The sequence below is a fragment of the Leptidea sinapis genome, chromosome Z (assembly GCF_905404315.1).
Source record: "Leptidea sinapis chromosome Z, ilLepSina1.1, whole genome shotgun sequence".
Lineage (NCBI taxonomy): Eukaryota > Metazoa > Arthropoda > Insecta > Lepidoptera > Pieridae > Leptidea > Leptidea sinapis.
Window position 1 is genome coordinate 16,628,356 of NC_066312.1, and position 237,116 is coordinate 16,865,471.

Consider the following 237,116-nt stretch of genomic DNA (forward strand, 5'->3'; position numbering starts at 1 on the left):
GGAATCTGTTGATGCGCTTGTCTCCGTTACCGACCATCATTACAGCCATCTTTTCGATAATATCTCTCGGTGGCCTTTCCTCATTCACCCCGCCCAAGCTCTTGAAATACGTTAAAAGACGATCAAGCTCGCTTCCAGTAGCAGTGGTGGTGAAGACGGAATATCCTAGGTTATCGTTGCGTTTGATGACGTAAGTGAATGGAGCCGTCACGATGTCATCGATCATATTCTCCGCTATTATAAGATCCGGCTTCCTACCGCAGAGGCTCACCGGGGTGTGCAGGCCGAACTGGTCGCCAATCGTCACTTTGACTCCTGTACACCTCTCGATGACTTGGACGCGCGACCTCCCTTTTCCGAGGAGAAGATTCACTTTCGATGTTGGAACAGAAAGCGCTTTATAGCAATAGTCATCGTCATCATCTGATCTTACCCTCGTTGGTAAAGCGGAAGGTCGGCGACGCCTTGACGACCCCGACGATGAAGATGCTGACGAAAACTCTATGTTTTCTTTGTTTTCTTGCTCACTGTCCGACATTTTGGTCTTCGGCAAATTTATCTTCAATAAATGTATTGATCAATTTTGCACTTCTTACTTGGACGAAGTTCCAGTCGTACGTGTTGCACCTACGACTGCCGGATACCTTATAACAAGCAAAAATTATATGAGATTCAAGTAAAATGACTGTCGCGCAAACTCCGACTTAGGTAAGTTATTGATTGGCGGCCGGGCCTGGGCAAAACGATAACTGCGCAATACGTGATTTTTTTTTATAATGTTAAGGTGTTCCTAAACGTTCATTCTATTGACATAAACTTAAATGTTTTATCTTCTTTTAGACTCTTAAATTGTTAATGTTTATAAGATTATCACCGCTAAAAATATTATTTTCGCATAAGTATTTTCTCAACCAATCAGTATTGTATCTAATATTACAGCTTTATCAACCATCCTTATATGCCATTGACAAATAAAAGAAGTTTAATAATTTTTGTTCTAATATTATTTAGTAATTAAAAGATTATTATTAGTTCTTAAGAGCATTTTTATTTAAGATCTTTTAAGTTTCGCATTTAGTTTGATGAGGACTTTATAAACACCATGTGTCTTCTAAAGACAATGTTTGTTCTAATAATGATTAGAGTAATTAATTAGGTATTAAGTACTATAGTATTCCCTGAAAGTAAGTAAAACGAATAAATATTTGATAAAATCGCAACACACGCTCCATCTTTTTGTCAAATATTGATCGTCGGTTGCCGGTTTATTCAGTATATTAATATTACTAATTCATTTACGTGCAATTAGTATTATTAATATTATAAGCAGGTTTAAAATATGTTGTTATTTATTAATAAAAAATAAAAAATCAATAAATGGCGACATTACCACAGTTTATATAACTGGAATCTGGAACAGTCGATTGTATCAACAAGAGACATGCGCAATAACTTAGGACTATTCTCCGCCCAGATTTTGTAATTCCACTCAGTCATCTTTTAGCTCTGCATCGTGAACAGCTATTTTCGCGGTTCTAATTGAAGTGATGTTTTTAAAAAGTGTCATACTAATAAAAAAGTGATAAGTTTTAATATCAAGAACTGTTAACATCCTTTTTCGAAGATCTGCAACGATGCCTGGATCGAGGAATAAGCGGCGTGGGAAAACTAACAACGCAACAGTTTCTCCAGAACAACCTGCTACTTCAGAGTCACCGACAGAAGATACAAATATACCAATTGTGAGTAATCCAGAAATTAGGCGTAACAGAAGATCAGTTTGGAGGAATAAAAAACAAACACCGAAGAAGAAGGCACCGAGTCCAACATCTGTTGATAATGCAGAACCTGAAACTACAAAAAGTTCAACTGACAGGCAAGTAGAACAATTGAGTCAAGTTGTATCTAATAATTTACACATAAACGTCAGTGAACCGCTGATAGAAGAACAATTAAATAATGATTCAACTCAAATTGAACGAACAAATAATATTCAAGAATATCATTCACCTTCTGTGGTACCAAGTACAAGTAATCTTGATTGGTGTGAAGCCATTCGTTCATATGATGAAAACGGAGAAAAATGTCGTCTATGGTATAAACATTTAAATAATCGTTATGTATCAGCATCAAGTTCAGTTTTTGAATGTGCATCATTTGAAAGTCATCAAGAATCACTAACAACCGTCTATGGTGCAACAGCACCTCCATTAGTTGCGCAGCAAACATACCGTGAAATAACAACTGGAACAATTGGAGTAAACGAAAATCAAAATACTTCCAAAATACAAACAGGCAGTGGAAATGATAATAAATCATCACATTTAGTGAAATACACTAAGCAAATAACAAACAAAAGAATTAGCGAATATGCATTGAGCGAAATATCTGTCAATGATCATGGCGTAGAGGAAACATTTCATTCTTCAGCAACAGATCCCGTAGGCAGTGCAAGTTCTCTTCCAATATGTGAACTCCCTAGACCATATGAAAGGAGTAACGAATATCATCCATTCTTTGATTCTATCTCTAGTGATGACGACTTATTTAATAACAAGTTTAAGCAAGCTTGTAATGACGTTGCGATGAAAATATATGAAAGTAACGAACATCCATCACCTCCTTCGAGCGATATTGGCTATGAGCAGAGATATTACATACAAGGAACACAATTAAGTGCTCGTCGTGCATCAGAACGAAATTACCTTGACACACAAGCACGAGCACAGGCAGTTATGAACGAATATAATCAACTATACAATGCACATTTCGGCCTAACTACTCCCGATCCAAGTTTTTACTCCCAAGGAATTGAATATAATGGCTTTGCTGCATCTGCACTTCCCACGTATGCAGAACAGAATTATCTTAGTATTTCTGCCGAGACACATACAGGTATGTATGAATACAGACCAACGTACAGTGTACATCGACGTGAACATGTTTCAGACCCAAGATTCTACATGCAAGGAACACCATCTAGTAATTTTGCTGCAAGTTTAGTCCCAACGCTAATACAACAAACTTACCATACATCACCGATCATGCATACAGGAATCGATGAATACCACTCATTATACAACGCTCAATCAAGCTATAACAGCCCAGGTACACCATATTATTTCCAAGAGTATGAATCTGGTGACTATACTCCTAATTTAATTCCACCGCACTCACAGCATACTTATCATACTATTGCACCAGGAGTTCGTCCAGAAATGAATGAATACCACCTATTCTACAATTCTCCACAGATCAATGATGGGCTACTAACAACAGTAACACCAGCTCCAAGGCGTTCTCAGCATAATTTCCATCCAACAACAACCGTTTATGAAGATATAGCTACACTTAATGCTCATTTAAGGAATAATTACTCGGATCTAAGGTGTGGCTCTCAAGTGCTGCAAGCAAGCGGTCATGCTGCAGATTCTCAACCATCATATATAGACCATACTTACCATACTCTATCACCGATAATTTATACAGATATATATCATCCATCATACGCTGGTCCATCAAGCGTTAACAACAGCTTAGATCCAAGATTCCCCCACCAAAAACCACAATGTAGCAACTATAGCGTATTTTCACCTCTGTCGTATACAAATCAAGCAGGAACATCAAGAACAGATGCTAGAATAGATAATTCTAACACATATAACAGGTCTAATATGAGATTTTCACAATCAATGCAACATAATTCAAATCTGGGATCATCCGCCCAACGAGCTAATTATACAAAATACAGGCAACCAGCCAAACAAAATTTACAACCTTTAAAAATAAACACAGGAGATCCAATTAATAATTTGGCCGCTTCGGGGATGAATGCTGGCCCTAATCGAAATACATCGACTTGGGATTATGTTCAGCGACCACAAAATACGCTACAAAACATACCTCGTCCATCCAATTTTTTTGTGGATAATAGAAGTCGAGACACTTCGCACAGGGCTAGGGACCGTCCAAACTCTCCTAAGAAGTTTTCTAAGAACTCAGTGCATACAGTAAGTTGGGCAATAGCGTTGAAAAATAACTACATTGATCTTAGGAACATGAACAGAAAAGTCATATCTTTTCCTTCAAATAAGATCGGAAAAATAATTGGCAAAAAAGGGACAATGATTAATTTTGTGGAAAGTATTACAGGAGCTAAAATTGAAATTGGCAAAAACAGCGGACTGAACACTGCTGTTACTATTAGTGGAGCACGGAGTGCAATTATGTTAGCCGAGAGAATGATGCATTTTATTGTTGCATCATCTGAAATCCACCTGCGCAGGCGTTTTAAAGCTTGCTTCATGTTGCTAGTCGCGCGTAATGAAAAAGGAGAAGTTTACGTATTGTTTTATTACATAGGTCAACACAATTATTTTTAAAAATATCATAAAAAGTTTGGACCACTCTGTGAAATAAAACCTAACCTTAAATTAATTAAACTCAATAAAACCAGTTGGGTTCAAAAATATTTACTTGATATGTTTAGTAAAATTTATTGAGTTTATTTTATATCAATTAAAGTATAAGATGTTATTGATATTATCATTCATTGGAATTTAATTATATGGAGAACATCGCAAAGATATTAACTTTTTAATATTTTTGACCAATATTAAAATGAATCATAATTTTGTTATCTATTATCAAACGCATATTTTGTTAAACAGATTTAATTGAATTTATTGGTTTCGTCTTTATAACTATATAATATTTTACTCAATCCAATGCCTAACCATACCACCTATTCCGGCATTAACTATTGTCAAATTTACTGAAAGTACATAATACAATTGAATGAAATTAATTGACAACTACATAATCCTTATTGATCATCGCAATAACACCGCAATGAGACGTAAATCTTGCTTAAGATTGATGTATGAGTTATAGATGTCGTTCGTATATATGTAAACGCTTAGTTAGTTATTGGATATTTCGTAAATTTTTCGTATTTAGGGTAAATTTGAATAACTTCAAAGGTATTAAACTTAACTTTTTATTGGTGTTTTAAATAATATGAAATTGCTTATTGTAGTTATGAGCTTTGTGCTTAAATTATTTATAATGAGAAATGATAAAGTAGGTATGTGTATTTACAATAGTTTAATACATTGTAATGATAAAATTTTTAATAATTCACTAAATGTTCACTAAATGTCACTTGATGTTCATTCGATATTTACAATTACTCGATTTATGCTAAACTAATCAAAACTAATTACTTGTTGTAAAATTGGTGTATAGGACAGTAGTTGACAATTATAATACAATTTATTCTATACTTAACGTAAATTCATAAATTATTGTAAATTAACGTTACGTATTGAATAAAATAAATATTAATTCATATATATTAAATTAAATCAACGACAGTATATACATGGATGTTTATATGTATTTTAATTATGTATTTTATTATTATTATTAATTACAAATTAAAATTGGTGTTTAGAGTAGTTTAATACTTTATAAGAAGAAGTCTGTCTATCTATAAATTTTGACTTGATGTAAAATTAGTATTTGCAAGTAGTTTAAAATTATGATACAATTTTTTCTATACATAACGTAAATTTATAATATGTTATTGCAAATTTATGTTGAGGATTGAAGAAAAGTGTATTAAGATAATCCCTAAAATAATGACTTGATGTATAATTGGTGTTTAGAGTACTTCAATGATAATTTAAGGTTAAGAAGATTTTTATAGTTAACATTATTTATTAAAGACAAATCTATCAATTTTGACTTGATTGTTGCTTACAGCTGCTTGAACGTTTCTTATTAATGCCTATTGTTACTATAATAAATATTATAATTAGGACATCATGTAAGGTAGCTCAATTTTCGGTTGTATATGTACATGTTCATATTACCGATGTCAATTCATTTTTTACAGTAGCACAAAAAATATGATTATTCTGAATATTCGTCATTTTTTATCTAATTAAAATTGCTTATGAACTATGAAGCCTTTTATAAATCTCGGAATTTTATAATTTCATGCAAAAATGAAAATAAAACAAAATTGTAAGTATTAAATTTCAGGATAATATTTAGTTACTGGTGTGTTGTATGTGTACATATACACTATTTTTTGTGGTGGGTTTTTGTGTATATGTGATCAATTTATAAATGTTGATCTAAATTATTCCTTCCATTTTTAATATTTATTATCCTACAAATTTATTTATTAATACTGTCCTTTTTATCAACACATGTTGTATTTTTGGATGTTTTTATTTGTACAAATTATTTTGATAAATAGTTAGTTGTGATAAATCACATACCTAGTAGTTATTTAGTACCTACTTTAAAAATCTGCCATACTTCGGTGTATTACACTTTGTATTACAAATTAAGACTCTTTAAATGTTTAAAATATAGTTGGTGTTAGGATATTTATTGTATGTTTGATGACTTCTCGTATCGTAGACAAAAATATATCTCTTTGTTTATTAATGGGACTTTTGATGTGATCAATGTTGACGAATTATGTATACAATCGTATTAAATGTGTTTGATGTGAAATAAACTTAAAAAAATGTATATTGCTGTTTCATTTAAATTCTTCACTTCAAATTGATGATGCTGTGCTAGTTTTGCGTATCATTTACAAAAAATAAATAAAAAATATAGTTACCTATTTCTAAGGGGCGTTTTAGAACGCGTCCTACACAATAGGTTTTTTTGAAGTCAAGTGAATTAAATAGGTACTACCCAAAACATCCGATTAATTATATAAACGCAATTAAGCCACAAGTTACGATAACACAAGTTACGATATCCCCACCATCTGGATGTGTGGCATTCCTCCACAATGCGGTTTTCAAGGAGCTTTCTTCCTCGTACTACGAAGCTGTGGAATGAGCTTCCTTGTGCGGTGTTTCCGGGATGATACGACATGGGTACCTTCAAGAAAAGCGCGTACACCTTCCTTAAAGGCTGGCAACGCTCTTGTGATTCCTCTGGTGTTGCAAAAGAGTGTGGGCGGCGGTGATCACTTAACACCAGGTGACCCGTACGCTCGTTTGTCCTCCTATTCCATAAAAAAAACCGAGAAAACAACACTTTTTTAAATACCTGTATAAAAAATAACATTTAAGCTAACTAAGTCCTGTCCGCCACTTAGTCCGAATAAAATATGCGCAAATCCATGATCGGTTGTGTAGTTAAGGCATGAAATGTAGTCGCCTCGTCAGTCAAATACAAGTAATTTGGTTATTTAACCAATACCCTCTAGAGGCTAAAATTGGTGATGAATTGGTATTTTGGCAGCATAATTATGAAATTCCAGCTCGTCTCGTCCCTTACTGTGATAAAAAAAACCAAATTCACCATAAGAATCCCAGCAATGATTGTTCAAGATGCAAGCGTAGAAACGGCAAGCTGACACTGCTCCGGCATGGCTCCTGTTGGCTGTTAGTTAGTTATTGTAATTTGCATAAGGCTACATAAGACGTGAGATATTATTGGCCTTATAATGGCTGTGAATTGCAGCTTAGCATTTTGCAACAGTATAGATTCTTTATTTAGATGCTGGGATGTGAGGATATCCAACTTCTACGTCCTAGTAAAAGTAACCAGAACCGTTTTATCAGCATTGACTGCTAGTTTATTGATGTTGATTAAGATACGTTTGCCGTTCTTTGTGAGCACAACGCGTATCAACTTCAATCGATATGTGAAAGAATTTCATAATTCGTAATTGCACAGTCGACGATAGCCTTTCTGTTATCTTCAGTCAGTCGAACCTCAGTGGTTTTGGTGATCCTTATATCCTTCACGATCTTATTGAGCTTCTGTACCGCAGAACTGGTTATAGCACATTAACTTTGGATTTTCAGCTCACAGTCCCCGGTATTGGATATAGTAGAACCGAGACAGATGTATGTTACCACCACCTCACAGTTAGCAATGTGTAGAATTTCTATTCTGTTGTTATTTACGCGATCTACTATCATCATCTTGGTCTCTGTTGATGGCCAGTCCGAATCAAAGGCTGATTATCTCCAAACGTGTTAGTAGCTCTTCAGTATCCTCCTTTGATTTGGCAGGTAGTGTAGTATCGTCCGCATATCTGAGATTTCACATCTTCCACCCTCCGACAGATATCCTAGTCTTCCAGAACAATTCGCATTATATACTCGGTGTAAATCTTAAACAGTAATGGTGTAAGGATACACACCCCTCTCGAACGCCAGCTTCGGTTTTGAAACTTGTAGACTTTATTTCGTCCACCCGAACAGATGCTGTGCCATCTATGTACAATCTTTTGACGAGTTGTATTCAATGCGTGTGACATACGTGCCAAAGCTTTGTTCATCTAACCATATCAAATGCTTACCGAAAATCAACAAAGCAGATGTATAGCGGGGTATTGCTCCCTAGCTTTCTCTATGATTTGACGAATCAGAAGTAGTAGTAGTATTATTATTCGTTAAAGGTACATGATGCTCTCATGTACCTTTAACGAAACCAGCTTTATTGGGTGCGATTTGATGAAACAAATAGGCCTGAAATCATGTCTTCAAGATGTGGAGTAGTACCTAAATGGCATTGGATATAAGAGAAATCAGTCTATAGTTATTGCAATATTTCATTGAGCCTTTCTTATGCAGCGGAATGAATAAGAAATTTGACCATTCTAATGGCCAGCACCAGCTGTTTCCCAAATTTAACAGCAGATGGTGTGTAAAATATCAACGCCCTCACATAGCCTTAAAAACTTCTATAGGCAACTCATCAGCTCCCAGGGCTTAAGACGCAGGACTTGAGCTCGTACTTCATCCTTCAATTTTGATGGTTCCTGTTTTTCAACACAAACTTCGGTGCCGATGTCGTTCTGTTACAGTGTTGTTATCTGAAAACGAATATTTGATTTACAGCAACTCCATATAACGATGTCATTTATTTCTGTAATTGTTCCACCGACGGAGTTCTCCATGGCCCAGGTTTTCGGCTTAAATGTATGAGTTTGATAAAGTATTTTATTAATTAAATTATTTCATTTTGACTAATTATTTATCAAAACAATAATTATTATAGTATACTACCCTAAAAGTAGGCATGATAATTTTGTTATACAATATGCGATGTGCCAAACGAAGTCTTCTGAAAGCAATTGTTATATTTTTGGATGTTAGACTAGAAATGCCTACCCCACAAACTGATGAGCGTAATGGATCTGGTGATCCTAAGGTGAGAGGAATGAAACTGATTGGTGCAATTTTACATAACCACCAGCACAACATAATTGTAATAAAAATATTGGAATGCTACTCGTTCCAGGGTTACAGGAACACAACGTCTGCGGAATCGCTCTATTTCATTGAGTTTGTGTTTGGTGTGCTCGAACTTGAACTATTCTAAGACTATCTACTTCATTATTATTCACTGTGGAACCCAATTCTGCCATACCAATACGAATGTTATTAGTATCTGTCTCTTGCTGGTCGTCAGTGCGGTTTTAACGTGAGATAGCTCGTCGCACATTTTGATTGACTTTGACAACCTTAGTCAGGTCGTCTTCTACTTGTCATTTTAAGACAACGACACTAAAAAAGTTCTTCACTGGCAATCTAATGATAGATTATTAATAATCGGCTTGAAATTTAGTTATTTTACATTTTTGACAACTAACTGACACTTTACTCTTTTTTATTTCTGTAGCAAAACAGGCCAACGAGATCGGACCTCATTTCATCATAGCTAGGAACATTTTTATTTGGAAAACTAAATTGTTGTTTTTTGTATTTTCTATTACTTATTATTTATGTTTTTCACCCTTTAAACCGTCCCTGAAATTCTACAAATATTTCAAGATCAAAATATACCAAATTGGGTTAGCTACATATATATATGGAAGCCTACATCCCCCTCCCTAGACAAATTACAGCACAGATTAAGGATAGACTACCATCTCCAGAACGGTATCAGACCAGGAAATAGTCAGTCCAGTTTATTGCCTAATTATCGGGGACTCAGTGCTCTGTGAACGGCTAGATCACCTGACAATGTGTAGAGACGTCGTAGATCGTCGCTGCATCTGTCACGGGGAGTAGTCCGAAGAGCTGTTTGACCTGATTCATGCCGCCGAATTCCACCTTCGCCGGACACGCCACAAATTAGAATATAATTCGCACCATCTTGAACGGGTGGCTGTACAAGGTATGGCACAACGGCCCTCCACACTGCAGCTTACAAGTATAATTTTTCCATGTAAACCCAAGCTGTGGAATGGGCTTACTTGTGCACTGTTTCCACGACGATACGACATGGGTACTTTCCGAAAAAAGGCCAGCAACGCTCCTGTGATTCCTCTGGTGTTGCAAGAGAATGTGGGTGGCGGTGATAAATTAACATCAGGTGACCCCGTACTCTTTCATAGAAAAGCTACGTGTCAAGTTTTATTAAAAAATGATGCTTAAAGCCGTCTGCTGGGAAATTTTGCCGTGCCTTAGCGTGCTTCTTTAATCAAGTCGAATCGACTTTAACCGACCATTCAATACCTAAAAAATGATAAATGCGCCTAAAGAAATTTTAACTCACAGTATTTTTATTTACATATAATTTACAAAAAAATAACTTTTCTTTCAAAGTTTGGATATAGTAATACTAAAAGCTTCTATTATGACAAATGAAATATACTCTCCTATTATGTTCTCAATAAAATAATTAATACTCTTAACTCTATTTTTAGATAAAATTCAATTTTATGCATTTATTATCATCAGTCACATCAGTTATCAGTCTTACATCTTTATTTTCATATGTTTAGTTTTACAAATTTAATATGAGAAAATACGAATTAAAAAAAACTCAAAAATTTTATTAATTATCACATAATAATTACATTGTAGCTTTTAGCCTCAAGCAAAAAAAAATGCGTCAAATTTTGGAAATTTTCTGATTGCGCTTTAGCAAATCCTCTTTCAGTCATTGTAAATAATTATTATACATATACACCGAAAATAATATCTAGCAACCATAAAAATAGAGTTTGACGTCACACTACGCTTCAACCAATAGCATTGCGATTCGAATTTTATATTCCGCGCGTATTTATTGCATTTTCGTTTGATTAATATTCATAATTCAGCAAATATTTAATAAGAAAAATCTATTTGAGATATAATCAATAATAATAAAGGTTAAAAAAATAATATTTGACCTACATATTAGCCACATGCATACACACCGTATTGGTCGAGGGTGGCGATGGGCGCTACATGCGTCATGCGATCGGGAGCAGCTAGTGGTGGCTGGATGGGGCCCCTGTCAACGGGAACACTGCTTCATGTTGTTAATATTAATATTATCTTATATATAATTATCTTTATAATCATAATTATGTAATACAATGCATATATTTTGCGAATGCAAGTATTATGCGAACACCTTTATTTATTTACAGTGTGTTGATCGATGCATTTGCTGTATTCAATAACTCTTGGTGTTTATTTATTAATTTGTTAAGCGAATAATCTGTAAATGTTGGCTTTAAAGAGTAACAATGAGTTTCTTGTCACTATTTTATATATTTATTAAATATAACTAAATTTTACACACCACTTAAAATCTATATTTTATTAGTAACCTTAACTTAACTTTACCTATTTTTACAATACTTTGACTACATAACATTAAAACTATCATTACGTGGAAGCGTACCATGAATACTGGCAGCATTTCCGTGTTGGACAACTAGGCTGATCCGTTGACCGAAAAAGCTAGTACTTTGACGCGAAGATAGTACTTTGTACACTCCGCGCCTCTGGGCCCCACGGGCCAAATGTCTCGACACCAAACGGCACAAATTTAAAAACTATAATGTACATCCAATTAGGCAAACACAGTTTTAAAGTATAACCTTAGTTTGTAAACAGAAGAAGAAAAGAATATGTAACGTCATTAATGCTCCTTCCCACTAAAGCTTAACTTTTCCAGAAGTGACCCCCACTTAAAAGGTAAAATGATATAAACCATTTGACATTCATAAGTGTTATTTCTTTGACCTAAATGACTATAGTGAATTGAATAAACAAAGAGGTAATGGCAGTTAATAATGTTGTAAATGTTGACGTGGTTTAATCAAGTAGAGACGATGGGATGGATTACCAGGGGGAGGCTCCTTTGCACGGGATGCTGGTTAGATTTTCGGTACCACAACGACGCCTTTTTCTGCCGTGAAGCAGTAATATGTAAGCATAATTGCGTTTCGGTCTGAAGGGCGCCGTACCTAGTGAAATTACTGGGCTAATAAGACTTGAAGTGCCGCTCTTACTATCTGCTGAACGTCTTGCACGTCTCGTCCCTTATTTTCATAAAAAATTACGTGTGGCACTCGGGGACTGCCGCGGTAAAGCTATTGCATACCATTTTTATCAACTTATGCAATTATAGCTGACCCGGCAAACGTTGTTTTGCCATATAAAGTATAATTCACTATTCATTCACTATATTATTGTAGAGTTTCATCAAAATCCAATCAGTAGTTTTTGCGTTAAAGAAGTTCAAACATACATCCAGACATACAAACTTTCACATTTATAATATTAATAGGATAATTATTTATTTATTTTATTTATGTAGTATTTTTTTTCCGTTTTTTTTTCTTTGATATTAATTCAAGTTACACTTTTGAGCGTCGTGACCGATAAGAAAACATTTTTTTTTCTTTTATTAAATGAATGAGAAGTATTGTTCAAAATATTTTTATTATCTTACAATACATGTAGGTTATTCAGGAATATTTATCATTGAAACTTTAGGTTTATGGTAACTGAAATAAGAAACATGAGTTTCAGACTTTATATATAGACTATATATCTTCTAAATATTTGGAAAATACCGCGTCAATGGTGGTCCCATATTTTATTGTGGATTATTGTGGAACATTATTCATTTTCAAATTCAATATTTTCGAAAGAAAAGTTGTCAACCCCTTTGATTTTTTATCAGCGAAGTTAATGTTGAAATCGCCAGCCAAACTAAGTGGAAATTTATTACCATTTGTACCAAGTATTTTCGACCATTCTTCTGTGTACTCCAGTAAAGTGCGATGAATAAAATGCTCTACCTCGTCCAAATTTGGATTCGGAGAAATATAAATAATTATAAAAATTAAAAAAAACGTGATAAAAAATATAAAGAAATTAAAAAAATCAGAACGTACCCCAGGCTCGAACCTGGGACCTCTTGAACAAAAAGCATACGTGATAACCGCTGTTCCACGGCAACTGTAATGATCATGGCGAAATATCTATATACATGTAGTAAGTGGGGTGTTAGGTTATGTTCGTTACGGAATTTCTGGATTCGGTCTCCACGCTCAAGGCCCGCGATAGAAGCTATGCAATAGCTTAAAAACAATGGATGTAGCAAGATTGACTGCAAACGTTTATAGAGCTATGGATGGAACTGTTGGAAAAGTTACACGAAGACGTACAATCAACGATCTGATCGCAAAATGTTTTAAAAAGGGTGGCCCCCGTTGAAGGGGCCACACCTGTACTCGACTGGCGGTCGAGCACTAAAAATCAGACCCTATATAAAGAATTGATCTTTGTGGAGGATGTCAGACAAGTATGTCACTACCGAGGGCAAAATGTCCAAAATCTCTGCCTACCCTCCGTGGTCATTGGCGTGATTGTATATGTATGTTAAAAGTGTTTATGATGCAAAGGTTTCTATAAAATAAATCAATTTCTTAACGATTTCAGAAAATGACGCGATTGTTCTCTAGATGTTTTGGATTAAATGAAATATAAATTTATATATTAGTCATTTTCGTATCAAAATTAAAAAAAAAGCAACATATCAGGCCTGAAATATTACATTACCGAACAGTGATTTTGCCTAAATTAATGATGATTTGATTTAATTAACGTTATGCAATTCGAGTTCTACGAACTCAATAATTGTATAAATTCAGCGAAGTTCTATAAACTCAGCGTCCGAAGCAAATTGTAGTTTGAAATACGAGTAAATAAGCACTGCAAAGCTTTTGCTGTACAATTAATTAAATTTCCCGGAATATTTCAAGCATAAATCTCGTTTCACTATAAAATGAATTTCATGGAAACGTATCTGCAGTGTTGCCTAGCAACAACCTAGATTTAAGCTCTATCGATCGGCGGAAGTTCAACGCAGAGTTCAGCCGGGCTAGATCCAGGGCTCTGCGAATTTATTGAATATAGGTACGTTCTACCTAGACCGAGCTATATTACAAGTTGCATCGGTGCACAACCATACGCATGCGTTGTTGTAACGATTTACAGCGAATGACGTCCAGGCCCCACCTTTACAGATACCTAGAGCTAGAACAAAGGCATGCCACGGAAAGCCTAGATAGCCAACTAATTTTAGGACACGGCACGCAACGCTTACTATTGTATTACTTACTACAATAAAATACTTATATTCATGCATAAGCTCTATTAACAGCAAATTAATACATTTTAGTAGTAATCACAACAAATCAGCATCTGGGTCATCTGATGTTGAGACATCTCCAGTTCCCATGCTTTTTTAAGTTAAGAACTGCCAAGATGGACAAGATTTCATCTGATGGTAATTAATATGTTTTGCCCAACAAATTGCAATCAGGATCCTTAAGGACCTTCTTACTATTCTGAAGAGCACTGCATTATGAGATTAAAAGTCTCTTAAAACGGATTTTCACTAGCTACAGCGCTCTTAAAACTAAAATTCATAAAGCTTTGTTCAGTACAGCTTTGCAGCAGAGAAAGGGCCTTTTTGGTATCAAAATGGTTTCAATTTTTACTCAATATGAGATTAAAAGTAGACAGGTAAATCCGAGTGTAATGACGTGATGATAGTTAAGTTCACGTGTTTGTCTATCGATCTAAGGATTGCGTGTTCAATTACTGTTGGGAACATAACGTGAATTCTTGCACGTCTGGTCCTTTCGGTATATTCGAGGTAATTGAAACGTTTGATTAGTAAATTCCAACTATAAAGAAACCATCGTTCAAGAATGTGTCATAAACTACGAATTCGTATAACTGTTAAAACTACACGATAATGTGTAATTTATATTTATACAATTGAAAAAAAAATCCGTCAAATACTTACAGATTGTACTTCAACGTGGACAAAGGCTTGATTTTTTATAAAGATATTGTATGAAATTCAAGTTTTTTCGTACTGTTAAATTAAACCTCTTTGGAATGTAGGTTCAGAGTGAACTTTGATTTGAGAATGAACCTCGAGGAAGCCACGAAGTGAGGCTTACCCATTGAAAAAAGGGCGAATTCGGACGTGCGATGGTAGGTGGGCTCTATACCATAATCGCACGCGTACATCGCACTGGCTGACTCCAGGAGAAATGGTTCAACAATGCCACAAAGTGAGCCTTACCCATTGAAAAAAGGGCAAATTCGGACGCGCGATAATAAGTGGGCTCTCTATACCAATGCCCTAAAGTGAGGCTTACCCATTTAAAAATGATAGTGTGACATTGATGAATACTTATGGTGTGAGTTGATCTGGTTAAGCAATGGCAGCAGTTGTCAATTGTACTTCTTTCAACAACGATGGCGAAAAACGAGGAAGACTGCCATGACTCGAAAACCGATAATTTTTACTCCATGATAATGCCTGACTTATATACAATCCACCATATTCGCCAGACCTAGCCCCAACCCAATTATTTTTAAATGACAAAATATTTCTTCTGATGAAGCAATACAAATTTAAAGATAGTCTAGGTCCCCAGAGATAAAGAGCAAAGGCATAAATGACACTCCGGTGAGATGGCACAACTGTATAGTTATGTATAACAACATGTTACAAAACTGCCATATGCGAAACATTGTAACGCTGTATAACATACCCCAAAATATAAAAAATATTATTAAATTTTCAATGATGTGCAAACCCTATTTTAGTTAAGCTAAAGAGTAAACTACGCAGAATGTACCTACATTTCTACCTGATTCGCGGAAGGACATAAATTTTTAAAAACCCTTACCTAATGAAACAACCTAAACGAACACTAGGTTTTTCATAACAAATTTACAAAAACGGCTCAAAGTGTGCTTGCTCCACCTTGCTGAATCGCTCGTCGGGATATGGCTTGTGTGGCATTTCGCACCATCGTCGGTGTTATTGATGCGAAAACCGATACTATACGCTGTTCCATCTCGGCAGCCGTGGTGCAATCGGAGAAATATACTCTGTCCTTCACATAATCCCACAAAAAGAAGTCCAAGGGTGTGAGGTTCGGAGAACGAGCAGACCATAAGTCCTCGCGGCCGATCCATCCTCGCGGAAAGCGAACTATAAGATGTTCTCGTACGTTACGAGCAAACATGGTGAAACATGGTGTTTGTTGTGTGTTCTTTGGTTCTCAAAGTTATCCCAAAAGTATGTGAGTATTAAACATTTATGAATGAAAAATATAAAAACTATTAAAGAAAAGACAATTATTAGGCAAAATAGGTACGTAGGCCTTTCTGTTTTATGATCTGGTTCTGTGACATGACAGCTTACTAGGGTTGACAAAGTTTTTGTCTTTGATAATTAATTATATTTCGTAGGGGATATTTTGCAACACGTTGTATATACATAATGTAATCGTTAAGTGTGACCTGGTGATTATTTCGTAACTATTCAGATATGTAAAATAAATAGATAACACTTTAAACTGTTATCGAAAGTACGTTACTTAATCTTATTTTATGACAATAAGAGACAAGCAAGACGTTCAGCTGATGGTAATTGATACGCCATGCCCTTTACAATGCAGTGCCGCTCAGGATTCTTGAAAAACCCAAAAATTCTGAGCGGCACTACAACTGCGGTCGTCACCTTGAAACATAAGATGTTAAGTCTTATTTGCCCAGTAATTTCACTAGCTACTGCACTCTTCAAACCGAAACACAGTAATGCTTACACATGACATCACGGCAGAAATAAGCGCCTTTGTGCTACCCATTATCTAGCCGGCCTCCTGTTCTAAGGAGCCTCCCACTGTTAAATCAAAATAAAAATCAGTAAAAAGATATCGATACCTTTTTTTAAATCCAACGAGACGTACCTATCCACTACTACAAATTTTGATATAAAACACTCCCTATACATTTAGTATTTTTTTAGTATGAGTTTATTATTAGAGTACAATCTCCAAGGGAGAACACCTAATGCAATGCATCGGGGAATGCCGAAGGAAGAAATGGCAAGACCTGGTTGAGTCACTAGACATGACCCACAATAGCAAAAAGGCCTGGTCAACTCTGATATCGATCCCGGATCGTTGCGTTACTTAAGCCTGGTAAACCTGCTGACGATCCTAAAAATTTCCGACCAATTTCCCTTCTTTGCCACCTGTACAAGCTGTTTGAAAGAATCCTTCTTGGCCGACTTACACCACACATCGATGAGAAGCTTATCCCCGAACAATCAGGTTTTTGCCCAGGCAAGTCCTGCTCGTCGCAAATTCTCAACCTGACCCAACATATTGAGGATGGTTTCGAGAGGGGGAAAATTACCGGTGTCGCTTTTGTGGACCTTTCGACTGCTTACGATACAGTTAACATCTGCGCAATGATCAAAAAGCTTTACGAAATCACGGCTGATTACACCTTTTGCCAGATTGTGAGGCAGCTACTGAGCAACTGCCAATTCCAGGTTGTCCTTTAAAATCAGAAGAGTCGGTGGAGGAAACAGCGCAATGGACTGCCACAGGGTAGCGTCCTGGCACCAAGTCTGTTCAATATCTACACAAACGACCAGCCTAGGGCACGGGACACAAAAAGCTTCATTTACGCAGATGACCTAGCACTAGCAGCTCAAGCGGACAGCTTCACGAGTGTAGAGGAAGGAATAACTACATCTCTGAACGAGCTCGGCGACTACTATACGGCAAATGGATTGAAACCAAACCCAAATAAAACTCAAGTCTGCGTATACCACCTACGTAATAAAGACGCAAACAGGGAACTTAACATAACAAGGCAAAACACAAAATTATCCCATAATAGATTCCCCAAATACTTGGGCGTAACCCTTGACCGAAACCTGACGATGAAACAGCACTGCATGAATACTCAGCAGAAAGTCTGCACACGCAACAACATACTGAGAAAGCTGACTACGACTTCCTGGGGAGCTAAACCAACCGTCTTGCGCACTACAGCCATTGCACTCTGCTACTCCGCAGCCGAATATGCCTCCCCTGCATGGGAACAGTCGGCACATATAAAGCTGATCGACGTAGCACTGAATGAGTCCTGTCGTTTAATAACCGGTTGTCTGAAGCCAACACCTATCGAAAAACTGTACCAGCTGGCAGGAATAGCCCCCCTTGAGGTGCGAAGAGCAGTCTCCAGCTCGGTAGAAAGAACAAAACAGACACAGGACAGACGGCATCCACTATTCAATCATATACCAGCTCGCCGTAGGCTACGCTCCAGGATTAGCTTCTTACACTTAGTGCAGCCTCTCAACCAGACCGCTGAAACTACTCGTCTTGCCATGTGGAGGTCACGGCTAAGCACCTCAAACCCGAACATCAGCGTGAAAGAGAAACTAGCCGAAGGATACAACCTCAGTTGGCCTATCTAGAAGTCGCTAAACCGTCTCAGAGCAGGAGTGGGAAAATCTAGGGCAAACTTAGCGAGGTGGGGTTTCATCTCTGGACATGATACGGAGTGCATCTGCGGTCATCCGAGACAGACCGTTGCGCACATGACTGGGTGCCCTGCGTGCCCGACAACATGCACGAACGAGGAGCTACACGAGGCTACCGACCGAGCTATCACGGTTACGGCTTTTTGGGCTGCCCGTATTTGAGGTGACCGTCGACTCGATAAGAAGAAGATTAGAGTAGAAAGGTCATTGTATCACACAACAATGACGTCACTTCGAACATCTGCTTTGAATACTAAATTTTGTATGTTACTAAACAGTTTACATTAATATCCGTATTAAGCTTAAATAACCTTTTAAAATAAGCAATGTACGGGAGTGCTGAAAATTTAAAATTTTTAATACTTCTCGTTGGATTTTTAAAAAGCAATTGATATCATTTAACTGATTAGGTAAAGTACTTTCGGTAAATCGGATTTTAAATTACAATGGGGCCCCCATATTGAAGTATTGGCTAATAGAATTAGTTCTGCAGCATACGTGGTTAAAAAGATTAGAGTTTAGACAATTAACCGACGTAGATACGGCGCGACTAGTTTATTTTATTTATTTTCATAGTATTATGTCCTACTATCTTTAGTCGCCATTTTGTATGCGTGCAATAGTTACTTTGCAAATAATACACATACAAATTGCTGTTTCCGCTGCTGGTGGCGCTTTCCTATTGTCAAAGTTTCAAAAAAATGCTACTACTTTTTAAGTGCCTTAATACAAAGTTTATGGTATCTCCGAAAATGACGAATACATACTTCCATCCCCTTTTTCAACGCGTAATTAATTTATCGCAATTAAAGGTAGCCTATTTCCTTTTCCTGGCTCTAGTATATCTCTGTATAGAATTTCATCAATATCAGTTCAGTGGTTTAGGCATGAAAGCGCAACAACAAACTTACATTCACATTTATAATATAAAAGTAGCCGCTGATATAAACACCACATTTGTGGCTATTCGCGCTATTTACTAGCCTAGGTCCTAAATAATCAATGAGAGTAAAATTTAAGGAAATAAACATCTTGACTATTGTCTCTCAATATAATATTCTTGATAATGTTATGGGTGTACATAGGCACATAATTGAATTTGCTAGAAACTGTTATAACCATAACGTTAACACCAGGAGCAAACATAAACTTATAATGCCTACAACTCGGCTATGTCGAGTTAGTAAGTCTTTTGTGGGGCGTTGTATATGCTTTTACAATAAGACCCCAGAAAATGTTCAAAACAAATGTACTACGATATTCAATATAATTGTTAGAAAACGTTTGTGTGGTAAAGGTTAGTATAACATAAATAACTTTCCTAATGATACCACAGATTGGGAATGGTGCGACCGCCCTCAGGCAATTAAATAATAACGATATAACATTGTAACCATATTTTTATAAAAAAAAAACTAGCCGTCCCAGCAAACGTTGTATTGCCATATAAAGTAATAAATTTTAAATTTTTGGGTACAAAAAATAGATGACGACCTATTCTCAGCTAGGGCTTTTGGTAGGCCAAAACATATCGTACTATAATAATTATTATATTCCATTGCCATCTTGCAACCCTATTGCGGATTAGTGGATGGAACAGAATAATGTAAAAATCGCGATACAAAAATAGTTGTTAATCTTAGACCGGTGAAAATTTGAAGTTATATGTATTTTTATGCTGAATCATAATAAAATAAAAATAGAAAATTAGAAAAAGTCAAAAAAATAATAAAAATTATTTAGGGGTGGGTTCCTTATCATTTAGGGGTATTAAAAATAGATGTTGGCCGATTCTCAGACCTATCCGATGTGCACACAAAATTTCATACAAGCCGTTTCAGAGGAGTTTGGTAACAAACACACGAGAATTTTATATATTAGAAGAAGCCCGCTGAGTTTGTTGCACCCGTTCTTCTCAGGTCTGAGGCACACCTTTTGGAATCGGTGTAGTTTTTGACTTTCAATAAGTGATATTATAATATCCTATTTTGAATAAATATATTTGAATTTGAATTTTATTGCGATATTTTTATATATTATAAAATCGGACATAATTAATATAAGCGTTGCACAATTATGGTACTAGTATTGTTATTATGATAGAGAACTGCCAATAGACAGTTATTTAGTTCTGATATAACTCTGTTTAGAATTTTATATGTAATTATTTAGTTCTTGCCGTGAGTTATTGATTTTTTCCACATAATCACTATAATTATGAGAGAATATTGAGATCGATAACTACCTTTATTGCCTTCTGTCACATTATATTCCAAATTTCCATAGACTTATTGAATTAACTAATCTAATAATTATTGTCAAGCTGGGAGAGGGCCTCATTTCATTTCTATCCCCCTTTCATTTATTTCCTAAATCAACGAGCAGCTTTCCAGTTACCCGACTGAAACACGCAAGTTCTGGTCGTTGTCGAAAGCTGCTCTTGGTAACTTCAACCAGCCGTTCCTGTCGCCGTTGCATATGAGGAAAGACACCCTGGCCCATACAGCAAAAGGTAAAGCCGATCTTCGGTGCGCTCTTTTTGCCTCTAACTCGCCTCTTGACGACAACGGACAGAAAACTGTTCGGCGAGCTCTGTTTTAGTTGGCCGCCAGGAATTTCAACCAACCAGTGGATAAGAGTGGGCTGGATGGTATTTCTCCAATCATTCTTAGAACGTGTGCCCCTGAGCTAACGCGTTTTTTCCGGCACTAATGTCCCAAAGGCGTAGTCCCTGATTCATGGAAGGCAAGTCCATGTCCATCCGGACCTAAAAAAACGAGACATTTCGGATCCGGCAAACTACAGGCCTATAGCTATTTTTTTTTTATGGAATAGGAGGATAAACGAGCGTACGTCACCTGTTGTTAAGTGATAACCGCCGCCCACACTCTCATGCAACACCAGAGGAATCACAGGAGCGTTGCCTGCCTTTAAGGAAGGTGTACGCGCTTTTTTTGAAGGTACCCATGTCGTATCGTCCCGGAAACACCGCACAAGGAAGTTCATTCCACAGCTTTGTAGTACGTGGAAGAAAGCTCCTTGTAAACCGCACTGTGAAGGACCGCCCGCCACACATCCAGATGGTGAGGATGATATCCTAACTTGTGGCGTGTCGTGCGAAGGTGGAATTCGGCGGCAGGAATTAGGTAAAACAGCTCTTCGGAATACTCCCCGTGATAAATCCGGTATTACCTCCCCGCTCTCCATAATCATGGAGAGCATAATTAACCGCAAGCTCTTGGTATACCTAGAAGGCCAACAGTTGACCAACGAGCGACAGTAAGACTTTCGCCATGGTCGGTCAGCAGGCGATCTTCTGGCTTACTTAACACATAGATGGGCGTTGGCTATGGAAAGCAAGGGTGGAAGGCCTACCAGTTAGCCTGGATATAGCGAAGGCCTTTGATCGTGTATCACACTAGGCGCTTCTCTTAAAGCTTCCATCATTTGGGCTTTCCGAGCGCTTAAGCAAGTGGACCTCACTGGGCGCAGCATACAGGTCGTTGTCTACGGTTATTGCTCGAAACCGACGCCCGTAAACGCTGGAGTGCCTCAAGGCTGTGTGCTATCTCCTACACCGATTCTTTTGCATATCAATGAAATATTGGACACCTCCAACATACATTGCTATGCAGGTGACAGTACTGGTGATACCTTATACACTGGACATGACTCAAGTTTGCGAGTTTAGCATTAAAAAACCCCCATTTGTCGTATCACCGCTTTTAGAGAACACTTCCCTTACAGCCTCACCTAGTATCGGAATATTGGGTCTTGAAATCTTGAGCGATTGCTAATTCCGCGGTCATCTGGAGAGCAAAGCCAAATTGGCTTCGAAAAAACTGGGCGTCATAAATATGGCACGGCAATACGTCAAGCCGGCCCACATTCTAGCGCTCTACAAAGCGCAGGTCCACATATATTTGCAAACTCGTACATACACTTTAGCGATTTGATTTGTTTCTCCGGTGGTAATTATATTAAACTACTTTTTATTTTTAAATATAATCCGTTCACGTAGGAATTCTTTTTGTTGTTTAAGAACTTCTATTGCCTAGTATCCATTGCAAATTTTAATGCGGTCGTTTTGGGAGAATGATTCTGAACATTTAAAACTACAATTGGTGTTACATGAATGTTCGTAAGACTCTTAAATATTTTAGCCAGATGAATTTTTCCTTTTCGGTCTTCATAATATCTCTTTACTTGAATTTCTTTATTTCGTTTCCACTTTTTAGAGTCTGATTTTTTCCATCTCTTTTCTATTTCTGTTCAAAATATCTTTATTTTGCTTTTTAATAAAATATCTTCTTGTATTGACTCAGCATCAGTAGTTTCTTCTATAATAATATTTTGTTTACTTGATAAGATTTATTTTTAACTCTTGAAGGTAGCTGTTGCACGAATTTTTTACATTTTGTAGTGTTAGTATTTATTTTGACTTGCTTTTAAGTCATTGATTCAAACATGTCGTTATCCGAATAAGAACGATTTTCTGTAAATTATTTTTTTTTCTTTTTCTGTTTTAAAATTGGTGTACGTTTCGTTTTGCGTCTTCTTCATCAATATTGGGGATGAAGGAACTATCAGAATTTAGAAAATGTTTGACTTCTTATAAATTCTTTGTCTGTCTGTGGCAAAATATCAACACCTAAAATAATGACTGGCGAATCAATCATAAATGTACAAGAAAAGTTCTTTAAGACTATTGGTTAGAAATCCCGCCAATTGTATAACGTGTGTTAGTCGAAAAAGATTATATAAAACGGATTACTGACTCTTTATTGTGTATATTGAAATTATTATAAACTTATATTTATTTATTTTAATCAGTATTAATTTTTTTTAAAGTCATAAATTTCACGTGACCCTAAGAGAGAATTGTGGCAGAACTAAATAAAAGAACTTATTGATTTCATTAAAAGTTTTTTACTTAATTCGTTACAGTTATTAAGTTTTGCCACGCAAATTATTTACTATTATAGTGCTATTTATTTGTCATAGATAAATATTGTAAAACGTGTTTTTTTTTGTGAATTTCGAAATGATTGCAACTTCAACTACACCAAAAAATCGAGCGTAAATTATTAAATAACGTTAAAATTAGGAAAATTAAAAAAAAACTACTTCAAAAACTGAAAAGTATCTATCAAATAACTAAAAATTTAATTAAATACACCTCTTATGCAAACCTTTACCTTTTATATTAATTTATAGCTTTGAAGTCGGTGCCAAAAGGAAGGATTCCCTATGCATCTCCATGGACGTTACCAGTGGGAGGCTCCTTTGCACAGGATGTCGGCTAGTGTAAGGATTATTGTTTCGGTCTGAAGAGCGTCGTAGCTAGTGAAATTACTGGACAAATGAGACACTTTATGTCTCCAGCTGCAATTGTACTGACGAGCGCAATTGTAGTGCTGCTCTGAATTTTTGGGGTTTTCAACAATCTTGAGCGGCGCTTTATTGTAATGGGCAGGGCGTATCAATTACCATCAGCTGAACGTCCTGCTCGTCTCGTCCCTAATTGTCATAGAAAAAACATCTGAACTTATATTAGTGTAATCAAATTCCGCTAAATAGACGCAAAAAAAAAACCAAAACCATTCTACTAAAAAGAATACTTTATTAAATATAAGTACTGTACACTTTTAGAGTTACATTCATACTTGTAAAAAAATTACAAATTACAAAAGGTACAATTAAATATTAATGATATATTTTAAAATTATTTAGGAAAATTCATCTCAATTTGATAATTAATTTAATTATAATATAACACAAGTAACAGCACCACACAAAAATGGACGGATATTTAAGCTCAATAATTATATTATCTAAACTTATAACTAACAGGCACTGAATTCAGATTAATATCAGATGATCACAATACGACTGACCCTAAGACTTTTACGACATTATCTGTCATATGTCAAAATTTCTTCTACAAATTCATACAAACCCTGAAACGGAAGAATCATCAAAATAAAACATTTACTTTAAAAAATCACTTTAAAATAAAAGCGTAATAGAATTATATTTTAACTGTTATATTTACATAGGTAGGTAATAAAACTACACACACTTAGTGGCAAAAATTTCATAATTTCTTTAGTAATTATCATTGTGTCAAATATTATATAATTGAGATAGTTTAAATTTAATAAAAATATTTTAACTAACTATAATATGGACGTAAATGAAAGTAAACACAGCTAACGTCATTTGTAAAACGGTAATAAAATAAATGCTATTTAAAAAGAAGGCTATAGTTATAGTACTCATATATTTTATATATTGTAAATATTACATAATATCTTGTAAATAAAACGAACATTTTTTGTTAATACATACATTTACAAAATTACAATAATGTACATGCTATCTGATACTTAGAAAAAGTAATTTTGAATCTACACATAAAAATCAATTTCAAATTGCATTTTTGTACAAAATAGATTTTTACTAAATGCATATTATGAATGTTTGCATGGAGCTTCAACTGAAGACTGTTTTTACTATTGAAGACTAGAGAATTAACTAACAAACTAATTTAGAATTTATACTATTCACATACATAGGTACTAACTGACTATATATAATATTTTTCAGTTTTCCTCGTTGTAAAATACCTCTTCTAACTCCTACCAGTGAGTCGTGTCTCCCGGTCCTGCTGTCTTTTTAATTGTCTTCCCCCAAACACATTGTATTAAGGTGAAAAATATATATAATGTAGTAGGGGTGGGGTTAAATCATTAAAATCAACTACTGCTTTAAAGTCAGATATGCCGCACCGTTTAAGGCGCCAGATTTAAGCTCTAGTTCCCGAGAAGGTGAGTAGGTTCGAACCCCACACCCCTGACGAAAGTTTTTTATCACATTACATTTAAATTTTTATAAAGAAGTAAAGGTTTTGATTTATTTCTTCGTTTATTATACTGATATTAATGTTATTTTGTGAAACAAAGTTTCACTTGCATTGTGGTTTCATAAGACCACACAATTGCTTTTTTGCTTTACTTTGGACTAGATTTTCTAGGATACTAGTTTGTGATCACTTTGACTCCACTTTTCATCTTTACTTCAGTAAGCTGGACTCTTCATAAAATCGAGGATACTTTTCCCCGTTGTGTTTAGTCATTGTGATAATTTCGCTCTTTTAAAGTCCGAGTTCGTGTCTCCTAACAATAAGTCATAAAATGGCAAAGACTTTGTACAGTTCAGCAGTACAACATAACTGCATTATACCATACAACTTATCTGTGTTTAAAATGCTGCATAATTGTTGATTTGCTAATGATTGATTTATTTAACTGTCAGAGTTTTGATAAAAAAATCTATGTATGCCTGATCCCTGAGAAGAATGGGCGCAGGAAAGAAAGCGGGCTTATTTTTTGAACAAAAGTTCATGATATGATACTTACATTACATTGTGAAAGATATAAACCTGTCAAGATTTAAAGAAGGAGTAACTGTTTTTGAATATTAAAAGTTGATTAAAATAATTAGTTGCCGAAGTAACAGCACTGAGATTTTATTTGTTACGATGGGCTTCCCGCGAGTTCACTTCCGAAAATAGACCACTAAATAGGATAATATCCACCATTTCATAAGTTATTATTAATGTGGTTAATAACTTCCCATAGATTTAACTAAAAATCTGCTACTAAAAGCTCTAACAAAAATGATCAAGCATTTAAAATGCGCTGGAATAAATAGACAGAAAATAATATTATAGATATTTCTAGAGTAAGCACCGTGTAAACAAACAAACGCATTTAGTAAAAACCTGTTATTTTAAAGAATTTAATTTTATTTATATATATATATGTGTATAGATATAAAGATTCTATACATCGGGATAAAGTGCTCTATTTAATAGGATTTCTCGGCAGTATCGAAGCTTATTATGTGATCCAAGTAATGTTACTGTATAAAACGAAATTGTTTTCTTAAAAAAGGATTAATTAAATTTGCTTTATTTTTGTCTTGACTTTCCAAAAACAAATTTAAGAATAGTAATAACTTAGTAAAAAAAACTAAATGTGATGATTTTTAGAATCTGTCAAAAGGGAGAATTGAAAAGAGGTCAAAGAAGTTAAAAATTGTGATCTTGTGTGTAACTATAACATGTGGAAGCAGGAATGCTCCAAATCATACGAAATATCAAAAATTCGATTCCGAAATTACTTTATAGAACCCTTTCTCGTAAATCACTTCGTCTGTTATTGATACCGCATCAAAATCTGTTCAGTAATTTTAGTATATTTTGTCCAGACAGCGGTTGAGGTTTCTGTTTTATTAATACGAGTATAGTATAATTTAAAAAAATATTCACAGCGCCTCTTCTGCTGCATAAATATTGTTAAATATTTCTCTATTTATTTACAATAATAAGCTAAAATTAAACAAACAGATTTAAACATCTGCTAGTGTATTTTTGTATATTTTTTCTTCTTGGTAGAAACAAATTTAGTTTAGAAGTCATCATGCCGACCAAACTCCATTTGCATGTGGAAGACAAATCTTATTATGTAACGTCGTTAAGATCGCAATACTATATACCAGAAATCAATATCAGAAATCTTCATAACTAACATTTTGTCCCTTTTACAATATGATAGTGTATTTTAGTTAGTTACAAGACAAATTACCGTTTAGATAGTCTTTAATAAATCCTCCTATTATAGAATCATACTTTTTTATGGAATGTTGAAATAAATTAATTAAAAATCAGTCTGAACCTAGAAAGGCTGATATATACATGCCCAATTTTTTCTTGTTATGTAAGTCTGAAGGCCAAAACAATAAGGTAATGATTCGTTTCCTCCGTTTTAGGCTTTTTTTCAAAGATGATCGACATCTCAATACTCTTGCTAGTCTAATTAATCCTTTAAATGTTTCGTCTAAAAGCTTCAAACATAGACTTCTCCCCGTCTGGATCCAATAGATTTTCTTGAAATCTCTTGCGTCCCGTTATCGCTATGCTCGCTGTCTTTATCTGACGGTATCTCTGTAATCGTTGCTCTAGTGGCATCAGGTGAGGCAACTCTGTCGGTTCTCGGCGTCGTTGGTCGAGAACCATTTACTATTGTCAACTGTGACACACTCATTGGTGTTAGTGTCATCGAAGATACTACAGGCGCTGCTGCCAACATTGGTGGTAAACCTGAAATTGAACGAGCTTTTTATATTTTCGAGATATTCCACACACAGAAAAAAATTGTTACAGAAGAGAAAAGCATAATATACACACATAAAAAAAGTCTAAGCAACATGCTGATATTACAATTTTACCATTTATATTAATTAATTTCTAAGTCTTTATTCACTCAAAGTGCATAGGTATGTAAACTTTTTTGTTATTACTGGCTGGTTGTAAAAAAAAATCGATTGTGTTTTGTTTTTTTCATAAAATTAAATGAAAGGGAATTTGTTTGTGTTTATTGCTACGCTTAGTCTTGATTTTATAATTTTAACCACCATTTAAATAAAGATAGCGACAAAATTGAATTGTTAGATATTCTTTACGTCATGGAGCAACGTCTTTTGCCGGCAAAGGAAATGCAAAGAGCTGTAGGGATGTTGCAAGCGGGAAGTAATCAATCTCAGGTACCTCAGCATTTTGGCATTCATAGAAGTGTTATTTGTTGTCTTTGGCAGCGTTACAACAATACAAGGGAACCCGCTGAACAGCATTCAGGCCGTAAAAGGAGTACAAACACTCGGCAAGACCGGTATATACACTGACTGCAAGACCAAACCACTCGAGAGATATGTTTGGGGCTACAAAATTTAAGTGGTGTTGATGTAAGTTCCCAAACTGTGCGAAATCGACTGCATGAGTAAGGCCTACGAGCTCGGCGCCCAATTAGGTGCCCACCGATACGTCACCGGAATCGAGCTAGTCGAAATGAAGGGTGTAGAGAACGCAGAACATGGACCTAGGAACAATGTTATGGATGGATAAAATTATGTTTTTCGATGAGTCGCGATTCGGGTTTAGGCCTGATACAAGAAGGGTGCGAGTGTACCGTCGGCCCGGAAATACTGAAAGGCTCAGGTGCATTCAGGAAGTTCATCCATACAGCGGGTCAACAGTTATGGTATGGGCGGGTATTATGAAGAACAGGCGAACTGAGCTCGATTTTGTAAAGGGAAACATGAACGCTGAAAATTACGTTGAAGATATTTTCAGACCTTATGTGTATTTGCACAAACCTTTGGCTCCGATTTTACGTTAGTGCATGACAATGCGCGTTCACATACAGCTCGGCGAACCAGTCAATACTTGGCTCTGGCCTGCACAATTCGCCAGACCTCAACCCCATCGAGCACGCATGGGATATGCTCCAGAGACGTGTTTTGAAGGACTTGGTCGGAGTTACAACAATCCAACAGCTGAAGGATTTGCTACAATTCCATTGGGAGCGAATACCGCAAGATGACATAAACAGTCTCATTAATTCAATGAATAATCGTTGCCGACAAGTTTTGAATAGCAGAGGAGGCCATACTTTGTATTAAATTATCCTATTCTTTCACAATAAATTCATTTACTTTAGACATTTCATATTGTTAAAAAATGTTTAGTTGCTTATGTACCTTAGTTTCTGCAGTATACTCTAATATTGTTAATTTCTGTTATTAAAAGAACTTATAAAGACAACAGCTGCTATTTTTACATCATAGGACCCTAAAAATATTATTTTAAAAAAGAGGTCCCCCCCCCTCCTCGTTGAAAGAGGAGAGTCAAATAAACGCGGAGCGGGATGAGAGAAGAGGCAATAGACAACTGACCTGTATAAATAAATACCACTGGAAATATGTTTGCAAGTTTTGCAGAAATTTTTTGTGTCTATTTGAAGCGCCACTCGCGAGCGTCCAAAAAACTAATTTTGATGTATAATACAAGGCTGCAAAGGAACGTACAATACACTAAAGTATTTTTACATTTTGAATTAATTTCGGTCGTTTTCCGTACTATTTATACTTCAAGAATCAACGTAATAAAGTACACAATCTTTTTTTGTAAATAGTTTCACACCATATATTGATGTTTGCTGAGGTTGTCATCACTAGTTTTAGTAATGCAGACTCTCGCTACATGGCTAACAGTGCCAAAATGACAAATATCAAACAGTCACAAAAGCACTTTGACAGCCGCCACCCAGTGGTAATTAGTAGAGGTCAGTGCCATAAACTCAGTCAATGTGAATCGCAATTTGCATAGCTCCGCTCGGGACGATCGACTGTATCGTGAATCGAGATTGTCAATTTGAGATTTAAAATTGCCCAAGAATAAAAGACTTTTGTAAAACACCGCGTAGATTGCTCTTTAAGTAGTAAAGCTATTTCTTGTGTTGTATTTTGTTTAAAAAATTTTACCTCGCCTCCACTAATGTGAGATACTCACTCGTTATCGACTGAACAATATAGTCTAGGATTTTCTATATCTGCCCACCTCTATATAGAATCCTAGCTACGCCCATGTATTCACGAATAAAATAGAGGATATTTAAGTCTTACTTTGAGCTAAGTTTGGCGAGAGAACAGCCTGAGCCAGAGCTGTGGTACCGGGCTGTCCAGCATGAAGTGTATTGTTCACGGAACCACTGTCTAGCTCTTGTATTGGAGACAGAACCAGGGCGCCAAGGACAGGAACCTCATTCTGATAGCCCTGGTGGGCCATGATCACACCCATATTCTGCATACCCATTGAGAACCGGTTCTCTCTGTCCATTACTTCCTTCGTAACATCTGGCGTGGGTATGCGAGGGCGATTACGTAGAGTTGTTGGGATTGCTGAACCATTGCTCTTTGGACCTAAAGTAGAAAAAATATTTTATCATAGGAATCAAACTATACATAACAACTTATAAAATTTTACTAATAAGAGTCCAAATAAAACACTTTTAAAGGATTAAGACGCGTGTAATTGTAACTATTCTGACATTAGATTTTTTCGTAAAAGTTACATTTTTATTTTAGTTAACTCGACGTTTCAAAACCTTTCCAGATCTCATTGTCAGGGGGACTGCAGATGAAATGGAGTCAAAGATAGTATTCGTCATAGTTGTCATTATGAAGTTTAGCGCCTAGGTTTTTGGCAAAATTACTGACAGTGTCTTTTTTGGTGTATATAGTTGTGGGGTTTAATTAAGAGATTATTGTATTCCAGGTGTTAGATAATTTTAGACCGTCTTCTCTATTAAAATTTGGATGTTTTTTTAATTTCGATGGCTTCACGTACCAGTCTTGGGAGAAATCTATTCTCTTGTACCAAAACTTTTGGTTAGTCGAACCGGATGTAGTGGTTAGGACGGTATGTTATGTGTTCACATACAGCTGACTTAGAGTGAGTCTGTGTTTGATATCCGCAATGTGTTCTTTAACGGCCGTTTTTATTAACGTATCTCTAGTTACGGATGCTATCACCGTTTAATGACAAAATCTTATCTATCCATAGTTATGTCCAATATAGTTATAGCCCAATGCTGTATGTCGATAGGTTATTGAAATGTAAGTAAGCGTGAAAGGATAGATTTGTCTACCTCAGTAAGTTAAACTTAGGATAGGTTATTGAAGACGGCCGTAAGTAGGCTTGAGATATTGCGATTAGTTTGCACAATGTAAGACAAAAATCTAATGTAAAAACAGTTACAATTACACGCGTTTTAATCCTTTAAAAGTGTTTTATTTGTATTATTAAATGTGTAACACTCGCGCTAGTAAAAAAAAAGCTAATACGAGTCTATCAGGTATTTTAACTATGAACTGTGCATATTATGATGGTAGTTATTAATATTTCTTAAGTTGTCTACATTCATTTGAACATTGAACCTTGAACTAATGTTGTTTATAAGAAAGTTTTTTAATTACATAAATGTTTAACATACTTACCATGTTTGGAGTTCTGTCTATGCTGTCCTCGTCCAGATTTTCGCCCAACTAGTCTATCATAAAGCGACATTTTATGATGAGCAGTAGGTATATTAGCCTGGCCAGCCTCAGGACTAGAATATACAACAGAATTGTGGCGGTTCCTTGCGAACAAACCACCAGAAGAATAAGCCGTGGATGCGGATCGTACTGATCCCATTCGGGATATTTGCCTTTGGAACCAATTCTTACGTCGTTCGACAAGGGGAGTGTCTACGCTTTCCTGAAATCAAACACATATTTTAACACTTAACTGGTGACCCACCTTCGCATCGTTTACCCTACGATCGAAAAAATTTCGTATTATATTTTTTCTGTTGTTCCTCTTAAGGTTTTGCCAGCGTTATCAATGTCATTGCCAAAAAAATAAGACTTGTCCGACTAAGTAAATCTTAGAGGCTTTAACTGAGGGAGAACAAGAGAGGATTTTGGGGAAATAATCATGCGTGGCAGATGATTACTACGGAAACCTGCGTCCATCAGATTTGTAAAAGAATTGATGATCAGGAATACTAAAGCGCGTCAGAATAAGGGCTAATTATGAGTTTTAAAGAATTAAGTGAACTCTTTTGAGGTTAACTTTTGCCCACATCCATTACAGCTTTTAAGATCCACCAATCAAGTCTTATAATGTGCCAACGTAAGAATGCACTGTGGAGGAACGTCACACATCGAGATGGTGAGGATGACGTCTAAGTTACCAACTTAAAATATACTTACATAGTCTGCATAGGTTTCATCTAGACTTTTCCTTGGTATTTGAACGTTAGCGTACACTGCGTCTTCTGCCTTCACTTTATAATGATCGGCAGAACACGGCGGTTCGTGTCTCCTGTAATGTTCTGAAGCCACTGTGTATGGCAGATCTTTGGGAACAACCTCCTCCCAATATTGATCCTTCAGGAGTTCCGGATGTTCCTCATGCATCTCGTCAACAATCATATAGGCTGCCTGGAATTATAACAAAATATACTTTACGAATGTGTTGAATTAGTTTGAAACAATGTAGCTAAAATTATAAACATTGTGGTAAACAGGGCCTTATCGCATTAGCCTACGACTAGGTTTAGATTTAGAGGACCGCGTCCGCATCTATTCGTGTGTCTACAGGTCCCATAGTGGTAACGCAGAAACCGATCATCTCATGGGCTGCGTTCAAGCGGCAATTGACGACTACTTGCACAGATCCCCTCCGCTGAAATCGTAGTCTTGGGTGATTTCAACGGGCACAATGCCGAATGGCTTGGATCACGTACCACAGACTACGCAGGGCGATCTGTGCATAATTTTACATTGGCGTATGGTCTGTCCCAATTGGTTGAGTCGCCAACGCGGCTCCCGGATGGGGATAGCCACATGCCGTCCTTATTGGATCTTCTGCTGACTACACATCCCGATGGTTACCAGGTCTTTGTCGACGCCCCTCTCGGAACGTCCGACCATTGCCTGGTCAGGAGTGTAGTGCCTATCCGACGCCAACGTCGCAGACCACCAGCGACCCGCCGCGTTTGGCACTACAAGTCAGCAGATTGGGATAGGATGCGTTCCTTTTTTGCATCCTACCCTTGGGGCAGGGGTTTCCCTTCGGATGATCCTAGTGCCTGCGCCGTTGCAGTAGCCGATGTGATACTGCAGGGCATGGATATTTTTATAACAAGCTCTGTAGTACCGATCGGTGGCAGATCACAGCCCTGGTTCGATGCGTCAGTTAAAGCAGCATCTGACTGCAAAAAACAGGCGTATCGAACTTGGGTTGCGGCGCTGGGCACAAAGGATCCGAACTGCACAGTTCTTAAGAGGAAATACAACCGTGCCTCCAGATTTTTTAAGCGGCAAATCACCCGTGCAAAGTCAAAACACGTCGTCAAAATCGGCGAGCAGCTTTCCAGTTACCCGACCGGAACACGCAAGTTCTGGTCGTTGTCGAAAGCTGCTCTTGGTAACTTCAGCCAGCCGTCCATGCCGCCGTTGCACATGAGGAATGACACCCTGGCCCATACGGCAAAAGAGAAAGCTGATCTCTTGTGCACTCTTTTCGCCTCCAACTCGACTCTTGACGACTACGGAAAAACACCGCCGACCATCCCGCGGTGTCAGAGCTCTATGCCTGAAGTACAGTTCAGACAGAAAACTGTTAGGCGAGCTCTGTTTTCGTTGGACGTCAGGAAGTCGAGCGGGCCGGATGGCATTTCTCCAATCGTGCTTAGAACGTGTGCCCCTGAGTTGACGCCGGTGCTAACGCGTTTATTCCGGCACTCTTATTCTAAAGGCGTAGTTCCTGACTCATGGAAGTCAGCCCTTTTGCATCCGATCCAAAAAAAGGAGACAGTTCGGATCCGGCAAACTACAGGCCTATTGCTATTACCTCCCTGCTCTCCAAAATCATGGAGAGCATAATTAGCCGTCAGCTCTTGGTATATCTAGATGGTCACCAGTTGATCAACGACCGACAATACGGGTTTCGCCATGGTCGGTCGGCAGGTGATCTTCTGGTATACCTAACACATAGATGGGCAGCGGCTATTGAAAGCAAGGGGGAAGGCCTGGCAGTTAGCCTGGATAAAGCGAAGGCCTTTGATCGTGTATGGCACAAGGCGCTCCTCTCCAAACTTCCATCATTTGGGCTTCCCGAGAGCTTGTGCAAGTGGATCTCCAGCTTCCTCACTGGGCGCAGCATACAGGTCGTTGTCGACGGATATTGCTCGAACCCGAAGCCCGTGAATGCTGGAGTGCCCCAAGGCTGTGTGCTGTCTCCCACGCTGTTTCTTCTGCATATCAATGACATGTTGGACAACATTCATTGCTATGCAGACGATAGCACTGGTGATGCCGTATACACTGGCCATGCAGGTCTCTCTCGGGAAATCGTCGACCAATGCCAGGAGAAACTTGTGTCTTCTATCGAGTCCTCTCTTGAGAAGGTCGCGGAATGGGGAAAATTGAACCTTGTCCAATTTAACCCCCAGAAGACTCAAGTTTGCGCATTTACCACAAAAAAAACCCCATTTGTCGTATCACCGCTCTTCGAGAACACTTCTCTTAAAGCCGCGCTTAGTATCGGAATACTGGGTCTCGAAATCTCGAGCGGTTGCCAGTTTCGTGGTCATCTGGAAGGCAAAGCCAAATTGGCTTCAAAGAAACTGGGCGTCATTAATAGAGCACGGCAATACTTCAAGCCGGCCCACATACTAGCGCTCTACAAAGCGCAGGTCCGGCCACACATGGAGTATTGCTGTCATCTCTGGTCTGGCGCACCCCAGTATCAGCTCGATCCATTTGACCGCGTGCAACGCAGAGCAGCTCGAATTGTTGGGGACTCAGTGCTCTGTGAACGGCTGGATCACTTGGCGTTGCGTAGAGACGTCGCTTCATTGTGTGTCTTCTACCGCATTTATCACGGGGAGTGTTCCGAAGAGCTGTTTAACCTGATTCCTGCCGCCGAATTCCACCTTCGCACGACACGCCACAAGTTAGGATATCATCCTCACCATCTGGATGTGTGGCGGTCCTCCACAGTGCGGTTTTCTAGGAGCTTTCTTCCACGTACTACAAAGCTGTGGAATGAGCTTCCTTGTGCAGTATTTCAGGGACGATACGACATGGGTACCTTCAAAAAAAGCGCGTACACCTTCCTTAAAGGCCGGCAACGCTCCTGTGATTCCTCTGGTGTTGCAAGAGATTGTGGGCGGCGGTGATCACTTAACAACAGGTGACCCGTACGCTCGTTTGTCCTCTTATTCCATAAAAAAAAAAGGGTTGATATGTAAAAATTACTTTGTTTCGGTCTGATGGGGGCCGTAGCTAGTGAAATTTACTGGGCAAATGAGACTTTACATCTTATGTCTCAAGGTAACGAGCGCAATTGTAGTGCCGCTCAGATTTTTTGGGCTTTTCAAGAATCCTGAACGGCACTGCATTGTAATCCGCAGTGCGTATCAATTACTATCACCTGCACGTCCTACTCGTCTCGTTTCGTATTTTCATAAAAAAAAACTCATTAGTCCAGTAATTTCACTAGCTATGGCGCCTATCAAACCGAAGCACATTACAGCTTGACCGTAGAAAAAGGCGCCGTGTGAAGCGTTAGGCCTCTTATCATACTGACACTGCTGATGATGTCGAATAATATCAGATATACCATCTGCTCGTACTTGCACTCACTGGAATACATATTTTTACATTTACAAGTTGAACTACAGTGTTATAAGCATGGCCATAATACGTCTAAACTTGTTTTTCTCACCTCTTCTTATAAACCAAAATATACTCTATAAAGTGAAAGGAGAAGATGGAGATATATACAAAAGGCGATGTCACACTGGCGGCAGCTGTCTTCCGCTTCATCGGTTGACGAGTTCGGCTGTTAATCTGTACCATTACTGTGTGAATATTAGTCAATGGGTATATTGTCGATATCAATTTAACTTTTCAATACACTTGCTCGTAAAGTAAGCCTTTTCAGGTTGAGCTTTGAAGTGGAAAAAAAGTCATTGACACTCTATTAAATCAACATTTAAAGCTACACCGTTTTATAAATTAATTTAATTACAATTTAATAAGTAAAGTGATGCAACAAAAGTACTCACACGTCAAACACTACAATTACAAATAAATATGGATTTATAAGAAGAAGCTCAAGAGTTATTAAGTAGAGTAGATGCAGTAGTATTTACCTTAATATGCCTATCTATCAACCAATTAAGTTCAATATCGTCATCATCTTCTCCAAATGGATTTATTAACACCTCAGCTACCTTCAACCATCCCACGTAAAAGCAAAACTGAAAAATAAATTGAAGTTTTTAGTATTTTCTACAGCAACATACCATCTTCCAACACGAAATCTTGAAAATATATTTAAGGATCGCATAGCTGAAGCCATCAGCAGAGTTGACGTGACGCAGCTGTTCTCCAATAGTGGGTGATATATTATTTATTAATATGTAGAGGGTGGCTATTTAGCTAGGAGTCCTAGTATAACTGAGTCCAGAATTGAACCATTGTGTTCGCCACTCATATTTATAGCTCGTCGTCAAACCCTGCCGCATTTACAAACCGCAGTATCTTCTTGACGCGAGTATTACAAGCAAAACCTGGGAGCAGGGTGTAGGCGCCAAGCGCGCTTATGCAACCGCACAGGAGATGAAGAGGCATTTCATCGGCGACAATGCAAAATCTGTTATTTCTTTCGTTTTTGATTCCGACCACACTGAGGTACTTGTTGAGGCGGCAGTGCTGACATATATGGTGCCAGGTAGTATTTTAAATCACGGCTTTACCCTTTGTCAGATCAGTTCATAGATGCAGCACTGATCACCTGATGTTTGGGGAACCTTTTGAATATGATTGACGTAGAGCTGTGCAAGTTACTACTACTTTAGAAGAAAAAAAAACCTGAGGTAAGCAAGAAATTTTTACTATATAACTCTATAGTTATCTAAATATCTATTGTATTTTTGGGATCCAGTAGGGTCATTCATAATGAAGTACATTGATAGTATGTACGTATTCTCTCCGGAGAAAAGAAATTTCAAAGAGCTATCTAGATTATATCTGCCACCGTATCTTCAATGATCAAGGTATTCATTCAATCACAGTTTTATATTTTTTTCTATTTAATAAAATATTTTTATGAATAAAGTAAAAACAGCAAACAATAGTCAAAGTAATACACCATAATAGACAATTTGTTTTAGCAACAGAAAGACCATCTCGGTTTAAAAAGATTTAACATTGAAGTGATAGATGATAGTGTCAAAAATACTAAATACATGAGAAAAATAAAGTTTAAAATTAATAACAGAAAAGAAGAAATTTACCTGCAAGGCTGTGAACAATGGAAAGTATACATCAGGTTCGTATTTAGAGGTACTTCCGGACGCTGGTGGTACCAACTGACGACCCATTAGAGCTGCTACGAAGTATGTGTACAGCGCAAGAGTCACAACCTTTAATTTATACAATCAAATAATTAGCTATAGGTACATATCTTATATCTTTAACGAGCAATTCTTGTATATATATATTTTTTTTTTATGGAATAGGAGGACAAACGAGCGTACGGGTCATCTGTTGTTAAGTGATCACCGCCGCCCATACTCTCTTGCAACACCAGAGGAATCACAGGAGCGTTGCCGGCCTTTAAGGAAGGTGTACGCGCTTTTTTTGAAGGTACCCATGTCGTATCGTCCCGGAAACACCGCACAAGGAAGTTCATTCCACAGCTTTGTAGTACGTGGAAGAAAGCTCCTTGTAAACCGCACCGCATATATTATATATATGTAATATATATATAATATATATAATATATATATATATATATATATAATATATATATATATATATAATATATTATATATAAGAGATTTCTACGTATATAGTCACTCATCACGACATCTCTCGAACCATTAGGCGTAGAGACTTGAAATTTGGTAGGAATATTCCTTACCGCCGAGTAGAGAGAAGTAAAAGTAAGAACGGATTTTACGAAATTCCACCCGCAACAGATTTTTTTAATATGAACAGAACAACGTCTGTCGAGTCAGCTAGTACAATATATGTACTTACTTAAACATATGATGACCATGACTCGGTAAATAAACATCCATATGCATCATATAAATGATTGCACCTACCGGGATTCGAACCCGGGACCTCTAGCTTAGTAGTCAGGGTCACTAACCATTCGGCTATATTTATATTAACATTCTGAATAAAACTCGACTTAATACTTTACGTGACAATCTACCTAGACTGTGACGTAAACGAAATCTGCGCGCATGTAATCTACCACGGACGGCAGTTCGTAACGACATAATACGATCGATAAGAATTCAAGTGTGAAGTAATTGGTTACCTTCGGTATCTAAATTGTATTCGCCCGTATGTTTATATGAATACAAAAGGAAATAAGTACCACGAAACAGCATCACGTATGTGTAACATTGCTTATCGTACGTTCTACTTACCAGTTTGCGTAATAAGCCGTAACTCTAAATTCTGGTTAACTAAATAATGATGTAAAATAAAACTTGGATGTTTAACTTATTTTATTGTATTAAAACTATTAATAGCTACTAGACGTATTTATAGCGGTCAGAGAAACTAATGCTCAGGTGTACCTTCCTACAGAGGGAAGGATTGATATTGCACTTTGAGACGAAAACTAATTATATGCCTTAAGTGTCTCCTTTTTTATGACAACTAGGGACAAGACGAGCAGGACGTTCAGCTGATGTTAAGTGATACGCCCTGCCCATTACAATTTGCTTCGCAATTACACTAGCTCGGCGCCTTTCTAATCGAAACACAATATTGCTTGACTCCAGAAAAAAGCGCCGTTGGTACCACACCTAGTAGTAGTAATCTAGCATGCATCCTGTGTAAAATTTGGTAGGGTAAAATATTTTTTACACGGCCACTTCATTGTTTCTTATAGGTATTATGTTAATCTATCAGGTTTTGTTTTTATTTTCTATAAATTAGCTCTCTGCAATATTTTAGATATCAATTCTGTGTAAACAATGTTCTGGTTTGAACCGGTTTGTAATATACCTGAATAGTCTCTTGAAACAAAAAAGTCTTAGTATCACTTGTTAATATAATATCATTTACCCGGTTGTTAAAGTTTTATCTATTCGTTCAAACATGTTGTAAGCTACAAAGTATTTTTTATATTGCGCGTATTAAAAATCTAAGTTATAGTTTAGTAGCTTTAGAAATAAATAAATAAAATAAAAATGGCTTTTATTGCAGCAACTACATTACATTTAAATATATTGCATAACTTAATTATTAAAAACTTTTCTTGCTGCGTGTCCCTCGACATAGGCCTCCTGTAAATTTTTTGAAGTCGTTCTATCTCTGGCTAGACGAGTCCACATGTTTCCGACCAAGTTTCGGATGTCGTCCTCCCATCTTTTGGATTGCCTGCCTCTTTTTCTTTTCCGTTTCTGGGGTACCACTCTGTCACTTTTTTCGTCCATTTTCCAGAATTGTCTCTGATCATATGGCCTGTCCATCGCCATTTTTGCTGTTTAATAATTTTGCTTACATTTTTAAATTTTATTTTTTATTTTATGTCCTGCAGCTTAATTCTGTCTCTCAATCTAACACCTAGAACGCTTCTTTCCATAGAATTTTGGCAAGTTTTTAGAGTTGTGAGATTTTTCTCGGTTAGGGCCCATGTTTGTGATCTATAAGATAAACATGGTAGTATGCAAGCATTAAAAACCTTTCTATTGTCCTTAATGAGAATATGCTTGTTCTTCATCACTTCGCTGAGCGACCAATATCTTTTCCAGGAGTTCGTGACCCTTCTATCGATTTCTTTTGTCATACAGTCTTTGATTGATAATAAATGCCCCAGGTAAATGTATTCATCTACATATTCAATTGTTTTACCATCTACTTTAATTTCTGTTCTATCAGAGTTTGTCATTATTTTAGTTTTGTTGACGTTCATTGTGAGGCCTATTTTAGCACTTTCCTCTGACAATTGTTGTAGCATATGCTCTAGATTCTTTGAAGACTCGGAAAATAGTACTATATCGTCCGCAAATCGTAGATGGTTTAGAAAATAAATTGGGAAAAACTAAACCATCTACGATTTGCTTTAGAAATTTTTAACTTAAACTTTACTTTAATACTTTACATTATGTATGAAGTGCATTGAATCATCCGTAAGTTGCAGCCCAATCCTACTTTAATGACTTTATATACTCAAATATCATAAACTCTCCATAATGCGTTCAAGAACCGAACATTACGACCACGATCAAAATAGACTGCTTTGTTAGAACAAATTTCGTATCTGTGACAATGTTGTTATTGCTAAATAATAATATCGATTTCGATACTATTAATTCATTCAAATTTCGAACATCTCTAAAAAACAAAGAAATTTGATTGGCCTCGATTCTAATATCAGTCGAGATGACATTAAGTTCGAAATGAAATGTTATTTTGCGAACTCATTGGACAAATCTTGCACGTAATTGAGATATCTATCTTTATGCAGATGACTCAAGATGTATAGTGAAATAAATAATATTGAAGACTCGATTAATATGCAACAGGATTTAGATAGACTTTCGGTTTGGTGCAATGAAAATAATCTAAAATTAAATCATTTGAAATGTTACAGTATCACCTTCAGCAGAAAAATAAGAAATATTAATTTTGATTACAGTATAAATGGCAACATATTAGAAACGGTCAATCAAATAAATGATCTCGGGATCATTCTAGATTGTAAGTTGAGTTTCATACCACATATTGATAATCTGGTGAGTAATGCTCTTAAACTTTTAGGTTTCATAACAAGAAGTACAAAAGAATTTAAAAGATCATCCACAAAATTAACGCTGTTTAATTCAATGATTAAAAGTAAACTTGAATATTGCTCTGTTGTATGGAATCCTAACTATCAAGTGCATAAAGACAGAATAGAAAGAGTACAAAAAAATTCTTACGACACTTAGCCTACAAGGACAATATATTAAAAGAAATTAATAATACCAACGATCTCTTAAAACATTATAAAACTATATCACTATGCAATCGTAGAAACTCAATAGATCTCTGTTTTTTGCATAAAATTGTAAATGGAGCTATTGATAGCCCGAACTTATTAAACAGAATAAGGTTAGCAGTTCCAAGACAAAATGCACGGTCACATATTAAAAATAAAATTACTTTTATGCCAATAATTACAAAGAGTAACCTAGGTAGGGCCGCTCCTATTAACAGAATTGTAATGTCCTATAACAATATATTTAAAATAGCAGAGTTGGACATATTTTGGAACTCTGCATCGATTTTCAAGCGCAAAATTAAAAATCATTTAATTAAATAATATCATTCGTTTTCTTTTTCGTATTTAATAATAGTTGCTGTATTTTAAATTTAGTTTATATAAAATTTAGTTTTTTTTTTGTTTAGAGTGATAAGTTTTTTCTATTTTTGTTTAGGTAACCAATTTATTGAGTAAATTAGATAAGTAGTAAGTAAACGAAGAAATTGTCATATTATGTTAATAATGTTTTTAAGTACTTGTAATTTAATTAAGTAATTAATTGCATGTCGAGTTAGCCCGTAAATGGGGTATACGATGTTAAATAATATAAGTAATTAATGTGTAAATATACTATAAGGTAATACATTGTATGCAACGTGGGCTTCCTATTAAATAAAAAAAAAAAAATAAAAAATCTAACGATATAATAGTTGGGGCCAACTCTCGTTTGTTTGAATTAAAAAGAACTGTAACAGCTACCAGAAAACTTTTCAGTAACGCCATTACCGTTTAAAATTTATGGTAGTCATAATATGCGGTTCCTAAATGCAACATGGAGGCTTATGATATGTGGGCAGATAAAGTATATATAATACTTAAACGTTATTATGAAACCAGCACTCCTGTTTAATGCCCTTCACTATGTATAGTAACATGAAAGTACTATCATAAATAATAATAATAATATTGACACAATTTTAGATAAATTGTCTTGCGCGAAAATAGGCCTAGTCCGTACTATGAGTGCAAGACAAACGATATATTCCCATGACATCAATTTATAAAGACCCATGACAAATATCCACATTCAACATAATATAAATGTGTCCTGCGATTTGAACACGGGACCTACCTCACTGCACATGGTTACTATAACCCAGTACACATATACCCCTATACCTATCGAAAATTACTATCAAAAACTGATACAATTTCTTAGGAGTGTTCCTTTTCTTTGACATAAAATTTTTCCCAATAAAAAGAGTGCCTATTTGAAGTTTAACTGTACCAACATGTTTAAATAAACACAGGAAATTAATTAACTGTATCAATTGTATAGATAACGTGTTGCTTTATTTTCAAAGCGTGAAGCGACAGTGTCGTTGTGTGAACAAAAATATTGCGCTTTTAGTTCAAAATAACTTCTCCAGTTTAATATTTTGTATAATTGTTGAAATTAGAATAACTTTAATATATTAATGAGACGTGTCTTATATGTGCAACAGATTGCCACAGATTAAAAATAAGAACGTTTCGGTTAGCATTAACTTTCCAGTAAAAATCGGTATGCATTATTTCATTGTGCTTATTAATTGCCGTAAAAAAAGCTTAAAATCCTTATGAAGGCTCAGCCTAGTTTTTAATATCAATCATCGTTATTATTCCCAATTTGTTTATAGGGCTAACCTATAAATAAATTCGGAAATGTACTGGTACTACGAACACGTTTAAACAATTCGATATTTTCAAAGTGATATACAAGTGAAACTATTGTAACAGGGCGTAGCCTTAAACATTGGAGAAGGCCGTGAAATATTCTACGTCATAGATAATTTATACTGCTAGAATCTAAATACCTTTTGCTGCTAGACAAACTCATAACAGAGGTTAGATAACCTATTTATAAATAGAAAGGTTGACAGATGTCAACTTCGATTTTTTCGACGCTTTCAGAGCTGTCACAGTACCTAGACGTATAAATGATCTAAGTTCTACGTAGATACACAAAGATACTAGTAGACTACTTATTACTGCCACAACACTAATAAACACAACCAAATCGTATTTCAAACATACCTGTGTATATACAAGAGGCACACACACTGTGTCGTAACCAATCAGAGCGCCCAAACGCCTTCTTATATCGGACAGCTCCACCAGGAGTGTTTGCACAATGTGATCACTGGTAATGAGACCTTCCTTCCTCGCTCTGTTGATAATGTTTGTTGCCCAAACAAGAGGCATCCAATATTTAGACATGGGACTCTTTCCATCCATCTTTTCGAACACTTTCCGTTCGCTTTCAAGCATCAGCCCTACAAAAAAAAATATATATATTTAACAACAACTACACACAGCAGATTTGTAGGATTCATATTTTTTTTGGAAGAGGAGAAAAAAGGAGCGTACGGGTCATCTGATGTGAAGTGGTCACCGCCGCTCATATTCTCTTGCAACAGCAGAGGAATTATAGGAGCGCTGCAGTTGGCCTTTTACGAAGGTGTACGCGCTTTTAATGTCGTATCATCCTGGAAACACCGCACAAGGAAGCTCATTCCACAGCTTTGTTGTACATGGAAGAAAGTTCCTTGAAAACCGCAATAATACCAAATTTTTTGTACTTTACAAGGTAATCAGTAATACATTTTACTCTGGCTGATCACACTTCAATGGCCGACTTGAGCTGACTTTAGTCCAACAAGCGTTACATAGTTACGCGAGACATCAAAGTTCTCAAAATTATGAATTGATCTTTTTATGAAAGATTTCACTTGTTCAAATGAAAGTTCCTTGGTATAATATAAGTATGAAACTATATAGTTTCATCATTGTGAATAATTTCGTTGTTGCCAACATTAAATTCCCAAATAGTTTGACAACGAGACGCACAATCGATTGTCCTTGAAACCTCTCTCCGGGAGGCTCTTTTGCACAGGATGCCAGCTAGATCATGGATACCAAAACGGCGCCTATTTCTGCCATGAAACAGTAATGTATAAATATTACTGTGTTTCTGCCTGAAGGAAAATTTGTGTGCTAGTGAAATTACTGGGCATTGCGCAATTGTAGTGCCGCTCTGAATTTTTGGGTTTTACAATAATCTTGAACGGCACTGCATAGTAATGGGCAGGGCATATTACCATCACCATCGTATTACGATTACCATCAGCTGAACTGCACAACATCACTGCTCGACAGATACAGTTGAACCAGAGTTGACCTCTATTGAGGCAAATGATGAATAAATGATAAACTATAATTCAAATAGTATTTTAATATTCCATATTGTATATTTGATCAGTTTGGGTGAGTTGCATGCTCGGTATTTTATATCGTTTTGTTTATGAATGGAACTACGTTTGCCATCAACATCAATAAACAAGATGTGAGAATAAATTAATATTTTAGCAACGAGTTTCTTTTGCAATACTGCTATGAGATAATATTGGACTTGTGTGAATCTTACAGTTATTATTATTAGGATCACACGAATTTCAATCCTTAAAAACAGTATTTTATTTCAATGTGGTTTAAATATGATTAATTAAAAATATGCTTTAACTAACCCACCGCTTTAGTTGTTAGAGTCTATAATAATTACTATTAACTTATATAATATACTAGCTGACCCGACAGACGTTGTACTGTAGATAATAAAAAAAAATACTGTTTTATACAAATTTGCCTAAAATATTTCAAAGCATCAAGAATTATTTCGTTGTTATAATGAAATTGTTTCACGGTTGAACTGTCACACCGTGCTTAACCACTAAATTCTCTCATAGAAAATATGTCCATACATACCAAATATTGAAAATAAAAATAATTATTGGTCCCAAATCGAAATAAAAACTATCCTATCTCCCAAGTTGGACTGAACTGCTCTTCATGATGTAATTCCCATTAAAATCCGTTTATTAGTTTAAGAGTCTGTCGCGGAAAAACAACGTGGCACGTAATTTATATATATTAAGATTGTAACAAATAATAAGAAGCTTAATAGTTACATATGCTGATTTTTAATGAGAAAATATGACTTTAGAATAGAGCCTATTACCGAAACCTGTTAACAATTCATCAAAATTCTTCCGTGTAAGCCAGTACGCAATCTCTTCAAAACTCAATTGATAACATGCATTGGTAATTGGTTTTAAATTAACTACCTATTTATTTTCTGCCATAAATCTGCTCAACACTTTTGAATGTATTCAATAGTCGACATGAAAATGCTGTATTTTTTATTGTGAATAAAAACACTTATAACACGCCCACATTACTTCTGGACCGTCAGTACGGTTTGCAGATTCATTACCGTTAGGTACATGTCGTGATATTTTCGTGCCACCACTGGTTTGTTTTTTAAGTTTTCATTCATACGTTGTTTTTTTAATTATATAGTTTCTGTGGTTATGCGTTTGTACATTTTATAATAATAATAATAATAATAATCAGCATCACAACCCACCACCTTTACATCAATCAATAATACAGAAAAAATGAATCGTAGGCTATTTATTAATAATAATACCCTAGTGTTGCTTGTTTTGCACACCGTACCAAAGCGACGATGTGACTTCATCGACGTCAGGTCCACAGATAATGTAACCCGGTAGTAGAAGAATATTTTTATTTCTACACAAATAAAATTTGAAAAACAAAATTTTATGAATGATCCGGGACTCGAAACCACGACCTCTGGCGTTCCGTGCCAGTGCTCTAACCAACTGTGCTAATCGTTCGAGTGACGTATCGTCATAAAATCAGGTTATCAACTGTAAAGTAGATCATGTAGATGAAGCCACAACCTGAGAGTTGAACAAACCATACAAAAGACTTATCGCTTTAAAAATATAACAAAATCTTTATTTCTACTCACCAGAGTCAACTACATGCTGCCACGTCGGAAAACGTCTCTTAACCCTCAGTGATACCCTCTGTAATGTGATCACATATGCTAATATTGCATATCGTACTATGTTCCTTCTCATCAATCTCCCAGTTTCATCCTGAAATAAAACAGAAGACTTCTTGACTCAAATCACTCATTAGTTGCATGATTTAATGGTACATAAGGAATGGTACAAAGTACAAACGAAGCAATTGTATTTGTCAAACAAAGATCAAACGTATTATTGGGATGTTCATAAAAAGTGTGTGTGTACTTATGTTTGCAAGCAAGAATTTATACTTCTTTGGCATAACGAAGCAAAAATCATTAAAATTATTTATTCCTCGTGCTATTCTGTTTTTAGAAATAACAATTTTGTAAAAATCTTGCAAAGACTTTGGCTTTGACAATAAATTATTAAATAATTAATACGGCTGTATGAACCCTTTGCCTGTCCTTATAATGGACGAACCTAAACAAAATGGGAATGAAGTAAAGGTCAGAAAATTTTAGTAACCAACTTCAACGTGTTTTTTACTTTGTGTTAGTGTACAGTGTTACAGTTAATCATAATTTTTACATAACGCACCTAAAGAAGTATAACTTCAAATACAAAATATATAAAAAACTAAATTAGTTCGCGTATAAGCTGCGCAATACAACTAAATATAAGTTATAATACACAGAAATTCATTGCAGTTAATTAACTCCTTCGCATTGCAGGTTGTCTACACAATCTTTAAGAATTATATAATAGTATAAATATAGCATCTCATAATTGCATGGTGAGCAATACTCTATACGAACTAGGTATACTTTGTGTTGGCTTATAAGATGATCGTGGTAATGAAACATTAATAAACTCAAATAGCACTTCGCCGCCTTAAAATTATTCTATTTTATTTAATAATCAGAGATACGTAATTATCGTAGCCAGTCGTAAATATAGAGCAAACCATTTCATATATTTTTATATTATTAAATTCAGCCTAAACGAAATCAGGAGAGACGACTAAGTACATCTTAGCATAAACTATCTCGGCGCATCTTTCTAAACATGATAATGACAAAACAGCAGCATTTTCACGCATTTTTGAGCAAGTTTATTAAGGAAAGAATACAAAGAATCATCCAAAAATTTAATATCTTTTGCAATATTTAAATTGATAAATTATCCTTATTGCATGTCTTGTGTTCTACTCTCGATAGACTGCCATGGATCAATTTCCATCAAATTTTAAAAGGAAGGTTTAGCTAGAGATCTTAGATCACTTATACATCTAGATAGCCTGTGACAGCTGTGAAAACTTCGAAAAGTATTGAGTTTGACAGTTAACCTCTATTTTGAGCAATGAACGCAACTAGCTCAAAGTAGGACGTAGCGTAAGTAGGCTTGGGTTATCTCAAGAAACGCGAATAATCAGAGCAAATTTTATTAGAATAATATGTATATATCACTAGATGCTACCCGTGACGTCCGTCGTCCATGTGCACACTTTAAAAGCAAATATATATATTATGCCTGGATCTAGCATGACAATTAGTAGCCTATATGTTTTCCCAACCTTTTGTAAAAATTTCAAATTTGAATTAATTATTATTATTCAGTAGTTCATGTGCCACCGGACCGCGCCATAGTATCGCGCACTCGGTTGGTCATGCCGTAACTTTTTAAAATTTGAATCCAAATAATGTGGCGTGAAACGCAAACTTTATCTACTTTAAATAACAGAAGCGATAAAATTGTTTATTTTAATATAACAACTTATTTCAGCAAATGTGCATTAAAATAAATAATGTATTTTTATTATATTTTATCGTTCAATATTTTGGCGATCACGGCTTAGACATAAGAGATAGATATATGCTGTCGCAGTCTTTTTTATAGGACTATTTAAGATAAACATTTTCCTTCATTACATATGTGTAACTCCAACGATTTTTGCGGTTCATGCGAGAATAGCTCGCGAATGGAAGGTTTTTTTCCTACTGACACTTATATCGTTATATTTTGATAAATTCACACTATATATTTATAAATTCTAGTCTATGTTTTATTCTGATGTGTAACCTACGCTATTGTACACTTACACATCAACTTCACAAATTTCGAATTTATATATAACGTGAAAATGAAGGGATATAAAAAGATAAACTTAATAAAATTTAATAGAATTTAAAAAATTTAATTTGAAAAGGTCATTCATGAGAATAAAAAATTAATCGATACGATATATTACGACGTAAAGTCATAAAGTGTGTCGAATCGCTTACCTTCCAACCAGTTGGTAAGCCAATTAAATTTCGTCACATGTTATAGAAAAACATAACTTCGTTACTACGACGCATAATATAATGAAAAATAAATATTCAACAATTTATGCATACCCGAAGTATAACTAAGTCAACTTAACATAATATGTAATAAAGGACAAACGATAACCTTTACTATACCAATGACGCATAGTTTTTTTTTGTAAGAGTAGGACAAACAAGCTGATACGGATCACGTGATGTTGAGTGATCACTGCCGCCGACATACTCTTGCAAAACCTGATGAATCACAGAAGCTTGCCAACCTTTGAGTTAAACGCTTTTTTACCCATGTCGCCGTAGGAGAAACAAGCATACGTGACATCTGATGTTAATTGATCACCATCACCCAGCTTTCCTACATCATTAGTATCACAGTAACATTGACAGCCTTCGCACGAAGGGTTCAGGTTGTCGAACAGTGCCGAAAAGCAAGCGCGGGGTCCCTAGCAAATAATTTCAAAAGCCCTGTACCTATATTGGAATTATTCGGTCACCGAGTGTCTAACGTGGAGTATGTTTCGTTTTTGTGACATTGAGTAGATTTAAGATACTTACATCTTAATTCATTTCACTTAAAGCTCAGGCAGTCTAGAGATGAGTGGGGAATAAATATGCGTGGCCCATAGCAATTGCTACTGTTGCTATGTGATTAATCCGCCACTAGTATGAAAAGGGTAGTGGTAGGTAGAATATATTAAAAAATATTGACCTTATAAACTGTCATTTATTACAAGTTTGTTGAAGTAAGAACAAAACGAAATGTACGCGCCTGCAATCAATTAATTGTAAAGGTCTTCTCGCATCACATGACTGTTGCTGTTTTATTCTTTTTTCTCTATAAATTACTTCATTTTGTTTTTGTTTTTCCCATGGAGGTGCCACATACTGGGAAAACATCTAGGGTCACCGAGGACTCCACCAGGAGATGGGTGACATCAGAGTATTTGATTAACTGTGTTTAGGAATAGGTATGGGAAGGATAATCGTCTGTTTTATTATTTACATCGAGTTATAGATATAGAACGCGCTTACTTATACGTAAGTCTCTTTCTTGTTATTTCTTCGGTACAGAACTCGTGCTGCGAGATTCCTGGTAATAGTATTTTTTTTTTAATATGACGATGGGCACTAGAGTGGTGCGTCACCCGTCTTAAGTGCCACAGAGTATATATAAATTCCATAGCGGACGTATATCGCACATTATGATGCTACGTTATTATGATAGTAATCTATAAAAGTAAATGTTTTTTACTATCCTTGGCGCGCAAAATAAAATTCACTAATTCTTTTGCGAATCACAAAATAAACATAGTTTCGAAAATTAATTAATTTGTAAAGGTGTTTATAACACAAACTGTTTTTCGTAACATATGCTAATTAGCTTTGTTCGATTTTTTTTAATTAAGAACTTCTTTTTGTACGATATGAGCCCTCACGATGGACTATGTAACTATCGTTCGAGTAAAATCGGCTCGAGTCGACTAAGGGAGTGCAATCATTCCGAACAAAATTTTCTAGAGTAATCTATATATATTAAATTCTCGTGTCGCAATGTTAGTTGCCATATCGAAATAAAATTGTTTTCTTTTATTATGTTAACCTTGCCTTGTGGACAGTAAGTAATATTTCATATACCTACATACATGAAAATTGTTCGAAAGGAAAATTTGAACTAATGCAGAGATATAATAGATACATATAGTTACAATACAGTAAAAATTATCTTGGACTCTGAGCGTTACCGTGATGCAATGCAATGCACGTAACGGAAAACATACTGTTAACGTTAATGTTAAATTTTTTATAATAGTCTATCACCTTAATATTATAAAGGCATAAAGGCATTTATGTTCTCAAAATTGATTCCTTTAGAATTCTTTTTGATATCATTTCTTATACTACTAGATACTACTACCGCTTCGGAAACAAATGGCGCTCTGAGAGAGAAGAAGCGGCGCAAGAAACTCTCCCAGCATTCTTTTTTTGCGCTCTTTTCAATAAAATTATACAATATTGTACAGTCATTTCTATCGCTATAAAATAATCACAATCTAGTCCCAGGCTGTCCGATCATTGAGATATTCAGCAGTGGAGTAATAGGAAATACGACAGAGCCATTTTTTTTATAAAAGATTTAAATTTATTTATAGATAATGCCTGAACAGTGGCTGGGACTTAAATATAGAAGTGTATACATTTACCCTTAAAGCTATTATGTAGGTATCTTATGAAGCCTACTAGAACTAGTTACAAGCAATCCCTTATTTCTAGTGTTATAATAATGAAAATCACTATTAAGAGCAAAAAGGTGACGATTTTTGTGAACATATATTAAATTTTCATAAATGTACTGACAATGAACAGTCATAATATTTATTTCTTTAATTTTTTTTTATACTATAGCATAAACGATTTTCTTAATGATATCACAGACTGAGAATGAAGCGAACACCCTCAGGCTTTTTAATAATAAATGTTTATTGTACGATATTACATTGTTATCCATATTTTTATTTAAAAAAACCGCTGAGTTTCTTGCGCCCGTTCTTCTCAGGCCTGAGGCAATCTTTTTTGAATGGGTGGTAGTTTTTGACGTACACTAAGTGATTTTGAATAAATTAATTTGAAATTGAATTAAACTATGCTATACTATCTATCTAAAAACATCGGCACTTCGAGAGTTCCGACAAAAGTGATAACTTGAACAATTACTTGTGTATTTGAATCGTCAGGAAATATATATTGTGCAGGAAATACTATTAAATAAAGTGTTTTTGGTAACGGTTATTCTTCCATATCAAAAATGCATGTTGCATTTGTACTGTGTACGTACATACAAAATATATGTACAAACTTTTATGCAGAGGTATCGGAAATGATCATAGTATTGTCCAATGGTTGTTTTCTATCTCAAAAAAAGGACAACGCGCCTTAAGAAGCTTTCAATTAAAAAAAAAGATAATATTTAACTATACAAATTAAATTTGTAATCAAAATTTATGAACGAAGCGGGTCTTAATCCCGCGACCTCTCGGGTTCGAGCGCTCTTATCAACTGAGCCAACCGTTCGAGTGACGTATAGTACGCAAATCATGGTATGTCTTGTTCTACTCTCAGGTTGTGGCTCAGATAATATTTTGTCTAATCAGCTCCAGTTCTTTGAAACTAAACCAAAGACATTCACTTATCAAGTTTTGTTTGTGTTATAACCTCAGATTTGTTCTGATATTTTTATAAACATGCAGATTACCGGTTGGCGTCAATCAAAGCTATAAATAATAATTTATTCACAAACCAATTACATTTACAATCCATAAACTTCCATTACTAATTTAAAGAATCTGCGCAACATGTCGGTATTGAATCGAATAAGTATACATGTATGTAATAAAGTCCCACTCAATGCTTAGATATTGTCTCTAAATAATTTTGAAGTTTTTTTTAATGAAAATACGGGACGAGACGAGCAAGACGTACAGCTAATGGTAATTGATACGTCCTACCCATTACAATGCAGTACCGCTTAGAATTCTTGAGAAACCCAAAAGTGTGACCAAAAAATCTGAGCAGCACTACAATTGCGCTCGTCACCTTGAGACATAAGATGTTCAGTCTCATTTGCCTAGTATATTCACAAGCTACGACGCCCTTCAACCCGAAACACAGTAATGTTTACAAATTACTGCTTCACGGCAGAAATAGGCGCCGTTGTGGTACCCTTAATCTAGCCGGCGTCCTGTGCAAAATAGCCTCCCACAGGTATTTGAACAAGGGCTCTGCAGAGGGTTGTTTGTTAACCCTGGCATCAGGTACTATGCAGTTTATTAATTGATGCTCCGATTAGCTAAAAAGCTACTGATACACTTGCAAAACATCTCAGGAAGCCCATAAGAGGACAACTTCGCTAGAAACGATCTACAAGCGCTATACAGGGCGTCCCACGGCTATTGCACATGCAGGTAATTCCCTTAAAAATTGTAGAATGTAGGCGTAACATTTTACTGAAGGAAGACTTTATTTCCATTTAAAAAACAAATTAAACTGTATTCATAGATTTTTAAATAATTGCCTGATTAAACCGGCAAGTGAAACCAATGCATACCTACAATGTGTCGACACACATGCCGAGGCATGTAATAATAAAATTTTAAGAGTAGTAGGTAACTGTAAGCTATTTCATCGACGACCCCATACAGGGGGTCAAATCCATTTCCAAGTTTTCCATTAAAATAGCTTCCTGTGCGTTGTTAGTGTTCCTGTTGATTGTTATTCGGCATTGTCTCCATTCTGTGATTTTAATCTATCCCCCTATTCATAATGGTCCGCTAACTTTAAACTGTCGCTTAGGAGTGTTTTTTCTCATTCTGACTTAGGTCAATAGAAGAAGACAGAGTGCGAATTAGCAATGCTTTAAGTTAGCAGATTATTATGAATAAGGGGATAGTATTTAATCTATATGGTTTACAACCTAGAAATTATCCGTTTTGATATTTACACCAAAATAAGCCCTAATATTCTCGCATCAAATAAAAGCTTAACCTTACCGTTGGCCCACCCATTGAAATCATCTAATATTATTATTTTAAGTGAATATTAAATAATTCTTTAGTCCATACTATATTTCCAAAAGAATTTGATTTAAGATTGTGAAACAACTTAATAAAACAACCTTCACCTCAATTACATTGCTTCCTAATAGCAAGGTTTCAACGAAAATTATACATTTATGAAGTAGTTAGTTGGACACGCCTTAAGTAGTAAAACTTATTTGTCAGAGTACTCATCGGCTATAGCAGCTATCACAAGCTATTATTAGCGTAAGTAATAGATTGAACATCTTTAACGTTTTATATTGGGACCTAACTCAAGTGGAAAAATTCATTGAATTCGGCGTTATTTTGTGGATATGTATACTTATCTTAATGTGACGAGTTAACTTAAGTATTCATTCCCCTAAGAGACGTTATTTTACATGCCTCTAAAGCCCGCTCGCACGACTAATAGTTAGCAGTTATACGCGTCCTCTACAGAAGAATCGGCCCACACTAAAATTCCGACGGAACGAGCGAGTTAATCGGTAAAGTAAAACTCTGCTTAAACCAATTCGACAAGTGTTACGCCTCTACACGAGGAATCGAGGATTCGCCGAACTCTGAAACAAGAGTGCCCGCTGACTCGTTCCATAACATTAAGATAGTCAAGTGGATTAAATTTAATTATTTATTTACCCGAATAATAACAATGGATTCATCCAACAACGTTCGATAGAAAAGCCCAACTCACAGCGACGCCATAGCGACATCTCCGGCTGCGTATCCAAACAATTCATATTAAAATTAAGGGCAGTTAGTTAGCTCACTTGCCGACGGTTTGGCAATGTCGCCATTTTAGAAGCGTGGCCACGATAGTCAACGCGCTGTGTGTACTCTAAAGACATGCCAAGCTATCGACGTCACCAATTAAATGTACACGAGCAAGCTGCGTCTCACTCACTCAGTGTTTAACCTGGCGCAAAAACAGACGCATGCGTGTTTGTAGAAAGAATGAGTGTCGAAACACAAAACACCACAGGGTAGCCACTGGCTACTCCATTTGGTAACCATGTAGCGAAGGTAGCCATGCCTACATAGGCGGCGACGTCGCCGTGGCGTCTCGGTGAGTTAGGTCTCTAAGGACATATCGTAGTCTGATAGGGGAACAGTAAAAGTGTGTCTAAAGACAATGTAAGCACACTTTACTCCTTAGTCATGTGTCAACTGTCACTGTCTGAATCGGGTTCAAAATTCAACATACGTAACCTAAACTGAATAAATGTTTTATATTGCTTCTTATTGACCAAGAATATTTATATATATATAAATAATACAGCAGTCGAAGGTTATTATGGTGTTATTATAATTTGTAGCATGTTCCATATTTCGGTCTTTGTTTTTATACGACGTGATTTATAAGTACATATAGAACGTCATTGGATTCATCGTTTTTAAAACAACACAAAAATCAATTACTGGCAAATTTATCAAGTGAACAGGCTCAGTTACTGTGTGTAGGTACTATACACCACTGTGATCATAATTGCATAGCACAGACTATATTGTATTCTGAGCATATAATATCTGGAATCAGGTTAAAGAAGCAACACATATATTTATGTAATATGAGTTTAGTTTTAAATATATTTATGCTAAGTCTCCTACTTGTATTCTGAATTATTATCTGAAAATTTATCCAAGCATAAAATATCAGTACGGACGGGACATAACAAAATTTATAAAAAAATCTGCAGGCAAATCAAAGCAATAAGCCAAAGTTATAAAATTATTATTACAGTTGATCATTTTATGCCTATATTTAGAAATAAGTAATTAATGTTCGATCAGGTAATAATTCAAAATAACAAATCTAAGTCCATGACCTATCTATCTTTATTAACATATTTAATCAATGGATGTTTTTCTTTTATATTATTTATGGCACGTTTACTTGCAAACCACAGATTGATAATTCATACATAGTAATAACACCATATTTGCACAAAGAAAATACTAGAACTGCGAAAGTAATTTCTGGTATGACGTAAACATAGTGATGTAATAAATAGCTTACCAAAATTACTGCTCATTTACACTAAAATAATGCCAAGGAAGTCGTCATCGCAAAGGTTAATTATAAATAATTCATTAAACCTCAACAAAAAATATAACAATGCATGAGAAGGATTGTTTACGTTTTGGTTAAATTTCAATAGATTCTGATTTATCATTGAATTAAATAATTACAAAACAAACAAAAAGCGACAGAATTTTGCAGTACTCTGACTGTCAGTAGTCTGATTTCTCCAACAAAACCTTAAACTACATTAACTCTGCAAATGTTTACTTCGTATTGACCTAAATAGGAGATGTATTAGCATTAAGAAAGGCTTTAAAATTAAGAATGTAGAATTCAAAATGTAGCCTTTTCGATAGAATTTAGTTTTATTTATTACTGAAACTTCAATAATTTTTTAATGAGAAAAATAAAGTGAACAACCTAGGTTTAGTGTAAAATTCCCGTAAAAATATTCACAATTTTTTTTTTGCAAGCAGAGGGTAATTGAGCGTATCGACATTCTCCTGTAGCACCAGAGGAATTACAGGAGCATTGCCGGCATTTATAGAAAAGAGTACACGCTTTTTTGTGGTCACTAACAGCGTTTTCTTCCAAACCTCATATCGGTAATTCATCCGGCAAAAAAGTAATTTGTATTTTTATCTAACAGTATTGATAAAAACAAAAACTAACATTCAGCTTGGCTGCCGCTTGTAAATAACACGATATTCTCTAAATAATACAACAATAGCATTCGCGTCACTTTATATCGTGCGGCAATATATAAAAAACATCACATAAATATAGTTAAACTAATAGTCTTTGTATTCAAGCCTTCGCATTACAATCTCGCACCTTGGTAACGCTTCGTTTGCGATTGCACAGACCTTTAGAAAATCACATAGATTAGGTAATAAAGAAAATTTCACAAATTAGTTAAGTGATTTAGTTAAATATATATTATCTTGAAAATATTCTAATTAGACTTATTAAGGATTGGAGTTACATTGTATGGTATTATATATACATTTTTACTAATTATTTAATAGACTATTAAAAATAGCCTAGATTTTGAGTAAATTTACTTCTATAATTCAAAGTATTGTGTCTGTTGCAGGCTGCAGCTATCTACTAACGGCCATACCCAATATATTATCTACAGATAGAGATAAATTACTATCTTCTACTGTCAGTAATTAGCTGACAATAATATGTAGCTGTCCCGATATATCCGATAAGTCATTCTTATCGCCTTATATTGGGACGCGTGAATTAAAATTTCCATACTTATTTATTTATTTTATTAAAGGAAAACCAACAGCTAATACAATTTCTGTAGATACTTAAATAGTAACAAACAGCCAATTACAGGTTTTCACTAATGGAACAAACTTCTATCGCTGGTGAGCTATACGGTATATATAATATATAGTAAGCTATAACTATACCTACGCCCATTGACAGACAGCGTGTACGGATAAGAGTTACCGTCGATACGTTTATTTGGACAGAAAAGTAAACGATAGTTACGATTTTTATCTCAAGTAAGAGATAGACTGAATATTGGGTACGGCCGTAAGAGGACCGTCATGTTATTACTTATGCTAAGAGTAGGTATCGCGGAATAAGATTATGCGACCAAAGTCACAATCAGCTGCTTGTATGTAATATGCCAGCTCGTTTGCATAAAATTTGTCGTCGGAAAGATTGGTTGGAGATTGCTACAGTGACAAAACACGGTTGAATTTCGACCGTACGAAGTGGCTGCTTATCGTGTGTAACTAAACTCCATTTTTATCGCAGTACCTGACTTGAAGCACGAAAAAAGAACATATCTTAAGGAAGCAAGACAGAATAGCAAGGCGAATCTATTGTAAACGATTTTGATTGACAAGTCGTAAACAGACAGCCACACTTGACATTAGCCCCTTTGTATTTCATATATTGGATGCAGTTTCTTGTATGTTCTTCTCACGAGCTCTACTTTTTCCGAACATATGGAAGATCCAGTAATTTAAAAGAAATAAAAAAAATAACATTTGTTATATTAGTTGTTTTCAGGTCTCGAAGAGAATCTTTCGGACATCATGCAAATAAATCCTAACTAAACGAAGAGCTAAATATTTGGATTAATATTTCTATGTAATCAGCTGTTTACCAGCTGTATTCAAAAAATAATAAGATTAAAGAGCGCTACATCAATAACTTTTAATAAGGCAGTTTTTTTAGCTTTTCAAACTAAATTTAGTTTAAGAACTCTGAAATCTTTATGGGATCTGGGATAAACAATTAAATGTTTTATTTTCATTTCAATCGCTTCTTTAAGAACATCAACGCGAGCGACGCCGCGGGTAACAGCTAGTAATCCAATAAAAAGCGCCGACAGCATTTTTTTTATCTCACGATTCTGTTCACAGAAAATAAACGAATTTATTTATAGCTCATTTATTTTTTCGTCTTACTTTTCGTTTAAATATTCCTTCCTAAGTATTTTTTATGATGACTAAGGTCATGCATAATTTTGATTTTAAACTAACAATGCTTTAAATGACGCAATGCTAAGTACCGTTTTTATCATCAAACTTGAATTATGAATGCAAACGTATATAATTAATGAGAGTAAAACCAATTTCATGCATAGTTTATTAACTCAGGCATTGTCACTCTTGCATGAGCGGTGATCTTGAAGTCTTGCACCATATTCTTGAATAACAAATGAGATTGGTTGAAATTGTTTATATTTATCTTAGATGATTTATATCGCTAGATAGACTGTGACAGCTGTGAACATGACGAAAAAGATAGCGGCGAACTGTTAACCTCTATTTTCAGAAACGCACGCATACTAAAACGAAGTGACATACGTATCGCGACTGTAAGACGTATTGTACTGTACTGTTATAAACCTAACCTAACAGAAATAAGCTCTATCTAAACGTATAAATTATCTAAGATATTGTAATAACATTTACGGCCGTTCCCAATATTCAGTCTATCTCTTACTTGAGATAAAATCGTAACTATCGTTGACTTTTCTGTCACAATAAACTTATCGACGGTAACTCACCTTATCCGAACACGCTGTCTGTCATTGGGACGACGTATAGCTTACCAGCAATAGAAGTTTGTATGGAAATTTCAACTCACACGTCCCAATATAAGGCGATAAGAATTACTTGTCGGGTATATTGGGACAGCTTCAGATTATTGACAGCTAATTACTGACTTAGTAATTTATTACTACCTTCTACTGCTTTTTTATACATTTTACTGTTTATTTATCTCTATCTAGCTCTATCAACAGATAGATATAAATCTCTATCTGTAGATAGTATATTAGAATGGCCGTTAATCTACTCATTAAGGTGGACGATTAACAGTCTCTTTCTAATATTAGTATATTTTGGCCTTTGTTTAAAGACATTATAAAAATTATTTCATTTGAATACCAAATATTTGTATAAGTATATGGTATGCAAACAATGACGTTCTATATGTATTAGAGCGTCATTGTATGCAAAAGAAGAAGCGTTTACTACTTTTTCTGTTCGGTAGAATAATTAGTAAATAAATTCTCTATTTGTCTACTTTAATATCTTTCGAGAAGCACACAGCTTCGATACAATTCGCAATATCTATCATTTACTACGCTTTGACCTATATGAATACGAATCAATCAAGTTTTTTCGCATCGCAGTTTGTAAGTAAAAACCGTACCTAATAGTTTTTGCATATGAAACGTTGCGCGGACAAAACATCGCATCAGTAATCGCAAAAACAATAAAGTTTATGTTTACATATGTTTCACTGCATATAAAAATTATTATAATATAATATAAGTTATAAAACATTCAACATGCAAAAGTTATTGCGATGTAAATATAAGAATAGGTAATCTAAATACTGCAGATGTCATATTCCCTAGTACAATATAATATCAAGCTAAGAATAATAGATTCTTTTTAATTTCTCTTCATAACATGACAGAATATAAGGATGGAGGAAATTTGTATCTTTATACAAACGCTGAGTATTAAAATGTGGTGGTTTAGCATTTCTCAACTACAATACAATAAATAATATAATGAAGGAATATAAAGATGGAAGAAATTCGTATCTTTACACAAATGCTAAGTTTTGATATGTGGAGGTTTAGCATTTCTTAAATACAATGAATGGATAGATTGGTGCAATCATAGATATCATATGTAATTTAAAAAGTTGAAGGTGTAGTACATATTTATATACTTGTCTTTATTTACTTTACTAACCGCTCCAGGAATTCCAGCTGATATGAAGAGGGCTAACGTATCCGGCCAAGGCAGTAATTTGTACTGCTCCCACCATCTCTTCACGACGAGACTCACGTAGAAACCAAGCACGAAGGACATTGGTATGGATTCACTTTGCGCACCAAAGTACTGTCGAAATTTTTCAAACATCCTGTAAGAAATTAAACTGTTACAATTTTTGTCTGTTACATTGTTTCAAAATCAGTGAACGTATATAAAACATGGAAGCAGTCTTGCCATACTATCAAAACGTTGATAATTAGCACCAAAAATTCACAATACAGCAATGAGTAAACTATCACTGCATAAAATAAAGAGTGTTATTGGTTTTGAATCTTGATCGATATTACGATGTGCTATGTCACTTTGTCATGCGGCCAACGTCTTTGACGTGATTGGCTCTCGGCTCGGCATGATTACGGTAACTAAGGGTAACTGGATCGCGCGCTTGACATATTGTCAATGTTTATCAGATAGGTGGACGATACATGCGTTATATATGATAGTCATAATAAAAGAAATGGAATTTGGAACTATACATTTTAGCTAGATTAGTATACACCTTCAAAAAAAAGTGTACAGTTTTATAAAAGGCCGACAACGATTCTGTGATTCCTCTGGTCATACACGTGAATATGGTCAGCTTAAATTTAAGTTTAAATAATAGATGAATTGTCAATAATACATTAATTGTACCAGAATATTTATTAAAGATCACAAAAAGAATGCACACAAAACATACAAACAAAATTTATGTGGTAAAAAATAAAAGTGTAGAGAAACTTATTGTTACAACACTGAATATAAAATTATGTTTGAAATATTTATATGACGCACTTTATTACAACCATATAATTTATATTCTAATTTAATTTTTGTGGAGATGAGTATATCAAGTAGTCTCTTCTTGCAATGTGGTGCATATGAGTGCTAACAAACTCTTAAAAACAAATGCTGTGTGTTTTTTCAAGGAGTAAAATCGTATTGCCATGGAGCCAAATAAATTCTCCTGGTACATTAGTACTGATTACAGTACAGCGCTTTTATAAAGTATCCTGAATTTATTATTGGATAAATAGAAATCTTCACTTATAAATTGAAGTGATCTCATTTGAGATGTCTTGTTAGGTCTCCAATTGAACAGTCTTTATGCATAATCTTGACGACTCCTGTCTTATAGGAATCTAAATTAAAAATAACGTGAAATAAGAACATTTTTTATATAGGATAGAAAGAATCGAAAAAAAAGTGAGCATTACTGTGTGTGTTATAGTACAAAGTGAACAAAAAAAGATATAGCAGAATACTATCGTATAAAAAGGCAAAATTAAAACCAAATCTGTTAGTAACTAAATAATTATTTTAATTCTATAATAAAATGTCCTACTACCTACAGTATGCATAATGCCATCCCTCAAATAAAATACATGTTATTGTATTTTTATATAATTGGTCTACTTACACGTGAAAAGTGATTCAATTCACCTTGGGATGACGATCCGAAAAATTTCAGCACCTTGTTTAATCTGTTTTGAAAATCCCGCCCGATCAGCATCCGATCGTACTCACTCGCCTAACCGAACTTATCCGCGTGCTGGGACAGTTTTTAAGCGCTATGTGTTTACGTTAATTTTTGCCTCTAGAGAAATTTGAATGACCCTTCCGTCGATCGGTTCCGATTGTCATTAGCTAAACTAATTTATGCAAGTCGGGTTTTTGATTTACTCTATTGTTTGAATAAGCGACCTTAATCGCTAAACATTACGAGTTATACGTAAATGTCAAAACTATTTACTAAATGCAAACATTGACAAAGTAACAAAGAGTCCATACTCTATGTTACTTTGTTAATTTTGACATCACATGACTATCGCCATCGATAGCCAACCTCATTTTCGATTAACTTACCTTTTTAGTATTTAGAATAAAACTGTATAAACTATAGTATAATGTCACAATTAACTACGACAACTAGGTACGACAAAAACCAACAACAAGGTTTCCGTACCACGGTACAACAAATATCAAGATAAGTACTTAGTATGAGATACAGGAGGACCCATAAAACCCTAACCACTGGGTGACCCTGCCTACTGAGCTAGAGGTCCCGGGGTCCAATCTCGGTAGATACAAGCATTTATATGATGAATGGGGACGATTGTTTCGAAGTCATGTATGTTTGAGTAAGTATATTGTATTAAATATGTCGTTGTTTTGCACCTAAAGAACAGGCTAGATTATGGGTACCACAACGGCACCTATTTCTGCCGCGAAGCAGTAATGTGTAAGCATTACTGTGTTTCGGTCTGAAGTTCGCCGTAGCTAGTGAAATTACTGGGCAAATGAGACTTTACATCTTTTGTCTCAAGGTGACGAGCGCAGTTGTAGTGCCGCTCAGAATTTTTGATTTTATATGGGCAAGGCGTATCAATTACAATCAGATGAACGTCCTGCTCGTCTCGGCCCTTATTATCATAAAAAAAGGCTATGCCTAGTTTGGAGCAAGATGGTTAGTGTAAAAGTGTGTCAATATAAAAAAAAGCCAACAGTCTCAATTTAATTTGCTTAGCGGTATTTAGAAGTCACAATCTTGTTTTTTATTTTAGGGAATAAGTACAGCTTCAACATTATAGCTGTCTTACTATTGCGTTTTATGAGATACAGGTACGGAAGATGGTAAGGTAGAGTATGGTTTTATTGACAATAAATGTTGGATGCCACATTATAACGTAAAAATCAATATTAAACATTCATACACTGCATCATTCAATATTTTTACAAGGAAACCATGAGACTATGAAGATAAACGCAAGATAGTATTACACGCAGTGTATTTTTATCTGACGGTCACATTCATACGAGATCTAGAATTTTCCTTGTAAACGTTTCTAGAAAATTGTAATTCTTGAAAATAATAGATTAGGAAAGAAAATTGCACATAGAGTCTTCATTCATTAATATACATTTTAATCTTATTTGTAACTAGCTGGCCCGGCAAACGTTGTTTTGCCGTATATATTATTTTTAGAGTTTGACCGTTGCGCATTGCAATATTAATTTATTTTTCGAAAATAAAACAATGTTTCTAATAATAACGTAGCATAGTTACTCCTTATTACATCAGCTACCTGCCAATAAAAGTCCCGTCAAAGACGGTCGGATATATATTCATATACATATAGTAAAAAACGGTTATTTCAATATTACAAACAGACACTCCAATTTTATTTATCTTAATATATATAAATTACGTGACACGTTGTTTGTTCGCGATGGACTCCTACACTAATGAACGGATTATAATGGGGATTACTTCATTGAGTGCAGTTTGGTCCAACTTGAGAGATAAGATAGTTTTTATTTCGACTGGTGACCCATAATTATTTATATTTTCAATATTTGTTTTGTATGGACATATTTTCTATGAGAGAATTTAGTGACGCACGGTTTGACAGTTCCACTGTGAAACAAATTCATTATAACCACACGGAGCATTTTTTACGAAATAATTCTTGATGTTCTGAAATATTATTGGAAAATTGCTATAAAACAGTTTTTGTTTTATCATCTACAGAACAATCTCTGTCGGGTCAGCTAGTATGTGTATATATTGAGATTTACACCTTAAGATTAACGTCTTTTTTAGTCTGCTATCAAAATTGAAACCATAGACTGGTTGAATTCAAGACAATATAACGCTAAAACTTTTTAAAGTCAGCTATCCTATGATATTTTATTTGCATTTGTAACATATTGGTATTGTTTTTGGTATAACATTATTACAATACTATAACAATTTAAAGAAATAATAACGTACTGAAAGAAATAACTGTTTACGCTTGATATAAATAGCGATGTGACTTAACGGACTTGTTTTAAGCTTATAAAAAGAAATTATAATAATGTTATTAACAGTTATTAATTTGTGGTTTTTGACAAATTAACAACATTATGATAATTCATCTTTTTATTAGGCCGGAATCGTGTTAAACACAAACAAAAGAAGTTTTAAAATTGTGAGATTTTGTTATTGTTTTTTCTTATGGAATAAGAGAAGTAAAGAGCGTGGATAATAAATAAGCTATTTCATGGATCATAGTCATCACCGATGCCCATAATCTCTTTCAACGCCAGAAGAATGACAGAAGCACCAGCGGCCTTATAAGTGGGTGTTTGCGCTTTTTTGTAAAGATGCAATAAACGTATTATTGCATCGATCTGCAAACACAATGCAAGTGGTTTTTTTTAACGTGAAGGAGCGCTCAATTTATTTTAACGTAAAATACACCGGCTTCAAGACCACAAATCTAAGACCGAAATTCGCACAAACGTTTTGATACTTGAGTATTTATTGAGAAACTAAATACCATAGTGCAGACCCGCATACTCGTACTCGTCTTCTTTGGATAAGTATCGATGCAGTCAGTCCATAGACCACCTTGTCATCCAGGGTAATTGGGAGGCATTAGACTGCGCGGCATGTCACCTATGCGATGGACCAACCGTCCTCAATAACTTCTAACAGAGAGATATGGCGAAAATTATGAGGCGCATTACATGTGTCCCTATTGAAATTTCTTAACAACCTATTATACCTCTCTGTGAAGAGCCTATGTGAATGCGAGAAGAAGAAGAGGACACTACGGAGAAATGTCATTTGGTGACAGAAATTAGGTAAATAGACTTGGAAAAAGCTCGGTAGAAATGCTTCAGAACACTTTCCGTAATAAATGATACAGACACACAATTAAGCGACATTACAGCGCCTCAACTAGATGTAACGCAGGAGTAATGGCAAAGTGTGGCAAAGAAAACTACGCCCAAGTGGGCGCACTCGAGCCAGTCTCGAACAATGTGTGACGTTGACGATCCACATGTAATGTTAAACTATGCTAATAATTGAAAACTAAAATTGCGTTGTTGTCAACTTGGCGCGTTTGCGTAGTAAAACTTTGTAAAAATAATACTATAAGAAATAAGAAAGACACTGGGGTCACATATCATGAGTAATTATTTTGTATTTTATTAATTTCAATGTAAAATAACACGAAGCGTATGTTAAAAATTTTAAAAGATGCCATTGAGTGTCAAGATGCCACGAATAGTTGCCGTAATAAAAAAGCGATTACTCTTATGTAGTGCGGTATATAGTGACCAATCCTTAATCGAACATTGGAGCGTGTATGCAATTTTCTGTCTGAACGTATTGTTTAAATAGTAGGGAAGAAGGGCCGATTCAGTTGTCGCCAGCTGCCACCGCGCCACGGTACGTTCGGCTCGCGCGATGGGGTCAACAGTCTAAATTTGTTTTTGGGACCTATCTACTAGTTAACAAAGGCCGATTCGATTAGATAACAATTAGTTGATTACACTAATGCATAACTTAAAACTAATGACTATACAATAAAAACAAGAAACAGACCAATCAGAGACGGCCCCATAAACTCACGACCACTAACATTGTCAAAATATCAGTACCTTACAACATCAATCAAAATTTTCTAGGTTTAAATGAAACAAGGTTCGTTTGACTCCATTCCACGACCTTCAGTGGAGTAGTGACAGTAGAATTGGCAAGTTTATTTCGGCACTAGTCGGCTATTTACCGATAAAGCCCTGCATGGTCATGGTCAACGGCATAACAATGCGCGTTGAACAGCCTTGGGGAACACCAGCCTTCAAGCGATCATATACATTTTGACTCACAGCTATGAAGACTGTGACAGAACACAATTGATAACGTATTGATACACTTACGGCCGTTTTCAATAACCCATCTATCCTTAGTTTAACTTACTAGAGGTAGTAAAATCTATCCTTTTACGCTTACTTACATTTTAATAACCTATTAACAGATAGCATTGGACTATAACTATGTTGGACATAACTATGGATAGATAAGATCTTGTCATTAAACAGTGGTAGCAATGTATCCGTAACTAGAGATACGTTGTTGAAAACGGCCGTTAATGAATTATGGACCTTACGCTCTGAATGACAACCGTCGACGATCTGAACGCTGTACGTAAAACTGTAGTGAACGTCAATGTCACTGTCAATAATTATTGTGAGTCAGTCGTCATTGATTGAGTTGACATTCTAGGTTAATAAATAGAAGCTATTATTAGATGGCAGCTAACATGTGAGTGTGTTATCAGGCTATATTAATTATTAATATTAAGAACATTAGTTTTGTATATTGTACTGAAATAAATACTTAATAATTAAACAAACATCTCATTATTATAAAACCATCATATAAAACAAAAACACGTGGCAGCAAAACTATATAACTGAACGTCAATGCTCGATTTGCCAAACAAAATGAATAATATTATCTTTTTGGCTGTTCCTTTGGATTCTACAAAACTATATTAACCGTATAGTAAAATCTTCCCTACGTTTATTCGTAGCTACTGACAGTTGCTTTATCTTAATCATTAGCGGCCGTTTTCAATAACGTATATATATTGATAGATAAGATCATGTCATCAAACGGTGACAGCAATGTATCCGTAACTAGAGATACGTTATTGAAAACGGCCGTAGGCCGATACCAGCGGCTGAGAATATATCCATTTATATATATCAATAATATAAAAAGAATATTTTTATTATATTTTTAATGAAAAATAGGTAGCAACCTTATGTTATCATCATTTGAGTTTAACTATTAAACAATCATTTATACTTCCGCAACAACGAGAAACACAGTAAATGAAATACTAGAGCTAGAAGTGCATAAGACATCGGTGATTACAGTGGCAATTAAATTTATTATGTAAACACTTGAGATGCATCCATACGTATATAATTGTACCAGAAAGCCAATCAAATATTGCAATGACAAGAGACTTATTCTTCACCTATATGAAATACTAACTATATAAACCAATACAAAACTCATTCAGACAAAATAAAACAAGAATTTAGAACCGTTAAAGACATGAAATCATTACTTTTAAGTAAACATATAAGTATGTGCTGATTGTCATAACTATGATTAAATCTTTATGGATTTCTGAAAAAACAATTTGTCCATAATATTTAATTATGAAAACTAATAAATCCTTCCACAGTATTTTTGATTATAGTTGGCAAATGTAGAGTATTATACGTTAGGATCTCTACCTACTCTGTGATATATACAGTCTAGCAATATTTTCTCCTAAAAATAAATTAATACAGCCTTACACCTTGCCAGCCTCATAACAGGAAGTAAACGCAGACATCATCTACCACAAATTATCAAAATGCAGACATCATTTATCACAAACTAGCTGTCCTGGCAAACATTGTTTTCCATATAAATTATACTAGCTGACCCGACAGACGTTGTTCTGTTCATAATAAAAAAAAATACTTTTGGAAAGTCCGTTCTTAGCTGACCTCTACTCGGTGGTGAAAAGAATATTCCTACCAAATTTCAAGTCTTTAGCTCTAAAGGTTCCAGAGATATCGTTATGAGTGACTATATACATGGAAATCTCTTATATATATATATACTAGCTGACCGGACAGACGTTGTTCTGTATAAAAAAATAAATCTGTTTCATAGGAATTTGCACAATAATATTTTAAAACATCAAGAATTATTTCGTAAAAAATGCTCCCTGTTGTTATAATGAAATTGTTTCACAGTGGAACTGTCAAACCGTGCGTCACTAAATTCTCTCATTGAAAATATGTCCATACATAACAAATATTGATGATAAAAATAATTATGGGTCCCAAATCGAAATAAAAACCATCCTATCTCTCAAGGTGGACCAAACTGCACTCCAAGAAGTAATCCCCATTAAAATCTGTTCATTAGTTTAGGAGTTCATTGAGGACAAACATTGTGACACGCGATTTATATATATTAAGATATATAGATAATAGTTTAGGAATTATTAGGGAACATACAAACATACATTCTCTTTTATATATATAGATAGATTATGCCCGCTTGTAATGTTTGGTTCTAGACGAAACAAAATCACGCGTAGCGAGTGAAGTATAAGTAGTACAAGCAAATAATAGTATTTTATTTTTATGAGACCAAATGGCAAATATTCCGCATTAAACTAAAGAAGAACCACGAAAATCAGTTCATAAATCTCAACGTAATCGGTGTACATACATAAAAAAATACCAATGGAGTTGAGAGTCGGTTAAAAACAGAAACCATTTTTATCACTCTTCATTATCATTGCAGCCATTTCCCATAGGTAGGTTATGTCAAAGTAATTAAATATATACGTTAGGCGGACCTGTTATATTAGTTTTACCAGTCTGTAGCCAACCGGTCACCGTCTCTTCAAAAGTGCACCTACATTCGGCGAGAGGGAGAGATTTAAGTTCATTGGTAACACCTAGACCTTAACAGAACCTTCTAGAAATATTTTAAGATTTAATATCATACTAATTGCCACGAACATTTAAATATACGTTAACTATATGTATTATAAAATATTAAAACAAAAACATGAAGATTTCATAATATTTAGTACTAATAAGTAATCGAGAAGGTATGGAGTTAAGATATAAAAACTGTTTAGAAGTTTTATATTATGATTATAGTAAATGTACACTCAACTGGGTTAAAGTATTTTTTTTTATTATATTTTACTTAGTATTTTCTTTGAGTAAAGCGAGTCTAACACATTTAAAGGATTAAAATGTGTGTAGGTGTAAATTGTAACTGTGTTTTACATTAGATTTTACGTAAAAGATACATTTTTATTATTACTTTAGTCAACCCGAGGTTTCCTTACCCTCAGATCACATTATCAGGGGGACTAAGGATAACAGGAGTCGAGATAAAACACGAGTAGATAGACAGCTACTACTACTAATAAATATACAAATAATACTATTTCGCCAGCTTGCCATATAGGGCAGACTAGATATATATTTATTATGTAAGCGTATTCAATAAGCACTAACAGTAATTGTAAATTAAACACAAGATACATATAAATCACTCGTTATCTTTTATAATTCGAGATACGTCCGCACACTTCAGCCGTCCAATCATTAATGCTTCAAAATCTGCTCTGCCAAGTCTCCCCTCCATTTATTTTACAGTGACGAGTAGCGAATCATGACGTTTCCGTACAAAAATAAAATAAACCTTTCAATAATAAAAGTTATTACTTTATGAATATCGAACGAAGAAAATTTCTATTTCGTATTGTGATTCTCGTCTTGATTAAGATTTCATTTTTGTATTGTTTTTTGAAATAATTATTTATTAGTCTTAGTCAATAACTATTTATTATTTACGAGTCTCGTGCCAGATTTTAGCGAGACAACACGTCCTGAGGATGCCTCGTGTAGAGGCGAAACACGTGTCGAATTGTTTTAAAGACAAATATTGGCGGAATTAACACTAAAGAAAACTTAAATAATTTGTATAATTATTTATGGTTAAAGAGTTGAAATGTCCCTTGTAAACATTAATTCATATTTAAAAATCCAATAGCGGGGTACAAAGTGTTAATGTACAAAGCGATATTAGATTGTTTATATTTAAATTTAAATTGGCAAAAACAATATCAAGATATTAACATCAAGTCATTCGTGCGTCAAACATCCGGGATATTATATTATAGCTTATATTGTTCATGTTCTTGGTAAAATTGTAAGTCAATAGTGCAAGTTAATAATCCTTTTCACGGTAAACAAGTGTAAATAATAGCTTATTAGTTACAATGCGAAATCTACTTACAGTATTGTTTAAATCCATATATTATAGTATTTACGGGCAATAACAAAGCCAAAAGTGGTAAAGGTTAAGGCTATTTCTTGCAGGCTTTGGAACATTTCAACTAATTGCAAATAATGATGTTTTTATAGAAATTGATGGAAAATGACTTTGGCTTGTTTTCGAAGTACGCAATCGATGATAACATTTTATCGATTCTAACGGTTAATTGATTTTTTATGTCAAATGTTGGTTTCTCTGCAGGAAATACATCTATAATGTTATTTAGTTAGATTTACAAAGAGAACCTATCACACTACATAATATAATCCAAATATGTACTATAATATAGCACATTGAGTATATAACTAAGATCACATTATTATTAATTACTTGCTGACCGGACAGACGTTGTTCTGTATATAATAAATAAAATAATGTTTTTTTATGAATTTGTCAATAATATTTCATAATATCAAGAATTGCTTCGTAAAAATGCACCCTGTTGTTGTAGGTAATGAAATTGTTTCACAGCATTATTGTCAAACCGTTGCGTCAATAAATTCTACGCGGTACGCATCAAAGGAAAAACATATTTGTTGTTTTTATTTAATTCCGAGCATTTTCCTATTTATTTACCTTTTAAACCTTCCCTGTACTTCCACAAATAATTCAAGACCAAAATTTGCCAAATTGGTCCAGCCGTTCTCGAGTTTTAGCGAGACTAACGAACAGCAATTCATTAGATATTAGATAGATAGATTAATGTGTGATATTTTCCGCATTGTATACAATTGTTATTGCCAACTCAGAAATGCTTATGCCCTTCGTATAATATTTTACACAGATCGTTAACACAAATTTAAATTATAATTATTATTAACAAAAATATAATAATGAAATAGTTTTAAGCGACATACTTAAACATTTTAATAAAAGTGTATATATATATTTACTTTACAAAGGTTTTCAACAGTAATATATTTACGTATAATGAATATAAGAGTTTTTATAAATGGAAGTCGCGGTGAGTAAGGTTTAAGGTAAATATGTCAATGAGATCTCAAACAAGAGTCTGTATGCGTTGTGTCATACTAACACCTTCTTGTATTTACATATGCATTACTGTACAAACATAAATTAGATCATTTTGTAAAACTGTTTCTGTAACGGATGTATTACACGAAAACGGTATAACCTTTACGTCAGCCTTACAAACACTACTATTTTTTAGAATTCATGTGTAAATTAACTACGAGCTATTTAAAAAAACCACAACAACAATTTAAATAAAGAACTAATGAAAATATTATAAGAAATGGAACTACTTTTTAACCGACTTCAAAAAAAGAGGAGGTTCTCAATTCGTCGGTATGTTCTTTTTTTAATGTTTGTTACCTCAAAACTTTCGACTGGGTGAACCGATTTTGATAATTATTTTTTTATTTGAATGCTGGTGCTTTCCGTGTGGTCCCATTGTATTTAAGTCCAGATCTGTCAATGGCGTCCATGAGAAAACTATAAAAGTGTTACATTTGCTATACATACGTATACCAAAATGGATGATAAATTTACGAGTAACTCAATATCGCGCCAACCGATTTCGATGATTCTTTTTTTATTGGAAAGTACTTCAATGATAGTTTGGTGAGATAGTTAGGTTCTGATTACAATAAACATGACAAAGTAACGGAGCTCTTCAACTCTTAGGAGCAAATTAACGATACTCGACCGAATCTTTTTTATGCTGTCCGGATATTTAAGTCATCTACCATAACATAGTTATGGCCAAGTGATGGTCGTAGTCGAATGTGATGATCAATAAGACTCCTTAACGACTTACAGTAAGGGTGCGATCTGTGGCAGAATTTCTTACTGTCTGTAATCAAATTGTGAAGCGCTTACATTCATTGCTGCATTAAAAAAATTAGTATATCTACACATATTCAGCCAAATTGTTAGTAAGTGTACTTCGAATTCATTAAAAATCATAAAATAAATAAAAAAACCAAAAAAAAAAACGACTACAAAAACACTATTTCAAAACAATAGATATAATCTGCACTAAAAAGTATAAAAATAATTGAGTATTTTTATACAATCTAATTATTAATCTAATTCTAGTTACGATTATTGTCACTTTTGGAGCCGTATATCGTAGTCGTCGAGTAGATTGTCACGGTTGTCTAACAGCATGAGACTATCTAGACGTATAAATTATCTTAGCTGAAAATACTGAAAGTAGGTTTACTTTAATAATAATAATGGTTAATAATGGTTATTATAAGTTCTACTTAGCTTCAGAGAATAAATCAAGGCTATATTTGCAATGTTTTAAATATGGTATTGTATATCAGTTGTCACTGTCAAGTCTAGCCGGTCAGAGTCTGACAATAGCATACTACTTAAATATTAATTAATCTATACTAATATTATAAAGCTGCAGTGTTTGTTTGTTTGAACGCGCTAATCTCTGGTACTACTGGTCCGATTTGAATGATTCTTTCAGTGTTGGTAGTCCATTTATCGAGGAAGGCTATAGGCTATTTTTTTTTCAAAATTATGGATCCGTAATAAAATTGCTATTTTGTAACACAAGGTGTAAAATCGAAACCTATTTTTGCGTGCGCTGTAAAAACTATTGACAATAGAACAAAATGATGTACAGGCTATAATATAGGCAATATTTTATTACTTATAAAACTATCGCGTGAATTATACTTTATATGGCAAAACAACGTTTGCCGGGTCAGCTAGTATAAATATAAAATTTTCGTATCACAATGTTAGTTGAAATACTCCTCCGAAACGGCTTGATCGATTTTTATGAAATTTTACAAGTGTATTTGCAGTTCTGAGAATCAGTAGTTATCCCCCTAATTTTCATTTGTATTAATTTATATGGCAATACAACGGTAGCCGGGACAGCTAGTTTATTAATATGAATATTACATGATTTAACTCGCGTAAAAATATGACAACAGTTGTATTGAAAACAACAATTCAATATTTGAATTAAAAACCACAAATAGGACAAATATCAATCACATAAACATAATTTGCGTAATCTAGTATATACAGAACATTCCAGAAAGAATGGATAATCCAGGGGCGTCTAAAAGTACAGCTTACAGTTGCTCGAAAAAAATACTCAAAAAAAATAATTCAAATTGGAGCATGACATTATGAAGTTTTAAGAATAATACGTTTGATGTACGGTTTCACAATGATTTATAGTGATAATAGATCTGAGTATCACTATAGAAAAAGAAAACGAAATATATTATAAGTTTAAATATTCTAATTCAAAAAGTATAGTAGTAAGTCTAATTTTAGTAGTATCACAAATCCCTGAGTGAACACTCAATACATTGTATCTTATGAAGAAAACTTACGTTTAATCTACCAGGAGTTGGATAACTACTACTTTTATTTTAAGAGCACCTAACATTAGTCGTGAACTTTAGTTCATAATAACACCTCTGCCTTATTATCACAAACATGAAGTAAAAAACATATTGGCACAATTTAATAATATAAAATACTGTGATTTTGAACGTAATAGTATCGCAAATCAACGGCAAAATTGAAACAAAATGAAATGAAAATGTTACATATAAATAAAACTAAACGAAATAATCTATATATATATATAAAGCGCGTACACCTTCCTTAAAGGCCTGCAACGCTCCTGTGATCCCTCTGGATGTTGCAAGAGAATTTGGGTGGCGGTGATCACTTAACACCAGGTGACCCGTGCGCTCGTTTGTCCTCCTTTTCCATAAATATATATATAAATACTAAGCTATATATATATATAAAACAGGATGACGGCCGCGGCGTTGGAAATTTTATTTCTCAGTAACCATAATAGGTACAGACCCCCATAATAAATATATCGGCCGAAAGGTCTTGATGAGAAAACCTTAAAATAGTTTGGTCGGGATCAAAAGCTTTTCAGTCAGTTTAAAAATGGGGTGTGTAACACTTTAACTGGAACAGGTAGAAGTCACGAGAGACGAGCGGATCGTTAAAAATTAATAAACACTTATACCAAAAATGAATATTTTTTCATATTTGGTTCAATTTCAATGATAAGTTCATTACAGCATGTCGGTGATGCAAACTTCTGTTGACCGGATGAACATTTGTATATGATGAATCTACCCATGTATTACAGTTTAAATTATTAAGACATGTTGTAACAGTGAAGCGTTTTCCTACCAGGTTATCAGTTATACCAAAACATTTAAAACCACACAGGTTTCTTGTAACTTGTAACTACATACATGGCAATGGAAAGCATTACCATACGCAGATCGGTGGCTGCGGTAGTCTATAAAGTGTCCTAAGCAACGCAAATAAATACACGGCCTAAAGAGTTTTAATATCCATTAACGTATCAACCTTATGCTGAATAACGTGCCTTTTTTAACCTTTGTGTTTGCAAACCCTTTTACAAATCAATTCAAAGTTTTATTACACTTCGAATATCGTAAAACTTACAGCTTATAACGACAGTTCAAACATTAAAATTCTCTTCAAATTTCGATTTTTTCTCGTATTATTTCTGCCGTTATTTTAGCTCTTTTTTGCCTTACATATATTTACTCGATTATTTATTTTAATATTTTTTTATAAATCAAAGTCCCTAGAAACGTCTATCCGGAGAATACGATAAAAATGTAAAAACGACCAATTGAAACTAATGAGGTTCTCGCTAACAGACTGATTGGATTCAAATATTAAAGAAACCCCAAAAAAACAACTGGAAAATGGATAAAGTCGAAGTTATTTATGTGGTAATTTTAAAGTAATATTGTACAAGATTTCGAGCGTTTAAGAGCCAGTTAAACAGTTTGGTTGTCATATTGTTTTCATAACAAAAAATCTGCGATTAGCGTTTATATTTTCGTTCATACCGTTTAGTAATAAATTTTTCCTATTTATCACTACTTTGTTTGTCGAACCTGTCAAGTATAAGGTAGGCGTGTAATACCTTATACAACCTTGGATTTCTTATATTAAATTAAGTATAAATAATTTAAATCGCAATTCCAAAATATACTTTTCATATGCAGATTAAGTTTATATACAGCAAGCTAGAGTATCCTCCGTTTAAATATACGCCAAGTCATACCAATCGTGGTGTAGATTACTTTAGCTATGGCTTTTGATGTATTCATAAAATCACTCCAATGTTTGATCGTATGCTTCTAAAACATCGCGTTGGAGAAAAAAATTAGGAGTCAATTATTTCGATGCGCACGCTGCGTCACGTTTTTTCAATTATTCCAAGAAGTTAATTGATAATTATCAGTCTAGCATAGCGTAAAATATATATCTATTTTTATGGTATTTATTTAGTATATGAATTTGGCAATTATATATACATCAATACATAACAACAAGTAACTATTGATAGCCAAAACATGAGATCTCTAGAATGGTTAGTATTCAGAATATATTATATTCAAAATAGTTAAACTATTCTGAATACAAACCATTCTATTCATATTAGCTTCTTATGCCATTTTATTTTATTATCCACATTGTAGCGATAAGGCGAACATTTATCAAATTATTTATATACTAGCTGACCGGCAAACGTTGTTTTGCCATATAAATTATTTTTAGAGTTAAAATGTTTCTTGGACATTGCAATATTACTTTATTTTACTAAAATAAACGTAGCCTAAGTTACTCCTTATTACATCAGCTACCTGTCAATAAAAGTCCCGTCAAAAACAGTCCGGTCATTTCAGAGATTAGCCGGAACAAACAGACAGACAGACAGCCAGCCAGCCAGACAAATATGTAAAAAAAAATTTGGTGTATGTACCGTATATATATTCATATACATGAGTTAAAAACGGTTATTACAATATTAAAAACAGACACTCCAATTTTATTTATATGTATAGATTATGTAAGAATTGGAGTTATTTTTGTTTTGTAATGCCATAGAAACCTACATTTATACGCTATTGCGTACATACATATTTTTTTTTGGATATAAATAATACTTCGTATTTTTTTAATTTTACGTGATTGACTTGGTATTAAATAAAATACAATGAATAAGGTATTTTACAGTCACGTAACTACAAACATCGGCAAAATATATAACTTACAATATTGCAATTAATAACAATGCAGCTAGATTATGCACGTACTAACACTAGAGAAAAACAACAGCCTTGGTGCGATTGTTTCCGCTGATTAAAACAAAAATGGCAGTAAAATTAAAACAGCTCAGATAATGACGGAGGGACACTCGTTTATTATTTCTTTTTATTTATTTTAATGGACGCAAACTTGCTCTCCGTTGCGACCGGTACGTATATTATAACTAGTTAATACTACAACTGTGTAATGACAAGTTATTTTATGACGTTCAATGGACATAATAATATTTAAAGTGTACTAAGAGCGTGTAGCTTCTTTAGCTACCTCTATTTTAGGTACCCTCAATAATTCCAGATACAATATTTTTGTATGATAATAATGGTCATTGATGCGCCCTGCCCATTGCAATGCAGTGCCACTTAGGATTCTTGAAAATCCTTAAAAATTCTGTGCGGCACTACAACTGCGCTCATCACCTTCAGACATAAGATGTTAAGTTTTTTTGCCCAGTAATTTCACTAGCTACGGCCCCTTCAGACCGAAACACAGTAGGTAATGCTTACACATTACTGCTTCACGGCAGAAATAGGCACCGTTATGGTACCCATAATCTAGCCGGCATCCTGTGCAATGAGCCTCCCACTGGTAAAGTTCTAGTTGTAAAAGATACGTCTTATTCAGGAAGTTATTTTTCATTTACATATTTCTTTGACTCAATCTTACTCTTATAATGCGAAGCCACGCCATGAAACATCATCATAGCCAGTGTTCGTCCAGATAACAGTAACAGGCTGTTTGCTGCAATTCACCAATGCCTTATAATGTTACTTTCATAAACTTTTATTGGGCTTTCGTATTATCAAACAATTGGAAGTGTCTGCATTTTATTTGCTGTTAAAATTTATCTATTTATGATGTTGTGTAACTGTTTATGAAAAGTCTTCACCCTTACTAAAGACTAGTCGATAGTAATAGCTCAGTTTCTTTCAATTTCAGAAATCACTTATTATAATTTGATGAATTTCGCTCCTGTAAATATTACTTCTGTGGCAACATCACCATTTAATAGGATTTAATCCACAATTTCTTTATTAATTAAAAAATTTCTTAGCACGGTACGCTTATTCAATTTATTAAATAAAAGTAGTCTAAATTACTTCCTAAATCTTGAGCCAGTGAAATTCCTGTCAAAAACAACAAATAGACAGAAGGACAAACAAAAAGAATTCATGCGTACAAAGTACACATGTCAGAAGTAAAACTTGCATTGTGCATGAACCTCTAAACTGCATATGAAGTTCTGTTACACGTTGCTAGGATCACACATGATTTCAACCGATATGAAAGACATTACTATCACTGCTACCATATCTATGTTCTTCTGTTGTCTATGTAGTAATACGTCTAGCGCATAACGTCAGAATATATTAAGGTATACTCTCGTCACACATAAGACAATCTCACCTTCAACTTTGATCGCCTGGTACCAAAACACTGTAAAATACTTCCTATCTCATTTTCTCCCACTTTAAATCTTATGAATTTATGTGTCTGTCTCTTTTTACTGTCTCGCTTTTTCGTTTCATCGACTTTTTAAATTACAACGATGCTAAAGAAGTTTTTACTTCTAAAAATCAGATGAATGTTCCTTGAATACCACACTGTGATAGAACGCCACACAACTATATGGTGAGGAAAATTTAAGTTAATGACGTGAGGTGCCATGGTGGAATTCGGCTGCATGTATCTGGTCACACAGTGCTCTTTGGAATAGCAGAACATACAATGAAGTGAATGACCTCTGTACGCAAGGCCAAGCCTAAAAAATATTTTATAGAATGAAGAAAATTCAATGATATTTTAAATAGATAATGCAAATTTTATTTTTTTGTGTGTCACTTATTACTATTTTCCCAGTTACAGATATCGCGTGAGTAGAATGCGAATAGTGAATAGAAATAGAATTCAGGAAGCGATAGTGCTGTGACCTAAGTATAATTGATGACCATAATCATGAGTGTGTCGATAAATTCAACCTACATTTTAACCTAATAATAAAATCTCAAGTTTTTCTTCTGCCTTTCTTCAACACACGTCTAGAACATTATTCGCCATTTGTCGTGGTTGGCGATGAATAAAAACTTGAGATCCGTTACAAACCTGATGGACCCGGATCAGTCATTATTAAAATCAAAAAAATAACACGGGATCGCGATCACAACGAATTTATAGGTGAACAGAGTCTCAAAATTAAATTTTGCAATTCTGCCACGTTTGAAAAGTTTTACACCATAAAGTACAAACCAAATCTTAAATTCTACATGGTTAAAGACGTAAGCAGAAGCTAGTTTTATTTATACTAACGTTATATAATGTAACATATATTATTATATTATCTTACCTTTGTTGTTGCTCTGTCATGGCAAACCGATATAATAAATTTATCGTGTAATATAATGTTAGATATGCTAGTAACTCCCGCCATACTAGTTTGTAAACGCTTCCTCGCCATCTGCAAATAAAAAAAAATATGTATATTTCGTGCGTTTGTATATATAGTATTTAACAAAATCTTAGTACATGATTTGAATCCATTTAGGTACTCCGATTTACTCGAAAGTTAACACACATATCAATACAATGTTATGATGTCAATACTTATACTATAATTACTTAAGCCTTATATCCTAACCAAGATCACCAGAATAATTAATTACAAATCGACACACACATACACGATTAAGGTTAAAAATCGCGTTGTACTTTTGATGCTGAACATACAATATAAAGAAGAGAAAGTAGGAAGCTACAGGGAATGGTTGTTCTATGCTTGTGAATGGTTTGGGCTGTTGAAACTGAGGCTGCGATCAATTGAGAAAGCTTAAACTTTGCTCTGACTTATCTAGCGAGTTGAGTCGAAGCTGCTTAGCGCGCACTTAGGTACACCATAACGGCGACTTAGGAAAAACTCAGAGCATAATCCGAACAAAGAGGAAATCAGCAATTCCTTGTGTCATCACAACAGCTGTTGCAACAGCACCCATAGCTGTCACGCATCTAAAAATTAGTTCTGTTTCTCATACCAAAAAAGATAACAAGTCCGCATTTCACATAAATTATTCACCGATTTTCTACTTATTTTAATAAAACTAATAATCAATTTATAATTTAGGATACTTTCCATTGTAAAGGTTTGTATATAATCGACTATGTTCTGTGTATAATGAAAGACGCGGTTGACCTTTCTATTGGGCTGTCTTAGCTCAAGGTCAGCATAATTCTAATTGATTGAGTGATTACCTGTTAGTTAAAACCGATTACTATTCTAAATGCAAGGAAATCAAACCATATCGTAAGCAGTAAGTAAATGATTAGATTACTTTTAGAGAAAGAAGAGAAGAAAAGAAAGAAGTGAATAAGAGAAAGAGGAGAAGAATAGAAAGAGGAAGAGCAAAAAGCATTGACGAACTATTTGACAGTGTATAATAGCACTTCACATACTCGTAGTGTGACTGCAGAAACACTGGAAGAGCTATTCTTTAAAAGGTAAATTAGGGACAAGATTCCGTTGATAGTTATTGCAGAACAAAGTTTTGGAGACATGGATGTACGAGGTAAGGCAAATAACCAAAATAAAAAGGGAGAGAGTATACAGATAAAAGACGAAGGGCACGGGATGTTGACATACAAGTGGGAGATAAGGTGTATGATGTGATGAATGCTAATAAAACGAGTAAATTTAGTCTTAATTAAATTTTGTACAAAAAATAGTGGAGATATGGAAGTGCAGAACGATGCAACACAACAGCAGTTAAGACATATTGCATTAAAAGTGAGAATGGAAATCTGTGAACGAACAAATCGATGAACAGAATTTAGAAATGGTAGTTGGAGGAAGTTTCGAAGAGGAGGTTAAAGATGATCAGTATTTTATTATACATAATATAAATAAAATTGTAGTTGATTTTCAATCATGTATTCAGAAGTTACGGTGATATTAAATTGATCAAATATCAATCTATAAATTTTTTATTAAGACAAAAAATAATAAAATAAGGAAGGGATGTAGTGTATGTGATTTCACGATAACCATAAATGAACGTCAGCTAACAGCTAGTTGTCAAAGTTAACGTACTCCTTGTAGTGTATGTGAGCGAAAGAGAAGGAAGCATTATGTCATCTCTAGCGCACGTGTCAGTCCGCCAAAGAGGATGTAAATACTACTTAATAAGAGGCCTGCCTCAGTAAAAAATTAAATTTAGTTTGGTATGACACGTGCTGTGATTTGACATAAGTTTGAAATAGTAGTAATTACAGTATAGCGATTGGCGACGAAGTATTATCCGGCGAGTTTTAGTAGTTTGAAAGCGAACAGTTACTTAAAACGTAGTGGATTTCGGCCACTGACTTCTACTATATACCACTGGGACTGGCGGCTATCAAGTGTTATTTTTGTTAGTTAGTTTGATATTCGCCAGTTTGGCGCTGTTGGCCATGTAGCGAGAGTCTGCGGTACTAAAACTAGTTATGACAACCCACAGACATGGATCCAAATAGATGTCGCGAGTGTATGTACTTTGCGTGAATGCTCTTCCTCAGACGCTTTTATTTTATTTTTTACTATGATTTATAATACAATCAATTGCCGATTTTTGTAATAAGCAAAACCGACAATTGATGTACTGAAAACGTCAACTAATGATGAGGTGAGTGGCTAAACATCAGGTTTCATGCACTGGCATTTTAAGGAGTACAGGTCAGTGATTTCAGCTATCTTAATTTTATACAAGGTTATAGCCGTCATCTGTCAATCTATCAATGACTGCACGTTTCATACAAACGAGTGAATCGATAATATTGAAGTATACTACAAACTTTATTGAAATAGGCTTAAACGAAGCTCTATTGCATCGTCACTATAAATATTTCTTTTAAATTACTGAATCTACTAGGCTTTTGAAAAGAGTGCTTTTCAATGGAGTATTTTACAATGGCTGTAATATAAATAACAAACAAGTTTATAAGGTGCTGCATCCAATATACATGAATCGTGTTTAAATAATATCAAATATGTCATAAAAAGCAATAAAGAATAAAGTAATATAAAGAAAAGCAAACGAAACATATTAGATTTAAAATTGAGTATGTAGGTAATATGTGTATTTTCCTTAGGTGTCAAACGTGATTAAATGTCTACTAGACCTTCGAATTCAGCAGCGTGGACGTGAGAAATGTAATATTAACGGCAGTATAAAAACAATATAAGTACATTATAAGCAAAATAAACCAAATATATCGAAGCAGCTCATAGCAACTAGAGTTCTATAACATAAATTTTGCAATGATTATCATTTCGCTACAGAATATCTACATCTACTTTCCAGTATTACGTAAAAACCAATTATGACGTTTCTGGTGTTTTGGCACTTAATTTTGATATTATAACGAAATTCAAAATTATCTTGGTGCATCATTGTATTTTATTTACTTAGTAAAGTATGAGTTATTGTTTCATAGTTATTTTATTGTACGTGTGATGAAATGTGAATGAAACTTATACTTAATACAGACTTGAATTATACATTTTTTTATATAAGAGGAGGCAAACGGGCAAAAGGCACACGGGAGTGGTGAGGCAACCGTCCATGGACATCCGCAACAAAAGGTGTCAAGAGATGCGCTGCAGGCCTTTAAGGTAGTATGATCTTTTTTGAAGGTCCCTAAGTCGTATCGGTTCGGGAAAACAGCAGCCGGTTATTGATTCCACAAAGTGGCTGTGCGTGGCATGAAATATTCTTGGAAATCGCGTGGTTGTGGAATACCAGACAAGGTGGTATTTTGCATTTTGACGTATAGTCCGTTGGTGGAATTCGGCCGCTGGACCCCGAAAAACTCCTCTGAGCACTCTCCGCGATAAATGTGGTAGAAGATGCAGAGAGAACCCACATCTCGGAATGACTTGATCGTCGATGTTTCGAACCGCTCTTCGTTGTATGCGGTCAAACGGAAGAAGCTGGTACTGAGGACCGCCCGCCCAGAGGTGAGAACAGTACTCCATATGAGGCCGAATTCGCGCCTTATATAGTTGCAGGCGGTTGCTTATAGTGAGTAGGTACACTAAGATTTTTATAGGCCAGTTTGGTCTTCTCTTCCAAGTGACCAAGAAACATTTACAAGAAATAAGTGATTGTAACCCGTTGACAAATCGCGAATAATTTGAGAGCCAAATTCAATATTACGAATATACCTTTGTGTACCATCGCAAAAAAATAGATAATAATATGATTTATTTTAAATTAATTAATTATTGCGTGGAACATATTTCAAATTGTACGATGCTCATCTTTTTTTAATGTGGATAACGAATGTACTGATCACTTTTTGTATAAATATTTATATAACATGGCTTCATAATAACAAAGCTATGTTATTTGTTTAGTATTTAATGGTATATTGTAAGCATTGGAAACAATAAATAAAACACAATGTGCCATTTCTGAGTAATACATTTCTATGTAAATAATGTTTATATATTATTATGTCGGAGTAAAGGCAGTAATGGCCATAATTCACGTGGCTAAGCGTAACCAGGAAAAGTTATTAGTTTCAACCCAATCTAAGTTCGGTTTACTAGAAAGTGGTTACATCATACTCTTTACAAACGAATTTAAGATGTACCTAGAAGGACGTTAAAACGTACAAAGTATTTTCCGTTTGTTTCCATGACATGTAAGACAATGTCGGAAAATATGAATGCAGCATCTTAATAATAGTATGAAGAAACTAAAATTTTAAAAGTTTAAATATATTTGTAATGGAATTTACTTTTTCGATAATTACTAGATAATGACTGCGACAGGATATCCACAGAATATAAAAAAGGGCTAATCGAACAAGTTTATAAACGGGGTAATTCTTGATAAAATTCCTAAAAATATAAGCAATGGTTAATTTAATTCAGAATGACGTGTTGAAAAATTATCGCGAGAATGTACTCGTACTAGCAAATAAAAAATTGCAATTTTTAGTAACAATCGATTCCAAAAAAAACACTATCACGTTTTTGTTCTTCTTGACTGGCCTACGTATCTGTTAAATTGACATAACCACCAATTTTCTGTTCTATAGAAATAACATATATTGCTTTTATAATAATAAAACAAAACATATAAATATATTTACAATACTATGACTACATAAAATGAAACTATCACAACGTGGAAGCGTACCAAGAATACTGGCAGCATTACCGCGTTGGATAGCAAGGCTAATCCGTTGACCGATTAGCTACCAGCGCTTGGGTTTCCAGTAGCCTTATTGAGGCTCGAAGATAGTATTTTGAACATTTTTCGCGCCTCTGAGCCCCACGGGCCAAGTCTCGGCACCAAACGGCACAAAGATGTATGCTCACTTAGACCAACATATTTGCGGCGCTTGCCATCTTCGCAAGTCGAAACAGCAGCTCCAGCACCAGCTGAAGTAGCTTGGACATGAGAAGGAGCCAGAGTGTCAACGCCCCGTGCCCAAGCCACCAGCGTCATTCCATCAGGACGCTTGCCATCGCGGCGGATAATACCAGTTGGCTCTAAAACAGCTGGTATGTTAAGAGCGGCAAATGCCCTGCGGATTACTTCATTAATGCTGGCGTGACGACTGATACGGCCTGCCGATTTTAGGCAGGATAACCCGTGACGCCCAAGAGCATCTACATTGATGTGGTTCATTCAGTTTTATACCTAGCAAGAGTGATACGCATATTGACAATGTGATATTGTCAAGTAGCGTTCCAATGGGCGCTACAATAACAATTAATACAATATATTGAGTTTAAACTACTCAAATTTCTGTAGAAAGAAAAAAAAATGCGCAAAACTGAGTCAGGGGGATGTAAGAACCCGGAAAATTAAAGAGTTCCCGTGGCACAGTTAAAAACCTATAGTTACTTACATAGCGAAGTGCATAACAACTTATGCACACAATTGAATGATATTTGGCATGTTGGTAGCTTATATTGCCGGTCTTAACATCTTAGATACTTTTAATCTTGGAAAATTAAAGACTTCTCGTGGGACAGTTAAAAACCTAGAATTTCTAATATAGCTTAGTACACACCACAGATGCGCTTAATTTAGTAAAATTTTTCAAGATGATGCCCTTGTATTCGGTAACAACGTGTATTATAAAATTTAAAAATCTCATAAATGTGACGGGTCCCCTCGAGAAATTATCTCTTAAACGTCAAAAACTACCACTCATTCGACAATGTATGCCTCCGATCTGAGAAGAATGCGCAAGAAACTCAGCGGGCTTCTTTCCATCTTTTATAATAAAATATCGTTAAAAATTTTTTTTTAAATAGCCTGAGGGCGATCGACCCCAAGCTGTGGTAATAAATGTTTTTTAACAATTATATAGAACTTCGTAACATTTGTTTCGTACTTTTTCTGGGATTATGTAAAAGCATATATATCGCCCAAAAAAGGAATTATAGACTAAACCTATATTAACTTAAATTATCTATACTAATATTATAAAGCTGCAGTGTTTGTTTGTTTGTTTGAACGCGCTAATCTCTGGTACTACTGGTCCAATTTGAATGATTCTTTCAGTATTGGGTAGTCCATTTATCGAGGAAGGCTATACGTTTTTTTTTTTCAAAATTAGGGTATCCGTAATAAAATTGCTATTTTGTAACACAAGGTGTAAAATCGAAAACCTATTTTTGCGTGCGCTGCAAAAACTATTGACAATAGAACAAAATGATGTACAGGCTATAATATAGGCAATATTTTATTACTTATAAAACTATCGCGTGAATTATACTTTATATGGCAAAACAACGTTTGCCGGGTCAGCTAGTTTAGTATAAACCGAAACATGTAAACTTAGGTAAATCCACTTCAGACATCAATCAGCACCTAACAAATACCAGCTGTTAAAACTGTAACACTTTGTGAATTTGAATTTGAATATATTTACTGTATTAGTGTACGGACTTTTATGAGGGAAATAGATATATTATTATTACTACTAATGAACGCTTGCCATAGCAGGAGATATAAAATCAGGAATGCTTTATAGCATGTACGCGGACGACGTCGCTGGCAGCAGCTACACCCTGTAAATTTTGATTCTCTTGAGAATTTCGAAATATACGTATCTGTGGCGCAAACATATATTTGAACGTATATCTTTTCTTATACAAATAAATGCAAAGTTCGCTATGACAGGGTCGATAGGTCATACAAAGCAGCAACCTTTCACGCACATGCCCTTCGAAGATTTTTGAATTGATTTGAGTTATTAAATGGATGAGAACCGTCTTCATACCTGTTCCTGTCCTATGACCCATTTCCACTCAAATAAAAAAACAACCAAGTAATGTATATCAATATAAATAAAATGATAGAGGTTTTTATTTGTGAATGCATCATGGAAATACTCTTGGACAATTTTAATAATTAAGTCTTCTAAGTTTTATTACTTTGACACTTGGCCTTTATCTAAAAAATAATATTGCGATATCTTCAAAAAGTTTTGTTATTGATAACTAAAAACAATCGTAAAATAGGAAACAGCTGATCGATGTCGGCCATATTTTTTCTATCGAGGGCTTACAATAGGCTTATAGAAGTCTCGTCAGCTTTATCGAAGGGATAATGAGCGATTTAGCTCTAATATACGATTATGAATACCATTTTTTAACAAGCGTCTATTAGTGATGTTTTAAACGGAATAAGACATTATTAATAAGACTGTTAATATAATTATAAGCTTACGAATAGCCTTGAATATGCAATAAATAGACGAACATTTCGCATTAGTCGCACCATAATTATACGACCAGTAACAATAAAGTATTACGCGAAGTGAATAAATTCGGATAATTTGCGAGGAGTAATCAATAATTAGGCTGCTGTACGTGTACAACCTTGGAGTTCCTCGACATTGTGCATTATGCTGTGATTCAAACTGTAGATAATATTTAAGATGATTTATAAAATCTCAATAACAATAGCTTCATTTAAATAACCCACTTTGTTGTTCGCTCCGAAAGGATTGTAACAATATCTTCGTTTTTTTTCCAAGAAAACAATTAACCGCTTCGAAATACAGATAAGTTAGATAGGAAAGGGTGAACCTTACCATTTTCGGTAATAGCATCGTTTGATAGAAAATCTCCTTGATCACTTGAATATTTAAAAAAAACTTACAATATACTAGATAAATATTATAGTGGTAAATATCTGTCTAATAAACAAACGCAATGAAAAGTTACCCTAAGTTTTATGTTACTTGTCCCTGTTATGTAATTCTATTGTGACAAACTCAGAACAGAAAAAACTAGTAGAAGTGGCATCATGTCATTTTACTATGGAAACCAATGTCGCCAAACTCACATATTTATCTATTAAATATGTAATACACACACTTAATTCCGGCTTTATGATAGGCCTAAATTCACAATCACGAAAAGACATAACTACAAATTTATTTACATCAATTTCAAACTTAATACAATTACACTAATATCATATTCTTAAAGTGATTATGACAAGCTCAGAACTTTTCTTAAATTGCGAAAAATAACATATAAAAACTTATATATATAATAATAATAAAGCCTTTATTAATGCTTTTCCATATGATTTTCTACATTTTAGTGTTACTATGTTAGTACGGTTAGTCGACAAACATGATTATTTTATTATTAACTTTTATGTTAGTAAGTTATAATGCATGCACTTTGTTAGTTTTCTTCAAATGGATCCCAGTTGGGTAAAGGCCTCCTCCATTCCTTTCCATTCCTTCCTATTTTTTCCTTTTTCGAGCCAGTTAGTTCCGCCAATATCTCTAATCTTATCGCTTTTATGTGGTCTGCCCACATTTCTCTTTCCTGCAGGTCCCTTCCATGTTGTGGTCTGAATGGTCCATCTAGCGTCTGTTAGTCTGGAAATGTGTCCGGCCCATTGCCACTTTAATTTTAATGCTTGACTTAAGGCATCAGTCAGTTTTGTTTTCTTCCTTATCTTATGGCTATGCATCTTATTAATTTTCCTTAATTTAAGCATGCTTCTTTCCATTCCGCGCTGACATGTCCTAATTAAGTGCTGTATTTTCTTCGTAAACACCCATGTTTGGCAGCCATATAACAAAGTTGGATGAACACGGTTTCCATTACCGTTTTCTTGAAGTCTAAGCTGTAGTTTCCTTTTAAAATTTCCTTCTGGCTCCAATATTTTTTCCAGACTAGATTTATTCGTCGGTTTATTTCCTCTTCATGACTTATTTTATTGAAGGATATTAAGCTTTCCTAGGTATATATATTCATTCACAAAGTCAAGTGTTTGTGATCCGGCGCTTATTGGTACTGATAGACCATTTGTCATAATTTTTGTTTTCTCGAAATTCATTTCCAAGCCTACTATGGCACTTGCTTCATGTAACTGATTAACCATAGTTTCCAGTTGCTTTGGGTTCTCATTAAAGATGACTATATCGTCGGCAAATCGAAGATGACTTAAGAAATTTTTGCTTATCATAATACCTCTATTCACCCAGTTTATGTTGTTAAAAACTTCTTCTAGTAATGCTATGAATAATTTAGGAGAGAGTGGGTCTCCTTGTCTGACTCCTCTTTCAATCCTGATGTCTTTTCCTTTAGTTTCTAATTTAACTTTGCAAACACTGTTCATATATATATTTTTTATTATCTTTATATATTTTGAGTTGACCTTTAGATTATTTAGAGTATTCCAGATGGCTGTGTGGCTAATGCTATCGAAAGCTTTGCTGTAGTCCACAAAGGCTATGTAGAGGGTTTTATTATATTCTTTGTACTTCTCAATTAGTTTTTCCACCGAATGTATATGATCTATTGTTGAGAAACCGGATCGGAAGCCAGCCTGTTCTTTGGGTTGTGTGGCATCTATGCGTTCTGTGATCCGGCTTAGTATTATTGATGCAAACAGTTTATAAATACTAGGCATTAGACTAATGGGTCTATAGTTTGTTATATTATGAGGGACTCCTTTTTTGTATAACAGTACTATTTCTGAAATAGTCCACTGCAAGGGTATGGTTTCTGTGGTTAATATTACGTTGAAAAGTCGAGTGAGATGAGTTATTATGGCGGGTATTCCTATTCTTATAGCTTCGGTCGTGATTCCATCCGGACCAGGACTTTTATTCAATTTCATTTGTTTTATGTGTTTCATAACTTCCGTCTCTTTGATTTCCATAACATCAGTGTCGGTAACATTTGAGTGCTCGAAAATTTCATTTTCTGTGTGTCCATCCGTACATTTATAGAGCTTCCTGTAGTAGTCAGTAGCCTGTTCTAGTATGTCTATTCTTAAATTCGTTTCTATTGATCCTCTACTCAGTTTTTGTATCCATTTTTTATGTGATATTAATTCTTTCTTTGCCCGTTTTGTACTTCTATACTTAGCCCGATTGGTTTCTATTATTATTTTTCTATATATTTCGTAGTCTTGTATAATTGATTTTTTTGTTTCCTTGAATATTTTACTAAGTTCATTTCTAGTTTTTCTATCTTTAGGTTTTGTTTTTATAAGTTGTGATCTTTTTTTCAATAGGATTTTTGTTGTGTCATTTAAGATATTTTTTGACTTTTTTGTATTTAGTTTTAAATTTAATCCCCTAGTAATAGCTTTTTCCAATGTGTCGTAATATGTTTGTACATTATTTGTGTTTTGTTTTCCTTGCTCGAATTCTGATAAACATTTCTTTAGTTGTGTGATATATAGTTTTATTTCTTCTAGTGTGGTCGGGTGTTTTAAAGTTGTTTTAAAGTTTGTTCTTTTCTTCTTTTGAGTTCCAATGTTTAATGTAGCGCGTAGGGGTCTATGGTCTGAAGCAAAGTTAATATTTGTAATAACTTCTATATTTGTAATAAGTTTTGGTTTGCTACATAATATAAAGTCGATTTATTTTTTGTTAATTGGTTTGGAGAGATCCACGTCTATTTTCTACTCTCTTTTTTTTTGAAGTATGTGTTCATTATTGACATTTTGAATTCATTTTCAAATGAGATAAGTTGCTCACCTCTTTAATTTCGTTTACCACGTTTACCTTTCTTACAATATCAATATTATATTAATTACCTGGAAAGCTATTCACGCATAAAACATAGATTTTTTTTTATAAATATTTATCGTTATTCTGTATAAACTTAGGGGCCAGTAAGACATGAGATTTTATAAACCGTTCTGCTTCCATACGTTTTTATGCGTGAATTTATACGTTAAATTTGAAAAACAAGCAATAACAAATGATTAATAAAAAGAGAAGCTATAAGTAGTGATGAAGTATTAATAACCTTGTTAGTCTTATGATATATGATAATTTATATTATGATGTACATAAGCTACAATGATGGCAAACATTTCCAGAATTCATGGATTATGATATTTCCTCTACTCAACCTTATCGGTTTCACCTCAATTTATGCCAAATATTAAGAATAACTAAAAGAAATATGTGTCTATATTTAAAAATTAACGCTTATTTAGTTTAACTGGAATGTTACACATATTTGTTAAATTATAATTAGCTGTAGCTAAGAGACACTTAAAACTATTAATTTTAATTCATCGTAGTCTTACACAATTACCACAACCATATTATAACATTTTGCTTACTTACACCCTTATCGCATGATGCATGGAAAAGAGCAATACTTAAATACAATTTATAAAGATAAAATTTATTTCGATGAAATTATATCCATATGTACATGGATGCACTTTTTGAACAACAATTTTTTTATTGTTTACATTAATTATTCTAACATATGTTACATCGATTAAACATAAAAGTAAATGGACGATACGTCGTACTATTATGGTTCATTTTTAATTGTATATTTTGCAGAACACAAAAAATATGAATGGAATTTAAATCGGAAAATTATGATTACCGATGATAAGAAATCCTTTCATTGGACATATTATTATTGCGGCTATGATTTCTACAGTCCAAAATGGCACAATAAGGCATATTTGTATTTTTTTAAAAGATAATTATGCTTCACTTGACATCAAATGACTGGTCTCACTTAAGCCTCGAGTAGGTACATTTGTACACAATAGTGGCGACAGAGTAACGCCTACATGCCACTTCCACTAGTTTTTACTTTTCCGTGGTGACAAAGGTAAGATAGAGATAATAATATGTTTTAAATTTGGAATGACTTTACTTCGCGTTTATTAATAACACAGTACGAGTTTTACGTGATTTATGACAACTAAGTTTAACTGTAACCCTTACATCAATCATTGCCAGATTTTAATTATTAAAAAAACATATTCACAAATATTTCTGTAAGATGTAGGTACTATGATAGGCAATATAATAATTAAACTGTTGATTTACGAGCGGATTTCTGCGACACTTAATAGAAAGTTTTTATGACCCTATGCCAATTTAAAAGTTGCGTAAACTAGCCGTTTCCGATTATTTCTACTAAAGTTAATTTTAAACAATTAGAGTTTTTATCTATCTACAAATAACAGTTTTCTGAGCTCGGTAATTAAACACGTTTTTCATTAAATTATTGTGTGGTGGATATTTAAATAATAATCACATCAGTGTTTGTTTTGGAGCGGTATCTGGATATTCAGCTTAAAATTTTCGATTTTAGTTCGGCGAAGCATAGAACTAAAACTTAAAAAACAGCTTTTAAGAAGAATGCTAAGCGCGCATTTCTGCTTCAGTTTGTGGAGCTTGAAATCTTTAATAAATCACCCACATGTTTATTCACTAACTTAATTGCATTATACAAAAACTAATACATTTCATGAAGAATTTGTTTGTACAAATCTGTTTTCAGCCTACTTTAGCCCAATTCTTAAAAAAGGGCTATTATATTATTTAGCAATTTTTATTGATTGTAGTTGCAAATCAATAAATTATATTCTTATGTGTAGTTCAAAATGAACATTAAACGAAAAGAAACTGATAATTAATAAAGAAAACATTACCGAAAAATGAGTAGTCTAATTTTTTTATAATTTTAACGCGAGATGTACAGCTTTATAATTACAATGTAGATATCCTATTAATATGAGATATGAACAGAAAAGCGCGTCAGCTTTTGTGGTCACTGACGCTCATACTGTCTTGCAACACCAGAGAAATCACATGAACGTTAAGTGGCTTTAAGGTACACACGTACGCATACTGCACCACACATGTAAATGAACATTTGAGTTGGGTTATTAGCGTAAAGTGCGACGCTGGAATTTGGCAAGAATTGAGATGCAGGAAGAAGACGTTTAAGGAACGCCTATGAGATCGGATTGTTTAAACCAGATTTCTTCGAATCGAATTTAACTTTGCCTTGTTTAAGTTTAGTAACCGTGTTTTAAGCAGTCCCTTAAAAAACTATGCTTTCCCGGGCGTAATAAGAATATGGCAGTCCCAGGCCCGAGTCTGTAAGAGGCGACGAGCGCACGGAAGGGACGAGATTCGCACAAAAGGCGTAGTCCCGGAATCATGGTGTCTTTATCTATTACATTCCCCCAAAAAAATGTGACGCTGGGATCCGGCTAACTACAGGCCTATTAATATTATCTCCCTGCTCATGTTCATAACGGTCATGATCTTTATCTGAGGTTGATCTCCGACCGAATACACCACTTTCGCTATGATCGATAATCTGGTGTTCCTCTGGTTACTCAACAAATAAATGGGCCGCTGTCACCGCATCTCTCGACAGCAAGGGGCAAGGCCTGGCAGTTAATTTGGATATAGCGAAGCCCTTCGATGGTGTTTAGAACAAAGCGCTTCTCCCTCGCGTCGGCTTAAAAAACCGAGGTTAATTATACGAAATACAACTTAAATTTTCCCATACTGATAAAGTAAAATTGAGTATAAATTATTCTGATTACTTTTATTCTGACAGATCGTGGTCCCTTACTCGACTGGAACCGACTATGCGCAATCAAACGTTACATGGTAAGCTTGACAGCTAAGTCTCATTCAATACCCACAAATTAAACTGTCAGGGCGTTAAAATAGTACTCAAGATTTTTGTTCTTAATTGATATGGGATGGATAGGGGATACGTACGGGGTCATACGTCTACGAATATGTTTCGAATTAATGGGAAAGGCCGTAAAACGGCAGATGAAAGGGTTGCAGGCCATAAATAAACATTTCCGTATAAACTTGAGTCTTAAGAGATTTTATTAAATGAATTGAAGAAGATTAATTTTATCTCAATCTTGATAGAAGATACAAGTTACTTGCAGTACAGTTGCTGGACTCGGACTCATTAAAGACTAGATATATATATATCAAAGCTGACCAAACAGTTTTCTGGGAATGTGATGATGAGGGAGTTTTCCAATTCAATTCAAAAGAGATCAAGGCAAAATAAAATGCCTCGACTAAAATCCTTCCGCTTTGCCGTTTGGTCCTGGTTGTCTTTCTCCATGAACAACGGAGGAACAGACTGCTGGATTAAGTTACAACTTCAGTATTCCTGCCTATTAATTTGAAATCTGGACCGACGATCTGTTCAAGATCGCTGGAATAGGTTGGATGAGGTCAGCGCAGGACTGATCTTTGGGGGAGGTCTTTGACAAAGACTCTTTGTCCAGCAGTGGACGTCTTCCGGCTGAAATGATGATGATGAACTTGAGAGCTGCATGTCGAGTTTATTTTGTATGTTTAATAACATTTTATCTAGAGCAATTAACTACATTGGAATTATGCATGGTCAAATAAACATAACTCTATTAAAACACCTTGAAGTGATTGACTAGAGTAATAACGCGTTACAGGTTTGAATAACATCTATAATTATTTATTAATTTATTAAAATCATAGAATCGGTTTTTAATTTCATATTGTTAAATAATAGTAATAACTAACATAATACTCTTTATATTAGTATTTAATGTTACTCGTTATAACATGAAATACATTTTTTTTCAGTATTCTGGCTTAAGTACTTACGGTGGATATACTCGTATGAATCTAGTTTAAACAGACTGTTTATTTTAATTTATTTGTCAATAGAAAAGATTATTTAAGTATCGGGCACGTTGATGATGACTGGTAAAGCCATCGGAAATGTGTTAAACCAAAGTTTTTTTATTTAAAAGCAAAAACGTATTTCTGTGTAATTTTATAATATTTAGTAAAAAAAATTAAAATAATAATATTAAATTAATTAAGGACTTTTCTGTAGACCTACATAAGATACACAATTCCACCATACATTATTTTGTTACATCTCAAAGGGTTTATACAGCGTTTTCGTTGAAAGCTTCCGGACGGCTTATACTTTTCCGACAGCTCCAACAAATATCAAAAAAGGTACATACAGATGTTAACAAATTATATACTAAAACCTTCAAGAGACACACTATCCATTTGGCTTGAAAATCGATGCAGTAGTTTTTGAGATTATCGCAGACGAAGCGGAGTACTTTAGTTTACAATATTTAGTGATAATGATTATTATTTTATATCATTTTCTATGACTTATTAGTGCTTGAAATGATATTATTTTGTTAAATTAAACAGTATTTACTAACGTATTGTTATAATTGTTTTATTTACGTATGTTTCTTGTAAATAAATCCACTACCACTAATTTAGTATTAGTCCGTATTATTTATATTTATTTTAAAATTAAAGTAGGTACCTACACCGATATATAACATATTTAACCTATATCTATTTGTAATATTTGGTTGCTGTTTTGATTTAGTAACTTTAGCGGTCCTATAAACAGGACGTTGGTTTAGAGTTTAGACGAATAATCTTCTTTTAAACAGAAGGAAGACAAAATGTTAACATTTTATCACACCAAAGTACACTCGTAGAGATACAAAGATAAGAAAATAATTAAAATTAAATTAGATAAATACTCCAGTAGCGCCTACACATCGCCCAATTAGCAGATGCCAGATAGACATCTAAAAAGTAAACAGCAAATCTTTGCCAACATATATTCGTACTTAATTATATGTTCTTCTAGGGTTAGCAATTATTATAATAAAGTAGTAAAATACTTCGTAATAGGTAATTACTATTTGATAGAGTTACCTCCTTTCTAAAAACAAATATTTCCTCATAGAAGTGTCAATAGTAGCTTTTGATTTTGTACAACTCATAATACGCGTCACAGTTTAACTTTCGCCACATTTCGTTGTCAGGGCCAAGTGAGTTAAATACGAATTGCGATCAGACATTGGACAGCACGTCGATTCGGCAAGACAACATTGATCACCTTTGACGACACCAAGGCCACGTTAAACATTATTCTTCACAATCACCAGCCAATAAACATGGTGAAACAATTTAGTGTTTTATTCAAAAGACACTCATACAAGCCAACATGGGTGCTGTTTTATAAACTAAACAAAAGTATACGTCACAATAGATGGTGGATTCATTGTTGTAACAATTGTGGCCAGTCGCTATCGGGTATGGGTAGCAAGCAAGCTCCATCACAGTAATATTCACAGGTTGTATTGATATCGACATTCGAAACAGCTGTTCTGGTTATACAGCCTGCGGCCATGGACCAGGGTCGATACGATAAACAGTATAATGAGTGCATCTCGCTCTTCGTATTATCACAAAACTTACTTGCACAGGATTCGCCAAAAACAACCAAAACTGCTGCCATTTGGAACTTCACCGGCGTATGATATTGTCATGTCGAGTGTACTTTAACAACTATAAAATTAATATTTAAACACACACACGTTTTGTTGGCGCGAGCATGAATCGAGACACACGCGGAAAATTAAATACGTATTAGAAAGTAATAAAAAATTTTCGGCGTTACTGAAGAATTAGAAGAAGAATTGTTTTTAGTAACACTTTTCTTCAGTTACATTATGGGAGTTTCACACACTGCCTTCTTCGAATTGTTCGAGTACGTAAGAATAACACGCACAATAACACTGTCCACGACACAGCGACGAACTGTGGCTGGTGAATGAATGTTTGCGTTTGGTAAATGCTAAGTAATGCGCATCGACTGCTCCATAGTTGACAGTTCCACTCAACGTCAACAGTAATGTCAGAAACGCTTACGAATCGCACGCGCATGGTTAAGTTAAAGTTGAAGCTTTGGTAAGTATCTTACTGACCGCTAGATGACGCTTTTACAAAGTATGTATCGAAATACGATTTTCACTAATACGTAATAAAGTAGGTGTCGGTAGCTATTTTGTTATTATGATTATGTTGGTTCGTTGTTCTATCGGATTAAATCTTAATATTTTATGCAACGCAGCTTTTGCTTGACAGAATTGATTAAAAAGCGAGATTTAAATAGTAACAGACCATGCTTATTTTATAAGATCCATAATAACTCTACTAAATGTATCTAATTATGTAATTAGACCTAGTTAGGTAGTTGACAAACATAAGAGATATTATATTTCCCTTTCTTAAGCATTGTCAGCGACACAGGTATCATATGAACGATTGAAAAATTACTTAAGTCTTTATAATGTAGATACTAATCCGAGACTGAAAGCGTTATGTTACACACTGATCGTGCAAAGCTTTTTAGGTAAAACATAGAAGCCCATACACAGACTAGTACCCTATAATGCGCAGGTCCGCCCTCATATTGATTACTGAGTATCGTTTCCGTTTTTGGTTTGACGCCCTACAGTAACAGCTTAATTCATTCGACGCAGAGTTTCGAGAGTTGCAGGGGATAAATTTGCTTCTTTCACCACCACCATATTATATAAACTTAATAATAAATAATTATAGCAATTTCACATAACTTACATACGACCACACAGACCCAGTAATACGGCTTAGGTCAATAAAGAGTTATTAGCCTTTGCTCAGACTTTACTCACATAAAGCTTGTAATAAAAAGCGAACTTGTCTTTTGCATTGGGCTGTGTTAGCTTACGTTCAGCATAAATTATGCTGTTAAATATATATACAAAAGAAATCAAAGATGATGCTAAGCTCACACTCAGCTAAGTTTTACGCAAGCTAAGTTTGAGCAAAGTCTAAGTACGCTCTATAGATATCAGCCTTAGAGTGCCTTACAATGATATAATATAATAAAATCATTGTTTGCCGGCTGCAATATAGTCAACTTCATAGTAACCCAGTTCACATCCCGGTAGGTGCACACCAAACTCTTTAAATGTTCGGTGCACACATTTTTATTATGAATATTTCTTCGAGTCTCATTAAGTTTATGTGTATTTATGTTCGTATTGTATATTATATTAAAATATCTTTGTCTAGCCCCAAAAGGCTATGCCTAGTTTTTGCTAGATAATTTGTGTAAAAGTGCTTCAATGATAAAATAAGAAAAATATATGTACTAAACATGACCCCTATAAACCAGTGGCTAGTGACTCTGCCTACGGAGCTAGAGGTCCCAGCATTATATGATGAATATTTATTTTATTTTTTTATTTATTTATTTATTAAGGACAATCAACGGGTTACAATTAATCATTCTTAAACTAAACAAAATGAAGTACTTACAAATTATTGCTAAATTGTAGACCCACCTAGAGATTGCCACAGCTTGCAAAAGAGATACTAGTTAGAAGCAGAAGAAACGAAGAAGAAGAGGGACAAGATATTATAAGATCCAACAAGCTGTAACAGTCAACTGGTTCTAGTACAATGAACAAATCCATGATGAAAGACACAATTAGAGCTAACATAAAAATAAAATCAAAAAAACCCTAATAATAAAATTTTCTAAATCTAGTACAATGAACAAATAACACACAAATTGGAGCTAAGTTAAAAATAAAATCAAAAAAAAAACCCTAATAATAAAATTTTCTAAATCTAGTACTATGAACAAATAACACACAAATTGGAGCTAAGTTAAAAATAAAATCAAAAAAAAACCCTTATAATAAAATTTTCTAAATCTAGTACTATGAACAAATAACACACAAATTGGAGCTAAGTTAAAAACAAAACGAAAAACCCTAATAATAAAATTTTCTAAATCTAGTACTATGAACAAATAACACACAAATTGGAGCTAAGTTAAAAATAAAACGAAAAACCCTAATAATAAAATTTTCTAAATCTAGTACTATGAACAAATAACACACAAATTGGAGCTAAGTTAAAAATAAAACGAAAAACCTCTAATAATAAAATTTTCTAAATCTAGAACAATGAACAGATAATACACAATTAGAGCTAAATTAAAAATAAAATCAAAGAAACCTAATAATTAAATTTTTCAGAAACCTCAATACGAATAAAATGAAATAATACGAAATACTCAAAAGATACTAAACCAATTCGTCACTATATTGTGAGTGAAAATAGTCCGTTATCTTTTTTTTAAATTTAGGAAAACTATCACTATATCAATGTCGAGAACTTTATTTATGCTATTATATAAAGTTAACATCCTATTGATAGGTGCTGACAGCCCCATGTATGTCTGTCTCCGAGTCATGGATTTTTATTTGTATTTATATGTTTGAGTAAGTATATTGCATTAAATAATTATATCGTTGTCTTGCTCCCATAGGTTATGCCTACTTTGGGTCAAGATAATTTGTATAAGAGTGTGTCATAGACATCGGACTAAGAGAAAACAAACGTTTGCTCTTACTCGGATTCCAAGCAGTTGTGAGGGTCACTAATCAATGGGCCAAAGTTCACCAATACTCTTATGTTTTTTTGTTATTTAGGTATCTACCTATAAGTTCTATTTTACCATCATCATTGTGAAAAGCGTTTAAAGAAGCGGTATATAACTATATATAGTGCGGACTCGTGCTTTTAAAGACGGTACATAAGCTTGACTCGATAAAAAGGAAAGCTCGATTGAGTCAACACTCGAACTCCCAAAAATCTAAAACATGATAAAATAAGTTTTCTCTACAAAATTTTATTGGCACGTAGCCAAGGTAAAGATAAAATTTATGACATTTAACAATCTTAGAAATGTATTGATTGGGTCACCTCGTGGTAAGTGTTTACCATCACTCAGTCTCCGGCAACACCAGAGGAAGCACAGAAACGTAGGCGGACTTTTGGGTGTGTCATCAGGAATCGGCCCCATATCCCGGGGGTCTTCAGGTCGGTTTTCTGAAAGTCTGGTACTAATCCGGTCGAGTCTGGCATGTAGGTACGTCATAGGACATGACAATGTGATTCTCCAACATCGAATATCCTTTAGTCGCCTCTTACGTCACCCTTGGGTCTGGGACTCCCCTATTCTTAATACGCTCCGGGGAAGTATAGGGCAAAACATTTTAATCTTTCCGGAGCTGATTGGCGGTTCTAAAAATGTCTACAAGATTGCCAGCTCAACGATCGTATGGCAATCGTCATGGCTTCTAGAAACAGTTAGTAAATCAACTATTCAACCTCTCTTGTGTAGTTCGCGGGGTTAAAACGACACTCGTACAGTTTAACTCCCTAATGACTCAAGTTTGTCCGTTAACCATCAAAAAAATCGTCTACCATAGTGGATTATGTGATCTTTGAGAACATTCCTCTTGTGCCTTGTTAATTCCGCGGCAATTTAGAAGCCAGAGCTAAGCGCGCAAGGCGGAGCTACTGGGCGATGCGGAATATACTGTTACAATTAAAAATAAAAAAATATTACATTTGAATTTGGAATCTGTCATTTTAATATGACTGTTCATTGAGTTTTCTCATTTTGGCGCCAATTCATTATACAATATTTTGCGATATTACAATGGAGTGGGGTGATTAAGAGAACCGAATCGCTGTGATTGCATTACACAAAGTAGGTATGGAGCTAAATTAAATTTTAAACACTCTCCACACGCTTGGTATTAGTAAAATATTTGTGTACCGGGCTTTAAATAAGTACAATGAGACCTCCTCTGTTTTTGACAGAAAGAGACCTGGCCTTCCACGTAGTGTTCGTACGAAAAAGGTGGTCAAAGCAGTAAGGGGAGTTCGAAGAAATCTTGTACGAAAGCAAAAGATTTTATCGATATGATTTTTAGAGAGGAATTGAAGTTGCTCTATACGCCATGATAATTTGGAGTCCATAAAACAATCCGTACGATTGGCAGTGAAGAATTTTCCGATGGAAAGAGAGCATGCTTCTATTGATAACTGGCCTCAACGTTTAAAGGACTGTATTGCAGTCAATGGAGATTTTTCACTTTGAATAACTTTTTATATTTTAAATTTTTTTTTTCTTTGTTTCAGTATTTATATCATCCTTACAATGTTATAAAGGATGTGAGGCATTCCTCTACACAGCGGATATCAATGGTCTTTATTATGCAATGGAAATCCTCGCGCGGTGTTTCCAAAACGATACGATATATACCTATGTGTACTTCCCGGCAAAAAAGGTCGCAATGTTCCTGTGATTCCTCTGGTGTTGCAAGAGTATGATCAAGTGACCGGTTCGCTTGTTTGATCTGCTATTCCATAAGGAACATCGTAACTAATATTATAATTGGGAATTTTAATTTGTTTTGTCATGCTTTCACACCCTTACTACTTAAATGATTAATGATAATGAATCTAACACATACGTTATCAGGGCATAACTACATGCCGTTATCTCCCTGCTTTTCAAAACTATGGAAGGCTTTGTTAACTGCCAACTCTTGGTCACCAGTTGATCTGGCGATCTTGTATACCTAACACATAGATGGGCGGCGGCTATCAATAGCAAGGGAGAAGGCCTGGCAGTTGTCTGTAGATTTCGAAACGCCTTTTAACGTGTATGGCAAAAAGCGCTACCAAGCAAATTGCCAATTCCACGGTCATCTGAAAGACAAAGCCAAATTTGCTTCAAAGAACCTGAGCGTTACAAATAGAGCACGTCAATACTTCAAGCGACCGGCCCACACGCGGTCTACATAAATGGAGTATTGCTGTCATCACCGGTGCACCCTGGTATCAGCTCGAACCATATTAGACCGCGAGCAAAACCGAGCTGCTCGAATAATTGGGAATCCAGTGCCCTGTGAACGGCTAGATGACCTGGGCTTGCGTAGAGGCGTCGCGTCAGTGTCTTCTACCGCGTTTATCAATGGGTGTTCCGAAGTGCTGTTTGACGTGTTTCCTGCCGTCGAATTCCATCTACGCACGACACGCCACAAATTAAAATATTATCCCCACCATCTGGAGGTGTGGCCTTTCTCTACAGTACGGTTGTCAAGTAACTTTCTTCCACATATAACCACACTGTGGGATAAGCTTCCTTGGGTGGTATTTCCAGGACAATACGACATGGCTAACTTCAAAATAGCGTGTACATCTTAAAGGCAGGCGGCAACGCTCCTGTGATTCCTTTGGTGTCGCAAGAGAATGTGGGCGGCGGGGATCACTTAACATCAAGTGACCCGTGCGCACGATTGTCCTGTACATCCATAAAAAACATTCAAACAAAAGGGCAAACAAAAGTACAATTTATACCGAATTTTTTAATTGTTCCCAAAGGAGAGTACCTTCTACGAATTCAATGTGTACACCAAAAAAATGACGATCATGAGAATATTTATATTATATTTATCAAAATAGGTAATTAAATTATTCAGAAACCAATCAGCTTTCACAAGAAATAGCAACAAATATAATTGAATAAAGTAATAATCAAATTTGAAAAAATAAAAAGGTGTATCTCACACCTTTTTATTTTTATCGAATATTGTTCAATAATTTTTATGCAATGTAATTTGGAATTTAAAGTATTTAGTATGTCAAATTTCTCACTATAATCAGCTATATTGTGATGGAATTAAATTCATCAGCTCTTGGCCTAAAAATACACCACAAATAAATTGACTATAAAACTTATGGGCATTGATATAATGTGGATATATATATTATTATTATATGTTCTCATTGTGTTATATTATTATATCACAACTAACAATGTTCTAAAGTAATTTAATAACAAATGTATACAATCCATAATAACTAGAACTAAGCAAAAATATGGTTTATTTTACTATAACAATAAACCGAATGCAACCAGTCACAATAGCCCTGTTTAAATTTGTGCATAAATCAATGCTTTATGCAGATTGGGCTGTGTATTAAGAAAAACATAATATGCTTTTAATCCTATCGTTACATTTGCTATTTTATGTACTTTACAATTTATGCAATTAGGTAATATAAAAATATCTACGATATTTGTTGTCAAATGTTGCCAGAAAAAGCATTTTATTATGTTTATCTTCTTAAAAATAACAATTTTTATGTACATTATATAATACATTTCAAATAATTTTACATATATTATTATCATTTGTAATAAACAAATGTATTTATTTCATTACAAGCTGGATATATAAGTTTATTTCACTATTGCAGTTATAAATAACATTTATCTTTATAAATTTAATACTATTAACATGAACTGCACGTATCACACATACATATTTAAGGCTGCTGCTTTTAGGCATCCAGTATACAGCAAAAACAGTGAAAGTAGTAATAACTTAGTATGAATCTATTATATGCCTGTTTTAAATTTAATAAATATATAACATTCTCTTGTAACTGTTACTTTAAGCGTAAAATTTAACATAGTTTTTAACTACTACAACAACAGTTCTAAACAATGGATATTTTATCATTAAATGTATGCAGAAAAGTCTTAAATTTTGTATATAGAACATTGATCTAATTAAATATTAAACTACTCACACTGTTCTGATGACTGGATAAAGCAAGTATATTTATACTATTACAATCAATCTTACCTACTCATATATTTCCCAATAGCCCTGTATTATATACTACCAAATTATAATTTAAAGATTTGGTACAGTTTTGTCCGAATAGTTGCTCAATTAATCAACTATATAATTGTTATAGCTAACAGACAACCTAACCAAGATCACTCATAGACTTAAAATACAAGCGTATTGACAAAGAAAGTGTGCGAGAGAGAAGAAGAATCTAACAGAGATACGGCAAGACATAAAGGAAAGAGAATCATTATTACTGAAACCTATTTAGATTGAAAAGTCGTAAACAGTTAGCCATGTTTGTCATAAGCTCGTTACTATTTTAATTAACAGGTAGCTAACGGCCGTTCCCAATATACTATCTACAGATAAGAGATAAATTACTACCTTCTACTGTCAGTATTTATCTGTCAATAATCTGAAGCTGAACAGAAAAGTCAACGATAGTTAAGATTTTTATCTCTTGAGATAGACTGAATATTGGGAACGGCCGTAAGGCACATATTGACAAATCAAAAATTGTCGATAAATTATCGGGCTGTCAGATCGTCTATACGCCTAGTATATTCTAAGTCTGTGAGATAACCAAACCCCAATTATCCCAGTGGACGGAATCATTGCATACTGCTACTCAATAACAGTGTGTTAATAATATGACAAACAAACAATATTTCGGTATATGAATAGTATATGTTATCAGCAATGACGTTCTTGGTATAGGAACATATCATTTGAAGTCTGATAGCGGAACGGCAAAAGTGTGCTTAAAGACAAGCAAGTAAGCACACTTTTCCTCTGAGTCGTGTGTCTACTGCCGCTGTCCGAATCGAATATGAACTGAATAAATGTTTCACATTGCTACTTATTGATGTATATAATCATAAAAGCTTATTATGGTGTGATTAGTAGTATCTTCCATATTTCGAGTATAGTTTGTAAAAGAAGACAATCACATGAGTTGTTTATTATAAATGTCTGATAAAAAACTTATCATATTATGTATGTATATCTTTTGTTGCACTATTAATTCTCGTCTGGCTGGATGTAATATCATTAAAAAGAGCAAGCAAAAGCATTGTTGAAATAAATAAAACAGATTACCTCATTTTTTTTTAAATATTTACCGGTTCCCCAAATTGAGTAGCTCTAATGACTCACGAGTCGCAATTAAAATTTGGGACATTAATGGATTTGTTGCAGTAGTTGTTGATGATTAAAAATTGTGAAATTTCGAAAATACGCTTAGTGTTTTTTTCTGACCTTATAGTAGTTCAGCAACGTTATTCCATCAGTGGGAGGCTCCTTTGTACAAGATGCTGGCTAGATTATGGGTACTATTATGGGGCCTATTTCTGCCGTGACGCATTAATGTGTAAGAATTACTGTGTTTCGGTGTTAAGGGCGCCGTAGCTAGTGAAATATTACTATTATTATTTATACTGGGCAATTGAGACTTAACATCTTATGTCTCAAGGTGACGAGCGCAATTGTAGTGCCGCTCAGAATTTTTGGGGTTTTTCAACATGCGGCACTGCATTGTAATGGGCAGGACGTATCAAGTACCATCAGCTGAACGACCTGCTCGCCTCGTCCCATATTTTCATTAAAAAAATCATACGCAACCTAACCAGTGGGTAAAACTTCTAGCTCATATAAATAGACTAATTATAAATCATGAATGAACCTTCACATTGGTCTGTAGATCCTGGGCATATCTGGGTACATAGATAGTTAGGTGAGGTGTTAGCTATTAAATAACTGCTTTAAATCAAATCATTAAAACAAAATTGTCAAAAAACAATATAAAAAATAAATTGGAAATTCTGAACATGTGAGCCAGGGAAAATTGATATTCTTTGTAACTTAAGTACATTAAATTATGTATTTTGACTATATGTTTAACTAAAGAGGTGTTCTGTAGCCTTTTCAATGTCCCAATCATTAGTGGAAAGTGCTACTCTCGCTTTGTGTTCCTCAATTCCCATATCAATTAGGACTTCCACTTTACGATTAAATTCCCAAACATGATTAGGGCCTCCTGCATAAATATTTGTCCAATGTTTTGCGGTTTTGGCAAACAACTCTGGATTTTCTTTATACTGTGTTGCTACAACTGCATCTTGTGGGTCATTTGGCTCAGCTGCAGCTAATAATGACTGTATTGAAAGCATTACTGTTCTTAAGGTAAGTGCTGCCGCCCATTGGTCTTTTAGAATGTCTAAGCATATCGCGCCGGTCACTGAAGATACATTAGGATGCCAAACGTTTGTCATGAATCGTACCTGCAAGAACATTATTTAAAATAAACACAAATATAATTGTAAATATTATACTAATCAGTTATAATATTGGGATTTAAAAATGTGTAGCTTCATAATATTTATAAGCTCATTGTAAATTTGAGTGCAAGTGTTAGATTTGTTCAACATCACTAGCATTTAGTGTCACCAAGTAAGTGTGTATTAATAATAAACAGGGCCAACCCACGGCTATTTCATTTGGTGCGGAAGTACATTAAATATTGTAATTGACAAACCTACATATGGAAAGCACTAGAATCTTGTAATATAGAGGAGACCATTATGATAACCATTTGTAGAAAGATAAGATAAGAAACAAAGGGAGAATAAAAAGAATAGATAGAGGAGTTCAGCAAGAGTGACCCTGCTAAACTTTTCATAGCTGTACTGAATGATATATCCCAAAACATCAACTGGAATAAAAAGAAAATTTGGGTTAGTGCTAAACATTTTGGTCTACTAAGAATGTCAGCAGATCTGCAGATGTCATCGTTGTCTTTGCGAGGTAAGATTCAGAACTATAACAAATGATACAGACTTTCAACAGTGAGAGCATTAAGGTAGGATAACACATAAATACAAGTAAAATCAAAGACGTGACAAATGGCCGATAGAAATAAACCTAAGTAGACAACATAACCCCATTGAATATGTCAATGAGTACATCTACCTTCGTAAAACAAGTATCCCCTAGTCAGGACAGTAATGATAAAGAGGTGGATAAAAGTGTCAACTGTTCATGGAAAAGCTCCTGGGTCGTAAAGAAATAGGAAAAGGTAACTACAGCATGCCACAAAATTAGACTGTCATAGAGACTTTTTCCACTAACATATGGTTGCCTAAAGTGGGTTTTCAGCATTAAAATAAAAAATAAAATTATTACAACCTAACACAATGGAAAGGAACATCTTAAAGCTAAAGAAAATAGATATAGTTAGAAATGAAGCAATAAGGAATATGAATTTGAAATGGCATGGGCAGGCCATATCACAAGGTACAAGGCCAAAAGGTGGACTGATATGACCATCAACAAAGTTTCCTGGAGCACTGGGAAAAAGAACAATGGGCAGACAATATAACTAAAGTTGCTGGCAAAGACTGATGGAGTTTTGGCCTAGAGAGAGAGAAAAGTGGAGAATGATGGTGGGACACTTTCACCAAAAAGGGATCCATTTCAATCGATATATTCAGTTCATACACTAGATTTATTAATGTACTAAAAATAAGATACCACTACCAAAATATGTAAATAATGGATAAAGAGGTGAAATAATATAAAGTTTTAATATTTTTTTATTATAAACCTATAGGCTATTAACCTTAATCTTAAAACCATACTATGGTGTTTGCAATTTATGCCATCATGAGCTTAGGAAACATTATTACACATGAACATAACTATCACTAAATGTGACTATCAATCTGAAAATTGTTTGCGTTTTTGTATTTGAGAAACACATACCAACACACCTCTTAATCCAAAGTAACTGTGCCTGTGTGTATAGACTAGAGAAAGAGATAAAACCACCGGAAGACTCCAGTTTGCGCGTTAACCACTAAAAAACACCATTTGTCGTATCACCGCTCTACGACAACGCTTCCCTTAAAGTCTTGCCTAGTATCGGAATACTGGGTCTCGAAATCTTGAGCGAGTGAAAAATCCGTGGCCATCTGGAGAGCAAAGCCAAATTGACTTCGAAGAAGCTGGGCGTCTACCGCTCTACAAAGCCCAGGTCCGGCCACACATGGAGTATTGCTGTCAACTCTGGTCTAGCACACCCCAGTATCAGCTTGTTCCATTTGAACGCATGCAACGCAGAGCAGCACGAATTGTCGGGGACCCAGTGCTCTGTGAACGGCTGGATCAATTGGCGTTGCGTAAAGATGTCGCTTCATTGTGTGTCTTCTACCGCATTTATAAAGGCGAGTGTTCCGAAGAGTTGTTTCACCTGATTCCTGCCGTCGAATTCCACAGATAAGAATATCATCCTCACCATCTGGATGTGTGGCGGTCCTCCACAGTGCGGTTTTCAAGGAGCTTTCTTCCATGGAAGAACAAGCACATGTACAACAAAGCTGTGGAAAGACCTTACCTGTGTGGCGTTTCCGGGACGATACGACATGGGCACCTTCAAAAAAAGGTTGTACACCTTCCTTAAAGTCCGGCAATGCTCCTTTGATTCCTCTGGTGTTGCAAAAGAATGTGGACGGTGGTGATCACTTAACACCAGGTGACCCATACACTCGTTTGTCCTCCTTTTCCATAAAAAGATCATAAAATGAAAAGCCACGCCAGCCACATACACTGATATGTGTGAAAACAAGACAGAAGGCCACATATACTGAGGTCAGGAGCATGCTGCAGATGAATATCCATATTAACACTTCACTTCAAAACTAGCCATTTGTTTGTTAATATAAATATAATGGGATACATATAAATAGATTCAAAATTGTGTTTACAAATACCTTTGGTGGGTTAAAAGGATATGTTTCTGGAACTTTTATTTCTAGTTTGAATGCTCCACCCTCATATGGTGTATCTGGTGGTCCCTTAAATTCACCTCGAAGATCCATCCAATTGTCATTCACCAACTCAAGTTTGAGAGCAGCATCTTCAACCTTGAAACAATAAAAAAAACCTGTTATTTATGACAATCACAACAATTAATAACTAATGATTTAACTTTCCTCTAACACCAGAAGCATATTTTGTCAATATAATATACAATTTTACATGTCAATATAAATCATAGCTTCAACTTAATTAACACACTTTTTATGGAATTTAGTTTTTTTTTATGAAAATAAGGGATGACCAAGCAGGACGTTCAGCTGATGGTAATTGATACTCCCCACCCATTACAATGCAGTGCAATTCTGAGCGGCACTACAATTGCGCTCGTCACCTTGAGACATACGATGTTAAGTCTCATTTGCCCAGTAATTTCACTAGCTATGGCACCCTTCAGACCGAAACCCAGTAATGTTTACACATTACTGCTTCACGGCTGAAATAGGCGCTGCTGTTAAATATGTTGTTGTTATTGTTTTGTTTTGTAAGGCAACTCATTATTTTATCCTGATGGGTATACACACTCCTAGTCTGCTCACAACAATCACCTTATAATACACATAGTTTCTACAAAGAAATAATAACTCACACAGGCCACCAGTATCTTTTAAGTACCCATCTATTACTAGTACTTCAAAAACCTGATGATCAAAAACTCTGAGTAGGAAACCTGGAACTTGTGTCTTTCCACAGAAAATTAACAAATATAACTAGTATCTACTAAGAATTGTAAATGTGGAAGTCAGATAAAATACAACTAATTAGAGGACAAATTAACTGAAACTTACTGGAAGGAAAGAGTAAAATATTAAAGGCATATATAAAATACAAATAAAGTACAGACTAGTTGAACTATATTTTTCTTCTTACTATTAAGCTGATTACTATTAGGCTGATACAAATTAATTAAAATATTTTTTTACAAATTTGCTAAAGTCTGGAACTGATCAACTTCTTTATCAACAAAGGGATATCAGGACTCTACATAAAAGTGGAATCATGTCTAGATGGCTCCTCATACCATACACCTGTGATATGCACATTAAGTTCCACAGTCATCTGGAAAGACCCACAAGAGTCTCTATATAACCATAAACCATTGAAGAAAATGTTAACTTGTGTATATCCCTCAAACGGAAGAGGAGAGAGGATGTTGCAAGGTATACCACTAATCTAACACAAAAAGCAGCTTGGCTATCAACCCCATATATAGAATCCAAACCACAAAGTCAGGCTCTGGAAATACAAGAGCTGACAGCCATGAAAAGAAGACTTCTTAACACCAGTGGCACACCAACAAAAATCAACACAAAAAAATGCACTCAACAAAGTGAAAAATGCTCTTAAAATAAAACTCAGGGTAAATGAGAATAGTACCTTGCAAGACAAATTAAGGACACTCTCCATATAAAGCAGAGGATATACTTTGGAACATGACTAATTCATTAAAAAGGCCAAAAGAACATATGCCTCCAATAAGACAAGCTAAAAGCATCTGGTCATGAAAACCCCAAGATAAAGCAGAGCTATTTGCCAACTTTCTTAAGGACATATTCAACCCAAACAAAAGTGACTTTATGCATACAGAAGAGGAAATTGATGAAATCCTGAATAGTGACCAACAAATGTCTCACATAGTTACAATAGCAGAAGTAAAAAAAGACTATTATGCATCAACAGCAAAAAAAGCACAAGGAATTGATCTTGTCACAGCAGAATTCCTTAAACAATTACCAAAAAAAGGTATAGTTCTGCTGATAATCCTCTACAATGCAATATATTCCAAAATTGTGAAAGGTTAAGGTCCACAATTAACATGGTGGCCAAACATGGAAAATCTACAGAAGTCACATCATACAGGCTTATCAGTCCGCTTCAGTCAGCTTCTTATATTGTCAAAATCTTCAAGAAACTGGTCCTAAGACACCTTATTCCATTGCTTGAGGAATAAAATGTGATTCCAGTTCACTTACTGTAGAATAAATACACTCAGTAGCACATACAGTCTGGAAAGAAAGGAATACTGCTTTTTTGACATACATACAGCAGGCTGTACCCCATATGGCTCAATATAGAAATATTAACTTAAGCTCCATCTGCCGAATACTGCATACATGATTTTGAAGTCCAACCTGCAAGACAGAATTTTCCAAGTTAAATGCGAGAATTGTCACTCCTCCATCTGACAAATACAAACAGGATTACTCCAGGCCTCAGTGATGGGTCCCATCATGTATACCATCTATACTGCTGACAAACCATCTCAGAAAAAGTTGTGACTGTAGCCTATGCAGACGACACTGCAGTCCTGTCATGTGATAAAGATCAAAACATAGCATCCACAAAATTACAAGAATATCTGGACAAAATTGGAGTATGGCTGAAGAAGTGCACAATTAGAGCAAGTCCAGCAAAGTCTTAGACTTACTTGGCAAAATCATATCCAAGCCAAAAAGGTCTCCTAGGTAGAAGATCAACACTTAATCTGGAAAACAAACTCTTTATATACAAGTGTATCATAAAACCAGTATGGATATATGGCATACAACTGTGGGGTTCAGCTAGTTACTCAAATATTGAAATTCTATAGCACTACCAAAATAAGGTACTAAAGACATGGTTCATAAGGCACACGGAAATCTCAACAATCAAAGAAGAGAAATAGAAAGGTCTTCTGGGGCCTATAAACAATGACTTGAAGGACATAAAACACATCTAAGTATAAATCTATTGAGTACAAAAGATTCCACATTTCGGCTGCAAAGATTGTGTATAGAGCCTCAATCTATACACAATTGAAAGTGTCTAATAAATAAGTTTGAGTGAATAGAGTTGATTCATCATTGGATGTGCACTCCCAAAACTAATTTTAATGATCAACTAATCTGATTAAAGCTGATGGGGCTGATAAAAGATATATATACATAAAAAAAGATTTGCTTAAGTATGGGTAGTATATAGCAAAAAATTTCAAGGTCACGGAAGCGAAAATCATGTATCTATGGCACATTTATTTTTATGGAAAAGGAGGACAAACAAGTATAAGGGTCACCTGGTGTTAAGTGATCACCATCTCCGATGTTCTCTTACAACACCAGAGGAATCACAGGGGAAAGAGGGGAAGGTACCCATATTGTGCCATCCTGGAAACACCGCGCAAGGAAGTTGTTCGCACAGCTTTGTCAATGATGATTTTCAAGAAAATATTATTATATATGATAATATATATTACGAAGACTATTAATCCGCCCTCATTACAATGACATTATAATTTTGGTTTTTATTATTGTCAAATTTAGAAATGGCTTAACCCAATTGAGTGAAGCACTTATGTAATATAGAAATTGTGGGGTCACATTTAGTGCTTCTTTTATTTCAATCAGTTAATATATAAATAAAATAATATTACTTAGTAATTTTGATGTCCACCCTTGACAAAGTTGTGGGCAACAGTTTGTATTAAAAGAAAATCTTAAAGCATGAGGCCAGAGTCTAATTTATACTCCATAGTCATAGCAAATCTTAAAAACTTGAATATTTTAATAAATACAAAGAAGCAATACTTAGATAAGCATATTGTGTGATTATCAATATGTCTTGTTATTTTTTTTTTTGACAAAAAAGAATTATAATTTTACATCCTTCGCACCAGCTGTTGCCCTACAAGACACAATATATTACAATTTAAAATGTTATAAAAAATATGAAATCAATTTTGTGTATGTAATCTAATTTTGCAACCGCCAGCTAATGTAGTAGTGTAATTGTTATCTGATGCACCCCATACACGAAATGTAAAATAATTTTAAAAAGTACCGCCAAGTCAATATGCTGAATCATTGACAATAAAATTACATTAATTATTATTTCGCTTTATAGAAATATAAACAAATATACAAAGAAATATAATTTTGCAATATCTGCCTCAATTTCACGGTAAGTAATTCTACGTTGGATATACAAATACGTGCATCAATTTATGAGTAAATAAATCAAAGGGCAAATTTTACCTGATCACCATTAATAACTTCTTTGATCTCTTTTATTATACGTTTTGCAGCTATATTGAACATGATTGTCTATATTATTCAAGTTGTATGTTCTTAAACTAAGCTTCGAATTATTTGTTGCACCCTTAGTATTATTATTCTCTCCCGTGCGCTTTAAAGTTTAATTTAATAGGGAATTTTTATCCGTAAACGTTTTTTAAACTCAATTCACACCTCATTCAGAAGTCAGTCTCAAATCTCAATCCGACAGGCGACAACCGACAGCAGATCATAAAGTATAAACTTTTTTTTTTGGATTTTATGACCTTACAGTATAAGCGTAAACCTCTTACCTCAGGTATAGACTATATAAGTAAGAATAATAACGCTTTATTTGCTATTTAATAACTTTATTAAGGTCAACTTTCAATCCCAGATTGCAGTTCTTAGAATAATGACACTCAATGTTATTATGTTTTAAATATGTTATTAATAAATATCTTTCAGCTTAGTGTTTCAGTTACAAATATACGGCCTTACAAATAAACTTGGTATAAAGTTATTACTGATGATAAACAAAGAAGATGCAAAATGTTAACAATATCGTTAACAACACTGTCAATACAATGATAATTCTGAAGTTTTCCGAATAAAAACCTGCCTTGCAAATAAACGCGGGAAACATACGTCCGAACAAACCATTCGTAAGCAAAATGTCTATTTGTTAACATTTTACATATTCTTCGTTTATGCTTAGTTATAACTTTATGTCACAATATATTATTCACATTTTTTTCCATACTGATAATTATAATTAATTGTAATGAGCACTTCTGCTTCCGGGGTCCAAACTACATTCACTTCAATATTTACGCCGGGAAAGTTAACAATATATAGGTATTACTTTAAGTATGGCATTTAAAGAAACAACAATACGTTGTTATCAACAGTCTTTTGTTTGTTACTAGTGAACAAGGGCTGATTCGGTTGTGGCAAATGTCGGACGCTACTGCCGCTCCGCACAGCTTTGCGTTATGATTGTTAGATTAAAATTATTTTTGCGACTCACTAGTGGCTCAATAAGGGCTAGTTTGGTGCACTATAAATATCTTCTATAGAATAAAATCTAGAGCCCTTATTCTGATCTACACAAATATAGTATACTACCACTGTTTATCAAGGAACAAGCTAGTTACTTAGGCCACTACAATGTATACATGATTTTATTTTTATATAAGAGGGGACAAAGAGGCAAGTGACTTACATTATGGAAAGTAATTAGCAGGTACTGTTAAATATTATAAAAAAATAGCACCGATAAACGGAACACTACTCATTTGGGAATCACAATCGTCAAGAATACTCAATTCTAAGGTTTACTTATTCGCTGACGATCAAAAGATCTTTAGACCTGTTTCTTCAAATTCAGATGCAGAGTTTTTACAGGAAGACAAACAATTTGTTATTGTGGTGTCGTAACAACGGCATGATGTTAAATGCTAACAAGTATCATGTTATGAAATTTTCTGGACTGAAAACATCTCTTGCAACAACATAATATCATATTGATGGTCGTATGACTCTTGGCTTCTTGTTAAGCAATATGTAAGCAATTTAAGGATGCTCGCTTAATATTTACTCACAAAGAATCGAAAGGATACAAAAGAGATTCTTCTTTTTCTTTTGCATCTATGTTACGATCATAATCTAGTTAAAACTCTTAGGAGTTACGAGGATAGATTATATTACTTATAGCTTCAGTCACTATCGATTCGAAGCAGCAATTGATAGTTCCTTTTTATTAGTTCAATTAAATATTCATGCCCCACTAAAGACAATAAGGCCGACGTCTTTTATGTCATTCGTAGAAAAAAGCACACGCTCACGTCAATGACGCTATTCTCCGATTAATAGATTGACGTTGAGTTATAATGCTATACATAAATTATCGCATAAGAAATGTATTGGTGTCATTACAACTACTTTTAATAAAGAACAAGATAAAAAGTTGATATTTTTATTTTTTCTGACAATATTGCGTCATTTGACCGGAATTTATTTAATTTATTCAAACATGACCATATTTAAAAATATACTAATTATTTACAAAAAGTTTATAATACAAAGTAAGCAACATATTAATAGCTCTTCTTACACTGTTGAAAATTAAAAGGCATTTATTTTCTCAAAATTGATGATTGCTTTGGAATTTTATTTTTGATGTCACTTTAAACACTACCACGGTGGTAAACAAATGAGAGAGAAAAAGCGGCGGAAGAAACTGTTCCAGCATTCTTTTTTGCGCTCTATTTATTTCATTCAGCTTCAGAGCGCATTTCTATCGAAAGTATCATTTTTTGTTTTTTTTTTTGCTTTATTACAGTTTACTTATTATATCACTGGAAATTCTCACAAAATCGGTTCAGTCATTCCGGAGATAACCCGAAATAAAAAACGGGAAACCCAAAATTACTGTTTTTATGTTAATTTCTATTAAAATAATTTTATTTATTACTAATTGTAAACTACTGGTCCAACTGTCATGAATATAAATAAGTCTATAGTATTATATAATTTTTTACACACTAAATATTATTTTGTATACAATACCTATTACCTGTTGTTTATTTGCAGGAATCTTCAATGTTAGCCAGAAATAAAATTATAGACTCACAAAAAATGCTTCGATCCATCCTTATTAAAAAAAGAAAACAAAAAATTAAACCACAAATTTCTTCACTAGAATGTATCATAAGGTTAAAGATTTAAAATCCGAAAATTTTAAAAGTTAGCTAGTGAAGAAAAATTGCCGACCGTATAAATCGTTGAATAAATTATGAACACTAAATAATTTTTTTGTCATTCAATTTCAGATTTATTATAATTTAATTTCGTATTAAATATTATTTATTGTATTATTTATAGGTATAGAAGCCAATAAATACTTTTTCCCTATAATCGATACATTCAGTCTCAATATCAGGAGAGGAGGAGAGTCTCAATGTCAAGAGCTACATTAATTTAACCCAACAGCATGATTTTACATTGTTTCTAATATTCACACTTTTTTATTTATCGATATTTTGTCGATGTTATAGTAGCATGCACTACCTTACTGTAATAAAAACCGGCTACATATGGATTTTTATTGAGGTTGATTGCCCATGTCGTCTCTTTCTATCGCAATAGCAGGTATATTTGATGAAAGAGTACAACTACTTAGAAAACTTGCGCGATCTACTTTATAATGCTCCCAGTTCGTGTCATTTTCGTGACATAGACATTTGCAAATCGAGGCTTACTTCATGACTATGTATGTAGACAGTAGAGCAAATATAAGATTCGGATTTCGGACTTCGGAGCAGTCGGCACAGTGTAAGGGTCGATTGAGTTGATGACTGATGTTAGAACTCAGTAATCAAACCAATGTTTTCCCTCTTTTCAAAAATTAAAGTTTTATAAATAAACATTTGTGTAAAATGTTGTGAAATAGACGTTAAATAGTGTTTGCAATTAATGGACCCATGTATAATAACGGTATGGCCTGTGATCTTATAAGTGCGAGGACAAAGTTATGCTAATTTACTCCCCATGTTACCGGGTTCACCTACGTACCTGGCATTAGAAGGTGAGTTTGTTTTGCAGTTTAATGCACTACAGTTGTTGTAATATCGAAATATCTGCTTTATCAGTGAACAATGAGTTTCACTCTTTTGTTTCGATTTCGGTCAGCACGTCGTTCATAAAATAATAAACTACAAATTTAATTTTTACTTCAAGTACCATTTCAAGCCTCGCAATTATTGCTTTATTATTATGGCTTCTAATATTTTTCATACATCCAGAGTTTAAATCATTTATTATTATATTATATTATTATTATATCAAATTACATATTGTGTTTAGTCTGTTAATGCTTTAGGTGTATTCCATTAAATATAATATTTTGTACAATACATAGCTACAAACATTAAAAGTAAAAACGATGAAAACAAAATTACTTACTATAAAGAAATATTAAAATTTATGAAACTTTGACATAAGTTAATATCAATCATATGGTCCAGTACATTTATATTTAAGTATACAACTGTTGTTTCTATTGTCATAGTTTACGTTACAACCAACCAAACAGCATTATAATAACAGAACAGATTTTTAATAAATAGCAGAATCTTGAATAAAGTTAAAAGTGCTGACCATAAGTTTTCCGCAAATATTAATACATTTATTTTGATAATGTAAGTACTTATTGTAATTTTATTAAAATTGAAGTATATTTATTTATAAAACTCCGGGCAATAAATAAAAAGGTATCTATTTAAAATAACAGCTTGACACTAATGCAGGCCTTTAAAAGTATGTGGCTATAAATCTATCAAGTATTAAACTTCATCCATGGGAAATTAAGTCGCTGGGTCTGGAGATTTCTTAAAAAAATTGATGTTGGTGTGTCATGCCATGTCTTCTAAAACTGACCATAATTTGTAGTCCAACAAGATAGTAAAATATTTAGATATTTTCATTAGATGACCAAGTGTTTGAAAAAGGTTACTTCAGCCACATATATAAAATTAGAACCATTTTAGTTGGTGTTCCAATGCTGCCACATACAAAGCATATAATTATATATATATCATATAGTATTTATATATATAGTTATACCGTTTTTTTTACTTTCTTAAGAAATCCAATGACTATCATGAATAAGTCTTTTAATTTTTCATTAAATAGCCTGTGCTTTTCACAAATAATGTGGCTTTCTATTGGTCACAGGATTTTCAAAATCAAACAGAAATTTCAATAAATCGTTTGAGTAGATCCAGGGGTAATCTCTGCATTCTTCAAACTAGGTTAACTTTATAATATTAGTATAGGTAATCTGACAACATTTGTTATTGTGTAAGCAAGATATGCTATATTTCAAATTACATTATAAATAAATCAAGAACATATTAAATAATAGATAAAAAACATTTGGGAGCTTTCAACCAATTCGCTGCTCTATCCCAATGAGATATTACAAAACAATACATATTTGTTCGGATTGTATCTTATTTATAGAATTCCACAGAAAAGTCCGTGATGGTATATGTCTATGTCTTAAGGATAAAAAAAGTGAGTGTGTACTTATGTATGCACACAAGAAGTTATTCTTCGTCGGCGCAATTAAAACAAAGATCTATTTAAAAAAAATCCTCTTGCTGATGTACATTTGTAAAAAAAATACGGGTTGCACTCCAGTGCCAACAAAAGTAAAAACTTGATTAACTTTATAATATAATTTATAAGATTAACTTTGTGCATTTTTTAATATTTTGGATGGTTATGGAATAACTTTGCCTGACTCGGTTTATTTATCAGTATAAAAATACTAGCAGTTAAATACAATATTAATTTATTGCGCTATTGTCCACAAAAATGACAATTTAATTTATATTATAAAAAAAATTTAGAAATTCAGAACTATTACAAATATTTTACTTTAAAACGTTTATCTCTCAGAAAGATCAACTTTCGTCCATAATAAGCTGTTAAAATATTTCATCCATAATTTCAACGACTGTCTTACGAATTTGCGATCAGGCCACGTCACCTGACGCGAGATTAACATTTTACACCTATCCCAAGAAAAGTGCTCAATGCCGCTAAAGAAGTTTTTACTTCAAAAATATTGTAATAAAGAAGGACTGAAATACAAATAATGAAAATAATATTTTACTGCATAGTTTAGTTAATTAACGTTTATAAATATCATTAAATAATTTTTATATAATTGGAGATAATTTTTTCTTTGAACTTGCATATAGGTACTTAAATTGAAAAGAATGAAAGTGAAAATTAATTATTTAAATTTATTTAATCCTCGTCCATTGGTTGTGGCTCAGTAGACGTGAGTTACAGCAGGCTTGGTAGCTGAAGTATGATACAAATGGTCTAGTTGATCAGTTAACATCAGGGTGTCGAATTTACGTGACGGTGTGCGCGCGCATCCTAAAAATGCACTCTCATAATTTTTCCCTAACGTATCAAAAAAAAAGAAAACTTCAAAAGTGGTCAAAGCTATTACATTACGATAGCCCTTTTCGTCATACAATTTAAATAAGTATTATAAACGAGTGCACAAGAAAATAATATGAAGCGGTCATACGTGGCACGAGTCATATAGCCTAAACGCATGGTCGAATTTGGTACGGCCGGACCATAGGAAGGTCCGATGGGCGCCTCGCTCCCATTGGTCCGGCGTCGTATTCAGTACGGTCTGGACGGTGATAATAATAATTTTGTGCGAGGGACGATGCGAAATACCATTGAATATGGTCCGCTACCAGTCCGCGATCGACAGCGGCCTCAAAGGCCAACAGGCCTCGCTACCACCCCTGCGCCGCGTCACCCGCAGTCTTTAACGGCCGTTTTCAATAACGTATCTCTAGTTACGGATAAATTGCTGTCATCGTTTAATGACAAGATCTTATCTATCCATAGTTATGTCCAATATAATTATAATCCAATGCTTTATGTTGATAGGTTATTGAAATGAAAGTAATCGTTAAAGGATAGATTTGTCTACCTCTAGTAAGTTAAAATAAGGATAGATAGGTTATTGAAATATAAGTAAGCGTAAAAGTATAGATTTGTCTACCTCCAGTAAGTTAAACTAAGAATGGATAGGTTATTGAAAAGGGCCGTAAAACATCCATGATGCGAGCAAGTAGAAACAATCACAGATAAAATTAAAAAAAAAATGCAAATATGTAATGTCTCCACATAATATCTATAATTGGTTGAGTCGCCAACGCGGCTCCCGGATCCTCCGCTCCTCTGCTGACTACACATCCCGATGGTTACCAGGTCTTTGTCGACGCCCCTCTCGGAACGTCCGACCATTGCCTGGTCAGGAGTGTAGTGCCTATCCGACGCCAACGTCGCAGACCACCAGCGACCCGCCGCGTTTGGCACTACAAGTCAGCAGATTGGGATAGGATGCGTTCCTTTTTTGCATCCTACCCTTGGGGCAAGGTTTGTTTCCCTTCGGATGATCCTAGTGCCTGCGCCGTTGCAGTAGCCGATGTGATACTGCAGGGCATGGATATTTTTATACCAAGCTCTGTAGTACCGATCGGTGGCAGATCACAGCCCTGGTTCGATGCGTCAGTTAAAGCAGCATCTGACTGCAAAAAACAGGCGTATCGAACTTGGGTTGCGGCGCTGGGCACAAAGGATCCGAACTGCAAAGTTCTTAGGAGGAAATATAACCGTGCCTCCAGATTTTTTAAGCGGCAAATCGCCCGTGCGAAGTCTAAGCACGTCGTCAAAATCGGCGAGCAGCTTTCCAGTTACCCGACCAGAACACGCAAGTTCTGGTCGTTGTCGAAAGCTGCTCTTGGTAACTTCAACCAGCCGTCCATGCCGCCGTTGCACATGAGGAATAACACCCTGGCCCATATGGCAAAAGAGAAAGCCGAGCTCCTGTGCGCTCTTTTCGCCTCCAACTCGACTCTTGACGACAACGGAAATACACCGCCGACCATCCCGCGGTGTCAGAGCTCTATGCCTGAAGTACAGTTCAGACAGAAAACTGTTAGGCGAGCTCTGTTTTCGTTGGACGTCAGGAAGTCGAGCGGGCCGGATGGCATTTCTCCAATCGTGCTTAGAACGTGTGCCCCTGAGTTGACGCCGGTGCTAACGCGTTTATTCCGGCACTCTTATTCCAAAGGCGTAGTCCCTGACTCATGGAAGTCAGCCCTTGTCCATCCGATCCAAAAAAAGGAGACAGCTCGGATCCGGCGAATTACAGGCCTATTGCTATCACCTCCCTGCTCTCTAAAATCATGGAGAGCATAATTAGCCGCCAGCTTTTAGTATACCTAGAGGGTCACCAGTTGATCAACGACCGACAGTACGGCTTTCGCCATGGACGGTCGGCAGGTGATCTTCTGGTATACCTAACACATAGATGGGCGGCGGCTATTGAAAGCAAGGGGGAAGGCCTGGCAGTTAACCTGGATATAGCGAAGGCCTTTGATCGTGTATGGCACAAGGCGCTCCTCTCAAAACTTCCATCATTTGGGCTTCCCGAGAGCTTGTGCAAGTGGACCTCCAGCTTCCTCACTGGGCGTAGCATACAGGTCGTTGTCGACGGATATTGCTCGAACCCGAAGCCCGTCAATGCTGGAGTGCCCCAAGGCTGTGTGCTATCTCCTACGCTGTTTCTTCTGCATATCAATGATACGTTGGACACCTCCAACATACATTGCTATGCGGACGACAGCACTGGTGATGCCGTATACACGGGCCATGCAGGTCTCTCTCGGGAAATCCTCGACTAGTGCCGGGAGAAACTTGTGTCTTCTATCGAGTCCTCTCTCGAGAAGGTCGCGGAATGGGGTAAATTGAACTTTGTCCAATTTAACCCCCAGAAGACTCAAGTTTGCGCGTTTACCACTAAAAAAACCCCATTTGTCGTATCACCGCTCTTCGAGAACACTTCTCTTAAAGCCGCGCCTAGTATCGGATTACTGGGTTTCGAAATCTCGAGCGATTGTCAATTCCGTGCCCATCTGGAGGGCAAAGCCAAATTGGCTTCGAAGAAGCTGGGCGTCATCAATAGAGCACGGCAATACTTCAAGCCGGCCCACATTCTAGCGCTCTACAAAGCGCAGGTCCGGCCACACATGGAGTATTGCTGTCATCTCTGGTCTGGCGCACCCCAGTATCTGCTCGATCCATTTCACCGCGTGCAACGTAGAGCAGCTCGAATTGTCGGGGACTCAGTGCTCTGTGAACGGCTGGATCTCTTGGCGTTGCGTAGAGACGTCGCTTCATTGTGTGTCTTCTACCGCATCTATCACGGGGAGTGTTCCAAAGAGCTGTTTAACCTGATTCCTGCCGCCGAATTCCACCTTCGCACGACACGCCACAAGTTAGGATTTCATCCCCACCATCTGGATGTGTGGCGGTCCTCTACAGTGCGGTTTTCAAGGAGCTTTCTCCCTCGTACTACAAAGCTATGGAATGAGCTTCCTTGTGCGGTGTTTCCAGGACAATACGACATGGGTACCTTCAAAAAAAGCGCGTACACTTTCCTTACAGGCCGGCAACGCTCTTGTGATTCCTCTGGTGTTCCAAGTGAATGTGGGCGGCGGTGATCACTTAACACCAGGTGACCCGTACGCTCGTTTGTCCTCCTATTCCATAAAAAAAAATGTTTTCTTACATTACTTATTATAATATTATATCCTATTCCAAAATTATAATTATATCAAGACAAAAGTATAGTATATTAGTTAATTAATATGAATGTTTTCTTTTTGAGTTTTTTTTTATTTTGTTTTATTAATTAATATTTTTATTAGTTACTTGATATTTTGGTTTAAATTAATTTCATTCTTGGTTTGTGTTGTCAATAGAAAAATTAAATTCTGAGTATTAGGAAATAATGTAGTCTAAAGCCATCGGAATAATATGTAGTAATGAAACAATCAATTTTTACATTCTTATCGCTTTTTTAATTGCCATTTTTTACAGTTTTAAAAGGGGGCTTAGTATTATCCCTAAGAGATAAAAATATGCCATCGCGGACTTGACTGTAGAACTATATTGACAGTAATATTGACAATATTGACACACGTCTTACACAAATTATCTTGCCCCAAGTAAAGCATATATAGCCTGTGTTATGGGTTACAGGCTATGATATATTTAATACAATATACTTACTTAAACATACATAAATTCATATAAACATGCATTAATAAATTTAAACATCCATGACTCTGAAACAAACATCCATATTCATCATATAAATGCTTGCACATACCGGGATTATATATTATATTATATATAATGATATATAAGATACACAATTCCACCATACATTATTTTGTTATATCTCAAAAGGTTAAGACAGTTTTTTCGTTGAAAGCTAACAATAACAATGTATTCAATAACTTAAGATATGATATACTTAAACCTTCCTCGAAAACCACGCTATGCATTGGTGAAAACAGCATGAAACTCTGTGAAGTAGATTTCGATTTTATCGCGAACAGACAGACGGACAGACGCGGCGAAGATCATTGTTTCATAATATGTAGTGATTGGTATTTACATGCATCAAATAAAACAACCCGTTCTCTATAAATTGAATACCCTATTTTAGTACAAAGGCTTATTGACCACCGATCCATTTTCAATTCGTCGCAAAGCTCTATTGAACTCTGTTTTATATTGAAACAACATGTGTGCCCACAAAGATGAGTGCAAGTTTACATAAAGTGCATCCTCATTCCCCTTCTAGATATACATTATACTCATAATGCCCTTGAGACTAACAAATTCGATCAGCTTTTATCCTTTTATATTTTTTCATTTTGAGGTGAATTTTTATTTATTGTACCTATTAGTAAATTAAGACGAGTATTTTATAACTTGTCAAATTACGTGACGTGGTCGCTAACTGTTGGCCTTATGAGGAAGCTCATCGTTGCTCAGCGGGCAATGGAGAGGGCTATGAGATCGAATCAGAAATGAAGAGATCCGTAGGAGAACCAAAGTCACAGACATAGCCTAAATGATTGCGAAACTGAAGTGGAAGTGTGCAGGGCACATAGCTCGACGGACAGTTGGCCGTTGGGGCAGTAAGCAAGAAGGCGTAGTGTTGGTAGGCCCCCCACAAGATGGACCGACGATGGTCAAGATCGCCGCAACACGTCGGATGAGGGCAGCGCAGGACTGATCGTGATGGCGATCTTTGGTGGAGGCCTTTGTCCAGCAGTTGTGTCTACGTTGCGGCGTTACGTATTCCGGCTGAAATGAAAATGATGAGTCAAATTAAAAAAATAGTCATATTATAATTATTAGTAAAAACTACTAGCTTTTTTTTTTTCAAATTAAATATTATTGATATTACACTAAATTTAACAAAATAAGCACAAAGGCGGCTCTTCTCTTCTGCTGTGTGAGAATCATGCTCGAGCGTTCTTGATCAGGTTGCCTGTCTTCAAGAGCGCGTTGTGTGTTGCAAGGGTGTTTAATTATCACATTCATCATTTATTCACCAATGGAAAACTTATGTCACAAAAAATTATAGTCGGTTGGGCGCTTGCGAGTAAGGAGGATATCGGAGGGTTTCTAAATGTAGGTTCTGGAAAGTTAAAAACGTTTTGAGCAGTGTGAGGTCTTTCGTAACTCAGAAATAATGTTGACGAATTGGGCTGTCTCACTACGAATTTTCGCCATGATTGTTGAAAGTTCAATACAATGCAATACACATTTACCCCTTGCTTGAGCGGATCTGAACTTCACCACGAAGAATCAAATCAAACAAAAAGTTGCCACTTTTAGTTGAACATCCCTGTTATTATTACGTAGGAACACGCGAACGTGGGACCCCAAAACCACCAACGAACAGTTACCAAATATTTTCTTTGAGTAATCTTTAAAATCCCTTATTCTTTGCGCCGATTCAGCTGGTAAAGCAGGTTCCGTCACGTGCTTCTCTTTGTAGTCAGTTCAAGGGGTATCCCTTTTTGAAGCCTTTTATTTTACTGATACCACGACGATCACAGAATTTGAATATTATACACTCTTACTTTTTTCTTTTTTGTATTTATATAATTTTAAACTTTACTTTTAAAGCCGAATAAAAAGACAAATAAAAATCAAACAATCCAATGTTGTAAAATTTTTATATCTAGAATGTTCTAGCTGTCATATGAAAATAGTGTCCGGAAAAACTATCCTCTACTCCCACCAAAGATATTTTAATCCAAAGTACTATTAGGCCATGTTACCTTTGGATCTTGTTGGAATGTAATGCCCCTTGCCGTTTCCCTTTCACCCCCTCGCGCTCGTCATGTTGCATCAGTACGGTTTGCAGTTTCATTACCGTCGGGTACATATGATATTTTCGCGCTATCATTGCTTTGCCTTTGAAGTTTTCTTTGTTACGTTTTGACTTTTGTAGTTAATATTTCTGTAGTTTCTATTGTTTTGTGTCGCTATAATACAACTACTAGAAAATAAATGATTTTTTCTTTAACTCAGATTCTCTCATAGATTTTTCAGCATTATAATATTAATAATCACATGATAATCAACCCACATGTTCTTGTATCGTACTGGCTACATATATACCAGTTCTGTCTCTGTGAGAACATAATGGCCGACCATGTGCTGTGAGAACATTACAAATATTGTAAACATTATAAATATTATGTACATCTATAATAGTCTGTGTTACTTTGTTAACTAAAACTCATTGATCGTTCAATATATTACGATGTTTATGAAAATTTATTGAATTAGGCGTTACTTTGCGGAAATCCATAATTAGACAAATGACTTAAGTTTTCTTTAGTGTTAATTCCGCCAATATTTGTTTTTAAAAAACAATTCGACACGTGTTTCGCCTCTACACGAGGCATCCTCAGGACGTGTTGTCTCGCCAAAATCTGGCACGAGACTAAGAAAATTTATTAAACACGTGTCGAATTGTTTTTTAAAAACAAATATTGGCGGAATTAACACTAAAGAAAACTTAAGTCATTTGTATACGATGTTTATGTTTAGTACAAATAATTGAAGTTTGTCAATCTTGTTTAAGCCATAATTTACAGGAATCGAATCAGTATCAGAAAATAAAGAGCTTAGTGCTCTCCGCTGATCTGCAAACAACACCTAAAGATTATATAGGATATGCATATATAGTCCCTACAGTTAAAATGAGTATATCGGTGAATTGTTTGCTGGTTCGATACTCGGGTAAAAGACACAAAAATAAGCCTTTCTAATGATGAAACCGGTGGATCAATGAAAATAAGATATCGCTTAAGCATATTTTTTATTATTTTTATGATATCAACAATATAGATATCGAATCGGAGGTTCTCGAGGGTGGCAGATAATGAATTGGGGATATTTTTTTTTAAATCCAGTCTATATGCCAATAAAGTGTCATGAAAATGTGGGACGTTTTTATCCAAAAAAAGGGAGTGGGAAAATAGGGAAAGGGCGAACGTAGCATGAAGCACATGGCACTGCTAGTCAGTAGAACAACTTGCTACTTGCGTTATATCATGCAGGTTTAGCGCGCGCCTGCAATTAAGTTGTACATCTTCCCTACTAGCGTTGTATCGTGCAGGTTAAGCGCACGGCCGCGAATAAGCAGAACATCTTCCCTCCTAGCGTTGTATCGCGCAGGTTTAGTGTTAAAGCACGCGGCCGCGAAAAAGACAAACATCTTCCCTCCGAGCGTTGTATCATGCAGGCTTAGCGCGTGGCCGCGAGTAAGTAAAACACCTAATAATATCTAATATTAACAAAAAAAATTGTTTTAAGAGAACAGATTAGGATAGTAACGAGATTTAAAAATTAGTTTTCCAAAGAAGCTTCACTTCTGACATGTGTACTTTGTACGCACGCCATTTTGTTTTTGTTATAAGTACCTAGTAATATTTTTAATTTTGTCTTGTTGTGGTGGGTACAGGCGTGAGTTTAAAAGATTTGATCTGTACTGAAATATAAATATAAACATATACTTTTTACTACTTAAATAAGAATATTTTCATTTTTTATTGTTACATAGACTCAAATATTTAGGTTACCTTTAAAAATTACGTAATCATCTTTATTTTGAAGAGTACTTTTACATTATACTTTGTAAAAATCTTAGATTAAATGGATGTCCGGATCGAATTTGTTGTAGAATTAAATGAACTGCAAAATATATTCAATATGCTTGTTTGTTGAACGAGGGCTTCGTATTATTCGCCTCCTCTCAATCGGATTGTCTCAGTGTACGCACGTATTGGTGACAGTTGCCGTTCTATTCCAATGAAAATTGAAAATATAATAGTTGTATACAGTATAAACATTAAATTAAAAAGAATAGCAGCTCATATTTTTGTTTCAAAAGACTTGTCCGTAAGTGGTCTTTTAATATTTTTATTTTTTATACTTTATAATTCAAAGATTTTTTGATTAAGGCCTTACAATCTAGCCTTATTTGTTGATTAAAATAAAAAAAAAGAAAAAACACCTGTGTATTCACAAAGAAAGCACTTGAATATCACTATCACTAACATCTAAAAATCTCGTTTTTTATATTTATTTATATAAAAATAACATATGCTGATATTTTTATCATTTAAATTAATGTTTTTTATTTAAACAAAAATAAACAATTTTCTTGTATGGATCGAATTTGTACATGCTAGTAATACACTCACAGATTATTATTTTTTATTTCCTAAGCTTTTTCTTTCAAGAGTCAATTCAAACGTTTTATGTCAGATTGAGGTGGTAGAGGAGCTGCAGAGGAGGGGGTAGGTGTCTCTCACTGCTCACAAGTCACAAACAAAAGTACGTACAATAACACAATAAATAGATTGTTTTCGCTGTAGCTTCCAATTAGCATTATAGAGTAAACTGGGCGAATATATATAAATCATTTTGGATGGACCGCGGAGTTGATAGTAAACATAATTTACCACTCAGTAATTGTATGCACGCGGCATTTTATCACATGTTTTAACTACTGTGCTGTAGATACGCGACAAGCAACGCAATAACAAAAGATAGGAGGCCAGAAGACATATTATACAGAAGTGATATTATAAAAATATCAACTTTATGTTGATATTTTCATCAACCTATATAATCGATATTTATAATATAATCCAAGTCGGGCAGGCTTTCCTATTCTTGGACTTTTTTCTAAACGTAAACAAACATTTTGGCGTTGACAGCTGAAGGCACATAACATAAATACTATGTTGACATAAGGCTAGTAATAAAAACTATATTTTGATTTGTAATGTTGCTATATTAAATACAATGCTAGTAGTTTTGATATTTAATTTAACAAAAACTCAGGTGCTTAAAATTATTGATGTATGTATTTTAGTACTTAATTTAATGTTTCTTAGGGCATCATAGTTTGGTTTTGTTTTGTGATCGCAAAATTAAAAAGAAATCCACACTCCATAGAAAAACGCGACAAGTTCTTTGTTATCATATTAATCCTACGTCATCTTTTAAGAATTCCTTCTCGGTGTACTTTTTGAATGTGTATTTTTGTGACGAGTATCCATTGTCATTCTCCCCCTTGTCACATAAGAAAACTTTACAGAGCATTGTAACAAGGACTGTATGTCCTTTGTATACTTGTATATTCGCTTGAACGAGGAAATGCGCCTCTTAACAAAACGTTGCACTAACGAGTCAAACTATAGTAGACATCCTTAAATCTTAAAATAAATTCTAAGTACTACTTGTGGAATAGAAACGCCATTATGAAACCGTAATAGGGTTGTTTAGATATGGAAAAAGTTTACTCTCGTCGTGAAATATTTAAGCATTTGGTCTCTATCCTTTCATCAATTTAACTAATTTTTTCTTCAAGACCTTCTGTTGTGATGGGTATTGTTGTGCTTTTAAATGCTTGTGTATTGTGTAATATCGTGTATTGGGGAAACCAAGAATTACGAGATTTTTAGAGGCTGACATAGCCAACCTTATTATAATATTATTATATGGATAATCCGCAACATTATATGCATATATATCATTCAGTAGTTCATCTTTGATAAGTTTTTAAAAGTGTTTTTAAATAGTTTTGCCGTTATGTGGAAAAACGGAAAACGCGAGTATTCATTTGCTGGTGGAAGAATGGTAGACTCAATTACGTTCTATACATATAAATAAAAAACATTTTTTTTTTCTCAAAATTGATTTCTTTAGAATTATTTTTGATGTCATTTCTTATATTACCACCGCTTCGGAAACAAATGGCGGTCTGAGAGAACAGAAGCGCCGCAAAATACTGTCCCAGTATTCTTTTATTGCGCTTTTTTAAATCTATATATATAAAAGAGAATCTTTGTTTGTATGCTCCCTAATAACGCCTAAACTATTCGACCGATCTCAATGAAATCTTTTGTAATATATTCGTTGAAACTCAAGGAAGGTTTATTTTTAAACAAACGGTTTTAAAGTTTTATTTTTAAGGAAGGTTTATTTAAAAAAAAATAAAAAAAAAACAAAAAACTTATTTCTAGTGTTATAATATTGAAAATCACTGTTTAGAGCAAAAAAGTGACGATTTTTGTGAACGTATATTAAGTTCTTATAAATCTATTGACAATGAATATTCATAATATTTATTTCTTTAAATTTCTATTAACTGTCTATAACCAAGCTGATATATAGCACGAACAGCACTCATTTGCAGAGCAAACACTATATTAGTGTCAGCAGCATCACCCCACAGCAAAAAACCGTACGTCATGATGCTGTGAAAATAACTGAAGTACACTAATCTAACGGTAGCAGCATTCGTATAAATTAATCTCTAATTTTTCTAACGGCCTATGCCGCCGAGCTGAGTCAATCTGCTAGTTGGGCAATATGTGGACTGAAGCTTTTTACCTAGCGTGATACCCAAGAAGTCCGTAGTGTCCACAAGATCCAATCCCTGGTCATTAATTGTAAGTACGTCGGTTTGAACCTCCGCTGTGTTTGGTGTTATGAACCGTAAACACTTTCTTTTTTTACTGTTTGAGTGCAGATTATTTGAGAGTGCATTTTTTACCTCGTCAGCAATATCTGCACGTCGCTTCATCATCTACCACAAACGATAAATAGTAAATATATATAAGAAACAAGAAAGGACCGAGAATAGAACCCTGCGGAACACATACTTCTACAGGTTTACCTGAAGACCGTTTGCCGTTTACGTCGACTAACTGAACTCTTTCGCTTAAATTTGATTTTAATAGATTTAGGGCTGTATTTTTTACTCCATAATGCTTTAATTTTACGAGTAATGTTATGGTTGACGCAGTCTAATGCTTTGGACATATCACAAAAAATGCTCAATGCGTGCTGTGACTTTTCCCAGGCCTGAAAGATGTGTTCAATGATTCTAATACCCGCATTAATTGTTGATAAGCCCCAGTGAAACCAAATTGATTGTTGTTCAATAATTTATAAAAATGCATTTGTAGCTGCTGAAGCAAAAGTTTTTCAAACATTTTACTAAAACAGGCGGTACTGAAATAGGCCTGAAATTAGCAGCGTCAAAAGAACTGCCCGATTTAAACAAAGGTATAACTTTGCTGTATTTCATGAGGTCAGGGAATACACCCTCATCTATGCCTTCCTTAAATATTATTGCTAATTCAGGTGCTATAATGTCAAGTATGTTTTTTACAATATAAGTCGACCGGCCCCAAAGGTCCTTTGTATTTTTAGGTTAATTAATTTGAAGATTTTTAGTATATCGCTACCTTTAACATACTTAAATTTCAAATCAATGGCAGATACTGGTACGTGTAATTTAAGCATATCATGTGCTGCTTTTGGTGAAGAGTTTAGGTCTTTGGTCGTGATAATTGGGATTTCGGAGAAGTATTTATCAAATTAATTTGAAATTTCAATTTCTGAATTTAGTCTACTTTCTAAATGTGTTTTACCAGTGGGAGGCTCCTATGCACGGGATGCCGGCTAGATTATGGGTGTGGTACCAACGGCGCCTATTTTTGCCGTGAAGCAGTAATGTGTATGCAATTACTTTGTTTTGGTCTGAAGGGCGCCGTAGCTAGTGAAATTACTGGACAAATGAGACTTAACATCTTATTTCTCAAGGTGACGAGCACAGTTGTAGTGCCGCTCAGAATATTTGGGTCTTTCAAGAATCCTGAGCAGCACTTCTTTGTGATGGGCAAGGCGTATCAATTACCATAAGCTAAAAGTCTCCTGCTCGTCTCGTCCCTTATTTTCATAAAAAAAAAGAAACCGTCAAATTCCTATAATAATATTCTATTTGTGTATAAGCTGTTTATAACCTAGTGATAAAAAAGTATTCCTACAAAGAAACTGAATTTTTGAAATTGAAATTTGAATTCAAGTATTTTTCAAATATTTTTATTTTCTCTCACAATCAGACAAAACATTGTTAATCTACAAAATAATTATTTAGATATGATTTCCATTGTGAGAGACCGCTGCTTGAAAAAGGAAAGGAAAACCGATATGTTTTGGTTTTCCTTACCTTCCTACTCAAGCACTGGTTTCATTAATGAGATACAAGAAACAGAAGCCTAATTAAAAATATTATAATGAGACTTAATCACTAGCTGGGTATGAGATTGTTTTCAAATTGGTAAATATTAATGTGAAAAACAATACAATTCAAACATTGACTCCTTAACATAAGGAATATTTATGTTTGATTTGAACTTAGCCATAATATTATTTAAACCACCAGTGGCTTAAAATACATTTTGTTATTTTTAAAGTGATATCCCTGGTTAAACTATACCAAATAAATTTGTATCCAAAATTTATGAACCATACGTCACTCGGTGTGCTCAGTTGGAAGAGCGCTCGGACGGAACCCGAGAGGTCGCAGGTTCGAGTCGCGCATCGTTCATCAATTTTGATTACAAATTTAATTTGTATGACGTTATACTTTTTAAAGACTAGTGGCGGGCAAGCGATTTATAAATTGAATCGTTTTATCATACTAGAAATTCAAACCAACCAAACCTCTTCCCGTCTAGAGGGTTTTCAGGATATGAGCTTGGTTATGCATTGAGCAATACCACAGGGCTTAAATCTTGTGTTAGCGTTACCAACATATTTATAATTTAAAATTTAAATTCATTTAAAATTCTATATTATTAAATTCGCATGATTTATTTAATAATCAATCAAATAAAAATGTAAAATACAGACAGTCAACTGACACCACCAATGTGACGTTGTCAGTTGACCACGAATACAGGCATTCAAGTTGTAGCACCGGTACGAGGTGGTCGATTAAAATGTTTCAAATTCTATTATTACAGTAATTTGTTACTAAATATAATCTTTTAAATCCGGACTTTTATAATTATAAGGTTGATTTAAAAACAGTGAGCAGTGCTAATACTCGGTATGTCATATAATTCATATTACATAACATCAAGCGAATGTTTGGCGTGTAAATTGTTTTCAAAGAACGTTTACTGGAATACCGTTTATCTCAAGCATCACGGCGTAGATGTAAGCAAACACATACTTTGAGTTCCGATGTTTTACAAAGCTGTTAACAAAGCATTACTTCGTAAGTCGGCGTTCCCGGGTAATGTTCATTGACGTCCTGTTCAATAAAAATAAGAATGAGGATATAAGCTGTTTGGAACAAAGTGTATACATTATACATGAATGCTGGCTGGATATTAGTAAATATATAATATTAGTTTGATTTTAAAAATGTAATTTTAAAAAATTCTATTTTCGTAAACGAAGTTGAACTGGAGCCTGAGGATGATTATCGTCGACGTGTAGCTAACATTCGAATATTAGTTATTTATATATTTTTTCATAATATTTATGCTACACAAAACAAGTATTTCAATATTTTATTATATATTTAATATACGTATTAAAACAATACACAATCAGGCATTACATTAAATCATAGAAAATTCAGATATTCATGATCATTTTTTTTTAGTATTTCGATTTCTTGTTTGATGTATTACTTATTATTAAAAATTTAATATTTAAAACGGTTTTAACTTTGAACACGATTCATATATTGGATGCAGCACCTTACAAACTAATTTGTTTTGTATATTATAGCAATTTAATAAAATATTCTATTGATTGAAAAGAATGTATGTTATTCTCACGTTTTCCCAACATATGGTAGATTCAGTAATTTTATAGTGACGATTCAAAAGCGCTTATTTTAAGTCTTATTCATTAAAGATGATTTGACTTTGATTATATATAATACACGCCTCTTTCCCGTAGGGGTAGGCAGAGACCACTTCTTTCCACTTGCTACGATCCGATCGATTACATACTTGTTTCGCTTCGTCCACTTTCATTATTCCTTTCATACATGCTCTTGGTTTAGAATATTCTTGACCTGGCCTTTTTTCAAGACGTCCCTGATTTGGTCTCGAAACGTTCGCCTAGGTCTACCCCTTCCAACACTTTCATTCACACTGGCCCTATACACTTTTTTCGTCAATCGTTCTTCATTCATTCTCTCGACCTGGCCAAACCATTTCAACACACCTATCTCAATTTTTGTCACAATATCTTCTTTCAGACCACAACATTTCATTATCTCACTATTTCTTATCCTGTCACTCACTTTAACTCCTATCATACTTCTCAACGTTCTCATCTCAACTGCATATATTCTGCTTTCATGTTTCTTCTGCCATTCCCAACTTTCACTTCCGTACATGAGTGTTAGATCCAACACCCCCTCATGCACAGCCAAACGAGCCTTCAACACCTTCAGCCTATTCATAAAGGAGTGCAAAGATCCACTCACCATGTTTGCTGCATTCACTCTTCTTTCAATATCACTCTCATTATATAATAACTATGGAACATAAAACAATGGCGTAAATTGTCCTACTAACTGACATACAAATAAATGTTGCCTCTTATATTATTAATATGCCGAGAATGATTTAACTCCACGCAGACGAAGTAGTGGGCGCATCAAGTCTGTATATAAATTATAACTGGTAAGTAAAGTTTTCCATCAAAGTATTCAATAGCAAAACGGGATTTTTCTTAACAAGTGAAAAATCCCGACAGAAATGTATTTTCATAGATTTTATCTGCCATCATATTTATACTGAAGAAATAACCAGCTAGATCAACAGTGTAGAGCCTTTATAATAACATTAAATAAACAGTCCCGGCAACATATCTTTTACCAATTTAACTTTTTCATCAAATACAATGACAAACAATAAGTCAATAATTCTGTACACAATAAACAACGTTTTATTGTGTTTGTAATAACGGGTAATTTCATTTATATTTACTTTTAATAGCTGTATAAATAAATAGATATCTTATGATACGCAATAACATGTAATAAATTTTTAATTCAAATAAGTTCGAGGTTCCGCTGTTAGCATTGCATGTATAATCTATAATGTTAATTATGCGTGGGCAACACTGAAATTGTAGAGAACTGGCCAGTTAGAAATATTGCTAATGAAAACGTTTTTTGAATTTCAATTTTAGAGCTCTTTGGTATCCTAATGAAGTGTATTGCATTCATTTGTCATTTGTTTTTGTGAATTGGCGGCAAATCTAAAACTCTTGTTACACGTGAAAATAAACCTAACGCCAAAAAATTTTCTGTCATTGATTTATTATAACTTTCGTTGTGGGCTTACTCAACAACATAGCTATGATAGGCTGCGATTAGCATTTTTTAATGAAGCCCTATCTCGTGCCACAATTGGTCTAACGAGTTTAAGCGTGGACGTAGCAATCTCAATGATGATCCGCGTGAGAGACGTCATTTAACAGCGACTACTGAAGATAATATCAGTGCTGTGCGACGCATGATAGAGAAAGATAAGAGAGTGACCTATCAGCAGATACGGGCAAGCCTAGGCATGAGTAGGAGTCAAGTTCAAAAAAGATTACACGAACATTTAGGCGTCAGGAAGCTTTGGATGGATTCCCCATACTTTAACTGAATCGCCAAATGTTAGATAAGTTCAACGGCGGTGACTCAAATGCTGTATTTGACATCGTCACAAGTGATGAAAGCTGAATATATTGCTACGAACCCGAAACCAAAACACAATCCGCTCAGTGGGTAATTCCTTTCGAGGACCGGCCAACTAAGGTAAAGAAAGGAAGAAGTCATGGAAAAAAGATGATTGTCTCATTCTTTGGTCGGGAAGTTCATTTCGCGACAGTTGTGCTAGAAGATGGAAGGACAGTTACTGCAGACTGGTATGTAAATCGCTGTTTGCCTGTTGTCTTGGAAAAAAATCGACAGCACCGCCCTCGAAGCAGGATCCTCCTTCACCACTACAATGCTTCAGTGCACTCCGCAATACGGACTGTTGAATATTTTAACATGGAATGTGTCGAGATAATGAATCATCCGTCATACAGTCCTGCGACTTTTATTAATTCCCAAGAACTAAACATAAAATTCGAGGTATTCGCTTTACAAGCCCTGAAGATGCGGTGAAAGCGTACGAAAATGCCATAGAAGAGACCCCTCAGAAAGAATGGGCCCAATGCTTTTCTCGGTGGTTCCATCGAATGCGACGATGTGTAGAGAGGAACAGAGATTACTTCGAAAAAGTGACCCTATAAATTATGATTTCCTTAAGAACCAACGTTTTTTGTGGCATCTTTTTTTACGTTAACTTAGAAGGTTGATTTTTTGACTGGTGACTAACTAGATTTGAATATATCGTTTTAATATCAATTCGGATACCTACACGCGTTCCCGAAATAAAGACGGACAGTTGGACAATAAAGTGATCCTATAAATTATATATAATAATCCAAAATAAGAGAGCAAATCGAAAAGTTCTTCATAAAAAATATAATAACAGCAACGGTCCATTCAATTTTTTCTGTTACGATCGCAAGCGACAGAATATAATAGCGAACAACAAATATATTTGTTAAACCGTCGTATCACGTATGTACAGTAATGATATACTTTGATTTTGTCGTACCTACGTAAAGATATCAAAATTGTTTGTGCGAGACGGAAAATTCGTTTTTCTTTTCATGTTTATTTCGTTCCTCAAAGTTCCTCAGATCTATATTATAACGAAATAAATCATTCTTGTTAGATCTTGTTTGCCCTTTATTTTGTAGTGTATATTTTTAGTAATACAGTCTTAAGGTAAAAAATCTGTTGCAAGTTTAGTAGATATTTTGTATGTTTTTCATTTGAATAAATGATTTGTTGGACCTCTTCTAAAGTAACAAAATAAATTAGCCACAAGGCAATATTCATCTTCATTAATGTTCTATATATATAGACAAAATACTTCGTATAAAGACAAAGTCGAAATATGGAACATACCACAAAAATTATACCCTAATAAGCTTCGACTGCTATATCAGCAATGCATTATCCGCATTTACTCCAGTTGCTTACAATATTCTTGGCCAATAAGCAGCAATGTAAAACATTTATTCAGTTCAGGTTAAGTTTTTTGAATTAAGAACCCGATTGGTGACAGTGACAGGGACATTTACACACAACTAAGGAGAAAAGTGTGCTTACAACTTTTATTTTTATATTTATCTTAAGCACACTTTTGCCGTTGCGCTATCAGACTGCAAATGGTGTCCGTGTGTATAAAACTTAATTAATTATTCTAGATAACTGTTGGAACTCTGTACATTTTACAGTCCAAATGTGAACATTTACAATTTGTTTCAGGAGCACAATATAAGTAGAAATGGTCAAGTGAGGGGTGGCGAGATGACTCTGTCTGTGGTGACAGTACTGTTGCTCGTCTGGGCTTTTTCCTCGAATGCTTTCGATATATGTAAGTGTTACTCATTAATTAACTATATATTATTATCTTTAATTACTATATATTTTAGTTAATATATGTTTCATGTAAGGGAAAAGCGACCACTAATATCCCAGCCTCTTCTAGTCTCACCATCATATGCTTATTTGGTTCCATAATAAATCTAATTAACAATTAAATTAGATATTACACGCATACGCAATAAATTATCTTTATATTCTATTACTTAGTAAATATACAGTTAGCAATTAGCTACTTATTCGCCAATATTATCCATTCTCCTCAAGATATGATTATTTGCTTCTATAATATATCTATTTCACAATTAAATTAGAATACAGTAAATAACTCTTTATTCGCGGGGTATATGTTCCGTACCTAAATATGTCTCGAATACAGAAACCGTGAATGTGGAATAGAAATTTATATGGGCTTATGGGGGATACGATCCTAGGTGACAAAAAAGAGCATAAAGTAAAAAATCTATTTTATTGAAGTTTTTTACCATATTTAGTAATATTATCCTCAGGCTAAGGTAGGTTTAAAGAATTTGGTAATTTTTCTTGCTTGGCATTTTTTAAAGCTGCTTCAATTGGTTGTAATAAAATCTATTTTACTTTATTATTAGTCTATTCAACGACGCGTTTACAAAGGATATTCGGTTGGATGCCTATTTGAATCCTTTTTATTAATATGTATATACCGATTAGATCCGTGAATAAATAAATCTTTAGCCGCGAATATAGAAATTGAGTCACATTTTTTTCCGCGAATGAAGAAACCGCGAATAAGGAGCTTTTACTGTATATACACTTTATTTGCAATGGCATAATACCATCCAGGCATTACAATCCAAGGTACAACAGTTAATTACTTAGCAAGGAAGCTATTGTAACAAAAAGCACACTATAAATGTTATAAGGACGTAAGTATCAATAATCCTAACTTATTATTAATTTTATAATTGCTTAACGTTTGTTAAGCTTTTGGATTTGGAATTGTGTACAATGCACAAAATGTCAGGGATACAGAAAACAAAAAAAAAAATGTATATGCTCGTCTGGCATATTTAGTCGGGAATGTTTTGGGCAATTTAAATGTTTAAAATATTTAAACAAAACAAACATTTAAAATATCAGCTGAACCGTTGGAGCATAATAGATAAAAATTTAATTGTAAGATTTGACCCAGACACACTTACTAACTAACTAACACGCCTATTAAAATCAAAGCTTGTTAAAAATGAAAGGAAACCCGGACCCCCGAGTCATTGATGATTAGTGAAGGAGTCTTATCACTGCATTCTGAATCGAGTAGCCTTTTGTATCCGACTCTCGATTTAGCTATCCAAGCCGAGCATATTCGAGTGATGCTCGAAACTCTCGGCTAATAGTACCTACTCTACTCTATGGAGGTTCAAGTAGAAATAAATCTCGCTGCCCGTCGTTCTGTATTTCCACTTCTCATAGTCATATTTTATACAGATATAATTTGACGTCTCTGTTTGTTTTTTGTAATGTTTACGCTTTGTCTGTCAGGCAATGAATTAATTTTCACATAAAATTTATCATGAAATTGCTTAGGTAATAAAAATGTTAATTAATAAGTCAGATCGACTTAATGTCACTGCTTGTGGCGGTGACATGGAACGGGTCGTCCCCTTCCCTAAAAAATGGTCGAGGGAGGCGGTGGCCGACCCATGCGTCATGCTCGTGGACGCTCGTGGGCGCCTCTTGTAGCAGGATGCTCCTGTTGCGGGAAGCTTTGCTTCAGATTCTTAAAAGTTATTTTTTTTATATAATCGCTAATCCCTTTATTTGTTTGCGGTGTGTGGGGATGATGCAGCTAATGTACACAATAACTTTTGTTTTGTATTCATTTACATTTACTTTTTTGACTTACTCGTGTAAGGCATTTAAAATTTGACGTTTGAGTATTTTTGTTGCATCATTTTACATATATTGTAATTGAAATGATTTGTAAAACGATGATAATGTTAATCTTGATTTAAAAGAGTGGCAATGAGTTTCTTGTTATTTCTTCTCTTCTTCTCTCTATACTGAACCTAATTATTGGTAGGTTCAGTATAAAAAAAAATTCTTGACATTCATAGTGTCATTTCCGTAACCTACATGAATAAAGTGATTTTGATTTGACCAATTCAAAGTTAAATTCAAATAGTTTTTAAACAGAATAGTTTTTAAAATCAGTATTGAATGTGTCACAATCTTCCGTATATTGGAAAACATACCAGGGCTGAAAGAAACGGGCGCAAAAAACTAAGCGGGCCTATTCTTTGAATAAATTTTTGTTATATTCTTTCTCGCCATTCCCCAAAAGTGCGGTCTTATTTAGAATTTAATTTATGTTAACGTAATAACTGTAGCAACCCCTACTATCTACCGCACAAAGTTTTTAAAAGTTTCTTTAAATTTTGCAATACTGTTTGTACCTTATCTGGTATCATGTTGTAAAAGAATACATATATCACCCAACAAAAGATCTCATCTGATTGCGCTCGTTACTTTGCAAGATGCTGAGGAGCTGCTTAACAATGTACAAGTATAAAAAAACTACGTTTAAAAAACCCTTACTAAAGCTTAGTTACTGTAATTATGTAGGTTGTCTGGTCAAGCGCGTCTGTCCGCTTGGGTTGTTTTGTTCTAGACGAAGCTATCCCGCTCAAAGTCACGCGTGGCTGGTGTAGGTACCGTTATTACATTTGGTTTGGCACCCAAAATTTAATAAATTAAATTTTTAGTTATTTGATACTTTTCAGTTTTTTTTAAAACGTAAGTAGTTTTTTTTACATGTTAGTGTCAGTTAATAATATTAAATAATCAACCTGAATGAGAACTCCTAAAAAGCCGTACACAGTAAACAATTATGTCATCCAGGTAGACGAAAATTTTCAAATAAATGTTCATAAAATGAAAACTACTGGGCCAAACTATGTAAAATTTTTATGGGACCTAATGGCCTCTATTTCACATCAAACGAAGAATTACGTAAATCGGATCGTAATCCTCAGAGTAATCGGTGTACATACATAAAATAAAAAATACCGATCGAATTGATAACCTCCTCCTTTTTGAAGTCGGTTAAAAATAGGAAATTATTATAGGCTAGATAAATTAATGGCTACATAAAAGTTCCGAGTAATACAGATTGCGTTTCACAATTACTTCACCGCTATGTTTATTTACTAGATGACTTCTAGGCAGGTCGGTTTGGCAACCTCGCACTTTATAGTTCCGTTTAACGAAATTAAAATATAATAAAAACAACAACAAAACAAATATCGTTACAAAGCTTACTGCAAATTAAAGCTCAAGGATTTAATGCAAATGTTTATTTCATATTTTACAGTTTTCTATTTGTATATTTCTAAAGCACTTCCATTATTTTCACAATAAAATAACCCATCACATAATTGTTTCGTGTAAATTTGAGAATGTCAACAAGTCAATTGTCATGAGCCTTTCGATCTGTCTATAACATAAACATACCATGTGCCAAAAATTATTTATATTGACATTTTTGTCAAATGTTTGTCACTCTGTCAGGCAATCCGGTACCTGGCCGGAAATGGCGCTTCTCCTGCTAGACCTAGTCTTGCCATAAGTACTGAAACAAAGAAAAAAAAATTCTATTGCAAAAAACATTAATTACTGTTACTGTGTGTAAATACATAATACATAAATATAAAACAATTTAAAATATATAAGCTTATTCGAAGTGGTCTCCATTGGCTGCATGCAATTAATTTCTTTAAACGTTGAGGTCAGTTATCAACAGAAGCACCACACTCTTTCCATTGGAAAATTCTTCACTGCCAATCGTACGGATTGTTTTAGGGACTGCAAATTATCATGGCGCTTAGAGCAAGTCTTGCAAAATGACAAAAATCAATGAACAATCGTATAAAAATGTTAGATTCCAAATTTAAATGTAATATTTGCTTTATTTTTAATTGTATCAGTATTTATCACCAGACTAAGTACGTTGCGAAACGCAAATGATGTCTTTATTCGATAGTTCGATATAATTATTTTTAAATTAGTGATTAAAAAAAATCGTAACTCTATTGTGCAACAGCGCCTAAGTCTCATAAGCTGTTAGTAAGATCACCTACCTTCAAACCGAAACACAATAAAATAATGCTCAACCCCAAAAAAGGGCGACGTGATATCCAACTAGCTTGCATCTTATGCAAAGAAGTCTTCCACTACACTGATATAAAGTTCGAAATATCTCAACAGTGTAGTACATTCTTTAAATCGAAAAAAATATAGTTATTGTAGAAAATAAATGTTAAAAAATTTAATTGTAAATTTTAGCCACTTATAACATTTGCACTGACAAATTTATAAGAGTGAAATTTCTATGGAAAATCCATCATCATGATGCATCCGTGAAAGGAACAAATTAAAAAAGTAATATGCCTACCTTTCTCTGTCTCACATAGCATCGAGTTTGGGCAGATTATTTCATTTCCAAAAGCCACCCTGCTATAAATAGTCGGTACGCTTTTTTGTTATGTTGGTTAAATACTTAATAAAGCTTTACACAATTTGCGTATATCAAAATAATATATATTATTTTAGCTCGGGACTAATGATATTAATGAGAGCGAGCCTTTTGAAAGGAAAATTACAGAGTGTACAAGGGCACATAGGGATTAATGTTGTGGGAGGAAATTTAAGTAGATATTTTAATAGGAGACACAGAATGAATCTTGGAATAACGGTCTCAAAGGAATACAAATTAGTTATTTGCTTTTGGTACATCTCCTTACGTAAACGTTAAACCATTAGTGGAAATTTGCTCCTTTAGTGTAAGGTGCTATGAGTCTGTCAAAGGAGGGGCTTGTCTCGGTGGCGTGAATATCTGCAACTCTTGATATTTTACACCACTTTGCTTTGCCTTTGCTATTCAAAGGTATTCAGTCTCTACCAAGCAATTAATTTCGACGATAATTATTGTATGAATTTAATGGTCGATGGTGAATGCATTGACAACGTTGAAAATCATATTATATTCAGCTTGCAGTCTTAATACCTACTGCGGCTACCTCTGATATAATGGAGACTCGGTGAATGGAAATCTTGACTGAAATATACGTCATTAAACTTCTTAAAATTATACTTAAACGTTATTGATAGGACTTTTACCCTCTTATTCATAATAGTCTGCTAACTTAAAGCATTGCTAATTCTCACTCTGTCTTTTTCTATTGACCTAAGTCAGAATGAGAAAAAACACTCCTTAGCGGCTGTTTTAAGTTAGCGGACCATTATGAATAAGGGGTTAGTCTCTATAACTATTTAAACCTTAGATCATATATACCTCTAGATAGACTATGACAGCTGTGGAAACGTCGAAAAAAATTGGGTTTCTAAACGCAATTTATTTCGACTAAACTCCATTTTGAGCACTCCACGCACAATAAACTACTGTTCCTGTCCTGTTCTTATTGGTTGTCTAAAAGCAAGAGACTATCTAGAATCTAGATTCGATTTAGAATCTATAAATTATCTAAGATTTAATTCATCCCATGTTTTTGTATGGGAGGGTGGTGAAAGACGGTAACAAATAGACAAGAGGCTCGCGTGATGGAATGCTGTGAGGCAACCACCCATGGATACCGTGTGTTAGGCGTGTTTCTCGCAGAAGGCGTAGTTGTAGAGTGCCAGACGTCAACAGGATGCGCGTGGAATATCTCTTATATGTATTATCGTATCGTTACGTGATGTTGTGTGGTGGTAATCGGCTGCTGGCATTAAGCTGAACAACTCCTCTGACAACTCCCCGTTATGTATGGATAGAAGATGCATAGAGAATCCAGCCGAACGGAGGTGACTCGCTTTGCTTACTTAGGTACCTTGATAATGTTTACATATGCTTTATTCATCTATCTACAGTGTAGCTTAAGTTTAACTCCCTATAAATTATAACTTGGTAACTTTTGATTACTATTCTCCATATTTTTAGGAAATTTGTTGTTGTAAAACCTGTTTGTGCCTCGCTGTTATCGTCTCGCTTTTTCGATTCTAAAGAAGTTTCACTTCAACAAAGTTCTTAAAGAGTTCTTTCAATTGTCTCAAAATTACACAATTGATGAATACACTGATATTACGTTTTACGTAGGTCACATTAAATTTTTGCGAAACTTAAAAATACAACATGTCTCCTGTGACAATGTCATAAACAGCATCAGAATGTCCGTGGTCGTACCTCATTAGTCTGTATCTGTGAGCACCATTCCACGCAAGCCCGCTTCTGCTCCGCTATCAGTTCATAAAGGATCCAACGACAACAAAGTTTCCGAACTTTCAATTCTTCGTGTAAAATTTTCTGAATTTGGTTCATACCAATCCCCAATGGTCCTCGAATTGTCTCATAGGTAATCCGCGGGTTTTCTTCAATTAGCCGCTAAACAGTAGCCGCATTATGTTCTTTGATGGCAGTTGAAGGCCGCCATTCACGAAATTCGTCATGCACGCGACCTCTCTCAAACATACCATCGCCTCACGGTGCTTAAGCAAGGTGCTTCTCTCCCAAAAGCATTTTGAAGACGAGCGGGACAGTCTTGCGGAGAGAGAGAACTTTAAAATCATAAAAAATCACCGCTCTAAGATCTTTTCGAGTTAATTCCATTTTCGTTGCGTACGTAGAACTTTGATGTGTGATAAAAAACATTGACACATGATTTCCCGCCAACTGTTTTTTTTATTACTAAGAAGGTTGCAACGTTCACAAAAAATATAACATTCGAAATTCAAATAGTTCCGTTTAGCTAGAAGTGCAAAACTTTAGTGTGCCCCATGTAGTTTCGTCAAAAAATAACTATATGACAAGTAGTTCCAATTTAGTTTGACGAAAAATATAGGAGTGTTTTAAATCGCAGCTGTAAATACATTACATAGTAATAATGCTCAGCATTCAGTAGTCAGTATTTATACAGGTCACTATTTCAAGTATGTGATAACAATGTGAGCATAGTTGTTGAAGCAACTTAGCAAAATTTTGCTCTGGTATTTAATTAATATAACTTTGGGGCTGTAAAATGTTACACAACGTAAAGACAGCGGCAGACTAGTTTGCCGTGGAGCTTACCTGACTTTAGAAATGTTAACTCTATTTAATTTTCGCAAGCCTCACAAACCTCGGACTCAAGTTTTCAAATTCGTCTTGCTCTAGCACTATCGAAAGTCTGGCTAACGAAATAATCCTGCCTCAACATTAAAGAAGTTTTACTAAAACTTAGTCCAACTCGTACACTATAAGCTCGACTTACAGCGTCGTTTTCCGATCAATTTGGCTCTTCAACATTTTAATATGCTCTCGTGTGAGATCTCGATAGGGATTTATAAAAATTGAAATTACCGGCTGGATGGAGAGTAAATGCCAATCGATTTGATAGTTGAGATATGAAAGGTCATTACGCGGATGCACATCAATGACGTAGTCGTGGCGTAGACGAGCGTTGTGTATGGGTTGTTTAAACGTACACATATTATATTACTTGATAACGAACCGGTGGTACGACCGCGGTCGGCTCTTAGGTTTATTTGTTCATGTACTGTAACGTGAGAAATGAGATATTGCATATGTGGAAATTGTTTAGTTTGATGTTAAATGTGTTTTTAATCTATGTAATTTTGGCTAAACGATGTTTAATATTGTTTATTGATATTCAGACGGATGGACGTGATACTGGACTATAAAATTAAAATCATTTTATATAAAAAAATAACAGTGCTGAATGTAATTACACTTTTTTACATTTTCTACAACTTCGTAAAAGTTGATCCTTAGTGAGAAACAAGCGAGAAACAAACTCATTGCCACTCTTATAAATTAACATTTACAGCTTCAGAATTTTACAAAACATTCAAACAGTCTATTGCAAAGTGATGCAACAAAACAACTTGAATGTTCCGACTTGTTTGAGTAAGTTGTTTCAAAGTGAAGAAATCATAAAACAACCTTAAAAGTGTAGGTAATAAGTACATTAGTTACATGAATCTTTACGAACTGAATATTAATTAAGGTGTTACGACCTGTATAGCCGAGTGGGTAGCGACCCTACCTACTAAACTAGAGGTCCCGGGTTCGAATCCCGGTAGGTGCAAGCATTTATGATGAATATGGAGGTTTGTTTCCGGGTCATTGATGTTGTAAATGTATTTATGTATGTTTATATGTATTTATGTTTGTTTAAGTAAGTATATTGTATTAAATATATCATTGTCTTGCAACCCGTAACACAGGCTATATATGCTTAATTTGGGACAAGATAATTTGTGTAAAAAGTGTGTCAATATTATTATTATTATGTGAACATTGTATAAATATGTGAAATTATATTTAGGAGTTTTATATTCGGGTAGGACCAAGCAGCGCCAATTCGTGAGAATCAAACATGAACCAGCCATCGCTTCTCACGTTATATTATCGGATTGACCCGGCCCAAAACGACGAATTTCTATATTTATTGATAATTCTTTTTTTATTGGAAAGGATTCAAAGATAGTTTTTGAGAGTTTGGTTAGGTTCTGATTACGGAATCCATGATTGAATTGTTAGTTAGTGTACTTTAAATTCACTAAAAATCATAAAATAAAAATAAATTTAACAAAAATACAACCGACTTCAAAAACACTATTTCAAAACAATAGATATACATAATATGCACTAAAAAGTATACAAATAATTGCGTATTTTTATACAATCTAAATAATTAATCTAATTCTACTTACGATTATGGTAATTTTTGGAGTCGGTGTCATCCAAGATCGATTTGTAACTACATACATAGTTATAGGTGAGATGTGCTTGAGTTGAGAGGAGGCGAGAGCGAGTCGCGGCGGAAGGACACCGATTCCAAAAATGACAATAATCGTAACTAGAATTAGATTAATTATTTAGATTGTATAAAAATACTCAATTATTTGTATACTTTTTAGTGCATATTATATCTATTGTTTTGAAATAGTATTTTTGAAGTCGGTTGTTTTTTTGTTAATTTTTTTTTATAATATCCTAATTTCAATAAAATCATGTAATATTATTCTATAATTGTTGCACTTATCTAATTTAAAAGTATATTATTTGGTAAAAAAAAATATATAAGCAATATTATATAATTAATTCCAGACGTGAGGGATATCATCACCTTAAAGGTAACAAATTGTTTTAACAAATGCACTCTCAAAGAAGCTCTCTTGGAAGAAGTAAGCTGGGAATACGTTCTTTTTTTAAGGTGCCCATGTCGTATCTATTGACTACTAGCTGACCCGGCAAAAATTGTTTTGCCATATAAATTATTTTTAGTGTTTGACTGTTTTTTCTCAGACTTACTTACTTAAAGCCGATAACCACGAAAAAGTCTTTCATTTCTCGGGTTAATATAATATAGCATAAGACATTCACAAAAAATGTGGCACTGGTAAGAAAAATTTTAAAATCGTTTCAGTAGATCCAGAGATTAAAAAGAGAGATTTTTTTTTATTTATTCATCAACATATCAATGTTTTTAAATTATTTAGCTATTCGGAATGGAACATTATAATTTTAAAAATTATAGCCTATGTGCTATTCTGGTGTGTAAGCTATATTATTGAAAAGTTTCATCAAATTCCATTCAGTAGTTTTTGAATTAAAGGAGTACAAACATACATCCAGACATACAAACTTTTACATTTATAATATTAGTAGGATGTAATTAAAACCGACTGATGGGTTTAAACTCGATTAAGTTGTTGGCATAACTAAAAAGATACAAGACACTCAGCTTATTTTTCTAAGAAGATCATTTCGTTAGATGATCCAAACAAAGCAATCTTTAAATGACACTTGAACGGCGATTTATTACCAGATGGTGTATTGAAATACAAATTCAACTTCAACTTCAGGTTGTGGCTCCATCTACACTCCACAGGATCTACTTTACTTTGATAACCTGCTTAACCCCAAAGCTTTCAAATCGAAACCATTTTTTAACTTTTAAAGCGATATTATAATAGACAAGACATACCAAGATTTACGAACCATGTGTCACTCGAACGATTAGAGCAGTTGGTAAGAGCGCTCGGACGGAACCCGAGAGTTCGCGGGTTCGAGTCCCGCACTTCTCCGATCCCGTTCATAAACTTTAGATAAAAATTTAATTCTTATTGTACGCTTGTTCTCCCTCCGATCCCATAAAATTGCCGATCTAGGAAAGGGTTTTGTTTGAAAATGCTATAGCTGAATGTCGGTGTCTAAAAACTAAACAATTGAGTGTGATATTTCGAACAGCTGTTAAAAAATCTGCTGTGAAGTCCGGATTGCACGTAGCGCCTTTGTTCGATTGATGCACGAACCTGATATAATAGAAATTAACTAATATTGCCTACTACACGGCTAAGTCGAGTAAGTAAATCTTTTGTGGGGCGATTTATATGTTTTTACAACAAGATCCCGGAAAATGTTCAATACAACAGTATTACGATATTCAAAAGAATTGTTAAAAAACGTTTGTGTGGGGAAGGTTACTATAACATAAATGACTTTCTTAATGATAACACAGATTGCGAATGGTGCGACCACCCTCAGGCTATTAAATAATAAGTTTAATTGTACGATATTACTTTGTAACTATAGAGGCAATACAACGGTCAGAACTGATCACCTACAGTACCTAAGTGAGTTTTAAACTCGTCCATGTATCCTTGATTCTATCGACTAGTAAATGTTTAATTGCCAACTTGGACTATTAATAAATTTTCGATTATCGGATGTGGTTTCATAACTTCCATCACACACGACAGTGTCCTACCGTGAAAGCCATTAAGCAGCCGTAATGAACTTTAGATACCTATAGTGTTCATGTGTACGTATGTATTATACTGAGGCGAGGGCGATAATTGGCCACTCCGCTCATCAATAATGCGGGAGACATTGCAGGACTTACTTTATAAAGTTTTCAAATAGGACACCCGCTAGTCGTCTAGTACTTATTTGAAAGACAGTCAAATATTGTTATAAAATTCCATCTTAGACCATTTAAAGACTTGACAGCTGTGAAAAAGGCAAAAAAAATTGAGGTTGACAATGCATGCACACTAACACAAAGTCACATACAAGTCGCGAATGTAAGGCGTAGCTTGTCACGCACACTAAAGTAATAAACCTGGCTTGTTTTCATCGGTTATCAAGCAGCAAGAGCCACTACCTCGACTCATAAATTATCAAAGTAAGAAATCCACATTTGCTGCTTTAAATATTTACTTACATTAAAATACATACATTTTAATATACACCCTTAATGTGAGAGAACTTACCACGTTGCGTATATACGTCGCTTCATTGTGGAAGACACGTAGCATTTAGGGAGCGTTCCGAAGGGCTTTTTGACCTGATTCCTGCCGCCGGATTCCACCTTCGCATAACACGCCACAAATTAGGATATCGTCCCCGCCACCTCGATGTGTGGCGTTCCTCCACAGTGCGGTTTTCAAGGAACTTTCTTCCGCTTACAACCAAGCTGTAGAATGAGCTTCTTTGTGCAGTATTTCCAGGTGTGTAATCCTTTCTAAAAGGCCGGCAACGCTTCTCTGATTTTCAAGAGAATGTGGGCGGCAGTTATCACTTAAACAACAGTTGACTCGTTCGGTCGTTTGTCCTCATCTCCCATAAAATATAACTATGTATTTTTTGTAACAGCAAAACCTGGCCACAATTCTATGTCGCTTATTAGTTCGAAAATGACGAGCTGCCCATATAAAAATTAACTCATTGCTCGTGTCATTAATAATTTATTCTCTAAGGATTACATTTTAAACAACCTCGATTTTTTTTTTGTGGATTTAGAATGAGTCTGTAATCCGATAAAGTCGCTTCCAGCAGACTTCAGAAACCGCAATCAGAGAGACTAACATTTACCAGAGGAATTTAGACACAAGTATATTTAAATATAAGTTTTATTAATCTATGAAAGAATTACAAAAAAGGTACCAGTATCGTATCGTCCCGGAAACAACGCACACGAAAGCTTATTTACTTCAATAAATAACTAAGAGACTGCGATTAAATATCAATTGTTTTCCCTATTCAGAAACGTACAATATAATTGATATTATAGATAACGGAGCAAGACCGGTCACATAGTCAAGATCTTCGTGTTTTTCCATTGTTGTGGGTATTTAACACGACAGCAAGTAAAGCAAAGTCTTACAAAAAGCTTTCACTTCGCAGCTTTATAGATAACTTAATAAGAATGTGGTGTTCCGGGCATGCCCGTGAGACACATCCGCCTCGCTGGATAGTTCTTCTCTGATTGATCGCTCGGCGCTCGCTAGCGGCCCGGCTCCCGCTCTCGGCCGCACTCGCATCGCACGCCTATTACACCTGAGCTAAGATGAATACGGAATCATCTTCATACTGGCCTTTTGGCTCGACGCTCTTGACTGCGACTAATAGATTATATATAAAAGAGATACATATAATTTTAATTGATTACTGACTCTCTACTAGTTGATCGCATCAGCAAGAATTATCAAAGAAAACAGAGTGATTTTCGCTCGGCACTTTAAATACACACCGTTTTTATATCACCTAATTACCAAAGTAACATTGAATTTCAAAATTCCATATTGCTGTGTTGTTCACTTACATCATTTCGGAACATTCAGCAATATTTCAAGTTTGTTGCCTAGCTTTGAAAGCTCTGCGTTGCTAAAAAAGTATGTCAGTCATCCGGCATTAGTCATTACAAATATGTATAGATCACATAATTTTATAAATAAATAAAACAAAAGCAGCCAAGTGCGAGTCGGACTCGCCCATGAAGGATTCTAAGAATAAAAAGTTTTTGATAATACGACTTGTGACGTATTAAAAAAAACTACTTACTAGACCTCGTTGAAACCTATTTTCGGTGGAAGTTTGCATGGTAATGTACATCATATATTTTTTTACTTTTATCATTCTCTTATTTTAGAAGTAACAGGAGAGGGGACACATATTTTACCACTTTGGAAGTGTCTGTGGCTCAAACTATTCAGTTTAGAAAAAAATTATATTAGAAACCTCAATATCATTTTTGAAGACCTATTCATACAATATAATATTATATATATAATATAATATTTGTGTAAAAATCTCAAGGTAGTTCATAGAATACATTTGCTTACCAAGTTTCAACAGTATAGTTCTTATAGTTTCGGAAAAAAGTGGCTTTGACATACGGTCGGACAGACAGAGAGACATTACGGATCTATAAGGGTTCCGTTTTTTGCCATTTGACTACGGAACCCAAAAACCAATAAAAATAAATAAACCAAACCGGCCAGGTGCGGGTTCAGTACCTATCTTAAAAACTTCCTTATCTATAATAACGACAATAAAATCACGTTTGTTCTATGGGAGCCCCTTAAGTAATTACTTTAGTATTTGTTGGTATAGCGGCAACAGAAATACATCATCTGTGAAAATTTCAACTGTCTAACTATCACATTTCATTAGATAAATCCTGGTGACAGACAGACGGACGGACAGCGGAGTCTCAGTAATAGGGTTCCGTTTGTTCCGTTTGAGTACTGCAACCCAAATATTAAAAATAATTATATAAAAATGACAGTGATGATATTATTTACTGACAAAAACTTCGAAGGGCGGATGGAGCGCGTTTTTTTATAACATCAGAAAATAAATACACTGAGACGTAGCCAAATTCACATCTCTGTATAACAAAACGATGAGTCCAAACACGCTAACTTTAACGGACACGGTATATATATTTTCACAAGGTATTAAAAAAACGTACGGGGCTGCATTGAATCACCCTAAAAAACTTAAAAGTACTGACAAAAGCCTGTGCTATTCGCTGGTTGAAAAGTCAAATAACGAGTTTCTACGGATTTGTTTAGATAACAAGCGGAGGACGGGAGAGAACGCGCTCTTTTATAATAATATTCCTAAATTGGTGTATAAGTTCTTTATAACGCGCTTTTTGAATATACATTCGGTTTGAAATTGAAGAGGCGTTCTAATGTCAACACTTTTCAAAGACGTACTTAAACCCCTAACATCATACGAAGTAAAATAAACCCTAATTGTGTGCCATACCAAGAATAAATCCTTTTTTAATAAGCTTTTATTATAAATAAACTAGCTGTTACAGCAAACGTTGTATCGCCATACAAAAAAAATAAAAACAAATAAAAAAAAATTTGGGCTATAAAAAATAGATATTGGCTAATTCTCAAACCTGCCCGATATACACACACCGGGACATGAGAATTTTATGTATAGATATAACACAAGATTATAATAAAAACGAATGTTAAAGTGATCAAGCACTATAAAATTATATATTTATATTTTGAGAAATTAATAAACACATTGTCAATATTTTTAGAAAAGATGTCTGTCTCGGTGTCTAACTATGGTTGCAATTATGTTTCAGATTCCTTCGCTTTTAAACAAAACTGGTTTTTAGCATTTCGGACAGAAATAAAAAAAACGTGTTTTCATTATTGTGGAAAAATGAATCTGTCTGGGAGAAATAAAATCAATAATAAAAATTAAGTGATTGTTTGGAAGATCTCCGTCTTTAAAACATTGAAGTTCAAAAGATATTTGAAGGAAGCACGTTGGATCCTAGTGTTTTGGTTTTTAGATAGAGCAATTATATACTGAAAAAGTTTCTTGCTAAAACCAACCACTAAGTGGCTTAATGAAATGAGGGTTAAGAGGATTGATTGCGCCGCCAATTTAAATGCATAATCTCTTAAAACTGGCTTTTATTTTATTGGATAGATATAAGAATAGGCTTCTGGTTTTTGGTATGAGACATTTTGTAAAGTCGCTGTGCTCGCAATTCCTGCCGCCGAATTCCACCTTCGCACGACACGCCACACGTTAGGATATCATCCCCACCATGTGGATGTGTGGCGGTCCTCCACAGTGCGGTTTTCAAGGAGCTTTCTTCCACGTACTACAAAGCTGTGGAATGAGCTTCCTTGTGCGGTGTTTCCGGGACGATACGACATGGGAACCTTCAAAAAAAGCGCGTACACCTGATACAAACGTTGTATTGCCGATATTCAAATCGCGATACAAATTAACTGTTGATCGTAGATCGGGGAAAATTTGAAGTTGTATGTATTTTTTTAATGCTGACTCATAATCAAACAAATTTAAAAAAAAAATGTCAAAAAAATTAACCTTAAAATTAACTTCGTCACCAATCGCTATACTGTAATAACTACCATTTCAAACTTATGTCAAATCACTGCACGTTTCATACTAAACTAAATTTCAATTTTTAGGCATTCCCGCCTCTTATTACGTAGTCTTTACATCCTCGTTGCTCCCTCCAATATAATCATTTCTTTAGGCCTGCGTTGGTAAAACGAGTAACGGGTACTCGTTTTACCAACGCATCGGATGGTTGCGTCGGAATAGTTTCAGTTAACAGAGCCTATTGAGTTTTATCTTTTTGCGTTGGCAGCTGACTGTCACAGGGGAACGTCTCAACCTAATATAATATAGTTACGACTGAGGCGAAAAGAGCTTGCTTACTCTTCAGCATAGATAGCTTTGCTCGCGTAGAAGAATTATGTGCTCCTCCATGAAAACCAAAGAGTTAATTTTGTACACTATCATTAAGCACCCGCAATATTGTTATCTACGACAGAAATATCCTGGATTGACTCAGTAACAGAACCTCCAGCGAGGTATTGCGTTTGGATGCCATAATTGTAGGCCAAACAAAGGTCGGTTGCACTTCCATTGCCACTCTCTGATTTATCACAATATGGCTGGTTATCACAATATTATCCACGGTTGATATCATTTGTTGTACTTTATAAGTTTCGACAACCGAAATTTTTTACATAAATATTTTGTATCTGCCGTCATTTCCTCGTAACTCACACCATTCCAAAAACAAGCCAGTTAAGATTTGTCTCATAAATTTTGGAGCAGTGTATTGATCCTATCCGAGATATCGGCTTGTATACAATTTGTATTAAAAGCAATCCGACGTGGTAATGAGAATAAAATCTCATCAGTTTAGTATTCGTTCATTCCTTAAGTATATGGAAATGACATAATGGCGCCCGCATCTGCTAATCGATAAGCGGTCTTTATTAGATCTGTTCTGCCTTCGCTTATCATCCAGCTTAATCACATGGAGTAAACCTAATACTGTGTCAATCAAATGTATCGATATATTGTTTTCGGGGCGCGTCGATCACTCAATATATGTTGACTGAAGACTTGATTAACAGAACAATTGTATTCCCAGTTTGTAATTAAGTCTAGTGTCGTGGTGTTATATAATCCCATTGATTCTATAGCATATGCATATAATATAGTATCCACGGCATTTATCTTTACAAAGAAAACTCGACGCACATACAAACAGAGATACCGTGGTGATTCTGACTGCATCTGTGTCAATAATTGAAAAATAAATTTATTCAAAAATCTGAAAACGACTATATTTTTCTTCAGTAGTACACTGACTAAATTATGACAAAAGCATAACTTACTTAAGATCGTAGCGTCTATTTTGTCGATGTGTGGAGTTCCTCCACAGTTCGATTTTCAAGGAACTTTCTTCCTCGTACAACCAAGCTGTGAAATTAGCTTACTTGTTTCCAGTATGAAACTACAGTACCTTCAAAAAAAGCATATTATACACTTTTCTAAAAGGCCGAAAACACTCCTTTTATTCCTCTGGTCTCACTTATCACCAGGTGACCCGTACGCTCGTTTGCCCTCCTCTACCACAAACAAGAAATGATTACCTTCGTTGGTTATGAAGCGGTTTGAAATTTTTTTCTTTATTTCAAAGGATTGAGTGTACTCCTCAAACTTTCACTTGTATGAAATTTTCACTTTAAAATTATCATTCAAACGCTGTTCGATCCACTATTTGTCTATATATATTGATCTATATATATTAAGCATGTGGAAAAACGTGACATAATTCGCTTTTCAAATACTGGGCTACGAATTTCCCTCCGTCGGATGGGAGGGAAACGGCACGTTAACCGGGGAATAGAAATACATGGCTACTATATTTTATAGCATAACGAAGGGAGTGTACTTTTCGCTTTCAGAGTAAGTTCGCGATTGCAATAACTTCATTTCAAATGTCCTCATAAAAAACCTTTGACTCCTACACCGCACAAAGAAATATCATTGAAAGGCTGGTTTTCATCAGTGGCCTGTTTCATTTTAATGTAATTCTTTTTTATTATCATTTTTACTTATGAGGATTCTATAGGACATTATAAACGAAAATTGTAATACTTTTAAAAACTTCAAACAAAAATTTTGTTTATGAAGTACTATTTAAAAGAAAAAAAAATCTTTTCAAATCGATATCCGTCCTCCTTTTTGAATTACAAAGCATTTTCTCCAACACATCGATTAGCATGTGCCAGTATTTCCACGGCCACGATTCAATTGATTTCGATTCAAAATCGAGCAAAATTCTTAAACTGCAATCTGTACAATTCATTTGTTCCTATTATGGTGTAATTTAAAGAACGTACATTAGTGAGAAAACTGCCATTTAATACCATATAGATACAATATAACACCTATTTAAACATTGATTATTCTTAATACACAGTTAAACACAGTAATGTGTAAACACTACTGTGTTTAGGTCGGAAGGCGCCGTAGCTAGTGAAATTACTGGGCAAATGAGACTTAATATCTTATGTCTCAAGGTGACTAGCGAAATTGTAGTGTCGCTCAAATTTTTTGGGTTTTTCAAGAATCCTGAGCGGCACTGCATTGTAAATGGGTAGGGCGTATCTATTACCATCAGTTGAACGTCCTGCTTGTCTCGTCCCTTATTTTATTAAAAAAAAAGTTACAATTACAAGCGTTTCAATACTTTAAAAAGTGTTTTATTTAAACGTGTAACACTCGCGTTAATCAAAGAAAATAGTATTGGTTATTTTATCGGATCACGTTAAAAAGTTAACCTGTAGAGAGCTCTCTGTACCCGAAATAAAACTTAATTTAAAATTCAACTGTAGGAAAATATTCGCTCAACGTTTACATCTACGTTGCAACGTCAGCGACCTGACGGTTTAATGGAAACATTTTAACGGATGCGAGAAGAAATATTGCAAACATTTCCTATTTGTAGGTAAATGCCATGTGAATGTTGGCGGGCTCGTAAAAGTATGCGACCGCCTAAGGTGAGATACTAGAGGAATGAGGAGCCTGTGAAAATGTGTTGCGAATTTCAAGAAAAATGAATGTTAATTTAGAGGAGTTACAGACTGTGATAAACTGATTCATTTATATAAATAATAACTACCATTTATAGCACTATTAATAACTATCATTGACATAGTTAAAAGCCGGAATTTGATAAAAATACCAAGCTTAGCCCGCCAATTTCGGATTGCGATTAAATATAAAAAATTTAGTAACAGCCACCGATTATATACATAAATTGAGAATGACAGTCTAAACTGATTTATATATAATATTATACGTTTTATACTATTAACGCGCAATTATCTTATTGGTATATAAATAATTCGTATGTCTGTATGAATAATTCTATGGGATAAATAATTTTTGTCGTAGTTTCACAGTTCTTGTGCTCTTTTATGTTCATAGAAAAAACTATTAAAATTACAATATTATTAAACCCCGCCGTTAAATAACGCATAATTAAGTTATATTTTGTATACAATTAGAGATTGTTTTTAAGCTATTGCATAGCTGCTCCTATCGCGGGCCTTGAGCGTGGAGACCGAATCCAGAAATTCCGTAACGAAAATAACCTAACACTTACTTACTAGATGTATATAGATATTTCGGCACGGTCATTACAGTTGCCATGGAACAGCGGTTATCACGTATGCTTTTTGTGCAAAATTTTTAATATCTTTATGTTTTTTATCGCGTTTTTTTAATTTTTATTATTATGCCAAGCATTTTTATTTAGTTTCACCTGTCCCGTTGTCTGTCTGTAATCTAATCTTGCAAGTTAAATTTTACTCACTTCCCGTTTGCGTTTTTTAAAATTAATTTTATCAAAAAAAAAAAGAAACTGCATAAATAAATAATCATAATTGCATAAGTTGATAAAAAATGCTATGCAATAGCTTTACCGCGGCAGTCCCCGTTTATTTTGTGTTTAAGTTGACATATGAACTGAGTGGACATATGAGTTTAAGAGGCTTGGTAGTTGAAGTATGATACAAATGGTCTAGTTGAGCAGCTAACGTCAGGGTGTCGAATTTGCGTGACGGTGAGCGCGCGCATCGTAATAATGCATTAATATATTTTTTCCCTAACGCGCCAAAAGAAGTATAACTTCAGAAATGTTTTAAATTTTGATATGAAATTATCTATTTATGCTATTCACATCATTTCATTGGTACGCACGGGTCACCATGTTGTATATGTTAAAATGTTACTTCTTTTGTTTAATACCTATATACTGTAATCAGTTTTGGCCTTATTTTTCTACTTTATATTATAATTATATTGTATATAAATTGTGACTGTATATAAATAGATACATTTTGCATAATTTGAACACGGCTTCAACGGTTATGATGAAGAAGGCTACCCGGACTTTTGTGGGACCGAAAATCTACATTGGTCACAACTTTGGAAAGGAGCACAATTCCTATATATAACATAGCCCAGTACTTAGGTCCTATAGATAAATTAGGACAGTATTTAATAATTGCTGTGTTTCGCGTTTAATGTAAAATAATTAGGTGAAGCCTTAAATTTTCCATCAATACTCCACTTTGGTATTCGTTTCGCGTTAGTCTTTACTATATTGCTATGCTTCAAGGCGTAATAATTGTGTGATATTTTGGAGGCAAAAATAATTTTTGAAGTCCGATTTGTAGTTGGTACATAGGTCCAGAGATTAGCTTGTTAAATTCTTTAATACTAAGTTGCGCCTACAACACAAGACGACCAAGACTTTACGTGATGGTAAGAGTTACACTTTGCCCACTATAATTGTGTACCGCACAGGATTCTGGATTGAACACCAAATTCTGTGCGAGTTTTTGATACATAACATATCATTAAATCTTAATTTTATACGTGACGTAAATTCCTTACATTCCTCTATAGTGAAATTTGCCGGGCACGTGGATAAAAAATTAAATTTTAAAAGAAGTGTAGAAAGCTATCGGGAATAACATTGAAACATGAACCATAAATAAATGAAAAAACATGAGTCACAATTTCAGATGAAAATCGTATCGAATGCGAGGTGACCGCAGTTCGAAATCTCGATATTAAATGATTTTCAATAGATCTGGAAACCCCGCCGTAGCTAGTTTTGTCCATAGTTTAGGTTTTATGCATTCCCGATGCCTGCAGAAATATTACTAACTGTATGTGTCGAATTTGCAATGTTTCTTTCGCAATATGTTACCGTACTGTTGTGTTCCGATTTATGCCGGTGAAATAACAGACACTCAGAACATCTTAAGAGCGGTTTCGCAATACGTCCGATCCGAATCTGATGCGTACCCTTAAAAATACGGTCCGAAGTACTCGTAGAACTATTTCTATGGTAGTTAACGTACGAGATCCGGCTTCCGTCATCCGATTTCTTTCCGTCAACCGTTAGAAATAGTTCTACGACTACACCGAACCGTATTTTCACGGATACGAATCGAATTCGGATCGCATGCAGTGCGAAACCGCTCTAAGTGTCAAATTGACCAGTGCGGTGCGGATTATCGCGTTTGTATCGTAATTCGTAGTATGTTACGCCTTTGGTTGTTCTAACGAATCATATCATATAAGAGTTAGACTTGCGTTTCAAATACTCGCATTATGAAATGCTCAGTGCGAGCGACCAATCGTCAAATTTTTATACAAACGCTCGTACGTGTATGGCATTTTAACGTGTCTTTCTTTAAAAAAATATAAATGATAGGTATCTTGTTCATTGTATCTAGGTTAAATTGAGGCAGAAAATATAAATTTCAAGAAATAAATTCAGTATAACCCTTAAAATATCCGATTTTTTGCATAAATTTTACCTGAAATTTAGCCGTTATAATGTACTCATAAATAAAAAAGTAATGAAACAACGCGCATGTAATGGAGATTCTGTGTGTTAAAATAATATTACACAAATTTGTAACGATTAGGTACTCAAAAACACGTATTTATTGGAAGATGTTATATGAAATTTCTGCACAATATTTTTCGTACAATGTTATCGCTTTCTCTTGCTTGTCGTCAACAGGCGGTATGCGTTGGACAAAACAACATGATTTTCGACCGTGTTCGCTTTGACGTTAGAGACTTACTAGGCCCTCATTAAGAAAAAAATATTTAGAAATTTAAACTAACATGTTATTAGCCCAATTTAATAACAAAAGATTTGCTTTGTTTTAATTTGCTTAAAACTTAATTGATATATATTATGATAAGATTCCATAACGACAATAATGCAGTTAAAACGAATTGGTTTCAAGTAACGGCTTACACGGTCAATTAGCTGCGATTGTTATGGTTTTGAAGGCTTCCAAAATGTTTCTTTTACTTCTGAGATCATTTCAGTGGATTGTTTCGTCTGTCCTTAATGGCCTGTATGAATGTGCGTATATATGTAAGGTTGTCCCGTGCAGGCGTGTAACCGCACTGTCAGGCACACTTGACCGACTTCAGCAAATGAGCCGGCTCGTAAATTGTCCACGTTTTACGTCCTCTGTCACGGCAGCTAGTCGAAATAATTAAAAAATGTTCTGCGGAATGTCAATTGTTTTTATTTTACATATGGTGTTTCTGGTGTTAATATTGTGAAATAGCTACAAACATTTATTGTCCTAGGTTAAGCTATACATTCTTTTTTCTCATTTGGTTGTATTCTTGTTACTTGTGGCGGCGCGGCGAAGTGGGTTCGGACGTTCCCTTCGATAAAATATAGTCAAGCGCGGCGATGGTTGATCGATGCGTCATACTTGTGAACGTGCGCTACTTTCCGTGGCTGTTATCGGTAACTCTGCTCTATGTTTTAAAATTAAAATTAAGTACTTAATATATGCAAGCAAAACTTTTATACGGGCGTTCGGGCGGCTCGTTCGCGGGCTCTCTAACCGAGCTAGGAGTCAGATTTTAGCGTTACATGAAAGCATCAGATTTCGGATCGTTAGACAGGGTGGCTTTTCGGTATGGAATTAAACTATATATGATATGCAGAAATATATAGTTTATAATATAATTAGAGTATTTAATATCTTATTGTTGTTCTTATTTATTCATGTAGCAGTTCTTACCACCTGTTATTAATAGCTTTATAGTGTTAGCTGTGAAAGTAATTAATTTTTAATAAGGAAAAATTGGTACTCATGAAAAATATATTTTGTTGCTGCGTGAAAAAAATATATCTAGGTATAATCGCAACTAAAATGCGTAATACCTTTATTTTTATTCACAGTGTAGGTAGATTGATCCATCTACTGAACTCAATCACTCTTGGGTTTTTATTATAAGTCATTGAGTATTTTTGTTGTAATTAAAATAACTTGTAAAACGATCAAGTTGCAAATATCGATTTAAAAAAGCGGCCAGTGCGAGTCGGACTCACCATGAAGGGTTCCGTAGCAGCAAGTAACAAACATACTATAAAAGTTCTTGTAGTTCGTTGTAACTTTGATCGATGTTTTAATAATAGTGTATTTTTTTTAAATTAAGTTATTGATAAGTAAACGAAAGGTAAATTGCGGTTTACGGCTTATCACGTATTAAAAAAACTACTTACTTGATCTCGTTCAAATCAACTTTCGGTGGAAGTTTGCAAGGTAATGTACATCATATATTTTTTTAGTTTTATTATTCTTTTAGTTTTGTAGTTACAGGAGGACACATTTTACCAACAAATTGTTTAGATTTGAAAGAGCGTCATCTCAAGTCAACTTCCTATAATGCAATTATTGGAGTTGAACAGGTCAAAGTAGATCCTGTAGATGGAGCCACAACTTGAGAGTTGAATTAACGTCACTCGAAAGGTTGGCTCAGTTGGAAGAGCGCTCGGAAGGAACTCGAGAGGTCGCGGGTTAGAGTCTCGCATCGTTCATAAATTTCTTACAAGATAAATAATTAAGCTTACAAAAAGTGAAACTATGTCTAAAAAAAATCAGACATGTCCCCATGTTACAGATTTCCCCCATACTTGTAGTATAGACCGTATTATTTACCAAATTTCGAATTTTACGTTATTTTTATATTTATCGAAATAAACGTTTTTTGCGGCTTTTTTTTCGTTTACTTCGAAGTTTGATTTTTTCACAACTTCAAGAGAACTGATTTAATTTCAACTCGATACTTCCACGGGTACTTGAGATAAAAGGTCTTGACAGTCAGACACACGAATGGACGGATGGACAACAAAGTGATCTTTCAAGGGTTCCGTTTTTTTCCTTTTTGAGGCACGGAACTCTAAAAACTTGTTTTGCAAATGTGACAATTTAAGGTTAACGCGCATAAAAACTTATCAGTAATACAATGTTTTAGTGGTATTATACCATTTAACAACCTCAGTATTATATTAAATATTATGTTTGTACAATGAAGTTATCTAATATATTTAAAATTGTAATAACGTGTTTTATATGAGAAGCAATTCGAAATAAATAGAGAGCGCTTTGCGAATAACAGTTAATTCAAGCGTCGAACTTGCCACTGGACAATAAATAACGCCTGAATGCTGTGAGAACAGTTGGAAAGAGTAAATAGTTGTGGTCCGTTGTCCCGACTCCCGGCCGGCGACTTCGAATGAAAATTGAGCGCTCCGATTACGGAACCAGTATAAAACATTCCGAGCTTCGACAGAAAGCGCAATTACCGTACTATCGTACTCTTCCAGTACCATTGCTATACAACCATATGTTACTCTCCAATCCACATCCATAACACTATAAACGCCCTTAATATTTAATTAGAAACTTCACAGCCCTCTCGCGTTGGTCGTCCTCGCTTCGTCTCGCCTCGCCTCGTCTCCCCGCCCTGGCCGCCTCGATCAAGTTACGAAGAATTATAAATTAAACAACGATTCACATTTCGTAATTTCTGCTGCAATGTTTCGATGTTAATTATTAAGGCTTCACTTGCATGATTTTAGTTAATTAATTTTGAGCAATAAATTATATGTGAATGATTAAAGACGACTCAAGTACAACTGTTGCGATAATTAGTGTTATAAAGCGAACCGGTAATCACTAACAATGTTAGCTTTGTCGTGGCTCGTATTAAAACTTTGAATCGCAGGAATTGCGAAGAAAAATGTTCTATCGTGTAAAATGTTAAAAGCTTATTGTGTGTACATTGTTCATAAGCTGTTCACGTTCGCGGCCGGCGACTGTGACAATGGCGAATCACGTCATGGACGATGGTTTTAAAGAATGAAAACGGAAGCCGCGGTTGCATCTTAAACCAGTTACTACCGATTGAAACGAATGTTTCATACAAAGCGAGGGGAGAACGAGCACCGAAATGCCAAATTAATATTAATAACTTTCTTTACAGCGAAGGCTGCGAATATCGAGTCGCTTTAGCGGATGTGTGTTCTAAAATGAACTCCGAACTCGTCACATCACCTCGTGTTGCTTTATTGTTTCGTCTGGTATCGATTTCAAAAATAAGCAAAAGGGTGCACCGGCCGATAAAAACGTGTGGCCGATTGAAAACGCCTAAAGCATGATTTACGGATACACTCTGTTACAGGTTCATATATTGCTCTTCGAATGTGATATCGATCTTGCCCGACTATTATATATTGACCTCCATGTTTGTAGTACTTGTGTGTACGGAATAGTTTTTGAAAGTCATTAGCGAAGCGCTGGCTCGCCTCGGGTGCTCCGTTAGCACAATCAGAAATAAATACACCTCGCCCGATATGTTGCGCAAGTATATGTGAAAATTAACGATTCTATAAAAGTTAAATGAACAAAACAAAATGTTAACGACCAACTGTATACCTACAAGTTACACTACGAAAGTAATTAAAATAATAGTTTGTACGACGACACGCGAGCCATTTTCAGTCGTAAAAGAAAGCTGCGACATTTTAGTTAGCGTGTGCTGTGCCTCTCGATATCTGGATTTACGTGTCCCCCGGCTACGGACATTTCGACTACCTCTCGAATTTATATCAGCCAGAGTCAATATTGTTCGTGGTTTAAGTTGACATTCAATCGTTATAGTAAAAGGAATATTGGCTTTGTGGATGGATATGAATGAGTAGCGAGTAGTCGCCGCTATGCTGTTTATTATTCATTAGACGACTACATGTCACGCAAGAGCATAAGCACGCACAAGTTCACTGCTTCTCAAACTTTACTCACTCTATAAATATGTTATGAACGTAGTTAAACAATGTTCAAGGGAAGAATAGACTTTAACTTTATTTTTCAGAAGAATCTGCGCGTATTAAAAGGAAAGTCTGTATAGTATGAATTCAGTATTTTCATTGTACTCGGGATTACTTTGCGAAACACTGTTTGAACGAACGATTTGTAACTTAAGCAAGTACAAAATGTGCCCGAGATGTTTTACTTATTCGAAGCAACACGCAACGAGAAATATATTTGCTTTCGACGTATAAGCATTGTTTTTCTGCATACTATAATCTAGGTTGGTAAATTATTAGCTGAAATCTCAAAAAAGGCAAATTCTCGACTGAAAAAGAGTTCAAAATTATCATGTTTGCTTAGAATGTTAATATGGATTCTCTATGTTATCCAACTTGAGTGACTCGTTACACAAGCACTGTTTTCCGCTGTCATCGTATAGTTATTTGCACACTGATTAAGATTAACCGGAATCTTAAACTATTGTTCACATATTCTTATCCACGTGTGCATTGCCTACGTTTACATAATAATCATTTGCGACGCGACATTGGACTCCTGATTGATATGAATCTTTCTGCGGTACCTTATACAAGTCAGTATTGTATTCTGATGAATATCAATAAGGAAAGTTATTGAATTAATTATTAAACGGTGTGTCTTATTTTACATTTGTTTGTACTAGCTCGATGAACGAGAACGCATTAAGAACATTATCGTTTATCTTCTTGATCATTACGAATGTGGATAAGTTTTTTATTTACCTGTGTATATCTATTAGTTTAGTTCCCTATCTATGGGTATATCTCTACCTTGTATTACATATAAGTGAGAGACGACTGGAGGCATTCAACGTACTGTGGAATGTGCGAAAGTCACGTTGCCGACTTATTCCGCTACCACGAATGAGTAGCTTCGACAAAATAGGGGTGAAGTGTTCACATTGTCATATTGTGATTTCTTTCATGTTTTCATCATACGACTTTATCGTATCCACATTTTCTGTTCATATTAACATCTGTGAGATAGTGATAATATTTCTTTTCATTGTTTAAGCTCTGTTGAACCATTAAACTGTGTTTCTGTTTATTTCAAGTTTATACAAAATCGGCACAAGCGCTGTGTGTTAGGCAATAAAAAATAAACACATGCCGAGGATTACAGTGTTTGGGGCTATAATTTGAGCCGCACGTTACGACTGCAGCTTTTAAAAACAGCGCCCTATATTAATAATAACACTGCACTATTATCTGAATACTCTCTCGGTGTTAGCTTTGTATGGATATAAGCCGTTGTACATTATTTTATATGACATAACTGTGAAATAGGACATGTTGATAACACAATGAGTAATGTCATTATGATACATGTAGCACGATTTGCGTTTGGTCATAAATATTTTATAAACGACCTCAATCTAATAGTGCATAGTAACAAAGTGCATACTCATGAACAATGGAAAATATTTATTACTGATATTGACAGACGAATACAAGGGCCAGCTGATATTAATGTTTACACACCTGATAGCATTAAGGATGTACGGTCGGGCAATATTTATTTTTACTTTGAATTTTAACATCATTTATATTAAATTGAGCAGAGGTTAGTTCAAGAACCTGTGAGGTTCTATTCTCGTATCTCTAATATTGAATAGTTTTTTAATAACTTCTGTTGTTGTTTTTATTTTGAGGTGGAAAATTCTTTAGCCGCGTTTGGCACGTTTTGGTAGAGGAATTCTTATGGTTTCGCGTCACCGACATGCCCATGACTGGCGCACGTGATAAATAAATAATTAAAAACGAAAATATATGTAGTTAGTAACTTTTTGAATGGGTGAAAACTGAAATCACGTCGAGATCACCGATATTCTACATGCAGTATATCTGTAGATATACAGCAATATTATGCAACATTAGTGCTGTGTATATCTTATATGTGAAATTGAATGGATTTAGTGAAAAGTTCAATGTGTATATATAGGTACTGTGCATTGTTGAAATAATGAAACAAAAGAAATAAATAAATCAACAATTTATTTGTATCTAAGCCTTATAAAATTTTAAATTTTAATACTAAAAGTTCTAAGCTTTCACTTCTATCGGCAGTCTTTAAACCTGCCATTTTTTTTGTAATACAAATGTCAAATATTACTAAAGAAGTGTATTAAGTAAATATTTAAGTTTCCGTAACTATAGAAAAGGCACATGTATAATGTTAAACTTATTAAGGAAGGCAGTCGACTTGTCTTATATACAAATAATTTAAGTAGGCCGATTATTTATCAACGATGTCGCCAGCGGCGTCATTCCTTCTGTATGTATAGTACGAATGTGTGTATGTTGTTTGTTTGTTCGCATGGCCGCAACACGCGATATCGTTTGATAGTTTGACTAATGAGCGACCCCTCCGTAATTATAAAGTGCAAACCCGACGAGAAGTTTGGCTGCCGCCTTCAAACCTATTTGCATTTTCGAATTGAAATTTGTTACAATGAGTGCAGGTAATAAATTAATTGGATAGTGGGAGGTTCCTTTCTACCAGTGGGAGGCACCTTTGCACAGGATGCCGCCTAGATTTTGGGTACCACAACGGCGCCTATTTCTGCCCTGAAGCTGTAATGTGTAAACATTATTGCTACGGTCTAACGGGCGCCGCAGCTATAGCTAGTGAAATTACTGGGCAAATAAGACTTAACATCTTATTTCCAAGGTGACGAGCGCAATTGTAGTGCAGCTCAGATTTTTGGATTTTTCAAGAATCCTGAGCGGCACTGCATTGTAATGGGCAGGGCGTATCAATTACCATCAGCTGAATGTCCTGCTCGTTTCGTCGCTCGTCCTAAAAAAATGTTTCATTCCATCAATGTTATGGTTAGCCAATTTGCTATTTTTAAATATGGAAACAAAATGGAACCGAGCAACATTTATGGTTTTTGTTTAATTATTCACGAATGATGCATCGCACAGTCTGAATTTACTAATTGGTTTTATATTTAATCGAATTAATTAACGTTTCGGTTACGGGTTGTCAATTTCCTATGCCGTCAAAGGGAAATTAAATTATTTCATTTATGTTAGGCGCTGGACTCTTAACAAGTTGAACTCGTGCTGGTTTATTCAAGGCCTATTCAAAGTAAAATATTCACTATTAATATATATTCCCCGTATCATGAATGGAATTTTTTTTATAATATTAATAGCAGCTACCCTCAATTTCGTCCGTATAGACGATTTAAAGCAACAAAAATACTTTGCCTGTCTACTCGTAGCGTGACAATAATATGTAGCTTATATTATATTATATTGTCCTCACCTCTTGTTAAAATTCATACAAAATTGAATTCAATCTATTCAGCAGTTTTTGTGTTTTGCCCGTACATTACATTACATTAAATTAAATTTTTCGTTTATTTCAATGGTTACATATACATTTTAGTTGCTGCGGTTTCCCAGTACGTACAAACAAATTCTATAAAGTAGGTACCTAAGATATTGATTGTAGAACACACAGCTCGAAAAAAAAGTACGGTTTCTACTTGGTTATTATTTTATTACTTTATAATGTTATGTGCAGATTTAAGATTTAAGAGCTTTCCTCGGCCGTATGTCTTTGTCTTTCAAGATAAATGAGAGACCATATCAGGGGAATGAGTGGTGATTTGAAAGACAGTAGAGTCGAATGAAAGGAATGAAACAATAGTTTTTGTCGTTATCGTATCATTGCGTATACTTGAGTCAATGTGAGTCAAAAAATGAGTCAAAATCACACCACTAAAGTCTAAATGCCTATTTTGCGTGAAAAGACATTCGTACGGGAGGCGTGTTAGTCGAATCGACAACTCTCGAATAAGAGGCAACGTCACTTATTTTAGCGCTACCGAAGTTTTCAACTACTTTATTTTTATGACCGAATCTTGTTTTCCCTCTGAAACAAATTATTGTTGCAATCGTGATTATCGTCGATAGTACGCCATGAAAATTAGGCGTATTAAAAGGTGTTTTCTAATTGCAACCATGACCCATAAACATAGCGTTTCATAATTGAGATCATGTCTTATTAAAAGATGGTAAGTACTGTTCAAACGAATCTCATTGTTAGCTAATTATTTTCATTTCCATTCTCTCTTTTCTAGTTTTTCCTAATAGGAGAGGTATTATAATGTTGCCTAGATATGCGAAGTGTGTTTGTTTATATATTGTCATTTATTATTTTGCGATTGTGTTTCCTCTGCGCCGTATTCCTAACATCTTATCAGAACTCTGTCATTATAATATCTATGTAGATATTACTTCACTTCCATCTCTTACCTAATAAATCATTGTTTTATTTATCTAAAATGGTGTGCTAGTGTCTATTGGGAATGCTTTTGCTTGAAGTGGCGAATTCGATTATCTGTGCAGTTTTTTTAAGGGATTCTTAGCTGAAGGGAATCAGACGCACATTTTTAACTTTGCTTCGCAACAAATATTTGTTTATGTATATACATATAATCATATATAAATTAAACCTATAATTGGGCGTTATCAATGAAGTTCTATACACATTTAAGGACATATCATTCACGGTCTGATAGCGGAACGGCATAAGTGTGCTTAACAAGCAACAATATAAGCACACTTTTATGTGTGAAACTGTGACTGTCCGAATCGGATTCTAAATTCAACATTCGTAACATAAACTGAATATTTGTTTTACATTGCTGCTTATTAACCAAGAATATTTTTAAGAACTGGATTAAATGCGTCAATGTATAGATATATCAGTCGAAGCTTATTATGGTGTAATTTGTGGCATGTTCCATATTTCAGCTTTGTTTTTAAACGACGTGATTTGTATGTATGTATAGAACGTCATTGGGCGTCATAATTAGATCTCTCAATTATGAATTACACGCGGCTTTGTTTGTTTAACCCGTTCGGTATCATCAAAATAGAAACTGAGCTGATTTAAAGGTTCAAGCTGGCTCAAAAGCGTCATGGAGTAAGTAACAAATATCCACTGTTGTTTGTAGAAAACTTCTTAAAGTTTTGTTTTCGAAGCTAAGTTTCAATGCCTGGTCTCGCAACCAGTTGCATTAACTGTTGCTAGTGTTTATGAAGCTTTAATTTATATCGAACTAAAGAGTCTGCATTTTCGAAAGTCGAGTTGTGAAAGTTTGTAGTTGCCATTAAGATGAGAAAATTAAGGGAAACCTATCAAAATATATATTTACTTTTAAAGAAAACTTGTTTAATCATATACATTTAGCCTAACTCTCACATTTTAATATCACGAGGCTGGGATGAGTTTTGATTGCTTTGTATCTTTTGTATTGTTGTTGCTGTGCTTAAGCGGCAGGTGGCGTCCGCGTCCTCTAATGAATACTAGGCCTAATTATCATAGAGCTTACTTACAATACGCCGTTGCCGGAAGTGGAAATGACTTCGCCAGTCGTGACTTCGTGTCGGATGAGTCGCCGACATCAATTATTTCACTGTTCAATAAAGGAATCGATTGTTGAGGACTTTTACGTATTGAACTTGTAGTTTGAAACTACGCGTTGATGATATTTTGAATTTCCTAAAGAGAAAGTTATTAATTTGTCTCACGATGCTTTGATGTAAATTGGTATTTTAATAATAACCTCGTTGATTACTTGGGCAATTAAATTTAAAGGTTTTGCTTGTAATTATATCACTTTTCTATTTCATATTTCATAGTGTTTATTATGTATATGCAGGTTACTTGTCGTACACGCGTATTATAAATCACTCTATAAATTTTCCTGTCGTTCTTATACCAAATAAAATATGTGTAGTTATGTAATAAGACCACACGACAGGCCTGAAAATCATAAAATAACTAGAAATAATAAAATTTATAATATACATATTAGTCGTATTCTAAAAATGAAATAGGTTTGTGATTATAACTGAACTTTGAAATAAAGACTTTTTTAGATTTTCTATTTACGATAACAAATCGACTCGCACCGACTATATCCGAATGAACGTTACAAAACCAAGCGTGCCAGCTTAATATCATTCAATAATTCAAAATAAAGTGCTAGCTATGTAAATAAGTTTTCACTTTATAAAGTATAACCATAGCTCTTTCATTTCATTAAGCTTTTATTACCATCCCAAGCTGAAACATAAAATCCAAAAGCTTACACATCTTACATCGGAATTATAATGTTGTGACGCATTATACCAACCATTGAATCCCTGGAATCAAACTTACGAGGCCAACGATATGTAGTTATTTGACTCACAACTCATCCCAGACGATTTAAAAGTAAAGTTGAAGTAATACATGTCTCACAAAATCACCATAGTACCTGCTGAAGTAGAGCGTACTTAAAAACAGAAATGGTTATTTAAATTATTTCTCTAGGAGTGCACGCTAAGCGCTAGTTTTCTAGTTCGCTGTACGTTCAACGCTAGGCGAGAGCTAGTTAATATAAATGTGCTATAGCCGCCATCTACATTGGCATTTATGTAGATATAATGACACCGCAAGCTACTGGTGGAACTTTAATGATGTGATATCGTTCCACTGTAAATATGTCCCCGTTTTCAGGTCGATAGGAATTTATAATCACAATATAATTGTAGCATTAGATCCCTCCGTGACCAATAATTAACTTAATTTCTGACATGCTGATTTCATGTCGATGAATTCACACGTGTACTGCCGTGTAATATCTCTCGCTTGAAATATTAAAATATAACGAGTTGTACTCGCGTTGAAAATTACACACCTGGCGGAGTTAATAATACGTTTGAATTCTAACGGGTTGTATACTTGCCGCACGGTATTGTCTGTAGAATGGAAATAAGATTTTGTGATCGTAATATGCAATGGCGATTTGATTATAATTGCGATATTGGTTTTGGTATAACAGCGTAAAGTTCGTGCAATGCGATGTGGCTATTTTCATATGTTCCAATTTGTGTGGTTAACAGGGGAGATATGCGGCATGACGTCAGCGAGTATGCATTAACGACTATATATGAACATTATGTACTGCTTTCAGCTCAATGCATCGCCCCGCTGGGTATGGAGAGCGGGCTAATTCCCGACAAGGACCTAACCGCTAGTTCCTCGTTCAACGATGGCAACGTGGGACCACAAAATGGACGGTAAGTATTCCATTTTCAAATATTCTATACTACATACTTTTATGTACGTAATGTCACCCTTTATTACAGTGAAGGGTACTGATTCTTGAATTCTGTGTGCTGTAAGTGTTATATCAATGCATATCCGTTAATAGTAATTATCTGAAGATATCATCTACTTTAACACCTTTATGATAGTTGTAACATTATATTGAAATATCCAAATTTGCCATATTAATGACACAAACATGCTATATACCTACTGGAGATAATATTGTACAATTTTACTAATGATCTTAACTAGTTTATTGTAAATCTGATTAAAACTTTGTACTGCCCACTAACGATGTTGCTTTATATTATAAAACGTTATAGTCAACGTCTTCCTTAATTTTAACCATTCTCGACATATCACGAACAGTTTCGATTACATGAAAGAAATCACGCGACTTTTAAAGGCCCTATTCGTTTGTTCTCTGTATGGCATTTCATTGGCTAATACGTAACAATTGAATTAACAGTAAAGGGCAACCCTCCGGTTTTTATCGAATGTCTTATAATTCATATTATGCATAATTAATAAACGTAATTCTATATACTGATTCTGTCCTAAATTATTTTTTACTGTTATCAAACAAGCGAATGGAGAAGTATTTGTTTAAATCACGTTAATGATTTTAACGTTAGCTGATTAGGTTGGATTTTATAATCAAGTTTTCTACTGAAGATAACATAAACGGTGGTCAAAATGAATTGACCAATTCATTTTGACCACCGTTTTTGAATTTCTTCACGAACCATCATTTTCCAGTCAAATTATAAATGCTTCTTTCTCATGAACTAAATATATTTATTGTTTCTTTCGTTACACCACTAAGTATGTATGATTTGTAAAGTCAAACATAAGAATAGTACGTATTAGAGTTCAAAGCTCATCTTACTCAGTTCGTTATCCTCTATATACTTGTAGTCATTGCTTGGTTTATTTAATCTGGAGTGTATAAGCAATATGTCGTCATCGAGTTGTAAACTTTGTGTAGTTTAACTATGCGTTTACGAGCACAGGCAGTAACTATTGCTTTTAACTAAATCGACAATCGATATTGCAGAGAACGGCTCTGCTCTACTACCATTACGAAATATTCAACAGTTTAATAAACTTTAGTATTCACGCTCTAACTACATCAATAATGAATATCGTATTTTCTTCGAAACAGGCTAGTCGTTTTTACACTTTTAACAATTATTCGTTTGAAGTTATTTCCCTTTTTGAGATGCTTTTCCAACTTACAGGGGTTGAAATATAGCTCAAAATAGTGTGCATTTCTCATGCAAACATTACAATACAGAGAAACTGAGCATTCCAAGTAGGTATTTTTGAAATTCAGTCATGTAGATGCAGTGTCTTATAAAACACAAAACTTCTCTCTTAATTAATATGATGAAAACAAATAAAGCTATGAACATGACTGAGCTCCAGTCTAAATACGAACACTGAATACTTCGCATTTCGAGACGTACACAAGGGCTTTTATAATAAAGCCTCTTATGCATTCTTCTTAAAGTTTAAATTTAAATGAGTGCTATGGAGATGTAGCTGGGTGATGATATCAATTACGAGTGCCGCTTCTTAACGCATCATTGATGACTGGGACGCTCCAGTACGCGTCAATAAGGCTTAATGACCGCCCATCCTATGGTGCACCATCGCAAATGACTCTAGCGATCAAATGTTGTACAAATGTTCATTTAATTATTAAGACAACAATACTATTGATCGATAAATATATGTGAAATGTGGTTATTTTAGTTTATTTATTTTATACTTACATATCTCGCCCTATAAAAACAAAGCCGAAATATGGAACTTGCCATAAATTTCAACGATTTGTTATTTTTAAAAGTGATACTACTTATTATATTTACTTCTAGGATTAATTGAGTAAGTTAACCAAATTTATGAATGCAGGACTCGAACCCGTGACCTGTCGGGTTCCGTCCGAGCGCTCTTCCACTGAGCCAACTGCTTGAGTTGGAACTTGAACAACTCGAACCTTTGGTTGGCTCAGTGGAAGAGCGCTCGGACGGAACCCGAGAGGTCGCGGATTTGATTCCCGCATCGTTCATAAATTTTAGTTACAAATTTTATACCACAAACTACACCATAATAAGCTTCGACTGCCATATCTATACATTGATGCATTAACATTCCAGTTGCTTAAAATATTCTCGGTCAATAAGCAGCAATGTAAGACATTTATTCAGTTCAGGTATAATTTAGACAGTGACAGTTGACATACGACTAAACAGAAAAGTGTGCTTACATTGTCTCAAAGCACACTTTTGCCGTTCCGCTATCAAACTGCGAATATGTCCTTATATGTCTATAGAACGTCATTGATTTTATATCATCAACTACAGGGCCTTTTAATTTTTTTTTTCAATTTATGATTATATTCGATACGAAGTTATATTTAATATACCTAGAGTAACAACGACCAATGATGTTCATAAGATAGCTATTATTATTAAGAAATTATGTGAGCACAGATTCATTCTTATTTACATTCATTCATACCCAGAATAATAATCGGATGATGAATGCGTCACAAAAGGAAAAATATATTTGATTAAAAATTCGATGCTTTGAAAGCGTTCTCGTTTGTGGTTGATCGCACAAATTTGATAAGAGACCCTCAATACTCAGTACCGTTGTCAAGAATTTTCAGTCTACTTTAACTTTTAATTTGTAAAATATTTTCAGAATATGTTTTGTTTCTAAAAGGTGTTTCTTTGAATTACTTAGCCTAATTAAAAACGTCATTAATATGTGTAAAAAACTAACGTATAAAATGACTGTTTACGGTAAATACCTCCATAATGTAGAATTATTGCCTCTGTCGTATTCTTTATTTTTTTTTATGAAAATAATGCAGTGCCGCTCAGGAGTCTTGAAAACCCAAAATTTCTGAGTGGCACTACAATTGTGCTTGTCACCTTGAGACATAAGATGTTAAGTCTCAGTAATTTCAATAGCTACGGCGCCCTTCAGACCGAAACATAGTAATGTTTACACATTACTGCTTCACGGCAGAAATAGGCGCCGTTGTGGTACCCATAAACTTGCCGGCAGCCTGTGCAAAGGAGCCTCCCACTTTCTATTCACAACATTTTATTTTATGCTATCTGATGAACTTTTAATAATTTTGTTAATGTGTTATGTTATTGATGATGATATTATATAGTTTGTAAAGTGGCCTGATGCAGTTCGGCTTAGTTCTGTCTCACGGGAATCAATGTGATTAATTGTGATAGCCACTAGCTAACTGCTAATATTAATTCCTTTGATGTATCTTCTAATATCTTCAGCTCTGATCTGACGTAGCTCAGACGTTCGGAGAATTTGTGTTCAGTATGAGATGCTACGTTTTTGCAAAACAGTACCGCATAAAATATGCAATGGAGTTTGAACTGTACTGCTATATAAGCAACAAACTGCCGAAATCCGGATTGAGAGGTGTTTTTTCAGTGCCTCCCCACTGCCTCATAAGTAGCCTTTTGGTTAACGTAAGGTTTTGGAGTGGGTTGATCCCGGAATGCTGGTTCAGAGTTCCAAACGTTAAAGCTATTAATTTATATAACGTATTAGTAATTCGTTATATATGTATTAATATTGTGTTTATTTATTCGATGAAGCTCCACGCCTGGCTCTCTATAATAAACAAATCCAAATGCTGAAGTTTTCTGTAGTGACTCGGTTTCAATTATACGTACTGAATTATACTCTACGGAGAATACGAAACAAGACAAGTGGTACTCGTGAAGGGTTTGGTAATAAGGCTTCTCCCGTAAGCTAAGGAGGAAACATAAGTTGTAATGCAAAACCCGATATTTGTAGGATTTCATTTAAGTGTCTGGTGTACTCGCGAGTGTTTAAGTTGCAAACAGTGAGTTGAAGCAATAAATATCAAGTACATTTAATGATTCCATGGGTTTATTATTTTTACTATTGACATTTATCTTCTCTTTGTAAATTTTTACAATTATATCTTATTTATTTATTAGATTTTACATCGTACATCGATATTCCATTCCATAATATACTCGTACCATCGGAATATTATATTATCTTGCATAAACATGAATGGTTTTCTTTTAATTTTTAAAAGCAGCTGCAGACAATCTCTTTAAATTTTCGCCTTACATTTAAACCGGCTTGGAATTTTAATCTTTCAAACAAGCTTGAAGGAGATTGCTAGAATTTGATAGCCGCTAGAAGAGCCTTTGTTCCTCGTTGAATTGTATTCATATCTCAAGATTTATCCCTTCGCAATCGTGTCCATTTTCTTATCCGCCTCTGGCATCTACTTTTTCTTCAAATATGAACTATTGTTTACAGACGCTCACTACATTTCCATTATTACAATTTTCTGGATTAATTTTTTTATATTTTCAATTTATCTTAATTCTTTAATAATATAAAACATATAATCTGTTATTATATTATAGGCCTAGTCGCGGACATTTTTTTAGTTCTACTCAAACGTAATATATTCGTAGTACATTGTATTTTTATTTTTTTTCTTCATAACAATTCTTAACATAAAATGGTATGGTTTATGAATTAACTTTTTAAATAAAACATTTTATGTGGTTCTATTGCGCTTATATCTAAGAAGAATAAAATCATTTATAATTTTGTATCTTAAAACTTGTCAAAAATTCATCTTGAATAATAATTAGGAGTGGTTAGTGGTTGGGAGTTGACTAACGGCCGTTTTCAATAATCTATCTACCCTTAGTTTAAGTTACGGATACATTGCTGTCGCCGTTTAATGATACGAACTTATCTATCCATAGTTATGTCCAACATATTTATAGATCAATGCTATCTGTCAATTGGTTATTGAAATTTAAGTAAGCGTAGAAGGATAAATTAGTTTACCTCTAGTAAGTTAAACTAATAATAGATAGGTTATTGAAAACGGCCGTTAGACATTGTGTGGACATGTGTCTCAACAGTCTAGATAATATAAATTATATAACGGCGGTGAAAGGAAGCTAACGAAAAATTAAAGACTGTGTATTGGTATCAAGGAAACCGAGTGGAATAGAAGAAGGTAATTTCGCTTGCTTTGGTTTGCCATTGTTCGGTGAATGGTGAAAAGGCATATGACCAATTATTAAGTCAACGTACGCGGAGGCAGCATTTCAGTAGCGCTTTTTCTTATGAAATTTTGCTCACAAATAAATAATTTCCTTATCAAACTGCTACAACCTTAGATTAAAAGTGCGTGTAAAAAACCAAACAGAATTCATTATCGTAAGGTTTGACGTGTTTAAGGGAAAAAAATCATAATTTTTTTGTTAAAAATAACACGCTTTCGACTGCGTTAAATTTCTTAAACCAAATATTATCTTAACTTTACCTCATTGTACGTGGATATAAGGCTTGGCATTGCAATATCAAGCGATGCCACGCATGTAGACATGATTTTGGTAATTATTTTACAAGCGAAAAGACACACGTGTTGTGTAGATTTATACTGTAGTACTTCACATTTTATTTTTATTTATTTCAAAAATGTGTGACAGTACTAAATAAATCCGAAGGGAAAAGATGGAGCAGGGTGATGATCCACCACGCGCTGTTAATCACCATTATTTACCCATAATAATGCACTAGGCATTATATATGATTGGAGTCATAACCAGTGGGAGGTCCGTTGCACAGGATGTCAGCTAGATTATGCTATTTCTGCCGTGAAGCAGTAATGTGTAAACATTATTGTGTTTCGGTCTGAAGAGCGCCGTAATTAGTGAATTGCTGGGCAAATGAGACTTAACATCTCAAGGTGACGAGTGCAGTTGCAGTACCCCTCAGTAATTTTGGGTCTTTCAAAAATCCTGAGCGGCACTGCATTGTAATGGGCAGGGCGTATCAATTATCATCAGCTGAACGTCCGGATCGTCTCGCCCCTTATTTTCATAAATAAAAAACGCATTACAAAACGACCTAAGGTTACACGACATTATTGTAGAATATGGCTGTACTTACACCGGCACTCACACCTTTTAAACCAAAACATATTGCGTTATATTACCAAAACATAAGTTAACTTCTATTTAGGCGCAGAAGTTGCCGTCTGAAGTTTCAGTAGGTACTGAAATGTTCAACGTTGCACCGGGACTCTCATTGTCTCATTACTCATGTGGTCAATTCCAACAGAAACTTCAATACTATGGCGTTTGATTCCAAATTAAGAATTGTCAGAGTTCTTCTAACTACGCCTTATATGACAAAAAAAAACTAGAAACATTAGTTTTGAAACAACTCTTCTAGTTTTGTAATACTCTTAGCAATTCCTCTCATTTCCCTTCGAAGAATCTAGATGTAGAAGATTGAGCTTATCTCCTTTTTTAGGTATTGTGATAAATGAGTCAGTAAGTGTAACATGGCTTTGTCATATATACAAACTGCTTCCATCTTGTTTTGCCGTTCCGCAAGTGTAAAACTATCTCGTTTTAAAATAGAAACACAATACTAGTAGTAGAAGTTGCTTTCAAAGATATGCGAAATGTCATTAAATTGAAATTCTAGTGTCAAAACTAATTCCCAGATACTCGGAACTCTGTTACTCGAACTTTGTCCGACTCATCGTTTGACGCGCACGGCTGACAAAGGCTTGAAGTTATATGGTGTAGGTTACACTGCAAATAATAAGTTTGGTTTAGCCCTAGAGGTTTATCGTACAATAACGCTAACGAATATACATTAATCTCCACTATATTGGAGCGAAAAATAATTTACTTTGCGTTATCGAATTTATTCTTGCTTTCCATTTTTTATTACTAATTTTAATAGCTATAAGCCTCGTGTAATATCATCATCAGTTTTGTGAGAAGTTTGTAATGTGTCTATTTTTTTTTAAATAGTTATTTTGCATTGGAGACAGGTTAATATGAAAAAAAAAACTATATTAATACATTGATAACTTCTATTAAAATACCATTCTTGCAAATTATATCTTAAAACTGAAAATGAATACAAACGTGTGTTGCTAACAATTGTTTCTTCTCACTTGCAGTCAGGTAGGTTTATTTTTTTTTACTTCATTTTTGCAAGTTTCTCCCCATAAATGATATAATCCCAATTCGGAGATAAGTTTAAACTATAAAACAGGAAGACAAAAATATTATAATAATGTTCTATGTTAATTTTACCAACTGAACTTCATAATTTCAGCTAATTTGTCCCTACGATGTATACTTACATAAATAAGTACGTACTCAATAAGTTATACTTCTTTGGCGTTAGAAAACAGAAATTCTTACAACAAAATTTTCTCGTGCTATTTTACGTTTGTAGAAAGAACAATAATGTAATAAAGAAGATTTTAAATTCAATGAATGAACATATTATATATTAAAAAAAAAAAAAAATATTAGTAACGTTTATACAATTAGAAAGAAATGATAATTTTTTGTTTTACAATTTATATCTACTTTTTGAAATTTATTCTTCTTCTTCTTCTTGAGGTGCCATCTCCTACCGGAGGTCGGGTATCATTAGTGCTATTTTTATTTTTGACACAGCAGCCCGGAATGTTCCGAGCTGCTGAAATTTATTAAAGAGGCTTATGGTAGCTGCAACATAATGATCAAGTTTACTAGGATGTCGAATTTGTGTGTCTAAGTGCGCGCAAATCGTTAAAAATTCCCTCTGATAATTGTTTTAGAAGTACCTTCAATAATATTTCAATAACGCCTACAGATCATAAAACTGAGCACGCCAAAATGCATTGATGTGTGAAATGAATTTAATTCCTAATCGGTGACCAACTCGAGTCGACTGGCTCACTAATAGCCAACAAAACGTCAAGTAGTGCTCATCACTCAGGCATATTGGCCCTTTGCGATCAGCGGCCACTACGCATACCCCGAAACTAATCAACACCTTTGCGGTATTGCACCGCATGCATTCTCTAATGTATCTCAGGTAGGACAAAGCTGTTGTGATCTGATTAGATGATTTGTTGTTGCGGAACTGTTTACGGTCGCATGGCCTCACGATTGCAACGGCTTTTGTCAAATCTATTCACCTGATGTGTTGGAGCGTATGATCCTTACATAGGTTGGATGCTCATAACATATTCAGATACAGAGAAGGTTTGTATCGTAGTATATAGCAGCTAATGAAATTAAACGTATCGGATGGCTAAAGTTGAAATTCAAATTTCGAATTATTTTAATAATTGCCGCCTTCATTTGCAAGGGTTCTTGGCATTCGGAAAACTTCAGAATTATCATTGTACTGACAGTGTTGTCAGCGATATAGTCAACATTTTGCATATTCTTGGTTTATTCTCAGGTATAACTTTATACCAGTGGGAGGCTCCTTTGCAGAGGATGTCGGCTAGATTATGGGCATCACGACGGTGACTTTTTCTGCCGTGAAGCAGTAATGTTTAAGAATTACTGTGTTTCGGTCTGAAGGGCGCCGTAGCTAGTGAAATTACTGGGCAAATGAGACTTAACATCCTAAGACTCAAAGTGACGAGCGTAATTGTAGTTGTTTTATGGACAGGGTGTACCAATTACCATCAGCTGAACGTCCGGATCGTCTCTTCCCTTACTACGTAAAAAAAAACGTATGGAGCGCGATGTCTAATTCAACGCGAACAAAGTTGTTCGTCAATTAAATAAGTAGGTTAGATTTAGTCATAGGGATAGATATTTAACCAAAAAAAAAAAAATTATAAACAGTATTTTTATTAAATTTACTTCCAGCGAACACAGGTGAAACTAATTAAACATAAAACATTATTCTATGGTCTTTCAAGGATTATGCGTTACATAATCTATAAGCACCTCTTACCGCGTCTGGCTGTTTGTGTACATGCAATATTTGGTATAAGGTATCGTCGAGTAAGGGATTTAATATGGTGCTAATGTAAACATCATTTCCCGGGATAGCTCGTTAAATCTGTGGATTACATTTTAGTCTGCAATGTTTATTAACATAAATAACCTATTTTTAACATTGATATTTTTTCTTATCAACCCATTTATAAGAAAATACGTCGTCTTTTTGATTTGATTGGTTTTAAATAATCTATTTTAATTATGATTGTTTTTCTAATGCACAATCTGTGTGATGAAGTTATGTTTCAATATTGACGGGTTTGATTATTCCACCTACTGCTTTATAACTTACAACTGTTTTTAATTACACTTTGTATACATTTAAATCGCTTATGTTATACCTTCCCTTTAAACGAGCAATTCTTGAATAATAATTAGAATCTCGGAAACGGCTCCAACGATTTTAATGAAATTTAGTATACAGGTAGTTTCGGAGGCGTGAAATCGAACTAGCTAGGTTTAAAATGTAGCTTTATCCGTGTTTTAATGCTACATTTAACAGCTACAATAACATTAGAATACAAAGGTAAATTTCGCCATTATATATATGACTATAATAGCTCAGATGATCATCGGGTCATCCGGAAAGCAGAAGATCCCGGTTCGAATACTGATGTCCTATAAGTTTTTTTTTTGTTCAAGTTTTGTACATTCTTAAAAATCCGATCCGGCTGTCCAGATATTTAATAATAAAATGCTCAACCAATAAGCTGATTATTGAAAGCAATGTCGATGCGATGTACTGCCCGGATATGAGACAATGCTACATCTCATGTTTTATAAATTGAATAGGTCAAACGCTTGAGTAACTTTCGATTGTCGATAACTCGATTCAAATAATTCCGACATTGGCTTCACCTGCTCTTAGCGATTTCTTTATTATGTGCGTCGATAGTATTTAAAGGATAGGTTCGCACATCGGAGCGAGTTCTTTAGAAAAAACGGCCGGAATTTTGCTGAGCCCAATACGCCTCTTAACAAATTCATAAAAAAACATAAATATTAAATATCAACTTTTTTCTACAGAAACATTCTGTTGGGTCGACTGTTTCTTTAATAAGCATCTCAGTTTTGAAAATACAACGTAAAAGAAAAATTAAAATTATAACACTAAGATACTAAATTATTTATAATCAACTATATCTCGTATGAATCATTAGTATTAAAAAAATCTATATGTCGTCTTTTACTAGTGTTAAAAATATATAACTGAAATATATATATTAACACCAGAAAATCAATTTTTAAATGCTTACCTTTTCATTGTTTGTTATGTGTAATCTATGGCCGAATTTGATTTGCATACGTGTGTTTAAAGTATAACTAAGGCGACTCTATTTGAGATAACGAATTTAATTGGGTTCCGCGGAAATAAATAAAAATCTGTAAAATATTATCAACAAAAGGTCAGGTTGCCATTTCGCGGTGGATCGTTCGTCTTAACTACAAAGATAGCACATTTCCACGTACTCCATTTTAACGAAAAATGCTCCGACTGTCAAATAAATTATCCAAACCATAGAAGTATGAGGTCATCAGGGGTCCGTTAAATAATCTCAATGAATCTAGCATATTTGTTACAACATTTATATTGTTCCTGGTCGGTCCTGTCTTCAGGGATATTTTTAATTCGCGCTAAGAAAATTTAAAATTTTCGAAAATTCGGGAACTTATTGTTTTTACCCCGTTTTTCGATAATCAAGCTTTCATCAGAGCTCGACGTTTTAAGATCCTAGGAAGCTTCCCTGACTATTCCTGCAATGGTGTCCGCACGTCTGTATGAATGTATGTATGTGTGTGTGTGTATGGGTCACCTGGTGTTAAGTGATCACCGCCGCCCACATTCTCTTGCAACACCAAAGGAATCACAGGAGCGTTGCCCTGTGTGAGAGTTAGATAACTATCCTTTCACAAAAACCGAGGTGTGAGAAAGAGACGAAATAGATAAGCCGTGAAACCGTTTTGAAACAATTTATTGTCCATTAGTCTCCTGTCAAACATTAACCGCATTGAAATTTTAGTGTTTTTATCGTAATTGTTCTGTGTTTTAACGGATATTAATTAAACAATATAATGGTGTCCTGTTCTGTTACATTGTGGTGTTATCTATCATTATACTGGCAATTACTGATTCTTCTATACTGCTTTCGTTATGCTTATTTTCGTACAACATACTCACTAAAATATATATTTTTAAATTATATATACGTAGTAAACACTCTATTTCCTAAAGATTATATTAATTTAAAAAATATGTGTTAGAAAATCAAATATTGTATACGTGAATATGACGCCGTTAATCAATATTTGTCATAGGGATTTACCAAAAGCAAAATACTAAACACTTCGCTAACTCACATTTGTAAAACTACCACACTTAAAATTTAGTCTCGCCGATTACGGATCCTCATTAGAGGAGAGTGTTTGTCTATACTATGGTTTTATCACACTCAGCTAAGTTTAACGCAAGTAAAGTCTGAGCAAAGTCTAAGTACGATCTAGAGATCTCAGCCTCACTCTATACATTGTAATCTTTTTAAAATTTGTTGTAAATTAAAGAGTTAATTGGTCCACAGGCTGTTTTCGGTTAAGCTTTATGTAACCCTCCGCGACAGCAGCTTACGATGACCGATTAGAATACCGTTCGATAAGGTAAGCCGGCTTAGCGCGTCCCTGGCTAGGCTTACTTTTACTTTGTAGATGTGTACGTTTACCATTTCTTGTGCCACCCGTTACCTTTAGCGGTTTACTAATGTGTTTGGAAATTCAATAAAGTTGCAGTTGTATTTATCGTTCTATGTCTGAAATGATATATAGCAATAGACTGTTTCATGAAGACTTTGCATAAGGAATTACTTGTTGATTTGCCATAATACCAATTATTGAATGAAGTGAATTATCACTCATGTAACCGTTATTATACCTGCCCATAAAAGCTTTATTTACGTTTACTAAACGTTATGTATTTGATAAAGATAAAGATATTTAAAATAGTTTGTTCTCGTTTTTAATTGCAATATTTCATAATTATGCATGTGTGTGCCACTTCAAACTACTTGTAAGCTACTTAATATACAAAATCTATATGATCTACAAACATAAAATGGTTTAAATTTTAAAGCCTGTGGCTTTTCGAGTAGCTTTTTTCAAGCCTAGCCTTTTTAATTTTAAAAATGCAGCCTGTAATATTAACATCTAAAAATAGCAATTTTCATATATATATATATATAGTCAGTCAATTATATATATATATAGTCAGTCAATTATATATATATATAATTGACTGACTTATATGGTCACAACAAATCCTATTTGAGATTTAGCCTCCAGCTAAATTGTAGACTAATTATGCTTATAAAGTTTCAACAAATTAATAGAAGAAGTCTCTCTCAAATAGAAATTGCGCACAGGTAGAAACCACTTGTAGATGCAGAAACAAAACTTGGGAGCCATGAGATATATATAATTTGCTTCAATTGTGTTCAAGAAAATTTAAAAGTAAGCAGATTGAACTTAATGCTGTGCAAAACAGGTGAAGTTACCTGTTAACTTCTCGATAAAATATTATTTCGGTATGTACAAAAAGGAATGATATAAAATGAATGTGAAATATTTCAATAAGAGAATATTATGCGTTATCATCGATTTGTACGACTAAATAATTGATATTTAAATTCTAAAATATTTCTTCCTTCTCGAGAAAAGCATTTTTCCATTTGACTCGGCGCTTCTTAATCGACGCGTGGCATCAAATGCGCGCCTAGTGTCTTGAATTATTAAATCTTAAAAATTATATAGGTGTTAAGAGATTTTTTATCGTAAAGTAAAATCGTTGCATATTAAATTATGTTAACTTTCATCTAATAAGTGGGATTTTCTTTTTAACTTATTAATTGTTAAATTTTGTTTCTTTGCCTCGCTAGCTGTGGAATTGTTTTCTGCTTAAAATTGAGAAGATTTAACTTTCGTTAAAGACATGGTCTGATGCACAGAACACAGAAATGTGTTCTGTGGTCTGATGTGTCGTTCGATACAAGGACACGTTTGCCAAGATTAAAAGTTAATCTGATTTAAATATGATCACTCCTGTCTGTCGAGAGGTATTGAATCAAGAACGCAAGCAGAAATCAAGTTTAAATTAACACCTTAAAACTGTTAAAAATCATAATAAATGGTCATTTGAGTCTAATATTTTACTCCGCCTGTATATAATACTTTCCATGCATCTAGAAAAAATTGGGCGAATTTGGTTTTAAGCAATGTCTTGTAAGTACAATAATTTTACTTGTATAAAACATCAATACATCAATCCAAGAACTAAATTCAAAACTATCAGCGCATAATAATAATTGATATAGTGGACCCTTTTTACAGTGTTAAATTACTTTTCTATAAAGTATATTTTTTCTTATTATTTCATCAAGATCATAGTGCGCAAATTAGATTAGCAATCTAGTTATTTTCTTACTTATCATTATAGTAGCTGTTACGCTCGCATTCGTTCGTGTTTATATTACCATCTAATAAAATTCTGCCTTTTTGGCGCAGTTACAAACATTTACAATTATGCTATTGGTATTTTTACAATATCATACATTAAAATGTATGCGGCGTATATCTAGTCTAACTTTACTATCGATTCAAATCTAAATATAGCTGAGCAATAAGATATAAACAGATCGGATACAGATTTACAAAGGCTTTTGAGAGAGGACGTTCGATTGGCATACTTGTAAAATGTTTATTAAAATTTATGCGATCACCGAACGGCGAGGAAGTCATCTGGAAACACAAAGCTCGTATTGTTTTCACTTTACAACTATATGTTCATATTTAATTTATATTTGTTCATAATATTTTGTAACATTTTATGTTTTTAGTAATAATGATGAATTGAATGGGGGTAGTGACTTCATGCCTTCTTTATGAATTTTTTGTGTAATTGCTTATTGCAAAATAGCAAAAATAGTACATCAAGTGCGGTTCGCCCTGTAATATTATACTTATATAAAAAGCTTTTCACCAGTACGGAAAAAAAAACTATTCTTCTAATAGACTTGGTGGACCTCCTAATATGTACTTTATATATATATATATACGGGGCAAGGTCGGTCACATGGTAAGGATCTTCTGGTGTTCTCGGCATGCACGTGCGACACAACCGCCTCGCTGGATAGTTCTTCCCTGACTGACTGCTCGGCGCCCGCCGCCCGCTCTCGCCGGCGCTTGCACCGCACGCCGATTATACCCGAGCCAGGACGAATACCGAATCTGCGTCTTGGCTCGACGTTCTTGACTACGAGATATAAAACAACAGCTGTCGTGCGTTAGGCTTGCTATTGCTATTTGATTTAAAATTAATTTAATTGAAATATTTGAGTAATAATTTGTTTAATCCGCCTAATTTTAATGGGTTGTCTTATATGCGATGCACATATTTTCATAACAATAAATTAAAATACATAATATAGCCAATTCAAAATAATATCAGCCGGTGATGTCACATCTTTCACAACGTAAATGTTTATTAATTTGCCGCGTTGCAATCGATGTGATATAGCTCATAAAATACGTTTTCAAGTCTTCACGAACCGGAAATGACGTGGCTGCAATACCAAATGCAACCACGCTGTGAATGTGATTTCATAATATCAGATTGGAAGATACATTAGCATCGATGTAGCGTTTTGAAGGATTTGGTCAGTTATTCCATTGTGGTCTACCTTTCAACGTGCAGACAATTTAAAAGTTGAAGATAGACCGGAGAGTTGAACTTACATCACCAACAATACTGATAATCTTCTTCGCGAAATAATATGATTGGAAACTGCCCTAGGCTTATGTCGGTAATGGACATAAGAATTAGGTACCCGGTGCCACATGTGTTTCAACACAGAAATAGTATGAGAAGAATTTTTTTGCCGTTTAGATTTTTTTCTTTCGATACAGTTAAATAATCCTCACAAGAAACTGAGTCGATCCACATTTTAAAAGATCATCAAAATGACTCTTTTTTTTTTAGGGACAACTCGTGCAGGGTCAACCCTGAAAGTAATTTAACCAAAATAGTTTTGACAAAAAGAGAGCAAATGGTTACTAAGTCAGTCTTTCTGTATGTCTTCTGGATTTGGATTTCCCCACACTATCGCAGTTTAAAAAACACTGTATATTGGCCATTTCGCTCGAAGTGGTATGGTACCACGACCGCAAAGCAAAAGCGAGCCTTGTAAACCGAAAGTACTTTTATATATATATATTCCCTTCTGTCATGTTGTCTAAAGCATATATATATATATATATATATATATATATATATATAATATATATCAGAAATACCTTATTTAAATGGAGTATGCTTTAGACAACATGACAGAAGGGAAAATATTAACATCAAGAATAACCAAGGCGAGATAATCAATAAATAATACGAAATATAACTATTGCTTTGTTGTCAACAAAATTGAATTATTTATTTTTGGAAATATATAATATTAACATTATAGTTAATTGGCAATATCGAGGACGTAGCCAATAGAGACGTAATCCTACGCATTTGTTTGAGTCCTCTTAATGATCTTTGTGATAAAATAGAATTTATTTAACTATAAATAAGTTGCAACTGAAATTAGTCAAATATCTGTTCCCGAGTCTTTTATTACCCACATGGAATTCAACTGTTTTATTTGGCCAATTTATTCATAATATATCAACGAAAATTGAGTTGTGTATGTCCACTAACAGCCGTTCCCAATATACCATCTACAGATAGAGATAAATTACTATCTTCTACTGTCAGTAATTAGCTGTCAATAATCTGAAGCTGTCCCAATATACCCGATAAGTCATGCTTATCGCCTTATATTGGGACGCCTGAATGGCAATTTCCAAACAAACTTCTATCGCTGGTAAGTTATACGTCGCCACATTGACAGACAGCGTGTACGGATATGGTAAATTACCGTCGATAAGTTTATTTTGACAGAAAAGTCAACGATAGTTTGGATTTTTATCTCAAGTAAGAGATAGACTGAATATTGGGAACGGCCGTAAGCTAACCTTTACTTATGTTATGTTTTTGACAATTGTTGCCGTGGTGATTTGATGGATTAACTAATGAGTAGGATAAAGTTGATTTTTTTTACTGATATTTACTGATAAAATATTATTCCATTAGTGTAGTTAGGTGGTATATTTGTTTGCAGTTTTAACGAATAGACAAAACATTACAAAATTAAATTACGTAATATTCTTCTGAATGTCACGGGAAAGTACACACACGTTATATGTGTCGATCGATACGTGGCGCCTTGTTTATTTTTAATACTGAAACAAATTTTGTGTGGCACACTGATAGTGTCAGGAAATTATATAAATTTAATCATAATCAGTCCTTTAAATAACTAAAAACATTGTAGGGCCGCCCACATTAATTCGAATTTTAATCGTATTTTAATTTATCCATATAATAATTCTGGTCTATGTACCATGAGAACATCATAATAAGTCATTTCATGTAAACACTTTTATTTATTTGTATATTGTATGGATGTGGTTGACTAGTGGCTGGTGTAGCTGACTAATCTTCTTTATTAAATTTTCAGTTTAAACCAGGATATTAAGAGCGGCGCGTGGTGCCCTAAACCTCAAATCACGACCGAGTCGACTGAGTGGCTGCAGATAAATCTGCATTCCGTGCATGTGATTACGGCAACTGGCACCCAGGGCCGCTTCGGTAACTCTCAGGGTGTCGAGTATGCTGAACTGTATATGTTGGAGTACTGGCGGCCGAAGTTGGGGAAATGGATCCGCTACAGATCTCAAGATGGACAAGAGGTACGATGTTTTATGCAGGGTGGTTATTTGAGAAGGGCGGTGATGGCCAAGTCGGAAACTACGAGACTTAGAGAAAAGTCGTGAAAGGAGTCATGCCCTCGATTTATAAGAAAACAATAACTGCATATTTGGTTTTTTAATTTTTTTTTTTGATCTCTTGGTGGAAATCGACCTGAATGATTTACCGATCTGAATGATACATCCAGTATTATTCGACGAATGGATCCTCTTGCTGATAAGGATCAATCTTTGCATGAATATGTATTACTAAAAATGTAACGAAATACTAAATTTCGAAAAAATCTTTCGGGTCGATTTCCGTCCAAAGATTTTCACGAGTTTTCGCTAAATCTCGTAGTTTCCGACTTGGCCATCACCCTTATTAAAACCACCCTATATTCTTGATAATTTTATGTATGTACATAGACACACAAGTAAGTTTGCAAGAAACTTTCATAACAATAATGTTAACAACAGGAACACACATAATCTTATAATGCATACTACTACTCGGCTCTTATAATGCCTACTACTCGGCTAAGTCGAGTTAGTAAGTATAGTGGGCGATGTTTTATAGTATTTAGTAGTAGCTTTTATAATATGATCCCAGAAAAACATATATATCAGATACGAAATTCAAAACAATTGTTAAAAAGCAGTCAAGTGCGAGTCGGACTCGCCCATGAAGGATTCCGTAGTAGCAAGTAAATTAGGAAATTAAATGTTTCTTTTTATATTCGAGTTGATTGAATGAAAGGTAAATTGAAGTTCTCGTTCAAAACAATTTTCGGTGGAAATTTACATAGATTGGCATGCTATTGGTATTTACATTACACTTGAATTTTTTGAAGTTCTGTAAACACCAGTGGGAGGCTCCTTTGTACAGGATGCCGGCTAGATTATGGGCTCCACAACGGTGCCTATTTCTGCCTTAAAGCAGGAATGTGTAAGCGTTACTGTGTTTCGTACTGAAGGGCGCCCTAGCTAGTGAAATTACTGGGCAAATGAGACTTAAATCTTATGTCTCAACGTGACGAGGGCAGTAGTGCTGCTCAGAAGTTCTTACTCAGGGTCTTATAAGAATCCTGAGCGGCACTGCATTGTATATGGGCAGTGCGTATCAATTACCGTGAGCTGAACGTACGGCTCGTCTCGTCACACACACATAAAAAAATACCACAGTAGGTTCCACGTATTCGTTACCTCTAACAAGCTAGATGTACGTGAAGTTGATAAACGAGATAACGCCCAAATATGAGCAATGTTTACAGCTGATAACAACATCTGTTACAAAACGGTAATGAAACAACTTACGGTACATGAGATGAATAAGCTTGCTGTGGCCGTAGTCACATTGGGCTTTATAATAATTATATTGGTTGATCTGGGCCGTTTCCTCTTGACGTATAACACTGGAAATAAGGGATTGCTTGTAACTAATTCTAGTAGGCTTCATAAGATACATACAGCTTTGAGGGTAAATGTACACATTTTTATAATAAAGTCCCAGCCACTGTTCAGGCATTATCTAAACATAAATTTAAATGATTTATTTAAAAATGGCTCTGTCGTAAATCCTAGTAGCCTAATCCACAGCTGAATATCTAAGTGATCGGATAGATAATCTGGGAGTAGATTATGACTATTTTATGTCAATAACAGTGACAGTACAATATTGTATATTTTATTAAAAAGAGCTCAAAAACGAATGCTGGGAGAATTTCTCGCACCTCTTCTTCTGTCTCAGAGCGCCATTTTTTTCCGAAACGGATGGTAGTGTTGAAAGTGACATCAAAAAGAATTCTAAAGGAATCAATTTTGAAAAAATAAATGTCTCTTATGTACACGGGCAGCAGAAGGTAGATTGCTCGTCCAATTATTAAGAATATTTTTATGACTTCCAAGACGGGCAATTAATTCGTCTCGTTATGCAGAGGAGCTTATTTAAAATCGTCAAAGATGTACTTAAAAAAAAATCAAAGTAATAAAGTGCCGTTTCTATTGAAGGTTTTCATTTGATTATTTCAATGAACTCTGATCGCCACTAAATAAGTAAAACCTATTTGTAGAATCAGATATATTCCTACGTCTTCAATTAATTAACGCAATAATATGAGGATAAAAGCTGATGATAACAAGTCCTTAATTGGTAAGAAGGAAATAGTTATTAGTTTTATTTTACACCTACTCGATCGCCTTCTTGTTGATGTGATAATTAGGCTGAAAATCTAAGAATTATTACGTACAAATATGAAAGTGGAAAAATAGTATGAAAGTCCTTGTTTATTTTTGGATATCTTTGCTGCTATATAAAGATGTAGGCTGAAATTACACCTTATATTTTATTGTTAATAATTTTAATATATTTTTACAGAAATTAAGTGGAAATACGAACACGTATTTGGAGAAGAAGAATCAGTTAGACCCGCCGATATGGGCATCGAAGATACGTTTTATACCGTACAGTTCACATCGGCGCACTGTATGTATGAGAGTTGAACTATACGGATGCTACTGGAGCGGTATGTTCATAACTTTCTTTCTTTCCTCCCCACGCAACAAATTGTAGACGAAGTACCCGCGCTGTTTTCCAAACGATATATGAAAGCGATGTCTTTAAAACTGTGGCTACAACACAGACATAGATCCAAGTAGATAATGCAAATCCCTCCGTCTGTATGAAAACCATGCGTGCCCTTTTTTTGGACCTACTGTGACTTCGTTAAAAATGCCAGTGCATCGAGCCTAATGTTTAGCCACTCACCTCATCATTAGTTGACTATGTATTATAAATCATAATAAAAATAAAATAAAAGCGTCATAGGAAGAAAGCTCCTCTTTTTGTCCTCTTTTTGACACGCGAAGTAGATACACTCGCGGCATCTATTTGGATCCATGTCTGTGAGCTACAACTTCCCTAAAATACGACAGTCTGGCAACCCCTTTGGTGTAGCAAGAGTGCATAGTGCGAGGATTATTATTTATGACCAGTTAAACCGCAGATCTTTTGTCGATCTATTTCATACAAGATACATGCTAGCTGATATGAGCCGGGGCTTGGGTTCGCTTATATTTTTAGTCATATATTGTGAAATATAGAATACAATTTATTAATATATAACCTGCCAAAAACCACAGAGGTTTGTCCGGCATGTTATATATATAAGTATAAATATATAGCTACGTGGAGAAAACAACATGTCGAATATTTTGTTTTTTTTTCTTTTTCCTATATGATATCGTCCATTTTTGTACGCTTTCATGTTGAGCTTTTTTGTGCATTTCGTACTTCGTACGAGAGCGTCATTAAAATGCGATAGGGTCATTACGGCCACGTACGTGTGGGACAAATATAAGACATCTTATAATTGTTGGTCAATTGACACTGGCTTGGCAAATTAAATTGGCTATGCGGCTGGCTGCTTGGCCACCCTGATTTGTTCAAGTCGTCTCAATTGACCTTTTAAATTGGTACACTTTGAATGCTATTTGAGTAATAAATTCTTGAAACGGAGAATGAGTGGGTTATGTTAAGCCGTGATTGTTATAGATCAACCGTATATAAAATCCACTGTTAGTGCAGCGCAAGAGCGATAATGTATAAACATTTGAATTCCGGGGCAACCTGTCACTGATGACAATGGATGGGTGACAATTCAAGAGATATAATCGATGTTATGAGCTGCCTTGAAATGTATAATATGAAACTTTATCATTTCAATATGTCATTGAGCTTCATTTCAAAATTGTTTTATTGTAATTTTCACATAAATAACTTAGCACTTCTTATAATATGGAAGTAGAATGGAAACGAGTGCTATTATGATTATAATATTGAACTTATATAAAATTATAAAATCTTTAAAGATCTTAATATTTCTGCCTTGAAGCAGTAATGTGTAAGCATTACTGTGATTCGGTCTGAAGGGCGCCGTAGCTAGTGAAATTACTGGGCAAATGATACGTAACATCTTATGTCTCAAGGTCACGAGCGCACTTGTAGTGCCACTAAGAATTTTTGGAGTTCTTCAAGTATCCTGAGCGGCACTGCATTGTAATGGACAGGACGTATCAATTACCATCAGCTGAACGTCCTCCTCGTCTCGTCCCTTATTTTCATAAAAAAAATTAATACCGGGTAGTTAACTTATAAGCTAACGGAGACATTGTTATAAATGGGCGATTAAGCAGACATCCTATCAAAAAGTGAGAGCTATGACCGGACTCCGAATTGGTTATTAAAAGTTTTGTCATTTAAACATTCCTGATCATTCTGTTGTTGTTTTTTAAAAGGTGTGTGACAATAGTTTCCTCACTTTCCGCAGGTTTGCTCCTTTTTACACGCTTTTTATTAGCTTCACCTGTATGTATCATTGTTTGTAACCGACTCATTTGGGCGCGATTTTGACCCACGTTAAGCGGCCAGATTTGGTTCAAACTTCTTAGATTTATCGAGGACCGATGACAATGAATTAATTTGATAAAATTATTCCACTTTTCAATTTGCCTAATAAGATTTTTGTTAATGTATATAATTTTTTCATCTTTCGTCGATAAGGCAGGAATTGATGTTCATTTTAATTTTCAATCATTATCTTTTGAACCAAAGCGTGTTTTTTTAGGTTTTTTAACTACAAGATTACATTAAAAATTTCGTTGTGTGTCGTAGCGTAAAAATTGGAACAAAAAATGACATGAATGTTATAACGCCCGGGTAATACCCACTGCGATATCGTGTTGCATGGAAGCCGCTAAAAAGTGTAGGAAATAATTCCCTATAATGCCCTATAATAACACTTTGAGTTTTTTTTAATTGTTTTCACGTACTGCGTTTCTTGAAACTAACGCGATATCAATCTTTAAAACTCACACTACAGGCTAATGTGACGTAAACAATTTCATTTTAATAATCATTTTTATAACACGTCACTGTTTTTACTTAATGTTGGCTTTATAAATAATCAGATGATAAATGTGACTTAGTTTTCACCCTTCGCACTTGATATCCTGTAGTATGCTTGAATAAATTATTCAACATATTTTTTTTAATTAACTAAAAAGGAAATTGTGGTTCTCATACGACTAATTAGTTTTTCTTCGTGTTGTTTAATACATATTTTAAATAATAATAATAAAAAAGACACAGTCTTCCACAAATTATATTGCCCCAAACTAGGCATAGCCATACATAAATACAAATAAACATCCATGACTCGGAAAGAAACATTCATATTCATCATATAAATGATTGCACCTACCGGGATTCGAACCCGGGACCTCTAGCTCAGTAGGGAGGGTCACTGACCATTGGGCTATGTAAATAAATGTATATTTGTTCAGGACCCAAAGACAGATAAATTTAAATATATTCGCCGAGGTTTAAAATATAAAAGATGAGTTAAGTGTCTAACTTGCGATTTAAAATACCTTAATATTCATTACCAGTTCAGAAATTAATAAAAAAAATACAGCAATTAAACTGCATAAAGAATGAAACATCTAATTATGAGGTGAATAAATCGAGTAAAATAACGACTAAGAAAAAAACGTTAAGGCGAATTATAACCCTTTCCTTTTTAAAAGTTTGTTAAAAAAGCCGTTGTGTGGTTTTAAGAAACTTTTTCAAAATGACATATCAGCATTATAATCTAAAGAAAAGAGAAACAAATTTATAAAAATGATGCTTTTCTAGTATTCATAAAATAAAAATATAATATAATTAAATAAAACCGTTTTATGGGTGGTGTTTGAACCCCCTACTCCCTCTCTGGACCTAAGTGTGAGAGAGAGGTAGCTAAGTCCACACCACTTGGCCAGCCTGCTTTGAATATAGGAGTTAAAATTAATGAATTTATCCCTATTCAGCGGCGGGCTGTAATGCAACATGCAATAGATGGACGAAAAAATTTGAGGCGATGGAATAAAAGTTTCACTTTAATAATACAATTCCTTATCTTGGTTCTTTAAAGTTTTAAAACTCCTAATGAGTTTTTTTTTACAGTCGGTATCGTATCATACTCGATGCCCAAGGGTAACAGGCGCAGCAACGGCGTGGAATTAACAGATGTGATATACGACGGACAATGGGGGGATGACTTATTGCGAGGTGGTCTGGGGCAGCTAGTTGATGGCCAGTTTGGTGGTGATGAGATCAGAGAGGCTGCGAAGAATTCTGCTTGGGTCGGGTGGCGAAATGATACTAAACCACCTGTTCTCACGTTCGAGTTTGATAAAATCAGGGAGTTTAGTGCAGTGCATCTTTATTGTAATAACAAGTTTATGAGAGATGTTCAGGTGAGTTGATAAAAAATAAAGTTGAGAGCGAAAGTCACAAAGTATTAAATAATAATTAGCGCCACACTCATATTAACTTCAACGTCACCTGGATATGCCTTCGGCCAATTAAGGCGACACTAAATGCCAGCGACCTTGAGCGATATGAGTTCACGGCTGCCGGCCCGCCATCTATGTAACAAAGCCAATATTTTCAATATTCTTGCGTGGAAAACAGTTTATATGCTTACAATCCTCGTTATTCACTACTAATCTGAATAAATGAACCTACACAAAACAGTAGAAGCTATAAGAATAACTTTGCTGAGAGAAGTACCAAAAAAATGCGTCACGCCATGCCAAAAAACTTGTTTAACTTCAAAGAAAAGTGGTAGTTCAAAAAGGCTCAGCAGTGTTAACTATGTATAACCAACAGCAATCATTAGCAACCTACAAATAAGACTTAATATAATATGTGTAACAGGATTAAGTAGTGTTGTCTAAAAACACCATGTTTGCGTGTTTTCTGCTTACTCTTCGCCTTAAAGGTTTTGAGCCAACATTCGTTCACCTGCAACCAAATAGTGCAATGTCTTTGCGCGGTGATTGGTTAGCTTACACGACATGGGTTCCTTCAAGATAAGCGTAAATCGTATTCATCTCGTTCACTCGACCAATCGTGATTTTGAAAACATGTTTCAATGTCAGTAAAAACATTTCCAATCAGTTCTTCTTTAAAAGCCTCTAAATTGAATTGTTTTTCATTAATGAAATGATGATCAACTGGCAACATTCTACTTCCTATTTCCAACAGATAATTACTGACAGGAGAAGGTTTTAATTTATCTCTATCTGTAGATAGTATATTGAGAACGGCCGTTAATAAATGTCTCTCATTTACTTCCCGTGTTAATAAAACATACAATTTTCAGGTGTTCTCCGAAGCTATTGTAACGTTTTCGATTGGCGGGAGACATTTTCAAGACGATCCGATTCACTACACAACAGTGACCGATAATATTTTCGAGAACTCGCGCAATGTTACAATCAAACTGCACCACCGTATCGGGAAGTGGGTTCGAATCCAGTTGCATTTCTCAGCAAGGTGGATACTGATCAGTGAAGTGGTGTTTGATTCAGGTAAGCCTTTGACTTGTTACATTTATAATACACCAATATTTATATTACATAAAATACAACATTAAATAATTTTATTTGCAGTCGCAATGTAGCGGTTTATTTACACTCCCTTGTTTCGATTTGAAGTATGTGAATGTCGCCTGATGCACTATTCCTCAGGATGACGGGCGCAAAACGATGTGGTCGGGGTTTTAGTGACTTGTTTCACATGTAACTCTAATGAGGCAGATGATACCGCTTTAAAACAAGCGGGTCAGCTCATCATTGCGTCATTTATTCTCATTAAAAAACAAGGATGGCCACGGGTTGCCTTCTGGAATATAAAAATAATATAACTAGCTATAAAAGCGTTGGTATTTGCTTAAAATATTGTCAGTTAATATATAACTTTTCAAGTAATTAGTGGAATGCTTAATTTTTTACTATTATCATAAAACAGCTTTCATTACCGATGGTTATATTGGTCCACAGACGAGACATACCTCGCTTTTAAGAATTTTAGTAGGAAAACAAATTCGCCAAACGTACGGTACGGGAGAGATCGGCTAGTTTTCATTGGATTGTTCAAAGACTTGGCAAAGTTACCAATGTCAGTGACAACTCATTAGTGATGGACGATATTCATATATAAATAATCTATAACTATGAATTGGTTCAATCGCGCTCACTCGCGTAACCAAACTGATACCGACACGCGTGCCGGGACAGTTTGTAAGCCCAGCCCACTACGCGATAGTTTTATTTGCTCTATTTAAAGCATCAAAAATGCTTCCATGTTTTATATGCGATTCACTGATTACAGTATAAGAGAATAATAAAGACACATGTCAATTATCATACAAGATATTCAACATAATTAAATCAATTAATAATCAAACTAATTCCGATCTAAAGTATTAGGAGCCAACATACCTACATACCCTCATACATACATTATACATACTTACAGTACACAACTTACAATATAAAAAATTGTGTGTGTACTTATGTATGCACGCAAGAAGTTATACTTCTTTGGCCTACCAAAGCAAAAAAAAATACGTATTCCTCGTGTCATTCTACGTTTGTAGAAAGAACAATATTGTAGAAATCTTGCAATTATGACAATTATTATATAACGAATACGGCCGTACGGGCTTGAACCCTTTGCCTATCCTAATAATGGACGAAGAAACAAAAAAAAAACGAATGTCGCAAACGTCATAAAATTTTAGGAACCAACTTCACCCTGTTACTTTTTAATTTTTTCATAACGCGCCTTTAGAAGTATAACTAAAAATTGCCTTTGTATTTGGCGTACTTTATAAATTATTATTTGTCACATTGAATGTTCCTATTTCAGATGTCGCACAGGGTAACTACACTCCCGAGAATTCAAAACCTACCGTCGGCAAGGATAAATCGAAAAAGACACTGCCCAGTAACGTTCCTATATCCACTGCAAATCAGGACGACCCACTATACATGGCGATTGTGATCGGAGTTCTAACAGCTCTAGTGATATTATTAATAGTTGCTGTAATCCTCATTGTACATAGACACCGACATAGGAAATGTTTCGCGTCACCTTCAGCAAAAACGACGATTGCCCAACGTGCTGTGTCAGAGAATTATAACCCTTGCGGTACATCAATGTTGCCGGATAATAAGATAATAATCGATTGCGGACTAGATGTTAAGTCTGATGAATATCAGGAGCCATATCAAGCGCTGAAATGCGCGCCATACTTTAGCTATAGTACAGTATTACTAGAGATGAAAGATTTCGTTAAGGATTCCAATACAGCTTTGTCAGGTTAGTTGCGTATTTTTTTAATTTATTTAGTGGCACGGGATGCAAGTCATAGGCCAGAATTATCCTTTTACTGACAGTTGTCGGCTATATAGTCAACCTTTTGCATATTCTTGGTTTATTCTTAGGTATAACTTTATACCAAGTTTATTTGTAAGGTTAAATTTCAAATCAAAGGTAGAAACTGTAGATTAATAATTATATTATTTGTCCAACAGATAGTTCTAACTACGATTACGCGGTACCGGAGTTAAGTTCAGCCCCGCTGCTAACAAAGCGCCGGCTAGGTGATAACCTTTCAGACAGAGCAACTGAGTTAATGAGTGATCACTTTGAGAAGATGTCGGATTTGGAAGCGAGAAGATCGGCCGCTGGCTCGATCCGGTCCAAACATTCCCATTCAACTCGGGTGAATATATATTATTTATATATTTGTCTTTAATTTCTTCGTTGCGTTCGGATATTTCTGTTGGGCTTATGTGGCAAAACTCACTAACGGATCTATATTTAATATAGTTTAACCCCCTTATTCATAATAGTCTGCTAACTTAAGGCATTGCTAATTCTCACTCTGTCTTCTTCTATTGACCTAAGTCAGAATGAGAAAAAACACTCCTTAGCGGCTGTATTAAGTTAGCGAACCATTATGAATAAGGGGGTAAGAATATAAATTTCTTTTATTTCTTTTAGCACTTTGTTTTTTGAATTTCCTTAGTGTGTTCAACTTTGATAATTTATACGTCTAGGCAGACATGTCGAAAAAAAATATAACATCAAAAAAGTTAACATCTATTTATCTATTTATTAATTAAAACAAAGTACCGCGAGTGTAAGCTATCATGCACGCGTAAATAACAAACCTGGCCTGTTGTTATGCGTTGCCTAACAGCAAGAGGCTATATGTAGTCGTGTAAGTTATCAATGGAATCGAAATTGGAAATTCATGTACTTATATTGAATGAATGTTAATTGTTATAGTCGCCAAGTCAACAAGAGGTGCTGATAGATTTGAAGCGACGCCTTGAAACTACTAATGTGATCGAGTTTCCGAGACACAGACTGAGAATGATCTCGAAGTTAGCTGAGGGTGCATTTGGAACTGTAAGTCGTTAATCTGTAAACATTACTGTGTTTTGTAATAATAAAATTATATGTAAGCATTACATGATTGTGTCTAAAGGGCGCCGTAGCTAGAGAAATTACTGGGCCAATGAGACTTAAAATCCTATGTATCAACGTGACGAGCGCATTAGTGGTGCCGCTCAGACATGCGTTTTTTGTCTATTTTGTTATGTTTATGACTATATTAATGGGAGCATGCTGCAAATTACATTCTTAAAAGTGCGGGTATTAACAAATAAATAAAGATAATTCAATAAAATTAACGAAAGCATTCATAATTTCAAGAGAAAACTTGAAAACGTGAGTATAAATGTTAAGGGCAATACCAAAACCATGAGTAATCTTTCATTTATTTCGGTTTACTTAGTATTACCTAGGCTGTTTGAGTGAAGCCCGAAAATTAAGTTAAAACCAATATGTACTCGGCTACTATACCCAAATACTCCTTAACCAAGCAACATATATAGACCTTAACAAGCAATATATATATATATATATATATATGTAATGAAAATGGTCTTTGTTTGAGGCTCAATCACGCCTAAGCCATTGATCGTATCGACATAAAACTACCACCGTTCGATGCAAAATTTATCCTAGATGGTTTATGGCTATTTTTTATTGTATTTGTAATAAAAATAATAAAATTTAATTTATTTCCTAATAAAATTCGTCCAGCTAAGCGGGCGGGAACGGCTAGTTATATTATATTTTTATATTTATCGGATGATTTTTATTAAATAGTGAAAGATTATATGTAATAAGTAACTAAATTTAACCTCTTTTCAATGTTATATAATGAATCTTCTGTATATAAATAAATTTAACCTATAATATTGTTAAAAATTTGTATAACAGTAAATTTAACAGCAATAATGCATTATATTCTTGATTTTATATCAATAAAATATTTTTGACTTGACTTTGACTTTCACTATTTCTCAGGTATATGTGGCTGAAGCAGACGGGGTTCCAGAGTACAATGGTACAGTAACGTCAGAGAATCGCTTGGTGGCCGTCAAGTTCCTCTGTCACGACGCCTCGCTTAAGGAGAGGTATATCATGTATGAAAATATTCTACATTTACAGCACTTGTCGGAGTTAAAATAGCCAAATTAACTATAACAAAAGCTATGTTAGTTGACATATAATATTTTGATGGAATTTCGTATTTTATGTTATTCATTTGTTATACAATCTGGCTATCTTACAAAATCTGACTTTCCCCGCACATTGACCCCTAATCCTTACTTACACAAATTAATGAAGGAAAATGTGAACACTTCCTGGAAAAATACGTCAGTGTTCTAACAGTTTTAAAATATTTTTCAAAGATTCTTGGAATTCTACCACCTTATATATAGGGTAGTAATAAGTAGATAATAAAGTACATATAAATATACCTACCGTATTTTTAGGTACTGCGACTACAAATCTGATTGAATTGTTTGGTATGAGCAAATTTAAGTTTATGAAATAAAATAAAATGTTTTATGAGACAAATAATTCAATGTATTTGAATAATCTTATACTAAGAACTATAAGGTTAACCCGTCAAATATTTCTTGGTTTATTATAAAGCAGTACCGAAAACAACAATAATATTTGCAGATTTGTAGTCAATAGTACCTGAAAGTAACGGGTTAAACTTCAAAAATGTAATATTAAATATTTTATTATTGAATGTTATTACAACAATTTTATATTTGATTTTTCCAGGCATCCATCGACTTGTCTAAGTTTGAGGACATTTTGTATTTAATATTTTATATCGATGTCTTCTTTCTCTATGGACTCTAAAACGGATGCATCGATTTTAATGTTATTTTCAGATAAATATTTCGACTAGAACTGCAAGTGTTTCTATAATTTTTATTATATTTCATAACATACACTACTTGATAAAGTTATTTGATAGTTCTTAATCTTATCCAGTTGCCCGTTGGTAAAAAATTAGACCCATTGCTTGGGAGTTAATCCGAATTCCACATAACCGGATTAGGTTATCAGGCAGCAAAAAGCACATCCTTATTGCAGTAGTTTTTTTAAGGAAATAACAGGACAAAGCGAGCGTACCGTACGCGTCAGCCGATGTTAAGTGATCTCCGCCGCCCACGTTCTCTTGCAACACCATAGGAGCGTTGCCGGCCCTAACACATGGTGCACGTGCTTTTTATTTAATGTCGTATCATCCCGGAAACACCGCACAAGAAAGCTCATTCCACAGCTTTGTAGTATGTGGAAGAAAGTTCCTTGAAAACTGCACTGTGGAGGAACGCCACACATATATATTTTTTTTAATATATTTATTTAAAACGTTACAAATTTATATAAATATAACAGCAAACCACAAATCACGAAGATTTGTCCGGATTGCTAACATGACTTGAGTTTGTAATGATAATTAAAATAATAACAGAAAAAACTTAGTAAGTACATACACAAAGTTTACCTGTCTCGCTGATTCATATCTCTATGCGAAAACGGGACACCGCTATCTTTCGATCGCGCTATTCCATCGCACACGCACAGCGTACATATACATTTGGTGGGGATGATATCCTAATTTGTGGCGTGTCGTGTATCAGGTATTCATATTTGTCATTTACAAACAGGGAGGAGTTTGAGAGAGATGTTCGTATATTGGCTGCTCTGTCGTCGCCTCACTTGGCGCGAGTTCTTGGTGCTTGTCGATCGCCACCGTTAGCGGTCGTTCTAGAGTATTTAGAGTTGGGTAAGTGAGTGAGATTTTCACGTTAAATAGATTATTTAGACATAATCAATGAGAGACGAGACAAAGTTAAGTTAGAAAACATTACGAGTCAGACAAAATTTAAAAACGCACACAAGCTCTGTCAAAAGCAAAAGTGGAAATGGACTGGACACATTCTGAGGGAAAAGAAAGAGAAATGGACAAAAACCGTAACAGAATGGTATCCAAGAGACGGGAAACGAAGGAAAGGTAGACAGATTAGAAGGTGGGAAGACTTTAAAAGGAAAGCAGGACCGAACTGGAGGAGAGTAGCCAGAGACCGAATAAGGTGGAAGTCTTTACAGGAGGCCTTGAGCCAGGAGGAGACAAAGGCCTATTTAAATAATGAGAATATGAAATAAATATTATACTTATTATGTAGTCAGAAAAACTTTATATCAAATTTCAATGCGTACCAATATGTGAAAATAAATAAAAATTGTTGAAAAATCAAAAATACATGCCTCACATTAAAATATACAATACTAGCTAATCCAGTAAACGTTGTATTGTCATATAAATGAGTAAAAAAAATCAATAGTTAAAATTTTTGGGGTAAAATTTAAAACATATTTTTATTTTATTTTTATTACTGAAAAATAGATGACGACCGATTCTCAGACCTACCAAATATATTGTAAATAAAATTTATCGTACTACAGTAATTATTATATTCGATTGCCATGCCATTGCCAATTATGAACTGCAACAATGAAAAAAAAAATAATCAATATAAATACTTTATTATTTTTTATATATAAATATATTATCAATCACCACCATATATACAAATAAAAATTATTTAATTTGTATCAATGTAAAACAGGTGATGTGAGGAATACCGAAATTCCATAATCTTTTTCTTATATATAAAATTCTCGTGACACAATGTTACCTTACTCCTCCGAAACGGTTTTACTGATTTTCACCAAATTTTATATGCATATTCGGTAAATCTGAGAATCGGCTACTATCTATTTTTCATCCCCCTAAATGTTAAGGGTAGTCCACCCCAAATTTTTTTTTTTAATTTTTGACTATTTTTTTAATTTTTATTTTATTATGATTCAGCATTGAAAAATACATACAAATTAATAATTTTCGCCCTTCTACGATCTACAAGTATTTTTGTATACGATTTTTATATTATTTAGCTGACCCAGCAAACGTTGTATTGCCATATAAAGAAGTAATGAGATAGATATCAAAAGTTATAATATTAGGGGTATAAAAAATAGATTCTAGAAAAAATTTATGATTCTTCGTTGGTTGTCAAAATATATTATAGTTGCGTGCAGAAATTTAATTTGTACAAAACTTAAGATTTATCAATCTACATAAAAATAATCTGATAACATTAGTTAACAACTGTAGTTAATCTACCAACTATAGGTAGCTAAAATTAAGTTAGTTTTTTACCTTCGAAGAAAGTTAGAAAGATCTAAAGATTCTGATTAGTTATTCATTTTAAACTATTCTTTCGATTTGATTTCTGAACGACGGGGGACACATCAAAGGAAAAACAAAATTGTTGTTTCATTAAATTCCGAGCATTTCATATTTATTCACCATTTAAACCTTCTCTGGACAAATAATTCAAGACCAAAATTAGCCAAATCGGTCCAGCTGTTCTCGAGTTTTAGCGAGACTAACGAACAGCAAATCATTTTTATATAGATAGATTTATATATAGAGTGCGCTCATTATAATGTTTCACTCTTGTATTTCTCTTCATACACACCATAAGATAAAATCTTCAATGTCATCCGGTTTTCAGCAGCATTTCCGCTAAATGTCCTGATTATAATGTTATTCCTTTATTATATTAGAAGAGACAAACGTAGTTAAGTAAGTTTCACATGAATCTTATTTTTAAAACTTTAAAACTTGTTATAGCAAATCCTTTAGTTACGTCCCTTCAAGATTCCTCAGGTATTGTGTTCACTTTATTTTACTTTTATTGATGAATAGTAATACAAAAGTTAATTATTGTTGTACAGGCGATCTCTGCACATTCCTTCGCACCACATTACCACCGTCGATGCCCACTTTGCTACACATCGCCGTTCAGATTTCAGCGGGCATGCAATACTTGGAATCGTTAAATTTCGTGCACAGGGACTTGGCAGCGAGGTAGATATATTGTGTATTGTTTGCTATTCATATCAGCGTTCAGAACGATTCAAAGCTTTTGTATAATTATACTAATTTATATTTAACTAAAATTTATTACAAATTACAACAATTACAAATTTATTACATACGGGCACTCTAATCCTATGTTCATTTCATTCATTGTCATAAACATGCTATTGTTAATATCTTACTATGTTAATATCGCTCTATATTAGCTTCACTTGTATGTTTGTTTGTAACTGACTCCTTTAGACGTGATTTTGACCCACTTTAAACCGCCATATTTCATTCAAACTTTGTAGATTTATGGAGGACCGATGACAATACACTGATTTGATATATAGATTATAAATAAATCACTCATAAGCGCCATCTAGTAATTTATTGCAAACTACAAAGGAACCGCGCGACATATAAAGAAAGTTCCACAAAATTATAGTATTTAATTCGTTTAGTAGCGAATAGATGGCGGTGAATTTGTATTTCATGCCATCTAGCAGCATTTTAATAAACTCTTAAGGCAATTATGAAATGATATCATGGAAAGTACGCGTATACAAGTGGTTCTGTAATGATGAAGTAATGTTTTTATTTATGAAAAGATGGCGCTGTTTAAGTAATCCTTTTCCATTATAAATTATTAATGCGTGATTTAAGTGAGCTAATTAAAGAGGTAGTTCGGTATTCTCCGGTTAGCTGAATTAAGTGATATTTCAATATAACTAAAATATTTTTATTCGCAAATATTAAAATCCCTTCATTAAATCTAAAAAAATTAACTTAAAACTGAAAAATAAATAATAGTTTAAAAAAACTTAAAAACACGCTTTATATAAAATTCAACTAAGAAGTAGAAAATATATTTTAATAAGTTTAAATTGACTACTTGTGAATTTTATATAAAACGTGTTTTTTAGTTTTTTTTTTTAATTATTTTTTAGCTTTTTTTTGTTTTATTTCTATAGGCAGTCTATATAATTGCCTGTTATTGTATAGTTCTATGACCAATCACACATTATGTACACAGTACGCTTGTCTGTTAAATGTTATTATTATGTTGTTTCACTTTCAGAAATATTCTAGTCGGCAAGGGGTATCAAGTGAAGATAAGCGACTTTGGCACGGATAACGACCTTTATGCATGTGATTATTACAAGGCAGAGGGCAGAATACCACTGCCGTTACGCTGGGCTGCATGGGAATCGGTGTTTGGGGGAAAGTATACTACGAAGAGTGATGTTTGGGCTTTCGCGGTAACACTGCACGAAATATTTACCGTCTGCAGGAGACGGCCCTACGAACATCTGACGGACTCCGAGGTAAATGTCGAGTTACCCTATTCCTATATTTTTAACGTTTCAAAGTCAAATAAACTTTATTCAATTAGATTTAAAATAAGCGTCATAAGATATTTCGAGCAGTTGCTCGCAATAGAACGGTACGAATCGATACTGTGGTACAAATATGTAAAAATATGCTAGGGCTGTCAACAACATCCGAAGCACATCGCAGATTGACCATAATGAATGGTCATGGTCGCTTAAAGGACAATAGAAAGGGCTACGTTCCGAAATTTTCCTGCGTGATCGAATCAGAAATGAGGAGATCCGTAGGAAAACCAAGCCGTTGTGGCACTACAGTCCTCGAATGGTGTAATTTTTAGTATGTTCCATATTCTAGCCTTGTTTTTATACAACGTGATATGTCTATACGTATTGGTTTTGATAAATCTTTTACACCACCCCAGGTACTTGAGAATCTCTCGCACTTGGAAGCAGATGACGACATGTTCGAACACATAGAGCGTTCTGCCGGAACTCCGCGGGATATTTATGAGGTGATGCGAGAGTGTTGGCGACGCGACGAACGCGATAGACCAACCTTCACCGAGCTACACCTGATGTTGCAACGGAGACTCGCCACGTGATACCACCATATGAACGGCAAATTTTAAGCTTGTTTACTTTAAACTCCATTTAATTTCCTAGTGGTTATCATGCTAAATTATGGCTACTCATAAACTACTTCCCACTGAAATTTTGGGGAAACTGCCTTTCTGGGGTGACGTCATATTTGTTTTTGTGGCTTTTGAAATAAATTAAGAAATTGGTTACATAATTATTATTTGAATATATTTACTTTATTTATTAAAAAACGGATTTACTCGCGGTTTATCGGTGTAGGCAGCGGCTAGTTTCGGACTATTGATGGTTAATTTTTAAGTACATTTTGTGCAACCGTGAATACCAATAGTAACAGATAAGTTTCAGTAATATCGTGATCGTCATCACCTGCCCTGTTAAGCCGCGCAATGCGAGCGGAAATCCGTTCGAAACAAGTCGAACATATTTATAATTTTTTCGTTTGAAGTCAGTATTGTATCAATTTTGAAATGTGACGTCACATAGCTCATGTCGCCCTTCCCCTTTTGACGTGTGTCGTAGTTTATGGGTATCCTTTCTACTAGTCAAGATGTTAATTGACTTTTACGCTAATTATTGCAAATTTATACAAATGGCAATTTATTGTCACAACAATGGTCTCAGTTAGTGTCATTTTTATAATTTAGAAACGTTACAATGGTAACTATCGCTAGATGTGTGTCTTGACGTCTAGTCATTTGGCCTGGAAAACATTTGTAAAGAGAACGTCTACCTAAAAATGGGTGCTTATTATTTTGTGAAAACTTTGTGCCAGCTATTTCAGTTTAAATATTTTTTGTCGATAAGTAATTAATACGGAAATCTCGTTTCTTTGTACAATTAATATTATTATTAATTTTATATTGATATTATAATAATTATTAATAGAATTGGAAAGACGTTCTCTTATTTATTTTTAAAGGTTAATTTCTCATGTGATTTGCTTGTTTTATCATTTTTTTATCACACATGAGGCGTTTCGGTTTAGTTTTAAATTTACAAAAGTTTTAATTTTCAGATTTACTGCCCACAAACTCGCCAATATTTTTCATTTAAATTTGTTTTAATTGCATTATAAAAAGAAAATTAATTTCCATTATTTTAGACACAAACACATCAAACATTCTAATGCTCTATAACAGTTCAGTAATGTGACAGGCCAGGTTTATTATTTTAGTGTGCGTGACAAGCTAGGTTCGTCTCACACTCGCGATTTGAACGTCACTTTGTTTAAGCGAGCGTGCGTTGCTAAAATAGAGATTAAGAGTTAGCCGCTTTTTTTTCTTCTTGCTGTCGCAGTCTATCTAGAGTCTAAACGTACAAATGGTGTAAGGCACTATCAGCCTTATTGAATTATTTTATTTATTTTATATGGGCTAACAAATCGATTGTGGAAGCAATAAAGTCGAGATGATCAAGTACAAAGTTTGAATTACATTAAAAAAAAAAACTATATAATTGCCCTCGGTCGGTATTAATCTTTACATGTTACATTAACATACCTAATATAATCATTCCATACATTGTATGGAGATGATATTTCACTGACCTGTGTAAATACCACTGGACAGGCTGTTCCGTATTATGTTTGACACCAAATTTTTTGTGCCTATTTGAAGCGCCACTCGCGAGCGTCCAGAGAACTAATTTTGACGTATAATACAAATGGCTGCGAGAGAAGCGAACAATACTCTGAAGTGTTATCGCATTTTGTATTAATTGCGGTCGTTTTCCATGTTATTTATACTTTAGGAACCAACTTAATCAAGTACACATTTTTTTGTAAATAGTTTTCATATCGATGTTTGTTTAGCTGAGGCTGTCATTACTGGTTTTATTTAGTACCGCAGACTCTCGCTACATGGCCAACAGCGCCAAAATGGCGAATAACAAACAGGCACAAAAGCACTTTGACAGCTGCCAGTCCAGTAGTATATAGTAGAGGTCAGTGGGATATTTATATTTTAATGGCATAAATAAATCATGTGAAATTTATATTTTAGGTATATAAAATAACATTGTCATGAAAAATTATCATTATTCGAATCCTTATCTTGAAGTTATACGAGATATTTTTTATTAATGGATTAATTTTATGTTTATTTAAAGTTATAATTTAATATAAAGACCAATAATTACACTATGTTCACTATAAACCGATAATCCATTAAAAAAATCTCATGAAGGATTCCTGAACGGTTCTTTAAAGTAAACCGTAAGGTTTGTGTTATAGACCTAAACCGGAATAATATATTTGTTATGAAAATAAGGGACGAGACGAGCAGGACGTTCAGCTGAGGGTAATTGATACGTCTTGCCCATTACAATGCAGTGCCGGTCAGGATTCTTGAAAAACCCAAAAATTCTGAACGGCACTACAATTGCGCTCGTCACCTTGAGACATAAGATGTTAAGGCTCCTTAGCACAGGAATTTCACTAGCTACGGCGCCCTTCAGACAGAAACACAGTAATGTTCACACATTACTGCTTCACAGCGGAAATAGCCGCCGTTGTGGTACACACAATCTAGCCGGCATCCTGTGCAAAGGAGCCTACCACTGGTTTTTATTTATTTTAACGGATTATCGGGATTTTAGTGGTCGTAATAGTTTTAGTCAATTAAACTTATAATTATTTAGATGCAGATTACGTCTATGCTGACAACGACATTTTTAACATGGAATATGACGGCCTAATTTGGTCCTTCTAATATTAATTATAAATGTATTATTAGGTGTTATTTATTTCCTGTGAGTCGGGATTTGATTAAACATATACGGTGTTGTTACAAAAAAGTTAAACTCGGGTTGAATACTTGTTTTAAAAAAGTTCTATTACAAATCCGTGTTTTTCTGTTGTTAAGCGTCAATCTATAGAGGTCGTTTAACAGTTAGACACTGTTTAACAAAACACATGTTTAAATAATTTTTCGTAATAACACCGATTCTGTCTTATAAATAAACGCAATGTAAAGTTACCCCAAGTTTAAAATTACTTCACCCTGTCATGTAATTATATAGTGACAAAGGTAAAAGTTTTAAATTTGGAACACAGTATTTGTGTTATTAATAAACGCGAAGTAAAGTTATTCGTAAATTAAAACTTTATCCTTATATTATCTACCTTTGTCACTACAGAATTACATTACGGGGAGAAGTAATTTTAAACTTGAAGTAACTTTACACTGCGGTTAATATTAACATAGAAGAAGCACCAGTAAAAGAAAAAAATCTTTACCGTTATTACAAAGTACCCTCTTTTTCCGAAGCCAGACAGGGATATTCAAAAGAATATTTGTATTATACTATATTATTTACGAGAATCAAGCAAATTAACTTATTTATCTATGTATTGTGAATATATTATTTATTTGCACATGTCTACGACAATAATAACGGAATGCCTTTGTATCTTATTTAAGTCCAATCTCCTCTCCTCTACTATAACACTAATATTTCACGTTTAATTGTTTAGTACTACGCGGTTATATAACATGACTTAATATGCAATCTTATAATTAAAAAGTCTTCATACTTTAATAATTGTTAGTATTGGTTCTCAACAACCTGCCAATATCAATCACTCACGAAGATGTGAAATATTACTTTAATAAATATTGTCAATGGTAGTTTTTCAGTTTTGCGGTCTTGTATTAACTAGGTACGTATCCTCATGCATATTATAGAATTATGATCTTATGAATTCCATTGTATTCTATAGACCTTGTTTATAATTTGTTGTGGTAATTACGACACCAATAATTGGACGTTATTCCAGAAAAACGTTCCAAACCACAATCATGTCGAAATTGAGTTAAGAACACAAAACTGGTCACGTGATTCATATCAACGAACTGACAAAAAATATCAGCCCTAGTGTCACTCTTTAAATGACATCATGACTTAGTAGCCCAACCCACATGTATAGAATACACTATTATTTAATAAACTTTAAACACGATTTCCTTAAAATGTGATATTTGTGGCTTGGAACGTTTTCAGGAATGACGTCCAATTACGATTTGTTGTAAATTTTACCTGACTCGACTTCGCATTGCGATGTATATAAGTGTTATGTATCTGTTGTGTTATATACACATAGTAGAAAATGCCGTCAGTTGAGTTTTGTTGCGTTGCTTATTTATTCTTACTTCCAATTCCATGTTTTCCGGATGCTTAAACAAAGTTGCAATCCGTTGTTAATGTAAGTAAAAATGACGGCTTAAACTTAGCTTTATTTAGGTTTGTGTCTAGTGTGTAAATTTATTTAAATAACTATTTAGTTTAAATAACATATTGTGAAGTATACTTCGTTGCGGTATAAATTTTCCGATTCGAATAATTTACCAGCTTAAATAATATTTTGCTTCAATATTGCTTTGAACTTGCTGCCCAACCTGGTCGTAGATAATGGTACTTAATTTAATATTATATTGAAGGTTTTCAGAGACATTTTTTTTAAATGTTGCAATTAAGGTAACAAAAGACAAACAAGAAGACTGCGAATTCAAATCTCGAATAAAAATAACTCAAACACAACGATTTTTTAAAACTTTTATCGTGTGTTTTTAGATCGCTCAATCGCTGGCACAAAACACATTTTTGAATAGATTCACGTTAGGTATCGCTTACGTTTTATATAGATTAGAAAATGGAACTGACAATTATGTAGTCACATAGATTTCTTTGTAATGATAAGGCACAAGATTCTTAATGAGCTTATATGGCTATAGAGTAGTGCTACATGTTGTAGTATTTAATAGTTATTACGAGTTAGATATACCATTGCGGTACCACTTTACAAGTCAGCTACGATTAATAGACATTAGGAACCGTTCTTCCTCCATTTATTGTAAGTATTTATGCATTTCACAGAGACAAGTATCTTAATCTGTATTATAAACTATATTTTGTTACAAAACACGACATTCTGATTTTGTAATTCAATTTTTTTTATAATTCTAGGTTTCAAAGCTAGTTTAATAAGTGAAATACCCTAGATTTATAACTGCAGAAGTAAATTCAGATATTTTTATTCTAGGATTTTAAAATCATTTGTTGTAACAGCGTTCAATGGAACGTCAAAACCCGTTAGAATAGATATGTCTTAGAATCAAGAAGAACGCGGAAAAAAATTTTAGCACCTTTCTATTACCATAGATCTGGTATAATTTAGATTTAGACAGTCATTGATGTGATAGTAGGTCTTATGTACAATAGCGGTCTAAAAATGTTTAACACCTTAAGGTTTATAATTGCAAGTACACATCGATGTCACAAAGTCGACAGTATATTGTGTCATTGATATGATAAGGCAGGTGATATGATCCTATATAAAACATTTTAGACTTTACTGCGCACAATGGGATAAAGAATCTAATTTGAAAACTGATAAACATTTTTAGACAGCAACCGTGCATGTACCTAATGTTCAAAATGCTGATGATGAAACAAATGACTGAGCATTCTTCAGCTCCTGCCCTTCTGTTCCATCTGAGGTTAAGAGATTATCTATCTGTTACAGTGACGATGATTGTAACACATCACTAAATGAGGCGTAGAATAAACCGATACTATCCCAATTATATTGAAAGATTCATCCTGAGATAAACTGTAAGCTCCGATGCGTATTTACACAGCGGCACTGAAACCTTTCAATCGGAATAAATAGCGCACATTAGAATAAATAGTGAAAAAATTAAACAAAATTTTTTGAAAAAGAAATGTAAATAGGCGACCTACGCGGACTTGTGATTGGTTACAAACAGTTACGTCATAGATCATAACCTCAAAGAAACAAGCGAAGGGGATTGGTTGAAAACTATTATTCTAATATAATAATAATTAAAAGCATTCTTTTATTTCACATCGGCTTAGAACAATCGTGTTGTTTTTCAAGTACTTGAAATTCCCTGAAATGATTACACTTATAAAAATAACTTATAAAATATTTGAAGTTAATCTTCAAATCATATTTGTAGGCAAAGCGATTTGCTACAAATTATGTCTACGAATTTTTTGTAGGACGCATAGTTTCCGAGATATCGCGAAAAAGGTGTTTGCACCCCTTTTTCCAAGATGGCGGCTGAGGGACATGGGTGGCGACCCCACAAACTTGAGGTTAAGCTTCTATTGACCCCCCACACACGTCCCAAAAATAAAATTGTGTCCTCATGTAACATTTCAATGGACTAAATCTTATATAATGCGAGTCGTTGATTATTAATATTATAAATAAATGATAAAAGTAACAAACGTTTGTTCTTAGAGCAGTTAAAAGTTATGGCGCAGCGGGTACAGTGTGTTCAACATTTGGATAATAATTGATATACAGTGAATAAATTAAAATATAACTGAATATTTTAGACCTAAAAAAGTGACTGTTCATTACTTGAGGTATAATATTTTTTTTCCATTTTCTAAGTGTTATTAATATTTAAATAATATAATCAATGAGAGTTGTGTATTCTGTCTATATGTCTACTGTTGGCTCAAATAACAAAATACTTTTTACAAGTGGAATGCATGGACCTGTTTGATAATTTAAATGACCTAACCTAATCTATTTTAGAATTTTTCTCTTATCAAGTTACCGATACAATAATAGTCGTTTATTTTGTTAACAGATTTCAATTAAACAATATTAAATCATTAGTTATAGTTGAGAATTGAAAATTTCTAAAAATATAATAGATGCATATTAAAAGAATTATTAGATTGTATTTATACAATGGTAGTATACATTTGTCTATTCTCCGTAGTTTGCTGTGTTAAAGTTGTGGTGACGAGTACTTCGACAATATATTAAACATTTAGATTAGGATCTTTATATCGAGTTAAGAGTAATATTCGGATACACAATATTCACAGGAAAAGGTTGCGTGTTCTCAAAAATATTATTTTGTATGATATATTTGTACTTACGAGTGTTAGATTTCTTGTAGCTTTATAGAGTATTATATATACGACCCTTTATTAAAGTACATAACATATCTTCTTTCCCTTTGGCCAATGCTGAATGGGTACCGCGCTAAAATTTCTCAGTAAAACAAGCCTGTGCATATTCTGCCGAGATACCCCAAACACATCCTTTTTTATAAATTGCTAGCATGGCATAACATGAGTGGGTGCCTAAGCCTGAGATCTATAGATCTCTGACTGAGTCTGAGCTAAGTCTATGTACGATCTCAGCCTTCCTAATTCTTAAGAAATACATACTTACCAAGACGCAGTGTCGGTAGGCCCCCCACAAGATGGACCGACCGTCGTGGAAATCTTTGGGGGAGGCCTTTGTCCAGCAGTGGACGTCTTCCGGCTGATGATGATGATGACATACTTAAACCACCAGGATGTTATGCCTCTTACCTTTACTTGATAGATCCCGAAGTATGTAGAAGTGATACTTTATTATCAACTTTTTTATCACAGCGAGAAAATTAAAGGATGTGTTTTTGGGCATAGGCAGGCGAAACAATACCATAATAACAATTCACTGATTTAAGTGCTACTCACAACATATTAAAAAAATTACATATCGGCGCTGATAAGTTACAAAAACCTTAGTATTGTCGTAACAAAATTCTTTGAGTACCTACACTAGATCTTTTCAATGTGTATATTAGTATATTTTGAGACTTGTATAGAATCGTAAGATATTAATGTTCTACCCGTGGACCTAAAACGCTCGGCTTAGTATGAGCCTAGATTAGTATTCGATTATGATTATGTGTAATTGACTTTTAACTGTTTGCGTATAGTTCTCACTATTTGTACACAATGGAACCAATGTACTAGGCTTAGTGGACACTTAAGAGTTCTAATGATTATTGTAAGTAGAAAAACTATTTCAATAGTGCGTTTTCTTTATTATTCCGGACTACGGAGGAGTAAAAAAAGAAGGACTCCGCGCCCTGACATTACCTAGTGAAGCACAGTTATGCTAGTGTGTGTGTGTGCGGTTACGGGGGATACTAGTTACACAATTTTTTCTCCCTTATTTAAGGCCATATATGATTATTTAATCATATATGGCAACAAATACTTATAAAGTATAATTTTAACACTATTTCACAACGCAAGACAGCATTTTTAAAATATTTTATTGAGATTTGAGAAAGACAGATTGAGAAACTGATCTATCACAGGCGATGACAATTCTCATAATGGCCCCCTATCGGCCTGTAGTAGTGTAAGTGTGTGCGTGGGGCTTTGTATTTACACGTTAATCGGCTTGTTTTGGTGCTACACTGTTATGTAAGGTGACACAGAGTCTGAGTTTTTTTTACGAGTCCGTGGTCCGGACTTTTTCTCTGGTCGTTACTGTCTAGCTTATAGAGTTTAGAGATGAGAGTAGGAGATATGGATTCTCATTCCTTCGTGCTATATTAATTAGTTTACGTAATATTAGGACATAATAATAATGATGTACAATAAAACACCTTCTGCCTTAGTGATGCTATTTTACCCTTAATGCTATTGATCAAATGTCTATCACTTTAGATGAATTACTATATACCTTGTAAATATTAACCCTAATGGCTGGTGTAACATAATGAGCACTATGGAAAACTTTAAATTCCTAACAATGGTCCAACTTCACTCGCTTTTTTATTTGTATTATACGATTATACATTTACTATATAGATAAATAAATAACAATTAGCATAGAAATAATGCGTTACGCTTTAATTTTATTTTATAAATGTAAATCATGTATTTGATTGAATGCTTAGGTTTCATAATCAAATTTTATGGAGAAGGTTGATACCAAATGCAGTATTTTTATTTTATATTCTACATCTTTATACCCAAATAAAAAGCAATAATCTTAATGTATCTGTCTTTTATTATTCATCTACAATTTTTTTATGAAAATCAGGGACGTTCAGCTGATGGTAATTGATACGCCCTGCCAATAGGCAGGCTCAGGTTTATTGAAAATCGCAAAAATTCTGACAGGTACTACAATTGCGCTTGTCACCTTGACACATAAGATATTAAGTCTCATTTGCCCAGTAATTTCAATAGCTACGGCGCCCTTCAGACCGAAACACAGTAATGCTTAAACATTACTGGTGCACGGCAGAAATAGGCGCCATTGAGGCGTATACTCTAGCATAGACCCATAATCTAGCATCCGATGCTTAGGAGCCTCCCACTAGTGAAAATAAAGTTAAATGTTTTAAGAGTTGAAATAAAAAAGGTGCACAATTTGTTTGATACTATTATCAAAAGCCTGAATACAGTGGTATTAGTAAACATTATGCTTATCAGCATTGTTTGAAGAACAAACTTCCTAATTCAATTCAAATGTTACGGTTATTCATTTCATACGATTCTAGCTCAGGGAAATGAAGTGTTCAATTGTTCTGCTGGTAGCATGTTGCATTCAAAATATATTATCGGATAAAGTCAAAGTTGTAATGTATTCTGATCAAGAAGATTCTAGAATGGATGAAGAAGAAAGTCCACACACAGAAGCATGGGATTATAAAAAGAAGGTGGAAATAACGATGTTACCGTTTTTAAAGAAAGCACACAGGCACGTAGAAGAAAAGCAAATCCCGTATGAAGAAGAGAAGTCAACTACAGAGAAACCTCGACAAATACATCCGAATGAAATGATTTTCCCATTGATCTATCGTCAAAATCACATCAATAGCATGTTCAAATTTGGTGAGAATTGGTATACGTGGTCCACAGAAAAACGAACTGATGGTTCCAAGGCAATTAATTATTATATTTGTTACGAGGAGCCGAAACATTGTGATGAAGTCGGATGGGTAATTATGATTTTTTTAATAGAAATAATAAATAGTATTACCAGATTTCCCTACCCGATGTTAATAGCAGCTTATGCCCATAGCTGTGACAAGTGCCGATAACTTAAGACTTTATAGTGTCTCTGTCTTTATCAGTCTCATGTTCCCATAATTACACTGGATTTACTTAGGATTACCCTTCATACCGTGACACAACTGTACCTGCAAGTGCACCGTTGGGTACCTACTGTATGGTAGCAGTACAGTTCCAGGTGTAAGCAGTACACCATTATGCGTATTTGCTACTTAGAAAAATTGATTATCTGTAAAGTCGGTTTACGGACGATTATTGGATGTATTTCCTGAAAAACGTTCCAAGCCACAATCATCACAATTTAAGGAATTCATGTTTAAAGTTTAATAAATATAAGTTTTATAATATATGCTATCAAATATAACACCCATATGAAATTGATGAATATATTATTCTTTATTGTGATCAGTTCCTTTTAAATACACTTTAACTTTACAGGAACGAACGGATTCCATACCAAAATGCGCATTCCAAATAGATTCGCTATTGCCGGACGATCGAGCGTGTCTCAACAGTTTTGGTATAGAACCTCACAACAGCGGTATGTGCCTTGGAGGCGAACACATGAAGGTAATTTTTTATGGACATATAAAATACAAAAGTTCTAAGGTATGCGTTGACGGCATCTGAAGTAAGACTCTCTCCTCAGGGGCAAATCTATGAGGGAGAAATCTTTTACGAGGCTACAGACCAGGGCCTCATGAATATAAAGAGGCCCCCAGAGTCCACTGACAATTTAACTTAAGAAAGCAGATAACTACAAAAACCTATTGATTGATTTTGTAACTGTGTGTTTGCTGTGTTCAATGTCTAACTCGTAAACAAATCAAATATTTGGTCTCTTTTTATATCGTGTCAGTGGTACCTTTTATACATTATCAAAACAGATATTAATTAAAAGAATAATAATTGGAAGACTCCTAAATACTCTTAACCTAGGGCCCCACAGACACTCAAACCAATTAAAATACTAAGACGTTTACAATGGTTTGTAACTAAAAACGTAAAAAAATATAATTGTAAAGTTACAATATTATTTAAAATAAGTATGTAAAGTATTTGCAGTAAGCTTAAAACATAAATAATTAATAGGGCATTAATCTATGGCAATCAAGAACTCAAATCACGATACTCGGTCGATGTCCCCTGGTAAGTTCGAAGTACCCTAGAGGTAAAAACTACTACGGATCACCGTAGAACTTTGAAAAAAAAGCCTACTGCACTACAGTTTGCCTGAAGACATCCGACTAGAAACGAAATGAATTTTTTTTTTTTGGTAATTGTGACCCGTTTATCAATATTTACTAGGTACATCTTGCACTTCTATATCTCTGTTCGTAGAAACAACTCAGTTATAAGAGACTTGATCCTGCAAACAAACTGTTCAAACAGTTTTGATTCTTTCTGTTAATTATTACTAATGTAATTAAGTAAAACGATTAATCTGTAAGAGTCGTTCTAAAAGAGTGGCAATAAGTTTTTTACCACTTCTTCTTATTAAAGCTCAACCTTTTCCGAAGAAAAGAAAAACAATACTTTCGACATTCATAAGTCTCATTTCTTTGAACTACGTGAAAAAGTGATTTAAGCAAGATTTAAGGCATAGTAGACTAGCCCCTCCCCCCCATGGCCCTCAAACTAAAGGCCCTCTTATTTTTAGAGCATTCTCTCAACTTTATAAATATTCATAAATAATATAAGTGGGAACTTGGATCTAAAGACTCTATTTATCACGTACAATAATATTACTCATAATGATTATAAAGTTAAATGTTATTAACAGCTATTTGCCAATTTTGTTAAATTAAACCCAATAATCAAAACCATTAAAACCAAAATAAATAAGAATGAAGTATGTATTGCTTAAAAGGTGAGCGATATGGTGCATTCATGTGGGCCCCGAATTCGATCTCTGTGGCGCTTTTTACGTGTTGGACATCGATCCCCGAACGCAGCTAAACCAGCCGATGTCAACTCACTAATATGTGAGGATGAAGAGGAATGCTTCGTAAGCATCGAATATAGGGTGAGTCGTAAACAATCAACTAATATTTTATACAATTTAACTTGATTGATTCCTGAAATCGTTCATATTTTTTCATAGACGAAAAATCCAACGGTGACAATTACATTTTTACCAACACTAACAAAAAATTCGCATATTACTGTAATGTTATAAATGAGAGCCCAACCGGGATACTTTCGCGGATTTTTTTTGACATTCACATTTTAATTACAAGCCCCGATCCTTTATAGTTTCCGACAGCGATGTGTTATACAAGCATGACGAATGATACGAGTAGCCTAGTTTTTAGTGTCTCGAAAATGACCGATGACTTAATTCCAATTATGTGCAAGGCAATCACTGCAATTTGTTTTCTTAGTATTCATTATTATAATTAAATACCTACCTAATTAGTAACCTCAAAAAATATGCAAAATGCCGGAGTTATATCGAAGTATCTAACATAATAAACGCGTTTAAAATCTGAATAAAAAAATGTATAAATTAGAAGTTTTATTTACAGCAATATTTTAGGACAGACTAGTTATTTTAATAACAGTATCGAACTATCGTTTAAGCTTAAAATTTAATTTGTATTGTTGTTTTTTTAGATACATCATGACAGAATAACATTTTCTCTACACGAACCTTCAAGAGGTCAAACATTCAAGAGTGCTTTGAAGCGAGAAGTGGCTAGTGAGGATGAAAATAAAATCCCAGTCAAAAGCGAGACTCGGGCGCCACATAACGTTCGACGGCCCAAGAAATCGCATGATGATGACCAAAATCAACGAAAAAAAATCAAAGTTAGGTCCAGGAAAGTGGTCGAAGGCAAGGGTATTGTTAAGGAACGTAATGATTCAGGGTACGTCAGCAGACGAGGAATTAAAAATAAAATAAAAATTAAAGAGGATATATCGGATAATGCATCAGATTGAATTGTTTATTGTTTTATAAAAAAATATTTGTAATTAATATTGTTTCATTTTACGTACGGAATTGTAGGGTAAGTATTAAATACCTGAATCCATTGTCTCGAGTCCTATTTTAGTGGTTCGTTCTACAAACTCTGGTAACGGCACTATATTTCTTTTTCTGTCTATCTATTTTTCTTCTTCCAATCGGTATCTAACCTTCTGTGTGCAAAAACAAACCATTTAATGACATGCTATGCAGACATCACTGCATAGGCTGTTAAGGGCTTTCTATTCCGATTTCGCTCAGATATAAAAGTCTAGCAACATTTTGAATGTAACTACGAAATGTTAACAACTATATTGATTATTTTGATGCACTGAGACAATAAGTGAGTGTTTCTTATATTGAATAGCCTGTATCGATTTTTAGGGTGCCGTCTATCTCTCTGTCCGTCTGTTACCAGTACAGTTAATGTATCTCATAAACCGTGACAGCTTGAAATATTCACAGAATATTGAACTATATTAATCATTTTAAAAATTTATAATTAAATTAAACTCAAATCAATATTTAAGTGTGACTCCCATGTAACCGATGATTTTTTTTGCTGTTTTTATAGATAATGGTACGGAACCCTTCGTGCGCGAGTGACTTGCACTTGGCCGTTACGACGGTATAGATATATATATATAGAAGGTAAAGTTCAATTTCCACGTATTCTTAAGGGAATCTAGACCTTATGTCTCGTACACAAATTGTTTATTTGTTTGTTCTTTCTTATTTTCGTTCTTTATTTGATACAATGTTGAGATCATTCGATAATAACCCTTAGGGGTGTGTACAGAGGAGCATTTGATTCATTCCTTCATTAGCATCTAAGCGATCAAACTGAACATTCATTGCGATATAACAAACGATATTGGTGTTCAGCAGGGGCACGCCCCTGTAGGCACTGCCTAATTGCCTATACCATATAGGCAATTAGGCAGTGCCTACCACGTTAAGAACATACATAAATATAGCACTAGTGTTAAAGGATTTAGTTTAATTTGCTTCCGTAATTTTTTACCAAACTATTGAACACCCACTCATAAAATCTTTCCTTACGCTAGATCTTAAATACCTACGGTAGGCAGTCTCCAGACTGCATATTCGATACCTATACAAGTTCAAAATTTAGTCCTCAAAGCTTAGTACTGTCGGACTAAAGCGCAACTACGACTAGTTAAATATAATGCACGCAGCATTGGTTTTCTAGCAAGACCTGGTGGTCAGTATTAGTTAATACTTACGTAAGTATCCAGCCCTACTCTGTGGTAGGTAATAATAAGTGTTAAACAAGTCAGTGACACAAGTACTGTCACAAGCTGTGGCTTGTGACAGTACAAACCCAGCTGCAGCGATTCCTGGGGCTGGCTTGCACAGCCGTAAAGGGATGCATGCGCACTACGCCTACATCTGCCCTTGAAACCATCCGAGGGCTAACACCACTTGACATACACTTTCAACATGCGACAATGGCGATTCTACGTCTAAAGCTGTTGGGTGTATAGAAGAATGAAAACTGCCTTACAGATAATCTCTGGAATAGAGTAACAAAGGATTTTTGAGGTACCACTTTGTGAGGCACCATGCGATTAGATACCTAAAACACATGTTTTTTAAAAGAACTAACACATACAACTATGCGAGGAGGTTGCTGACCGGTCGGGTATAAGTGAATAAAGAATTCACACAGATGGCTCCAAAATGGCTGCTGGAACAGGTGGCGGCATCTTCTCACATCACCTGAATATACACACTCAAATACCCTTGGGCACATACACCTCCATCTTCTAATGTGAGTGTGAAGCCACCAAGGAAGCTCCTAAGGCAGTACTAAGAACGGAAGTACATGGCCACAAAATCAGAATTCTCTCTGATAATATTGCAGTACTAACAGCGGTGAAGAGAACCTACAACTCAGCGTTGTTATATGTAACAACACAATCTAATACAAAACACGAAACCATTATATTTTTTAATTAATATCCGTTAAAACACTAGAATCCGGTCATTGTACTGGATAACATTCATAACAACTACCTACTTTTAAGAAGTGTCTGATTATCCGGACCAAGGTTTTATATATTTTTTATTTTTTCTGGATTTAAATGACCCTTCCAATTTTATTTAATCATAAATCCTTAACTAAATTAGACGTTCAAGCTGTCAGTAAAACATTTTTATTATGTGTCCCAGGACACAGTCTTGGGCCACCAAGCTATTGCTCCGTATGAGATAATTGGTCTTATGACTCCTGTTTAGAACCATCTACTTATCTTTGGAGCAAGACCCCAAGTTTTCCCTATATAATATCGTCTCAGTGCATCAAAATAATCAATATAGTTATTAACATTTCGTAGTTATATTCAAAATGTTGCTAGACTTTACTTTACTACAGGTACTTTAGAAGTAAAGTACCTATAACAGATGCCATTTCCGTACCCGAAATACAGTGGAATGATGTTTTGGTCTCTGGAAGCAACAGTTTGTCTAGAAGCATGTATGGAAATATAGACACTAAAATATTACAATTGTGGTATGTGCTGTACTCCACAATTTCAATGCATGTAAAGTAAATACATCAATGTAAATATCATGAAATACCTGTTTTGTCGGCGCTTTTTTCTCTCAGCTCTTTTATCAGTACCCTGCTGTATATTGACAATATTTATTTCTGTTATTTAATTGTTAAATATCCCTTAAAAATATTTCAAATTTTATAAGCAAAATCACTTAGTATTATTATAGTTTAAATTTTATTACTTTAATTGCAATTGAATTGCCTTGTAAGGGCATAATAATATTATAGAGTTTAGATATGTATAAAATACTGTTGGGAAATGGTTTTTAAAAATAATAAACTTATAAATTTCTTAGTTTCTGTAGTAAAATTATATATGTCTTTGTAATTTATTTCATAAGTAGTAAAATGTTCACAATTTAGCTTTATTTCTTTACAGTGTTTGTGTGGTTCCTTTTTTAACTTTCACAAGTCAAAACTTTTAAGTATTTTTTTTTGCATCAGTGTGAATATCATATTGCATAAATAAAATGTAAAATGTTGAAGTTGTAAATATTTATTTGTAAGAGTGACAATAAATTTCTTGCCAATTCATTAAAGATCAGACTTTTACAAAATGGTTGTAAAAGGTAAAATATTTAACAATTGACATTTAAACGTTTAATTTTGTAACCTATTTGAATTGTGTGTTATACTAAAGGGTCTCCAGAAATCCACCCGACTGATAATTTCCAAATTATCCTAAGAGTTGTAAAACAAGATCTTCGGATAGTGGATTATTTTTGGATGTCTATAACAAATAAATGTGATGAAGAAACAATTATGTTGCAAATAATGAATATAGATTTATTAAAAAATATTAGTTTATTTCCTTATTTAACTGTTTTGTATGTTTTATTGTTTCCTTATTTAATATAATATTAAATCAATTTATACATAAGTTGTATAATATCATAAATGCTACAATATAATATTATATAGGACGTCAGATAAAGTTGAAGATGCAATACTCCAGTTTTGACAGGTAGGTGTAACTAACTCTCCAAAGATTGATTTTCAATGTAGGTACTTGACATTTTGACATTATAAGTTCAAGATATATGATTGCTTTTTGCTTAAACGCTTCAAACATCTGTTGGCTAGGAATGAGATCGGCTCCTAGCCAGTACCGACTTACGTATTAGTTACGGACCCTCCTACTTGAATGCTCAAAATTCACGCGCTCGATATTATTATTCCTCTATACGTTTACGAGTCGGTTCAAAAGGTTGCCACGTCAAAAGCACGCCAGCAAAATTCTTTAAATTAATCTGTACACTTTTTAAAAAAAAATGTAATTTTAATTAAATTATAGGTGAAATATGGTGTTTGATCATAAGTAGAAGGTAAATTTTCGTTATTTTGGTTTTATAACATTATAATTATTATTCAAACAAAACAAATCTTATAACTATATTTACAATACTACGACTACATAAAATTAAAACTATCATTACGTGGAAGCGTACCAAGAATACTGGCAGCATTACCGCGTTGGATAGCAAGGCTGATCCGTTGACCGAAATAGCTGCCAGCGCTTGGGTTTCCAGTAGCCTTATTGAGGCGCGAAGATAGTATTTTGAACATTCTCCGCGCCTCTGGCCCAAGTGTCTCGACACCAAACGGCACAAAGATGTATGTACTCACTGAGGCCAACATATTTGCGACGCTTGCTGTCTTCGGCAGTCGAAGCAGCAGCCCCAGCACCAACTGACGGAACTTGGACATGAGAAGGAGCCAGAGTGTCGACGCAAGTAGCGTCCCACACCAGCGCCCTTCCCCGTGCCCAAGCCACCAGCGTCATTCCATCAGGACGCTTGCCATCGCGGTGGGTAATAACCATTTGGCTCTAAAACAGCTGGTATATTAAGAGCGGCAAATGCCCTGCGGATGACTTCATTAATGCTGGCGTGACGACTGATACGGCCTGCCGATTTTAGGCAGGATAACCTGTGACGTCCAAGACCATCTACCTGAACGCCACATTTTGGTTTTTAAATAAAATATTATCGTTAAATGAAACGGAACTTGCTCGACTAAGTGATTTGAAACAGTGACCTGTCGTTCACTCTTTGTTCATGGCTGTTTTATTTTAAGCTGTGCATTTTTTTGAACCCATGACTATCTCTGGTACTAGTTGGTCCATGTAGTTATACGTTTATACGTAATCACACGATTTGAACCTGGTACTAATTTTAGTACCGTAACAAAGCTGGTTTATTTAGTTCTAGTTTAAACCCGTACTTATATCGTTTTTGTAATAAGACGGCCAAAGTCTAAACGGTTTTAGAGCTTTAGCTGAACACACACACATTCTCTTTTGTATAAATATACAGATTATATTCCGCAATAATTTTATGATTTACCGTGTTAGCATATCTTTTTAGTTGAAATTCGAATTCGAAAAATCGCAACATTTCATAAATAAAACAAAATTCAAACCAAAATAGAAAACTCTTTTATTTACGCTTACGTTTGTTAATTAATTAAACTTGGGTGCTTCGTTAATCATTTTTTCATTTTCCGTTCTGGTTTACGATACTCGTGAATATATTGGTGGCAGTCCTTGACACTTGTATCAGTATCATTGGAAGATGGGACAGCAAACGCTTTACTCGTTGATGGGGTGGCATGCTCACCACTCTCTTTCATCGATGCTACACCATTGTTGCTCTTTTGGGCCTGTAAGCATGTTTTTAAAATTCCTCAGAAAATTTATTCATTACAATTTTATTCTAGACACATCTTATACAGTAACACTGCGAAATGTAAACAAACTTAACATTTTTTTTTTGTTTTATTAAAAAATGGCTCTGTCGTAAATCCTACTACTCAGTTGAATATCTAAGTGATCGGTCAGACTGGGATTAGATTATGCTTATTTTATAGCAATAACAATGACAGCACAATATTGTATATTTTATTAAAAAGAGCTCAACAAAGAATGCTGGGAGAGTTTCTTACGCCTTTTATTCTGTCTCAGAGCGCCATTTGTTTCCGAAGCGGTGGTAGTGTTAGAAGTGAATCAATTTTGAGAAAATAAATGTCTTTTATCTCTCGTATAGAATTGAGTTGTTTGCGTGTTCACTGAATGAACCCTTCATAGCTAGATAAGTAGCATAATACATAATCATTATATTTAGTAATTATAGTTTAATAATCTAGATGCAAGTTAAGCCTCTCTCATGTTAGGACAGTAGCTTTAATGAAAAAGACAGATTATTTTTGAAGGGAAGTGCCTTAATGATCACTTTCATTATTTATTCGTAACATATTACATTATAATGCTCTTCATTTGAAGTCCCTTAGTCGAAACTAGTTGACCACGACTAACGGTTAAAATTAACATAAATATATTTTCTACTCCTCTTAGTAGAGGTTTATATATCATTTATACAATCACGATCACTAATATGAGTGCATACTTTATTGAGTCTTTGAATAAGTCTATACTCTATGGCCAAAAAAGCATAGTGCCACAGACAACTAAATCTAGGCTGGGTATGGTATGTTTATAGAAATATTAGGTAATACATAGTATACACATAATATTTCCATATTTAAACCATTACAGTAAACATTTTATTCTCAATTTAAGGAAAAAAGCTTAATAATATAATTTGCAAGGATTCTGCTAGGTATACTCTGTTATTTTCACATTTCCCGCGTTGGCTGTATGTGTGCACTTTTGCCATTCCTTGAAGTTAAAATAAAACCACTCCCTAGAGATAAGTATGTATACAATACAATATTTCCCACCCATTGTAGCGGCAACTCGAAAACTGTTGGCAGGTATTTGTTCGTTTCATTTTTGTTTGATTTAAAAATGGTAATTTTACTTTGACTAGACTAGTAGAAAAATTACTGTTCGCGACACGTTACATAATCTCGTGGCGTCATTCACTGCAACCCACACCGCTCACCTTTTTGACACTTCATATACAACTGTTGCATAAAATACTAAAAAAAAGGCCGCATAATTGTAATGTCACAAAGTTACTAACCCGGGGCTTTTGACCAGATGACCTGAATTGATGATACGGCTCCGAGAATCTCATTCGCCTTGAACTCGCCATCTGTCTGGACCGCTGCCAATGTTTACAATTGAATAAAATATACATAATAAATAACTATTTAGATACAAAAAAGCTTACGACATGGTAAGGCAATCGATCTTTATAGCGCGTAGATGTAAGGGCTAACTCTTTCAGATATTACATTAATAAAACCATTCTTATATAAATAGCAGTAGCCAGTAACGATAGTTTACGATATGTTATTATCATAACCTGACCAATAAGCAATTCAGTCAGTTCCCAGTGCCCGCTCACCTCATTAGTTGATTGTATTGTTTGCATGGCGCATATAAACATATTAGGACACTAAAGTGTTATAAATTTAAATCATCGTGAACATCATTAATGTATCAACGACTGAGTTTTTCCTGACAGCACGACGCAAAATTTTAAGTTAAAAGAAAAATCAAGTGATAGAAAAAAAAAGTGATAAAGTAATTCGCAAAAAAGACCGGGCAGTTTTATTTTTTTTCTTCCCTTAAGAAAATACGATACCAAAGGAGGCTTTAATCATTTGGGAATATTAGTGGCACATTTATGAACTGTTGTGGTGTATAAAAAGTTTATTCCAAATTCAAATTTAAGACATAATCGGACTTTAACAAAAATTGCAGTTAACTGCGTATCTTTTTGTAATTTTTACTTATTATTTTAAAAATACTTAAGACTTTTAGCCTGCTTTTTTATTTTACTAACAGATACACAACTAGCTGATGTTATGGGATTATTTTTCATTAATTCGATCGAAATGTAGTGAAGTATTATGATGATAGAAGCTACTTAGAATTATGAAATAATCTGAAGATGCAAATGAAATAGGTTATTTACCTATGTGCCCGTTATTTTTTGCAAAAGAGTGTATTTAAGTATAATAAGACTTCACTTACTGTCTTTATCTTGGGGTTTCTACGCAATCCCATGAATGGCCACAGTGCAGGGTTATAGTGAGTGTTCAGTGACTCGTACCACCTCCTTACCATTTCACTGTGAAAGTAAGCTTATTAATATTTAAAACAACAATGCTAAATTGTGTGTGTACAAGAATTGTGAAAATCTAAATGTAATATGTTTATATATATATATATATATATATAAATGAATTGCTGTTCTCTGAACTCGAGAACGGCTGGACCGATTTGGCTAATTTTGGTCTTGAATTATTTGTGGAAGTTCAGAAAAGGCTTAAAAGGTGAATAAATAGGAAAATGCTGCTAAATTAAATAAAAACAACAAATTTGTTTTTCTTTTGATATGTCCATACATAATTTCTATGAGAGAATTTATTAACGCACGGTTTGACAGTTCTGCTGTGAAACAATTTCATTACGACAGCAGGGTGCATATTTTACGAAGTAATTTTTGATGTTATGATATATTATTGACAAATTCATACAAAAACATTATTTTATTTATTATATAGAGAATGTCTGTCCGGTCAGCTAGTAATAAATAAAAAATAAGTTTCTACTCATGCGCATCGCCCAATAAACTTACTTGAATTTCGCTTTGTAGTTGATGTGTTTGTGTCTGTGTAGCCTCGGCTTCTTAGGTGCTGGTGTAGCACTCGCGGGCTCCACCAGAAATGCGAATGCAGTTTCGGGCAGTTCACGGCACTGTATAAAAACATGTCTATTACTGTCCACGTATAATTAATATAGGTGAGACTGAGCTATGTACGAATTATTGTGCTATGCTGTTTAAACTACGATATGAGTTCTACTAAGTAATACAGTATTATAAAGATGCACTATATAATATTAAGTTTAATTGGTAGCTGTCGATCACGCGACGCGATCGACTGTCAATTTTGCACTCACTTACGGCCGTTTTCAACAACGTATTTCCAGTTACGGATATATTGCGATCACCGTTTAATGACAAGATCTTATCTATCCATGGTTATGTCTAATATAGTTATATTATTAGTTATGGTCCAATGCTATCTGTCGATAGTCTACCTCTAGTAAGTTAAACTAAGGATAGATAGGTTATTGAAAACGGCCGTAAATGAGACGATCGCGCACGGTAACAAAAACACTAAAACACCGATTATGTTTTAGTTTTAGCCCGAACATACTCCCGAAAAAAGAAGAAAAACTAAGAAAATAATAAAATCAGTAATAATCTAATACAAATTTATAATTATCATATACACTAAAACATGGTTTATCGTTGATCGGGCCACGGTACCACGATATAGTTTAAATGCACACTGATCACTTTTCATAGGTCGCACGTTTAAATCCGTCTCGAAGGACCATGTACGAATTAGGATGCTTTGCACTATATTCATTATGTCCATTTTAGCCCGAGAAAGCTATTTTGTAGCGACACAGCTGATATTATCTTAGAGGTGATTATGATTTTAGAATCTGTGTTCGTACTGAACGCTGAACTTACTTACTCAAACAGACCAATACATATAAAAACTTCTTACTATTCCAACAACGAAGTCTCGGGACTCGCGTAGCAACTACAAACAGTACCCAAGACTTGTAACTCAAGTAAGTAGACTCAATAATATACATCAGTAAACACTACCACTGATGGATTTACTTTTATTAACTACGAACATTTCTTGTTTTTTTTATTATTTAAATTTAGGGTTAAATCACTTTCATGACAATAAGGGACGAGAAGAACAGGACATTCAGCTGATGGTAATTGAAACACCCTGCCAATTACAATGCAGTGCTGCTCAGGATTCTTAAAAAACCTAATAATTGTGAGCAGCGCTACAATTGCGCTCGTCACCTTAAGATGTAAGATGTTAAGTCTCATTTGCCCAGTAGTTAATTTGGACTGTAATTGGGATATGTTCTGATCTTTTAGTATTTGGAATTTAGTTGGGATATATCCTGTTCTTTAAGTATTTTGACTTTGATTTATTATCTGTTATTCTTATCTGAAACGAAAGCATAATTACCGCTTTCAAAATATTATGTAATTCGATAGTATTTTGCTTGACAAATGGCGGCATCGGATTACAGCAAGCGTTGATTCCTTGAATATCACGTGGAAGTTTCTCAGCAAGTGCCATAAGCATGTGACTTGGCAGCAAATATCTGAAAACAGGTATCAAATGTTTTATTACAGACCTTTGTAAATATTGCTAAGCCACAACAAATACTCAGTTACTATTAAAATAATAAACAATTAATTGCTCTTATTCAATCTCAAAATATAATAACCAAATGCTATCTCTTTAATATTACATTAAGTAATATCTATATATATAAAAATGAATTGCTGTTCGTTAGTCTCGCTAAAACTCGAGAACCTCTGGACCGATTTGGCTAATTTTGGTCTTGAATTATTTGTGGAAGTCCAGAGAAGTTTTAAAAGGTGAATAAATAGGAAAATGCTGCTAAATTAAATAAAAACAACAAATTTGTTTTTCCTTTGATGTGTCCATACATAATTTCTATGAGAGAATTTAATGACGCACAGTTTGACAGTTCTGCTTTGAAACAATTTCATTACGACAGCAGGGTGCATATTTTACGAAGTAATTTTTGATGTTATGATATATTATTAACAAATTCATATAAAAACATTATTTTATTTATTATATACAGAACAACGTCTGTCGGGTCAGCTAGTTGTATAATACATTTTATTTATAATTTTTAATTTGTATTTAAATTAGCAACCTTTTGTAAAAAGTTACAGACAAATGCATAGCGAAAAAATATTAATATGTTTCATGTGAGGATCGGTTTTACCACACAAAAGCGAAGCGATGTACGATAAAGTACATACATCTTGAACTTACATAATAATACATATAGTTGCCATAATTAAGTATATTTTCTTTTTACTTTCTCCATTTTGTTCCAGCCTGTTCCACCCCACTAACCATAAGCGGTTCCAAATCTCAAATCCCATTTTACTTTTTGTAACTAAAAAATATATTTAAAAAAGAAACCCACTCCGGACTTTCATCCAACTCCCGCGCTTGCGTATCGCGCCATTTGTAAAGATACTTCAACGCATGCAGTTGACGAGCATTAAATGTCTTCTTGGTTTTCTCGTATGATTTAATGATCTTCTCGTCTGTGACTACTGGTTTCTCGTAACGCTGAAATAAATTCAAAGTCAAATAAGTTTAACTCAAAAGAGTACAGTCACAGAGAAATATTGAAATGGTTAATTAGTGTGGCCAGGCGATTACTCCGTGCCTATTACAGATATCAAAAAACTTTTAACTGATATCGAAAGTATGTTACCCAATTAGGTGTCCATATCTTTGTTTCCAGGGAACTCCCTAAACTAATGAACGGATTTTAATGGGGATTAGTTCATGAAGTGCAGTTTAGTCCAACTTGAGAGATAGGATTGTTGTTATTTCGATTTGGGACCCATAATTATTTTTATTTCCTATATTTGTTTTAAATGTATCTATTTTCTATGAGAGAATTTATTGATAGTTCTGCTGTGAAACAATTTTATTATAACAACAGGGAGCATATTTTACGAAATAATTCTTGATATTATGAAAAATTATTGACAGTTTCATAAAAAACAGTACTTTATTTATTATGTCCCGAGCAACGTCTGTTGGGTCAGCTAGTAAGATCAATAATTTATTAAAAATCAAAGATATAGTATCCAATATTTTGAATAAAGGATTTAAGCAGCATCGACAGAAAAGCTATGTAATGTTTGCTCATGAGGGGTTTAACAAAAGAAATTGTTAGTTAATTTGCTTAAGTCGACAATAATGATATTTGAGAAATTAATGTATTGTATTAATTTATGGAAGAGGCAGTAGAACAAGTCAAATTGTATATGAGGAATAATTTATGTACGAGAGATAAAAAAGTGCAAATTTGACAAGAGTCGTATGTTTGAGAGAAATTGAAATACGGTGAAATTAGAAGATGTGGGAAGTATGAGATTAGGGCCTTATCACTCGTGGGGGTGATTTAGTCATAGATATATATCGGTAAAATTAATCGACTGCATAAATGTGCAGATAATGTAGACAAAAAAAATGGGTGTAATGAGAAAGGCCAAACTAAGTACACAATATGATCAGGTCCATTTGATGATCTTCTATTACTTTGAGATATGCATATGCATGAGGCGTTTGATGCAAGTGGAAGAAGGCAGTATGCCAAAAAAGTGGCTAGTCCGTTACTTCTTCCAATCGTCTAGGAAATTCGAATGTAATAATATATAAGGTAAGATTTTTTATGACACTTCGGGACGAGACGAGCAGGACGTTCAGCTGATGGTAATTGATACGCCCTGCGATGACAATTCAGTGCCGCTCAGGATTGTTGGAAAACCCAAAACCCTCTGAGCGGCACTACAATTGCGCTCGTCGCCATGAGACATAAAATGTTAAGTCTTATTTGCCCAGTAGTTTTACTAGCTACAGCGACCATCAGATCGAAATACACTAATGCTTACACATTACTGCTTCGCCAGAAAAAGGCACCCTTGTGGTACCTATAATCTTGTCGGCTCCTGTGCAAAGAAGTCCCACTGGTAAATGCCCTAAGTCGCCTCTTACGACACCCTTGGGTCTGGGACTTTCCTATTCTTTTTATTCCCTAGGGAAGCACAGGGCGAACAGTGTTGGTCACCATTTTTTTAAATGATCACTTACCACACTTAGCTCAAAGGGTACAATGGTCATAATGATCACCAATACTGTTGCTGTAGTTGAACTTTAATAAATAGCATTATTGTCGAGGTTATGAACTTTATTTTTAAAATTGGATAAAATGATTTAAACTCGTGTACAACTGAAATTAAACATTAATTTTCTTGCTCTGACTTCTGGTCTACTCTTATCATGTTCAGTGATAATATTGCCAGATAATAAATTTTAATATTCACCCATTATTAGTGTTTCAATACTAAACACATAATAATATCATTCACAGGTGTAACAAAAAAAAAATCAAACTTAAGCAGTTAAGTTGTACAGCTAATTAAAGTTATTTAAAAACTACCTGTTACCCGTGAATTCGTCCGCATTTAATAGTAGTGTAACCATATCGGTTTGTGTTCCTTAGCTGTAACATGCATTTATAGAAATCAATCAATATATATCTCATCGTTAAGGCAGCGTTTGTAGAAAAAACGTTTACGTTCAACCGTCTTACTCCTATTTATTTTGCAAATTTGACTACCACGAAAAAGTATTGTAATTTTTCGGGTTATTATATAGCCGATGACTTTTACAGATAATGTGGCTTTCTATTAGTAACAGAATCTTGAAAGTTGATTGACTAAATAAGTCCAGATTTCCCCTTAACCTCGCAAACTTTAACTCTTTATAATATTAGTTATAGATATAAACTTACATTCAAGCATAAAGCCTTGCTGTTTTCGAATACTTCTAAGAGCTTATCTGTGGAGCCGTGGCCAGCTTTCAAAAGTTCCTTCTTCATTTCATGCCAAACATAGAGCAGATAATGAGTATCTGAACGGGCGTATTCTAACATTTCCTCCGGTATGGGGCGCACACGCCAATCAGCAAGTTGAAATCTGAAAATAAATATCCACCCACCAAAATAAGATGAAGATTTTATTTACTATTGGATACCCTATACCATATACGTTTCTTCAATATTCAATGGGACAATGTAATAAACTGACCTGTATGTATGTTTCTCATCCTCTGCCATTAAAAAAAAAATAAGTGAAATAGGCTCAAGAAAATTTATAAAATTACCTTTTATCAAGTTCAACATGGCAGTATTCAAACACAATATATTGCAGAGTGGTTCTAGATTTATTGAGAATGCTGGCCGCCTTCTGTGTATCAAACATTCCCACAACATACAGCCCCAAATCACGCTGCATCCATGCAATGTCGTGTTTCGCTCCGTGAAATATCTAAAAACAATTTCTGGTATAGAAATTAATGTGAATTAAGAAGAAAGCTCTATGTTACAAATAGATTCTTAGATTTTATTCAAATGTACAGATACAACAACTACAATATCAACTAGAGAACGAAAAAGTAATCATATTGTATAATTCATTGTAACTTAGTATTTTGGGTACCTTTAGTATTTCGGGATTAGTAAATACTTGGTTGAGCTGATGTATATGCTCTGATACAGCAAAGGGATCTATTATAAAGTCTCCCCCATTTGTTGTTATCTGCATTAAACAAGTAATACCTGGAATAAAATGTAAATAATTAATTAACATATTAATATCTGTCTGGGGGCCATTAAAAGAAATTAATAGAAATCACACTATTACATTTATTACTTATTTTATTTATAGTCACATTTTGGTTTTTTCCTAATAAGTTTATAATAGAGTGGATTCAATTGGCAATCAATTTGAAAATAAAAAAGAAATAGCTTACCAAGATATGAACGGTAGGAATGATGTTCAAGGTCCACAGCAAATTCGGTAACTGTTTCCAAGTGCCTTAATAAGTCATTTAACTGAGATTGTGTATTGATGAAAGTCAACGGCGTCTCGTTAAGTTTCCGCGGAAAATTGTGGCTTTCTTTATCGGGTTCCAATGCCCATTTTGGAGGCTGATATAATTCCAACTCATACTTATACGGATGCTCGATTCTGTAAAGTGATATTTTATTATGGACAGCGGTTAAAGTGGAATGAGCTTCCTTGTGCGGTGTTTCCGGGACGATACGACATGGGTACCTTCAAATAAGCGCGTACACCTTCCTTAAAGGCCGGCAACGCTCTTGTGATTCCTCTGGTGTTGCAAGAGAATGTGGGCGGCGGTGATCACTTAACACCAGGTGACCCGTACACACGTTTATGGAATAGGAGGACCTATTCCATAAAAAAAAAAGTGTAAAATGTTTCCAACAGTTTAGATTTATATATCATGGTTTCGTGCCGCGTTTTTTGAGGTTAACACTTACATAATGTAGTATAATATAATATAGGTGCTAATTGTAGATGTAACAAATGTGATGTGGTTTGAAAAATTGTTTACAGTGATCATTTTATATCGCAATATGTCATAGAAGGGAGGACAATCGAGGAGTGACAATGATAAAAGCAAAAGGCATGTTTCTCCACAGCAGTTTTATAAATGATGGGCCATCTGTTAGTCCTTTTTTCATTTGTAAATTAAACACACATTTTGGGATGAAAAGTCAAAACTTTCATTAATATTGAAAGGAGGTTCTATGTTGAAGGTATATAAAGTTCGAATGTTGTTTTTAAGATGTTGAATAATTCAACAACAATTATTGTTTGTGGATGATTAGCATACATCTTAGCTTTCAAATAACCCAACAAAAAATAATCAAGTGGTGTTAAATCCTTTCTTGGTGGCCAAGGAACTTCAGAATTTCTTGAAAATAAGCGATCAGCAAATTTTGTTGACAATAAATGGATTGTTGGACCGCTTGTTGATTTTTGATGAAAAACGTTCATTTCGTTCAAGCATCCAATGAACCAGACTTGGTTTTAATTGTTGAGTTAGTTGAATTTTGTACGGATGCAAATGAAGATCAACATTAAAAAATGCGTCGTAATGTGGTTCGAGAAATGTTTAGTTCCTGTGAACGATGTCTGGTTGATGTGCTTGGTTCATTACTAACACTTTCACTAACAGTTGCCACTGCATCAGGAGTACGAGCTGGATGAACATGTTGATACGGTCTACGACCTTCCACTGAACTAGTTTCTTCAAAACGACCAATAATTTTGCCAATTGCACGCTCAGTAGGACGTCAATGTCGACCATTTTCATAATAAATTTGGACAATCAAAATACGCTGTTGTGTTGTAAACGACTCCATAATTATAAATGGCATATATGTGACTTTTTATATGTCAAAGAATTTTGTGGAATAGATAATTATAATAATATAATAAAATTGACATACTTTTACACAAATTATCTTGTCCCAAACTAGGCATAGCCTGTACTATGGGTACAAATCAACTATATATTTAATACAATATACTTACTTAAACATACATAAATACATATAAACATCCATGACACGGAAACAAACATCCATATTCATCATATAAATGATTGCACCTACCGAGATTCGAACCCGGGGCCTCTAGCTAATCAATAGCATTATGTAGTAAAAATCATTGATTGAAAAAGGACTAACAGATGGCCAATCCTGTCAAACACTAGCTAAAATGTATTGATGTTACTAGCTGACCTGACAGACGTTATTCTGTACATAATAAATAAAATACTTTATTGAATTTTTCAATAATATTTCATAACATAAAGAATTACTTCGTAAAATATGCTTCCTTTTCTTATAATGAAAATGTTTTACACCATATCTGTCAAACTGTGCGTTAATATATTCTCTCACAGAAAATATATCAATATAAAACAAATATTGGAAATAAAAATAATTATTTTATATAATTATATAATAAAAATAATATTATGGGGTCCAAATCAAAATAAAAACTATCCATCTCTCAAGTTGGACTAAACTGCACTCCATGAACTAATCCCCATTAATATCCATTCATTAGTTTAGGAGAGTTCACTGGAAACAAACACCCGGACACTGGATTCAGATATAGATTATGAATTTTTATTTAAAAAAAAAAAAAAACCTTACCCGCAAGGAACTCCATCTTTATTATAGAGTGTCATCAGTTCTAGTGGTTTTTCAGCATTAGGTTTATAAGCTATCTTCGGGATCCAAAAATTCTCTGAATTGTCTACAGGTATTTTGAACTGTGGCCTCTGAACATGCACTTGAGGAGTTGGATAATGCTATAGAAATAACATTTTTTTATGAATACCATTAATTTATTAAATGATATTCAATAAAAATAAAGCATTACAAATAATTACTTATCTGGTCAAAGTAATTTACTGCTACACTAACAGTTAATCAGGGTGAGAAAATATTAATAGTACAGAATAATAAGAAACTATAAAACCAGTTTGTAAATAACCTTCAATGATTGTAAGAAATAAACATTTCAACATTAATTAACATACATATGTTATGAAATCCTCTTTTCAACAAAACACATTTTACATGCATATAATAATCCACATAGAGTGGTTGAATATTACAGTAAGAACCTCTAAAGAAAATTTAAAGAAAATATCACTTAGTATGTGGAATCACAGTAATGTAAAATAATTTACCAGTGGGAGGCTCCTTTGCACAGGAAGCCGGCTAGATTATGGGTACCACAACGGTGCCTATTTCTGCCGTGAAGCAGTGGTGTGTAAACATTACTGTGTCTGGAGGGTGCCGTAGCTAGTGAAATTACTGGGCAAATGAGACTTAACATCTTATGTCTCAAGGTGACGAGCGCAATTGTAGTGCCAATCAGATTTTTTTCAAGCAACCTGAGCGGCATTGCATTGTAATGGGTAGGGCGTATCAATTACCATCAGCTGAACGTCCTGCTCGTCTCGTCCCTTTTTTTCATAAAGAATAAAGAATGTTTAGATTTGATGTTACATTATATTTTGGTATCAAGCTCAGATAGCTCAAGCTTAGATTAAGGATTGGTCTATGTGCGCTCCAACTAGATACCGCAGGCGTAGTCGCAAAGTGCGGCAACTAATACTACGACCAAGTGGGCGTACTCGAGCCAGTCTGACAAACAAAGTGTGACATTAACATGCCACAATGTTTACGTTTGCATTCACTTTACTAATAATTGAAACTAAAATAACGGGTTGCGTAGTAAGACTGTAAAAATAATAGAACAAGAAATAAGAAAGACGCTGGGATCACATTACATCAGTAAGTATTTTGTATTTTATTAATTTCAATGTAATAATTTCAAGTTTTGAATGATGCCATTGAGTGCCAAGATGCCACACACAAGCACCTAATGGTTGCCATAATAAAAAAGCTATTGTTCTTAGGTAATGCGGTATCTACTTGGAGCGCAGCTGAGACCAATCCTTAATCTAAGCTCCCAAGCTATAATAATATATATGATGCGTCAAAATTGTCACAAATAAAGATACAAGCTTTTTTTTATTAAATTGGATAATTCATGTAAGACATAGTAAATATTTGCTAAATTGCATTATAAATCTTGATATTCAAAAGAACAAATGTTAAGCTTCTTTCTAAATTTAACATAAAACATATTTATTAAACAATTCAAAAATGATTATATTAATTGTCTGAGAATTACGTATAAAATTCTGACAAATACTAAGTGTTGTGTCAGAAATGAAAATTATATCACCAGGTCAACTTTATTTCTGTTGATTTGAAGGTATTCCATCTGCTTATGAACAAGACATCAAGGGCTTCATCTGTTAATGTGGGTCAGGCAGGGCGATAGAAACTCTCTATTAGGAACTATGATAGTTCTTCATGACAACAAATTCTATTAATTAGGTATGTATTTCGTACTGGGTTTATATAATATATAGGATAGGGTTTATATTGTTATTTATATGCCTATTTAAATTAAAAGAATTTCTGTAGATTCTTAAGGGTACAGGGTTAATATTTACCACAGCATTCAAATTGTTGCTCCTTCTTTTGAAAGTTAAACAAGGCACAAAGGTGTCTTGAGAAGAATGTTCCATACTGTCAGATTGAGCATTATGAATATTAGAAACTTGACTATTCTTAATATTGTCCATACTTAAACGTATGAAATCAATGACATTTGTATTTACATCCGATAATTTTTCATCATCCCCATCTGATTTACTGTTCCTGTGAATGAAAAAAATGTAATGCACTCAGACTTATAAAAGTGTTTGTACATAAAATAAAAATATTAAGTAAATATTAATTTACTTCCATATATTTATTCAGCTATAAATATTTATGTACAGGTAAATGATCTCCATATTTACTGCAACTTTAATGATAAATAGGAATTAAACAAAATAAGTTCGGATACTTTTGTAGTAAAACAAGTTTGTACCAGTTACAATTAACCTTTAAAAAATCTTCAAATCTTCATCTGAAGAAGCAAGCCAGCCAACCGGCTGGGTCACATACTTTTGTAAGCATAGGTATTTGATACTGGTAATTTTCAGCATGTGTTTCAAACCATCTCAAGTCAATTTCTAAACAAGTAAACGCTTCAGAAGCACCAATTATGTTTCATCTTAATTATCTGAACTTGTAGTTGATGAGGTGCTCGCGGTGGCGTCAGCCTTATTAGTCATGAGGTCTAAAATTTCGCTATCCTGCATTATTTGGTATGCGGGATCGTCATCGTAGATCCTTTAGGAAATTTAGAGTTTACTTTCATGTGGCAAAAATTCGTTTAATGACCTTAACAAGTCGCGAAAAGTGCACAAGTACTGTTATGCGGTTCGTGCAGGGGTAGTAGTTCAAATAAGTGGTCATTTGGTTGATTGACATTCGGATAATCAGGGTTCAAATATTAGCCTGATTTTTAAGACTATAACTATTTTGTTAATAAATAAATGTTCTGGTTGTAGATAATATTTATTCAAACTTATAATAAAATACTTACCCATTGTTAGTTAAAAAAAAAGACAATTATATACATTGTGTCTTGTAGAGTATAGTGCATGTCTTTCCAGTATGAATTTAAGATATTTTGTATACTTCACATATATGGCAGGCAGAATATATATCATACTTAGTCCATAAATACTATTACAATTAAAAGTAAACTATTTGTTTACTTAAAAATACAATTTTGCTTAAAATTACCCTCGACCCCCAAATTAGGACAGCCATGTAAAATGTCAAAGAAAACAAACATTGACAAATTTTAAGGTGACTAACAATGGTGGTTATGAAACAAATCATGACAACAATAACTATTTTTTATATAATTTTGGGTGCGTGTGAATATGTGTTTAGCTTTTTATTTATCAAATGCTATACCTAATGTCTCTCTATCTCTTGTGTTATGACCAACAATATAACAAACTAGTTTCGTTATGTACTTTACAAATTGTTACATTTACAAATATGAACTCATAGCTTACCATTACAGCTCAAAAGATGATTTGAACAGAATGTGTTTTAGCTAATTAAAAAAAATTAAAAGAATTCATTACTTTGAACAAAAATAATTTATACATAAATCTTAATTACTTACATCTTATAATTTTTTAAGACTCCAGACATATTATCCCCATAGATTGTATTTGATAATTTGATAGTATCATCACCAATAAGACCAGTGACTTTCTTAAAGGAATCAAATGTTTGATACACTTTGTAAGATGACCCTGCTGGTGTACTAGCAACACATTTTACAGCTTTTTGTATTGATGATAGACCATTCTGTAACAAAGATTTAGGTATAAATGTTATAATAACTGGCTAACATGACAGGTGTTGTTCTATTCATAATAGAAAACCTTGGGAAAAGGAATAGGAATTTTCCTACCAAATTTCAAGCCTCTACGCCTTAAGGCTCCGAGATAACATAGGTGGAAATCTCTTAGATATAATGTAGAAATTGTTGTATGAGTTCTAAGAATTTAAACAAAAATCAAAAACTGATTAATCCATTAAAGTACAAGTTTGGACAATATGTACATAGTTACAATAAAGGTAATATTAGAATATAGTTAATAATATAAATTAAGGTTGATGGATTGGTAGAATTTATAAGTCTCGAATATTAGTTTTGAAATGTAGGTAATTTGAAAAGACGCCACTTCTAACTACATAGCCATTTAAAATTGAAAAAGACAAAAACTTAGTTGTTGTAAATAAAATTAAATAGTTAGGTACTTTCGCAGGATAACCACGCGTACGGAATACCGGTGCCTCAGGATCCAACTTTGAATTAACACTTATCTTGGAAAGAGACATGCTTTAATCGAAGAGTCGCATCAAATGAACGAGGCACGATGTGATATGTTACAATTAAGTATTACAGGAACACCCTCATTTTTCTAAGTTTTCGAAGCCCTCGTAGCTAAAAACATAAACAAACAGTACTACCTAACCTGTGTTAATAGTTTTAAACTTTCGTAAAAGTCGGTTGCTTGTGGATTTAATTCAGAATTCATTTTGGATTTGTTAATTAATTTCTACTTATAATTCCCCACACTTTATGCACACTTCATACACTTATAAAATATTTATTACAAGTTACAACTACAAAATTACAAACATAAATAGGTAGTAGGTATTCTTGTCTATTTTTTTTTTGTTTCTTCGTCCATTATTAGGACAGGCAAAGGGTTCAAGCCCATACAGCCGTAGGTACTCACGTATAATATTTTTAAGCTCCTTTTTTTATTTCAATCCTTTTTGGAGCTTTTGCACATTACATGCATCCGCTTCAAGCTTTTTTTCATTGATTCACATTGGAAGTTTTCTTGTATGTTCTACTTCAGAGTGTTCTTATTTATTTTAAGGTAGGGAAACGAATCGCGCTATAAAATTTTACAACACGAGACTTTTGATATTTGATATGGTTAATATTAAATATATGTTGGTAAATAAATATGTACAAAAATAAAATTGAAAGAAACTATTATTTTCAGATAAAATACGTTAGGTAATATAATAACTTGATGATTCAATGAGTCCCGTGAGAGTATTTAATGTGGTTATCAAGAGGCTATTTGAAAATTGTAAAACACGAAAAAATAGACGTTGAGACAAAAACTGGCGCCTTAAATGAAGCGGGAGTTCATTACACTCTACTTGTAATGCATTCAATAGACTAGATTTCATGGCCCCAGTTATTATTATCATAGCTTTTGATTGGATGGAATCTAGTTTTGTTAGACCTGCTATTTACTGCTATTACAGGGCCCTATCAAGAAGGTTCTGTAATCAAGGATACTCCGTACTGTAGCATTGTAAAGTAGCTTCAGAGAAAACGGATGGGGTGCACATCCGTTTTCTCTCACGAACCAAAAACGCAAAAAAGTAAACCACCCACCCATAGACATCAGCAATAGGTACCTGAGGTCATAGGATGCAATCCCAACCTTTAATGTGGGAATATGCAGATAAGTGATACATTGGCATATAAGTGAATTTTCTAGAAACTGTCATAACCATAATTTTAACACCAGGAACAAACATAAACTTATAATACCTACTACTTGGCTAAGTCGAGTTAGTAAGTCTTTTGTGGGGCGATGCTTGGATCTTGTTGTATACAAGATCCCAGTATATGTTCAAAACATATATGTATTACGAAAATCAAAAGAAATGTTAAAAACCTTTGAGTGGTAAAGGTTACTTTAACATAATAGACTTTCTTAATGATGCCACAGATTGGGAATGGAGCGACCTCGGCCCTCAGGCTATTAAATAATAAGTTTTATTGGTAAAGTGTAAAAAAAAGGGTTGAATGGTAAAGGTTGCAATAATATAAATTACTTTCTTGGTGATAACACAGATTAGAATTGAGCGACCGCTCTGAGGCTATTTTACGAGAACGTTTACTCACCAAACACCAGAGAGGCATCTCATTAAATTAAGAAGCTTTTCACGTTTAGTAACTACTTATTCACAATGAGCCATTCCTGTCAGATTTAAATCTAAAACGACTCCCAAAAACTTGACATGGTTATTAGTTTGTATTCGACGATTATCGTAAAATATGAAAATTGGAGGATGTAAACGTTGACGCGTGAAGATGACTTCAGAACTTTTAAGAGAAATGCTGAGGCCATTTTCATCATTACAAAGTTTTACACAATCTAAGGAATTTGATATTCGGCTACATAATGAACTAAATGTGTTACATGACATATATTACTCATCAGCATATTGAAGCATGTTAATAGAGTTCGGAAGTGAAGATTCCAAGTCATGAGTATAGAGGTTAAAAAGTATAGGACTGAGTACAGATCCTTGTGGAAGTCCTTTCCACACAAGTCTACTTTGGTCCAGTTTTATAATAAATAAGTTAGAAAATACGGAATAGCAAGTTATAGCATTTATTTTATGTTGAAGAATATGGAGATAGACATTATCATAAGCTGATTGCTAGTCCTAGCTAAGCTGATTGCATTCATAGACTTTAATAAGGCATTTGACTCTGTAGAGCACGGTGCAGTATGGAATGCGTTGAAGGCGGATGGAGTGCCAAATAAATACATAAGGATTATACAAAATATTTATCAGAACAGCACGGCACTGATTAAGCTAGAAACTAAAGGTGATATATTCAAAATCCAAAGAGATGTCAAACAGGGTGATCCAATGTCCCCTAAACTATTCAACTATTTTTCTATAGTTCTACAGCAAATATTTTTTCGACTCAAAGATGAATGGGAGAACTTAGGAATTAATATAAGTGGACAAAACCTTACCAATCTAAGATTTGCTGATGATATAGTTATTTTCTCAAAAACACCTAAAGACTTACAGACAATGTTAGAAGATCTAAAAGAAGAAAGCAAGAAAGTTGGACTCATAATGAACATGGAAAAAACTAAAGTCATGAAAAACGTGGAAGAACATATGAATTTAAAGATAGATTATACATTAGAAGAAGTAAATAAACACACATACCTCGGTCAAACAGTAACATTTAAGGGTTGGCAAGACATAGAGATAGAAAAGAGGATACAACTAGGATGGAATAAATTTTGGGCACTGAAACATTTACTAAAAAATAAAGACGTTCCTTTCAGCTTTAAATCAAAAACATTTAACAGCTGTATCGCTCCCTCGCTAACATATGGCTGCCAAACCTGGGCGCTCAAAAAGCTCATAAACACCAAGCGAAGAGACTAAAAGTGACGCGAAGAAATATGAAAAGAAACTTATTATGTATTATACTAAAAGACAAAATAACAAAAAATGAAATACGGAAAAAAAGTAAACTTAAAGATATAATACGAATCGCAAAAACTGCAAAATAGAATTGGGCAGGCCATATATCAAGGGCCAGTAACGAAAGATGGAGCAGTATAGCAACAAACCGGTACCCATTAGACGCCAAAAGAAGAAGAGGTAGACATGGTACTAGATTGAGAGACGACCTAGTAAATTTCAAAGGGAATGTTTTATCTGCAGCTTGTAAAAGTGCACTTGTAAATGCATTGCTACAATTATTAACTTAATGTGATAAATTGGTTAAATTCGATACATTAAGGTCTACGGCACTTTTAAATTTATCCCATAATTTTTCATTAGTGAGTTTATATTTCAAACCTTGCTTTCTGTTAGAACTTTGTATGTAACGAGAATCATTAGTCGGAAATGAAACAATAATTGGGAAATTATCACTTCCATATGAGTTAGATAATGTATGCCATGTCATACATGAAGCTAATGTCATACATGAAGCTAGTCCAAAAACTTTCAAATACAAGAGATATTTGTAATTATTAAATATATCAAAGTTTGAATCCATGCGTATCGATAGGGTTGTACCTAATTGTATACGATATATACGTAAAAGATATTAACTATGTGTATACATTTGTACATACACGGAATAGGTAAAAAAGTCTGAAAGGGTAATTAAGGTGGGCGTAAAAGCCGCATCGTCACTATAATTTAACAATCATACTTCAATTTGTTATGTTTATTAAGTGATAACTCTCACTTATAGGATTAATACACAAATAAAATTTGAAAAATAACAATTTATTTGAGAATCATACTTAAACCATTTAATGCGTTCACCGCCGGTAGTTTTTTTTACTGCTTTTAGTTCATGTTTAGAGTACGTCAGGAACGTAGCCACGATGAAAAGTGTTATAATGCCGTGTTTTGCTATTAATAACAAGTAATGATATATATACTAATTTATTTAGTAATCATATGTATATACTAATGAGATTCTAACTGAGTCAAATCTGTACATTAAATATATTTGGAAAATGTTACTGTAATCTACGAATTCAGTATGTCAAATAGATTGTCACACTTTAAATTCCTCAGTTACGCTTTAATTTAACAAAAATATATAACAACCAATACTATACAATACATTGACATAAAAATTACGTTTTACGTATATTTATAATGTTACCTCCTAAGTAAAGTATTTTTATGTTATGAACTAATATTATATAATTTATAATAGATTGATCTAAATTATCGACAAAAATATCGATAGCATTTTTTCATTTCTCAACCAACATCAACCACTATAGTCTGACAAATATAGTTTGATACTTTTGACAGTTCACTAGGTATGGGGGTAGTGTTTAATCGTTGGATCTATTCGATTATTATTCTCATAGAACCTGCAATCGATAGTTGCATGTTTTATAATGTATGGATTTTTTGGATATATCGAAATAATAATAAATTATTAATACTTTCATAACAATTCCATCTCGTGCATATTTTCGATCAGTAGGACTTTTTAGTCAATCTATGTTAGTCGTAAAAAATGTGAATAGGCGCTTATGGTGCAACAAAGAATTAGAACTTAAAATTATTTATTAAAAATAAATAAATACAATATAGGAGCAAAATTTAAATCTAATTCAAT

The 237,116-nt window shown here is 34.3% G+C and overlaps 5 protein-coding genes across 8 annotated transcripts; 2 read left to right on the top strand and 3 right to left on the bottom strand.

The window, feature by feature from the left end:
* Positions 1 to 24,260: 24,260 nt before the first annotated feature.
* On the bottom strand, positions 24,261 to 94,068 carry LOC126978737 (bestrophin-4). Of its 2 annotated transcripts, none has more exons than XM_050827783.1 (11): positions 93,651 to 94,068; positions 77,422 to 77,532; positions 59,171 to 59,351; positions 45,990 to 46,119; positions 43,190 to 43,428; positions 37,416 to 37,544; positions 36,270 to 36,377; positions 32,317 to 32,547; positions 31,558 to 31,819; positions 30,184 to 30,480; positions 24,261 to 27,823 (listed from the first exon to the last, which is right to left on the bottom strand). In XM_050827783.1, exons 1-11 carry the CDS (start codon positions 93,719 to 93,721, stop codon positions 27,570 to 27,572), a joined length of 2,013 nt encoding a protein of 670 aa, XP_050683740.1. In that variant the 5' UTR covers positions 93,722 to 94,068; the 3' UTR covers positions 24,261 to 27,569. The 2 variants fall into 2 exon arrangements, with proteins under 2 accessions (XP_050683740.1, XP_050683741.1); XM_050827784.1 differs by having other exon boundaries at positions 59,180 to 59,351; positions 93,651 to 94,067.
* Positions 94,069 to 99,515: 5,447 nt separating this feature from the next.
* LOC126978744 (ubiquitin-conjugating enzyme E2-22 kDa) lies at positions 99,516 to 109,867 on the bottom strand. The gene is made up of 3 exons (XM_050827793.1): positions 109,615 to 109,867; positions 105,499 to 105,651; positions 99,516 to 103,011 (listed from the first exon to the last, which is right to left on the bottom strand). The coding sequence occupies exons 1-3, from the start codon at positions 109,675 to 109,677 to the stop codon at positions 102,628 to 102,630; spliced, it is 600 nt and encodes a 199-aa protein (XP_050683750.1). The 5' UTR covers positions 109,678 to 109,867; the 3' UTR covers positions 99,516 to 102,627.
* Positions 109,868 to 112,972: 3,105 nt separating this feature from the next.
* Positions 112,973 to 205,939, top strand: LOC126978735 (discoidin domain-containing receptor 2-like). 2 transcript variants are annotated; one of them, XM_050827779.1, is made up of 15 exons: positions 112,973 to 113,221; positions 132,833 to 132,941; positions 165,321 to 165,426; positions 181,932 to 182,163; positions 184,538 to 184,685; positions 188,165 to 188,457; positions 189,369 to 189,576; positions 190,919 to 191,371; positions 191,587 to 191,777; positions 192,347 to 192,469; positions 193,436 to 193,554; positions 195,106 to 195,224; positions 197,243 to 197,375; positions 198,451 to 198,697; positions 199,126 to 205,939. In XM_050827779.1, exons 2-15 carry the CDS (start codon positions 132,875 to 132,877, stop codon positions 199,303 to 199,305), a joined length of 2,619 nt encoding a protein of 872 aa, XP_050683736.1. In that variant the 5' UTR covers positions 112,973 to 113,221; positions 132,833 to 132,874; the 3' UTR covers positions 199,306 to 205,939. The 2 variants fall into 2 exon arrangements, with proteins under 2 accessions (XP_050683736.1, XP_050683737.1); XM_050827780.1 differs by having other exon boundaries at positions 193,436 to 193,545.
* A 2,682-nt stretch (positions 205,940 to 208,621) lies between these two features.
* On the top strand, positions 208,622 to 212,147 carry LOC126978743 (uncharacterized). Its single transcript, XM_050827792.1, has 4 exons — positions 208,622 to 209,082; positions 209,594 to 209,725; positions 211,026 to 211,181; positions 211,772 to 212,147. The coding sequence occupies exons 1-4, from the start codon at positions 208,651 to 208,653 to the stop codon at positions 212,096 to 212,098; spliced, it is 1,047 nt and encodes a 348-aa protein (XP_050683749.1). The 5' UTR covers positions 208,622 to 208,650; the 3' UTR covers positions 212,099 to 212,147.
* Positions 212,148 to 217,118: 4,971 nt separating this feature from the next.
* LOC126978736 (exosome component 10) lies at positions 217,119 to 232,821 on the bottom strand. Of its 2 annotated transcripts, none has more exons than XM_050827782.1 (14): positions 232,645 to 232,821; positions 231,783 to 231,970; positions 230,203 to 230,410; positions 228,320 to 228,477; positions 226,099 to 226,316; positions 225,786 to 225,904; positions 225,451 to 225,614; positions 225,080 to 225,263; positions 222,692 to 222,840; positions 221,686 to 221,824; positions 220,254 to 220,372; positions 219,647 to 219,743; positions 218,688 to 218,771; positions 217,119 to 217,365 (listed from the first exon to the last, which is right to left on the bottom strand). In XM_050827782.1, the coding sequence occupies exons 1-14, from the start codon at positions 232,705 to 232,707 to the stop codon at positions 217,192 to 217,194; spliced, it is 2,064 nt and encodes a 687-aa protein (XP_050683739.1). In that variant the 5' UTR covers positions 232,708 to 232,821; the 3' UTR covers positions 217,119 to 217,191. The 2 variants fall into 2 exon arrangements, with proteins under 2 accessions (XP_050683739.1, XP_050683738.1); XM_050827781.1 differs by lacking the exon at positions 232,645 to 232,821 and adding an exon at positions 232,427 to 232,446.
* Positions 232,822 to 237,116: the final 4,295 nt, after the last annotated feature.

Coding starts and splice junctions, on each gene's coding strand:
- LOC126978737 (XM_050827783.1), bottom strand. CDS start 93,721: ATGACAATATCATACGCCGGTGAAGTTCCAAATGGCAGCAGTTTTGGT. Junction 59,352..77,421: donor ATGACAGAGCAACAACAAAG/GTAAGATAATAT, acceptor AATTTCTTACAG/GATGTTTGAAAAATTTCGAC. Junction 32,548..36,269: donor TGATAGATAGGCATATTAAG/GTAAATACTACT, acceptor TTATAATTCCAG/GCAGCCTATATGATTGTTGA.
- LOC126978744 (XM_050827793.1), bottom strand. CDS start 109,677: ATGTTCAATATAGCTGCAAAACGTATAATAAAAGAGATCAAAGAAGTT. Junction 105,652..109,614: donor AAGTTATTAATGGTGATCAG/GTAAAATTTGCC, acceptor TATTGTTTCAAG/GTTGAAGATGCTGCTCTCAA. Junction 103,012..105,498: donor ATCCTTTTAACCCACCAAAG/GTATTTGTAAAC, acceptor ATGTTCTTGCAG/GTACGATTCATGACAAACGT.
- LOC126978735 (XM_050827779.1), top strand. CDS start 132,875: ATGACTCTGTCTGTGGTGACAGTACTGTTGCTCGTCTGGGCTTTTTCC. Junction 189,577..190,918: donor TGAAGTGGTGTTTGATTCAG/GTAAGCCTTTGA, acceptor TTCCTATTTCAG/ATGTCGCACAGGGTAACTAC. Junction 192,470..193,435: donor CTGAGGGTGCATTTGGAACT/GTAAGTCGTTAA, acceptor ACTATTTCTCAG/GTATATGTGGCTGAAGCAGA.
- LOC126978743 (XM_050827792.1), top strand. CDS start 208,651: ATGAAGTGTTCAATTGTTCTGCTGGTAGCATGTTGCATTCAAAATATA. Junction 209,726..211,025: donor TTGGAGGCGAACACATGAAG/GTAATTTTTTAT, acceptor ATTGCTTAAAAG/GTGAGCGATATGGTGCATTC. Junction 211,182..211,771: donor TCGTAAGCATCGAATATAGG/GTGAGTCGTAAA, acceptor TTGTTTTTTTAG/ATACATCATGACAGAATAAC.
- LOC126978736 (XM_050827782.1), bottom strand. CDS start 232,707: ATGAATTCTGAATTAAATCCACAAGCAACCGACTTTTACGAAAGTTTA. Junction 228,478..230,202: donor GCAACAATTTGAATGCTGTG/GTAAATATTAAC, acceptor TTATTTCTATAG/CATTATCCAACTCCTCAAGT. Junction 225,264..225,450: donor CATGTTGAACTTGATAAAAG/GTAATTTTATAA, acceptor ATTTATTTTCAG/ATTTCAACTTGCTGATTGGC.